The 268,486-nt window shown below is 40.4% G+C and overlaps 1 protein-coding gene across 1 annotated transcript; it reads left to right on the plus strand.

Annotated features, from left to right (window-relative positions):
- Positions 1 to 5,818: 5,818 nt before the first annotated feature.
- On the plus strand, positions 5,819 to 235,492 carry XKR4 (XK related 4). Its single transcript, XM_086608652.1, has 3 exons — positions 5,819 to 6,675; positions 151,295 to 151,494; positions 234,546 to 235,492. Exons 1-3 carry the CDS (start codon positions 5,819 to 5,821, stop codon positions 235,490 to 235,492), a joined length of 2,004 nt encoding a protein of 667 aa, XP_086464778.1.
- The last annotated feature ends 32,994 nt before the right edge of the window (positions 235,493 to 268,486 follow it).

Here is a 268,486-nt window from a genome sequence, read left to right on the forward strand (position 1 = left end):
TTTCTCTTTTCATACATAATATTAAAATCCATATGCTGTCTTCAAAGCAGGGCTGTTCTGTCTGCTTAAACCTGGAATTCTGTCTGCTTAAACCTGGAATTTATTTATTTATTTAGAGTGTACAGTTGAATGCATTTACATGCTTATAATGTTTAGACATTCCGGAAATAAAAGAAACACCTTCAATTCACCATGAAATTTAAGTATGTGCCTAAAATGTAAGTATATGCCTAAATGATAAGCATATAAATAGTCCCACTAAGTTTGATTTATAGCCTACTTCAAGTTAGGTGTGCGCCTAAGAACCCTGCTACACTGCATCTCTTCCTTTCCAGATCTCATGTGGTGAGTGTGTATGTGTCGGCGTTTTCACATGAACGTTCACATGCTACAGAAGAGTGATTTTGGTGTACAAAATACACATAGCCGCATCACGACGTTACAAAGCAAGTAATTTCTGAAACCAGGGAGCGTTCCAGAGTGTTCTTTGCAATTGTAAAAGTGGGCTAACATATGGAGGGACTTGATTCATGCTTCTTTTCTCAATTTTGAAGGCAAGTTTATAGTTTGAAAATGTTTCTATGTGAATCTATATGTAGGCCTATAAATCAAATAATCTCAAGCTAAAGCAAGCAAAAAATAGCTGTTTATACTCACTGTGTTTTAAAAATATATAGTATTTTAATATTATTTTTTCCAGTGTACTAATTGACCAATGTATTTCTGATTCGTGCTTATGTTAATTTGCTGAAATATTGGCTTCACTGAAAGTAAATGCCTTCTTCCTTTGCAATGAAGAATCTCAGTTATCCGAGCATACAGTGGCATGTGCCTGTTGCAAATGAAGCTATTTGGGCAGAAAGGTGATTGTACTTTAGCGTGTAAATATTAAACATACAGCCTATATTACAACTTCCACTGACACCTGTGTGTATTGTTTAAGCATGAAACTGTTGAAAACATCTAAAACTTGTGAACATTTTGTACAATAATTCTCACTTGCTGCTTCTAAAGAAATTGATTGCACGTGCATGTGTGCCTCAGGGCACTGTTTTAACACAGAAAACATAGTTAAAGTCAGCTATTTGGAAGACACAGTAGTAAGACTATGTCAGAGCGAATGAGAAAATAGATGTTCATCAGATTGTCCACCAGGTCACCCCAGTTTTAAGTCATACACATCAAGACCGAGCACAGTGCAGGAAAAGGCACTGAGTGCCTTTGAGCGAGAGATAAAATGTGTATCAGAAGGTAGTTAGAAAAGAAAGGGGAAAGAAGGAAGAAGAAAAGGAAGCAAATTTGCTGGCAGATTCACCAGATCTTCTGAAAGAAGTCACCAGAGAACTCCTTATGGCTTAGGACTGCCTTTATTTCCAAGGGAGGCTGCTCAGGAACTCTGCTCGACAGGAGGGACTGGCCCATTGCAAGCCCTGCCAGGACAGCAGGGTTCTGCACAGCACCTTCCTGATGCAGAACAGCTCCCCAAAGGACTGCCTAGGGTAAGACAGGCAGGCTTTTGTGCCAAAACACTGCCAGAGGGTGTTAAATCCAGGTACAATGAACTCGTTCTAATGCTTTAGTTACTCTGAGCTAGAAGAAAACGCAGAAACACTAAGCACTAAACTGCAATCGTCAAAAGTATTGCCAAACAAAAGATAATAGATTTGGGAATCGTTTTGAATGAACACATGCAAAAATTGATTAGACCTGTAGAGTATAATGATATTCTTATGGCGCAATGAGAGAACTGCAAGCAAGAGCTCGAGTGGTTTTTGATAGGACAGTCTATACAATATAGCTAAAAGAAGACTGGGAAAAACATCATCATTAGGAACCTGAAGAAATAAAAATATACTTTAGATAAGAGGATTGGAACCCAGAAGCATATTTCCTGGACATTTAGGTTTGAGTTGATAACAGTCTACAATGGAAAAACAAAGACATACACACAAAAAAAAAGTATTCCTAAAGTAGACAAAGTTCATAGGATATTGCAAGGGGAGGAAAAAAGGAAACAGGAGTTGTAATTCAGAACAAAGTGAAAGCAGTACTTGTGATGCCCATTAAAATGTTCTCTTTAAAGAAAGGCAAAGAAAGCCAAGAATAAAATCTCCTTCAGAGAAAAAGTAGCTTTACATGAGAAATGAATGTGTCGGTACTCAGCTTATGAAATATGTATTGATGCCTGTGATCACATTTTTGCCATTCAATTATATTTTGTAATTAATAATTTCTGAGGTTTAGTAACAACATTGGCTTGCTGAATGCACGCTGGTTTGTACGCTGTGTGTATACAAACTCTTCTGGTGCCGATACAGCTCCATAGAAGCTATGCCAGTCTAACAAGAGGAAATTTGGTTCTGTTTCTTGGAAGCAGTTTCTTCAGCACTTACATATTATTTGGGATCCTTTCCATTTGTTATCTTCTAAGTGAAAAAACGAAACAGAAGACATTTCTCTGGAAGTATCAAACAGCCTTAAATTTAATTTAAGTTTAAATGTTCATCTATCGCACCGCTTCCATTTAACAGACAGCTATTGTTAACATCAAAATCAGTGGCAAAGAATATTATTCTTCTCGCAAATGCAACAGAAGCTGAATCCAAGAAGAGAAAACCAAACCAACAAAACAAAAGCAACAAAAAAAGGAGAGAAGAGAGAAGAGGACGTAAATGAGACAAACCAGAAAAATATAGAGAAGAAAGCGTAAAACTGTCCCCATCACACCAAAATGTCCGGCAAACGGAACATCTTTCAGATTTACAGGTCTGATCTAAAGCTGTGATGAACTGGAGTCTCCCTGGTCAATGGATCAATCCCTTTGGTCAAATCCTGCCCCTGAGTGAAGTGGCTGTGGGTAAATATACCAAAATATTTGCCCTACATCTGGGGCAGGGAGAGGAGGATGAAGGGACACTTGTCCCCAGCAGTTACCTCCTCCAAGCTGGCTAGCCGCAGGGTACCATGACCGCTGAAGACGATGTACAGCTAGACTGACACCATGTGTGTTCTTAAATATCTACTGTATTGCTCTGAGGAACCTTCTGCCCTTTTAGTACATTGGACCTTCTCTCCTCCATTTTGTTCCTTCCATCCTGAATCAGACACCTTCGATTCCCTCCCTTCCTCCACACCGAGCAGTTTAGGTTAAGATTTCAGCTCTAGGAACACAGTTGTTCCCCCTGCCACATTTGTGTATCACACTATAACCTCCATTACAAATTTGTAGCATCTTTTAGACCTTTGTATGTCAAACAGACTCAATTAAAGAAACTTAAAGTAGACACAAAACCATTTTATAAAAGATGTAACTATAAATAGAATAACACTGAAAACTTGTTGGTATACACAAACCATCAACTTGCAGCTAAATTAGCCTCGTTATTAAGCACCTTCTCTGCTGACAAGGTAATCTTAAGTGAATATATTGTATTATATATAGGTGCTGACTGAATTATTAAAAGATACCTTGAGAAAGAAGCAATTTGCATTAAAAGTCTAAGGCAATAAAAATCATATGGATTGTAATGAGAGTGAAATTAATACAGGGTTACAAAAGGAATAGAAATAAAAGTACAGCTACGCCACTGTAACAGAGATTGCAAAGCAAATGCGTATTATTTAAGAGCCATTATGTGATGATGTAATTAAAGACTCTTGTAATGTGTGATAACATGCAAAATAACAAGCTAAATTAGTTTTATGTCTGCTCTTCACCTTTCAAAGTTCAACTTTTGTGCGCTTAGCAGCACTCTTTGAACAATACAGTAATGCACACTCTACTCTTTTCTTGAAGTCCGGGGTATATATCAGTAAAAGCCAATTTCCAAAAGGCAATTTTATACTTACCATGTACATTTGAGAGTTAGAAGGCAGATTTTTCAGCTGTCCATATGACTTCTTCTCTTTAATTAATGAAGTTGAAGGGGCTATATTTAGTCACATAACGTAGCGGTGCCCTATCACAGTCTCACTGGCATTCCTATTAAGATATTTCAGCAACGTGGTTGAACTATCTCACTGCTCTATTTTAAGGAGGGAGAGGGCATGCTTATAAAATATTCCAGAGGTGCAAAAAAACCCCATAAAATAAATAAATAAAAATCAAAGAGGTCAATCGTTTGCTCATCCCATACGTTTTGGAGATGCAGGAGGACAGAGAGGGCCAAGGGTGGGTGGCAAACGGCCCTCCCCGCCCGCACCCCGAGCCCTGCGCCCCGCAGCTGGGTATCACGGCCCGAGTGACTCCCGGGGGCAGGAGGCTGGTGGCCTTCAGAGACCGGGGAGCCACCCTGCACCTGTGCTCCCCCACCGCGCTCCGAGGGCGGCGACTGCCGCGGGGCCGCCCGGGGGGTCCCGGCTCCTCGCCGGGGAGCGGCCACCGGCTCCGCCCGGGACGTCTCCCCCCGGCCTCGGCCGCTCGCCGCCTAAATTGAAAACTGCGGGCGGGGCCACCTCTGCCACCAAAAGAGCCGGGTGAGCTTTGAGGAGCGGCTGCGCTCCGGGGGCAGCCGGAGCTGCGGGGAAAGGGGCGGGGGCTGGGGGCGGTGAGAGGCATCGTGAGCTCGCCTGGTGAATTTTACGCGTAAAATGCGGTTTCTCCGGGTGGCGGAGTAAAACGGTATCTCCTCACCCTCCCCCAAACGCCTCTGAGAGCGTGAGTCACGCCGCAATTCGAGAATCGCACCTCTCGGTCGGATTTCACAAAGTTCGGGGAACTACGGCAGCGTCTCCTACGGGACGCGGAGGGGGGCAGCGTCCGCCCGCCCCGCGCGGGACTCGCCGGGCCGGGGGGGTTCAGCGCAGCTACGCGTGTCCCGGCCGGCGGCTCCCGCTCTGCGCGCCGGGCGTTACGGCCGGGCATCGCCGCCGGTCCCGGCTCCCCGTCACCGCGCCGGGGCGGCGGCAGCTCCCTCCGGTCCGAGGATCCCCGCTCGTAGCGAGAAGACTGCGGGGCCGCCGCCCTCCCCGCCGCCCCGTCCTCATCCACCCGCGTCCCGCCACTCTACCCCCGCCGCCGGCGGGGCAGGCTCACCCCAAGCGGCGCCGAGGACACCGTGGGGCGGCAGGGGAGCCGGCAGCCGCGCCGCGCCCCTCCCGCAGCCCCGGCCCCGGGGGGCGCCGGCCACACCCCGCCTCTCCCCGCCGACCCGCTCCCTCGCCCCGCGGAGCAGCCGCCCCCTGCTGCCGCCGCGCCCACCTCCCCAGGCCGGGCAGCCGGGCCGCCGCCTACCCCCGCCGGCGCAGGGCCGCGCTCCCGCACCCCCGGGGCCGCGCCGGGCCCTTCCCTCCCGGCGGCCGAGCGCCCCCTTCCCCGCCCCTGCGCCAGTGCCGGTGCCGGTGCCGGGCGGGGGGCGGCGGCAGCGAGGGAAGAGGGATGAGGTCATCCTCTTTCCCGGCGTCAGTCAGCTGGGTGGTGGCGGCGGCGGGTGCGGGCGGAGGCGGGCGGGGAGGCGGGGGCGGGATGCGCTGCTCCGGGCAGCGCTGCCCTGCCTGCTCCCGGTTTGGGCAGAGCGCGGCGGCCCCGGCACCGCCGGCCCTGTCGGAGGCGGCGGCGGGGCGGGCGGGCTGAGCGCGGCTCCCCGCAGGCAGGCGGCGCTGCGGGCGCGGCCGCCGCGGAGGAGCCGCCCGCGGGCGCGGAGCCCGGCGCGGAGCGGGGACAGGGGACGAGGAGGGGAGCGGCGGGTCCGCGGCGGCTGCGGCGGCGGAGGGCGGGAGGCAGGAGGCAGGAGGCGGAGGAGGAGGAGCAGGGGGAGGCGCGGGATAAAGGAGCGCTCGCTGCTCCCGCTCGCTCTCCGGCGGGGCTGAGGGAGGCATCATGGCCGCGAAGTCGGACGGGCGGCGGAAGATGAAGAAGGGCGGCGAGGTGGCGTTCACGCCGCTGCAGAACTCCGAGCACTCGGGCTCCGTGCAGGCGCTGGCCCCGGGGCTGCCCGCCGGCGCCGGGCCGGGCGGCGGCAGCGACGACGACGAGGCGCCCGGGGGCGGGTGCTGCAGCGGCGGCGGCGGGGACGGCTCGGGCGGCGGCTCCCGCTGCTGCTGCTGCTGCTGCTGCGGCGGCGGCAGAGGAGGAGACGGCGGCGGGGGCGGCGGCGGGGGCTCCCGGGGCTCGGGCGGGGGCTCGTCCTCCTTGTGCCTGCGGCTGGGCAGGGAGCAGCGGCGCTACTCGCTGTGGGACTGCCTCTGGATCCTGGCCGCCCTGGCCGTGTACTTCGCGGACGTGGGCACCGACATCTGGCTGGCGGTCGACTACTACCTGCGGGGCCAGCGCTGGTGGTTCGGGCTCACCCTCTTCTTCGTGCTGCTGGGCTCCCTCTCCGTGCAGGTCTTCAGCTTCCGCTGGTTCGCGCACGACTTCAGCACCGAGGACAGCGCCGCCGCCGCCGCCGCCGCCGCCGCCGGCGGGCACTGCCCCGCCGCCGAGAGCAAACTGCTGGTGAGCAGCGGCTCGGCGGCCGCGGACATCGACGCCGCTCGCCCCTGCACGCCGCAGCGGCAGGCGTCCACCGCCAGCAAGAGCAACGCCACCAACAGCAGCAGCAACAGCAGCAGCAACGCCGCCGGCAGCGGTGCCGCCGGTGCCCGCGCCGGCGGCGGCAGGTCGGCGTCCTGCGCCTTCTGCGTCTGGCTCCTGCAGTCGCTCGTCCACATCCTGCAGCTCGGACAGGTCTGGAGGTGAGGAGCCGGGCGGGATCGGCGCGGGGGACGGCGCCGGCTCCCCTCGCCGCGGGGTACGGAGCCCGGCCGCGGGCGGGACTGCGCGCGGAGAGCGGCCGCCTGTCCCCCTCGGGGTCCCTCTCGGGGTCCCTCCTCGGGCTCACTCCTCGGGACAGCGCGCCCCGGCCCGCGGGACCGTGAGGGGGGTCGGGGGCAGCCGGGACGCCGCGGGGCCGTGAGTGGCGGCGGGCGCGGGGCGTCCCGCCCCGTCGAGGGGAGCCCCGCCGCGTCCCCGAGCGCCCTGTGCCGCCCGGGCGGCCGCCGCCCCGGTAGGCGCCCGGCAGACAGGAGATGCCCCAAACTTCCTGGGAAACCTGTGCCAGGGGCTAAGAAAAAAAAAAGGAACGGGCGAGGGAGAAGGAGAATTTCCCGGGAATGCGCGTCTCCTCGCGCGTGGCCAGGACAGCGTTGGCTCCAGCAGGGAACTTCACTGACAGCCAAGAGTTTCTTTCCAGAAACCGTGAATGTGTTTAACGTTGCTATGTTTTGATAAATACGTGTAAATACCCTGCGTGCAGTCTGCTCCTTGCTATGCCTGTGTGGTTTCTAGATGTGTGATTAGTAAAGGAATGTCTTCCAGATCAAACTTTTGAGTAGCTGCTCTCAGAAATGTTTGCAAGCAACGTAATGTGCGTTACGGAAAGGATGTGCAAAAGTAGGTTGTGGAAGTCACTGAAAAGGGAGATGACATCATAGTTTGCAAAAGTAACGTTTTCCTTTCTTTTAAGCAAACTTCCAGGAAAGATTTATATGGAGGCCTAATGCCCTGTAACTACATTTAGTGCTGCCTAGAAAGTGCAGAGTTCAGAATGCATCGTGTATAATAAGGAGTTAAAATGTCCACATAAAATCGTGGCAGATAGATGCTGCGTTGAGTGTTATCCAGTGGGGCACTGCACTAAAGCAACAGCTGAAAATACTTTTGAGGTTTCTTGTCTGAAGGATGGAAAGGAGTTCTTTCATGCTTCTGTTTTGGAAACACTTTGGTTTTTTTTTTTTTACAATTATTTCATTAGAGAGTTTACTTTGTTGTTACTCTAAGCTTCTAACTGACTTTTTTGATCTCTGTCCTACCCTTTTGGACAGGGACTGTCTTTTGTTCTGTATTAATGCAGTATCCAGTGCAGCTCAGTTCTTGTGGCCTTCAAACATTGAAGAATCCAAGTGCTGCTAGAAAATAGACTGAAGATCTTGGGATGCTGTAACTAAGCATCTTTCACTTTCCACATGCTTTGGTTTATTATAAAAAATACAATTTTCTAAACTTGTGAAACTAACTCCAAGTTACAGGTATACTCAATATTAACTATGACACAACTTGAGAGGGAAGCAGAATTTTGAACAAAAAGCCATGCTTTGTTCTGGATCTTGAATGCTTGTATGTTCCTGTGTGCTCTGCCTTCACTGTTGAACAGAAGTTAAATTTAGGACTTTCTGAGCGAGTTGGGTTTTATTTAATGTTTAGTCCTGGTCCTGCAGAGACAGAAGAGGAGGTGGAATGGCTCAAATTGTACATAGAAATTAATGTTGATACTCGCCAATACAGAAGACAAACAGTTTGTATCATGTCGAGTGACTCAGAAGAGTTTTACAAAGTCTGCCGTCATGACTCTGTGTTGGATGACACAAAGAGCAGGGCGTTGGGTGGAGCGGGCTGCCATCCGATATTGCACAGCACTTCTGGCAGATGAGGTGGCTGGGATTTTGAGCTCTCCAGCTGCTTGCTTTTTTGATGAAGCGCAATCTCTTTTAACACAAGATTTGCTCCTTGCAAGAGCACCTAGTCCTCTATATATAAAGCTAGTTGAGCCTCTTTTGATCATATGCTTTTGAGCTTTCTTCAGTTTTCTTCAGTTTTATGTGCAGTAGCTGAAGACTACCAGAATAGTAAATTGATGAGGTGTGTTAGGGCACTATTTACGTTTTAGTTTGTTAACGCTTTTTTTTTTCCCAGTGAATCAAAGCCATAGAATTTCAGTCTGTCATTAACTTAGTAATATTTATTTGCGGTTTTCCACAAACATACAAATTATATAGTCAGATGTATGCTGGCTTGCATATCCGCACTTCATAATTGATTAAAGTAACTTCATTTTAATTTCATAGGTATAGTCCTCATAAGGGAGAGCCTTTGGAGCCATCTAAAACAAATAATCAGCATCAAATAGGGGAGGTCACATCAAACCCTGAGAAACTCTGTATGTAAGCATGGCGTCAGAACTAACGCAATCTGTGGCAATTTTCTGGAAAACTGTCTCTATTTGGACACTTAATAGTCCAAAACTTCTGCTCCGCAGTGTAACATCTGCACTGGCTTGAGCAAACAGCTCCTGAGCATTTCAGTTGAAGGATGATCTGAGGTGTTTCCCAGTTGCATGTGTTTGGAAACTAACTCCTTCTGTGATGCAGCTGAACAGGCCGTGCCGGCTGTGTTGGCACCACAAGTGCAAACGTGCTGGGGGCACCATCCCCACACTTGACAAAACTTATCCCGTGTTACCCTTTGTTCTGTGCCTCTCTCTGTGTGTTTCCTCTCAGCTTTCAGTTTTTCCTTCTCTTTTTCTTTTGGCCCTGGTTAAAGCCCTCCTGTAGCTATGCTGAAGTTTTCTTTTACTTCTTGTATTGAATCCTCCACAAGCAAAAATGACAGTAATATTTGTGTCGTTTCTCTGTCGACAAGGAGCCCTAGATGTGAGAACTGAGGTTTTGTATAAGGGCAAGGATATCAGAGAATAAGGAGAGAGGTTGGTTTGTGCCTAGTTCTCAATATACTGAGACTGGTGCTCATTCAGGTTTCATTTGGTGTTCTCTGTCTCCTCTTAAAATGTTGAATTGATCCTTGAGGTCTTCAATTCCCCTTTATTTGTTCCATTGCCAAAGGTTTTGCGGGTAACTGTGTCAGCTACTTATTTAAGGAAGCCATGCTGAGGAATGCGGGGGGGGGGGGGGGGGTACAACTGGCAAGCCTAATGTTTTTAGATATTAAAAAAAAAAGTGTAAAATTGTTGTTTTAGTGATTAGTTCTGTCAGGATGATTTTTAACAATTCCAAAGCTTTTTGTTGTCTTACATTCGAGATTAATTTTTGTTTACAAATATATTGAAAGCCAGATCATTGAAAATGATTATGTGTTAATTTTAACTAAAATGTGCTAATGGGAAATGAATGAGATCTTTAATGTGGCATGGAACAATGCTAGAAATAGGCGATCTAAAATTACTAAACCAATTTTTTCCTCCAGTGTAAAGAAGAGGAGCTGCAGAAGCAGCTAAGCTGCCAATCAGTTCTGAATAAAAATGTCTTTTTTTTCCTTTGAAATTGGTGTAACTTTTTTTTCGCCACAAACTTTAGAAGATTGAGTTCTTCCATTCTGAAAAATAAGCATATAAGTGTTGGGTTTTTTTTCAGGAGGCTGGATGTTCACAGACTTCCCGATAACACTGGCCCTCAGTTAAAATTCCAGTGAAGTCTCTGAGGAGTTGCTTGCCACAGCTGAGTGCAGCTAGTAGGCCTTTGTTGGCAGCTAATTTCATATTAAAATATGATCACTGATGAGATTCTGCCTTCAGAGATAGGTACAGATATATTTCCTTATCCGTGCTTCCAGTGTCTTCTCTGTTTTACCAATATATGGTCATGGAAGCCACACTGCGGAGCCCTGTTCTCCCAAGTAGGTGCTGTGAGAGACGCAGCTTTTTGTTAGCGGGCTCTGGGGAGTACAAGGAGGATGTACTGCCCAGGGTCTTTGTATTCCATTGAAAGGCAAAAAAGGGAAGTGGATGCTGTAATTTCTAATGTGTAAGGACTATGTAGAGGTATATGGGCCAGTAGGATTCAGATAAGTTATTGCCCTTTGAGCCTGGCATGAAAGTATATAAACACTGCCCTTGAGCATCCCTTTGATTCACTAAGCTTCCCAGGCTGAGTGAGCCCTGGCTTTCAGGTCTCACGGTGGATGGCAGGACTTGGTGACTGGATGCAAGAGATAATGGCCTTCACTTGGCATCTGCAGAGCTGGTTCATCTCCTTGGAAACTTTTTTTTTTGGATAAGGCTTCTCTGAGCTGGCAGGACTGGAGAGCCGTGCTCCTGAAGCTGGGTAAAGGGGTCCTGAGAGCCAGACCTGGGGCAAGCATGGGTTGTGGGAAATTGGGCGGGCGAGAGGAGGAAACCGGACGCCTCGATGGTGCCCATCTTGTGGTGTCTGGAAAGCAAGAAGCAGCTCCCTGAGACAGTGGTTGTGCCTTGTAGGGGAATGGCGCGAGCAGGCTGCCTTGGCGCTCGGAGTGCTTGGAGGTTCCCATGGCAGCTGTCATTTTGCCTGAAAGGCTGCAGTTGAAGCGCCTGAAAGGGAACTGTCAAGTTTCTGTAGCCAACAAGGCCAGAGGAAGGGTGAATCACTGGAAGGAAGAGGACTGGAAATTACCCTTTAAAATTACTTCTGGGTAGCTGAGATGATACTGAGATGATTAAGTGTAACCCTCCCAACAGAGTGAGGGGTTTTGGCTGAGACTTGCTAGCTGTGTGGGAATCCACCTAGAGAAGGGGGAGGAGACACCAGGTTAATTGCTGGCCCTTCCAGGTGGAACTTGTCTGGGGCAGGTAGCTGTTCCAAAGTGGGTCTGGTTCCCTGAGAAGTGATGCTTTGATGTAGCTGTATCGGTTTATGTATAATACTAAGAAATCATTATCTTCCTTCTCCTTCCTGTTTCTTATTTGGGGGGAAAAAAAATTGTTGAAGGAAGGTTGTAGAGGGGATGCTGGATTCTGGAAGCAGTGTGAGTTGCAGTCTCTATGATGCCCTGTGGAAGAATTTTTCACAGGACAGGATGATCTGCCAAAGAAATTTCATTGCCTGCGTTCATAAGCTTCACCTCTGCGATCAGTTGATGCTTTTACAATGTCTCCCAAAAAAGGGAAATGGTGTCCCACTGTGTATGAGAAGTCCTTATGACTTCCTCAGGTGCTCGCTGTTAAGCATGACTGGACCCCTAAGCTGGAACTGTGAGCAAGGTAGTTCAAATTAAGAAAAACATCATTGGTCTGTAAATTGACTCAACTCCGTCCTCAAATAGGTTCATTTTTTTTCACACTTTTGCTTTACATAGTAGTTTTGACACTTTTGTTCAGTAGTAGTGTAGGAGTTCAGTGTAGTTAGGTGGTCAATAATTCCAGCTGCCATTGGACTTCACACTGAGATGTGATAATATCTCAATCTGACACCAGTTTTTCTCGCTGTTTTGAAATCTGTCAGATAATTTGTCATATTGAGTCCAAATTTATGAGTCATAGCCGTTTCCTAGACAAGATTATTGCATATCCTCCCCATCTGTCTCTTAGTATAGCAAAATGCTACCACTCAGCAATACCATATTTCTTTTATTGAGTTTCTGCAGTGCTTGAGTTAAAGTCCGACTGGCTAACTATGTTGCTTGCTGTGTCTTTAGGACTCAGGAAAGGTGATGGGCTGTCAGCAATAGGAATTAAAGTTTTCATTTTTTTCCCGTGCCAGAAAGCAGGATTAGAAGGAGCAGCCCACCCTGGAGGTGGCCTGACTGCATTTAAACTTTCACTAATAAATTCAGCAGAATAAACATTCGATTTTTTTTGTCTTTTTTTTTTTCTTCTTTTTTTTTTTTCTGAAGACTGTGATATGCAGATGAAGGCTGTGCCTTTCACAATTTTTTTGAAACACAAAAGTGAATCTTTACTATGTTGTTAAAAATCTCAAAAGTCTGGATACAAATCAGATTTGGTATTCAGTTTATTTTAATAACCTAAGCTACATGTAAAAGATGCTGATGTACTTTAGAAGAAAGATACTGTACTTTAATAATTAACGAGGGTTCTCTCTATAGAGAATATTTATCAGTTACGTAAGTGTTCAGATTTTCAAAGGCCTGCTTAAGCACTAAAATTTCTGATTGCTCAATTGGCTTAGTAGGAGAACTAGTATTTTACACATAGAATGCTTTCTAGAAACTTATGTAGGGGAAGAATTTATATTTGGATTTTTCTAAACCAGTGGAAAACCTGTAAGAGTTTAAGGGCTTGTGTTTCAGAGCATTTCATGTCACCGTGTATAGATATTATTCTCGACTTCTCTGATGCCATGCAGGAATGACTACATGTACATACCATGAATTCAAAGAAATATTTCATGTTATAATTTGTTTCTAGGTGTTGTGATCTTGCAGAAGGTTCTTGCAACCAGATGAGTTTTTCTGGCTAAAATTTCTGTATTACTTTCATCAGGGAAAGTATTTAATGCTGAAAAGTCAGTTTGCATGTCCACATCTCCTGTAGGAAAGCAAGAAAGTGAAACACATCACAACATGATCTATGGCTTCGGTCATCCTGCTCCGTATCTTCAGGTTATTTACATCAGAGCTTGACTTGACTGAAAAAGTATGCTCCCTGTCGGCTGGCTTAGTCCATAGTATTTGTCCATAAGGACTAGCTTTGCTACAAAGGTACAAAAGTTCTAGTAAAATTAAAATGAAATCAATTCCTATGTCATTTACAACAGTATTAGCTCATTCTGCCATCTCTCTGTTCCAATTAAGTAGCTTTTAATACACAGCAGATTAATCACAATAGTGACTTACAGTTTCAGTAAAGAGGTTGTTTGGGAGGAATTTATCAGGCACAGACAAAATCAATAGCTCTTTTGCTTGCATTTCAAGGTACAGTAGAAATTTGTGGTTGCTAAAGTATGTTTATAAAGTGGTGCCATTTTTGTCCATTTTAGCACGGCTGTCAGTTGTATACATTGTGTCAAGTAGACATATAGGAGTGGAAATGGCAAACAGGCTATAAAAAGAACTGCTTTGATTTGTTCGATTTTCAAAATGAAAGGAGGCTGATATAAAAGAACATGAGGGAAAACTGAGGGAACATATAAAAGGAAGCAGGTTATGAAAAGGCATAGGGATACCGTTTAATCCTTGTACACTGTGTACCTAAATCTCCAGTTTATTTCCCTTCAGCCGCTGACGAAAGAGAGATTATTTGAATAGTTTTCTAGGTGACTGCTTGAGAGACTGGAAAAAAGAAGAGTTGCATGTCTGGGCAAACTCACAGCGAAAATGTTAGCTACATAGAGAAAATGTGAGATAAACTCTGAACAATGGTAAATACAAAAGTGTGGTATCAGTTTGACGTTAGTTTATAGGGGAGGGAGTACTCTTAAGTGTCTTTCCATAAATTTTAGAATTAAAAAATTGTTAAGTCTTGGATACATATTTTTCCAAGAGATTTTACCTGACTTTCCTGACAACCATATCCTGAATTATCATCTCCCTGTGGTCTCTGATTACTGAAGTGGTTTCTCATTACTCTCCCTCTCATTCTGTTTCCCTCCCTGAATGGCTGAAACAGGTAATAATGTATTTTTTCCCCTAAGAAAAAAATAATTGCTATACTATGTTAGTATTTCCTTTACTTTTCCTTTGACAACATGCTTGAGCTGTTCAGTATGTTCATGGTATAAGATTTGTATAGTGAGCCATATAAATCTTTTTGATTGGCAGGCATAATCAGTGGGGGTGGTTAAGGCTATCAGTTACAAATGATTTCATACTGTGAGTTGGAGCAAATGGAGCGAGACTGTTTTGTGGGGTGTTTTCAAAGGAAGTTTGGCAGCCAATGATGTGACAACAAAAGTAACTTCTTCTAAAATTGGAATGTGTGACTTAGGCAAGGCTAATGTACCAAAGACCAGTACCAGCTGATGGAAGAACAGTTTTCCTTATCTCTATCAGCTGCCATGTATCAGACTGATTTCCGACTCTAAGAATGCAGGTTAGAGGTGCCACAGTTTTTGACATTACTCATTTTAATAGGGTGTTTTCATGTAAACATTTGATGTATCCTAGGATCGTGCCAACTTCTTTTGAGTGGTGTTTTTCCATGCGTGGTGCGTAGGATCAGTAGATTAGTTCCAGCAGGTCCAAGGAAAGTACCTTGTACTATCAAGCACTAGACTTTAGTTCTCTCCAGAGGGATCTATACATGCATAGAAAACAACAAAAAGCCATTGTGCAGATAGTTTTATGGTTTAATAGTGGCCAGTGTGAAATGATAAGCTTTGTTATTATAAATGTGTAGTCTTTTTTATCTTAAAGAGGGGTATGGGTGGAGTTGTGTCTCTTCTTATTTTTCTTCAACCCTAATCTTTATGTGCTCATGTTATATGGAAATCTTTCTGTGAGCCAGATCTAAAATAGGACTTAGCTCCGCAAAGCAGAATTAGATGTTCTTCAGGCATATAGACCTGAAAATACAATCTAGAAAATTGACTCAACAGCCTTGTTAGGAAGCTTCTTGAGGAACTTAAACATCATGGACTATAGCATTCAACTTGAAAGTGTCCTAGAGGTTTGTATTTCTGCGTTTTGATTGCGTCCAGAACCTTCCCAGCAAACACAACCTCAATTCCTATTTCTCATTTAAGCCCATTGCAAACCAGAAGCTAGGCTGGAGTGGCATCAAAATCCTTTAGTGGATCCAGTTGGCAAGTGTTGATTAAACCTGCCTTACGAGCAATGATTAGCTTAGATTCCCAACAAGTATTAGTGAATCTGCCTCGTTTTACAGTACTAGAGAAATGTCCCTTATAATTAGAGTATTTGCTCAGGTTTTAGGAGATCTGAGTCCACTGCTTTCCACCTGTGAGGGCTCAGATCCTGTCTCCCAGAGTCCTTTCTGCACTGAGGCTGTGAGACTGCATGGGGACATTTATCGTCCTTCCTGCTGGAGCTACGTCGTCATGCTGACAGAAATGTCATGTTCGTGAGGCTAGAGGGAACTGGGCCTTGGGGACCTCAGATGAACCCAGAACAGATTTCCCTGTCTTTCTTTTTTACTGCTTAATTAAATTTTGCTGTCCACCTTTTAACCTTCTCTCTCTCTCTTATCCTAGAAGTACACTATCAGTATTTCTGCTTACAAACGTTCATCCTTCACGTATAGTATAACCACAGAGAGGACCATAACACATATCTACATGGAAATGCCTGTTTAGCTTATGAGAGTGGCTCTAGATGATCTGAATTGAATGAAGGATTGATTTATTCATTTTTTGTCAACATTTCTCTGTCGTATGTATTCAACCTTAGGAAAAAAGAAAGAGGAAAGGCGTTTTTGATGTGTCCCTTAGCAGCTATTTCACCTTTTTTTTCTCTGCTGTCTTGTGCAAAAATAAATTAGACCAAAATTTAAAAAACGCTTGAGTTCCCAGTTCTTGCTCTGAGTTTCCTGATAATGTTTTTGTAGTTGATTTTTATCAATGTAAGCAGCACATTTGTAAGCACAATGTAACAATGTAAGCACAGTTGGGTCGCTGAAATAAAACACAGGAAATCTTTATCTTCATGTCCCAACTTCTTGTCTTCCAACTCACCACAAACTCCACAGCAAGCAGAGCCCAAGTTTTCAGTATGCATAATTTTAATTGCCTGTTTTTTACCTGTCTGAGTTTCAGAAATGAAGAACTACATCTCTCTTTTACTGTTATCGGACTGGTGCTTATTACCATTTTAGTTTTCTTCTTAAAAGGGAAAGGAGATTTAAAATGGCTTAACTTGGACAGCCAAAAGTAGTGCATACTTCTGAAAATGTTATCCTTTAGTTATTTAGTATGTATTTTCAGTGCAGCTGTTAAATGGATATTATGAAGCTTAATTTTTGTAAAATATTTTAGGATACTCGGAAAATTGTCAAGGTGGAAACAATTCAACACAAATTATAAAATTTCAATGCGCCTATCAAAACATCAACATCTCTCCACAATGGGCATTACTGGGACATTAAAGCAAAATCTTATTTTAAGGATTTCTTTCCTGAATGGTTTATGTTTATTATGCCCATAATATGCTACACAGCTTTTAAAGTTCAGTCCTTCACCCTGTTTCCTTCACCTATCTACTTTTGCTGCTTTAAGTTAGCTCATTGTCTCTTCTCTTGTGCTGTTTTCCTTATCTGTTAGTTTGCTTTGTAAACTGGATCCAACATGCTATGGAAAAAAATGGCCCAAGTAATAAAGGTTAGGAATTTTTTAACATGTAGTGCAAGTGCTAGAATCAACTTCAGCCCAAAACTTCCAAGCACTGGACGTTTCAGCTTCAAAAAGCAGTGATATATATGGCTGTGAGCAGACAAATGAACTGAGTGTAGAACATTGCCAGTAGTAATGGTGGAAACTGCATTCAACACAGAATTATTGGAAAAAGCATAAATGTACACAGAGTTCATAGTATATTAAGCAAAGATGTTCTGTAAGTAAAGACTGGGCAATTAAAGAAGATTTACCCAAGTGAAGCCAAATACAGTGCAGAGGATAATGAATGTGGCTGAGACAACTCAATAATAACGGCTTTGAACTTTTACAGTAGTGCATTAGTGCGTGTGTCAGAAGGAGGCATTGCATTTACAGTCAACAACCATTTGTTAGGAATTTTTACCACATAGGTTAATTAAGAACTCATGATAACAGAGTCTGAAAATTACCTCACTGAACTAAAGGCTCTCTTTGGTACTTAAGTATGCCATTCATTATTTCTCCTGTACCTAAAAAGTAAAATTTTGGAGATGTATGTTTTTCTATAACCTGTCTTCGTTCTATTATTGTCACTTCTGTGGCAGAGCTACTCCATTAATGATCCAAATGACTTGGAGAATTAATGAATTACTGGGCGTGTGTCCTGCATGGCTGGATTAAATCAAGAGGGCTGCTGAGAAAACTGCCAAAGAGTTCAAAACAAGCCACCTCCCCACCCAAACCGAACACTTTGTAGAGCCTACTGGTGGTTTTGGATAAGCAGAGCACAAAAGGTCAGGAGTTGAGAAGGCTTTGCTTGAAATGGACCTGTTCCCTTGCCACGAAGGACCTGTTACTCATATGCTGTCAGGTAGACTGAGAAATTGAGAATTTGGGTTTAGTTTGTGGGGGTTTTACGCTCATCAGTGTAAATTACACCCCCTCTAGAGGGAGAATACTGACTCATGAACCAATCTGTGATTTGGGCCGTGGGAGGTTCTTCTTGTGAGACTTGCCTCAGATAGCCCACAGCAGGTATTGCATCTTTGTGTCTCCTTTCTTCTTCCAGTGAAATGTATTAATATATTGTTTCCAGCCTCACATGTGTTGGTAAGATGGTAAGCTGTTTGGGAGAAGGATTTCTTTTTATTCCTTTGAAAAGTTCCTAGGTTGGTATTAAGTGGAGGTTTTGGGATACTTGTGTAATACCAGTAATGAGGAGTTGCTACTACTTTTGTTTTAAGAACATGTTCAAAATAGAGTGCTGTTTTTGAGCAGGTGCCTTTCTGAACTCGTTTCAAAGTCAGTTCCAGAGTTGGACTCAGTCCTTCTCCTTGCATCTATCTATTCCTACACTGCCCATCTCTTTATTACACAGTGTGTAGATTCTCACAAGGGAGTCAACGCCTTCTGTGACAAGAACCAGAACTTTTCTACAGGGTTAACATCTTTTAATAAAACAGATACCAGACGTGATATATCCTACTGCTGCAGAATTTGTATTAATACCTTGTTAACAATGTTATTTGCAGTGTTTTACAAATGGGAGATTTTCATAACAAAAAAAAGAAATTATACATCCCTACCTTTCTATTTATTAAATATCAAATACTCTAATTGGCTTTCTTTAAAGTGCAGAAAGTATTGGATGGGAAGAACATTTTGAAAAATGTTGACTGTCAGCTGACTTCAGTGTATTTCAGTAATGACATTAAAAATGTTCCTAATGGATACTCTAAGTAAGAAATTGAAGTGAATTACAAGAAAAAGTACAATATTATTATTTTTTTAAAAATGCAATGCTATGTCTTAAAGGATTTTAAATTTCCATGAAATGACTCATTGAGCTTTGAAACAATTGGGGTTTAAATTATCAACTTGTATTAACACAGGATGTTTTCAACACCTCAGCAAAACCTATACCCCTAATTTTTAATTTTATACCAGCACCTAAGGAGAAAAGATGGCCAGTAGCTTTGTTTGACAGCTAGTGCTAATATAGGAGTCCAACTTAAAAGGACACTGTTCATAACCATCATCATAAAAAACCTTACCAATATTCATTTGAAGTTCACTTATGAATTCAGTTTGACTGTGTTAATGACTTGTACTGATTTTTTTTGAGCTTGAGCTTTATTAGTGCAAATACTTATGGAAGGTATATTTTAAGTCTGAGTGCCAGAATATTAATCAAAACCTTAATTACATATTCAGTAGTGATATTCCCAATTCATATGGGTCTTACTTAATTTCATTACTCATCCAATCAAGTATCAGAAGCAATGACATATGATTTAAATAGCAAATTGTTTTGGATATTTCTAATTAGTAGACACAAAGGATTGGTTATTAAAGAAATTAACTTTGGCACCTTGAAAACTGAAGAATAACCTTGAAATAAGAATAAACTCAACATTCAAAGCTGTTCACAGAAAATTTACAGAAGGATTTGATCCATGTATGTAAACTATTTGCAAATAAACAATTGAAATATGATAGAAACATGTCTTCTGATGATATACCATAAATCATTCTTTGGAGAATACTTCATGAATATCAACCTTAATAGTTGTGGGGAAGGAGAAAGGAAGACAGAAGGATTATTTACGTTCATTTCAAGTAATTGTTTTGGGTTCAAATATTGCAGCTGTCACTCAAGAGTGCACTTTATTGTAAGAATACCTCTTTGACCAAAAACATTCTAATTTGGTCATGATGCAGAATGTGTCACATGGATTTATCTTATGATGTGGGAGTCTGCTGCTGCTTCATCTGTGTTTTCCCTTCCCCATCCTCAAAAACCTGTGAAGACTCCTGTAGAGGGGGAAAGGGTTTGAAAAATGTGTCTGAAAACTTGAAAGACCAGTGGACAATTGGGTCCTTCTCCCTGTTCCTGCTGTCTCTCCATGCTTGGTTAAGTGTCCTTCACCTCCACTACAACTCAAAGCTCTTTGATTCTGTGATGTACCACTCTTGATGCCAGAGGGAAGCTGCTCTGCAGCTCACTTGAAGCTGCATTTCTATGAGCAGTATCGGATTCTAGAGGCAAGGAAGCACAAAGCCATGGGAATAGTCTAAGACTCCTATTGATTGCCGTCACTGAAAGTGTATGTAGCTGTGATTTGTTGTAAGCAATTTCCTGACACAGGCTGTCCCATGTCTTATTATCTTTTAGATTAACATCATTTTAGCATATAGACTAAGAGAAGAAACGCATGAAGGAGGTAAAATCTGGGAGCTGTCAGTCACGGAAGTATCTTTTTTAATTTCCTTTTTCTCTTGGCAACTATTTTCATCATATTCAAGCATTAGCTCTGAGAGAGAAATAATGCTCACTTCAAAAGCCACTTCCTCCTCAATAAATAATTCAGAGCCATAGATTGTTCATGAGGAAATATCAACACACTAGTAGTAATTTAATATACCGAGCAATCGCACTCACTTTAGCCTACATATGATTTAAATAGAATATGACAGTTTAGGGTCTCCATTTGCCCCATGGCATGTTGGGATCAAACTTGGCAAGTGATTGCAGTGTTCTCATATCTTCTGAAGAAGTGAATGAAAGTTGCATAATTTAGAGAGGATTTCTTAATTACATGCTAAATCAGAGTTTGCCTGGTTGTGTTCTGAATCCAAATTGTTGCCCAGGACGAGCTTTAAAGCATGTGAATATTTTCCCTGTCCTTTGTTAAACAGCATCTGACAATCGTGTCTCTTTTTTGTTTTTGACTTTCTGAACTATTATTTTGAAGCAATTTCAGTATATTCGTTACCTTTGCTTTGTCCCGTGGGTGAAAGGCTGTGCCTACCCTTCCTAAGCTGTCTGACCCATGGGATCCATCTGCTGAGGTCAACCTGCTTTCTGGAAGTTTTACCTCTTTTGCTTTTTAAAATGATCTCATTTATTTATTTATTTATTTATTTATTTATTTATTTATTTATTATTTGTTATTTATTTTTATTTAGTTCTTCCTTTGCTACTAGTAGGCCAACACCCTACACCACAGAGTGTTAGCTACTGGCTGTGCTGGGAAGGTTTGTGTTTCTTTCTGTCTTAAATAGTTATGGTTAAACCCAGACAAATTCCTTCTCACTCTAATGCTCTTGCCCTATTGGTAGGAGAATACAGAGCTGGGAGTACATGAATGGCACAGGTATCGTGTGCTGCTAGAACAGGGCTACGAATCTGTCGTGCCTGAACTCGGGTTAGGACTTCTCTTTGGCTGCATCAGATTTTGTGGAGTGGCTCAGCTGTATTCGGGCTGGTCTGTGCTTGGTGCATCATAAACATGGCATAAACTTTCTTCTGTTTTGGCTCTCCACAAACAAAATTAGTCTAAATGCTGAATGAGAATAAGCACTCCCATGAAGGGTTATGGCTATAATCGATTAAACCATAGCAACTTATCTCTGGTTTGCATCCATGGAAGTGGGTGTGCAGTGAAAGCAAGGGACGCCTACAATCAAGATATGTTAAGTATAATGCATAACTTTAAGCATTTGTCCTTTGGTCCTCTAGGGTCCGTATCTTCCAGCAAGCCTATCCTTAGGAAGCCTTCCTAACAGTGTTTATACCAAAGATATATAATGAAATCCTACATAGGGACATGTAAGCGTCTTGGTGATAAGATGCAACCCAGGGCTGTATTTCTCCAGGAAAAGAGCAGATTGAGATTGAGGAGTAACATGTTTTTCTGTGTTCTTGGGAAGGAAATAATTGCCCTCTCTACTTCTATAGCATTCTCCAATTCATCTGGCTGCTAACAGGAAAAGATAGCCAGGGCTTCTATCACAACCTGTTTTCCTACAGAGAAGACTGTAGCTGAGTAATTCTTCCTCCAAAATACCAGTATAATCTGAATAAATCTAGGAAGGGTTCAAGGGTAGCCATCCCCTCTTCATATAAATCCATGCTTACCTGAGGAAACATAATGCCAGAAGATTTGGCTCGTTACTGTGAATGTAATGCTGGCCTTGTTGTTTAACTTCCTGGTTAACCTGGTCTTTCAGCAGGACTATGCCAGAGATTTTCATTTTTGAAATGGTCTGCTCATCTTATGGCATGCGTGTAGAAGCAAGGAACATTAGGTCAGCAGTAAACATGATTCTGCTTTGATTTAAAATGTCTTTAAGATGTTCAGAAATTTCCTTTATGTTCCAGTGGGATAAGAGAGTGGACACACGATGGAGCAAGGGTGATCAGCTCATAACTCGTAACACTACAAGGGATGTGTTTTGAAGCACCAGCCATTACTGTGCAGCTGGATGAAAGAGATGTCTAAAGATGCACTCTGCTTGTCTACCTGAGAAATTAGCCTCAAGTTGGTGCTGACACATGTGGAAGAAGGTCTTTAAACTGAGAAATGAGAAGACTGAGGGAAATTCATGTATCCCCTATACCTTTTATACGTATATAAAATTAGTGCAAGAGAAGTAAAATGGGGAAAATGAGGATAGAACAGTGGATATAGAAATGTTAATAGTAATTTGTTTAGCAAAGAAACCTGTAAGCTGCTGAGAAAATAAAGTGTCGACACATGGCTGCTAGGACTGTGCTTGATCTGTTCAGTGGCTGAGTGTTGTCCCTAAGGAAGAGCTGAAATGTGGATATAGACCTGCCAAAAACCTGTGCAAGAAAGGGGAAGAATCTGTGCAGAACTTGAATCAGGTGAATCATTTCCATGACTGGAAATAGGGGCTTGAATGTTGTATGCTACTGAGGAAAGAGAACTCAAACTAGAGAGCTGCTGGTATACTACTGAGTATTAACGATATAATAACTGGAAAGAGTGGGTTGTATGTGTTAAAAAATAGTTTTTTTAAAGGTCTGCAAAGGTGAATTCCCTGGGCTAGCACTGGACTTCTGTAATGGATTGCAGGCGTCCTGTTGTGCAAAGGGAAGAGTAGATGTTCCAGAAATCTGTGGAAATGTTATCATCGTGGAGGATTTTAACTTATTAAATGGATATTGGAGAACACAGCCTGTTAGTAGTCATCATAGATGTTTGCGTGTGGTGGCTGACAGTCTTCATCAAGTAGCTAATGTATCAATAAGATGCGTTGCAGTGTTGTGTTTTTTATGGGATGTTTTGGAATTTTTAGAATTTCTCAGTAAGTAATGAGGACTCTATGGAAGGCTGATAATGCCAAATAACCTTCAACAGAGTGATCACAGATATTTTCATTTTATGTTTCTTGTGGAAATAAAAAAGTTGCTAAGTGGCTTGTTTTGCTGTTGTTTGTTTGTTTGTTTTTCCCCAAAAAGAGCAAAATTTCATAACTGAGGGAAATGGCTAGTAGGAGAAACTTGCAGATATAAATGTATAAAGAAATTCCAAATTTATTTGAAATTAATGACGCTAACACTGCCAAGAATCTGAACATCAAAAAAGAGGAAAATATGGTAGGGTGTGGCTATAAAATAAAGTGTATGTGTGCAATACCATTATGGATATGCATGAGTCACCTTTCCCTCTTGCACCCTTTCCTTCTCAGTTGTCTGATCAGCACTAAGTCTCAGACGTCAAGAGGTTTGGAGATGAAGTGAGAATTTCCAAAGCCCAGTTGAGCTGGGCTTTGCAGAGGAAATAACAAATAGCAAAACACTCTTTAGCTATGTAATAGGGACATAAAAAGAAAAAAAGAGAGCTGCTATCTTGTGAGGGTGGATATTAAAGATAATCTAGATATGGCTCAGTGCTTTGCCTCATTTTTCAGTAAAGGGCTATGTTAGCATGGTGGCAAAGGGAAGACAGATAATGTACATGATGGTATTAAAACAGAACTAACCACAGCTGCAGTGAAAGCAAGAGTTTATCTTTGTAAAATCAAAGGAAATTAATAATTTCCATTCCAGAATACTGAAAGAACTAGTGAATTGCACCTATATTTTGAATCTGTCAAGATCGCGATAGTACCATCGGACTGGAGAACAGCTGCATGTTCAGGAAGCTTAGAAATGAAATTATCAGTAGCTATAGATCTGTGAGTAAGTGAGGCTTTAAGTGTCCTTTCCTTTAAAAACTTTTCTAAAGTCATGCAGTTAAAGGGAGGGATGGAATAAAGTGTAACAGAATTTACTAAAGATCGGTACTGCCAGGCTGACCTCACTACTGTATTGGATTTTATAGATGAAGGCAATGCGGTGTGTGTGATCTGTCTGGCAGGGAAAAGCTTTTGATGCACCCTGGAAGTTTTCAGCAGAGCTGGACAAGGAGATTAGCGAGGGGCTGTAGCATAGGAAAGAAACTAACTCAGTAGCAGGTGTGTGTAAGTACAACCCGGGCAGCTGAATTACGAGAGCGGCACTGTGTGGCCACAGCCGCGGCTTCACTGGGTGACCCAAAGCTCGTGGTGCGCTAAGTGAGAGCTTACATTCCTCTTGGCCTCTTCCTTTCCCTCCCTCCATCCAGGAGATTTATGTTTAAATCGCTGCATTGACATTTTGCCAGAATTTCCAACCTTTAGCTCCTTTTGTTTTCAAAATTCTGAATTTTATCTCAGATAGAAGTTCGCATTTCACAGCCTGGTCTGAGCATGTTGGGATATTGTTTATTCTCCAGGCATGATCTGAACAGATAAAAAAATTGCTGGTAGAAATACAGTCAAAACAAATTGAGGCTTTCTACGTTTTGATTTTGCTCCACAGAGATGTATTGTCACATGCTATGAAATCAGAGGACTTAAAAACTTCAGAGTCAATGATTTAAGCTTCCGCTAAATATCTTCTCAAATAGGATTCAAGCTTGTATATCTGTGGCATACCCCGAGACCACAGTTGAATTAGAGCTCTCCATATGTTGCAGCATGCCAGAAAATTTTGCTTAAACTTCTCTATGATAATATGTATGTGGGACCAAGATTTTGCAAAAGGTACATTCCTCAGTTTAGATATGTAATCTAGGTGAGAGTGTGCTGGCTGCTCAGCAGCCATGGGCATTCATGTGTTTACTTGGGTGTCTGCAAAGTGACAGAGGAAACTAATCGTTAGAGCTGACAATTATGACTAACTTTATATAATTTGGATCTGAAGCGTTGAGATAAAACCACTACAAACGAAATCTGGCCTGGCTATTTTACTAGACTGTGTGCCTGGTACTTTGTGAGCGTTCCTGCTTGCAGTTTTTAAAGAGGGTGACAGTAAAAGGACTTTTGTCAGTTCCTGCAAATTGAGGTGGTGGTGGGTTTTGTGCGTGGAGTAGTTTGTAGTATCGTTAAATCAAAATCTAAAAATAATATCATGTTACTGTGGAAATGGCTTTATTTTTATACTTTGAAACATTTTCATCAGCTGCTGCAGAATTAGCACAAGAGCCAGAGAATGAGACTAGTTGAGAAGCAGAACAGTATTGCTTCACTGAGCCAGATTATATGTTCATTGTCCAAAATTCTAATGACATAGATATATATCACGTAGTATTGAAGAGCTTTCTTTAGGCTGCGTTCACGAGTGGTTGTTGGTCGGTTCACACTACAGTTTTTCTAACCTCAGATGTGGACATGCCTTTTCCCCTGGTGTTACATAAATCTGCGTAACTCAGAAATTTAGTTAGTTTGAAGAAAAAAATTGATTTGAACTGAGTCTGGAATGTGCTCTCTGTTGTGCAGAGTACCACAGCTTAGCTGGTTAAGTAGTACTTGACTGAGGCTAGGCTGAACCTGACATTAGGAGCAAGGCTGGTGTAATTTCATGGAGTGTTGAACCAGTTTAAAGTACAACAGGTAACTGGTCATGTTACACTGTGTGCCAGTCTGCAGGCAGAGGCACCCCAGCTTTAGGATCCATATGAAGTCCCCACAGGCTTAGTATGTGTCTGACTCCTTTAATCAGCCTACTGACTCCAGTTCAGAAATTCACAAAGTAGTATCTTACTCATCCTGGGAAAAAAAAACCCAAACACACAACAAAACCAAAAGACAGAATCAGGCTATTAGGTTGTATTGTAATAGTTGCAAAAACGGCTTACTCAATCACTAGGAGCAGCAGCACTTTTTTTTTTTTTTCCCCAAAGAGTTGGGATTTTTGTTCAGTGAGTAGAGCTTCAGCATCCCTCACAGTGAGGAAATGCGTGCAGAGCTCTGGTCCTGCAAACACCACACCACCTGAGTTAAGTACATATACAAGCAGCTGAAGAATCAGAGCCAGAGCATGCTAGGTTCAAATGCTGTCACAGGAATGAGCCAGAGAAATAAATGAATAAATAAATAAAATGTTAAGTGTGTGTCATACAGAAAAATAATTTTGGGCTTACATTGCTTCTTTTTTCTTTTTGCATTTAGAAAAGGTAACTACCATTCATTCAGATACAGCAAAATATTGTTGGGCCGACAGGTTGTGCAATTTCAGCTGCAGATTTGGATTTACGAGTAGGCATAAGACACCTTGAATGGCAGATTGGTTTGAACTGGTAAAGCATCCGGAGTTGTATATTCTGCTGATACTCTGTATTTGCATACTTCTTGATCTTAAAACTAACTTAAAATCTTCAGGAGTCAGCAAAAATTATTCTGATTGCGCTTTATGCTAGTGAGATTTTTGCTGAAAACCAGGACACATTTCAATAGTGAGATTAGCTAGACTGTGAAATATTACCCCTCAGGGAGGTTGTAGGAGACCAGTTGCACAGATCATTTAAATGCAATTAGAAAAAGCAGCAGAGGATGGAGCCAGGCAATTTTCCCCTCCCCCCTTTGCTTCCTCCCCAAGTAGGCTTGAAAAATATCATTTGGTGAGATAATAACAGATTCAGGTTGCATTTAGCAAGTAGGTTTGTCTGAAAAGGGGCAAATTTGAAGACAGTCTATTCCAGTAATTTTGTGAAAATTTTTGTTGTTTGGGAGAGAAGTTTCATGCTAAAAATGTGACTTGTCATTTTGAAATTTGGTGGTTTCATTTATGAATAGGCTCATACTTGTTCCATGTTGATGCAAAAATATGTAATTATATTTTTCTTTTCCTGCTTCTGTCTTTCCTCAAGATCAGATTTTAATTGAGCTTTTTTTTTCCCCTTCTCATTGAACCAAAGAATCTATTATTTGCACAGTTCTAGAAAATATGCTGAGAAGTCAGTTTAAGGCTGATAGAAGGACAGACTTCATGTCTTTTCCTATGAGGTTTCTTTCATTTAGTCTGTGATTTACAGGTTGACTTGGCTGCCTCAGTTTAAGAGATGCCTTTAGTAGCTTTCGAGTTTGATTTTTCTGAAAATCTGGTGATTTGTGTCAATGACTCCAGGTTCAGTATGAAGTACACTTTCTCAGCCCCTCTCAAAATTAGGATCTAAGTAGCTCAAATTTGGTGCTTAAAGCTGCAGTTCTAAACAGAAGTGAAGACTAAGAGGATCTTCAGTGGTTCATAAATCTTAGATTGCTTTTCTGAAAAGGGTGAATTTTACCCGCTGAGCCCTGGAAAGTTGCCTTCTATGTAACTTTCATTGTATGCATGTCAAATTCTCTGACAGGTGGAGAAGAATTGAAACCAGTGAGGCTTCATAAAAGTAAGAGTTTTGGGGCTACTGGGATTAGCACTGGTGATATTTAACAATCTATAGTGAAGCAACAAATTTATAATTCAATGCACATAACTTCATTAATCATGTTTCTTCCTTAAATAGTGATCGAAAAATAAATACGTACTTAGAAATGAAGCTTGTCTACAAAAGCTTGGTTTTGCCTTGTTACTTCAGAAAGGTGGTGTTTTTCCCCCTCTGTTGCTGTCTGTTGTTAATTAGGGAAGTGGAGATGGATGTGAAGAATTAGGTTGCACATAATCTCATCTGAATATTTAATCATAAATGATTAAGATGAAGATTTATAACAGATTTTGACATTCTGGCTGATGTAGCAAGGTTAATAGAGCTATATTCTCCCCAGTTACGGATTGTCTGGGAAAAGAGGAAAGACAATAGTGTCTACAGACATTAGAGGGCAATAAGATCTCCAAGAATGTTCTTTCACTTCTTTATTTTTAGAAATACTTGTGCCAATAGTCTGATGTAACATTAAAGGAAAAAAAAAATTGAAAGGAAAGTTGTTTTCCAATAAAACTTACAGTAGTGGATTCTAATAGAAAAATAAAAGCAGATCTACTTTATCTGAAAAATCTGAGATGGTATTTGAGGGAATAAATAGTTAATGTGATATGGTATGACCAAGGACAGAAATTATCCTATACTTTCTACTTGTACCTTTTTGGATTAGAGATAATGGAGTTGCATGTACTATAGAGTACAAGACCATTGATACCACCAGGATCACATGAGCTGGATATGGTCACATGCATTAGCTGTAGAAATAAGTGGGAAGTTGTTAGGAAGTACAGTAGTGCTGCAATTATCAGTACATTATTAGTACAATATATTATCTCATAATCTCCCAAACAAGAAAGAATGATTGATGCCACTGAATGCCAGTCTGAAGGATCTGATCTGCCATTAGATAATTCTTGATTTGCTGGAGGTAGAACTGAGATACTGTAAAAGATGTCCCCCCCACCCCCCTGGAAAACAAAAAAAGCCATGTATGATGGAAATTGAGCATCTACATCAGTTCAGCTACTATCTAAGCCTGGAAATGTTCAAACTCTATGGGCATTGTAGTTTAGACTATGTGTTTATGTAGGTGAAAAAGGACTGCTTCTGACATGTAGAAACATCTCAGCATGGATATAGCTGGTCAAGTTGTGGTCTGTATCAACCCTAGCTCTGCCTGGGATCTAAAAATTAAAAAGTATTCCATGCATTTGTTATGAGGATGCACCGAATCAGACAGTCTCCAAGGTTGCCAATGAATATTTCTGGGATCAAAGTCTCTGAAATTTTTAGCTTGGGTGTTGTGCTGTTTTCAAGTCCTGTGCTAGCATACCCACACGGTGCTGCTTGGCTTCATGCAGCTCTAATACCTATGATTGTCTCTTTTCTCTCTGTTCACAGTAGGGCTTAGGATAAGGTACCCTCTAGGACTAAGCATTGACCGAAGTATATTGCCACTCAAGTCAATGAAAATTTTCACCAGAGCCTTTAAAAAGGGAGTTAAGAGATTGACATTTTTAAAAATCTACGATATGGGAATTCACGAAGACTGAATTTATCCTAGGAAACCTAATCTTGCATTCAGCTGAAAGGAAGGAGTCTCCCCCAGGAGGGGAGTTGACAGCAGAAGACTGGTTATAGCTGCTTGGTGCTTTGAATTATCGCCCTGGAAGAGCCCATCTCCTCTGCTGCCCGTAGGAGGAACCGGAGCCTGGGAAGAAGTCAGCCACTGTAAATATCCCCCCAAGTGGCTTTCCTTCCTGTCCTCCTTTTTTTTTTTTAATCTTTCTAGCCCTGGGCTGTTGTTGTTGCCAGTTTTTTGCATGCTCTGATATTCCCCCTACCTGCCCCAATGGTTCTTGTTCCCTGTTAGCAGATTTCAGGTGGGAGCACTACCTTTCTTGTTCAGAAATGTCTCCTAGAGCATTGACCCACCTCTGGTGGTCGTATCGGTTTGCCTATGAAATTTATCCTGTACTTTGTCTCAAGGATAGGAGGATAACTGTTCTGCACCATAGGTAGCTGTCTTTTTGGGTTTGTAGGGGGTGGAGAGGATTTTTTTGCCAGACTTCACAACTTCCAGCAGCAAATGAGCTATTTAAGCCTTTTTGCAAAAGCTATTGTTCTCTTTCTGTAAACTCAAAAGAATTGACATATCTCATTAGTCGGTTAAGTAGTACAAAGATAAATGCTTTATATATAAGAATGAATACAGATGATGATACCAATTAATTGCTAGGCCTCAGAAATATAAACTACGTGTCTATGAAGGGCTTTTCCTTCTAGAATTTCTCATGAGGTTTTTTTTTTTAATTTCACAGATAATTTGGTGTTTTAAATAGATGAATACTAATATTGGTTGGTCATAGATGAAAACTGTCAGTCTACAGTAGGACATGGATATTGTCTGTGCTTTGTTAAGCAAAAATGTATTTAACTCCTGTTTGTGTTTCTTCCTTAAGCAGTTGGAAATTTTGATAGAATTGTGTTGTCAGCTCCCACTTTATTTGAAGTTCAGCCCTTCTCAGCAAGTTTTATTCCCTTATGTATTTGTTTCATTTACCTTCCAAGTCTTGTCTTAGAATATGTTTCTGCAGGTAATTACACTAAGTATCCCCATCTGGAAGCGGGCTGAGCAGGGCTGGACCTTTAACCTGTAAACTTTCTCAGGCAGAGATCATAACTAAAGTGCTTATAAAATTCGTATCTTGGCACTGACGGCTGATATGCCTGGAATTTGAAAATAAGAGCGGTAGCTAATGAGGGGATTTTCAGGAAATTAACACAATCAAGTAGGCCATCTCGGCCCTGATGGGAGAGATGCCTGCTTTTTTAGTCAGAGCATCCTTTTGCATGGGAATTATGCGAGATCTGGTGAAGGGACAGCATATCCTAATAATTGGCTGCTTTTTCCAGCTGTATCAACAGAACTAATAAACAATATTTCCCCTTCTTACAAACCTTCTTCCCTTTTATCCTGAAGCCATCATGCCTACAACAGCACTGCCAAATTACAGTCTAAGAGAGATTTGTGATGGATGCTTGGGAGTAAGTTAACAGCGATGAACTGACAGTGACCTGTAACATAACCCAGGGCTGAAGGTAGGGAGAGGTGAATGGTAAATGTGTTAAGATATGATCCATGTAGCAGTCCTCCCTATTCAGTTCCTGAAGGGGAGGTATAGTAAATCCAGATGACAGATACTCCTTTTTGTATGCACACTACTTCATTCATAAGGGAGAAGTAAACACTTTTTTTTTTCCCCTTGATGTGTTCACAAAACTGCAGACAAATGGCAGTGTTAGTTGGCAAAAAATAAATAAATTGTTCATCTGTGTTGCCAGTGTTAGAAGAGCAGATGTGACAGATTTTCCTAAAAGAGCTTTTCTTTCATATGCTGAAGTCAGGAAGAACATAATTATAAGTTAACTGAAAATAAGAACCAGTTTTCTTATTGACAGCTGTCAGTATCAGTACAACAAAAAAATTTGACCACATGTGTACTTCTAAATTTTGTAACTGCTGAATTTGCTGAGACTGGTCATGGCATGGTTGGGTTTTTTTGCTGCTAAGAGGTGACACTAATGATTACATTTCCATTTTGAAGCAATTTTTATTGCAGTACTTAGAATATATGAAAAAATCTTTAATGATACTATTTGCAGGAAAATTATTTTTTTTTTCAAAACCATTCTACTAAATGGAGTAGAATTTCCTAATAGCTTTTGATTAAAATAATCTTTTTTAATTTCTACATCCTTTAAATATCTTCTGCCAGTGCTTTATTGCATTACTTCAACTTTACTGCTGTCAGTGCAAAATTTCTCTTTAAGGGACACTTGAATTCTGCCAATGGACAATACCCCTTCTATTCTGGACAGCGATGTAAATAATATTTCTTTTTAAAAGGGATAATTCTATCCAGAAAAAATCCCCACAATAAAGTGTTGCAGAAAGGCAGTTTTCTAGCATCTTACTCATAAGCATATGCATATGTATTCCTGCAAACACACGCAGACCTTCCCTTCCGCATACTATTTGATTGGCGTAAGAGATGGCGTAAGCATAAGGATTTGTGCATAGACCTACAAATTACAGTATTAGCCATGTCCAGATCCAGCCTTTCCCACTATTTCTGCAGGCACCTTGCTGGTGCTTCACAACAACTCAATTTCAGGCACTGCTGCAAATGCCATCCCTTTATACTTGTACCAATTCATTACTGATATAAATTTTGACCTAATGACAACTTGGGGCTTAGCAACAGTTTCCCAGTAGTAATGGCTAAGAAGGCAAGAATTGCTTAATAACTGTATAGCATTTCAGTTGATGAGATGGAAATTGAGAAGTCTCAGTGTGAACTTTATAATCTTGTCCAATGTATATGAGGAGGGATGGTATGGATGGGACATTTGTAGACCCAGATGGTGTGCACCATGGCTTTTGGGACCATCAAGCTGAGCAACACCTCCTATAGATAACCTAAATCATTTCTGCTGCTGTTTGGTGTGAACACTCACTGAGGCCTGCCTTAAATTAGAAATAAACTCTTCGGAAGATCTTTGGAAGCTGGTCGTTTCCTGGAGAGCTCTCTGGGACCTGCATGTTCACAAGGCTCTCTGAGTACTTCCATCATGAAAATTTTTCAGACCATTTACTTTCACTCAATGAGGTCGCTTGTTTCAGATTGTAGTGGCATGACAATGTTGTTACTGTTAAGCTCTGCTTTGCAGGACCTTTGTGGATGCAGGAGGGGAGCCTGAACCTCCAACAGTATTGTGAAAAATGACTAGACAAAAAGCACGTCGAAGGAAGTAAACAGTCAAGAATGGAGGCGAGGAAAAATGGGTTAAATCTTATTTAGCTCTGTTATTACTATAGGTGACTATTGATGCCAATAATAAATAAATTAATTTCACTTGAATTTAATTTCAGGTTTTAAATATAATATTTCAATAAAAATGTTTATTAAATGACTGCTTTTGTTTTAAATCATCAAGCTTAACACCCACAAATGACTGAAAGAAATCAAATGAAGATAGCTCTCTATCATGAATTTTAATTGTATTACTGGGCCATGTTTTATTTTTTAAATGGAAAAATTCTCATCTTCTGAAAATTCTGGCCCAAGTCCAGCATCAGAGCTATTGTGTACTGGAACCCTCCAAAAAAATAATCCAAATTAAATAGAAGTGTGAATCCACAGTGGATTAATTAAGTGACATTAAACTCTCCTGTGGATACTCTGAATCAGAATTAAAAGTGTCTTGATTCAATTTAACTTAATTTCCAGAGCAAATTAGTTAATTAAGTGTGCTGTAATTTTGAATGAAAGTGTCTACACAGAAGTTTAATATGTTTTGACTAATCCACTTTAAAAATTAATTCAGATTGACTGTCTTGAGTGACCCTTGTACTGGTAAACCCTTGGAAACTTGATAAAAAGTTGAAATGAGCAATGCTGAAAGGCTCGTGCTCAAAAAAAGACGACTGTAATCATGACTAGTAGCTCAGACTTGGGTTTTGTCTTGGAATTTTTTACAATAAAGAAGCAGCTTTATTTCTTGGGCCAGAAATTTTTCTTCATTAATACAATTTATTCTATCAAAGAAAGGAAAATTAATCGCACAGCCTCAGAAATGAAGTGCACGCAATGGTGCAGTTGAAATTGCCACAGGAGGTTGCTATATATGATACCTTTTTGAACATCAGAGTGGGGAGATCCCCAGTATTTCTGATATTACAAGAGCAGAACAGAATCACAGCATTTCTCAAATGGTGAGGAAGAGAGAGAAGTCCAGATAACATTTTTTATTTGGAAAAAAGCCATGGACCACCATGGACCTATTCTGCTATTGATTGTAAGCTGGAAGGCAATCTTTGGGATGAGGATGTGAAGGGGAGAGTACTGTTCTGGTATAAGGAAAAGTAAATTAATCAGTAGCTTTTATGATCAAAGAATGTAAGTTAAGAGTGGTTACAATACTGACGGTCAGGATGGAGAAGACAAGGTGAGTGTGGCTTGATATCTGTGCAGCAATGGAGAGGAGAATGGCAAGGCAGAGGGAAGTGGGGAAGTACAGGTATCTCTTTCGATGGTGAAAATTCCTGTGCAAAACCTGCAGGCGTAGCCTTGCCTTAGCCTGGGCCACGTCTCCTGAATGAGCTACGAAGCATTAGCTAGACTTGGCAGGGCCAAAGTTGGGGTGAAAGAGAGGAAGAGTGACAAACCTAACCCATGCTCATAAGGGGTTCCCTGAGCCACCATGTTCATCTGCCTCATGCTTCCTGGCACTGCTGTGAAGTTTTGGACTTGTTGACTGTCTCAGCTAAAGACACGAGAGGGAAATGTTTCGTCTTCCTTCAGCAACATATAAGGAGGAGCCAGTTTGGTGCCATGAGACCAAAGTACTACCAAGAAAAGAGCAGAAGGGCATGTGCCCCATTGGCATGAGATAGGAAAAATACCAGGAAAGAGAGATATGGACTCAGCTACTGTCTTGCAGAACTAGCACTTCCTTCATTGACCTGGAGACTAACATATATATCTTGGTAACTTTTTTCTTGATTGACTTTTTACTATAATTTTGGTGGTAAGTAATTTGTGGGCTCTTCAAGATTTCAGGACACAGTGCTTTGTAATGGTAATGAGATGCAAAGAAGCTACAGAGCTGAGACAATATTAAATGCATGCTTTAGTTGTATTCTGAATATTTGTCCTTATATTTATCCACTTTTGTTATACTGTGTCCGTTGCAAGAGCCTTTAAGACCAAATATCAGCCTTCAAGCACCTACAGAAATTACAGCAGCTACTGCTAGTAAACTGGAGAAACAGGTGCATAAGAAAATGAGATTTTAAATGCCTACTTTAATTTTACTGCAAGAATAAGCTTTGGAAACAAAGCCCTGATTGGAAAAGTGCAGAGAATCAAAACCAAGTTGCATGAGTGTCTTCACTACATCTTTTAATTATGAGGAAATTTTGCCACATTTTCATTCTGTATTATTATCAGAGCACAATTTTCATGCCTTTCATATTCTAAAAACTCCAGAATGACACACACATTTATTTCTAGTATTAAATTGTGCTGCTAAAGCACATTCTGTTTGGCATGACGTCCTTTCAGTTTAATTTTCTCCAAAAAATCCGTTTCATCTTTTCAGAATATAAATGGCATACCATTGACCCTTCAACTTCCTGCTATTCCCTCCTGTCTTCAGTACTCAGATGACTAAGTTGGGAATGTGTTCAAGTGGTGGCATCTGGCTCTTTGGGGAGCTCTGTGAGCAATTATGTTGGCGGCTTTACAGATGGCTCTTCATCCATTGTGGGGTGAATCTGAGCTTTTATCTTTTAGATATCTGTGATTTGGAAGAACTTGCGTGCTGGTAAATAACTGCACTCTTCCATTCTTGAGCACCCGTTCAAGGCTAACTAAATGTTTCTGCATCAAAAGCTCATTGCTTTATGAACCAGACAAAAATAAAAACCATACAAGTGGTCATCTACCAAGTTGTTTTTAGAGGCTTGGGTATATGAATAGCATCCTTCTCAAAGATTCTGCTCTTTATCTTCCAGATAACAGATATTGTCTTGTTAGCCAACTATTTTCCAACTGGAAATTTAAATGCTAATCCTTGAAAGGGAAATTGTTCACTCTTTAAAGAGAATAGATCCTTAGTTTATAGTCTTTAAAGACTAGTTGATTCAGCTGTGTCTGGAGGATCTTAAAAGCAGGATGCTTTGGGTTATTTTCTTTGTTAATACGTGTATCTATTAGATATATTTAGAATAATGAGAAGGTGGCCTTATGAAAAGATGATATCATCTCAGAAATCTCAAAAAACGTTAATACTGAAGTAGAATGTGAGGACAGGCTGGAGATCAGAGAGCACTGATGGGTACAAGAGGATGAGCTTCTAGACTCTACAGCCTTTGTTTTTTTGACCCAAGATAAATTAAAGTGTGGAGACAATTTGTTTTTATCTTCAGAGCACATCTGACTTGATCTCAAGCAATTTACTTAATTTCTTTTGGAGGTATGGAGACATGTGTAGGTAGGTATGAATAAGGCTTGAAAGTTTGTCAGTATGGGTAACAGAATTAGCTTGAGCATCTAAAAGACATCAAAGTGAGATGTCTTTGAGTGAAGATGTCTTATTTCATCCTCTTCCTTACCTGAGTCCAGAGGACAGCAGATTCACATGTGAAAATAGCATGAGCCCGCCTAAGACAGTATGTGCAGGGATTTGTATGTGAAATCTGTGTACAGAGTAGAGGGGGCAGTCTGGTCCAGAGCTTTTCACTTGGAGCCTATGAAGGGAATTGCTGGTAGAGTTAGTCTGCTGATCTGCCTACCTTCTGTCTTAGAAGGGATGCTTTTAAGCAAGCAAGAGGATGCAAGAGAAATCTGGACACTGATTCTTTACATTAGTGATTTCTATAGATAATGCGTTAATAGATATTGTCTTGTTCTCAAAAAAACCCTGTCCTAGGTCACAGAAAATCATTTGAGAGTTACATTACTGCCAAGATTACACATTGCCTGTTGGGATCTGAGCTTGGTGAAATTAAGAGGGTTTTTTTTCAGGGACTAATTTTTATAGCTGCACAGCTCCCCTCAGAGCAAAGTGAGGTCCTGGAGCCCAGCAGTGAGGGAGAGAGACTCACGAAAGTGCTGAGGAAATATTTGAGATATATGATGTAACCGGTAAAATCCTGGCATCGGGATGCTGTGTCATTTGAAAAAATTCTCCAGAATTTTCACTTTGATTAAAACTGCTTGATTATAATCTTTGATTATAAAACATTTTAAAATGTGTTCTTTATGAAGCATTCCAGGAATGAGAAGTTTTACATAGCATTTCTAACAAGATGGATTTTGAGCAAATACGCCATATCTGAGTTGTTATGGGTTCATAATCTTTTTTAATACTTAGAAATAGCAACTTCTGTCTAATCTTTTTCCAGTTGTAAGACCATAATGTACTCATTTGAAAGATTAGCGATATTTTGTAGGGATATCTAAAGTAAAATATGAATCAGCTTAAAGGACTTAGCAGAAAGCCAGAATTTTTTTATATGCTGTAGAAGATTGAACTGCAGCCTTGGAGGATCCTGTGTTCACACTCCCAGTCACAGCAAAAAGACAGTAAAAATGGTTAGTGAACTGTGAAAATGCTATGACTTTCACGTGTCTTAGCTGATTTGATTATTGAACTGTACCTGGTTTTAAAGAGTTAATTTCTGCTTGTGACAGCTGACACACAGAGGAACATGGCAGTGGCCTTAGACAACCCTTCTGCTGGCATTGAAGAGAAAAAGTAGGGAGCTAGCTAATTTTAAAGATGGTCATGACTCTTCATTCCTGCTCCCTCAGGGAGAGATGAACAAAATTGGCCAGACTCAGAAGGGCCAGACAGGAGCCTTAGGGAGAACACTGAAGTTAGGAAAGATAAGATGTAACCTGGCTTTTGTGTCAGTGTTTTCTCCAGTTGCTTTTTCCTATGGTTTCTACAGAAGCTGTTCTGAGTTACTGTATTTATCATCCAGCCATGTCTCCATAGAGATGTCCCTTGCAGATGTCAAACTCATTAGGAACTGCAGAAAAATGAGGCTGGTATGCAGTGAAGACATCTAAGTGGTGAACACCAGAGGGTTTTTTTTTGTGTTTGGGTGCATACCCTTGGAACTCAGTGTTATTCTGTGATGAAATGTGGGTGTACACCCCTGGTGTCTCTGAAAAGAAACTTGGGTATATGAGTAAGAGAGCTAGAGTACACATCAGCAGTTTGCTTGATCTTGATAAAAGAGGCCAAAACTTCAGCAAGTATTGTGGTGTGCTTTTACACTGTGCGTTAGGAGCAGTTTGGAGCTCTGGCTCTGTGGTCTCCAAAATAGAATGCACACACAAGGCAATCAACTGGGAAGTAGAAACAAAATACATTTTGTACCATTAATACATAAAATAATACTTTAAAAATAGTGCTTATTTCATCCTTATCTCAAACTTTTCAATTTCTTTTTTTGTGTATGCTTTACAATACACATAATATATTAGTACAGTAGTACATTAATTTAATTCAAAAATAAAATTTATTTTACTGAAAATGTTTTTCTGATAGGTGTGTTCACAATCAAAAAAAGTTTGGAGATCACTGCTCCAGCTGATTCCTCAGAAGAAGGAGTATCAGGGCCTTCTGCAAGGCAGGAGAGGTAAACTCTGTCTGAGAGAGTTGCCTTAGGAAGATACTCTCTGTAATTCAAATGTACAGTCTCTTTGCTGTAGATCTGCCAAGGATGTGTAAGTCATGTCTAAGGGTAACATTCCCCACCTCGAATACTGCATTCAGTTCTGCAGTCCCCAGCACAAGAAGGTCATGGAGCTGCTGGAGCGAGTCCAGAGGAGGGCCACGAAGATGATCCGAGGGCTGGAGCACCTCTGCTATGAAGACAGGCTGAGAGAGTTGGGGCTGTTCAGCCTGGAGAAGAGAAGGCTCCGGGGTGATCTTATAGCAGCTTTCCAGTACTTAAAGGGGGCCTACAGGAAAGCTGGAGAGGGACTTTTTACAAGGATATGCAGTGATAGGACAAGAGGCAATGGCTTTAAACTGAAAGAGAGTAGATTTAGATTGGATATAAGAAAGAAATTTTTCACTCAGAGGGTGGTGAGGCAGTGGAACAGGTTGCCCAGAGAAGTTGTGGATGCCCCATCCCTGGAAGTGTTCAAGGCCAGGTTGGATGGTGCTTTGGGCAACCTGGTGCAGTGGAGGGTGTCCCTGCCCATGGCAGGGGGGTTGGAACTAGATGATGAGGTCCCTTCCAACCCTAACGGTTCTATGATTCTATGATTCTATGATTCTATGATTCTATGACTGAAGAAAGATTTAGAAGAGAGACAGTTTCCAACAGCATGGAATAATCTTTTTTTTTGCATGATGTTTAACTACTTCCTAGTAAAAGACAGTTAATCTCTCATTATAATAATTTTAAAATTACTGCGCTTAATCAGAAACAATGAATTACTGACTAAAGGGGCCTACATAAAATAATTTATCCTCTTAAGCAGATAAGTTTCTGGATGGAAACTCAATTCCGAATTTATAATAACAAAAAAACCCAACAAACAGTGATTTTGAGATATTTTGTTGCTGATGCTAAGTATTATTATTAGTGTACTTTTTTTTTCCTAAAGAATTTCCTAGGTGGATGAAGTCTTCTTTTATATATTGAATACAGCAGAAGCATGACCAGCTTAATGCAGTTGTATCCGTAGAAAAAGCTGGTATGAAAGGCAAATGGGAAATGAAGTAAAAATATAGCATTAATCAGTAGGATCAATTTTGCAATGCATCTCTCTGAACTTACTTAGGAAACAGTATGAATGCCATGAAAATTCTTAAAACTACAAATAATTTCCTATTGCTTTAAGTACTTCAGGTTCTGAATGCCTACTTCTGAGCTGCACCTTGGCTAGCACTGAAAAACGTCCAATAAAAACTCTCTTGTGCCCTGAGGTCTTATGATCTGCCTATTAAAAAGAGAAAACCAGTGGAATACTCATTTCCTATCCTCCCCTTGGGTTTTAATCGCAGTTGTTGACAACTTGAAATACATATAGCTTATATATTAAACATAGACTGACAGCAATACACAGAAGTCTACCACAATGCGTGTATATAAAGACAACCAGGATCAAAGCCTATGAGCAATCTGAATTCTAAACTCTTGACCCAGCCAGCTCAGAGAAGGGAAGAGATGCTGTAGCCTGCAGCGTGCCCTTGGTTTGGCAGAACTGGGTCTGTTGACTGGACGGAGTGAAAGCCGGGACCACACAGGAAGGAAGTCCTGACGGCACGGCTTACGGAAGTGGGTGCTTTCGGCTTATGCCTTTCAGCTGCTCCCAACTGACATTGGGTCATTTGGAGAAGTCAATTCTTTAGTTGTTTAGGGTCAAAATAGTTTTATATCAGTTTCTGTATCTTACTACTTGTGTATGCTGTAGTACAAAATTCACATTCTACATTGCACTGGCCTCTTACTAGTTTCCAGACATATATATGAGGGTGTCTGTATAATAGACGTGGCATAGGCAAGTCCATGCTTCACTAGCTTTTGTTTCCGAAAGATTTTAAGGCATAATGCATTAATCTGCAGAGTCATGGCATGAATAGTTAGAATAAGTTGCTTGCTGCTGCTTTGTTTTTAAATTAAGTGAGCAGTCATGTTAAAAGGGTTCTAGGAAATTAACAGCATTCGCAGCTTGTTCTAAGAACAATGTAATTGTATAGAGGATGAGCACAGTGATATACACATACAGTTATGCATTCCATTGTGTAACTTAACCTTGGGAGAAGTAAAGAAGCCTGTGTAGTAAATGCACAGCACAGTAGCAAAACTGCCACTAGCAATATTTGATGGACTCAAACTGCAAAACGCTTTCAGTAGTCATTATCTGCTGTCAGCACTGCTGCACCCCAGCTCAAGTCACGTAATTCTCCTTTGGAGATTTGAGTCAATGATGCTTCTCCCAGACCCTTCACGTAGTGAATCTGTTCCTGTCCCTTCTCACACTGTCAGTCCTTTGCTGACATGGCCCTTTCACCGCCTTTCCATGCTGTTCTGCCACAGAGGGAGAACACACACAACACTGTGTGGTCCTTCACTGGTTAGGCAACAGCAGACAGTGTCCAGTTAATAGTAAAATTAAATAATTCCAATTAAATCATAATATTCTTTTTTTTTTTTCTCCTCTAAGACATATATTGAGCTTGTCTTCTGGACCTAAGATTAACAAAACTAATCCAGAACTAATCCACATAATATGTGATGGAGAGGTAAGTAGAAAATGTGTACAGCAGCAGTGACTTGGAGATGGGATCATTAACTGTGCTGCCATTCCTGCAGTGTTGCTACCTTGATATTTAGATGATCTCCATCAGCTTAAAAATAGTGACATTTCAACTGTAATGAATTGCAGAATTTGTTTCCTTCTATTTGTTGGCTTTTTAAGATCAAGGAGAACAATGACTTCAAGATTTTTCCTAAGCGTATGGCTCAGAACTGTATTAGTTTTTAAAGATGTATTATTTTTGTGTAATCTCATTATACCAGCCTTAGGGAAAATACCAATTATTGTGTGATTTGCATGAGTTGGCAACACTGAAACAGTAGCGTGGTACGGTGCAGTGTATCACATGCTAATATCGCGGCACTGAGGTGACTAATCTGCTGTGTTAATAATTCTCTGTTCTGTGAGGGATAGCTTGAGGAACCCCTTTCTTGACATAATCTCACTGCTGACCCTTTAAGTGTCTTAAATTTTCTTAAAAGCTCACAGAAAGTGATGTGACACTATTTTCTGTTCTCTATTGTGGTTCTAATGAGAAGTGATGAAAAGAACAGATATACAGCAGACAAAAGAAAACCCACAGGTTAATGCTTCTTTTGGATTACTGCATATCTTACACATTACCACTCTTCACAGAAGGCTTTCTGGCAATCTTTTAAAGATGACATTCATACCTCTCAAAATAAGCACCAGAACGTATCTTTCTTTACCAGTTCTGTTAAAACTCATGAATAATGAGTCAAAACTCATTTTGCATGTTCATTTAGTGTTTCAATTGTTAAGTTGAAGGTTTTTATGGTTTTAGAATATGCTGTGATTTACTATCTTTATGGATTTATTGTCCAAGACTTAGACTGAGTAAAACAGTGGCATGCAAGAGACCAAAGTCTGATGGCGTTTACCCTCTCATAAATTCAAGGTAACTTCGCTGATTTTAGTTAATAATACTGCAGGTTTACCCTGAGGTCATGTCCACATTCAAAAAGCTTTCCTGATTAAAGCTAAACTGAGAGGGCAAATTACGATTTGTTTAATTAATAGTCTGTACTTCAAAAGATTATAACTCAGGATGAGATCTCCAAGAAGACTCATCTTTGAGCTGGGTTCCCAGTCCACCTAGTAAAAATATTAATGTCAGCTACTGTGAGACTAGAGTTCAGGGCCTTCAGAAACCCCCTTTGGGTTTGTGTTAGTATTAAAGCTTTTGAAAGAGAAACTTCCAATGCCTAGGTAATTTCAAGGCAGTATAAGGGCATGTCAGACATTCTGAAGTGGGTATAATGTGAAATTGTACCTTGCAATCATAAGATTATCGATCCTGAAACAATAAAGTTGGTATTGTTTTCAATATTTCATTCACAGGAGTATCCAGGGGCCCTGTCAAAATAAAGGAAAGAGAAGACCAATAACTGTCTTCCAAATGGCTATTTTAAGACAAAAAATAATCACTTGCTATCAGTGGCCGAGAGGGCCAAGAAATCTTTAAATTGGGATGAATATTAGGAAAGACTTCCTGTGCGGAAGGAGGAGGGAGCGGCTGGGTGGGTCAGATTGCCTTGTCCAAGAAGTGGTGCATCTTCTTCATGGTGGTGTTATTTTGTGGTAGGGAAGGGGGGGGAACAGGAGCTAGAACAAGTTAGGTTGAGGTGTTTGAGCTTGGAAGATCCTCACAGTTCTACTGTGAAATAATTGCAGTATTCTGGTAAGAAGGACTAGGTAAATGTCTTACTTCAGGCAGCTACTACAGCAAAATCTTTATGGAAAAAAAAAAAAGTATGTACTCCTGCAGTCCCTTTTCTGCTGAAGAAACAGTGATGCTGAATGCATTTAATTTGGAATTAGAATACTAATTATTTAAAAAGAATCCTTCTTAATTTTGGGATAATGACAGTTCTAGGGGTGGGTATATTAATGAATCTATGTGAAGGAAGACAGGGCTGGAAAATGGCTAATCAAAGCACAAGCTATTTTAAAGTGATTCCAATTTTATCTCATGACCTTCATGAGATAAAAAAATATGCAATATCTGTATCAGTAAATACTCTGGGTTTTTTTTTTGCTTGCTTAGCGCTTCTAAAAATATTTTCTTCTTTATGCTCAGGAAATAGAAAATACATAACACTTTGGACTAAACAGGGGTCAAAATATGTTTCTTACCATTACTTGTATTTGTAGAGCTCTGTCAGTGGTTGAAACCAGCCAATTATTTGCAGGAAAAGTAGTTCGGGGTAACTTCAAAAATCATAGAATGGTTTGGGTTGGAAGAGGCCTTTAAAGATCATCTAGTTTCAACCCTCCTGCCATGGTCAGGGACGTCTTTCAGTAGATCAGGTTGCTCAAAGCCCCGTCCAACCTGTTCATGTACTGTTCAGAGGTGATAAAAATCAGAGGGGAAAAAAGCCCTACATAATATCTGTTGTCATAATTTCTTAACATCCCAAAGAGACATGATCCTGACTGTGGCACTTCATGAATCCAAAGAGAAGTAGTGATCTTCTGGAGCCGTGGAGACCCTTTACCTGTACTGAAAACCATTGTTGGAGACTGTGAGGTTGGATTATGCTCATAGTTAAAGGTTTTGATGTCTTTATGAGGTGCAAGACAGGAAGTTAAAATAGTAAGAGTTCCCCATCACAGACAGATATTGGCAAAGTTAAGGCTTGCATTGTTACCATGCAAAGTTTCGTATTCTGGTTAGTGTAACACTTAGTGTCAGACGAAATGATAGAGATCTCCGTGCAGAACTTCCTGGCTCATGGTCATTTGTTTGGTATATCATTGAATTCCATCTCCTCCTGGTCAACGCAGTAGAAATTTAAAGTCCTCAGCATCTTACAGAAATTCTCAGTTCCTGATGAAATATTTGGTCTTCTGGTTTGTTTTTTTTTTTTTATTTTATTTCTTTTATATATATATATATTTATTTTTTTTAATATGAGAATCCCTGTGATTTTTAGTTCTACTTTGACATTTGAGTGTGGTCTTGCTCTTGCTTTGACTATTTGTGTTTGTCTCCACCAAATTTCTGATACTTTTGGCATTCCATGGGCAGCCCCAGTCAATCACACAGCACAAGTAACAGTCAGGAGGTCCTTGGCTGCTTTGAGAGAAGGAGGGAACACAACAACAGGGAGATCAAGTAATCCCAATTTGCTTTTTTCCATCACAAAAGTCAGCTAACAGCTACAAAAGGGGAAAAAAGATCAGTTGCTTTAGGTTGCCTTCGCTCTGTTAGGTGGTTATTTTTTAATAAACCTTTTTAGGAAACACTCCTCAAAAGGATTTTGATCTGAAATGCTGTTTTGGTAAAAGCTAGAACAACCTGTTTCTTTAAAAAAATTTTCTTAGGGATTTTTTATGAAGTCCAGAAAGAAATTCTTGTTCAAGAGCAAGAAAGTTTAGTAGCGTTAATACCACAGTGATCCAGATTCACTTTGCAGATCTATGTTCAACAGTCTGGTCTGAGTTAGACAGAGTTTATATACATTTCCTCAGTCAAAGAGAGAACTGAGCAGGGTAGAGGCATGAATCTGGGTCTCCTTTATAATCATGCTGTAGAATAAGTCTCTCTCTCTTTTTTCTTTCTTTTTTTTCCCTACATTGGAGCTCTCTTGCTTCACATAGATAAATGCTCATAATGCTGGGAAAAGGAAGACTGATTCTAGAAGTGGTGGGAACATCCTACATGCTTATTTCTGGCCCACTGAAATGTTCATTCAGTAGTATGAAATCATATGGTTCCAAGAGTGACTAGGAGAGGTTTATTTGGTATCGAGTCAGGCTTCAGAGATCCCTAGCCCCTTGATTATCCTGTATGCCTTCTCCTTTTTCCTGCCTCCCCTTGCCTAGCTTTTATTTAGCAAATTTTGCTTGTGTATAGGGGTGGAATAAATATGATTTCTGAAACCTTGCATTTTTATGGACTTTCATTTACCACCTCGTTTTAGATTTTAAAATAACAGTGAAAATATGCATATGTTCTTGTGTACTTTTATGGAATCTTATTAAAAATAGTTTTAAGTTTATTTCAGAGTTCATCCCTTTAATGTCTAAACTGGTTTTGCTAAGGCTTACTTCTAAGACACATTTTATAATTAATTATAATGTAATATTTTATACTTTTTTAACACCTGCTGTCTCTAATGTCTTTGTCTAATTCACAAAAAGTAACAATTTTAGCCTTATCCCTTTGAGGTACGTAAAAACAAATATTTTCTTGTATAGCTTCCTTTTTTTTTCGCTGAAAGGCTGAGAAAAAAGTGTCTCTCCTTCTCAAAGTCTTCACTTTCTTTGATTTCACAGTGTTTTGCTTCCAATGATTTGCTTCTTCCAGGCACTACACATCAGGGTCCTGGACTTTAAGGTCGTAAACTGTAATAAAACTCAAGATCTTTTTTACCAGAAACCACAGGCACTTATCACTTGAAATAAAATAGAATTTCTATTAACATGTAATAAAAGCTTTCTTTTAGACTGAATACTAGAGGGCAGTATAGCTGAAGCAAACTCTGGAATTTTATTAACAAGGGAATAAAAATGTGCAGTAGCCTATTTTTATTGACAAGGCAGAATAAACAGCAACCCAGCTTACTGAGGAGCCAACAAGAGCAGAGCTTTTACCCTGCCTGGTCACTCTCCCCGCAGCATTACATTCCCTGGGTCTTGACTTTCTCATAGAGGGGTGGCTGCTGCCCTGGGAAGACTGCACAGAAAGTCACGTTGGTCTATATTGCATTGCTGCTAGCGGTCACCCATCTCAAGTGTCACGAGCCAAGGTCTCTGAGCATCCCCCAGCATCCTTCTCCTTGAAGTGATCTGATCTCTAGGATCTGCCCTGGCTTCCATGATCTCTCCTCCAGCCAAGATCTCTACCTTCTTTCCAGGCCCCCTTCTTCATTCTGAGACCACCAACCCTTCCTTTGGCAGCAGCAATTTTCTCCAGAACCCAAAATCGCAATTTCCCCGTCTAAACAGTCTCTGTGCAGAAGCACAATGCGTGATCAGCCTCCTAATTGGTGATTCTGTCCCGTGTCTCCTTATTAATAGGAGAATTCAGGACATGCCACTTTTGTTTAGCCCAGATGTTACTGAAACTTGCTCCTAGCTTGTACCAGTTGCAGCCAGAGAGTAGTAGGCTTCTGCTTGAGGACTCAGAGGTTCAGTTTTAGATATTCGTCTGCGTCCCTCTCCCCGCCCCCCGCCCCCAATTATCAGCTGCCTGTTGATATTCACAGTTCAAGCTATTTTTTTCACCTACGGCACCCATTTGCATTGAGTAAACCAGTGAAAGTCTAGTTTTAAAAGCTTCAGGATCCCTGTTGCTATTTTCACTCTAAGTGCTAGCTATAGTATTCTGAAACTGAATTGGGTGTGTATCTGTGAGACTGTTTGCACTAGAATTCTTGTCTGTAAACAATCCACTGTCTCCTCTTTCTTTTTTTGTCCTCATCTGAGCCCTTCAGAGATTATGACAGAGATTTTGTATTCTCCTGGGCATGTTCCCAAACCAGCCTTCACATTCAATGCTTCTCTCTGCTCTGCACACCTTTTTTTTTTTTTTTTTTTTTTTTACCTCAGCATCTAGCTGTGTTAAACTACCTTTTCTGGTCTGAGAAATGATTGATACCCTTGTGTGAATTTTAATTGCACTGTACAAGGATGAAATCATGTGATTCCCATTAACATTTACGGGAGTCATATAATTAAATCCCTGTGCACTACAATGAAAATTTACCCTTCTATCTCTTTCCCTTTGTTGGACAGTTTTATGCCATGTAGTTGGAGTATTTAGAACGTATCAAAAGAAATGCAGAAATGCCACTGTCTTCTTCTTTCCTCCTTTCTTTTTTTTTTCCCCTCTAGTAATTGCTCCATTTTAAGGGGGGAAGTTCTTAGAAAATTCTCCCCTGTCAGCACTGAATATGCCAGAGTCAGGATGTGAGTTACGAGCGTAGAAGGCTATTTCTTGCAGTTATCTGATGCTGTCATACTTCCAAGACTTGTATAACTTGGATGTTCTCCCAGCAGCTGCCATGTAGCTCCACAGATGACAGATGAAGTTTAATTTAGTGGCCCTACATAATGGAAGGAGGTCAAGGTTTTCACTTTATTTTGGTTGTTGGTTTGAAGCCACCCAAGCTGACAGTAGCCAGAATCATTATTATATGATGAATTTGCAATTGCTTATGAAACGCACCCAATATCCTTAATAGAGTTCCAAGTGGACAGGTGTCCACATGGCAATTAGCAGTGAAGGAATTACTAGTGCTGTTGCAAAGAAGCCAGAAATGAAAAAAAGCAATGGAGCTAGACAGACCTCTGACCCGAGGTCGTGATTGCTCATGGTAAATTGTGAAAGCAAAATACTGGTATTGTAAAGAAAGTTTTACTGTCATTGCATGTGCTACTCTGATATGATGGCTAAATTAGATTCTTTTGCGGGTGCACTTATGGGCTTTTAGAAACAGACACCTTTTTGTTTGTATATTGAAAAGAGAATGGGTAAATAGCATTTATTTCCTTCTCATTATTAAAATCAAACCGGTCTCACTGTGATTTCTCCACTTCATATCAGCTGATTGCACACTGTAGTGGAGCAAAAGGACAGTTTTGTCCACTATAAGAGGAATATTCCTATTTCTCATCTACATAAACCATAACTTGTCTTCTGATTCAGATAAGCAACATCTCTTAGCAGTCATCTGCTATTAAATGCTGAGTCATTTGATTGCTGTTTCTGCAGTCTTTTGCTGACTCCAGCGATGCTTCAGCTCTTCGCTTCCTGGTCAAAACAAAGACTTGAATCGGAAGTGGCACCAGTAGGTTAAATACTATGAATGCATTTTTAATTTAGAAAAACCCTCACTAAGAATGAGTTCTTCCATGTTCCTAAGTCAAATCAAGCTTCAGGGAATTCGGATGCATCTTTTATTTCCACTTGATTGCTCAGGTCTTTTAATATCTTTTCATACATATATGTGTGTGTGTGTATATATACATTTGTGCTTATGCGTATACATTCATACATATGGATGTGGATATATTTAGTTTAATTTTTTTTATCTCAGTGTTGACTAAAGTGGTGGTTGTATAAATTAGGGTCTGCATTAAAAAAAATCTGTGTATATTATAAAAAAAATGAATCTCTAGGACTTAATTTGAAAAGTGCACATACAATTGATTTGCTTAGGCAGAACCAACTTAAGGCAAACTGGATTTTGGTCTCTTGAAAATGCAGTTCATAATTTTTAAAGGTTGTAAAGATTTGCCTTTGCTTCACCAATTAAGACTAGAAGTTTGGTTTATGTAAACTGCCTACAGGTTGCATACCTTGATATGACAGTGGAAAAATATATATGGACAAAATGTTCTAAACCTATTACTTTTTTTATAAATTTGATTTAACATTTTGAAGCAATGCAATGTAAAGACTAGGCTGGTGCTGAAGAAAGCTTTCCCAGAGTGTGATGAAAACAAAGTATGAGTTCCTGAATGCATACTTAAAAGAAACCTTAAAAGACTATTAGCAAGCAGAACTGCTAATTCCACATAGATTAATGTAAAAGTTGACATAAATAATTTTTATTCTTTATTTCATGCAATCTTTCAAATCCCAACAAAAATATTTATTGTCTTGATAGTTAAGTCCTGTTTTCCCTGTGTGTTACTATAGCCGTCATTAGTTCTTGTAATGAGCAGGTGTGTATTAAAAGCCCTCCTCTGAGTGCAGAGGAACTTCATTACCTGTCTTTAATTTCTGTTGATTTTCTGTGTTAAATTGTAAGAAATTTTTAAGACTGAGATTTTTATATTTTGAAAAATGCCAGTGAATATTATTTGCTCAAGATTTTGAGCAACTAGTAGGAATCATACTTCAAATACAGTTATTAAAATATTCTCTTTTTTTCAATGGAACATATTACAGGAATTACTGTTATTTCATACAGAAAGCAAGTCTTGCCCTGTGGTCCTCTGATGACAATTTTATAATGATTTGGTCACTTTTTGATCTGTAATTCAGTAAGCCTTGTAAACATTTACTCATCTGAATTCAACTCTAAATAAGCAAGCCTTTGCCAGCTCAACAGTGGTCAGTGACTTTTTACTCAGTGCTGTGTTTAGTCACACATACAAATCTTCAATTTTGGTCCTAAGTGATAGTAAGCAAATAATACTTCTGATCTTTTTCTTGTGAATCTATGTCCCATTATATCAAGTGTATATATCATGTAAAATTTCTCAATGAGTATCTAGTATTTCAACTTGAGATTTTGCTGAAAGTAGGAACATCTGTCAAAGCCTGTTTTCAAAGCCTCAGAACTTGATAATTAAGTCAGTTAATGATTTCATTGCACTTAATAATCCAGTTGGTCACAGAAGAATGAATGTACTAATCATTAGTCATTTTATTTGAAACTTCCTCTTTAGCCAGTCTTCATCTTCTACTTTTAATAAGCCATATTTTATTAAGCTAGGGTTTAGTGAGTTAATGGTCATTGCTATAAAAAGCAATGTTTCCTTTTATTTTGCAAGTATTGCTGTAAAATATTTTGCTTAAGATTCTGGCTGGAGAAAGCTTTTTCTGTGAAAAGCATTGGATTTTCACCCTTCGGGATTTCCTTTGCAGCATGCTGGAAACTAATACTTTTCTCCTAATGGACCAAAATGTGTGTGCTATTAACATAGCGAGCTCAAAAAAATACTCATAGTTATGTCTTCCATTAACACCTTTACTGAACACAAGTTAGCCGTGGTTATATTCCTGCTAACAGAGGGAGATGCTTTTTTGATAATATCCTCACACTTACATAGTTATCTTTTTTCCATGAAATAAGGCAGTGTGTAGTGTGATTCAGGTGCTCAGAGTCTGACTGCTGTCAGGAATCTGTTCCTGTTTGCGGTGTGAGGAGATGGATGAGATGAAAAATGCCCAGTAGCTCTGAGGATATGTTCTGTAAACATATGGACTTGTTAGAGCACACAGACAAGGTATATAGTTTTTGCTGATTCACTTCTGTGTGAGGAAGTCTTCTATGGTAATGGCACCTTTGTCTTTTCCTTGAAAAAAGATATAAGAATGAGAAAAAGCATAAAATGTGATAAAGATGAATTAATAGACTTTCTACTTGCAATGCTGCCAGCACTTATCTGCTTATGTTACTGAAATAAATCTATGTTACTACAGTTTGTGCTAGCATGGAAGGACTGATTAAACTACAAGGGAACGCATTGAATTCTGTTCTAGCTGAGGTAGCATGAACAGCTTTGTTAACTACGGATACATGTAGCTACTCTGCATTGCAGTGTTGAGGTGCTGGAGCTAAATTAACTAGGTAGGATACAAAACAGATCCAACAACAACAACAAAAAAAAACACCACAAAAATGCCCACACCTACATGATGAAAGACAATTTACTCTTCTTCTTGGATAGCTTGCTTCAGAGCAGCGTGAATTTGGCTATGCTGAGCTCTGTGCTATTACTTCTAGTTAGCTTGATACCCAAGCCTCTTCATTCATAGCCAGCCTGGGAATCTTAGGACTATCCTGCAGACTGCAGTGTGATCTTCAGATAAAATAGGGATCATGTGGGAACCAGAAAACACCAAATTCAGCTTTCCAAACCCAGGTTAACTTATGAGGGCCAGCACTTTTCCCATGTCAGCTTCCACAGAAGTGATTTGGAGACACTTACCATATAACTCAATGCAGTTGTCTTGCCTGATTAAAAAATTAAAAAGTTATGATAATGTACATCTTTCTTTAACAAAACAAGTGACTATTACAAGGACTGAGATGTTCAATATATTGTATGGCATTATATTGGTTATTTAGTTCAAAAAGAAAGGGAAAAATGAATATTGTGTGAACCAGAAGAGAAGATGCTTTATTTAATGCTCTGATAACACACGATAGAGTCATCAGGTGAGCCCCTAAACTACTAGATAGCTCAGTTTCAATTTGGCCACAGAAAGAAGAGGAACATCCAAATGAGCCTGGCAAATGCACTTCACACTGATTGTGTGCTAGATATTTAGCAATGCTCTAGAAATTCTCAACATTATCGTTTTTAAAAGAAAGAGATATTCATCATTTGCCTTGTCTGACAGAGATTTAGGACTACACCAAATCTTACTTTCTCCACTGGGCATTGTGTCTGCCTTCTTAAAACACCCTGCCAGTCCCCAGTAAGGAAAAATACTACCACAGGAGCCTCTTCCTTTGATCCCAGACTCTGAGTTTCCTCTTTCACATGGTGGATCGTAGTTGGATTCCTGATACTAGAAATTCGTTCAGTTGGTGCAAAATCAGTCAAGGTGGCTTCCTTATGATCTGTTCTGAAGTCCTTTCAGAAGAAGAGATCTGTGTCATGTGTGAGGGGTAGCCCAAAACAAGCGTTTTGTTGGAGCATGGCCAGGAGGAGAGACGGGCTGCTGTGTTGAGAGCTTACAGAAATCTGTGAGAGCCAACAGTAGAATATTTCAGGTTGATCTGTTTCAGGATTTGGTCCATGATACATGCTAGAACAGAATGAAGTAAAACTTATTGTGGAAGAGGAGGAGATAAAAGCAGCTGTGCCCTCTGAATGGTTCTGTTTATCTTTTACTGCTAGATAACCACTTAAGCTCTCTGAGTTGATGAAGATAGTAGATAAAGAGCAGTTGGGGTCAACATAGCTTCAAGCAAACCTTAAGACAGGCACTCTCTTTGTATCTACATACACTAAATTTAACAATAACAAAACATTATCTCATGCAACATTGGCTTATGTTGAGCTGTTTAAGCAGTTCAAGAAACAGATTAGTTTCCAAACATGTGATATATCTCTTTCAAACATAATATCACTTATGTAATAGCTGTTTCACTCCTTCACTGAAAAAGATAAAGGTGATCTGGGGCTTTGTGTAACTGCTTCTGAACCCTGATGCTGCTTTCTGCCAGTGGAGTGGGCCAGTGACTTTTATTAGCACAAATGAAGTTAACTGAAAGGTTTGATTTCTGTAAAGCAATGTGTGTATATTTAGTAACACAAATGATTTAGAGCCATTGTTAAATCCCCTGAAGCATGCAAATTTTTGTTAAACTTGATTAGTATTTGTTAGTTCCATATGTTCAAAATCTTTCTATTTTAGGCTGTCTGTTGTTCAGTAAGGAATTAATTTCCACTTTAATCTTTCTGTCTGCAGCGTGTCCTTTACAGGTACAGTCCTACAACAGGATATTATCAGCAATGGTTAGAGACAGTAAATTGTACCATGCATATTAAAATACAGACTCATTTTCAAGATTATGTGCCACAAAGCTAATGGCCTTTACTTCAACAAAAAGTAGCTCTGCGCCATCTATACAGCTATTTTAAGTAGTATTCGTGTGCTTTCATAAATTACATCTGGAGGACTTAATTGTCATTTAAGAACTCTCAGTGTCTATGGGCAGCAATTACTCTCTCTTGGCAAAAAGTTTTTCTTAAAGCTCCAGCTATGTGAATTGTAAAGCTTAGAAGACTTTTGCTTTGAATTTTAGCCCTTGCAGTTGCAGACAATATCTCCAAAACCAAACTTTAGAGGAGTATGGAAGAAAATAGAGAATTAAACCCATTTATTTAAATTTCATCTGTGTGCATACAGACTATTGCTGAGCATCTGCAGTTAGCCATGTCTGTTAGCAAAATTAATGGTAATTTTAAGAACTCAAGTTCTGATGAACAAGGAGCTTTGCATCTCTGCTTCTCCCTGTGTAGATGCCAGGTACATTGCTGGAGAATGCAGCTAATCTAGTGTCCAGCTCCGTAGCCGTTTACAATAAATAGCTCAGGAGTTTATGTATTACTGTCTGCTAACTAACTGTGATTAGCGGCTTTGGAAAGAAGGTATGAAGAGTTAAGTTAAGCCCTTTTTTAATTAGCCTGTCCATTGATAGCAAGGGTTTGTATCAGCTCATTCTGTGCAACAGGATTGTTGTTCCACTGGTCAACATTGAGAGCAGACCTAGTTTATTTAGCTATAGGCTTAAAAAATACAATGGAGAATTAATTGTGGGATACTATTCTGTTGTTTGTATTTTTGTTGTAATTAATAAATTGGATAAACTTTGTGGGTTGGACCAATACCTTTCTAATTTATTTTTTTTAACAGAAATTTTCTTATTCAGTCCACAGTTGTAAAATGATTTAACTGAAAGGTCAAAACAGCAATTGCCAGATTTGCATGAACTTATAAATGTCAGAGGTAGGTCCAGTCTGGGTTGCTATTTGAAGTTATTTTGTATGAGATTTTTGGTATTAAATATCTGCATTTTTCACACATAAGGGGTCTTGGGTTGATTGGTTTCCGTGGTAACAGCTCTTTGCTCTGATTGCATAAGCACACTGGAGTGGTGCAGAACAGATTACTACAGAAACACACTGGAATTAGTCTGATGTAATGGGATGTTGTCTGAGCTGTTACCAAGTTCTTAATTCCATTATCCTTTATGTTATTCCCATTAATACTGCATTGTGGTGAAATAACAAGTAGCTTATTTAACACTAATTAAATTTCCTTTAACAAGTTAGCTGTTGGCTTCTGAAAGAAAATTTTTAAATGAAGGAAAGTTACCTAGCAAAACTCTGAATAAATTGTATTGCTATGATTGGTGCAGAAGAACACTTAATTCTTGGTGAGTTAGCCTGCAAGATAAAAATATTTGTACAGCTTAAATTTATGTTGATGGATCTTCTCATTCTTCCTTTCTTCTTAGGTCATGGAAGAGTTCCCTGGGGTATTTTTACCAAATTCTCTATGTCAGTCTCTGATAATATTCAGAATATGTGTGTTTTAATAGGAATTGCATTATTCTGGAGATTATGATTAAATAGCAGAGAGTTATTTCAATCAGTGAGATATAAAGACAGGAGTGGAATTTTTGAAATGGACAAATTTGAAACTAAAGGACATTCACTGCAAAAATCTGAAGAAATTGCATGCATATCTTGTCAACTATCACATACCAGGTTGCTGCCCCACTGCACTGGAGTCTTTTAAGTTTTCTGGAGTCTGGGGAAGCTCCTTAAGCAGTCCCCAGCATCATCCCTGTGCTGAAATGAAAGCATCTGTGATCAGTCCTAGGATCTCCTAGGATGTCCGGCTGTGGAAATCTGTAAGGCAGTGCCTGTGTTAGCTAGCACAGCAGTGCAAGAGGAGCCAATCTCTGGAGAGAAACATTGCTGAAGTCCTCATGTCCACACTGCCAGCATTTCCCTTGTTTCTCTTTGGACTAGCTTAGTAACAATTCAAGCGGACTGGGTGCACTCTGCAGCATGGCTTTGGGGTTTTTCACATCCAGAAGAACTCTGCTTGAATGCCCCGAGACCTCTTTATGGTCAGCAGATAAATGTGCCTCCTTAAAGAAAATGGGAACAGCTGGGAGGTTTGCTTTAGAAACACACTCCTGATCAAAGCCAAAACCCCTAAGGAAGAACACCCTAAACATCTCCTGGAGCCCCAGTGATGTGGTCATTTCTGTGTTCATAGATCAGCTGGTCAAAGGACATCTGAAGGCTGAGCTGACCAGAAAGGAAACCTTTGGGCAGGGAGAAAGGGAATCCTCTCTAACTGATAAAAGGAGTGTATCCATTTGAACAAAGCAGCAGATCCTTACATGTTTTCCTTATTTTTTTCACCTCTTTTTGAATGTGATTAGTATTAATGAGAGTCATGCCTGGCATCCGTGACTGGTCCCCTTGCTATTCCTGTTTGAGTCACAGGACACCTTCTTATTCCTCTGTGTAGCCAATTTACCTCATCTCTGGTCTGATAATTACAGTAGACACTTGTGTAAAGGCAGCTGAGCTGTCTTCTTTTCTTTTTCCTGTGACATTGAGAATCTCAATTCCTTTCAAGTTGTTCGCGCTTTGAGGCCTCTGAAACCCAGCAATACGTCTGGTCTTTTGTTTTGCTTTTGAGGAAATTCCGCTCCTCCTAGCCTGTTTCCTTCAGAGAAGCTCCCCAAGGGGGATTTTCTGAGGTATCTCATTATTCTGAGGTGTTTTCACTTAAATAAGTCTTCCTAGCAAGGGACTTCTCTTATTCTTGACTAGAGACACATGACACAACCTTGGTCAATTCTATCTACCCAGAAGCATTCAGTCAAATAGTAATTTCATTAACACAGACAGGATCTGTAAGCAGTACACAGGCAGCCATACCACACCTGTCATCTAGATGATTCTGAAAATCACTAAGGTTAAATACTGGAAATGTTACTTTGAGTCAGCTTCAGAGATTCAGACAGAATATTATCAATGTATAGGATAACGGCAGCGTATATAATAGCACGTGCTAGAAGCTCTCTCAGCACTTGGGTTTATTCAGAAAGTTTATTTGCAACTTTAAACATTTCTCCTGAACCGTGTCCTTGTTGCAGGTGTTGGAACAAGGTTGTTTTTACTCTGGCTGAGTTTTGTGACCCAGTTTATGGATAGCCCATAAACAGCCGTACTGGCACAGCTCAGCAGATGACAAACTGTAGCATAAGGGCAAGAAATGAGCTGTAGGTAAAGAGAACCTCTCAAACTGCTTTCATGCTGAGAAAAGAAATGTGGAAAAGCCTGCGTTGAAAAGAAATACTGATTTCCATATAAGAACAATATGTAGAAGCAAGGCAAAGGATTAAGACTCTGGCTGTCTACTTACATATGCATATATACATCAAAGACAATGCTCCAAAATTTTTCAAGGATTATCAATAACTGTCTTACTTTATTACAACTTTAAAATAACTGCTGTTGTGCAATGATGCTAAAAACCTAAGAACGTTACAGTATATTGTAAATATTTTGAAGGCATATAATACACAGTTTAAAATAAACAAAAAGTAGGGAACATTAAAAACTAATGTTCAGTTCCTTTTCCATGTATTTTATACAGTATTTTTTAAGGCTCTATAAGCTAATTAGAAAGTAGTGCAAAAAATAAACATTGTTAAAAATGTGTTCTTCTACATAAATATGACTAAAAATTACAGGGCTCCTGCTTTAACTGCTCAAGACAGTTGGATTTACAGAGGATAGGAAAACTGCATTGTCACTCGGACATTTTGGAATAGCCCTCTCCAAGCCAGTGCAATTACGTTTTGTGATTCCAGCTCAGGCTGCGTGGTATTCAAGAGTTATTTATTTTTCCAGAGGTGCTTTGTCTTTGGGAGACTGTAGACTTCAGACTGCTAAGACTGTACTCAAAGTTCAGTACTGCTTCTCCCCCTCTGCCTCAGTGCACAGTTCATTTTGTTGCTTTAGCCTGGACTTATTTAAGCAGAGACTCTTCCATTGCGTATTTGTACGGGACTGTCTGGACAGAGCCTTGATTTTGGTTGGTATTTCTTGGTGATGGTGTGATACAAATAAATAGTGACATTATACCAGACATGAGGAAGGGTGGGAAAAGTTGACCTTGAGAAGTACTCACAAATGATAAACTGTATTCAGAATTCACACATATCCCGTTTACAAATACTGTTATTGTGTGTTATTTTCTATTGTTTAAAGTGATGCAGCATCTGATGGAAAAATTGGTTTGTGGGTAGGTCACAGCTCAGTAAGAAAATTTATCTTCTTAACTTTTCATGAATATCAATTTTGTCAGAAAAAGCAAGTGACAGTTACAACATTTTGCCGCTAATCCTTTCCGCGCCACCCATTCTCACATCAGGCTGATCCTCCCACTCAGGCCAATACAAATCCAAAGCAGCAACAAGTCAGTGGACTTATAGCTACTTGCAACTTGTGACTGAGAGAGAGGATTTAGTGTATCCATGCCAGCAGAGGATTGGGAGTCTTAAGCTGCCTGCAAGCCATCCATGATACAGTTGTGCTGTTGAGAGGCAGATGGCTTATAGAGCGTGCCATAACTCTGCCTTTTCTTGCCCTGTCAAGTGCAGGGTAGATGCAGGCACTGAAGCTGTAAGGCTGCAGCTCAGTCATTTCTACACTGTCCAGCTGAACAGGCAGGTGAAATGTGTTCTTCTGGATTTCTCCTCTTCTTTCTTGGTTATCAAATTTTACATCTAAGTTCCCAGCATGTAGGGTAGGACTTTACCTCTTAAAGGGGGTTTAAACATAAGGGAGTTTAAGTAGTTGTGTATATAATTTTCCTGATTATTTTTAATTTTTCTTCGTAACAATTTTGTAAAAATAAAGATTAACGATAGGGAGTGAGATCAAAGTTGACAGCATGTGGAAAGTTACAGATACTCAGAGTAAAGAAGCCGAAGAACGGATAACACACAGGTGGAGCGGGGTTAGCTGCTGCAGTGGTGAACACTGGAAGTTCACTGTGCCTTTCCTTCTGCATGAGTAATCTGTATTGCATAAAATACAGCCTCTTCAGAGGGAACGCCAAGGTTTCTCTGAAGGATCCTGAAGGGATTAAGTAGCCTATTCAGACATCTTGATGTTAGAAAAAATATAAAGGCATAAAGAATATAGAAGTAAATTGCACATTTTAGCTGTTAGACATACTTAAAGATGGGGAAGTTATGTCTGTAGCAGTGAAACGGACTTGAAACATTATTTGTCAAGTCTCTTCTAAAACCAGCAAGGTCAGCTATAAGGACTGTATTATTTGTTACAAACCGCTGCAAAAAATCTGAAATCTGACTTTGTACAATGTTCCTAAATGAAAAAAAATTATCAATAGTATCACATTAGTTAATACAGCATGTGATTAAAAAGATTATCAGTATTTATGTCTTATTGAGGTGGGTTGATGTTGGCTGGCTGCCAGGTACCCACCAAGCTGCTCTCTCACTCACTCCCCCTTCTCAGCAGGATGAGGGTAGAAAATAAGACGGAAAAACTCATGGGTTGAGATAACGGCAATTCAATGAAGAAAAGCTAAGGCCATGCGTGGAAGCAAAGCAAAGCGAAAACATTTATTCTTATCAGCAGGTGATGTCCAGCTGCTTTCTGGGAAGTAGGGTCTTAGTATGTGTAGCGGTTGCTTCAGAAGACAACCATCTTGAATAATGAATGCCCCTCCTCCTCCTACTACTTTCTTTTAGCTCTTACTGCAGAGCACAGTGTCATACGGTATAGATCCCTTGGTCAGTTGGGGTCAGCTGTCCTGGCTATGTCCCCTCTGAAACTCTTGCCCCCTCTCAACTTGCCTTTTAGTGGAGGGTGGTTGGAGGGACAGTGTTGATGCTGTGCGAGTGCTGCTCACCAGTAGCCGAAACATTGGTGTGTTACCAGCATCCAGCATAGGTCTAGCTTCAACTACAAAGCACAGCACTATGAGGGCTGCTGTGGGGTAGTTTAACTCCATCCCAGCCAGACCCAGTGCAGTTACGCCAAGCTGGGCTCCAGTTTGCCTGCTGTAGCCAGGCTGGCTCTGCAGTCTGACGCAGTGCTTTTGTAGTTAAAGAACCGAGTGGTATAAAAAAATAAAGATTGGGATAAATTCCCATACCTGCTCATTTTAAATCTCCAGACATCCCCTCTGCTGTTGTTACTCAAGTAGGGTCAATATTCCCTTTCCTGTGCTTCAGTTATCAGATTAGGTGATAAACTGGGTGGCACAGGAGCTGACTTTTGGTGTGTCTGTACACACAGTTAAGCACTACGGAGTGCTGCCCCTCATTTAGGGCAGCTTTGCCCTAGTGCTGTGACATGGATCTTCACTTATGGAATTAATTGCATCAAAATCATCGTTTACAATTCTGAATAAATTGTTCTGGTTGAACAAAACATTGATTAAGATTGTGGCATTTTTGTAGGTTTAGTCTATGTATTGACTTTTTCTTGCCCTTGGGCCTCATCCCATCCTCTGTCCCTCAGCTTCCTTGGCTGAACCATATTGGTTTCTGGAGATTTCACTTAATAAATACAGTCCGTTGGCAAATACAGCTTCACAGCTATAAGAAATTTTAAGCTATTTTTTCTGTAATTTTTACATTCAGACTTGCATGCAGTATCAAGCCAAGTCTTGTAACTACGAAAGGATAAAATTCGGTTTCTAGAAAGTAGCATACATATTGTTATTCAAAGTCTGCTACGTTTGTTGATCTTTACAACTGCTTTTTAAAGTCCTTTTTTAAATCTTTTATATCAAAGGCCTAGATACCTCAAAGTTAAGGCACAACAAACTTTGTTATACGTGCCTAGTGTCAGTAGGGTTATTTTGAAAACTTTCATCCATCAAAAGGAAAGAAACATCCCTTTTCCTGTTAAATATAGAGTAAAAGTGACAGGGGTCTCAGGTTAATTTCATGATTTTGTGGGACTTTCGGTCTAAGAAAATGAAGGTATTCTAAAATATAAGGAGGAGAATAAAACCACTTCTACATTATTTTCCCCCTTACCTCTAAAGAAATCTCTAATGTTTTTGAAGAAAATGATTTGAAGGGAGTAGGAGGAATTTAAAAAAAATCCAGATTTCAAAGCCAGCATAGTTGTAGAACCACATGAGACATTTCAGTGTTGACAGTAATCAGAAAGAATCACCTTTAATGCTGTTTTCAAAGATATCAGGAAAAATGGTTTTCTGTGAGGGAAGAATATAATTTGATAAAACATACTGGTAATATGAATTATTTCCATGAATATTGTTAAAAGCAGATTGCAATGTGCAACTGAAAATTAGTACCTATCTTCTCTCTGAATTGGCAGAGAGGGGTAAGAAAAGCTGAGGCTGCTAACCAAACAGGGACACAATTGTGGCTCCCAAACTTTTGCAACTCCGGGCAGAAGCAGGACATGAGGGTGCATGACAGAAGCAGTACTTCCCAAAGAGGAATTTGTCCCCCATTAGACCAATAATGCAGGTGTATTTCCATCAAGAGAAAAAGTATTTTTTAGACCTATATGGTTAGGTTTTTTTTAAATAAAGATCGTGAATAGTTTAGGGATCTTCCACAGAATGAACTTGTATCACTTGTCTCTCCTACTCATGACCATGGGGTCAAACCATAATTTTGGGTTGACAAGAGATACTGAAAAGAACACTTGGGCCATGTATTCAGACTGTTTTACTTCTTCCTGCCATGTGTTTTCTCCTTTCTTCGTTCAGCATGCACTTGACCCTCACTCAGGAAGTATGCAGAGGTCGCAAAGGATCTATCTGTCATATAACAAAAATGCCAAAATTACTAAAAATTCTGAGAAGACTTGGTGACTATAGAATGTCTTGGGCTCTCCTGTGAAATTTAGAAGAAATCAAATTTTCTTCTTTAGAAAAACGAAGACCTTTCCCATATAATTATTGCACGTCCCCAATATCTTTCAAACCTTTCTTGAGATCACAGTTCTTTGAGATTCAGCAGTGATGATGCTCACTAGAAGTGAGTGGTTAGTCTAAATCCTAAACCTTATTATAATTTTTAGATATGCCACTGCAATATATTTTTATTGATGTGATTGATCAGGGCTCTTGTATTTTATTGTTGCTAATCTTTAATAGCTAAGATTATAATTTTTTTGTTCACAATTACATCTGACCCAATGTGATGTGCAGTGGTGAACAAACTGTTAGCTCGACACAACTAGTATCAATAAATGTGAATTTTACAAGTTATTTCCATCTTATCATGAAAGCTGACAAGCATAAGGCCAACGGTCTGTATTCAGAGGTGTATCTGAACTGTGTGTGCCATATTTCAGCGCCGTGCAGCAAAGATGGTTGCATCCTCCTTGTGGGTGTTGAACAGCGACTGTCTTGTCCCAAAGGTAAGTTAGAAAATGTCGTGGCTTAGGCCGCTTCGGCAACTAAACTCCTCACAGCCACTCGCTCACCCTCCCCCACCCTTGGGGATGAGGAAGGGAATTAAAGGAGAAAAAAAGAAAAGAGACCCGTGGGTTGAGATAAGAACAATTTACTACTACCGCTACTAATATATATATACAGATATGTACAAGGATAAATATATATGAACAAGTGATGTAGGGTGTAATTGCTCACCAGCCCTTGACGAAGGCCTGTCTTGTCCCGAACTAATGATCCCGAAACAGATGAGTCCCGATACTGCAATCCTGGACGAACGGGAGACCTGAAAATAGAGAGTGAGACAGAGAGAGCACTCTGAGAGTGCGAAGGTGAGAGTCCCGGAAGGGCAAAAGCCCTTCTTTCCAGCTGTCCCTCACTTTTATACTGAACATGACATTGCATGATATGGAATACTAATTGGCCGGTTTGTCCCTCAATCTTAAGCCTAGGTACAAATCATAAGGACAGTCATGGACCCTCTGTCCCGGCCATGCTCCCCCCTATCCTGTTGTGCTCCTGCACACCTCGTCCCATTCCATCTTCACTGACCCGGTGTCTGTGTGGCCGTTTCTCTCAGATCTCAGTCCTCTCTGGGTGAACTCAGCCCCGTGGGCACCCCGGGAGCGGGGCACTCCCCATGTTCCCCAGGCGGCTCCACCGCCGCCATCCTCAGTGGGTGGCGCCAGCCTGGGAGCCGGGGAGCGGGGGCAGTGCCCTCCACCCTTCTCTCCTCACTCCCTGGCAAAAGCACCTTTCTGGTTCCTTTGTCCCAACTTAAATAGGGCAATTCACAGAGGCGCCGAGGGGGATGGCAGTCTGATCTGGTGGCCAGAACCGGGTCTCATCCAGTTCCAAAACCAGGGAGGTCACAGGGAGCAAATCCTCTCTCCTGCCACCAGAACCGCTTCACACAAACCCATGACATAAAAACGTGTCTGGTTTCTCTCACTAATCTTCTATTGCGGTGCAGAGGTGTCTCAGCCATGACACATCTCCTGCTGTTAATAACAGCGTAAAAGGCTGAGAGAAAAAGAGTTCTTGTGATTGTTTTGTGTTAATTCAGCATTTGTATAATTCAAAGGAACTTTCTAGTTAGGGTAGCTTTTGGGCTGGTTTATGTTACTTGTCCACCCAATGCAAGGAAAACTTTTGAAGGCGGGAGATACTGTCTGCAGGCCTCTAGGTCCATCCCTGAAATATTCCGTTGTCCACGTATGGAATAGTCATATTATGAAAGGTACAAAAAACTTTCTGCTCCTGGTCATAAACTTTATAATATAACCTTCTGTAGTTAATCTACTGCCAAGTTTCATATCAAAGAGATGGAGAAAAACGCCATTTTTTTATGGATTTACATTTTAAAAAAAAATTGTTCTACATTGTCAGCAAGGTTTACTTTTCTAACGATTGACAGTGAACCTCCATGCGGATGCTCCTCGGGTTCTTTCATGAGACTACTGTGGTTTCACAGTACTGCAGAAGCATCATGGGCTCCCCAAGTTCAGAGGAATTTGTGAGGTCCAGCTCTTAATTACACGGTGCTTATTTATACAGTGCTGCAAAGGTGATCAAGTAGCTGCTAAGGCAGGATTTTCATGGTTATTAGAGGACATTTTAATAGAAAATTACTGTTGTTTGAAAACACATTTGCAATTTTGAGTTGTGTGGGTCCTGAGAGGGACAACTGTGCCTCTTTCACCTGCTTGTGCCTATTCTGTGGCTTGCTTGTACAAAGGCAGGGTTAAATGCTTCCATCTTGATGTCATGATTTTTTTTACCTCTTCTTTGCTATGACTCCAGAAGTTGTGGCTTTCTGGATCCTAATTATTAATTCAGTGGTGATCAGAAAGAGTACTTGAAATGCAGGAAGTGAAAATGAGCTTGCAAAACCCCTCATGGGATGGCAGTGCAGGAGAGGTACGCATCGGGTTTTCGTTTCCCTGTCTCCTCTACATATGCTGCTCACAACGCCTCTTGCATTTCATAGGTTTAGGAGACTTCTGCTGAAATAGTAGTAACCTTGAGAATCTTAAGTGGATTATAAATAATTAACTGGTCAGTTTAAGTAATTTTTTTTGTATTGATCTTAATAAAGAAGCTGCCAAGGAAGTAAATAGGGCTTTACCGTGTTGGTTCTTTGCTATTACACAAACTTTTTATGGACTTATTAAAAGAGATAAGGATAAATTTATCATTAATATAGTAGATGCAACTCCACAGCCTACAGTGCACTCATTTAAATTGTGGACAAGTATTCTCTGAGGTATATTATATTTTTTTTCTTTCTTTTGTCTGATGTATAGGATTGGTGCATAAAGGATAAAAACTTAACTTTTTTTTTATAAAATCTAATATTTTTTAAAGCAAAGTGGACTTCAGAAAAATATCAAGAGATGCTGTTTGAAAAAGTTATACTGAACTTGCAGTTTTTCCTTAGTTATGAACTGCCTTTAAAAATTTTTGGGGAAAATAAAATACTTGAGTTTTTTATTCAGGAGCTAGATTTGGGTAGGGAATGGATTTCAGGAAGAAAGGTGTAGAGAGAATATGGTACAAAAACATAAGAAGCATTTCTATACTACCCACAGCTCAATTTCTTTACTTCCTATGTTGTTTCTAGGAACTTTGCCCAATTGAAGTTTATTTTTTCTTAAATAGCTGTTGACCATCCTTTAAATGAAGTGGACATGAAAATTTTCCTATTAGGTCTAACACCATTTCTTTAATTTGCATACTAAATAATGCCACAGAGGACATATCAACATTTCCTAGTCAGCCACAAAGGATGATCAATGGTTCTATGATAATTAGTATAGTTGACAGTCAACGAAAGTGATGAAAATAAAAAGCTCTGATCAAAAGACCTTTTCTTCTGTGCATTGTAAATTAGCATAAACATTGCCATCCCTTCATAATGCCAGTAAAACAGCAAATACTGCTTTGGCATAAAAAGAATTCTTAGATGGTTAAAGGCCAATGGAAGCAATGTTAATCTCTTTTTTTTTCTGATTCCTTTAATTTAGATAGAACAATTTTAAAAAAAATAAGTACTTGTTCTTGGAGGGAGGGGTTGCATTGCTTATTTTTATTGGCTGAGATCAGCAGCAGAAGATGTGTAAATTGGTTAAACAATCACACATAAACCAACCAAAATTAGTGACGTCTTAGGATCTGAATGACTATGCCAAGAGAGAAAATGGGTTAACTTAAAAAATCTGCAATGGTATCAGGGAAAAAAAAACAACCAAGCCACATTCCAATGTGGTAACCTCAGTTCCTGAGTTCTTCCTTCTGTCACCTGATCTCTTGGAAGCTGTGGGAGCAGAGCTTTGACCCATCCCATGAGCAACGCATTTTTACCTTGTCACAATCTCTGTTTTTAGTGTAGCACCTGAGACTTTCATTTATTTAACTTGACTGTCATTAGTGGGATGACTCACGGTATTTGTAAGTACTCACATGATTGAGCCCTTCTAACAATAGTGTTATTCTGTATAACATGAATCAACAAAAATGCTAAAGACAAAACCTTGTTGTAAGACCCACCTTGGTGTGGATCTTACTTTTGAGAGGCAGGGAATGGATCTTTTGTGAACAGTCTTCATTTATAACATTTATGTCTGTAAGGATTAGAGTTAGGCACTCAAGAGTTAAGAATATGAAGCATGGTGAAAGGTTTGTTTTTCTCGACCTCTGTTACTATTCAGTGCATCCCAGCCTCTAACTAAAGTACTGCAATACACAGATAGATGAACAGTTGTTTCAAGAATAATCCTCTCTTTTGTGTAACAAAGTATTTGTTTCCCTTCCACCACTATTATTATTGGTTGCTTATCACTTGAGCTACCAAACATTGAAATAGCTTCACCTTTCTCCCTTCCAGCTCTTGTAGCCATTACATTTTGTGGTTTGCTTGTTTTTTTTAATAAAAGAACCTATGCTCCACTGTTGATGTTTGGTACTTGAAAGTTGACCTTCACAGCAGCGAAGACTTATCCTAAAATGTAAGGCATCAGTTATGAGTGAAGTTAAGAGAGAAAACAAGGCCATGCCCTGGCAAATTCCCATTCACTAATTACATACTTTGCGGTATTTTTCTTGGAGGGGTGGAGCTACACAAGCAATAATAATTTTTGAAAAATTAATATTTTTTTTAATTGGAAATAACATGATCAGGTATGGTCAGGTTTTTATTTAATTTGTTTGCTTCATTTTGCTTATTATCAGTTTACCATAGTATTTTTTTTGCTTCGCAACTGATGTATAACTGAGTAAGTAATGAAAAAGGGGCATTCTGGTAAGCTAGAAAAATTTAAGAAACAGTTTTTTTTTCTCTTAATGAATATACTGCATGCTTTGAACTCTTTTATGCCAATGAATGTATGGCCAGTGCAGATTCTGTGAGTTCTATAGTTCTATATGTCATTATAGTCAGTTGGCTTCATGCCTGAAAAATGTGAAAATGGTTTACAAAGCAGAGCAGAAACCATTTCATCCTCTGAACATGATTTCAGAAGTGTAATTTACCAGCAATTAAAACCCCCCAAAATGTAAACTGAATTACTCTTCTCTTGGGATTCCTACCACCATTTAATTTGTGTTTGTTTTATCCTTTGGCATTTTATCTTCTAATAAGCCTTCAAGGGAGAATGGAGTATTAGCTTTCTATTTAAAGGGAAGGACAAATAGATGCAGAGTAAGTACACTCTAATGGCTAAAATTATTCAAGATTTTTGGCTTCAGCAGCATGCAAATAAATGTCTGCATTTACTGGTTTAGAAAGGTTTGTTTATTTTACAAAAACATTTGCAAGAGATTTATTTACAGGTAGTAATATTTATTTACTATCTCTTCTCCATCTGAGTAGATACAAATTTCCCTAGGTTATTTATTTGTGGAACACCAGATGTGTCGCTATACTTCTAATTCAACATTCAGTATTTCTTTATTCCTATACTTTGAATATTTCTTTAATGGAGATGCTGACATTAAATTTAAATCCTTTTAGCTGTTAATTTTTCAGCTCTCCCATGTGTGACCCACACAGTTTATTGACTTGGCCAGCTGGTGGTGAATAACCAAAATACTACCAAAAAGCACCACAAAAAAAAAAAAAACAGATAAAAAGAGATCAGTCTTTCTAAGAATCTCTAACCATTTTCTAAATTAACATGTCTCTGAACTTGCTTTCCATTCTAGCCTAATTTCTGATTGTAAAATAAGAGAAAAAATGCTTAAAAATGCTTTCAGAAAAGTTATTTTTATTTTATATGCTTTTATTTTTTTTTTCACCAAGGCATTTCAATGTATCTAGAAATACACTAGAGGAGCACGGCCTCAACTTGAAAGTGTTTCCAGTGTGATTAGTTTAGAAGGGTTTGCACTTCCTTGTACGTTCTTCATGCTTTTGTTGTCCTCAGGTCTGCTTTTTATACCTCAAATTCCCAGAGAATATTCTGTTATCTTGTCTTATTAACTATGTTCTCTTTAGAGACTTTTTCTGAAGAGAAGACTTGTAAGACTTCAAACAAGTCTTTTAAAATTAAAAGACTTCAAACAAGTCGTTAAAGCCCCCAACCTGCAAATATGTACTTGTTACCCACCTATGAGTTGCTTGTTTTGTCTCCCAATAGTAGGGTGAAGCATTTCCATAAATGTGTGCTTAGTCGAGGTTTCCAGCCTGAACTCCCTTCAACACACTCCATGCTGATGGAGTCTGACTTAGGGTCCTGTTCATTAAGTCTAGCTGGTGGTCTAAGGTAGCGAGGATTTCTTGGCCCCAAATACACGTTGAATGAAGGAGGTTGTTGGTGGGTTGGTTCTCTGCAAACAAACATACTTTTAAATGGGCATATAAAGCTCACGTACTATAAATCCCTTCTACTTTTGTCACACATCATGTAAGAGCCCTTCCAGCAAGGTTCCTGCTTAGCCACATGGTATCCAGAGATGTATGGGCCATGCTCAGCATGCACCTCCTGTCCAGATGGAGGGAGTGTGGCTTCCACCCCACCAACATCCAGGAGTTTGCCATGGGCATGTGAATGGAGGTAGACTTGCGCTGATGTACTTGTCTAAATTTGAGCTTGAGCTCTTGCTTGGGCTATAGTCAAAATACAACTAGAATTAATTCTCTGTCCTAGTAAGGAAATTTACACAAAATAGTGCCTATTTATTTGTTTATTCATTATGCTTACGCTATAAGAAGCTAATAAGGCCATTTAGGGCCTGGAATGAGAAAAAAATCTGCCCATGCAGAACAGAAGTTGGGGTTTGGGTTCATTTACCCCAAGTGACTACAGTATTTCCTTGATACTGCTTAATGTACTTTTCTCAAGAGAAGAACAAAACTAATTGCTGAGACCTCTGTGTCCTAAGGGATGTGTCATGGCTAGAGAAAAATATTCTTCACAGCCATTACCTTCTCATAGTTATTTCTTGCCAGACCCTCAAGGATAAGCTGTCAGTGCCCGTATACAACAGATTATATAAGATCATCATTTTCCACTCCATATAAGATGTTACTATGAAAGCTATATTCTGATATTAAATAAAAATGCTTTGTACTGTATTGTCTTTCATCCAAAGACATAAAAGTGCTCTCCAGTGTTATTATTCATGTTTAACAGATCAAAGTGAGCCAGTCAAGGGAGAGGTGATTTGCCCAAGGTTACAAGGAGTCGGCAGTGGTTATCCCAGTCTGAGATCCACTCCTGAAGTATAAGTGAAAATGTTGGGTGTTTCAGTGATGCAATTTAATGCAGAGCAAAGCCCTCCCTGCTCATGTGCAGCATGAACACAGCAGGAGGATTCAGAGAGAGCCTACATGTCATTAGCTCAGATCAGATTACAAGATAGGGCTTTAATAAGCAACTGTGACGTAAATCCAGTAGACAAGTTCAAACCTTCTTGCTGGACATAAGTATACCTAGGTTTTACAGAATACAAAGTAGTACGAGATGTAGAGCCAGGCCAGATTTTTTTCAATGGGTCATTTGTCAAAAACCTGCAGAGGGAGGCTAGGTGAAACTGTTTGCTGATCCAGGCTAAAATGTTTTGTTCAATTTACAGTAAATTCTTTTAATTTAAGTGATATTGTCCTTCCCTCAAACAGCACCTGAGGTTTATACTGGCTTTTCTGTACTCACCCAATGTCTTAGATCCCTGAACACTAAAGACTTGTTTTTCTTATTATAACAGATCAGAAAAAAAGACAGAATAAACATTTTACTTGGAAGTGACAAAAACTAATTCGTAATACATTTTGGACAGATAACTAATATTACTATGTATATGAACTGTACATCATGTAAATAGGTTTATAATGTTTAGAGAGATACTTTGTGCCCTGTACCTTTGCAGTATTGCTAATGTGGTGCAATATTATCTGTGTAAGCAAAGATGAAGAATTCTCATGGGCACTGGCTATCAATCTGGAAGATTATAATTGCAAGGAGCTTTCCACGCTCTCTTTTCTTCTGAGTATATCGTCCCTTCCTGTTTCCATTCATTACATGAAACTGAGCAGAGCTGACCTTCTATCATTCTATGACCTCAAACCCCCTTCCCTCTTTTTTGTGCTGGCAAGGAGCCTTGCCAGGCCAAGGAAGCTGCCACAGCCCTCACCAGCAATGATAGCTGGCAGAGCCAGAGTAATCCTGTGCTGTGATCTTCCGTCTTCCCCTAGGTTTCGGGAAACAAGGCTAGCAGGGAGACATTCTCAGTTTGGCAAGGTCATGCTTCTGTCTATGCTGTGCTCCCTCTCCCCAGTCAGGCATCCTGCTCAGAAGGGAGCCATCCTCCTCTTATCATATATAGTTGTGTCCATGTGCATTAGCTGACTTACCTGAATAGCTGTCTTGATGATTTACGGTGACTTTCTGTGTTTGAGAAATGTATGCCACATAGCATGCTAATCTACCATATTAATGTGAGTGATAAATTAGGGTTTCAGTCTCACTCTACCAGCTGGAAAAAGAACTTTGGTGTGTACTCGATGCATTCCTCTATACCGAGCCTTTCAGAGAAGCTCCATTTACAAGATTTTCAGCATTCTGAATTTTTTCAGGCAGTAAAATTCTAAGCAGGACCTCTGCAAAGCTTTTTCACCAGCCACCGCGAATGCCCTAAATTTCAGGATAATCATCAATTTTATTACGAAGGAGTAATCTTAGTACCAGAATAGCTACAAAATACATAGAGGTACTTCTGCAGAAGCAAACAAACAAACAAAACAAAACTTCTTTTTGATATTAGAGAGTGGTTCCTGGGTATTTTCTACAACATAATACCTTTACTGATGGCAAATACCAAAGCTAGATCAGCAAAAGGACTTGAATGTCCCTGCCCGTGGCAGGGGGATTGGAACTAGATGATCTTTGAGGTCCCTTTCAACTCAACCCATTCTATGATTCTATGATTCTTTGTTGGTTATTGCTTTAGAAACTTTAATTGCAGCGTTTAGACACTATTGAGATTGATTAAAACTTGCTGAGCTACCGCTTAACTTACATCAGGTAAGCCTGACAAAAGCACAAACTGCACAAGCCTAGCAAAACCTGTGCCTGCTATTACTTTGGTCATTTAATTCCTGTTGTTAACCCTGATGGTTTAGCACGTGCTGTTGTGCTCATGACAGGCTTCATGGACTTGAGGAATACTAGTATTTCGCTCCTCTTCTCTTCCTGTTTTCCATTTATGGCTTTGTTTTTTCAGGCCATGAACTATTCAGGTCAAGAATTGCCACATAGGGTTAAGTAGAGGATAGCCCAGGTATTAGAAGAAGCACAACTGTGCAAGCGGTGACTTTGTTAGGGTATCATAGTGTCATGCTAGTGCAATTAAAGCGCATAGGCTCAGGTCAAGTTTAGACCATTTAGCTTCACTCTGTGGCACTGTGTTGTTTTGCTTTGCCTTTCCAATGTCTATCTGGATAGTATAGAATAGCATGTCTGTCTGATGTGATCGCTTTGCCTAACAAGAGGTTGACCTAGCATACATTGAGCAGGCATGATTTGGGTTTTTTTTCTAAATGTGGTACAAGGCAAGATGGAAGCAAAATTAAGAGAATAGAACTTCAAGCAAGTAATAATAGATACATTATTCTATGTAACACTAGACCTGTGATACAATCCTTTGACAAAGCTTTCTGTATAGAAGCCCAGTCCTGAAAACTATACTAGGGAAGATGCCTAATAGTAGTTGTACATATTTGGGATGGGTTGTACATAGCACTGTGAATTATGGTATATCAGATATCATGCATTCCATTTCTACATTTTCTCACTAGTAAGAAAGGACAGTGATTTATTGCATATTCATGTAATGAGGTTTTACAAGCCAGTAGTTACTACTGTGCACTGCAGTGCGGTAGCAGTATACAGGAATAATAAATTTATCCATGAGGCATTTGTCTGTTAGAATATTTCTTGCATTACAGATTTGAATGCCTTTAACGTTCATCTATTAGAAGTTACCTAAGTATGCTCCAAAAATCTAATCCCTGAAGGTGAGGTGAAAAGAGCTTTCTGTTAGCCGTCGTTCAGCTAGAGTTGCAGAATGAAGGGTGACAGCATCATGTGCGAGGCATTCACCCAAACTGTCATTTTACATTTCCAGGAGGAAAAAGATTTAAACATTCAGTTTATATATACAATTGTTTCCTTAACTTTTTTCTCTTCTCTCTTGACCCTTCTGGAATATATTTTCTCCGCTGTTTCTTTGGGGCAAAGCCTTAGCACCCTGTAGGTTTTCTGTCGAACACTCAGGCTTGCACTCGTGACCCAGCTGAGTGGACTGCAGAATGTGTAACAAGATAAAAGTCTGAATCCTTCCTAAATAACAGCTGTTCTCCGGAAGTGCAATGCCAGTTATTGAAACAGAATTACTGCAGATCTGTACTGAAATTTGTGTTGGGAAGAAAATTGATCTGAAAATTACCTGTGCCAACTTACCTATTAGAATAAAACAAATGATATTACATCTGTTGGTGTGTGTCTCACATCCTGCTCCTCTCTCTCTAGCCTGCGCAGAGAACTGCAATTCAGATTGCAGAGAGAATGCAAATTCAAAATCTGCTGGAGTTACAGTTTTGTTTATTTCTTCTCACAAAGCACATTCACCTGGCTGGTGGTGGTGCTGATGCCCTTCTTTTGGCATTTAATAGTTCATTATTTGGAGCAGCAGCACATGCTTCTTTTGAGAGTGTAAGCTGGAGAGCAGGTCCAGAAAAGTAGCTCTTTTCCCTTTCCTACCCATGCCACCCCCTCCATTATGTACAGCTCACCACATCTGTTTTATTAGTGAAGCAGCCGTTCTATACCAAGGTTAAATATCTAGGGCACTATATGCACCCTCTCTGGTAGTGTTAATCTGTGATGTACATTATGATACAGCTGTTGTGAGCCTCTCCTCACCATGCAGAAGTACTGAGCCCACATGATGTGACGTGGGGCTGATTTAGTGGGTATTTATCAAGAATGTTTAAAAATGACTTTTAGCAGCCACTTCACAAGTTCTGTACAATTAAAAAAAGAAGTATACTTGCCAGCAGCCTATATTACAAAGAAAAATGATTATAGCATTCAATTGGTGTAATAGCTTGTAAAATGAAAGCTGCAGATTACATTTTAGTCACTGGGGGGTTCTAAATTAACTGCTTTGACCAAAGTAGGAAATTCTGAGTTAAGTCTAAAAATCTATTCTAAGAGTCAGATCTTATCCCTGACCATTTACAGAGAGCAAAATTGCAAAGGTAAGATTCAGCTGCATGGCCTTTCAGTTTAATCTTGTAGCCGTTCTTTTCCTTTGTGTGTTGTTTGCTTTTCTTCCAAAAGAAGTCTAGGACTATTAATGTGCAAGTTATGTCCATATGTAAAAACCCTAAGCTGAACACTGTGTCTTTTTCCCGATTTGTGTTAATAATCACATCAGGAAGTATAGCTGTTAACGTAACTGCCCTGTGGAGCGGACACCAGCTAATTCCATTCCATTGCTGGTAGTTTTCTGTTGTCTTCCTACGACTCCGTGGATGTTTAGGAAGGAGCAGAAACTTTTTCTGCAGGTCAGTCAGAAATAATTCAAATAGCTTACCAAAAATCTCAACATCCCCTAGGAACGAACATAGTGCCAATAGGAGCAGAAGTTCTCGTAGTGCAGTATAGATACAGTATGAGAAAAGTACAGTTGCCCTCGTTAACTTTGCACAGGTGAAACGCTTGCTTATATCGTACTGTATTTTTAGTTGTATCGCACAGGCCAACAGAATCATGTTAGAAGTAGAACCAGCAGTTATAACCATTTTGTTTTATATGTCTGATGTATATTTGAATGCTGGAATGTATGATGTATGAAGAGAGAAAAGACAAAAGAAGAAAGAAATCTAATTTCTGACTTCAACTACCCCATGGTAGAGGACAGATTTGGAGGTGTGCAGTGAAAGAATGAAAAGCAATGGGCACAAGTCACAGCCAGGCATAGAGAACAAATTCTTTGCCATGATGGAGGCATCATGGTTTAACCCCAGCCAGCAACTAAGCCCCATCCAGCCACTCACTCATTCCTCCACTTGGTGGGATGGGGGAGAGAATCGGAAAGATAAAAGTGGGAAAACTTGTTGGTTGAGATAAAGACAGTTTAATAGGTAAAGCAAAAGCTGCGTGCGCAAAGAAAGCAAAACAAGGAATTCATTCACTGCTTCCCATTGACAGGCAGGTGTTCAGCCATCTCCAGGAAAGCAGGGCTCCATCACGCACAACAGTTCCCTGGTAAGACAAACGCCATCACTCCGAATGTCTCCCCTTTCCTTCTTCTTCCCCCAGCTTTATGTGCTGACCATGACATCATATGGTGTGGAATATCCCTTTGGTCAGTTTGGATCAGCTGTCCCAGCCATGTCCCCTCCCAACTCCTTGTGCATCGCCAGTCTGCTTGCTGATGGGGTGGGATGAGAAGCAGAAAAGGCCCTGACTCTGTGTGAGCACTGCTCAGCAGTGAAGAAAACATCCCTGTGTTATCAGCGCTGTTTCCAGCACAAATCTGAAACATAGCCTCATACCAGCTACTGTGGAGAAAATTAACTCTGTCTCAGCCAAAAGCAGCACAAGTGGTTAAACATGAGGGCAGGTTACACAAAGAGCTTGTGGGATCTCCATTCTTGCAGACTGTATGAGGCCCTGAGCAATCTGATACAACTTCAAAGTTGGCTCCATGCAGAACTAGATGACCTCCATTAGGCCTTTCCTACCAATGTTATTCTGTAGTTCCATCATTTTGATTTTTCTTCTTAAATGAATTTCTGAATTTCAGCGGGTGTCTGCATTTATCTCTCGTTCAACATGCAAGACCACGTGTATGTGGAAATGCGTACCTGGCTGTGCTTGTGCATGGTTCATGTGTGCAAGGTCACTTGATGGAGAGGGATCATAATGTTAGGCTGTAGCAGAGGAAAATTCAGATTCTCCTGAGGTTTCATGGAGCACAGAGGCCTGCCAGTTTGCACCCTGCTGCGCTTCAGCACGTTGTCACACCTCTCCCTTGGAGCATGGCAGGACCCATCTGCCAGTTGCATGCGGCCTTGGAAAATATGGGTTATGGAGCATGAAATTTACTGAGGAGTTGTATCTGGCATATACGGTCCCTCCATGAGCCAGGGGAGAATTAGGTGTTAGTACTAGGTAGTAGGCTCATGTCAGGGAGTTACAGTCAGCGTGCCAGATGGAGGCAGACGCTCCCCTCCATGGCTGGTACCGTAGTGGGAAAGAGGAGACTGGAGAAGGAGTAGAAGTGAGTCTCATGCTGAATGCAGATTGCGTAAGACTTGGCAGGTTCGCTCTGGCTGTGTTTCACGCAGAAATATGTTACTTTCAGTTGATCCCAAATATTTAGTTCAGTCACTGAGTTCGCTCTGGAGCAGCTCCACAGTCTCTTTCAATGAAGAGTGACATGCTGCAGAGTAAGTGCCTATGCCCAGTTTGCCCTGGTTAAGACATTTAGAAGAACTCTGCAGGCACAGAAGAGGCAAAGTTTGTAGAGAAGTTCAGCTTTCATTAGGCACAGAAGTGGCCAATTTTTTCAGGAGAATTTTTATTGATGTTTGGTGTCCATCATGGATTTCTTTTCTGCTAAAGTCTCCTTTCATTGTAGTTTCACCTAGTCCTCTCTCAAAAGTTAGCTCCGAATGTCCTTACATTTCACCAGCAATTTGGGAGGTGGAGAGGTTCCACAAAGGTATACTTTATTTCTTTACTCACATAGCTCCCACTAATTCATTTTATAATCATAGAATCATAGAATCATAGAATGGTTAGGGTTGGAAGGGACCTCAAAGATCATCCAGTTCCAACCCCCCTGCCATGGGCAGAGAAATCCTCCACTACACCAGGTTGCCCAAAGCACCATCCAACCTGGCCTTGAACTCTTCCAGGGATGGGGCATCCACAACTTCTCTGGGCAACCTGTTCCACTGCCTCACCACCCTCAATGTAAAAAATTTCTTCCTTATATCCAATCGAAATCTGCCCTCTTTCAGTTTAAATCCATTGCCCCTTGTCCTATCACTACACACCCTTGTAAAAAGTCCCTCTCCAGCTTTCCTGTAGGCCCCCTTTAGGTACTGGAAAGCTGAAGATCAGATCACCTCGGAGCCTTCTCTTCTCCAGGCTGAACAGTCCCAACTCTCTCAGCCTGTCTTCACAGGAGAGGTGCTCCAGCTCTCGGATCATCTTCGTGGCCCTCCTCTGGACCCGCTCCAGCAGCTCCGTGTCCTTCTTATGTTGGGGACTCCAGAGCTGAACACAGTATTCCAGATGGGGTCTCACGAGAGCTGAGTAGAGGGGCAGAATCACTTCCCTCAACCTCCTGGCCACACTTCTTTTGATGCAGCCCAGGATACGATTTGCTTTCTGGGCTGCCAGCGCACACTGCCGGCTCATGTTGAGCTTCTCATCCACCAGCACTCCCAAGTCCTTTTCCTCAGGGCTGCTCTCAATCCATTCTCCGCCCAGCCTGTACTTGTGCTTGGGATTGCCCCGACCCACATGCAGGACCTTGCACTTGGCCTTGTTGAACTTCATGAGGTTCTCACAGGCCGACATCTCCAGCCTGTCAAAGTCTCTCTGGATGGCATCCCTTCCCTCCAGCATGTCCACAACACCACACAACTTGTTGTCATCTGTCTATGTCTCCAACAAGGATGTTAAATAGCACTGGCCCCAGTACTGACCCCTGAGGAACACCACTCGTCACTGGCCTCCACTTGGACATTGAACCGTTGACCACAACTCTTTGAGTGTGACCATCCAGCCAATTCCTTACCACCGAGTGGTCCATCCATCAAAACCATGTCTTTCCAGTTTAGAGACAAGGATGTCGTGTGGGACAATATCAGATACTTTGGATAAGTCCAGGTAGACGATGTCAGTTGCTCTTCCCCTATCCATCAATGCTGTAACCTCATCATAGAAGGCCACCAAATTAGTTAGGCAGGATTTGCCCTTAGTGAAGCCATGTTGGCTGTCACCAATCACCTCCTTATTTTCTATGTGCCTTAGCATAGTCGCCAGGAGGATCTGCTCCATGATCTTGCTAGGCACAGAGGTGAGACTGGCATAATACCTTTGGAGTTCATCGGTAGTAGTCGTTGCACACCCAAGAAGAGAGTGTTCCCTTGTTTTTTGGAGTTGAAAATAATGGCAATTTAATCACAGGATGTATTTCTACTAAATTCAGATATTAACCATGTCACTGCATTATATCTTCTGTGTTGTGTCTAGAAAAAAATCTGATGATCCAACACGATATCTGAACCTGAAAAAAAAATGAATATAATAGCCTTCAGATTAGATAAGTACTTTCAAAAAGGATTTAACATCTATTTGACAGAGAGAATGCTATATTTTGCAAATCCATGTGCAATTCTTTTTCGTGAAGGCAATCCACTGTGTTATCAACTCTTTAAAAATTTTAAGTATGTTTTCTAATGATCATACTGTTACTATATTTTTACTCATGTATGTCTGAGTATAGATAACCTGAAAACATGCACAAGTTTTTGTTAGCTTCTTGCATATAGATTATATGCCTTTCTGAGTTTTTGGTCACCTGTTCCGATGGCAATCAATCAGGACTAAAGAAGAAATTTAAATGTTTTGCTACAGTGTATTGTAGTTCCCTCACGCTAAAAAAAATCTTTTCACTTTGTCCATCTTCAAATATTCTGAAGAAAATTTTGTTTTAATTCAGCTGTCATACTGTTATTTCATTACATCTAAAACAGGTATGAGAAGCAGATATTTTGTTATTTTTTGTTAAAACAACAGCTTTTTTCATAAGATTCTTTGTTTTACATTAGATTGTAAACTCCTTGGGGTAGGAACTGTCTTTAATAATGTCACAAAAAACTCTAATGGGAAGTTGGGAGTACCGTTTCCCACAGGAACATGATTAAACAATGTCTGTATTGTTTAAATGGGGCTCAGAGTGGTGATGGTGGCTTTTTTGTGCATTTTAATATTATCTTTTCTCCATCAGTCTGCTGTGTGTGTGTATTCAGCATTAAATTGCAGATCCTTCCTTTTAATGAAAAGAGTAATTCTTTTGGAAACCTTTTACCCTTTCAGTGATGCTGATAGTGATGATGCCTTGCAGAATAACAAGAACATTGGTCTGCCTTGTGTCACCAGCAAAGTTATTTAATGAAGTTGTGAATGTCAAAATCTTGGTGATAAATGATCATGAGGAACACTGCTGGCTTTTCAAACTCCAGACTTTATTTGCAGGGCTAACAATAAAAGCTGTCTCTCTGACTATGATATTCTTCATCTGCGATTACTGAGGAGCAATAAATATAAGCAAGAGATGTCAGGATTCTGAGGCACATGCTTGAGTTCATTCTGCCACTCCTTTAGGTGATGGAATTCTGTAGGTTTCCAATATGGTTCTGCATGGCTTATTAAAAACAAACTGTGGTAAAAAGTTCTTCTTAGATTATTATTGCTCAATTTTGAGTTTAATATCTTTACTGCTAAAAGATTAGATTATGTCATTCCCGCTGTTGTCCAAGTAATGCAGGAAAACACTGCATGTTTTTAGGTAGAAATTTGACAGGACATTCATTGCTCCTTCAGGAGGTCTAAGAAGATTTCTGCTAGGGAAGAGCGAAAAGAGTACAATTTGGACATTGAAGTCAAAGACCTGGCTATTTGGATAGTATCTTTAATACTGCACTCCTTGTCATTTGTGAAGAGCATTCTTAATCACCCCTCTTTCTTTCTTTCCCCCTTGTGTATCTTGCCAGAGAAATCAAAGAAATATTTCTCCTGTGCTTCACTGTCTCCAAGAATAGTTAACAATACTAATACTGAAAAGTGCTTTGAGATTTACCAATAAGAGGCTCTAGAGCAAGGTTGTTAACAAATAACGACAGTCAACAATAGGGAAGTTGGTGTAATTGGTGGGAAAGCAAAATAATCTGTAATTCTATGTGTAATTGATCTAGTAATTGTGAAAGGCAACCGTCCCAAAAAATCTGTGATGGCCTGTTACTACTTGGATTTTTGGTCTTATTCACAGATGGGCAAAGATCCTGGCACTGGTGGGAAGCTGAGTATCCTGTTTCTATAATGAACGAACAGATAATTCTATTTTTCTTCTCAATATTAGCTGATGCGTTCTGCGTATCTCCATCTTTGAAGAAGGCTAATTTTGCTACCTTTATTTACAGTGACAAACTGTTAAAATATATACTGCTGCTGAAATAAGTGCTGCTGCATAAAAAATATACTTCATCTGTTTACAAAACATGAACTGTGGTCTATCCAATCATGCGAAGACAGAGTCTGGGTCTTGAAAGCAGTTTTTTCTGCGGTAACCCTTTAGAAAAGGGGTTATATTAGGCACTCAGAGTAGCTCTCAGGAATTTTAACTAATGTGGTATGCAATGTTAATGTTGTTAGGCTGCTTCTGGTATCCCATTAAGTTCATTTAGGATGAGCTTATATATCCATCTACAGCACTGCATTTTCATTTTACCTTGTGAAGTTTGATCCTAGCTGGTGTTTCTTTAAAGTGTTTTACCTATATACCTCCTGATCTGCATAGCTATTTGCTAATTTCTCGTTGAAACTCAAGAGCTATGTTGACTGGGTTTTCAGATAGTGTTGATGTTCTTCAGGGGGGGGTTTAGAGCACTGGGTTACTAGCAATCGCCTTTGATTTTAGAATGCTTTTGCTTCCTAGTTAATAGATCTTCAAGGTGTTGGTGATCTTCAAGATACTCAATGTCTCTGCTTTATCATCTCGTTTTTTTGAGGAAGGCTTCAGGACAGTTTGTGAGAAATAGGAAAATAGAAAATTATCATTGTGAGTAGGGTTTTTTTCAGTCATTTCCTTTATCAAGTTTATAATGATGCATTGTTCATGGTGCTAAAATTAAATGTTAAATAAGTTAATATATGAATGCTTTGCTGCTTGTAATCTAGGTGTCATGCTTTATGGTTCTATTTTGTGCTTCTCTCATGTACAGGAATCATAAGATCCTTCCCAAGAATGACTGAAATCAAGCCATGTTTATTGTTTAATAAATAAACAGCTAATGTTTTTCATTCTGACAAAAGACTTTTTATCTCAGTATTTTATCCTTAAAGATAAAACTTTAATTACATACTGGACAGAAATTTTTTCTTAGCAATATGACTGAAGGATTAGATGATAGAATTAAAATTACTTATGAACAAAAATCAGGCCAAAAGACAAGATGCTTGATACTCCAGTTAAGTTAGTGGATTACCCCTAATTCAGTTCTATTAGCAGAGCTATGTGCCAATGATATTTTATTCATGAAAATATGTTGGTTTATAATTTGTTCATCGTTTCATGCTAGAGGATTTGGCCAGTGATGTTTTCAGAAACCAGTGTGTCTGTTTCATGGAGTGGAAATTGGGCCTTGAACATTTCAGTAGCCAACTGAAGAAGCTTCTATACACTGTTCCAAAAAGGCTGCTGTTTTAAAAATTCTGAACACTAGTTAATTAAACTTCACAGGATGATGTGTGTTCATCTGAGAATTTATTTTGGGAGCTGTAGAATGCATTTGCATATTTAAAAGGAGCGTTTATCTGTGTTATTACTAAGCTTCCTAATTTGCCCTTGCCATCTTGGGTAGCACCTAACAGAACGGAACAAAAGGAGTAGTATTTGGCGATGCAACACCATGAGAATTTTCTGGCATTCAGTATTGTCTGACACTGTAAAACTTTTTTGGTATATATTCAGAGAAAGCTGATAACAGAATTTTGGAAACCTCTTCTCAGCATGTGGTACAGAATATAGATAAGCCTAAATACACACTTCTTAGTTTATTGGAATATTAATTTGAATTTTTGTGATTCATCTCTAGACTGTGAATGTATGAACTGAAGTTGAGATGCTTTTGATAGTGAACTGCCCAACTCTTAAGTGTCTGTTCAGATATTCTTCATCTCTCCTGGGTTCCTGCGAGACTTTTTTCACTGAAATCCCATGTTTTGCCTTTAGTTTGATGCATATTTCTTTTGCATCACTCTTCAGAAATGAGTATTCTATTTCATCTGTTCATCCAGAAGAGATCAGTAGCTCTTCCTAGCTCTTCCTCTCTAAAATTTAGGAAATTTGACCTATATAATCCAGGTATCTAAAATTCTTCCACTGAGGAATTAGTCTCATGAAAGCATAATTCATTTAAAGCAGACACCTATCCAATACTCTATGTTAGTATTTTAAAAGCTAGCTGTTTAAGAACAAAGATGGAGGTAAATACTTTTAATGTCTATGATGCTTTTATTGGAAAATTTCAGTGTGCAAGAGAGAAAAGAAAAACTGAAATTTCAGGAAACTGAAATTCAATCCTCCTTGCTAGTGGGAGAGTGACACTTGGTTGTGACTCTCGCTACTTGCTCTGCTTTTGATGGCATCAGAAAGCATTGGCTGATTTTAGGAGAACAGTCAGTTTTGGTAGGAAAACATCCTAAAGTCTTAGACTGAGTTGTCTATTGGCTCTTCTCAAATTAATCTCAGAGATAAACTGTTTCCTGTGAATTCCTATGAAACGTTCCTGTGAATGCTTTACCTACGTTAGTATTAAACAAAATGATAAGCTTTTGAATATGTATCTTGGAGGATTAATTCAAGTCCTAGCAGAGTTTGTTATAACAAAGAACATTTTTAATTCCAAAATTCTTTAAATGTGAATCAAATTTTACTATTCATATTGACTGGCTGTGTTTAATCGAAGAGCCAGCCCTGACTTTCTCTCCTTTTAGACAGTGTTTCAGAGAGCATTTTTTGATTTTGAGTCAAGAGGCAGTGATGTTACCCAGACTGTATGGAACCCATACTGAGGCACCTTGGAAGGATATGCAACTTCCCTAAAACTGCTGTCTTTCAGGTGAGGTGACAAAACCATTGAGATTTTAGTTGCAAAAATTCCTGTGACATCGATGACATTGAATAAATGTGTCTTCTGTTTTTTTTCAGTCAATATTGGTTATTGTCTGCTTGCCTAGAGACAGGAAGGACCAGTTTTCCCTTAATGTGGCTCATGCTGTTAAAGTGGCTGGAGTTACAGCACTGCAAACCTAACCCACCTCTAATTCCACTGGCAAATGAAGATATTAGTGAGAACAGCCAGTAGATGTCAGTAAACACAAATCTGGATGAGAGAGGCCTGAAAATATTCTGCGTTTTTGGGGGGTTGGGCTATTTGGTATTGAAGTGTCATTTACATGGATGGTAAAAGACAATCAAGTGTCTCCTAAAGGACTTGATTATTGCATTTTTTGTGTGTCAGAAGTATATGTGATAAGCCTTTTCTTTTTCCTTTTTTTTTTTTTTTTTTTAAGCATCTTTCTGCAGGTAGAGGGGGGAATATTAAATCTGTACCTGCAAATTCAATTTGGCAGTGGCAACCCATAGAGAGTGTGACTGGGAATGGGGAAGAGAAACTGCAGCAGTAATTCCCAGGAGCTTACCCCTGCCCAAGTCTGCACTGCTTTGCTCAGTCCTTGCCTCCCCTCTCTACAGACAGAAGATAACCGAGGGAATCATTATAGCCGACGTCACTTTGAGGCACTGATAGGAGTTATAGGAAGATCCGGCTCCGAATCTGTTTCTTTTCACACTGAGCACTGACAGAGTTTAAGATCAGTTTTAGCACTGGCGCCGTTCAAAATTGTTGTGTTCAGAGTCCAGCCTCTAATGCTTTTCCAGTTGCAGAGAATTAACATCATCAGCGGGTCTTCTGCTAATAAGAGCATTTTAATGACTCTGATTACGACAAAAGTACTTCTCAAAAGGTTTTAAAGAACGGCTGAAGGTTGCGGCATGGTAATGCATCTGCAGTACTTCTACCACACGCTATTAATACACTAGGATAACTGCTGAATTAATTAATAATGGACTCAAACCCTTCACATGTGGAAGCAGGGTAGGCAGGCACTCTTTTAAATGAACCCATCAGAGAAAGTAATGGTGGTACCTGTCTTTCATATAGCATTCAGTTGTTTTGAGCAGGATCCATGCTGGGAGGAGGCAGTTCTGGGATCTTTATCCTTGGTTCTGTGAAATCTCTGAGGATTCATTCAGTAGACTCAGCCTCAATAAGAAAAGAATGATTTTCAACCCCTTTAGCTTGGTGTTTGCAGCACACTCTTAGCTTTGAAATGCCTCATGCTGGAAGAAGAAAATTGGAATCTCCCATGTCTGAGTGTGATTCTGATCCTGAAGATACTACCTTACAGACTGGTCTCAGTATAAAATGCAATTGAAAAAGGAAGGGTTTCTTGGGTTGGTTTTTGGAAGGGCTGCAGTTTCTCTTAGGCAGAGAATGAGACTTTCCTGAGAGCTTGTCTGTAGCACTGCGTCAGCTTCATTAGCTTAGGAGAGGAATGGGATGTCAGATACATCTCTGTGCTAAGCATTTCTAGGGGGCAAGCTCTGGGCACTTCATTGTTCAAATGTGTTGGGTTTTAGAATCACCGTGCTGAGATGTTTTTCCTTGTATTATGCACCGCATGTGAAACCTGCTTAATACAGCTTTCTGCATGCTGCATTTCTGTATTGGCCATTGAGTGGAGGGGCTACCGAACCATGGTGTGTGATTGAGACCTTTGCACAGTGGACTAAGTGCTATCAACTGTAGATGCATTTCTCCTGTGATGCTAATAGAAGCCATCCATCCATACGTGTGTGTGTGTGTGTATGTGTGTGTGTGTGTTTTCAATAGCAATGGGAAATGCAGGGAGAACACTGTTTTTTGTTATAACTGTTGCTGCTTCCAGCCTTTAAGAAGACTATTTTAACTGTACTTTAGAAGTGCTTACACTTTGTGTAAAAGAAGAATTAAATAATTTTTTTATGTGACTTTTGAAGGACTTCACTTCTGGTGTATGCCTCTTTCACTTCAGTGCTCCACCTCAACTGTCTTGGTCCTGTTTTTTATACCTGAAAGTAAACTAAAGCAAGTCAGAAGTAATTTATTCAAAACAGAACATTATTTAGCTGCTTGCTTAAGGGTAAGCAAAGCAAATGACAAAAAGCAAGAAAGCTTCAAAGCACGTCTTTGCTTTCACATAAATCCTAATCTTTTCTCTCAAGCTTTGGGAAATGCTGTTCAGCTCAGCTGCTTCTACGAGCAACCCACAAACCGCAGATGTTGTGATTTTTCCTTTTCAGATCTCTCTCAGGCTTCTGGTGATAGCCCCATTCATTTTCATCGCCAGCCTTTCTTTTTTTCTCAGTCTGCTTCCAAAAGGGAGGAGTAGAAAGACAAAGTATTTACTAGGATAGATGTAGTCAAGTAGCAATATTCTGCAATTAATAGCTCCAGGCATTGTTCAATGAAAAGACTTTATCTCTGGTTTTGTTCAGTTTCCTGATGTCTTTATCCATGTCAGCCTTCTGTGCTTTAAAACTGTGGGACCGTATAAACTGAGGTGAATAGGGTGTATTTTTCAGGTATACTGTAAATATTTAAGTGATGGAAGTATAGTTTTCCTTTCTCCACACTGCATTAGTCTTCTCCTTGTATCTTGTGCTCATTGATTTGTTGTGATAGAACTCGTGCACTTTCCATATATCTGAGTTTATATATGGTTCCAAAGGTTTAAGCTATATAAGACAAAGTCTATTTTTTGGTCTATCAAGATTTACCATTATAGAAAATCCTGCCCTTAGGTTTTTCCCATAATTCTTAGTAGCCATACTAGAATTGAAACATGTAGATGTCGACTTACCGATATGTGAATATGTAGACAATGCCTTTTCCTCTTTTTCTAAATTTTGATTCATCTTAAAAGCAAACAAAACAGTTAAAAAAATATTACCTTTGTATACATGTATATGGATTTTATATTTACATTGTGTCTTTTACCTGTAATTTTCCAACAATCTGGTTAAAAAAAAGTTTCAGCAAGCTTCACAACAAATTTTATAAGGAGAAATCAAATACAGACTGCAAATTGAGCTTGCGTAAATGAACACCATGTCAGGTAGAATTGTGTTGCATCAACAGCACTGAGTGAGCTGAATGCAATGCAAATGTCTGTATTGCTTCTGTATTACTTACTGCTAGTCAGATGGAAACATGTATTATTGGGTGCAATACGTCGTGATGTTGGAATGAATGAACTTGGGACAAGGGTCGTCCATTAGAGTTGCTGAAGAGAGTGAGAAGTAGATAGCAGTCTAAAATGATTGAATGGTGTGTGATTACATGGCAGTGAAAAAGCATCCAAGATTACATTTCAGTCTGGGGAAGTCTGAAGTAATATTGCAGCATGGAAAACAACAACAGTGTACTAAACAGTGAACATAATAGAGATTAAATTCACAACAATGCTTCATAATTATATGCATAATTAAATCAGCAACTTAGCTAGTTGTGTTTGAAAAATATATGTGTAGCCGAAGATTCGAAAGTGGCAAGTTAAAAGTATATCAGTTTCTGAGTTTTTCTGTAAATTACAGGCTCTTTATTTCTATCCTTTTTTTTATTTTTCCTAAAATTGATATTCTAATGACAGCACTGCAGATGGGAAAAAAAATAAATCTGCCTTTTGTTGAGGCATGGGGAAGCTGAAATTACTTCAGTATTTCAGCAAAATGCAACCTTTCTTCAAACATGTGGACATATCATATACATTTTGCAACTGTCCCAAAGAAGTCAACTTTAAGATACATTTCTCACAAATCCATTGTTTTGACCATTATTCAGTGCAAAGAAATACCTTCTCTTAGATTTATACTGCTTGCACTTTTAGCACTTGTTGCACAAGCTGTTTTCGCATTGAGACAACGAGGTACACAAAAAAGCAAAACATCTTTGCTGCTAACAGAGAGTATCAGTGAAAATGAATTTTGTTCTCATGGCATATTTGTCTCGAGGGAAATAGGACCACGCTCCAAGAAGTAATCAGAATTTTTTAATGAAGCAGGTTAAAATGTGAATAAAAGCTCCAGCCTCTTATTGAAGCACAGGAGATCCTATTATCCTCTTATTCTCTGTGGGGTGCCCTGTTTCTGTGAGTGAGTCTTTATTGCCAGAAGTCAGCAGTGGAACATGACCCAGCCAGCCTCCCTCATGAGAGGGACTGCAGCCATGGGTTGTTCTCTGAAGATGCTGCTGGAGGATGTACCTCAAGATCTTCACCAGAAGCTGCAAAATGATCTTGCCTTCTGCTATGAGGCAGAGGTTAGCTTAGGCAGCATAAGATACGTGACTGAAGCCCGTCCAGGCTTGAACAGCAAGGTTATAGAATGCTTAAGCCAATTTTCCATGAATCATACCACCTTTGCTGCAGGGTTTGAGTTGTGGAGCTGGCAGGAATATGCATAATGATGCGATGGAGATCTACCCCAGAAAGAGGGACCCTCCTGACAGAGATGTTGATGCTCCACTACATACTGAGCCCTCTATATGAGACATCGACAAAAATATGTTTTTCTCCTTCAACAGCCCAAGCTGTGTCTGGATATAGTGCTCATTCATGGGCCTCTTTCCACTCCATCAGCACCTGCGTGTTTCAGGCACACACATCTTCCTCCTGCGAATGCTGATGGTTAGTCCTAACCTCAGAAAACCATAGAAGAACCTGTTTATGTCATTTTCTGTTTCTATCTGTGTGCTGTGTAATAGTATTTCAGAGTCTCAGATTTATGTGGTTGAGTCTTTAACTAGTCTGTGGAAAAAAATAATATGCTGGAAATCCTAACCACCACATTGTGTGAATACCCACAATTCAATACATGCTTAATATATTAATATTGCAGGAGACCTACAGAATTTAGTAAAATGCTTTCCATGTCTTAGCAACTGTCTTCATATGTGCATTACTATTTACATGTCCCTTCTTCTCCATAGTCCATGTTGAACTAGTGTAAGTTTTCCAGTTTTTCCTCATAACGCTGTGTTTCCAAACACCAGATCTAACCAATGGCTGCTGTCTTCTGGACTCTTCCTAATCTGCCCTTCACTGTCTTACTAGGATTTGGGCGACAACAGACGTGGTATTCTAGCTGGGTCAGCACTAAATAAGCACACCAAAAGGTTTAATTCTGGTTGCATATGTGCAACATCATCATGCTATTGGTCTCTATTTGTTCATAATCTGCTGTTGTTTCTGGTCCTGTTGCTGTCTAGCGTGCCATTACTCATTTATTGGTATACTTGGAATTTTTTGCACAAGTGTGCTTGTTATTCAAGCAGGCATGAATTTCATAGGATGGAATTTGGGCTGTTCCTTGAAATTCCCAGTATCACTGAGTTCTGACCCTTCCTCTTGGAATATCCACAATTCTTGCCCTTTCTGTTCCATCGTCTATTGGAAAAGATCGAGATGAGTCTCAGGTGAAAACATACAGAGCTCTTTCTGGATGCCATTTCATTTTGATGAAAAGCCATTTTTAAGAAGTCTTTGAGTGAGTTTTTTTTCAAGCAGAAAGGTACCCTTCTATGGGGATTTCATCTAGACCATGTTTTCTAAGGCTATGGGGATATCACACGGCTTTTCTTACATTATGGGTTGCTTTATATAAAGCTAACCTTAGTGACCTACTTAAGGGTGGAATTTATGTTTAGGAGATAAAGAATTCAGTTGTATTTTGGGGAGTTAGCAAAAATTGCCCAGAGTGCTGCAGTACTAAGCCACAAATTAAATGTTCTATTTAAATCTTTCTGCAACAAATCTCCTGTAACCCAGATCCACGTCATTCATATTCCAAACCTTGTCAAAGTCTGATTTACTCAAAATTTTGAAACTTTTTTTAATTTATTTTGGAAGTGAAGAGAGACTTCAGTTATTTACATTTTTTTTTTTTCTATACGTATTTTAGGTAGTCAGTGAAGCAAGCATCAGATATTATTGCGGTGCAGACTGTACTGAAATAGAAAAAATACTGAATGCTGAAATCTCTACAAATCTACTTTCTTGAACATACAGAAAACAGTGAAACTTCTAGGAAGTCAATGTTTTGGATAAAAAATGAACTGAAAAAAAATTAAAGTATATCTAAAAACATATGTGAATTTTCTTGATTTCTTTTGGTTTTTACTAGGTGAGTTTCATTGATTCCAGCATTTTCAGTAAATTCTTCTGTCAGTGAGCTCTGTGTGGCACAATAGAAGAGTTTAGATGTAATTTATAAATAAATCCAGCATTCAGCTGACAAAACCACCAGGTAGACTAGCAAATTGGCTGGAATTCCTGGATTCAGGTTTCCTGATGAGGTAATGCTTTTTGGTTTGACAATTTATGCTGCAGAAGTTAAATTTTTGCTTTCAGTGTATGCAGAGCTTTAGCTTTAATGTTTGCAGAATATTCTTACCCTTGTCTTTTAAAACTGCTTTGATATTTTTCTTTTTTTTTGGTCAGGTCCTGCTTTAGCCAGATTTACTGGGACTTGAAACTCAAATGTTTTGAGACTTTTGAGAAATATTTTCTATCAAAGGGCACAACGATACATTGAGAGAGTTCATTCATGGTTACATGCATCATTCATGGTTTTTATTCATGTATAATCTCCTATTTGTTTTGAAAGCTTGCTCCCAAAATATCCCATTGTGTAGAAAATTCCCCAGAGCACGTTCCTTTTGCAAGTAATACAGTCTTTTATAGGTCGCTTCTAATTTGGACACTTCACTGAACACAGCTGCCACAATTAGAGTCAAATTTGTGATTTTCTCCATTGTATGACACCAGTGTGAATGATACATAAACACAGCTGGCCTGAATGCAGATTTCTTCACAAGATGAACTGCAGCAGCCATTCTCTGAGGCACTGACCCACAGAGGCCAAATTAAAAATGAAATTAAGCATCATAAATGCAACTTCATTACCATTCACACTTTGACAATCACGAACAGATACGATTTATATAAGAAAATTGACCGAATGTCCCTGACCGAAGAAGTGCACAGGTCAATATAAGGTTCCATCATACCACAAGACATTTAGGCATAAAACTACCCCAGCTCCTGCAGATGTAAGTCTTCTTTCAAAGGAGCATTTTACCTAAAAGGATGATGCTGAAAGGCAGTCTCCTTCTCCATATACGTGCTATTAAGTAAAAATATTAATTTTCACTAAAAGGACATGAAAGTTCCATTAAAATTGTATTAAAGTTATTTATTTGTGCAGATATGAGGCTCTGCAGCCACCAGCAGGAGTTGCATATTCCTAGAACATAGTGTCAACAGATATAATGTCTTTCTGAAATTTTAACAGGATTTTGAGTGTGTTTGGAATAAAATTAATCTCCTATCAAAACTGGTGGTAGGGGAAGAGATGATGAGGAGAAGGCAGTGAAAGTTGAAAAGGATTTGGGAAGAGCCTGCCTGTGAAAAAACAGATTCAAACAGAGAGATGGATTTGGCAAACAAGGAGAAGAACGAACTGGACAAAGGTGCAGATGACCTGACAGTGACAGTGCAGAGACTTGTGTGGAAAAAGAGATTGAGGTAAAAGAAGGAAAAGTGAGAACAGTTAGGGAGGGGAAAAAAAAAACCAAACTAAATTCAGGATAAGTTGTTTAGAATCATAGACTCATTTAGGTTAGAAAAGACCTTTAAGATCATCGAGTACAACTGTTAACCTAACACTGTGTTTGAGAAGTAGAGATTGGGAAAGCTTGAAGCTTGGGCCTGTGGTATGGATCAAAGAGATAGTGAAGAATAAAAAGCAAGAAAGATAGTAGAGGGGCAAAAGGAGTCAAACAGTGATGCTGGAGGAGCAAATTACCAATGCAATCCAAATTTCTGAGAGTGAGTGAGGGAGAGGGAGTGAATCTGGACTATGCAGTAAAAGAGCTCGGTTTTCTGCAAAATGCCTTTTAATTTGCTGTGAAATTTGAAAGCTTCTGATTGGCACAAGGCAGCTCAGAAAGAAAGTTTCAGGCTCAAGGCAGTTAAATTTTCCTTTGTGAAACCAGATTCCATACTTACCATACATTTTATATAAGAATACTAGATAAATCTTTTAACCCAGACTTCCACAAATGGTCACTGATTACATACGTTTTTCTTTTTCTGGGTGCTCAGCGGAATTTGTTAATTCTCAGTTTATGCCTGCTCAAAGTGAGTGGAAAATTTATACCTGAATTTCCAAATGACACAGCTCCTCGTGTGCCCAAGAGAAGCAGTTATCAGTCAGAGAAGTGTTCAGAAAAATAAATCAGTTAATAGGATGTGAACTGTTTGAGTATCAGAGTGATGAGCTCTGCTGAAAAGCCCAGGAGGATGCTAATTCTGTTACTGGAGCAAGGTTGGGCAGGAGGCAGTAAATATGACGGCACAGGACCCCATATCAACCCCAGAAGAGGAAACAAAAGAGAAACAGAAGCTTTTCCAGCTGATTTTTAGCAGAGCACTCTTCCTTCCTGTGAACTGAACACAGCAGTGGTCCTGAGGGGAAAAACAGTGTGTGAGTGTGTAATTACAAGACTGTATCATAACGTGTATTCCCAAAGAGACTGGATTAATTTTGCACAGGCAACCTTTCTTCTGACATTGCCTAATTCTGAAATGCGTGATTAGTGATGTAAGGGGGAGCAGAGGGAGTACTCTTTTCGTAGTTCTGTGTTTAAAGAAAACCACCCAGTAACAGCTCTGCAGCATTAATTGTACTTTATATGCAGTAACATCCCTGATCATTTTCAGTACTGGAGTTCTAGGTTAGTTTGTTTCTTTTATTAAGACTGTAATATTTGTGTTTAATGTAGGATTGTATTAACTATTTCAGCAACCTGAACTTCAGATTAAATAGGAATTTAGCACATGAGTAGCAATGTATGTAGGATAACTCTGAGTAATGCAACAATTTTCTTGATAGTCTACAGAGCCAGGCAGAATAAAATTGCTTGTTTAATATTCAAATCTGCTAGACATACTCTTTGCAGTCCTCTCTCAAATGACACCTAGAGCTTGCTCAGAGACCCAGGTTGCTCGGGAGTGAGAGGCGGCGTTTATATTTCTCTTTGTTCTGAGGCTGCAGTACTCTGCCAGGTGACTGTGTCAAGCAAAGGGTACCCTCATTAGGGAAGGCTGAATGTGAGGTTCCCACAGCAGAGCCTATTTCTCTTCTGGCTTCTTTGTGTCCAAGGCTCTCTGCACTGAGATGCTCCATGACTCTTTCCCAGTCTGCAGAACTGATCCAGGAAGAACCTGCAAGAAGATCAATTGAGGACTGAGAACATGCAGGTGACTAAAACTCAGTTTTAATTTATATGACTATCACAGTGTGCAAGCCCTTGCTTAAAACACCTGCTGACCTGCCACGGAGATTGGCATAGGGTTTGGTTTTGGTTTTCATTTTGTTCTCCCCCTCCCCATATGGATCCTATGGATCCTATGTAGCAGCAGTGTTACCCTTGCCAGATATTCTCACCCTATCATACTATGATAGTCCACAGAGTTCAGTATAATATGTCATTCTTTTATAGTGACACTTGAATTTTAAGCCAAGCATTTAGCATGAAAATTAAGATTCAAGAACACCAGAGCATTTCATGGCTCCACCTTGATTTTGCAGAGTTGCTCCTCTAGGAGAGGAAGCTTTTTTATTCTTTCAATTTAGAATGAATTATAAAGATTTTTCAGTTTTTATCAACGCAGTGTTTTTAAAAAGCAATTTAAGTCCAAGTTCATGTATTTCTTTTAAAGTCAAGCTTATGATAAAGCTGGGGGTTTTTAGCTTCTGATTTTAGTCATTGTGAATTTTTTTTTCTTTTTCAAGATACACACTGAAGAGCTCGGCAAGCAGAGTTACAGAGTAACTGTTTAGCAACTGTAGTTCACAGTACAATTTACTTTTTCTTACCAGAATAAAAAGTGGTGTGCTAGGGCTGTGTTCCTGTTTTCCAGTATTTATAGCTTAGATCCCTCCATTATAAGAAAAGCTTGCCTCAGATTACTAGAATGTCTGTCTGTTACATAGTCTTATCATAATGTGCCTTGATTTGGTCTAGCTGCTGTAAGACTGTGGTTTTTAAGAGCAGATTCAACCAGAAAAGGTGAGTGCCAGCTGGGGTTTGTGACATACATGCATAAACATTACAGCCGCTGTATCCCATGGAGGGACGAACAGTATGTTTATACAGGCTTCTTCCATTTTGGAGGACTATAAGATCATGCAGAGCAGTATGCATCTAATGGACTACCTTAGTGCAAAGAAGATGCTAAAATTTATAAAATTTCAACATAGGGATGGAGAGTAGCTCTGTAGTATCAACCACTCTTTTATGTTTTTGAGTATCCAACCTTTGTCTAGACTTGCCATAATCTGGTTTCTCTTGCATGCATTTATATTTGGTTCAGTGGATTTTGATGGAAAGAAACATTTAATATTCTGTTTAAAAAATAGTGCTTTCTGAATCTCTTATTTTAGAAAAATATTTTGTACTCTTATGATCAGTAGCATTTCAGCATTTAAATTTATTAATGGTAAGTCTTTGTAAGACAGGAGAGCTTTATTGTCTCTTCTTAGGGATAGCAATGAAAGTAAAATGACATGATGGCAGTCAGGCTTGAAAACTGAAGCAGAATAGGCTGTCTGAGATATGTAGCAAGCCATAGCTGTGACTTAAATCTGAATTCACTTTAGTGGTGTAACATTGCCAAGCAAGATCATATGCTTAAATGATAAAAGCAAATTTTACTACAGTCTCATCTATTTTGTGATGTGCTGACTACAAATCTATTTCAGGTATTTGATGGCTGGAATAAAGAGAAGGGCTCCTTCTATCATGAGTAAATGTTTCAGTCTTCCCAGGATAATCTTTCCAGCATGCTTCTGAAAAAACACTTTCCCATGAGATTCTCCTGAAAGCTATGCAGTCTTCCTAATGGTCATACCTTTTTCTTTCTTTCCTTTCCATTTTATTTTTTTTTTTTAAACTAATGGTCATGAAACAGAGAACTTGAGTCCAAAATAAAGCAGGGCTGTGTTTACAGTTTGGCTGCTTGTACAGAGAACCCATTGACACAAAATTTAGATGTGAAAGAATTTGGCTTTTAAAATGGGCTAGTAGTTGTCTTTATGGTATCTTTGACAACAAAATTCTATGGGAGCGTAGATATAGTCGCTTTACATCAGACCCCATGTAAGAAAGTCTAATTAGACACTATTGAGGGCAAACTTTTTCAGAAAAAGTCCAGTGTATACCAAAATGAAGACTATTTCTAGTTTCCTTCTGATTGATAAGAGTTTGACTTAAGTCTGGAAATTTAAGAATCAATGCTGCTTCCAAAAATTGCAACATAATAGTTCAGATTCTGTCGTCTATATAAATGGTTTTCTCTGGCTCTTATGTTCCTGACTTCAAGAATACATGGAGGAAATTGATTATATAGTTTCATTGCATAGCATGTCCAAAAAACATTTTCACATAACTGTTTTGAATATTCAGTGATATTATTTTTTCTATTTCACTGAGTACCCTTTCATTTTGTGTTTACGATTGCTGACTCCTGTTTTCACACTCTACCTTTTTTTCTACCTGAATTATTTTGTATACTTGTATTCTACTCTACTTTCATGAATCTGAATTGAAAAGAACTGAAAAACGGGTCATTCTAAAACTATTTTGCTTAATTTACTAATTTTTGAAAACAGTGATTCTTTATTGTACGGTAACTGAGAGCAATAGCTACCAAAGCATGAGCTTAAATCCCTCTTCTTGTGGAAGGATTTCAGCCCATAACTTTTGCCTTTGGAAGAGAAAGCCTTAACCACCAGCCTGCACAACATGCTGGGAAGAGCTTATCTGAGTCTCCTTGGAAATTATTCCCTAACTCAACCTGATATGCACTGAGAGGGAAGGAAGAGTATAAGATCTGAATTCTTCTGTTTGTGTCAATAACAGAAGTGGAGGAATGAACTGAGATTATAGATCCTTACCTGTTTCTCAAGTCTTGTGAATGTAGCCCTTTGTTCTGCAGGCAAAGCAAAACATCAATTACTTACATATTCTGTACTGGTATCATTCCCATTTCTTTCGCTGAGCTGACAGCACCAGTATTTTCCAATTATACTCATGGACAGAAGTTTTCTTCTTTTCTGAAAAGCGTTCTCATTTCTTTTCCTTGAGCATCTCCATTAGTTCAGCAATATTCTCTTTGAAAGGAGTAACAAGCTCTGCGTACAACGTTGCAGATAAGAATGACAGAGTTATAGGGCAAACTGCATTTCTGATCTCTTAAAAGTGCATACCACTTATGTATGAAGCTTGTTGTCTTAATTTCCTTGGGGTGAGTTCACAGACTGAAAGAAATTCAAGCTCAGATCTTCAGCAGCTTGTGTAGCAAAGATGTTTAAATTAGCAGGTTTATCACTTGATCGCTTGATTTTGTGTTTGTGAGTCTTCTGGTTTGGGAGGTGGGATCAACAGTAAATAAAACACGCCTTTCCAAAGGAAAGCATCGTTTGGTTTAATGAGTGTGAGCAAGGCATAACATCAAAGATTTTTTTCAAGAATTATAGACCTTCATGTATAGATCTCATATATTCCCTTATCCTTCTACGCTATAAACTTAACTGCTCAAGATGTCTGTCTCAGGCAGTAGGATAACCAGTATCTGGCCTTTATAGAGAAAATTTTTCATTCATAGAATCATAGAATCATAGAATGGTTAGGGCTGGAAGGGACCTTCGAAGGTCATCTAGTCCAACCCCCCTGCAAGGAACAGGGATATCTCCAACTAGATCAGGTTGCTCAGGGCCTCGTCCAACCTGGCCTTGAACATCTCCAGGAATGGAGCATCCACCACCTCTCTGGGCAACCTGTTCCAGTGTTCCACAACTCTCATGGTAAAAAATTTTTTCCTAATATCCAATCTGAATCTACCTCCCTCTATTTTAAAACCATTACCCCTTGTCCTATCACAACTGGCCCTCCTGAATAGCCTCACCCCATCTTTCCTGTAGGCCCCCTTGAGGTACTGGAAGACCGCTCTAAGGTCACCCCGGAGCCTCCTCTTCTCCAGGCTGAACAGCCCCAACTCTTTCAGCCTGTCCTCATAGGAAAGGTGCTCCAGCCCTCTTATCATCTTCGTGGCCCTCCTCTGGACCCTCTCCAACTGGTCCATGTCCTTCTTATGTTGGGGGCTCCAGAACTGGACGCAATACTCCAGGTGAGGTCTCACGAGGGCAGAGTAGAGGGGGAGAATCACCTCTCTCGACCTGCTGGCCACGCTCCTCTTGATGCAGCCCAGGACGTGGTTGGCCTTCTGGGCCGCAAGAGCACATTGCCGGCTCATATTGAGCTTCTCGTCCACCAGTACTCCCAAGTCCTTCTCCTCAGGGCTGCTCTCGATCCATTCTCCGCCCAGTCTGTATTTGTGCCTGGGATTGCCACGACCCAGACCTTGCATTTGGCCTGGTTGAACATTCATTTTTATCCTTTTTGATACACAAGCTTCTAACTACGGCAAACATGCTCTGTGGTATAACTAGAAAAGTGGGAGCAAATTATTTGTGTTTGATAGCTCTGGCGTCTCTTAACCCTTAAAAATTTGTCAGCTTATTTTGTGTACAGTTTACATCAGATCTCAATTGTCTACTGTTAATTTAAGCAAACATATATATATGCATATGGGGTCAGAAACTTGGCTCCTGGTGAAGCTTGTCACTGTGAACTGTTATACCTTTATGGACTATAATTTGGAGTATTCATGGCTATTTTTTTTTTTAAGGACATGGAAAAGTGAGGCTATGATCCAGTCTCCCTAAATCCTGCCTACAATGGAATTAGAATGCCTTAAACCCTGCTGAATCCTAGACACTGATCCAGCCTGCTTGCTTAGTAAGACTATTAAATCCATCAGGCATTGAAATTCATTAGATGCCTCCCATGTAGTCCGAGTGCTCCCTAGGCACTAACATTTTGTCAGTCTGTATGCGCAGAAGAACCTTTCTTTCTGGGGAATTGAGTGCCAAAAGGTATACTGCGATTTAAGATGAGGCAGAAAGGTAGCCGAACCAAGAAGGCCCAAATATTGGACTGTGTGTCCTGGTTTTGGCTGGGACAGAGTTAGCTCTTCTTTTTAGCAGCTAGAAGAGCTCCGTGTTTTGGTTTTACTCAGAGGCTCACTCTGAGAAGAATGTTGATAGCAAGCTGATGTTTGTGGTTGGACGTGAGACTCCAAGGACTTTTCAGTGTGCCGGAGTGCAGAAGCATGGCGGGATAAGGGGGAAGCATAGCCAGGACAAGGGGGCCACGATTCCCCTTGTGATTTGTGGTGGAACTTAAGATTGAGGGCCAAACTGGCCAATTAGTATTCCATATCATGCAGCGTCATGCCCAGTATAAAAGTGAGGGTCAGCCGGAAAGAAGGGCTTTTTGCGCTTTTGCTCTCTTGCCACTTTTGCTCTTTTGTGCTTCTGCACTTTTTCTCTATTGCCTTTTTTCCCCCCTCTCTCTCCCAGTACTCCCACTCTCGGAGTACTATCTCTCTCTCTCCCCCTCTCTGTTTCGGGACCTCACGTTCGTCTGGGATTGCAGCTTCGGGACAAGACGGGCTTTGCATACGAGGGGTGGTGAGCATCTACACTGTGTATTAAATCATCTGTATTAAATTGTTCTTATCTCAACCCACGGGTTTCCTGTTTCTCCTTTAATTCTCTCCCTCATTGCTGGGAGTGGGGGAGGGTGAGTGACCAGCTGTGTGGGGTTCGGTTGCTGGAGCAGCCTAACCTACAACACTGTGTCATGTCTGTGTCTGGCTTCACCTCATATGAAGACAGTACTAGGGGGGAATGGGATGGGATCTTAGTTTCTGTCCCTGGTGATAAGCAATATGACAAGGACATGGTTTAATGTGAAATGCATAAATAAGTCTTCTCACAACTAAATATTTTAACTAATAAGCTGGACTGGAGTTCTTGAGTCACTAGCTCCCCTTCAATATGCTGGACACAAGTGATATGGTGTCTAAAGAGCTCTCAGTAGAGTATTCACTAGGCTACTTTCCTGAGACATAATCTTAGTTCTGATCAAGCTGAAGATAGCCTGGCATCCAGATCTTCCACTTCTTTCACACATTTTTGTTGCCAGCGCAGTTCTGTGAAGTGCCACCGCTCTCTGGACTAATGGAGCCGTCCAAGATTCTCCTTTAGCTTCCTGTGACCTCAGTGAAAAAAATGACCCCTTCATTTAAGCAGACTGCATTGATGTTATCTGGAAATGCCTGAATTCTGTATACTGGCAGGGAAAAAGGAGAAATACGTAAGCTAGGAAGACTGGATATAATTCTGCAAGTCTTCAAAGGTATCTAAATCTCTCCATTGACTTGTAGAGAAGCTGGGCAAACTAAACTGCCTTCCCTCGCCAAACACGTAAAACTGAGGTGATGCAATATCTAAATTTGAGCAGACTGGATAATACCCTGAAAAACAATGTTCTGTGGCCAGATGGTTGAATGAAAATGGCATGAGTCTCCTGCGGTATGACGATTGCAAATGGCAAATTTTCATGCTACCCTTGCCAAGGAGAGATTTTGTATAATGAACCTTATTGCTGGAGGGAGGAGTCACATGTACAACCTTTTCTCAGACTCTACATGAACTCCTGTGTCCAGAAGGTGCAACAGCCTACTTATTCCTTCTGCCCTTTTGTTAATGTACTGTTCTGTCTGAGCAATACAGCTTGGGAGCAAATTGTTTTGATGGATCCAGAGATTCATTTCTGTATTTCATCATCAGTAGTTAGTCATGATGTTCATAGACAAAGAGCAGCAGATCTGTATCTGCCACATTTTGATATATCACACCACCTCCACAAGCCAATGGTTTTGTTTTGAGTATTAGTCCTAAGTAACTGCTAACCTAAGATATAGAGAAGTACTTGCTTAAAAGCATGAACTACTCGCACATGATAGGGGTTCTGAATTTTTAGGAGACGTTGAGGAAGGACAAGTAGTTTTGTGTGTTGGGGTGGTGGGGGGAGTGTTTTCTTTTTCTCCACTAAGCATCAAATTTGTGCTTCTTGTTTTAAGGAACTGGACGAGTCAATGAGATTGAATTGTACAAACCATCTTGCATTTGACCTGTTAGAAAAATTCCATGTGGACTTCACAAAATACTTTTTCACAGAGGAGGGTTTGTTGAAAGCGTGTCATAACCTAAATGGAGCTTGTTCAGGTTCCTTTAGAGTCCTTAGATATTTGCCATGGTCACCAAATGCACTGTCTTGAGTTGAGCTCACAGGTACTGCTTTACTTTTGTTCAAATCATATTTAAATTATTAAATATGGTGATCTTTCCATACACCATGGACAAGTTTGATCCTTCCTGTTCTCAGGTCCCTTGAAGATGAGCGATATGTGTTTCTTTTATCTGTGAATTGTTATTTACTGTTACAAATATTTAACTTTTTTGTCCAGAGTTATCTGAATAATAGTTGCCCTTCTGCAAAAGCACATATATATTTTGAGTTTATCCTGTTTCTTTGAACAGTGAGATTCCAATCTGTGAGCACATTTATGTAATCTCTTTTTATCCTAGCTCCATATAACAATATTTTTTACTTCTAAGAAGGGAGATGAAAATTAATTATAATTTGCAATACATAATAGTCTTTAATACTTAAAAAGTCATTATACTGAGGATCTTTTTTCATCAGAAAAAACTTAGGACTACTACTAGTCTGTGTATTCCTTTCATTTTGGGCGCTGATTAGTCTAACCTTTAACAGAGAGTTCCTGTATCTTCTTTGAGGTTTGGCCTTGACACGATGCTATGGAGAAGACGTACAGAAACCTTAACTTTTAGGATGCATCATTCCTATTTTTACACTTTTTTAATGTTGGATGTTAAAACAAAGGTTTTACTACTGTATTTTCAAGGCACTTAGTGGTTCTGGTATAAAATATTTGACATCCCTGTTTGCTCCTGACTGTTCATTAATGTAAGATTTGGCAGGTTATGTAGCCCGAGACTGAACTTTATGCCCCTTCAAGATTTTAATGTCTTTTTATGGTGGTGGAATTTGCTTCTGATTACTGGTTAAAATAATCATTTGTCTAGACACTTAAAATTAACAGAATGTTTTGCTGCTTTTTTGAGTTTTTGTATAAAGTACTGATGATGTTGCTATGAGCCTTGAAGTAATTCTCTCCATGATTTCATTTGATCCTTAACCTTTGATTTATTACATAAAACAAATTGACAGAAAGAGATTATGTAAAAAGTTCATGGAATAGCCAAGTCACCTATTCTCTGCAGGTTCCTCAGATCTGGGCAAGAGCTTTTCCAACAAAATTCTGCTATTGAGGGTGAGGAGGAGGGACAGGGAAGGCAGTTTGCTGAAACCCATTATTTTGAAGAAATACGTAAGTTCGTTTTGATGATCATCTAACCCCATGAACCACAAACAGGCTTCCACTGCATCTGTCTTCTTCCTCATGCTTTGCCTGGCAGAATCCCTTCCCATCACTCCTCAGGTCTTTTGCTCAGAGATGTTCTGGGAGCAAGGACTAGTCTGAGCCTGAGAGCTTCTTGGGAGTTTTGCCAGCCCCGCCAGTCCCTTGGTGTGTCTGGGGATTAGGGCTGTGCTGAAGCCCCTAGGACTGGGTCCTGCACACACAGGCTGCGTGGTGCTGGATCAGGAGGCAGTATAAATGTGTTGAGTAAGACAGAACTACGTAATATGTTATTTAGGCCAGCTTCATTGCCTTAGGTCAGCTTCATGCTGGCTGCAGAAGGATAGGTGATGTTAGCCTGCTAAAATGTTGATTTCTGTATATTTTTTGAGGATGAATGTTCATGTTCTTTTTTTTCTTTTTTTTTTTTTTTTTAATCCGAGATTATTGAGAGCTGTGATGTCAAATTTGCAGGAGTTATTGTTTACAGCGTTTCATAACTGGAGTATCTATTTTTATCTTAATTTGGAAAAGTCTGATTAACGTGTATAATTCTTTCTCCCTCCCCTGATATGCATTCTGGGAAAGCATTCCTACCCAGAAACATCTATCTTTCCAATTTGAAATGAAACTCTTCTTAAATATTGACTTTACCAACCGTATGGGAATTGTGAGTTCTGAACATCTCTATTGGTGATGTTGATCAAATTAATTTATTTTAGGGATGCCATGTCACTGGTTTTAAATGACTGCCTTCTTGGAAGAAGAAGCAGTGACTGTTCTGTGATAATCTGAGAAATTCAGGGTGGGTTTTTTTTCTTTTCTTTATTTAATATAGTATAGCCATCCTGTGGTAGAATTACAGAGACATGGCTCCAGCTGTGCTACTCAGCTTCTGTAAGCAGAATTAAAATTGCATATAAATGATTTAATTGCCCTTCAGTTTGTAATATTGCAAACTCAAGCTGTGACTAATTTTTTTTTTTTTATCTATAAATATGGGACCAACATTTGTTAATGTTTTATGCATAACCATTCTTATTTATGTTGTGGGTTGTGGGCAGTAAGATAAGGTGTGTACCTCAAAAGACCTACTTTTGGTAGATGTAGCTCTACAAAGCTGGTACTTCACATTTTTTTCATACCTAGGGTGACTCACTAGATTTTGATTAATGTTTTAAAAGAAGCCAACACTCATTAAATACAGAGTAGCTGTTATCAACAGCTACTATAAATGAACCCTAACGGGGGTTATTGAATTTCATTTTACATATCAGCAACAGCTGGTCTGTTCAGAGAGTTCCTCTTCAGCTGCTTATAGTCCCGGGAACTTGAATTTTTATTTAATATGACTGAGGGGTCCAGTCTCAAATCGTTGAGGGGAGTAGAGGCCTCCTGGTGCCACTGGGGAAACTATTAGAGGTGTGCAAAATCAAGGATAATAAAATATGACAGCATCTTGTATCGTATCATTGAATGGACTGGTTTTATTTCATATGCACAAAAGCTTCTCCAGTCAGATGAAAAGGTGCAATCAAGCTGATCCTTTATAAAGGGAGGAATTTGGCCCTTCTGTGAAGAGACACACCTTAGACCAATCAGTATTTTTCTAGTCATAGACAGAAGACATGGTAGTTACTGTTATGAAGAAATAGAGTGCGTGTGGCCATGCCTACGTGTTTATTTTCACAGGAAATTATTCTGACCACTTTTTAAATTTAATTTTCTCCTGAAGGGAAAGATGGAGGAGACAAACATCTACATTTTTTCTGTTTCAGTGTTCACTTAAAGATGAATGTGTACTCAAGCATGGAACTTCATATTGCTGTATCAGCAAAAACCTGTTCAAAGTCTGTGAAACTATGAATTTCTGTCATTTCATAGCCCAGAAGATATTATTATTTCTTTAGCATAATGGACAGATTGTGATTGCTTATGCTAAATAACCTAGACATCAGCCAGATACTATGACAGAGTTAACAAGATGGTGTAGTGAGCATAATATATTGCTTCTATAATGCAAAAATGTATGTTTTTCAGTTTTATATCATAGAATCATAGAATCATAGAATCGTTAGGGCTGGAAGGGACCTTCAAAGGTCATCTAGTCCAACCCCCCTGCAAGGAACAGGGATATCTCCAACTAGATCAGGTTGCTCAGGGCCTCAGATCTAGAGGATATCTATCCTTATATCTAGATGAGGAAAGCACTCTTAGTTCGTCCTGTCCTGTTTGGGGGCTGAGATAAAAACATGCATTTTTCATGGAAAGAGGGAAACACCTGAGCAAATTATGGCAAGGCAGCAATTGGGGTTTTCTATCTATACTTCAACGGTGACCCAGAGGGGTCAATAAACTCCTCTCATGAAGTCATACCTTTTGCATACAGTACTGTTATATTTTTCACCTCCACATGTGCAATAACATACAGAGTAGTAGCATACTCCTGTCAAGGCCCTATTGAAATGAGTCAGATAGCTGTTAAAATAAAGGACTCTTCAACAAGAGGGTAGCTGCTGTTATTAATAATGTGATTTGAAATTGCAAACTATGGTTCATACATGTCATGGTTACGTATGTCTAAAGAATGATAGCAGAATGTGAATTTGGCTTAGTCAGACCTTTACTGCTGTATTGTTTCAATAAGCCTAGATTTACTTTCTTTTTTTTTTTTAATTTATTTCTTCTTTTTCTGTCTTTTTTTCTCCCTTTCTTTGTTGTGCATTTATAAACAAAACCTTACAGGCGAGGTTTTTTTTTTTAAAGATAAAGCTACTAACCACATCTCCCTGCTCGTCCTGTGTGTAATTTAATAGCTTAGAAAAGACTCTAAAGAACATGCAGCATTAACTTTAGTCCTTACTCTAAATCACCACTCAGAATGGACAGGCTTCTTATCCTTAAAACTGTACCTCTCTGCAGAATCCTAAGATCATAAAAGGAATAAAACCATGAGAAACTGATTATGCTTAAGAGGGGACCATCATTCTATGTTCCTGTAGATAGTTTTAAAACCTCTGTCACACTACAAGAGGCAAACTTGGGCTGTGCTTCTTTCAATCACTGTGTTTATGCAAAAACTCTACAATTAAAATCATCTCCAGTGCTTTCAATGAAGACACTGTAGCACCCAATAAGTGATTCCCTGCAAAAAGCGCTGCTGAAGTGGACTGGTTGGCAGTCTTTTATTCCAAATGTTATACGGAGTCTTCAGATATAGTCCAGTTTGAGTGCACACAATACTGTCTCTCATTTTACACTTCAGATACTGTTCATCTCATTTGTGTTTGTGATGGAAGATTAACAGATAAAACCAAAGATCTAATGCATATTTATTTCACGCATGCACACACGGGGAATATATTATATTGTAAACTGCCCAGGAACAGGTGTTCTCTCATTTTGACACAGTCAAGTTTGACGGCAGTAGATTAGTGAAGGAGATAAAAAGAAATAAAATGAGTGACAAGTATCATTCTTGTTTTGTTTTCATCTGAAGATATTTTCCATGCTAATGTGCTGCTGGCTGAAATAGAAGTGCCAGATAGTGTTAGGACAATTCGGTTATCAGACTCTTGACAAGCCTAATTTTGCCTTCCAAAATAGGAACCATATAAAGGGCAACATATTCTTTATTTGGTTATGACCCCTCTCTTGTGTTTACTTGCATTCATAGGACTTTCCTAAAACTATTAATTTAACAAGCTTAATCTAAACTAGGTACCAGCTCTCAGCTTTCAGGTAATTAAATGCTTCCTGGCACCACATTAGCCATTGATAAGGGCACTGCTGAGATGCAACCTCGTGCTGAGTAGGCCCAGGCAGTGCAAACACCCTGAAGAGTAAAGTTCTTCATATGGTGCAAATGTACTCCTTCTTGATCATATACACTTCCACATTACTACGTTAAGTCCATAGAAGCTGATAATATTTCATAAATTGAGAACTCCTGATTATGTGTAAGAGTTAAATTTGAGGTTTGGATTAGGTGATGGTCAATGACAGCTTGCTGGGTCTGGGAGACTCCGTGGTATTTTTATGGATCCCATGACAATATAAGCGTTCTGCTAAGTGATTTCACCTTACTGTATGAGAGATTTCTACTTCAAATGACCATAAGCAAAAAGATATCCATGACAACATAGAATCATAGAATCATAGAATGGTTAGGGTTGGAAGGGACCTCAAAGATCATCCAGTTCCAACTCCCCTGCCATGGGCAGGGAAATCCTCCACTACACCAGGTTGCCCAAAGCACCATCCAACCTGGCCTTGAACACTGCCAGGGATGGGGCATCCACAACTTCTCTGGGCAACCTGTTCCAGTACCTCACCACCCTCAATGCAAAGAATTTCTTTCTTATATCTAACCTAAATCTGCCCTCTTTCAGTTTAAATCCATTGCCCCTTGTCCTATCACTACACGCCCTTGTAAAAAGTCCCTCTCCAGCTTTCCTGTAGGCCCCCTTTAGGTACTGGAAGGCTGCTATAAGATCACCCTGGAGCCTCCTCTTCTCCAGGCACATCCTTCTTAACGGCACTGTTGTGCCTACGTATCTTGCCAAAGAGCACATGGCTAGCAAAGGAAATTTTGCTAGCAGTGAGACTCACAGCATATGCTAGAGCAAATGGATTGTAGGAAATGCTTGATCTTTGCAAACTCCCATTTCAAGCTGACAGCCATCTCCTTTGCAATATATGTGAAACGTCCTGCATTTTTCCAGACGAGGTAGTATTTAATGAAATTAACTGCAAATACAGTACATAATTATACGGAAAAAGTAGTTTTGATTAAAAAGTGACCAGAGGAGATTAAAAATCTCTAGTGAAGGAAACAGCAGGACACAATGATTATAAAGGCAGGAAAGAATAGATGGCTCAGTTCATTTTGCCTTTGAGTGCAAGTACTGATTTTGGGTCCTGATTGCTGAATAAAGGTCCTTCTTACTCATATGATACAGCAGGCATTGAGTGTATCAGAGTACCATGTGCAGGAAATGTCTGATAAAACAAAGTTTCATCCTGAAGTGCTCATTCCTGGGGGCAGAAATCTCTGATTCAGAATGTGCTGTGTTTGATGAAATCTTCCACAAAACCAAAGCAGAGTTCAAAAGAGGAGCATCTATTTCCCTGACAGCATCAGCAGTGAGTCTGAAGGAAAAGTCACTCACCAAGCAGATGCAAGGCTCAGGGGGATTCTGGGTCTCTGGAAATATTGAAACATTTACATTTAGTCCCATTTTGACCAAAATGAGACTCAATAACAACAGGAAGAAAAAAGTCCCTTTTCTGCCAGCAGGGAGTCCTACTTATCAGCCAGCTCTGTCTGCATCTCATGTGCTGGAGATGACAGGCCTCTGATGTACAGAGCTTTGGCTGCAGGGAGTTCTCAAAGAGGAGCTGGGCTCAGCGTTAGACTTGCCTTTGAGGTCCACCTGTGCCACCTCCTGTTACATGTGAAAGCCCTGCTTATTTCTTTAAGGCTTTTTCTTGTGGAGTGAGCAGTGGCTAGTGAATGGAAGGTTTTGACTGATGCAATAACAGAAAAAAACAAAGTTGGTAAGAATCAGATATTTCAAATCTGTGCATAATTCCAACATTTGGAGCGTAGGTTGGTGGCAGATTTGTGCTAATGTGAAATGGAAAGAAACCCCAAACTTCAGTTTCTCATGAAACAGACATTCCTTTCTCTTCTCATTGATTGTCTCCAACATAAGTGCTGATGTTTTTTTTTTTCATTAATGCAACATCCTATATAAAATTGAAAAATAATGTCAGCTGTAAACACCTAATTAGTATTAAAGCTTAATAGCCTAAAAAACATGAATCAAGTACTATCAAAATTTGACTTTCAATTTTCTTCCTTTGAAAAGCAACTTGTCAGTCAATATAATTCCACAAAACAGATAAATTTTTGATGATTGCATTTTTAAAGGAAAACTGTGTTGCCTTATCATAACTAATGCTTTCTTGGCACTTAAGAGTCAGCTTTCCCAGTACTCTCTTCCTAAAAGTGATATTACTTGTTGTTTAGTTTTGTATTTGAGCAAGGCTTCTGTTTAATATGGCTAGTGATAAAAATCTAAATACATATATTTATAGGTAGATATTGTCAAGGAATAGAATATTGGCAGGATTATTAACAAGCCCTCATTGCTATCAGCTAACAAATAAGTAGTATCTCCTTCACAGGAAGCATGCTTCTGAAAACGTATTGGTTTGCATTGTCAAATGGATCTTCCTGCTACTGCTTTAACAAGCATTTGTGTACCAGAGATGTCTATGTAAAGGTGTAGGTTTGGGTGCTGTAAGCATATACAGGGGAAAAAAGTAATATAATCACTAACAGAGCGAGAGCTAAAATATCTGGACTACCTCTAGTAGTGCACAACCTCAGGAGTAAATGGTTCCTACTTCCTTTTTAAAAAACGACAGAATTGAGAGAAGGAAGGATGTGGAGGACCACATGGAACGGCAAGTTAAAAAGTAACTGGAGGGAGCAAACAAGAAATTCTTGATGGCATGGCAGTTGGGTGGGGACAACACTTCATTCCTCAGAAGGACCCAAAAGACTGCTGTTGGAGAGGACGCATCTGAGACAGTGAAAGACAGTATACACCCTGAAATGAGAAAGCTGTCTACTACAGTGTTGGACGCTTATCCTACGGTATGGTGCTACATAACTCTTTAAAATCACTTCCTCTGACAAAGCAAATGACCCATTCTGTTTGGCAAAGGATGAAGAACAAAATCCATAACAATAGAAGTGTCTCCTGGGAGTTCTTTGGTTCTTAAGGATATATGGTGCCCTGCCTGTCAGTGTGTAAGTTCTGTGCCTGGTGCCAGCTTTTATCTCACTCAGCATGAGATCTCTTTCTGTGGCCCCAGGGGTAGAAGTGCCCAAAAGGAACAATGCTGAATAGTACTCAACTTTTCTAAGACAAGTGCCAAATACACATTTGTACTAAGGACTCTATCACAGTCTAGCAGAGGAAAGTTCATTAGCATCTAGGTGAATGTACTTACCCCAATCTTAGCATCTTTCTTCTGCTGTCTAAAGGAACTTAGCATTATGTTTTCTCATCACTGCAGTAGTGTCGTCTGATTTAATTATATGATTGCCAACTATTCTAAAGCATTATGACTTTCTAACAGTTAGTCTGACAAAAATTTCTTCCACGTTACAAATGTTTGTGATTTGTCCAAAGTTGAACTTCACTGAAGACTGAAGCACAGTGATAATTTAACACTACGCAGTAATGGGTTTCCTGGCTGTGGGGTCCTCTGCTGCTGTGATTTGCTGTGGCCTTTCTGCTATTCCCACCCACTGTGTAGAAGTTTCCACTAGCTGGTGCATAATCACCTTCAGATCTATTTCTGTGAGGTCTCTGATCAGTGAGTACATCACCAGGCAGACGCCTGCTCAGGTTTTGCAGGCGGCGTGGTCACGGTACGTATACACCAGCTGATAAGCCCTTACTCTCAGCCAGATTCATTACCCTGGGGCAGCACCAGAGCAACACAGCAGCAGAGCCAGATCTCTTGGTGGTGGTCCTCCCTTGTGCCTGTCTCCCAGGAGAGCAGTGCAGAGAGAGCGAAGTGTTAGAAGTAAAACAGAGGGGAAAAATTCATCCTGCTGGGAGCAAACACACTTAGACCTGCCAAGCTAAAAAAACCAACCAAACAAACAACAGAAAATCACAAAATGAAAAAAAAAGCCGCAAAATGCAGGGTCAATTTGCTTGAGGTAGTTTGAATGCTGCAGGTGACTCTGCTGAGTCACGTAGTCAGACCTAGAGGCGTTTGGGATGTGCGTGTGTGCTCAGGTGCAGATCTCTTGCCTCCAAGGGAGGTCTTTGACCTGAAAATGCCCAGGGAGCCTTGGTGTTGCCATGTTAAGAAGGCAGCTGTGCTGGAGTCTTTACAAACGTTTAGACTAAGGTTTCTAAATGCCACCTTTTAAGTCTTCTCTTTCAAGTCCGCTTTGTAGGTATTTCACTGAATATTTGTTCCAGCTTTTCAGGAAGCGTGTCAGCCTTTCCTTCTTCCCTTGCCCCTTCCTTGACTTCCAAGCAATGAAGTTTTACCCATGTAACTCTTCAAAAGCTTGTTTCAAAGTCATACGCCTGAATAAAGGAAGGGCTTTTGTTTAACACTGGCATGAGTGAAGATCTTGCACCACAATGCAGACTGAAATAAAAATGTTTGTGTGACTTGTTTGACCAATACAATGGTACTGCACAGTTCAGATATCAAATATAGCAAATAATTTTATGGTTAATCCATAGAAGAAAAAAAGGCATCAAATACATTTGAATTCTAAATTGAAGGGAATTACCATCATCTGCTTGCCTATATTTTGCAAACATGGGGCTAAATTGTTCCCTAAAATTGTTCACTCACTCGTAATCACAGTCAAGAAAAAGATCTTCCTTGAGAAGAATAAGTGCAAGAATAGCATTAATCTCAAGGAAGGGCTAAGTCACTGAATCTGTAAACCAGAGAGTAGACTTGGGTGATGGAAGGCAGCCACTGTTCTTTGGCACTGAAGATTGCCTCAAATTATCAAAATGCTGCAGAGGACTGGGAGCACGGCAGTAACCCTCAAGCTTTTCTACATGCAAAGTTCCAAAGCTTTGGTATTTCATATGATCTTTTGCTGATTTTCTCTTACCCACCACATAGGAGAAAAAAAATAAGAAAAAAAAAAAAAAACATCAAGTAGGTTACTTGCTTTTCCTTCATGATAAATTTAGTTTTGTATTCCTCCTTCCCTTCCAGATTCAGTTACCCAATATTTGCTACTCATCACTCATTTTTCATTAAATATCATTTATGCTAAAACTGGGTTAGTGGTAGGAACATCTATGCATGAATATTTTGTCAAATTGGAAATTGCTGACTGCAGGTCTCAGAGTAAATCAGAGTTCATTACTAAATTAAGCTGCCCTGATTACAGTTTTACTTTGTGAAGGTTTTGCATCTGTACTAGATATGGGGATAGCCTGAGTGCCACTCATTTATATTTTCATAGTCAATATAGGGCCTTAGCTTGTGTTACATTCCATTGTGTGTATCTGTCTGGGCACCTATGTGCGCATTCATTGCATATCACCCTGCAGGTTCCCAAAGTCCATATTTGGTGGTGTTTAACCATTATTTCCTCCCTGTTGCCACAGCTTATTCTTGTTGGCTTGTATACTGTGGGATTTTCAGTCCTGTGCACAATCCTGTGCACAGTCTATGCACAGCCCCCCGTACCTTGCACAGGAGGAATTTCAAGGAAAGGTTTTGCAGAAAATTACTAGCTGAGTGGGAATTCCTGTAAATTAGTCACAAGCTAAATGAGAGACGTGTGTACAAGAGAGAGGAGTCTCAATACCTGAGGTTGTGAGGATGGCTGGCAGGCCAAGGTAAATGTCCCATCTCTTCACATCTTGTCATCAACCATCAGTAACTGCTGGAACTGTGCATCTAAGTCAGATCAAGTATTTAAGTAACCCGTGCTGTGTATCAAAACGAGTTCAGTTTCACGCTCCCTCCTAGCTATTTGTATTTATTTACCTGCATGCCTTGCTCTGCTTTGGGTGGCAAGCTTCCTGCCCCTTGTCCCAGCTGTGTCATACCTAATGCAGGATGTTCAGTATATGTGGTACCCTTAGGGCATGTCCACAGGACTGGGGGCCACTGTGAAAATACGTGTTTCCTTACCTGAACCAGAATGCCCTTCCCAGTCTGCCTGGTTCTGTGGGTCTCAAGAAATGAGGGAAGGGCTATGGGAGCTGCAATTTAAGTGGCTTTTCAGCTGATCAGTGGTAGAAACTTAGGTATCCAGGGGCTCGGACCTAGGAGTATTGGAAGCTGGACAGCAGGTGGCTGACACCTGAAGATGTCAGAGGCATGTCCTTCACAGACATCAGGACCTGGCTAACAGGTTGCACTGGCTATGTATATACTTATAATGAAGGAAGGCCAAAGCACTGGCATGTGATTGCCCTTACTGTTAGCCTCATCCCTGGCACAGCTTTGGCATGGGCCAGCCATCACTCCCACAGCAAATCAGAGATAGGCATGGACGTGACTGGTCACGAGCACATTCCCAGTGGACTAAGCTGACGTATAGGTAGGGTCTTGGACCACATTATTTGGTATTATAGTTGTAGCCACAGGTTCTCTGAAATGAAATAAGGAAATGTTTCTGGACCTCCCAGTCCTTGCTCAGCCATGCTCTCACACTGTGCAGCGATGATACAGAGCTGACTGTAATGAGATGACCGTGCAGCATCTTTGATTTTCTCCCATGAATACCTCTTTCTGGATTATCGGCCTGACTGCAGCTTCTAACAGAGTGGAAATACATGAGTCACTATGTTGTTAACTGGGTCAATAGATAATGAGTTCCCTTGTTTAGCAATTGTATTACTGAAGAGGCTTTTGGTTATAGATTTTTCTCAAGACCTATGATTTCTGTGAAAATATAGTCATGGAGAACAGCTTGTTCAAAAGAAAGTGTTTTTCCCCATTATACTATACCAAGCAGGAAGGAACAGGTCAAAAAGACAAAGTTTAAATATCGTTTTGCCTAAATCTACCATTTTTCTCACAGAGTTACATAGCTCTGACTTAGCCTTGATCCTCTGTGGCGCTTTCAAGGTCTTTAACTGCTTTTTGGACTTGTATTTGAGGAATACCTGCCAAAAAATTGTCAGAGTTTCAATTACTGCAATATTCATGCCATCAATCTAGCTGCATGATATTGAAAATAAGTTCTGAGAAGTCATCATCTTGGTTTTCAGAGAATTAGCTGTTCAGGCTACCTGAAGACATTAATTTTTTGATTATATGGATGAAAGCTGCATTTAGCTCTCAATTGTTCTTTAAATTTTGACACAGTAACTCCCAACCATATAGCAATATGATTATTTTGTATTGCATACACTAAAATATTCAAAAACTCAAAAGGTATAGGTATACTCTGTCATCACTTTTGTCTCTCAGCAGGGTGCACTTTATTTTATCTGCATTTAGTTGTTACTCAACTTTCCACGCAACCTATTCTAATTCTCACCTCCCTCTTCATGAACTGAATAGTTCCACTTCTGAAGTTAGTCTCTTCATATTGAGTGTAATTTTCAGCACAAGTTTTCCTGGCTCTTCGGAGGTTTGTGTGCTCTCTGAGCCAACTGCTGGGCCAGAAGACAGATGCAGGGATGCTGAGAAGCAGTCTACACTGCTTCCCATAAGAGTGTCCCAGGAGTGTCATGCCAGTCTCCATAGGTGGCCTGTAGGGCACGACCAGGCTACAATCTTGTGCGGTAGCAATAAAACGTTACCCAGCAGCCATCCTGCCAAGCATACCATTTATTAATCACGGGCTATATCTCCCAAACTGGAGCCACACTGGAGCTATTTTTGAGCCACATATGGCTCAGCAATTTCAGCTTGGCGAGTCTGAAGTAAGTAAGACACATTGCATAAGCCATGTGCACTAACATGTGTGGGAGGAATTGTGAAACGGTGCATGCATTAAATTTCATTGTATTAGGGTGGTGCCTATGATGTTCCCTGTTCCTTGCAGGGGGGTTGGACTAGATGACCTTTGAAGGTCCCTTCCAGCCCTAACCATTCTATGATTCTATGATTCTATGGAATCTTGCCTGAGAATTCCTGGTACTACTGGGTCTCCCAAATCTAGGTTTTGGATGCTAGATACTGCTTTGTGCTGGAAGTTCAAAGAAAAGTTTATCTGCTCTATAAACTTAGAGCAGTATTTCTCTTTTCTTGCCTATAGGATGGCTTTCCTGTCAGACAAGCTGTTTTTTTTTTTCTTTAACCCGAACTCTGCTCAAGATTTCGGTGACGAAAATTATGACAAAGCTTCTCAGAAATTGGTACATCACTTCAAGATTCAGATTTTGACCCATAAATAGAACAAAAGACGGCATTGAACATAATGAAAAGTGCATATATGGTCACATATTTAATATGGTAATAGTGCTGCAAATGGATAATTGAGGATTGGCAACATGTATCATTTGGAAATATGTTCTCGATTCTATGAATATTCTTATAGGCTTCTATAAAGTCAGTGCCAATTAACAATGGCACCTGGGCTCCAAGATAAATGTGTTTGTAGGTATCTAGGACAAGAGCATTCTTCAAGTCAAATCTCCCTCCTTTAATGACTCCCTAAATGAGTCCCAGATTAGGAGATAAACTGCTCCTTGTGGATAGCTACACCGGGAAAGTACCTGCTATGGTTTCTAGTAGTAAATCTGACTGACCAGTCGTGGGAGTCTGATCTACTTGCTTATTTATGTACGAGTGCTGGATCCTTTGTCTCTAGATGAAGCTGAGGGAACTCAGCCACTGTGAACATCAATTTTAAATTAATACAGGTGATCTGAGTCTCAAATGAGAAAGTTGAGTTTGTGTGTTCAGTCTCAGACCGAAAATACCTGATTCTGTTCAGATCTCTTTCCTCTGTATGTAGAGAGATATGGGGAAACAAAGTGTGTGTGCACTCTGCAGAGAAGTTTTAGGTTTTCTTTCTTATCAGAAAATATTTATATGTCTGCCTGGGAGGCTAAGCCCAAAATTCCTCTATGATTAAATAGTAAGAGCTCCTGCCGGCAAAGTTGTCAGATGTGTGTTAATATATGGTGCTCTGGTGGGCTTATTTAGGCTTTGCTACTTACTAAACTGTAAAGGATTTGTTTCTCAGTGGTCAGATGTCATCTTTGATCCAGTAAGATTTAGCTTAAAGACCTTTTTCTCTGTTCTTTGGCAAGCGATCAAATCCAGCTTTCTTTCATAGCCTTCTGAGAAACATATCAAGATTATCAGGATTTCTAGTACCTCACATTTTTTCACTGTATTTATTGAACCCCATAGATTCTAACTTGTTCTGCAAAAATGTATGAGCTGGAAACTCATGATGCAAGTAAGAAAAAGTCAAATCAATTTAAACTGAAGTATATATATTTTGGCAATTAGGCAGTATTGCCTGCTAACATGTCTGTGGAAATTTTCCAAGGTTTTGCTTCTTGATCAAAAGAGCTGAATGTATTAAGTGGGATAGGATATGGCTTACAGTGCTACTTTGCTCAGAGATTTGGAAGAAGACCTCAAAATGCCACGCCTTTTCCTCTCCAGTCTTGTCTCTTGATGCACTCTTGCACTACTCAATACTGTATTTTGGTTTTCTTAAGGCAAAATGGAAAGCGGTGAGATATGTGGCCAATATATTTGACCTTATTAGTTCTGCAGTACTTGAGTCTCCTCCTACCCAGGAACACCCCAGTGAGACTGTCAAATTCCCTTCTGCTTGCTGCCCTTCTGAAAGGGTTCAAATGCAAGGTCTCCATTTTAGCACATTTTAAGCAGCAGTTTTAGTTTCCAAATGCTTTTTCCCTTGTTGGAGCTTGTCCTTTTACACTCTGATGTTTCACCTTCTGCTATTAGAGGTGTAAACTATGTATGGCCTGAATGTTTTGACTGTCCTTCCATAAGCCAAAATATGATTGAAATTCATTAAAATGACTTATTTGATTCTTCCTGGAGGCCTTTGGAAAACCTGGCTAGGAGTTTGGAAAAGGGATTTGATCCAAAAGGCAGAATGTATAGGAAACAGAGAAGTCTCTGTGACTTTATGGAAACACACTGATTATCGCCCTGAATATTCAGCACAATCATTACATTACGTGTAATAGGGTTGGTAACACATTCCTTTACAGAGTCCACAGAATCCTCTCTTTTGACCCATAAGTAGAAGGTGATGGGTACAATCACAGGAAAAGTGTAGAAACTAGTGTAGAAAGCCAGTGCATTTCCTTGGCTGGCATTATATGTTTCCAGCTAATGGATGACTTAAAATTGTTAGGAGCTGTAGCAAAGCTTATTTACAGCTCTATTGATTTTTGTTATCATGAGTGCCATTATTGCCTTTCCTAGCCTTAGATGAATGATCAGTAACTTAATAAATGAAAGCATTGCACGTTCATGTTCAGAAAAGGAAGCAAGCTACTGCAAGATGTATGACCATGGACAATTAAAATAAAGATTTTAAACAGTTCTTGTTAAAAATATATATCCATTTTGTGAGCCTCAGCTGTTGATGAGGATTTTGTAATTCAGTGATGCAGTAGACGGTAAAAACTGGTGTAAATAAATGAAGAAGGAGAGATCAGATGATACAAACCTGGACTGGGGTGTCAGAGGCCTGGGATCTATTTCCAGCTCTGCTGGCTCTTTGATCTGATGCCAAACTGTTTGAATCTTTTTCTCTTTGTGCTTTCTGTCTGCCATATACAAGCCCTTTTGGAGTATAGTTTTCTTATAATGGTTTTGAACAAGTGATGAAATGGATCCTGGTTTCTATCAGCATCAGTGGATGTTAAAACAATACAAAATTTAAAAAAGACACCTATTACTCAAATTTATCTTACAACACTACATGAAGATTGAAAGATAAAGTTCTATTACGATTAATAGATACATATTACATATGGCAATGCCTCTAATTAAGGTGGCACAATGTTCTTTTAAATGTTTCCATTGAATCACTCATAAAAGGACTTGTCAAGAAGCTGATTCTCCCATCTCCAAAATGTTTCAGGACTGCAGTAGTTCTTTCATTTAGTGTTAGCATTGCACTGTTTTTCTGAAGGCAGCCCCCACAATGCTGTCCAAACATTGTGTGTATCTGCCTTCCACCTGAGGTGACCCAATAGTTCTCTAGTTGGAGACAGAGCTCCTTCTGGACAAACTAACTTTTTAAAATGAGATTTTCCTGGTCTTAACTTCTGTTCAAATTAAAATTTTATTTTTAAAACACAGGTTAAAGAACCAAAACTGTTTCTAAGAAGGAGAAGAATGTAGGGGAAAAAAAACCCCAGAATTAATCATTCTTAACCATAGAAACAGCGTGATCAGAAACTAGTTACTATAGAGTAGAAATGAGTTGTTTAATTTTGAGTATAAAATGTATTTACATGATTGTTTATATTTGACTAATTGATAAGTGTGCAGATTAGGAAAATGATATCTTGTAAAATGTAGGAAATGAGGATAATTTACGTTGTGCCAATGTACCTGGAAAATCACATACAATCAAATTAGAGCATTTCTTGTCCTGAATTGACACATTTCCTCCATGAAGTGACAGGCAAATAATAGCCTTTAAGATGGACACACAGGTGTCGTGGGTTAGGTTAAACCGTCCCCCCCACCCACAGCCGGTCACTCCCCCTCCCCCACCCCCAGGAATGAGGGAGAGAATTAAAGGATAAACGTGAAACCCGTGGGTTGAGATAAGAGTGATTTAATACAGATGATTTAATACAATGTAGGTGCTCACCACCCCCTCGTATGCGAAGCCCATCTCGTCCCGAAAACTGCAAATCCCGGACAAACGCGAGGCCCCGAAATAGAGAGGGGCAGAGAGGGAAAGATAGTACTCCGAGAGTGGGAGTACTGGGAGAGAGAGAGGAAAGGAAAAAAAAAAGAAAAGCAATAGAGCGAAAAACACAGCAAGCGCAAAAGAGCAAAAGCGGCAAAAGCCAAAGCGCAAAAGCCCTTCTTCCCGTCTGACCCTCGCTTTTATACTGGGCATGACGCTGCATGATATGGAATACTAATTGGCCAGTTTGGCCCTCAGTCTTAAGTTCCACACAAATCACAAGGGGAATCATGTCCCCCTTGTCCCGTCTATGCTCCCCCCTTATCCCGCCGTGCTTCTGCACTCCTGCACACTGAAAAGTCCTTGGCAGCTTGTTATCAGCGTTCTTCTCAGAGTGAGCCTCTGAGTAAAACCAAAACATGGAGCTTTTCTAGCTGTTAAAAAAAAACCTCTGTCCCAGCTAAAACTAGGACAACAGGAAACACTTTTATGCCTCTTCTCATTCCTGCTGTGGAATACTTTATTTCAAAGTCTTACAATAGACTTTGCACATTTGGGGCTGAATTTGAGGCTGTGCTGCATAGAACCTGTTACACTTCTCTGCTGAGTCATTTGAACCTGTGGGAAGCACAGCCACAGATTCTTCTTTTCAAGCAACATAGCATATTTCGTTCCAGGTGCCTCCAGCTGGTCATGAAATCTTGAAAGGAGATGAAGACTTTTAATGCGCCGCGTTCCAAAATGATGTTTAAGTTTGTGCATCCACATACAACAAGGACTGATAGAAGTAAGCACCCAAAAATACTCAATGTATCTTTCAGAAACGTGCATGGGATAGATTTCTTGGATTCACAGTTGATTTGGCAACATTTCAGTTTTTAATTTGTTTAAATTAGTGAAGCCCTTTTTCTCCTCCAGCCCTCACAAAAGCGTAGTATTTATCCTTACATTTTTCTGTATGAGAAACCAGAGCCATGAAAGTAGACTTACCCATGATGACACAGCAAATGCAAATCTGAGACTCAACCCCAAGCCTGCCTCCATTCCATAGACGATTGTAACTATTAAAATATTACTTAACTAATGTTACTGAAACAGCAGCGTTATCCATGACTAAGTAGCAGAGTAGGAGTGGGGAAAATAACTGTGCATAACTGTCCAGCATAACTGTGCAATGAAAGGCAGTAAGTTCCCATGCAGATGAAGTAGGGTTTTTTTAACCTGAGTTGTAGGCAGGTCTTCTGTCAGTAAAGCACATGCTTAGGGTTATGTGGAGCAGTACATTCAGATGCTTGTGAACAGTCACACTCGGAAATGCCTGTTGACTTCTTCTGAAAAATGTTCTAGATAATCCCAGCACACCATCGAGATATAACACAAAATTGGGTCAGCTTGGGGCACAAGTACAGAGCATCAAAAATGCCCTGTAAACAGGCAATAGTTGATCACAAAATGGTGTCAGCAATTAAGAGACTTTTGTTCCCTTTTCTTCCTTCCAAGCCAATTGAAAGGGAAAAGATAAAAAACAATTTGAAAAGCATGGGAATCCAGCATTAAACTCTCAGGCTGCCTGAGGTGTCCACTTTGAGGACAGCTTTACTCAGGTAAAACTTTTGAATGCAAGTTGACAAAAGAGCTCTGGGGAAAAAAAAAAACGAAGTCAGGAAAAAGCATGGGAAGATCAATGCTTTAGTTCCCCAAAAAGCTTCATTTAGTATTTTGCTTAAGAGGAGAAGGCTTTGTTTTGGTTTCTCCTTTGCATGTTGCAATTTAAGTATTGCTCATAACTGTTTTTTGCCACCAATTCAGAGCTCTAGAAAATACGTCCAACACTATGTTATTGCTGTCTAAGCTATTTTACGAAAAGATCATGCACAAAAATTTGCACTGGGTGCTAGGATGTTATAAAACCAATTCCCACTGATGTATGACAAATATTACAGGAGGATGCTTATAGCACGTTTTTATAGAAAACATTAAATCAAATATTTACTCAGCTTCTCGTTGGCAGCTATTCAGAATTGTACGGACTCACAAATGGATTATGCAGTAAAGTATGGGATAGTATAAAAACAAGGAAACAGTAGATTGAATGAGACAGAACTATATCTTTGTTCTTTAAGAGCAATAGAGTTTTGGAGTTTTGAGGTCTTTTGTGTCCATTCCTTCTTGGAATTTCAAAAGATTTAGGGAGGGTCTGAGAAAACTGAAGTTATTACAGGCAGCTTAGCAAAAAAACAAAGAATAACTGTGGTACATATGTCAATGAATGCCTTGAATGGTCTCTGTAATTCGCTATTGCTTGCCGAGCGCAATCACTCTCCAAGTTATTGATTTCTGAGCTTTCTGGAGAGAGACTGTGCCCAAAGCAATGCTGTTGCAGTAAGAGACGCTCTGGGAACTTGTGGACTGCCTGGGAATCTGCTCTGACCTGCTGCTTCTAAACATCACTGGCTGCCTCTTCCTTCCTCCTCTTGGCTCCTTATGTTGCCTTCTGCAGGCCTTAAAATATATCCCGTTGCTGCCTACTCTTGCTTATCCTTACTCTGCTTCTTTTTTTGGACCTTCTTTCCCATTTGAACTTCTGTGAAGAGCAGGTTTTGGCCTGACTCCTGACTATGTTCCTCAACTTGGTTCATATATTGTGCTTATGGGCCCCAACAGCCTCTCTTTCTCGGTGAGACAGTTACTCTTTTCCCCCGATCCACCCCAAGCTCCTTAATCTTCCTACATTTTTTTCCCCACTTGTTCATCTGCAGGTGGGACAGTATCCCCAACCTAATACTTCAGCAGGCATCGAGCCATGCAGGCTGTGGATTTCTCCATCTCCTACCAAAGCACATCTGTATGACATGAGTAGTCTGATTATAGCCCATTTAATTCAAATCAGTAATGCAGATAATATTTCTTTTCCCATATATGATACTCAAACCGCCACCCAGTAGCAGAAATCAGATGGCAGTGGTAATGTGATGGAAGATTGTTTTGCTTTGCTACAGCTTCCGTGTTGCATCAGTACAAAATATTGACTGATAATTCTACCTCGTTTCCAGAGATGACCATTAACACAGACCTGGCATGCAGATTTATATTCAAAGATGTTCCCATGAGCATTGCTTACAGGAAGACACCTTCAGCACATTCATGATGGAAAGGAGGTTATGTATGTTCTGTGTCTATATTAGCTTTCTGAATGATCCTGCACTTTTGCTAGATCCCTTTTGGCTGTTACATGTAGTTTGCACACTTCATGTTCCAAACCAGAAGTAGGCAAAGTCCCAAGGAAACACGAAACCTTTTCATAGAATCATAGAATCATAGAATGGTTTGGGTTGGAAGGGACCTCAAAGATCATCTAGTTCCAACCCCCCTGCCATGGGCAGGGAAACCCTCCACTACACCAGGTTGCCTAAAGCCTCATCTTTTGTTCCAGTAAAGTAAAGCCCTGCATACCTTTTAGGGCTTACAGAATGTGAACATGAAAACTAAAAGGCTGCCAAAGATGCTAGGGAAGGTTGGGTCTCTTAATACAATGTAAATCTACTTTTTAAAATGAGTAATTAGCAAAACTGGAAATCACTAAAGTGGTGTGAGGAAAAGTATATTTTTCCCCTGAGCATTAGAGGGAGCCTTTTAGACACTCAGAAGAACCTGCCTAATGACACTTACTTTTCTCTCTAAGTAGAAGAATTTATAGGGTAGTATTTTTTAAAAATCAATGTTATTCTAGCCTTGTTTACCAGCAGTATAGTCTGTTCTGCACTTTGTGTGCAGATTTGGGTCCCACTGAATGTGATGAAAACATGCCTTAGGGAAGCGTCTGGTCTTCACTTGTGAAACACTTTTTTCTTACTCACTTCAGAAGCACAAGAAACGTGTTTGATTTGAACAGGTTGGTGATGATAAGAGTTACTTGGCCGAACTCTTGTAATGGAGACCTGTCACCAGGTGAGCACTTAACAGCCTCCCAGTGCCCTAGTGTTACACAAACTGATAACTATCCCAAAGTAATTGCTCTTGGCTGCATTCTGCTTCCCTGGTTCGTGATGAAGGGACACCCCTTTCCCCAGCAGTGCGTATGCGGCAGCATCAGCACCTGCCTGTGCCTCCTCCTGCCTCTGGCCCCCGGTTCCTGCTGCGGCTGTCGGCTGTGAGGGGACTTGGACCATGGGCTTCATTACCGGAGCCCTGGTCTCCCTTCCTGGGGGGCTGATGGGGCAGGCTGTGGGGAAGGGAACGGCACATCCCACCCGAGGGAGGTGCTAAAGAGGAAAAACTGCTTTTACCAGCAAAACCAACGTCGCTTCCAAATAGCTGGCTGCAGGTTATGAATACTGGGGCAGAAAGTCTTGGTCTGTGTGAGAAGGTAAGATTAGGCTCCAATTAAATAACTGCAGGGGAATCGTTGCAGTAATCAATGTGCAACACCCGTGAGAGGAAAAATCAAGTTAGAATGGAAAGGTTTTACTGAGGCAACTGAGACCATATCTGATATGCTACTTAAACTGATCCTGCTATGTAGGATCCAGAGAAATTATTTTTGACATGAGAAGCGTTGTGGGATAGGGTGCAAGACTGCCTGAAACTTGTGCCACCTCTTTTTTGAGATTGCCCTATTTGAAAATGCCATAGTAATTGAAATTACAACCAAATGAACCTTATAATGGACAAACTAAATATTCAGGGACATGCAGATTGTGATTCAGTATGTTGGTGGGTAGGTGGACACGTGCATTTGAGGTTTTGCTCTGGAAAGCTTTTATATCCTTGACTTCATATATAACTAAATCTTTGGATCTTTTATTTTGCAAGGAAAAAATTTTCAAGCTGGTCTAAGCTGGTAATTTTTTTTTTTTCAATGCGTAACATAAACCCCATTAACATGTACTGCCCTAACTTCATATCTCAGCCTTTGATTTTTGATCACAGTGGATTTTGTTTACACTGTCAGTCCATCTCCTGTCCTGAGGCAATGTTCAGAGAATGAAAAAAAAGCCACCTTTCAATAAAATAAATTTTGAAAAATTTGAAATTGCAAAACAAATCTTGAGTTTCTGAAAGCTTTCAGAACTAAAATTATAAAATGTTTACAATTATTTTTTCAAGATACATTTGAGCAAACCTGTGCTCAAAAGCAGTATTTTTCACCTTAAAATTTCAAGTGAGCAGTAGTTACTTCTGTTCTATTTACTGCTCTAAAAGGCAGTAAAAAAAAAAATCAAGAATTTAATTTTTAAATTAGTATTATTAAAAAGGGAAGTAGCATCAATGAGCTTGTTACACTTGTCTAATTGCTCTCAGCTGGGTCTGTGTGAGACAATCCACTCAGAGCAACCTCAGAGATGACCAGACTGCACCCCATGGTGCCCATGGCATTGGCCTGTAACTGAGTCGTCACAGGGAGGAAGCCTCCTGTTTTGGTGCTACACGTGCTCATGGTCCATGCCATGCAGCCTTTCTAATAGGGGAGCTGCTTGAGTTGCATTGAATCTCTCTAATGAATCAGTGAATGAAGAAAATGTTTACACCATTATCTATTTAACTGGTCTCATTTAGTTTTCTCCTAGACTTGTAAATGAAATGTTATTAAAATTAATGCAATTAATTTATTTTCCAGCCATTTAAAATTAGCTGCTTACCTAAAGAGTATAAGACTATAAGTGCTCTTTAATGAGAGCATGGCTCAGGGTTTCATTTGGACTTAAATCAAATTAAGAGTGTAATTAGACCACTGAGGACAAAGTATGTGTTCCTCAGAAGCTAAAAGAAGGCATTTATTGTCCATCTTCTGCTCATATCAACAACCTGGGCCCTCTTAAAACTCCATTTGTATGGCCTGTACCTCCTCAGGTCGTATCTGACCAGGTCTGGGTATGCTACCTTTGATGCTGTTGCTATGCTAAACTGGCTCTTGAGGCTGTTATTCAGGATGTATTGTTTCAGGATGTGGTTTCATGGATGAGGCAGGCATATCGGGTTCTTGCACCATTTGCACTGCTGTCTGTCATGTTGCCTCACACTGGACAAACTGCATTCCTCATGTCAATCACATATTAATGATGAGGCACTTCGACAGCTGCTGTTTGTAAAAATTGTATGAGACCTGAGTTCAATGTGAGTTCAGTGTCTGTATTTACATACTAGGAGAAAACAGTTCCTGATGGAAAAAAACGGAAGCCTCTCAGCTAATTGCTAGGTGATATTCTTTTTAGCTTCTGTTATTCAGGAGATCAAACTACCTGAGGAAAGTGGCATCTTCAGGTCATAAAAGATGTGTCTGTAGCGAGGCTAATGAGTAATCAGTGGCTTTTATGGAATGGTAAATTATTTTATTTTTAAATTATGATATCACTAGGTTTAAAGTGTGATGGAAGTAGAGTCCATTAAATACATGAATTAAGGTGCAGATAGAACTGGTAAAAGGCACAATACGCAGAAGTCCTCCTGCCACCAATTGGTGTGTAGGAGTGCCAGCAGACTGCTGCAAGTTCCACCTGGTTCACAGGCGTGTGGTGTATGAGGGAAAAGAGAGGTTGGTTCTGGAGACTCTCGTCAAAGGCAAAGAGGCCCCTATCGTGTCTGGAGGCAGAGGAGAGAGCAAGGAAGGGCACAGTCTGAATGCTCCTGAGGGAAAAACTGAAGAGAAAGAAGCCTGAAAGGATGGTGAGAATGGGTGAGCTCACTGATGCTCCCCCGTTGCTATAGCCATGCATTTGTGCTCACTACATTCAGGCAGTACATGATGTGTGGAGGGAAGTCATCAGACTAAGATGTACGTCCCCAAAATCCCATTGCCTTCCTGGCAGCCGAGTAAAAGAGAAAGATGGCAGATTTTGTTTTCTTTAGACACTGTAATGATTTGTTCTTTGGAATGCATGTGTAAATTGTGAGTGACTTTAATTATTTTAAAGATGGGCATTACTATGCATGACTCAGTTTTGCACTGCTTGAGGGAGGAAGTTTTCCTTTGTCTTCAAGATACTATCAGTGCCCGTTATGTTGTCAGTGAGGTGCTGTAACCTAAGTCAGAAATAGAATATGATTATGCTATGGTGAGGCTAGGCAGAGAGAGAAATGAGCCTTCATCTACAGCAATTCCCAAATTGCCGTGAGACTCTTGGTTACGTAACAATTGAATTGTCTGAGATTTCGTCTATAAAGGGCGGCCTAGTCATTATGTATTAAGAAATGCCTTGCATCCACTTTATTTATTCTTTGATATTTATTCTTGAATCACAGAAACAGTCAGCAGTAGGGAATAGACAATTAAAGGGAGAATTGCACTCCTAAACACTATGTAGTGATTACTCATTCCAGTAAAAAGATATTTTTTTTTTACCTGATATATTTGTATTAAACAGTACAAATACATTTAACTTTCAGGAGAATATCACAGCTGAACAGTACATTTCCAAGATGTTCTGTGAAATTAATCTTTCTCTCAAAACTGTTTACAGTTTTATAGGTGAACTGTGAACCATCATCTCTGAATCTGTTCATAAACTGCTGTAGGCATTTACTCCAATACCTCTCAAATGCCTCATATTTTGAGGGTTGTTGCTCATTTTATCTCTAAAGTTGCCTGTGTTCCGCCAAACCTAGTATCTCTCTAGTATCCCTGTAGTATCCCAAGATCCTTCTCTGTTATTGAAAACTTCACACCATAATTAAAAGATGTCAAAGTTCATATAGAGAAATCTATTTATATGGAAGATATGAATTCCCCAGCTTTCATTGCTTCCTGCACTCAGTTTTAGGTCATGCAGTGCCTAAACTGCAGGAGGAATGTGTTCAGTGCTGTGCCCTGCAGCCTTAAGCCCCGGTCATACAGACCTGCCAGGGCACAGGGTGATTGTCCCCATCCCACCTCCGTCCTCAGTCTTGAGCTCCCGTGCAACCAAGGTGCATAGCCAGAGCCGGGAGATGGGAAGCACTCCTGGGCTCAGAGTTCAGCTGGACCTAGGATGTCCTAGATTAAATTTTTTGACGTGAGATTTTAATACTTGTCACTACAGATTTCTGTCTGAAGTTAAGTGCTTTTCCCAGTGTCTACTGCTGTCATTTTATTTTTAGCAAGTGCACAATTGGCCAAACCAAACCATGACAATCTTGGCAATGTTCCATGTGTTTAGAGACTCCCTGGCCAGCAGATTGTCCCCTGTGCACTTAATCATAACGTGCACCTGGCCATGTAGCCAACACAGATTGTCCTGAAAGTCCAGCTGTGGGTGCTGGCTACACGTTGGCCATGGCCAGAAGCAATTTAGGAGGGACCAGAGGTAATGCAGTCTATCAAAATCTGTTATCTGAATAATAGGCTTTCAACACAGAAGCAGATTGGGATCCATTCTGTCTGCTGGCAAGATGCTACTGTGCCACTAAGAAGCTATGGCATAGCTAAATTGACCATCAAGGATCCTGAGATTTGAGACAAAGTGAAAGGAGAGAGGAGGGGAAGAAAGCTACAACAGGAAGTTGTTGGTGTGTCGATCCTCAAGCTGAAAAACCTTCATGCTGAATGTGCACCAGAGTGATGTTGCTCAGTGATGACAGCACGGAGTTAGGATTTGAGTCACATAGTATCTAAGCAGCATGGTTGCACATCTGGAGCATAACACAGTGGACCTTGGCTGGTGTTGCAGTGGCAAATAGCACACAAGGCAAATATCAGAAGGGTGCGAGTGTTAGATCCCTCAGCAGATGAGTAAATTTGACATTTGAAGCATTTCTAGTCTTGCTTTTGGCAGCCAATTTTATCAGGTGGCCACAGAAAGTCAGCCTTATCAAGGTGAATGCTGAGATGCACTGTCAGTGGTTTGTGAACCAGCTGTTGGCCTGACAGGGAAGCAGTCGTATACATCAAGTGCGAGCGGGAAGATGATCTGAAAGTGAAAAGCGCCCACAACTATTTAAAAGCATTCAGCAGAGTGAGCACCGTTTATGGTTGTATGGGCTATAGCTGCTTAGTCAGCATCAAAAAGGCAGTAAGTTCTCAAAGACTGAGAACAGGGACCTAAAAATGAGTGCCTGAGCAGAGATCAGCAGCCTAAAAAAAACCTATAGAGCAGTTTCAGGTGGATCAGGGAGGTAAAAGTTACAAACAGCAGGTGCTAAAGAAGATGACTGCACTGAAATGTCTAAAAACAAGCTTTGTGGACTAGTGCACTCGAAAACAGCGGCGCGTAAAACGTTCCACAGCGCAGTCAGCAATGTGGGGAATATTCTAGAGTTTCCCGAGCAGATTGCTGGGCCTCACCAGCTTACTTGACACAGGCATTTACTGTCCAAAGTTGCGTTCGTAGCTCAGGTTCCTACCCTCAAGGGAGAAATTGCAGGAATGTAGGTTCAGTGCTTACGCATCCAGCGTTGGCAGTGAAGGTGGAGTGGAGAGCAACTAGCAAACTTGCTACCCAGCCTTTCTTAGCAATCATTAAAGTGTCAGTCCTCACTATTTTTTCCATAGCTGCAGGCAGGACGTTACTGCTAATTTTCAGCTCCCTGCTAACACTTAAATTGAGACTCTGGAGAGACTTGGTTGGGTTTTTTAGCGCCTGAGTAGTCATTTGACAACTTGTGAAGTAGCAGATGAATACTGGTGAGGTTGAGAACGAGGTGTTGTCCAAGGGTAAATATGTGTGGCAGGGAGGCAGGGAAAATTCACAACAAAAATAGACTGTACTGACCTGGGAATGAGGATACTTGAAATAGAATTGCTGCAGGCAAGCCTGTTCTCGGAGTATAAAGACCAAAACAAGCTTCTTTGCCTTGCTGATGTGCTTGGAAGACCTTAATGTGACCTTGGAAGTGTAGTATGCTTAAAAAGCAACGGTCAAAAGACAAGGGTCTAGGCTGGGGACTTAAACAGAAGCCAGGATAGGGTTCAAACCCTGGATTTTAACCTGGCATAACATGCAACATGAATGCCACAATGGCATGTAAGAGTCAGATGAAGAAAAGTAGGTCTTTATCTGTCCCAAATAGCTGTTCTGAGCATGAATTACCAGTGTGAGGAGATCACACGTGTTTGAGCCCATGCTGAAAGCTGTCCTGTTGCACTGTTAAAACGTTCTCTATTATGAGAAAGAAAGATTTGCTGAACCTGATGTTCCATAAGCTGTGGTAAGCAACAAACAGTAACACAGGCTCATGGTACCAGGAAGTGAGATAATTTCTGCATGGTTTTCATACGAAGATCTTCCACTAATACTGCAGTTTTGCACACGCAAATTTCAGTGAACTTTGGATAAAGTCATAAATGGGGTGAGTGATGATCAGAACTTTGCAAGTTGGGGCAAATAATGTGGTAAAATTGCATATGTTTGGTAAATTTGCATGTGTTTATTCGCTGTTATATGGTTAGTTATATGGTAGTTTGCTATCTTATTTTTTAAAAAATTTACTCTAGCAGACACATATTTTGATCTTATTGAAAGCCACAGTGAAAATCCACAGTGTAAATTTGTGTAAACTGTTTAAAATATTGAGAAACTCATTAAATAAAGGCTGATCCAGATCAGTGATACTACTAGCTCTGTATATAACTGTATGAATGTCATCAAGAATTTCTAAATCAGAAACCAAAAAAAGTGATCTGTGTGTAAACCTAGAGATTTCCACTGCTTTTCTAAAAAAAATGGTATTTAAAAAAAAATTAGATAACAAAATGAAGGAATCCTCAGAAAAGCACTGCTTAGGATTCTGCAGTCTATAATTTTTAAATTTATCCAGAAGATACCTGGAAAACTCAAGTCAGGTGTTGCCTTGTCTTGGGCAGAGAGGAATATAATTTTAGTACTCTCTTATGACATTTACATAATGCAAAACATGAAACATTGAACTAAAAGACATGGCTCATTTTATTTAAGTGAGACCTAGCTCATTTAATCATTACTGGCTGCCACAATAATTTATAAATTACTAAGCAGTCTCTGACAGGGAGTGATACTTTTTTAAAAAGCACTTATTTTGAATTATTGTAAGCAATTTCCATTTTATTCCTTTTCTAAATGAACCTGCACGCACTTAACCCAAAGCTGAACATAGACTCCAAGCTCAAATATTTAAGAGCACTAGGGAGACACTTAGGGCAATATCATGTCTTTCTGTAATCTGTAACGCATGATTTCAGTGTTTCTTGGCTCATCCCTGCCTGTTAAAAATAGAAGCACTGTTCTAAGGCAAGTTGGTTTATAAATTTGACTCAAATACCCACTTGGCACCCTGTTTTCCTGGTGGTGATTCTGTGGAATATAGTCCCCTTTGGCCTCTTTTGCAGCTCGGAATGCTCCCTTGCAGGGCTAGTGTGACAGCTGCAAAAACAGATGCCAAGCTCTGTACAATACCGTATTTTACTCTGTGTAATCCTGAATAGTTTGTGCTAAACAAAGCGACTCTGCTGCTGCACGCTCAGGCCACTTCCTCTATGATTCAGCAGTGAGAGAAAGTTATTTACGTATATAGGTGATACGATGGGAACTTCACCTCTTTGCTCTTAATACCTCTATTTCTACTATTGCACCAGGTGCTTTCTCTTCCCCGGTAAGCTCCTTTCTCTGCTTCTCATTTGTTTGGATTATTAAAATATGTGCCAGTACTGGTATTTAGCTGGTTTAAACTGGCTTACTGGAAGTACAGGTGATACCCACAAACTTTATTTCTATTACGATCTTCAGTTGGGTCCCTGAAGTTCTCTCTGTAAGCAGCATTTCGGAATGTATAGGCACTTCAGAGCTGAAGTGGAGTCAACTGGTGTACATACCATGTGAGAATCATTTCTGCTTACTTTGTTTTATGCCATTTTTTTTGTTTTCTCACTGTACTCAGTAGAGTATTTTGGACATATCCATTAGCATAAATAGGAGTTACATAGCAGTATATCACAGTTAAGCTGTATTTACTGAGGCTTTTATATCTACAGTACTTAAAGCATCACTATTTTTATGCTTTTTTTTCCAAAGTATAAAAGTGATTATTATTGCTATATATTGTTATTTAAGCCTGTTTTTTTCAAAGAAAAGTCTTTGCTACTAACACCATTTTCAGCAGTTGTTTGCAGATTAAAAATTTCCAGGCTTTTTTCTTCTTAAAACACAACTGGAACAATGTTCCTAAGCTTTTCAACTTGGCAAAGTCTTAATCAATTTTTTATGATTTCTTTCCACTTATTGTAAATGTAAGAACAAAGAATATATCCATAATAACAAGAAGGATATGTAAGCTTATGTTCCTGTGTCTGTTTGGAGAGGTTAACAGATTATTTGACCTTGAATGGCTAGAATATGAGTGTAGAATTGGAAAACAGCATTCTCTCTGCTTTATAATGTAATAAAATTTACAGTACTTCATGTCACCCTGATTTCTTTTCGCTGTCCTTCTGCGTTTGTGACCCTTTGGTTCAGAAACAGTGCCCTAAATCCTTATTAAAGTGTCCTTTATATCAAATTGTACTTTAATGCCAAGGGACAAATCACGTTGAACATAAAGAAGCTAAAGTGGAGAACAGTTGGATTTAGACATTTTGCAGTGTTCTTGGCAAGATGTCTTACTGAGTGATGCTTTAAAGGCTTAGATCTGCATGCTTTCAAAATTATATTCCCTACCAAATGAGAAGAATGAAACTCTGAAGTCTACTGAGAGGTTACTGTAGAAGAGAGAGATTGAAGATATGCTTACTCTTTGTGTTTTAGGGCAGATGTCAACAGAAACTAGAGAGGGACAAAATCATACATCCATATTGGTCCCTTGCTTAGACCCACATGATGAGATTTAAGGAAGGATGAGTTTGTTAGCTTAATTTCAAGCCCAAGGTTATATGGTCATGGCCTCTTTTTTCTCCCTTGGAGTATGGGCAAAATAAACTGATGTCGGCTTCCAGCATGGACAGAAACAAGCTTATATCTGTCCACGGAGTGTGAGAGCTGAACGTGTTCACAAAAATCTACTGACCTGTTGAGGCACACTAGGTGAAGAACATCTCCTGGTTTGTGTGTCAGTGCTGAACTCTACCATGCTCTTGACTGAATTACAGCATCCCTTATCATAAGCCATGGAGCAAACTCTGATCCCCAAAAGCAGCTGTCCAGATCTCTAGGTCTAAAGTCAGGAATCTCCTTTAGCTCAGGTTTGTAGTGTGACTGATGAGACACACTGTGCTTTCTGTGAATATCGCAGTTTAGTCCAAGGATCTCTATGAATGCGGTGTAGCCACTAAGACCTTTTCTGCATACCCTGTGTGTAAAAATTCTTGCCGTTACTCACATATGTGTTTAGCGATGTTGTGACCAGCGAATGTACCTTTTCAATCCTCAGCTTCCCCATTTGTAAAACAGTATTAATGATATGTATCCAATTCAGAGGCCAAAGTACAAATTCCTAATGCTACGTTTATGCAAAGTATTATTAAGATGACCATCTGGCAAAGGACAGATTCTGGCTTGCAGCCCTTTGTTCTTTCATCTAGCCATTCTGTTACTATTTTTTAATATCTCTGAGTTTCAGACAGGTTTGCAAGCCCGGCAAACCTTTTAACACCTCTGAAAGCTTGGGATAAGCTAAAGAATTCACAGCAACTCTTGCAGCACACAGGGGAAACAAGGAACAAGAATCCTAAATTCTCTAAAATAGCAGAGATTTTGTTCCTGCTATCCCCAATTATTCCCCACAGGAGCGGATGACAGTTCATGGATCATTGAACCTGGTTTCTGCAAACACAGCCAACCATGTAATAGATGTAATAGTCCAGAAGAGACCAGAGGAAAAGCCAGCCTGTGTCTGCTACACCAGCCGCCACAAAATGCTTTCCTTCCCAGCATTCCTGTATGTAAGGTGAAAATCTCCCAAAATTACAGTGTCACACAAAGATAGTGTAACACAGTTGTCCTGCATCCCCCAACGCTTTGCAAAACTGCCATACCATTCCTGGGAAGTAGCCTGGGACTGTGGTACAGAGGGAAGCAGGCTCTTCCACCCTCACTGCCTCTGAAGGATTAATGGTCCACAGGCTGACCTTTACTTCTTCCTCCTCTCAAATCTGGTCACAGGTATTTTACCTCTAAACACACAGACAAGTCAGAAAAAACAGGAAAGCGAGAGTGACCTCGGCTCTACCAGGTATCCTGCACTTCCTGCCCTAAACCTCAGCATCCTGCCTTGTCTGCCGCCTCGTCTTCCAAGGATGATTGCCTGTATCCAGCAAGGAGGAGAAGAGAGTGGGGTTCCTTCTCCTTTAGTTCCTGCAGTCAAAGCCCTGAGTCAGAGAAAGGCAGATCTGAAGCGTAATTTCAAAGTAGCTTGATTATGACTTTGCATTAGTGCCTGTCATAGGAGATGATGCATATACTCCTACTGTAACACTTGTTTTTGCAAGTGAGAACTTGGCATAATGGGAGATGATATGTTCAAAAATGGAGCAGTAGAATAAGATGAAATGAGGTAGTGGGCCTAGTTGCTGTTCATGCAGGAATTACAGGGATGTTTGAAAAGGAAGTGGCTGAGCTGCTGATAAAAACGTAGCTTCATGCTAGAGTCAATTACTTACCTACGGCCCTGAAGTGTAATAAATACTACACTTCTCTTAAAAAAAATTATTAAGGGTGATCTGAGAACATAAAGCACTGACCTGAAATTAGGATCAGAAACATTAGTTGATAAAAGCTAACTAGAGCCTAGAAAACATTAAACTAAGCATGATACAATAGATGCAAATCAGTCAGGCTTCCGTGAAGAAAAAATATCTAATGTTACTAATCTCATAGAATTTGAATCTGTCATTAAACTAACAGAAAGCATTTTGTCAGTCAGTTCTTTATCTAGACTTTTGAAAAGACTTTGCCAAAAGTCTCTAACAGGCTGCCGTGTCTGGCATTTGTCATAGTAGGAGGCTGTCTAGGGCAGGAGGCCATTTGGATCAGCAGATGACTTTGCCAATGGAAAAAAGACAGCCTAGATCAAGCGTTCTAGTAAAAGGTGACTCCCTTTGCAGTTCTTCTCCTGCTCCTCTTCCCAGCCCCTGTGTGAGGCACAGGGCAATGGCTGGGGGCTGCTGCACAGGAGAACGGTACAGGACTCTGACATCAGGCTGGAGTTGGCAGAGAGATGTCATAGAATCATAGAATCATAGAATGGTTAGGATTGGAAAGGACCTCAAAGATCATCATGTCGGCAGTTTCTCTGAGTAGGGTGGGGGTAAGTATTACTGGAGGGGTAAACAACAAGGAGCACTTGGAGAAGGCTTGCTAAGGAGGAGCAAAAAGAAGCCCTTCGCATACCCACATGAAACTTCAGTGGTCTTTCCTAGCATCCATGTGTCCTGTGAACCAAATTAGGCTTTTCCTGATTTCCTTCCTCCCCATAAACCCTCAAAACCCCAGTGACTCTTTTCAGGTGTCTTAGGAACCAGCTCTGCCATCACGATGCTACTGCACCAGGAAAGAGCACAAATTCAGCTATGCCTCTGTGATCTTGATACGGCTTTGTCAGAGGTATTTAGGGAAATTAAGCATTCAGGGTAGGCAGGCCCAAAGTAAAATGGTTGTAGACTATAAAGTGACTGAGGGAAACAAAGAGGAGCTATAGATGGCTTATGGTCAGTATGGAAGTAGGTTAATTACCAGCTTTCTCCAGGGCATTGCACAAGACCCACATGTGCATTAATGACCTAAGAGTGAAATGAGATGTGGTAAGATCCGAGAATAACCACGATTAGATTAAGCCCCAACAAAAGACAGTGTAATTCTGTCTTCTTTTTGAATTTAACTAAGGTCGACACCAAATGTAGGAAAAATGAAACTAATATGTAGTGTTAGGGGTTTTTTTCCTACATGAATATATTAGTCTAAAATCCATACCAAGCATCATAATGGCTTCTCAAATGACATCATCTTGGTTAGCATTGCAAAGACAGTGGAAGCAGCTGTCAGCTTAAAAGCCCTGTTCCACATCTTCGAAATGCTGAAAATCTTGTTTTACCGGTGAAGATTTAAAGTTGAAAGGAAATCTGAAAAGCTGTAAGAGGTCGGCATGTGTGAGCAGCTGCCTGTAGAGACAAGCTGGCATAGAAAGCCCAGCAGAACTGGGCCTTTTTGTTCTGGAAATGTGAAAAATTAAATATGCACACAATATGGTTTTGATATGCTCCTCCTGAAAAACTTGTTTCTAAACCTTTTTTCAGTAACTGCACTGAAGAGATGATCTTCAGTCTTTGTCTCCCACTCTCACTGTCCCAGAGGGAGCAGGAAAAAAAGTCTTGAGCCTATTGCACTAAAGTATGTGTCAAGATGATCACAAATACTCTACAGAAGGCTACTACCTGAGTCTGAATGTTTTCACTTTGGGGAAAGGCAAAATGACATGAAGACTAAAACCCTGGCAAGGTGCTCTCTTAGACAGAGGACAGTAATGAGGTTCAGTTGGTTGGGTAGTTATAGCACTTAATTGGAAGATTTGTGGCATGGCAGTTGAAATTCATCACAGACTTGTAGGAAATAACGTGTTTTGGAAGAGAAAATTGTACCAGCTCACTCAAGTGTCTGAGTTCTTCAGTTTTTTAGCAAATGATGTCCTCATTAGCCACCACCAAAGCTTCTGAAGTTAATCTGCAAAGTACTTCAACTTTCAAGATTCAGCACAAGTGAAGAAAATTTACTTGCATGCATGCATGGATTTTGCTCTGAAGTAGGAAGGGTTTATCACTGGATTCTGGTCAAGGCAGGCAGATTAGACAGTCTAACCAGCATGACAGTCCTTGGTGTATGCTCTGTGTGCAACAGCTGGGCACTCTGGCTGTTTAAATATTTGTATCATACAAAGAAATGAAACAAGAAACTAAAATGCACATCAGTGAAATGGAATGCCCATGCTCATGATTCCAGAACAAACAATATTTTAATAAAATTTGGTTGTTATTATTATTCTCACACAAGTTTTCTATCTATCTGGAACATGCAGGGCAAATGAAACTTCTGACAAAAAAAAAATAAACCACCACCAAGCTAATAAAATTATCTGAGCATCTTTAAAAATCCTTTTTCTGAGGAAAAGCACCTAAAAGTATAGTCTAGAAAGAACTGAAGAACTTGGTGAATAAATTAGTGAATCTGAATGGTGAAGCTAACTGCTGATGCCACTAAGATCTGAACAAAAAAAGCATACGACATGGACAAGAGCAAAAAACCAGCAGGACAGCAGGATTTCTCATGCTCTTCCTGTAAATCAAACATGGTAGATTGACCCTGATACATTTTTTCCACCCACAAGCTAGAATAGTTTAACTACTGTCTTAGAATTGGTGGCAATAGTTGAAAACATGAACCTGACATTTTAAATAGAGAAGGCAGCTGCCAAACACATCCCTTTACTGTATTTTCTTGCTTGCAGGTGAAGTGTGTAAGCTCGAGGGTTATAACAGAACAAAACAGAGGTACACTAGTTCAAACAATATTTTTATTACTGCTACCTGACTTTTCAGTCTGACTGTATATTGCTTGGAGGAGGTTGAGGACTGCAAGGGAGTACTATTCCAGTAATGCCCTTAATCCACTGCCTTTATAGCTGAAATATTTCTGTTATAAACTTAAAAATATAAAATTGAAGTTGGTCCTTTGAATGATTCATTTAGATTCTTTATATCCATCTACGTATTGACTGCATTAGACATTTATGTGGACTGGAAGACTAATTGGATACATTATGAGGAAGTCACATCATTGTAATCATATCTGAATAAAAATTCAAGATATTAATAGTGGTTACAAACTAGGAATACATACATTTAAAGGTCACAGATTGATTCCCCATTGAGATATAAAGTTCCTGGATGTATGTTAATGATTGCCAAAATAGAACTTTTGTTTAATTTAGACTTAGTAATGTCATCTTAGGACCTGGTGATACAGAAAGGATGAAGAAGAGGAGAAGGCAAGCTTGCATTGATAAGAAATAATTCAGAAGTATAAAAACAAGTGTAAAGTAAGAGAGAAGTTTGGATCTGGGATGTAATTCTACTTTCACTCTGCTTTATGCAAGTGTAGGTCAAATACTGGTGTAATTGCATTGATACGGGTGGAACTGCTACTGATTTATCTTTGTAGAGTAAAATAGGACAGTGAGATTTTGGCCTATTACTTTGCATACAGATGCCTTTATCTAAATTTTTCAAATGAAAGGACTTGAGCAAAAATAATTTAAAGGAGACACTGAGCTTCTATTGCTCCTGATGATTTCAGTTTAAGACTACTTTACTTCTGAAAGGCAGCAGCCATACAGTGCATTAATATATCTTAAATTTAGGGCACAACCTCAGTTTGGGTCTGATTTATATGGCCTGGAGAAACCCATGCTAAGGAAGAAAAGGAAGGACTATGGCGATGTAGGTCCTTCAAACACCTGACAAATCTACTCCATGCTACATGTATGTAGTTGAATTCTCTTAATTTTCAGGGGCGATTGCATTTTAGAATGCAATTTAAACCCTTTGTTGCATGTGATATTAAGAAAAGTTTTAATAAATTACAGTAATTAAGAACAAGAAAAGTAGTGCATTCAGGGAAAAGTGTGGAGATTTGGCTATCCAAATTACTGAATCAGTTTTAAATAAGCCTTTTAATATAGAGAGGAAACTCTGTATTTTCTGTTTACTCCAAAGTGTGTAATATCAAGCATTGAAGCATCCTATCTCCATCTATGTCAGATGTTGTAATTTAACTATCAAGAGTCCTAGATTGCCATGATAATTGCTTTCAGTAGTTCTGTTAATGCACAGTCATTCTTGAAAGGTATAAAGCTACAGGATTTTTTGTATCCTTTAAAATGGAGGGCTGGAGAATTTCTGTATATATCGATGCTACTATAATGATACTGTGTGTAGCTACATTCCTTATGGGAAAAAGCTGTAAAGGGAAAAGTCATTTTTCAAGATTTTGTTACATTTAAGAAATGTAGTGACAAATGATTTAGTCCATGACTGCTGCCATGCTCAAGTCAGCCTACCCTTGTCTGCTTCTCAGTTTAAGCCTTGCAAGACTGATTTTTCAGGCAATCTCCTATTTGTTGGGATCTCAAAGAGGGTATAATTGATTACAATTTTACAAGACTTTTAAAGGGCATTATATTAGTTTTGCTACCTGTTTTGGATGACCATGTCATAACATCAAGTGTTAACACAAAACTGCAAAAAAAACAGAATATTTATATGTGTGTGTATTTGTCTGTATATGTGTATGCATGTTTATATATAGAACACGTGTTATTTGCTATCTTGTATGGATATAAAACCACACAGGTCTGCTACCACTACTTCAATATTCATATTACTGTTGGAAGAAGGAATATTTCAATGTTTGAAATCTGTCCAATATCAACGTAGCTCTGATTTTAGAATTGTAGCCTATAATCCTGTCCAAAACTATTATGTCACTTCTGTGTCATATTCCCAGATTTTGCTAAGAATGAAAGTGGAATGAGCATTGCAGCACGTATGTAACAAATGGGTTTTGTCAACCTGGAAGTCGTTGCCAAAGCCTAAAAAGATATTCAGCAGGATACAATCTCTGGGTCCAAGCTGTAACTAATCCTGTTTGAATACATAGGACTTTTTTCAATATGTGCATTAACAATTGATTTTATTGGGAAGAGGCCAGATTTGTTTGCTGCAGCCAAGGACTACGGTGGCTTTGGATGAATGAAATGAAAGCATGCATAAAGGAAGTCTTATACTGTTCATAGCTAATGAATTTCTCTAGTGCAAATTCAATATTAAGTGCAGATTACAGCTGCAATGGTTCTTGGGGGAATTCAGGAGGATATTGCTTCTTATGGGGGATGCTAATTTAAAAGAATGGCTGGCCAGGATGCATTTAATAACCATTGGAAACTGATGTAAAAGAGGAGACCAGGGAAAATATAGTGCCTGATGTGATACAGATGGAGGGTAGCAGTCTTCATTAGGAGGTACCTGGGATTGCCATGACTTTTTTGGAATGGACACAGTGCTATTATTTCCTGAAATGTGTGAGGAATCATGCCATTTCGATTTATAACCAGTATCTACTGTGAAGCAATTATTTTCCTGGTCAAAATCAAATTGGTAGGATCCTTATTTGCATCTGGCCATTTTAAAACTGGAATCAGTGCTCTGCTAACTCATTAATTTAACAGAGTAGAAAATGAGGCTTAAAAAGAGTTTAAAATGGAGGAATAAGGTGGTAAATGTCCCCAGTCATTTCTTCTTTGCTACTAAAGCAATATATTGTCTCATTAATATGTAATTACATTTGTGTGCATAAATTTAGCTATCAAACGTACATATGCATTCTGCAAGTGTGTTCGTATGTGTGTTTGTGTATAAGGTAACCTTGTGTGTGTGAGACAGGTGCATTTTAAGACCTAAAAAGAAATGAACTTTTCCTTTGTTTACTTTGAGTATTTCCTCTTTTAAAAATGCCAGGCTTTCCTTTGCCATTCTAGATGCTTCGAGATAGCTGGTGTTTTGGGGAAAGAGTGGGAGGGAAAAGAGCGAGTCTTGGGAGGAGGAGCTGGTGTTGACAACTTGTTAATGAAATTTCAACTCTACAACACATTGAGGATTTCTGTGAGATAATCTTCTGAAGAAAAAAGTTTCCCTTAACATGACATTTTAAATATAATCTCTTTCACTTATATAGCACCTGCCATCCTGGGGAGCTAGTATTTTGCAGATCTTAATTTAATTAGACTCCAAATACACCTACAATGTTACTGAACAGTACCATTCCTATATAGAGATGATGGGAGATGTCCAAGGAGATAAAACTACTATATTGCATTAGAATTAATGGCCTGTCTCTTGTTACCTTTGACACAGAATAATTCTTAGGAGGAATTATTGAGGAGGTATCTGAAATCTCATCTACTTTTGGTTACCTACTGGGTGATGAAAATCAGCTGCTGGTTCTTGGCAATTGTCTTAAAAACTATAGAAGTCGTAACAGGGCCAGCCTATGGTCTGGTGGGCAGAGCACCATGCAGGGAGTGCATGGGCTTACTCATGTCCCCCACAGCCTGCAGGGAGTCAAGCCCCAGTCTCACATCTCTTGGGAGTTGCTCAGCCAGAAGGCCACACCAAAGATCTGCAGTAAGAGCACACTCTGCTTTTTATCACAAAAAGGTGGTTGAGCCAAGGGGGACCAACGAACAACAGGGGACCAAGGGACACTTTTTGTGCAGGAGTGACTGAGGTTATAGCCATGATTGTGTCCATATTGGAGTGGTAGGCAAGGAAATTTTGGTACATTCCATATGGACAAGAGCAGGGAGGAGATACCAAGTCATTCAGTGAGGCCTGTGTGGTGGTAGCTCTGGGCACTGCCGTAATTCTGGCATTCCTTGTGGATGAAACTGGATATACCACTGGGTGTTTGTTCCTCAGAGGAGTAGTCAAGATTTTCATCATGCTCTTGGCTGTGGGTGCCTAAATTGAATTGCATTCAACTCTATGTACACATTTGGTTTTGTGCATCTGTGTCTTATCTTTTGTACCGAGTATGTTGTTAGCCTATCTCCACTGAAGTGATTCTGCAAGCTTGTATGACATATACTGAATGAGAATTAAGACTTAATTTTCCTCACTCCTGGTGCTAATCATTTAGAGCATTTCCTCCTTCCTGCTTGATGTATTTCCCCTCATCACCAGGATATGGTTCAAATCCAGACAGGAAGATAGAAATGGATGAAACCCAACAGGTTTGCCTTGAAGCAGCAGTTTTTTTCAAATGTGAAAAGCTTAACAGTATCTTAGGCAAGTTTCTCAGTTCATTAAAATTAATTTGGAGGTCTCAAGAGGATCAGTCTTCTTTACGACTTCTCGTACTTCCTGCGCCTAGTTAAGGTCCACCCGTTGCAAACATAGGCCAAATTCTCAGAGTGCTGAAATTTGTCTCATCGGCTTCCAGACCTACTTGATACAATGAAGTCCAAGAGTGTGAAAAAACAATGTTGAAAGCTAGCTAAATGAAGGGATTTGGACTGAATCATTTGGGGATTATTTGTTGTTGTTTACTTGCTTTTTTGTTTGGTTTTCATTTTAAACCGCAAAGAACAAGTTCGCCTCTTTTTATCTGCTCTTCTTTTAGACAAAGGGTCTAAGCCTAGCTATGGCAGTTTAATGTTAAGCACCAGATTCACCCCTGCAGGAGAATGATGTGTAGCAGATGCATGTATAGCTGGATGGAGAAGGCACCACGGGCGCCATTCAGTCCTGTGAAGTAGTACACGAGCCTGGGGACCATAGAGGAAACTGCATCCCACAAGATGGGCTGGCATGTGAAGAAACCTGTGGCTTCTTCTTAGCCTTTGGCTGAACTTTCTGGATTTACCATTTTGGTGGATTTAGCTGGGAGAGCTTCTATCGACGTTGCCTCGGTTCTTTGCCTTCATTTCCCTCAAATGGTTTTGTTGAATCTCGATCTGCATCTGAGGAAAAAAGTTAGGTCACAGCATGCAGACTCCTGTAGAGCATCCAGCAGATGTTTAATATTGTATAGCATGTGAACGGGTATATATGGGACATGTGTGCATGTATATGTGTGTATGCATGTATATAAAATTCTCAGTCTGTCCCATTTTATCTCTCTGACCCCATATTTAAAGGAAGCTAGAGGTCTCGGTCCTGGGGATTTCAGTAAGAGTTGGGCCTCTGCCAGTGCTTTCTGAGAAGTGGTACATTTCAGCGTTCTGTGAAGATGTAGCTATAATGTGCTTCTAACTTAAGATAATCTGGGAGCCAAGTTTAATCAGATACGCGTTAGTGAATGGAATGCACTTTCCAAATAATGAAATTCTGATTGGACCACTCAGTGCAAGATAAGAAAATCACAGCAGATGCTACTAAAGCAAAGGTGGGAGTTGGGGGCAGAGACTGCCAAGAAGCAGTAAATGTATTTTGCAAAAAACCCACTGATTTTTTGTCAGTGTCTCTTTCTTTGCGTGCCATCTTTCTGCAACTAATTTTCCCCTAGGAAGTTGTAAGGTCACATTGACTTGTATGTTCAAACCATGCGGTCAGGAAGGAAAAAAAAAAGATAAAAACCCATTTGTGAAAATACTGAAAATAGTCAGCACAAAAGGAAACCCTTGGCACAGGAACAGATTTTCTGCAGACTTTTTCAAACTTAATTTCAAAAGCAAATTAAGAGTGAATGATGGTCTTTATCTTGACCTAGGGTTTCAGTGCTTCACAAGTATATCATGCCAGTCTGCAGTTTGGTTTAGAACATGCACAACAATGAGGAAGAAAGAATCACAGGTCCTTAGAGACAACATTGATCATTAATGTATTTTACAAGGAAAATAAGTTTTCTTCTGTAGAGTTTCTTTTTGGATTTTTTGCTTTCATGTCCATCTTGACAAGGACAAGATGGAAAAACAGAATGTACGAAGAAAACCATTCAAAATATATCTCAATACCACAATGTTTTTCTCTTCCTTTCAAGTAATTTAGAACATAAAACAAGAACTTTAACTCTTCAGCTTTTTAAAAAATACAATTTCAATGCATTGAATTAAACGATGCACAGAGAGATTTTTATTGCCATTATATGTCTGGTACAAGTTAGTTAATAAGCAGACGGGATTCTCTGGAGTACGTTTAGCCATATTTGACCAGCATGCCAGTTGAAATGCATTTAGATACCTGCATTTCAAATGTCAGTAAAAGGCAGGGGGTTTCTAATTAGAAAAAGAATCGAAGTATTCCCTGGGGAAATACAGCAAGGTAAAACTGCATCCTTGGAACCACTGAGGTCCTTCCAATAAACAAAGCTGCCCTGCCATGGCAGTGGGACTCCCTCCGAGTGCTGGGTGATGTTGTCTCACCTTCCTTTTGTCTTTGTCTGCCCTTGACTTACTATTGTCTTGCCTCTTCCTGTAGTTCTGGTGTTCTGTGATCCTCACCAAGCCATTCTGACATGCTAAGATGACAGAAAACTAACCAAAATTAAATGAGAAAAGCAGGGCTAGTTCTTGACCTACGTGACACATTGAAACAGCTCAGCACAGATTCAGTCATGTACAGGAGCTGACACGAAGGAGGGAGTGAATTTGCACAGCCAGGATTTGTGGAAGGTGGGTGTCAACAGAAGGATCCATGTAGGCTTCCATATAGCCATGGCTTTAATTGCTTTTTTGAAATGGCCTTCAAAGCACAGGTCACATTTGTCATGTATCTCTGTAGCTGCAAATTGCAGACACAAGTATATGTGAGCAGAGAAATGGAGGACAGTAGCAGGAAACCTTTCAGATCATTATAATTGTCTTCTTGCATGAAGAGATGCTTTGAGAGAGCAAAGAAATGCTGCCAGAAGCAAACATGTCAAAACCCTTAGAAAAACAATAGAATCGAACACCCTTGGAACTGAGACAATCATCTTAAAAGGTGCTTCACTTCCTTCAAGTGTTTTTTTCAAAGACCGGTTCTCAAACTTAATTAGCATTCCTAAGACATAAAAGACCTTCTCTGACATGGAAAATGGTAGAAGATATGTAGAAAGCAAATGCGTTACCTTAGCTACCTGTTTGGGGTGACATTTTAAATATGAAAAATAAAGCTGGCAGAATTATAGTGACCTTTCAGCCTGAACAAATAAAATAACATCTGCCAAATCTAAATGGCTGCCTCTAAGTGTAGGAAATGATATGCATCTTTGAACACTAATACATAGGTCTTTGGTAGATTGTAATCCCTCCTAGACCTAAACAATTTCTTTCCTAGCAGAGCATGGAAGACTGAAAATTCCAGGAATATGTTGCAAGTGTCAAGGAACACATAGCGACCAACCGTGGTTGTATGTGTGGGGAAGCCGTCTGCATAACCTTCCACCTTCTTGACCTACCATGTGTCCCTCATTTTCTTCAGAGCGCCTAGGAGGAGCCACTCAGTTTATCCCTGTATGTTTGCTTTACCCCTCCTATATGTGCACATTTCTGTGTATAGAAGCAGTCTTCCCAGTTATATTCTCTCTTTTTGAATTTCCTCTGGAAACTGAAGGCATGTGTGTGGCCTGGGAGCCAGTAGTAGATCAAACAGATTGCTCTTAGAAAGGAAACTAGTAGGTCCAAAAAGAGAAAGCTTCTCCTTATAATATTCTCCATAGAAAAAAACAACTGCAAAAATTACTTTTTCCTGCTTCCCCAATCTCTTTTAGCTTCTGGTCTCAGCTATACCAGCAGATAGACCGAATTCTTAATTGTGCTTTTGAAAAGCTGAGAAGTTCATAGTTTTTATTACCTCCTTTATCAGGCACACTTACATCCCTATCCACCTTCACCTCAAATACTTCTTAAATTCAGAGCTGCCGCACACATGGAAAACCCAGTTCTGCACTTGGGTGACTGGGATCCACAGAGGAAAGAAATGTCATGGGCACACAGATACTTTACCTAGCTAACACAGAAGGCATGCAGGCGCCATGAATTGCAATCATAATTAGCCAAAAATACTGAATTTCTTGATGGTTTCCAAAGGTTAAAGGAAGTTAATGGAATTTGCTGTCTGGATTAATATAAATGGTTTTCAATTTAAGCAAATAATGCCAAACTGCCTTATAATTATTATTATTAACAGTAGTATTACTAGCATTACATACAAGTTCAGTCACACTTAGGATTTTGAGAGCGTTTTTATTCACTGTGCGAAGAACTAGGAAGACATGCATCATATATTCCTTGAAGAAGTCATAATTTATGAAGTTTAAACCAAGAATCAGGCTTGTAGCAGGTGGCATTTTGGAGATGGGGTGTCAGTCTGAAGAAGGAATTCCAGCCCTGGCATCTGGCGTGTGTCAGAGGGATTTCAGGTGGCAGGGTCGGGTAGCTATGTACTTGCTATACAGATGCTAGAATTACATTTTCTTGTATTTAATTTACTTGTAAGCTTTCTTTTTTTTTCCACCAACACTGTACCTATAAACCTGACCATAAGTTCTGCCATACTGATCTCTTCTTAGTTTTAGTATTAACCTTCCATGATGAAATGACTGACATGATAGGTGAGGGGAGAGCAGTGGATATTGTCTACCTAGATTTCAGCAGTGCTTTTGACACTATCTCCCATAGAGACGCTGATGAAATATGGCCTGGAGGAGCAGTCAGTGAGGTGGATTGAAAATTGACTGAACAGCTGAGCTCAAAGGGCTGTGACAGCGGCATGAAATCTATCTGGAGACCAGTAACTAGCAGTGTATTCCAGAGGTGAATGCTGGATCTGCTCCTTTTTAACGTCTTGAGAGATGTTACATCCATGATCTAGATGATAAGGCAGAGTGTACACTCAGCAAGTTTGCTAATGTCACAAAACTGGGAGGAATGGCTGATTGGTCATGCTGCAATCCAGAGACCTCAACAGGCTAGAGAGCAGGAACCTCATGAAGTTCAGCAAGGAAAGTGCAAAGTTCTCTATTTGGGGAGGAACAACTCCATGCACCAGTGTACACTGGGGGCCACCCAGCTGGAAAGCAGCTTGGCAGAAAAGGACTTGGGCATCCCAGTGGACACCAAGTTGAACGTCAGCCAGCAATGTGCCCTTGTGACAAAGGCGGCTGATGGTGTCCTGGGCTGCATTAGGAGGAATGTTGCTGGCAGGTTGAGGGAGGTGATCCTGCCCCTCTACTCAGCACTGATGAGGCCACACCTGGAGTGCTGTGTCCTGTTCTGGGCTTACCAGCATGAGAGAGATGAAGAGCTACTGGAGACAGTCCAGCGAAGGGCCAGGAAGATCCTTAAGTGACTGAAGCATGCCTCTTTTGAGGAAAGGCTGAGAGAGCTGTGACTGTTTATCATAGAGAAGAGATGGCTCAGGAGTGATCTTACATGCCTGAAAGCTGGGTGCAAAGAGAATGGAGCCAGGGTCTTTTCAGTTGTGCCCAGTGAAAGGATTAGAGGCAATGGGCACAAACTGAAACACAAGAGGTTCTCTCTGAACATCAGGAAACACTGACTATGAGGGTGATCGACCCAGCACTGGCACAGGTTGCTCAGGGAGGCTGTGGAGTCTCCATCCTTGGAGATAAAAAGTCATCTGGACATGCTCCTGGGCAACTGACTCTAGGTAATGGCCCTGCTTGAGCAGGGGGTTGGACCAGATGACCTCCAGAGGCCCCTTCCAACCTCAGCCATTCTGTGATTCTGTGATTACAATTGTAATGGAAGGGTGAAGCAGGTACACCCTAAGTTTGCCAGTCTCAATGGACATACCATGGCCGAAGTAGGATTTGGAAATACCCTTCAGAGCTCTTTTAATCTGTGATGTGTTTAGGGGAACCAGCGCTGGGAAATGTTTCCCGCCCAGGTGCAAAGCGAAAGCGCTGCATGCTTTGTGGGGAGCAAGCGTTCCCTCCGCAAGTCCCAAATGAACCTTCTAGCTCTGACATTTCACTCCTCACTCTCGTGAGGAACAGATGGCTCCTGGTAACCCTCTGTCCAGTTTTACCCTCGCGAAAGCCCTCCTGTGCTACATTTGGCTCTTAATTATACTGGTTTTCAGGGTGGCAATAAAATCAGACTTGATACTTAGAGTGTTGCTTTTTGTTTATACATATATGTACAACAGTTTGGGACTTACCCATACACAGATTTTTGTGTTTGTTTGGTTACATTTGTAGCATTTCAACAGTATGGTCTCCCAAGTTTTACAACCCTTCTATCAGATGTTATATCCTCCTCTACTGGAATAAGATGCCTATACTGTAGGGGAATGACAAGCTTACACATATGCATCTGTATGCAAATATGATTGTGTTTTGTGTTGCAAAACTTTACTGATCTTACACCGAACTAAAAATAGTATTAAAAAAATGTTCATAGGCCAAACCTTAGCTAAATTTTTTCAAACCTTTGGGTGGATACTAATTTCATTCTACTGGCTTATTTCAGTTTACCTTAAACCAGCTCCTAATCAATTCTAAACCAAAGTAAGCCACCTGTAAATCAAAAATTTAAGTGCTTAAATCAACCATTTTAAATTCATGTTTTTAATTAAATAGAGGTAACTGCCCATGTAGACTTAGTCAGACAGATCATATAGATTTTTCTAAAGTAATTTTTTTCTTAAATACACTTTTCATTGGAGTTGCTCTTGCTGCACATGAATGAATCTTTTTTGAGCTAATAGGTAACATGTAATACGTGTATAAGGCTCTGACTCTCTTAACTATTTTGTGCTGCCCCTTTCAAGGGCCATTGTGTTCATTTGCCCCTTAGATTGTCCTTCTCATAATACAGCATGAAAGAGATTGATGTGGTCAGGTCTCTTTTCTCCTGTTCGTTCAGGGAATTCCTGCCACAGCAAAAAAAAATCTTTCTTCATTCTTCTTGCGTGCCTGTGTTATCTCTGCCCTCTTTTCTGAATAACTTTACAAACAAATGGCTGCTGAATTCCCAGTCAGTCTCAGCATTTGTTATAAATTCATGCCCTTTGATACAAGCTATTCCTTGAAGCATTTGTTCTTGCCGGTGTTTTACGCTCTTTCAATGCTTCTTGGGTTTTCAGCCATATTTTAAGATGGAACTAGTACTAGAATTGAGAATTCCAGTCAGACTAAAACCTGTAGATCTCCAATGACCACAGTTTGCTTTCAAGTCCTAAATGCTGTTTTGCCAGCTCATGTTATTTTCTCCTTTGGTTTGTGTGTTACTGCTAGCATGTGACCTCCTATATTCCTTCATCTTTTTCTATAATATATTGATAAGGGGGAAAAATAGGAAGTCTGTAAGTTGACAAAATTCTCACTAGATTCCTCAGGGTCTTTTTCTCAGTGACACCTTAAGGATTTGGCCTATGGGAACTGATGAAAGTCTGAAATGAAAAAGCTGTCATTTGCCTTAGAGCTTTTCCCCTAGGCAAAACCCGAGCCAAAAACCTTATTCCAAAGATTTCTGAATGCTACATCTGCAGAGCACACAGATACAGCGCATGGTGCAGCGTTCGGCTTGGCATTCAGGACCATTTCTTTGTGAGATGCTGTTCAGCACTACTAATACCATTAGCTGGCAAAATTGGTTTTGAATTGAATCTTATATAAAATTCTTCAAGCAGGCAACATTTAAAGCACATTCTCCATTAGTCAAGACCACTTATAAGCACCAACAGGAAGTTAGCCTGAATTCCTGTTAAATAACACTGACAGCTATTTGAATATCACATACAAGATCACACGAGCATTGTCTGTCCATATATTAATGAGTGACTAATCCCACATTGCTTCCTGAATGCTTATAGATTGCTCCAGCCAAACAATGAGCATTCAACTTATTAGGAGTTTTATATCGAAGGATTAGCTAATAGCTTTTCCTGAATACTTCAAAAGAAAAAGCTGAAGCATAGACTGCTATATAAATAGGATGAATAAAAAGTTATTTACAGCATAGGTATTTCCAAACAGAATTCTCAGTTGTGCGTTTTCTCTGAGCCAGAAAGAGCAGGCAGGTCCTATAAAAGCTCTTATAAGCAATTTGGAAGGTTTTTTGGAGGAAGGAAGGGGAAGGTTGGCAATAGTTCATTTTTACTAGTTAGTGGAGGCAGCTAGCTCCTGCTGTTTCACAGTATGAGATTACGTGCTAGGCCCCCAGAGTGACACAACCCAGATTCATCCTGGCACACACCAGTGGTCATAAAAGAAAGATGTGTATGTGGAAGGAAACACATTATATTTTGTCTGTAGGGATAAAATACATCCTCTACCCTAGCCATTTCAAATCTCTAGTATTCGTACTACCGTTGCTTCTCTTGACTTTTGCAAAAGACACTGCAGGCATTTCCTCTGCTTTAAAAACATTTTTTTATTCTTTCCTGGACCAAGGAAATCATGACTGCCAGCTTTTGTTCTGTGGAAGTTGACACTGTAAAGCTGTTTATTACGCAGGCAGATTCATCTACTTAATTTATCAAAGACATCAGAGAAAGCAAAAAACAACATGGGTTCTTGTGAATAATGATGTGAAGGTATTCCCTCTTCCAGATGGTGAGTCTGACCATGAGTTTGAGAGCTCACCACTGAAGGGTTCCCTAACAAAGCTATCCATGAACTGACACAGGAATGCTCAAGGGTGTGTACTCTGCCAGCTGCTCTGGTGCTCCAACTCCATGTTGAACCTTCCCTTGTGGACTCTTCAGATCAATAAATAGCCCATGTCCCGCTGGAAATGGTCTGAGAGATGGATGCTGGGAGAGACTTGGCTCCCCCGAAGGAGCCTGAGCATCTCCCTGTGTGCAGTGTGATAATAAACACCTATACCCAAGAGAAGAGCCTGTCCCCAGACTGCAAGGTCCCCAGCTGCAGAACCCTGTTTTTCAGAGTGTGCCTTTGAACACTTTGCTTCTGTGGAAATGGGATAAGGAAGGCAAAGGGCTCTTAATGCCTTATCGTAGTCTTATCCTAAGGTGGTGATGGGATGCTGGCCAGCTGCTTATCTGGAGAACCTGGAAATATGCCTGTTACCCCAAGCCGCGAAGAAACCGGAGGCACTGTTCTCCCCCTGTGCCCACTTCTTAACTCTGCAAGTGGTCCTTTCTACAAGTGCAGTCAAATAGGTGGTCGGGAGATAGGTGCATCTTCCTTGCCAGTCTCACAAAGTGGGATCTCGGGACCATTTCCAAGGGCTATCATCATAAATCTCATCTCATAGCTTGGAAGGAACAGGGAAACAGTTGAGCTCCTGCTGCAGCCCCAGAGGCTGGTGAAGTGAGGATGCCTATGATAATGATTGTATTCCTGTGACAGCTGCATGGTACAGATCCTTGGCCATGACTAATTGCCTTTCCAGGGAATGCCTGAAGCTCCCTGGGGCATTCTGTGCTTTTCTGCTCCCTTATTCTTCTTGATATCCCCAGACTGAGACAAGAAGCAAACAGGATTTGATTCCCAGTGTGCTTTGGGATGACTAACAGGCAAATGAAGCAAATGAAAATATGACATGCGAAGTAAGGGAGGAGGAGAGGAGAAAGAAATTCAGTGTAAACCACTGTTGGTTGAGGATCTCAACTCTTGCTCAGAGGACAGAGACAGCCTTTCACTTGGCCAACCCCAAAGGGGTGAAAGGCTGTGGGAAGAAAACCAAAAGGAGACAGTCACACAGCAGACTGTGAATCAGGATTTTAACTTAGCTCTTTGAAGTACCCTGGCATTTATCCATAAAGCCATGTTTTCCTAACAGTTTCAGTTGAGCATTATTGCTTCAGGAAGCCCATATGGACCCTTCCAACACGATGGGAAAGCCCTAATCTTCTCAGAGGACACAGAGTAGGGAAGACCTCTGCTCTCTTGGGAAGCCGCTTGCCCTCAGGGGTCTGATCTCACACGGGCACCACTTCTAGGGCTTCAGCCTTGGCAATGTATAAGAAACTCCGGTGTTTCCCACAGGTGGAAACCAAGGGGGCTCTGAGGCCCAAAGCAATTTCATCAGCTTTTGATGAATCAGCAGCTGTGGTTAAAGAGCACGCAGGTGTGCGGTGCCGTACAGGAAATGAGAGCACAGTAAAACTTCTTAGCTGTGCCGCTGAACGTGTCTAAATGGCCTTGTCCCTGACTGAAATGGGAAAAGCAGCTGTTACGCCGTACCAGTGGCAAAGGCTGGTGAAGAAACTCTGAGATACAAACCCACAGAGTGTGGGGAAAAGGAAGGGATGGCGAAACACCGTGAAGCCGGGGAGGTGCTAGCACGGGACAGCCCGGCGTCCGTGCCGCTCAATGCAAGTGTGCAGACTGCACCTCTCTTCTGCTACACGTAGATTTGATTCCTGGAGAGGGCCTTTGCCTCATGCAGGGTCAAATCTGGCTGTAGGCTGGTCCTACCGTCTCCCTACACCAGTGGTTCATCTATTGGAGGCCCACAGTTTGGCCATGTCAGGAAAAGAGAGACAGTGCTGAGGATGACTGGTTCATTTGGGGAATTCAGATAGTAGCTAAATTCAGATGGCCGTAAAAATTTAGATGACCGTAAAATGCTGCTGTAATACGACTCATGGCCATTTGGGAAAGATCACCCAGTTGTGGAAGATGCTGGGGAATGCTTTATAGGTCATAATGAAACAGATGTAATGATTTTGTTTATGCTTGTAAAGTGCCTTGCTTTGTATTAAGGTAGAGGAGATATTTCTCTGATATCTTAAAAACTGAAAGGGAAAATTAAGTACAAGAAGTTGGGTTTTGTTTTCTATCTTTGTAATGGAGGAAATAAGTCCTTTAACGTCTCTTATGATCAAGTATTCCCTGGTGGGATCTGTCCTCACATGGATCTCATCTCAGTGACACAGATGAGGATGCTGCACTCATAATTTAAAGTAAATTAAGCCCAGACTTTTGACTGCTGGTAAATTGCCAGAACTGTGCTTGGTTGGACAAGCTTTGGTCACTGCTGTGCTACAGAATGCATTTCAGTTTCCTTTTGCACATTAAACCTTAATGCTCCTATCAAAAAATAATTTGATTGGAAAATTAAAAATTGGCTGCTTGTTCCATCAAAAAGGAATTAAAACTGAAGGGATGAAGGGATTTGTCTCTTTCTTCAGAGCCAAAAGAATAAGTGTTAGCACATACTGATAAGGAAGCAAATATTCCTGCTAAAGAAACTTTTTTTTTTTTTAAGTATTCAGGAACACCTAATAAAAAGGCACATAAGAAGCAAAATAGAACAATCTGTTGTTATTTAACACAGCAAATACTGTTGAGATACAAATACAGTTAAGTTTTCTCCGGTAACTAGGCAACAGAAGAAAATACCACTTATCTGAATTGCTCTTTATTCTACTGTTTTTTAGCTCTGCAGTAGTGATTTTTATTTTCCACACCTCAAACACAGAAAGAACAACTGTTTATGGTGTAGCTAAGTTGTTTAATGTACTGTTTGATACAGGGGCAAATTAGACGTCAGAATAAATGTCTACAACTGCTACAATCAGCCATTAATGACTTTTGATCTTCTCACAAATGTTTCAGTAGATTATGTGACATAATCAAATGTCCTCTACTGACTTAGGCAATTGTAATAAATATGGACTACATGAGGCATGAAATCAGAACATTTTCATTTTTCCAAAGAATGCAAATGGTCTCTCGTTCGTGTGTATCATCCTAAGGACATTTTAGATTCAGCACAGGGTAGCAATGTAGTCTTTAACACTTCTAAACGGACTTTTTTTCTAGAGCTGTACATATTACCATCAGATGGATGGTTTCATTAAGGTGAAAATCTGTAGCAAGAAGTGCTCAGAGCAGTAGTCAGACTGGACTTGCATATGGCTCTGTGCTTGCCTATGCTCATACTCATGCACACTGTCTAAAAGAAAAGCAACTGAACACAACTCTTCCTGTCTCCAAAATCTCAGTTTGTGGCTAAAGATTTGCAATCAATTGTGAGGCTGGAAGGAAGGAAGGAAGGAAGGAAGGGCAAATGGCAAACTTTTGGATGGGAAGCCCAGAGGAACTCAGAAGACTGAAAGACATTGATTGAGCCAAACCGTGTGCAGCAAGAACAGTTCAGTCCCACACACATGGGAACAACAAGTCCACAAGCAGTGAGGATTTGTTTTCTCTGTTCCACTTATTGTAAGCCTCAGCTGCCTGTACTAAAAAGAACCATGGAGCAGCTTCTGAAATCATTTCATAGAGAGAAGTAATGGGCATAAATGACACCCAGCTACTATGAAGTAAACTGGGTAAAAAGCCAAGCTTTGTTAAATCACTGCCAAAAGCCTCTTCAGTTTCGGTGATACTGGGATATTCACCTAAGACCTTTTATAAAAGAGTAGACGACCTGTAGTCAGGTTGGAGACCTTCAGCCCAGATGCCGGTGGCATGTCAACGCTCTCTTCCAAACTCTGAGGAGTTGCCTTCTGTTTGGAAAGTATTTTGGGGGCCTTGTTGCCCACCTTGCACTAGAGCAAGAGCTGGGGAGGATTTTTATCCACAAATTGGAGACCGAATATCACATTTGTAAGAATAAGGGAGAAAGGAGTGACATTATTCTGCACACAGGAAAAGAGCAACTCATCCCCATCATGGGCTTACAAAATCTCACCTGGGTTTGAGTTTGCTGAGTAAAAGCTATACCTTGCCCTGCAGGAAGGTATTAGGTTTGTCAGCTGCCAATTCCTGGGGAATGAACCCTGTGAGATTATTTACATTTATCTCAGTTCATCAATTAATGTTTGTAAAGCACTCTAAACTTGAAAAGCACTCCAATAAATATTTGGTATTATCATATAATTACACCACCACATCTCAATTAAATGCACAATTGGGCATGCTTTAATCATGTAATTGAAGTGTCACCAGAAGTATTTCAAATGTAGGGGTATCAGTCTATGCTGACCATCCTCAAGACTGGTATATAAGCCTGGAGCAAAATGAAGACTCTTGATTTTGGAAACACTGGAGACTCATTGTCGGATCAGAATGAATGTCTCTTTCCCTAGAATAGAAATACTTTTTTTCCACAACTACAAATATAGGTAATTTTTAGCTTCTATTTGTCTTATATCTTGAACACTTCTTGAGGGCAGCACAAGGACTAACCTGCTTTTCTGTTTTGTTGTTTGTTTGGTTTTTTTTTTACTGCATTGCCTTCTCTCATTAATATAATAGAAAAAAAATATCATCTGTGATCTTGTCTCAGATTTATATCCTTCAGGGTTATGCTTTATCAATGATCTGTATATGGTACTGTGTGATGTACCAAAATAAATTAAAGCAATTAAATGCTGAAGCATTCTCCATTTCCTCCAGAGGGTAAAAAAGACATTAAGCCTCAAATAACAATATATATGTTGCCATCTGATTATCAGCAGTATAGGAAGTATTACTTCCTGTTCCATTGTCTTCTTTCTGAATAGCAAGCTTGTTTATATCAGTGTTGACAATGCAAGCAGTGGTCTGGCTTCAAAAACTAAAAAAAAAAAAAAAAAAAGAGTAATTTTAAAATAATAAGATTTTATATCGTTTTTTCATAGTGCATTTTATGGTCTTCTACCTGTAAGATCTTTAGGAAACTCAGTTACTTCTAAGCTTTTCTCCACAAACATGGAAACTGAAATTGTGGATTTTTGGGGGGAGATGGAGTTTTTTATTTGTTGTTTACTTTTCTAATGAAAACAGAAACTTTAATGGACTATCTTGATTTATTAGATGAAGTAGTTACTTTACTAGATGGCAGTATTGTTACCATACTTCTTATTCCTCCTTTTTACCTTCTTCCTCTGGTGCTCTAACTCTCACTTCTTCTTTCCTTGCCATTTCTTTTCATGTCAATTAAATGCTCTTTGGAGAAATAGACAGGTTTTGTATATTTGTACAGCACCTGCACAGGACTGTAGTTGAGGCCTCTAGATGCAATCACAACCAAAATAATAACATTTACATCTGCTCTTTCAGGTTCCTTGGCATCAGTTTACCCCACGATGAACCTAAGATATTTTCCAATGCAGAGCTCTTATTACTTCTTCCTATATCTTTCTGGAATAACTGTATATGAGAGTCACAACATGGGCTCACAGAAAAATGTGAGTTTCCACCAAAACAATGCCAGAAGACCAAAACATAAAAACTCTTCAGGGCAGGAACTACTTCTGAGTGTGTCTATATAGCATTTGCTGACAATAGGACTCCAGTGAGGGTGTCTAAAATGCAATTACATAATGCATATATATATAAAATGGAATGTGTCATTACTGCAGTGTTAAGCTATATTTGGAAACCACAACAAGAAAAGCACTCTCTCCTTTTTTTTTTTATTTCATTATGGGAAAAAAGTGTCTTTGATATATGAAGCATTTTATGAGACCATCTTTTTATTTTAATAACTGCTAATTTGCACACCTAACATCAATTGCTGGTGCAATTAATTGTGGATGCAAATGAGAATGTTTAGCTGTCTAATCATCTGATTGTGCCTATAAATCAGTGGCAGTAATTATGTGTGTAAATGCTCATTTCAGGCTGCAATTAATTTGGCCAAAATTGATAGGACAGAAAAAAATACTGAAATTTGGTCCCCAATGTTTAAAAAGAGAAAGTCTCCTCCTCCTCTGCCTCTTGTGTCTAAATTGCAGAAAGCTAAGTACACAAAGAGCAATGATTCCCCAGTCCCCAATAACTCACTGCCGGTGTTTCACAATAAAGTGCAATGGGAGAGGAAATATTTCCATAAGGGTTCATTAATCACAACATATTTGCCATGCACAACCACTCTGCAGAGCAGGTAAAGAACCCTAGGGAATGTTGCCTGGCACAGCATGTCGTTTTCATAATAGGAAAAGTATTTTTTTTTTGCACAAATGCTGTGGAACTGAAGTTGCAGATGGCTCCATTGGCAGAGCTAGAGCCTCCTGGCACAACCCTCGGCAGCCAAAGCTACTTTAGGTATTTACAGCAAGGGTTAGTGATATCTCAAAAGAAGGATGCTGAAGATGCTCTCTGCCCACTATGTGCAATGTTCTCAGATGTGCCCCTTGGGAGGACATGTGAGGCAGGCCAATAAAACTCCACCCAAAAACCAAACTACAGAAGCAAATCCGAGTCTTACCTGTCCCTGTTGTGCTGCAGGACACTAATGAGAGGTCTAGGAACAATTATACTGATTGTGACTGAGAACCTAGGGGTCCAACGGACCCCATGAGCAGAACTGCTCAGCAAAAGATGCCTTTCCAGTTCAGTGGCTTCTTTTAGATCTGGGCAGTGGGCCATTTCACTTTGCCTAACCCTGAGGACATCAAAGAGCCCCTGTTATCCCATCATACTCTAACCCATCTAGACCTGCTCAGTGCTTTGCATGAGAGGTGGGGTTGTTGTCTTGCTTATTGTACCTCTGTGGTCTCAGTCTCTGAGTGGTTCATTGCTGCTTCACTCCCACATGGGACTGATAAAATTCAAAGCCGCCTGGTGTGATTTTAATTTAAATGTGAATTTAATGTGTTTTCCTTTTATATTGCTATGATGTGCATTGTCAAGAGAAATGCTGCATGCTCAGATGTGGCCTCTCAGCTGTTTCTCTGTGCTACTCCCTGGTTTTGTTTGATGCATATTCCTGAGTAAAAACATTGCTCTGTGGTGGGGTGTGCACTGGATACAAGAGTAAACTGGGTACAAGCACAGCGGTCATTCTTCGTGGAGACAGCTGAGTCTTGGACTGTTCTGCCAGTCAGAGGCCACAAATTTTCTCATTAGCAAGGATACTGCTGGAGTTACAACCGAACAGAAGAGGGATGAAAGGTTGCATGCATAAAAACAGGTTCCACAATTCAACATGCTCCATCAGTTATGAAAAGGGTTTTAAGACAAGGACTTGTGAAAAGGAGAAATACTGAAATGTTTCATCTTAACCAATTAAAACAATTCATATTGGAAGTGGTTAAAATTTACTAAAATTTTTATTAGAAAATGTAATATCGTAAAACCAAAAAAAAATCTGCGAAAGATATTACAATGATCATAAGGAAATGCTTTCAGGACTAGGATGTGAAAGATACAGTGAGGAATAGAGAAACAGAGACCTGTATCAGTTAGTAGCCCAACAGGGTACATTGGTAGGATGTAAAACACTCTGATGCAAGACAATATCATAGAATCATAGAATGCTTAGGGTTGGAAGGGACCTCAAAGATCATCTAGTTCCAACCCCCCTGCCATGGGCAGGGACACCCTCCACTACACCAGGTTGCTCGAAGCCTCATCTAACCTGACCTTCAACACCTCCAGGGATGAAGCACCCACAATTTCTCTGGGCAACCTGTTCCAGTGTTTCAACATCCTCATTGTAAAAAATTCCTTCCTTATAGCTAATCAAAATCTACCCTCTTTCAGTTTATAGTCAGTACCACTTGTCCTACACGCCCTTGTAAAAAGCCTCTCTCCAGCTTTCTTGTAGGCCCTCTTTAGGTACTGGAAGGCTGCAATAAGATCACCCTGGAGCCTTCTCTTCTCCAGGCTGAACAACCCCAACTTTCTCAGCCTGTCCTCATAGGAGAGGTGCTCCAGCCCTCGGATCATCTTTGTGGCGAATATCTTAATCTTCAGCATTTGTTGTTAAGTGAGACTGCTTTTTCAGCCAGCTTTAGTTAGTTTTGAACCAAAGTGATAGCAGCAGGGTGGGAGCTTGGACTTTCTGACACAGAATAACAGAGAGCAGATCAGAATAACAGAGCAGATGAAAGGCCACCCGGAGTCATTGTTGCACTGTGACACAGGTGTGTCATGGGAGATCTCTGCAAGCTCTGCAAGGGTCACAAAATGCATCACAGCAGCTGGGTGGCTTGGCCATCGAAGACCTCCCTTGCTTTCTAAAACCAGTCATTGCTTCTGCACCCATTGAAATCTGTTTAATTGACTGGTGGCCTGTTGCTTTTCTCCCTGCTTGCACAGGGCACCAGAGCTAACAGGCATTCTGACCATTACTGCTCTCATCTGCTGGTTACTACTGCCAGCAGCAGCAGCAGCCTGTTGGGCTCCTGGCTCCTGCTTCTTCTTACTGCTGCTGCTGCACGGGAGCCATCGTAGTGAGTCACTTCTAGTCACCAAGGGAACCCACAGCCAGATCTCCGCTCTTCTTAAAATAGGAACTCTCAGCTAGATCTTCTCTCCTCCTAAAATAATCAAACTATGAGAAAAAGTGCTATATATTTGGCTGTATCTGAAATACACTATTCAATGCATGAAATGGGTGGAAAAGCAGGGCAATGAGCTCAGCCGTAGCAGGGCCACAGGCTAAGACCACCCCAGGCTTGCAGTGCAGGTGGTCTTCCAAGTCCACATAAAGTCATGCAGAAAGAAGAGCAGAGACTATTGCAGAATTAGATTTTTTTCCCCTTGTTATTTGAAAAAACTCTGAGGGTAATCAACACCATCCCCCTATAGTTCAGTTCAGAAAACTGGGTCCTTGAAAGGAGTACTATTTAGCAAATATGACAATGCTAAGCTTTTAAAATGGTTTTATGAAGGCAAGCCTTGCTTTCAGTTTAGTTAACTCTTATCACATCAACTATTATAAATTGCAATACAATAATCCTTTTAAATAAATGTTGATTATTTTGAAGTATGTTGAAAAAATGCTGGTTATTTCCAAGGAGAAGTGTTACCTGTAAAATATCGTTCTACATTTCTATAACCTCTCTCTTTTATTTCTAGGTATTTCCACACAATATACTTGGGTATCCGGAGTCGACGGAGTGGAGAGAATGACAGATGGCGGTTTTATTGGAAAATGGTGTATGAGTATGCAGATGTGAGTATGCTGCATTTGCTAGCCACGTTTCTGGAAAGTGCACCACAGCTGGTCCTGCAGCTCTGTATTGTTGTACAGACTCGTACACTCCAGGCTCTCCAAGGTAGGAGTTCATTTAATGTATTTGTTTTTTATCATTTTAGGAAGATGTAATTTCTATATATACATACTTATCCTTCTTTCAAACTGCTGTGTGCCTTGTACTCCTGGCATAAGAGCAGACCTTGCCGGCTAGCGGGTATTAAGCTGTTAACAAGGACTGCCAAGAAAGCCTATGTTCTTGGAGGTTTTTTTCATCTTTCTTATTGGCCCTGGGTTATGGGTAGGATTTATAATGTTTTGATTTCTGCATGTCCTTGTAATAGAAGAGCTCTTCTGATTATCCACTGGGCCAATGTGAAAATGGCATCAATCAAACTATTGCTCTTCTCCTTATGCTTCTTTCTGTGAATGTTCAAAACCCTCCAATCTGCAGTAATGAGGTTCCTATTATGAGATTCGTATTATGCAAAACAGAAAATAGCACAGCAGAAAACAGCTATTCTGTGAAGAAAATGCCAGTGTCTGTGGAATGCATGTCCATCAGTTCTCAGCCATGTTTATCTGAAATAACGTGTGTCATCTCCTGACCGTTACAACAATACTCATTCCTTTAAGCTCTGAGTTTCCTTCTAAGGTTGATACTTTCAGCAAGCGTGATTTCTTCTTTAAAATGGTAGATGCATGCATATGTCCTGCTGTAGGGGTTGTCAGTCAACGATACAGATACAAGAATATTGCCTTCTCTACTGCTTTTTTGATGCTACTTTTGACTACCTGACAGCTTTCCCTTCGTATTGCACCATTGGTTTGCCTTATGGCTGCACCTGGGCAGGAATTATTAGCAAGGGAATGAGATGAATGAGAACTTGGGGTCCAGAAGGTGACACAAACATCATGAGGTGGTGAGGAGTGAAGGGAGGAGGGAGGGGAGGAAGAGTGGAGGGACAGAGGGAGGAAGGAAGTGCAGTATTTTTGCCATTGGTTTTTAAGAAACAACTCATGTGCTTGCCACTGTACAAGATAAAACTGTGACAGCACCTTGCTCCAGGAAGCTCTGGGTCTAGTTAACTTATAATGAGTAACATTCAGTGAGACTGATGGGGTGAAAAAGACTGGGAACAAAGTGGGTAACTGTGTGAAGACCTTGATCCTGGGCAGTTTCCTGTGGATAAATCAGAGGCTTTTCATTTACCTCCCCTTTGAACTGATGTCTAATAACAGCTGTCCTGCTTCCTGTGTTTTTGGTTTTGTTTCTTTAGATCTAAAACTCTGTCAGCTTAAGGGGAAAAGAAAGCCAAAGTTTCTATTTTAATTAGTTGGTGCTCTGTACAAGGAAGGTTGCCTAAGTACTTCCTACAGCTATTTCTCAAAGTGATCCTGCCTCACACCAACCAGTCCAAACTATTATCATTCAGGAAAAGGTCTTATTACTTCAGGGAGCTTTGTCCCTCTGTAAAAAGAGAGTCCAGAGAGAGGCTTAGGAGAAGGACATAGCCAGGACACTGTATGGTCAGCTGTAATTCAGCTATCTTCATAAACTATTCATACAGAGGGCCTCTCACCCTCATTTCAGTGCAGTAACAGCTGTGTCTATGAGAAGCGTGGCTGGTGAGTAGGCACTAAGCCTGTGATGTACTCTGCAAGTGGTTGTTAATTAGAGAAAACCTGAAATGCTTCAATTTAATGGTTCCTGAAGCCTGCAATCAGCTCTCTGAAATCTATGTATCAGAAACCAGAAAGGAATAAAACTATAATTATGGATTTCAGCTGAGAAGGCTGAAAATATTTACTGATCCTCTCTTCCCCCATTTTCTTCCACCTTCCAAGGAGAAAAGGCTCCATTTAAAAAAACTAAGAAAATTAAACAAGGTTGTGACATTTTATTAAACAGTAGTGCCGTTACGTTCTCCTGATGAAAGCTAATATGCTTTAGTATGTTGCCAGCTGTGAAAATCCTTTTTCTGTTCTCTCTCCATTTTTAAAGAAATGTTAAGGATAATGCATTGCACTATAGGATGGTAGATTTGCTGTGAGGCTGCATAAGGAGAGCATAATTTCTCTCAGTGGTATCATGCCACAACTGGGTGTTTTAAAAGCCCTAGCCATAAGGTATATGCTTCAGCTAGCTATCCACTCGCAGAGCCTGTTATAGAGATTTCTAACATGGATCAATAAACAGAGTGTTTGATTGGTTTTCTTTGTTTAGAGAATGCTACAGGTTTTTATTATTGTTCTTTTAGTTCTCTGTCCTGCAGGACAAAGTTATTGTGACAATTGATAAGTGCCATTGCTGGTCCATGTTCTTAAAAGTATACTTCCATCACAAACCACAAATTTGGCGTGGGAAATGAATGATACTGGAAATGTCTTGCTCTATAAGCAGGGTATTTCTAATATCAAGCCATTAATGACCACAAGAAAGACTGTTAAATATTTTATTTATGAAATTGTATATTTTCCATTCCAAATGCACCAAAATAGCATCATTCCCAACAGGAGACTGCTATGAGTGTGACCGAAGATTGCCCATTTTGTAATGAGTGTTGACTAGGTGTGGATTATTTCTTATTTCAGTCCTTAAGCCCTGCTAATCAAGGTAAGAAATACATACAGGCATGTACATACCTCCTTAGGAAGATCAAGACAAATAACATGCAATGTCTGCAAAACCTTCCCTCTCAGTCTTCCACACACTGCAGTGAGGGCTGCTTCAAAAGCTCAGAGGATGCACCACAAGAATCCTTTAGCATTTGCCTGGGCTCCCCAAGCATGAATTAAAAACCTGCAATGTAGACATCTAGCAAGGATTGTGTACCACTGTATTGTGACTGCTGCAGCAGAACGTTGCTTATGTGGAAGGCCATAGACACTCGTTATGGAGCGGCATCTCACTTCTGCGTTGTCACCCAGAGAAATCTGAGTATTGATAAAACAGTTTCTAAACTATTATCTAAAAATCTGATTCTTCTTTCCTCAATGTTTTTGGTTGGTTGGTTGTTTTTTCTCCTTTCTCTTAGTTTATCTGTAGAAAAGTCATATCCTAAGCAGCTTCATGGTGGGAGTCACTAGCTTCAGCAGTCCTATTCCTATTCTAGGTGGGAACTGTATGAGGAATGGGGTAGCTCTGCGAGTGGGGGGAGCAGTGGCAGAAAGTCCACTGATACAACTGGTGCTCATCCTGCATCCAGCTGATTGCATAAAAGCATATGTGTGGACAGAAGTGTCTGAACTGTCTGCAGGTGAGTTAGTTCATCTACCAGAAACAGTCTAACAGCAATAGCCTGGAAGCCAGAGTGGGCTGACTGATCTCGGTGCCAGCCTACATGCACCAACTGCCTGAAACTCCTTGTGGTCCTGAGCTCTTTGCCTCGTGTTGTCCATTCTGCTCCCAGGGCTGGGCGACCAGGTCCTGCACTGGATCTGCCTCTGAGTCAAAGGGAACTGAAATACCAGATTTGAAAGTCTTTGGATTATTGGATTACCAAATAAATTCAGAAGGCTGCGCATAATTCCCTTAAAAACACCTCCACCCTTCAAGCCATTTAGTAAATAAGCTGTAGTTTCACAGTTTTTGCTATAAAAACAAACACTTCCACAATAAACTGCCATAGACTAAGTATTAGTCAAATTAGCTGACAAAGTAAGACCAGCCTGAAGGTTGCGAGACCCCTCCTTGGTTGGGTCTCTGGACATCCAATGTAATCGCCACATCTCACTACACTTGCTCTATTGGCTCGACATGTCTTAGGACTGACAAAGTGATAAGACCTGGACTGGTAAATTGGCTCAGGGAGGGTTATTCTGATATCACTTGAAGCCAACCTACCTGCAGGCTGCTGCTGAAAATCTTGGATTTAATCATGGAAAGTCCTGCCAGCACTTCATCCCAGCTGAGTGCTCCTGTCACATCACTAGCATTCCGTGGCTGCATGCTGGGTCCCTCGGACACTTTTATTTTCCCCATCACTCACTTAGTTGAGGCTCAGCAGGATCCAGTTGTACTCACCAGGTCAGGAGGATGTCACACGACTGGTAGCACCAGCCATTGGGAGGCAGGGAGGCACAGGGCATCAAGATGGGTCAAGAAGGTCAGGGCTGCCCCTTTCTGTGGCACCTTGTTTTGGAATCATGCCCACAGGCCGGCAGTCATCCCTTGGCATTCTCCTTTTATTTCCTTCAGTTTTCCCACTATGCCATTTGATTTTAGAAAGCCTTCCCATCATAAAATTAGTGAAAACAAACAAGCAGAAGGTCCTGCTGATCATCTGGTTGGGAAGAGACTCCTATCCATTAGCATACAGTTACTGTCATCTTACTCAAGGGCATGGTTTTCTAGCTGCTCCTAGATGAGCAGATAGACAAGATTACTCCCTGGATTTACCACAGATTTCATTATTTATGCTGTATTAATTAACACATTGTGTAAATTATAGATTAGCTTCTCATTCCTGTTTACTGCATATTATGCTGGCTAGTCAGCACTTGACATTTTTTTTCGTCAGCCCCTGGGGGGGTTTGTTCTGGCTTCTCCATACAGTACTATTAATCAAAGTCTCTATCAAAGTTTAATCAAAGTTTATATCAAATAAAGCTGCAGTTCTTATTATAGACTGACAGTAGTGCAGAAGCAAAATGAGAAGTTCAGGACCATTTATAAATTCATCAAGTTTCATTGAAGTCACCACACGCCATGTAGCTGCTGGTTTCTGCTGAAACTGCGTTTCCATGAAATCTCCCTGGCCAACCATTTTCCCATTTTCTACCAGCTCTGTTGGAAATTCCCACACTGTTCATATGCCGACACCACAGCCAGTGTACAAAAGTTCACATTGCTCTCCAGTCCTTCTACTCCAAACAAATTGCCATTCTGCCTGAGCTGAACAAGGAGTTCAGAGACTTGCCAGCAGTTTATGACATGGCTGATAGGTCCTAACTTTATCTGGCAGAAGGAAATTATGTGTTAGCTAGTTCATTAAAAAATCCTCTGGCAAACCTCATCCTCATGCATCAGGAATTCAAACTCTCTTCATATCAGCGCAATAAACTGAAATTCATTTAAGTCTTTACAATTTTTTTGTGTGTGTGTGAGGACAAAGCTATGCTTTTACATGGCTTTTCTTTTTTTTTCTGACCTTCATAGCAATTTTGGATTGCTCTGTAAAGTGCTGCCTACATTTGCAGTGCTCTTTAAATAAATAAATAAATAGATAAATAGATAAATAAATAAATAAATAAATAGAATTCTGATGTAGAATCTTATACAATTCAGTGTATATTTATATGGAAATAAGGTGCAGGACTCGAGTTCTGGGCAAGCTGCCATTGCGTTTCTCTGTGCTGTCAAGGTTCTGCACCACTGCAGTCCAGCACTCAGCCTTTCCAGAGAGAAAGCAGAGCAAGCAATAGTCACAGATTCTGCCTGCAACTTGGCAAAACAGATTTTCAGTGACAAGGATGAACAAATATAATATACTATGGAGTAAATGTGTCTTCTGTGAATGACTTTTAAATTGATTTGTAGGGCTCTTTGCAAATCTTAAAATGGTATCTTGCACTCATTAGGCTAGAGCCATCATATCAGCACACCCTTGCTTCTGATAGAGCAGGAGAGGACTTCCTGAAGGCGATCTAGTCATATAATCCATTTCGTAACCTGATTACAATCTTAAAACTAGTTATACCCTTTGTGTGTAATATACCAGTTGGAAGTTTAATTCTCTGATTGATAGAGACCTGCTGGTGGTGTCCTGCCTTTTTAATTTCATCAGCAGTTCGTCCCTATTTATTCTTGCACTATCCCTCTTTTTACACTTGTTCCTTAAGGAAATGAGGTTCATATGATTATATAGTCCACTTCTGTCCTTCATTCCTGACTTTTAAAAACTTCTGAACCATTGGACTATTTCACTCAAATATAAAAGCACAGCAAACCTCTCTAAGATAATTATGTGTCTTCAAACGCTGTGAAAAAAAGTGTCCAAGTCAGAGGAAAACAAGACATATGAGAGCCTCCACTAAAGAGAAAAGCAGGCAGACTTCAACCATTGAAGTCTTTTTGTTAGGCACCAGCCACCAGCCAGTCGAAAGGTGCATTCTTCCAGACAAGGCATTGCACTGCTTTCCTCTGCCCAGTGGGACTATTGTGATAGACAGATGGGATTACAGCATAAGAGATATTTTGATAGGAAAGTAAGAGTCATTTGTCCTGCTGCTCATTCTCTCATCTCATGAGAGGTTCTGCATTCTCTTGATTATCTTGACAGACTTTCCCTTCATCAGTTCCAGTTCAAATTCATCTTTGGTGAATATGGATGACCAAGACTGTACAGAGTACACCAGATTACATTTCTCCAGGGCCCTTGTAGTTCTCAGGGCAATATCTCACTGAGTACGATCTAGGACTGTAATTCCCTATTGACTCAGACATTGCACTGGTTATTCCTACTTATTTCATGATCCTTTAAAGTACACAGGCTCCTATGGTGTCATGTCAGTCTGATGAGGCTTCAATTACATTAAAAAAATTTATTACGAACTAAATGTACATAATGAAATTTCATCTAATTTCTACTTTTCTAGCCTGCAAGGTACTCCTGATTTTTCCACATATCACTTTCCTTTTCTACATTGATAATGCCTCCAAAAACCTTATTAGTATATTACTTTTTAATATCAACATCATTAAGAGGCTTTTTCCAGAAGTTTTTTGCTTTGCAGGGTTTAAAAGCTCCAGAAATTCTTCTGTGTTTTGCCTTAAAGAAAATCCAAGTCTGCTCCACGGAGAAGTGCTCAAACAATTAACTTCTGCTGCCTTCACTCATTTCCTTAAAATTCCAGTAGACAGACTTACTAACAGATCTATTTTTGTTTGGCCCTCCATTTTTTTTAAATCAAACCAACATTCATGTGATCCAATGCTATTTTTTACAATTAGTTGTCCTATAATGACCTCAATACTTTCTGTAACTAAGTTTAGAAAGAAGCCTCTCTGCTTTCTGTCAGAAAATCTGTCAGTTGTCACACTCCAGAGTATCTAGGCTGCCTTCAGTAGCATTTGTTCTACAGCCTATATCTGAGAAATTGGAGTCTGCCATAATGAGACAATTCTCTGCAGAATTTCTCCCTGTAATAATGGTTTGAACATCTCTGTCCATATCCAAATTTAACTCTGGAATTCTACAGCAGACTCTAACAACTACCCACTAACTTTCCCCAAAGTCATTTTGTAGGCAAACAGAATCTGTTCTATTGGGGATCCCTTTCTGAAACGTCAATCATTGCATTCACATACATCACTTTTACCATTATTTCCATCTTTTCTGAATACCAGCTTCTCTTCAGGAACTATGTCCGGGAAGCGACGACAAGTCCGTGATGCTTCTATAACTCTGCAATACTCTTTGTAATCCTATAGTGCTTTATGTCCTGCACCCATGACTTTATTTCCTGTGTTTTGCTACCCAGATTCATTGCAACAATAGTTCTCTCTGTTTTTATCTTAACTTATTCTATTTTCCATACATCAGACACTGTCCTTTCACTAACTGCATTACCAACCCGAACTACAGCTCTCATCAGTTATGACTTTTTTTGCCTTTCTTCTTCTGTATACCTTGATGTAATAGATGATTCTATGCTAACTGCTGTATTCTTGCTTCCAGATGCCCTATCCCCATCCATTCATGTATCTATAGGTGTGATACATTGATACAACTTTATATAAAGAACCAATGTACACAATGTGGTGGGTATTGTCAGGAAGATGAGGAGTTGGCAGAGTGATGGTGGTGTTCCTTAGCACATCCGTAACAAACTCAGTGTACCTCAGGACCTCAACCTCTGAAAGTCAACCAGAGAAGATATTAGTGGGCATTTTTCTTCTTTCCGTCTAAGTGCAGTAAAAAAAACTAATTCCTGTAGCAACATCAAGAACAAAAGTGGAACTGCCTCCAACATTTCTTCCCAAATAATATATGCTGGTGACTCTTTTTTACTGAGTTCGTGCTTGTATCTTTATCCCTGTTTAATTCCTATTAAACGTTCATAAAAAGACCACAGGATCACACAGAACTATATAGACCTATCAATATGAGTTTGTGATATGAGGCAAAAAATAACATTTGTGGAGCTTGGCCACTCATTGTCCATTTTTTGCCACCCATTAAATCACAGGAAAAATGGAGAATATACTATGCAGGTCATTCTGAATGAATGGCAATAAAGCTTCATAACATACCAACATGAAATCTGCATGTGTCATTTTAATAAAAAAAAAAAGGTATTTAAAACAGTATTAGAAAGCTTTAGTATACATTTTACTGCTTCTCTTTTTGCCTTCTTTCTTCTGGCCACGTTAGATATCCTAGCTGTATTTGCAGATACAGATGTCTCCAGTTAAGCTTCAAGATCCTATTGAAAGGCCTCAACAAATCAGCTGCCTACCAAAGATATGAAGGAGGTGCCTCTTTCACTAAATTTTGAAAAATCTTGTCATATATTTAAATGTGAGCCCAAATTTAGACATATATTTTGTAATACCTTAAAAGTATTACACTAGTCTGAAAGGAAAGATTTATAAGTGTTTTTATAAATTTCTTTTTGTATACGAATATGACTTCAAGATTGGTTTCTCAAGGCTTTTTGATGCAGCTTGTCTGAGTACGAAACTGATAATCTCACCTGTGGATTGCATTCCCAACTCATACATTTTGAGATGTATCATTTCTTAACTTGTCACAGAATCAAGCAGTGTATTAGGTTGGAGGATCTTCAGCAGATCATCTAATCCAAACTCTGGCTGAAGCAGGGCCAGCTGCAAAGATAGATCAGGTTCCTCAGAGCCATGTCCGTTTGAGTTTTGTGTACTTCTGTGGATGGAGATCCCGCAGCTGCACTGAATGAACTGTTGCAGAGCTCACCACCCTGGTGAAAATTTCTTTTCTTACAGCAAATCAGATCTTCCGTTGCTGTGATTTGTGACTGTTGTTTCTTGTCCTTCTGCTGCGCACCTCTAAGAAAAGTTTATCTGAGTTTTCTCTATAAATCTCCTTTAGGTAGGAGAAAATGGCAACTAGATCTCTACCCCTGCCTCACACTCTTCTCTACCAGCCCTCTCCCCTCACTACACAAGCTCAGCTCGTACACCATACGCTCCAGCCCCTAAACATCTCGGTGGCCCTCCGCTGGCCTCACTCCTGTTTGTCAAAGTCTTTCCTATACTGGGGCCCCAAAATGATATAGACATGCAAGAGTCTTCCTTTGCCTTTGTAAGTCTTTCTGTGGCTCCTCTCATCCTGCTGAGATCCTGCTGCAGGGTAGCCCTGCCCTCCAGCCCATCAGCTGCTCCCCTCTGATGGGTCCAGCCTTTAAGATCATTGTAAGCCTGGAGGTACTGTGAAGGGAAATTCCTTACTGTTGCAGGGAATGGCAAAATAAAGCCTCTCAAAATTACTTTCAGGTTATCTACAGGTTTTAAAATTTAATAGAGGCTCCACAAAGCTGCTAATACATGCATCGTGGTAAAGACAGCCTGAGACCCAAAGTAGAGCGTTTAGTTTCTGTGAGCGTGATATATTGCCTACACGCTAAATTTTATCTGTTGGGGAATGTCAGAAAGTTAGTGGCGTATCCTTCTGCTCCCTTTTTGTTGTGCTAAAAGCACATTTGCCAAGGAACAAATGCCTAGTTTTGTTTTGGGTTACTGTGTTTTCTATGACTGGTACTTTTGTTCAGGAGTGGGAAAAAAGTGATGCATGCTTGGCACAGAAAAAGCTTTCTTGTGTCTAATATAGCAGTGAGAAATTTTAGTCGTGATTGTGTCTTACCCAAAACCTGCACAATACTGCAAAGATAAGGATTAACTTGAATTCTTCATCAGGCAGTGGCCTTTAAAGCTCTAGTCTGGGAGCTTTATTCATCCAGCTTTACTCCAAATACATAGATCTGAAATTTTCTCAGCCATTTTCTTTCTTGGTGCATGATATATCCCCTCCTTATTCATCTTGCACCTTTTGACCTATTGGCAAAATTTACCAGAAGAGTAATCCTTTCTGTTGAGAGTGATTTTAGCTGAAAGTTGCAGGTCAAAGTGGGACTGCATGTTTTAAAATGTGTCTTGCAGGAAGTTGAAGTGAAGTTCAAGTTTAGTTGTATACAGGATATAATACAGGTGATGAAATCACCTGTGGCAATTCATATCTATAACTTATTTTATAGGTATTAAGTATTTTTCTGTTGTGCATACACTAGGCGAATATTGAACTGCAAACTTCAACAAAACCCATGGCATTAATTTTGCACTCAGTTTCGCAAGTATCAAGGAATAGCCAGTGCTACAGTGAGACTCAAACAGAAGGTCCAGTTTGGCATAGGAGGGTCACTGCTGTGGGCACCTGCTCCCTGGAGTCATTGGAGTCAGCTTTCGTCATTAAAGACTCTTCACTGGTCTGGGTTTACAGGACCATCATTTCATGAAAAGGTATTAAAATAGCTGTCTTTTGTGTTAGACTTGACATTCTACCTAACCTAATGGGGACACAAACCTATTAAATATATTTTTATTAGGTTTTGGTTTCCCTAAGTAAATTATAATGAAAATAAATTCCAAATCCTTTTTTTTTTTTTTGTCCTATGGGTCGGGGTTTTTTTTTTGTCCTATGGGTGTTTTTTCTTGTAGTGTGTCAGTTAATAAAGTGGTAAACTGTATTGTGTTTTCTATATATAATGAATACAATCTAAACCCAAATCATTAATGGCTTTTGTGTTACAGTTGAAGAGAAAATTTCTAGGTTTAGTTTTGAGTGAGACATTTAGCCTATTATTTGTGCATGGGTGGCCAGTGCGCTCTCGTGAGTTTCATAGATTTCATTTCATAGATTTCTTGGTTGGAAAAGACCTTAGAAATCATCCAGTCCAACCATCCCTAATCCCCATTAAACCATATCCCTAAGTAGTTCATCCACCCTATTCTTGAACACATCCAGGGATGGGGACTCAACCACCTCCCTGGGCAGCCTATTTTTAAATGGCCTGGGCAGAAAGAATCTCATGACATGAGGCTACTGAATCACTATTGATCCCAGCCCATTACTTTTAATAGACATTGGGTCTGCATGCTCTTTCATACCCTGCGGGCATTTCAAGGTGCAGAGGAATTCTTCCATTCTCACATAGGTGACTCAAAAGCATGAACTGAATCCTCTCTTGGTGTGGTTTTCCTGGCACAGCTACAAATGGTCCTCCTTATCACCCTCCAGCAGCCATTCGGGATCATCACAGGATTTTGCAGGTGCTCTGTCTGCGGCACCCTCCTGGAGCACCCACCCAGTGTAACCAAGAGGGCCCAGCAACCCTGTGGCAGGGTCAGAGAGTGGCTGAGGGACTGATCAGCAGCACCCACGGGTGCTGGCTGCTGGGGCTGGGGGGATTTCGGGACTCATATGTAGCAGAGATCAGCTGCAGCGAGTCCCCTCTGCCAGCTGCCGTACCGCTCTCAGCAAGGCTGCTGCCGCGTCCCCCGCAGCGGGGACAACCGAATGACTCACGAGAAAACTCCTGATTCGCTGCAGGTTGCAGTCTGTGAAATGAAATAAACTCACCCCCATCTCAGCTTACCGTTTTAGGCTGTGCTAAAATCTGCAGTAGCTCAGGGGCTGCTTCGTGAGCCGTGCTGCCGTCCCCACCACAGGGGCAAGCGAATGACGGGGTGTACCCCTCCTTCAGCCATCTGCTGCCACCCCTGCGTCAAAGCCCTCGGAAAGCTTATGCAACTTCAGGCTGTTTTCAGGTTTTAACGAGTGCCTTCCATGCTCTCATATTCTCTTTCCTGCTCTGTGGAAAAATCTATCAAGTGGTTCATTATCACTGGAACGGTGGATAGATAGGAAAGAGTGGTTCGTGCACCATCTAGATAAATTGGATCTTTGCCAGGTCTCTCGTGCCACAGAACGGCGTTCAGAGCTCATTTTGAAATCCTAGGTTAGCCACTCTTGTTAATGAAGCTTAATAAGTAAGAAAGATGTCAGAAAAAAGTGAGCTCTGGTGATCTTCTTGATCCTGACCCTAAGCGGCATGGTAGCGTTTACTCTCTGGGCACTCATAGCAGCTCGTCATCCTTATTGTTTATATATAGCACAAAGCATAACCGCTTTCCTACGTAACTGGGCTTTTTGCTGGTTTTGCACAGCAGAAGGCAGAAAACACGCAACGTGAGTCCAAGGCAACAGTAAAATGAAAATGGTTTCCCGTGTCTTTTCTTCAGAACCACTGTAGTCCCAGCAGATCTCATAGGCACGCCGTGAAACCGGTAGTCTCATCTAGAGGTTTTTAATCCTGTATTTTCACCTGCAAGCACAACAGACACTAAATTGGTTTGCAGTAAAAAGTGATCCTTCTAGATGATGAATATTTTATATCTTTTTCTTGGCATTTCCTTTAAAAAGCATGATTTTACTTTCCACTCCTATGGAGTCATTTTTGTTTTAAAGAGCTGTCTCAGAAACACCTGAAAGTAACTTGAATGGGGATTCAGCAGGAAAGAAATGGGTTTACAATCATCTCCTGGAGAAAAAAATCCAAAGGTGTTTTCTGTTTTTGATGGGGTTTTTTTTCAGACTTTGACTTTCACTTCCTTGATAAGGAGGGTCACAGCAAAACCGGGAAAACAAGTTGGAAAGTGTGCATGAAGCAGCCATACACCTGGCTGACTCATTCCCCACACCTGCTCTAGAGTGGTTCACTTTCAGCTACGTCAATGCTGTTCCTTGAGATGTAGAGGGGTGCAGACAAGGACAGAATCAGGCCTTTGGCTTTGCAGCAGCAGCACATCGCGTAGCAGCAGCCTTTGGAACCAGATGGGTTTTCTGAGCAGAGCATAATGGATTGCGATTGAATTGATATTTTAAGCTAACAAATGTTTAGATCAGAGAGGCTCACAACACAGACGCTCACAATACAAGGCTGATTGCAGCATGACAGAAGCAGCTAAATGCTGTAATGAGGAAGGTGGTGTCAGCATTTCACTTCTGAATCTCGATTCTCAATGACTTCAAGCAGCTGTAAAAATTTACTTTTAGCTGAGGCTTGAACAAGAACATGGGCCAAGACCCAGAGCAATCTAAAAAGGGATCCCTGTTCATCTCTGTATGAAAGGCTTCTCAGTATGAAAATACTTAAATATAAGAGGGTAGCAATATCTGCTTCCCCACAGATAGGGTCCTGCGTTTGTTTCTGAAGCTGAGATGCAAGTGAGGCAATGAGAACGAACAGAGCTTTGAAAAAAGCTCTTCTGAAAAGATCAGCTGGATAAAATATACAGAGCTGCAAGCGATCTCTAGGGAAGCGCATCAGCCATACTTCACCTAACACGAAAGCTAAAGGACTTGTAAATTCAACGATGGCAAAGACAAAATTAGGTATTGAGAAAGTACTCTCTTTAAACCATTAGCCTGTATAAGGTATCCCTCTGTCATAAAGTATCACTGAGGCCAAGCAACCAGTGAGGGTGACCAAGGATTGAAGAACCCTTGTTAATAATGAAAATATTCAGAATTCTAAAAGTGCTTACAAGCCAGCCATTCTGGAGGTATTTACACGCTTGTATCTTTCAGAGTTCTGTTTCTGGAGGTAGAAAAAGCCCCTTTCTTCATGGCAGGATATTCCTGAGCTATTTATTGTAGAATTTCTTATACCTTTCAGTGAAGCGTCTTGCACTGGTTGTTATAAGCAACATAAATGAAATGGCTGGCCTGCAAGTCCAGCTGACTTGTCTTATGTTCATCTGTTACTACACTTGAGGGAACTCTTCTGCGTTATGGGCTTTTTTTCTCCTACTTGAGGTTTCATCAACAGGGAACAGTCACCAAGACAAAGTCTTTCAGATTTTACATTCAAAAGTATTTAAACTGGCTCTGCAGAACAAATTAGGAAGATCAAAACACTTAAAAATATCTCCTGTTTTGACAGTCTTGGTATCTGTACACACTGTGAACCGATTTCCAGATTTGATGCTAACCAGAGAGTTCCATATGCAGTCTTAAAGCAGAAGAGACAGATCACTGCATATACAGAAGTTAAAAGGAAAATTGAAAAGTGTTGTAGAAGATGGTTAGATAAATATCTTAACATGAGCAATTTGTAGAACAAAGTCCTCAACTAAAAGAGAATTCCAATTAAGAGACTTTCACGCATTTTTCTACATATGAGCTGTACTCATCATGAAATAAAATAGCCCTGCTAGCAAGGCTATGGAAAGATGGTTCTCAGATACCAAATCCCTGATCCCAAGAACTGCATAAAAAAGTTTGCCAAATGTCTCCACTGCCAAGTCTAGAAAGAGAGAAGATAAAGATCTGAAGTCTGAGGAAAGCTGGAGTATAATGAAGAGAATACTAGACTTTTAGATCAAGTCTTGGGGATGCTATTTTGGTTTCTTCCTGTAACACATCAATAACCTGTTACTTTGACAAACACTGTAAAAATTGGATATCTAAAGTTAGGAAAAGGGATCCATAGTTAAGCACGTAAATCGGTAATCTGCTTCTCAAACAGATAAGCATTTGTAACGTAAAAAGAATTTTGCAGTTATGTGTTTGTAAATATGTTATGGCTACAGAGGAATTGTCTAAATACCTGTTGACCCGAATGACAGCTTGCCCCATTAAAAAACTGAAATCATATATCGTTGAAAGCCATGAAAATATTTGTGAATCTTCTTATGATATTCTGTGAAATCATTAATATTTTGTAGTCTTGTGACTCTTAATAATTCAGTCACAAGACATTTTGCAATTTATAACACTTTCTTGACTCCATTTATAAGCGCCATAAAATCATTACTGGATTTAGAACATATATATTTCTTTGAAAAAAATAGGATTATCTGGAATACAATTAGATTTTCTTTCATTTTGCTCTTTTATTGAAGTATCTCATGCCCATCAGACTGTGAACTTAGTTATAAGTGGGTCGACAATTTCGCTGCCTGATAAGATGGCCAAGAGGAGTGAAATCTTTCCTTAAGGACAGTATTAATTAACTAACTGAAATTTATTTTTTTATTTTCCCCCATACGAACACAAAAATATACCTACAGATTCATTAGCATCTCACCGGTGAGTGCTCAAATGTTTATTAGTTTTTCGCAGTGACTATTTGATGCTGGTTCCAGTTAAGCACTACTGCCCAAACATTCCTTCTCTGGCTTATTAATCCACAGTGATAAATTCTATTTCCTCCTCCTTGCTGTCCTCCCCTCCATTCCCCCTTCTAAACACACTTTTCCCTCCCTGTCATTTGCAGAAGATGCTGGTTTTAAAGACAATGTCATAAATTTTGATGAAAAGGGAGGTGATGCTTTCAACCAGTACTTCTGTTGTCAAAAACAGATGCTTTAGCTGCTGAGTGTCTTTGCAGACAATCATTAAAATATGTTCAGCCTTCTAAAGCCATTACAAACGCAGTAATGGTACAACTCACAATGTGTTTTTATCGTGGCTTCTCCCAATAGTTAAAGGAATGTCAGGTGTCAGATAAGGAGTGATGTGTTTGGGTCACCAAACTCGCTTTCCTGCAATGAAACACAAAGAAACTATTAAAGAAACAATACTAAGCTACAAAATGCAAAACAATAATCAACAAAAATTGGCAATATGTCATCTAACGGTGTCCAAAGTGAGGCAAGAATAGGCAAACTGCCCAGAATGGTTCATGTATTTATGTGTGGAGGGACTCAGGACTGAGATTAGAGATTTCCAGGCAAACAGGAACTACATCTGTGTTGTTCTCCAGCTGGGGCATGAGAAAAGTGCCCACCTCTCCTCACTCAGGACTGGGAATTCACCCTGTACGTGGACGTCTTAGAAGCTATATAGATTTGGCAGAAGTCTGCATGTCTGCTAACATTTCCTTTCAGCAATTGCAAAGACAAAGAAGTAAAAAAAGCAGTAGTTATGTACATGATCATAAATGGCTCTCGCCTGTGTGTGTACCCGTGTCCCAGCAGGCTTTAGGATTTCACCAGGGAATGCAAATTAAAACTGACTGCAACAGTTGGCTCTATATTTTGTTGTCAGGAAGCAGCATTCATTCTCTTCAGTGCCTGGTTTCTGTCGCCTTTCTGCTTAAGAGAAAAAGAACAAAAGGAGGCAAGGAGGCAGATCAAGAGAGCATGGCATAAAAACTAAAATATGCTAAAATTATACCTTCTTGCTGCCATGAAGTGCTATAACACAAGGATACTGAAAAGCCAGATTTAAAATAGCAGAAATGTCCTCTTCTAAGAGGGGAAGAAAGAGGCAAACAGGTAAAGGTACTGGCCAGCAGAGTGCAAGCATTTAACTGACCCACCAATCCTTAACTTTATGTTTGGATGCTCATCACTATGCAAGCCTCCCTCAAAGCCATTGTAAGACATTGTGGGACTAGGTCCTTCTGCAACTTTATGCTGAATAAAAGCACATAGAATCACAGAATCATAGAACGGTTTGGGCTGGAAGGGACCTTAAAGATCATCTAGTTCCAACCCCCCTGCCACGGACAGGGACACCCTTCACTAGCCCAGGTTGCTCAAAGCCTCATCCAACCTGTCTTTGAACACCTCAGGGAATGAGGCATCCGCAGCTTCTCTGGGCAACCTGTTCCAGTGCCACACCACCCTCAGAGTGAAGAATTTCTTCCTTAGATCTCATCAAAATCTACCCTTTTTCAGTTTAAAGCCATTACCCTTTGTCCTATCACTACATGCCTTTGTAAAAAGTCCTTCTCCAACTTTCTTGTAGGCCCCCTTTAGGTACTGGAAGGCTGATAGAAGGTCTCCTTGGAGCCTGCTCTTCTCCAGGCTGAACAACCTTAATTCTCTCAGCCTGTCTTTATAGGAGAGGTGCTCCAGCCCTCTCATGATCTATGTGGCTTTCCTCTGGACCCACTCCAACAGGTCCATGTCCTTCTTATGTTGAGGGCTCCAGAACTGGATGCAGTAGTCCAGAGGGGGAGCCCACGAGAGCAGAGTAGAGGCGCAGAATCACCTCCTTCAACCTGCTGGCCACGCTTCTTTGGATGCAGCCCAGGATACGGTTGACTTTCTGGGCTGCAAGTGCACATTACCGGCTCATGTTGAGGTTCTCACCAATCAACACCCCCAAGTCCTTCTCCTCAGGGCTGTTCTCGTGGTGCATATCTTTTCTTCCAGACAAGATAGCTTCCTGGAACAATTGTAACACTGGCACCATGAGTGGTACCCAGCCCTCACAGCAGCCTGCAGAAGCATCGCCTTCAACTCTTCTTAACATTTCCCACAGGAGTACTGTTCATGCAGGTCACCTCCAGCTGACCTCCTCCAGTGTAACTTGTGATGTAAACCTGCAGGTATGGTGGGCAGTCTCTCCTGCTGTGTCTGTTGATGGCAAAGCTCTTGTGAGCCTTGATAAGCATGCCAAGCAGATCTGTGTCCTGCAGGGCAGCCAACCTCGCATCATGCAGGAGGAGGCTGCTGCCCCACCACACTGGGTCTGTCTGAGCAAGTCCTGGGGTCCTGGGATCCCTGGCATGGGCACCTGACACTGGGGAGAGCACAAGGGAACTCTACAAAGATTTCACATTAGCGGTTCGAGTTCAGCTTCAGTTTTTGATAAACAAAGGTTTGCAGTGATTTTGGCTCAGGTTCAGGTTCAGTTTGGCTCAGTGATTTTGAGCTATGCTTCTCAGACATCATCCACTGTCACAGGGTTACTATGAGTGATCATTTTAGATGGATTCTGGTGGAATATGCCAATGCTCTCAAACATCATTGATCATCTGGCTCAGATGCTTCTTCTGACTTGTATATGAAATGAGCTCACATTTGTTTTGACTTGTTTAGTTTTCTGCCAGAATTCAAGCTATCTCCAATTGAATCGTTTTAGCAATGTTCTCCTTTCTGCCGTCTGCTTGGATGGGGGCTTGGCTTTCCATTGGTTTCAGTGGGCTTTTGGTCCATACCTTCTTATGGGTGCTGCTCTGCATATCTAACTTTCTTGTCATCAGTTTTATGCAAGAAAATGAATAAGTAGCTCAACAAGAGAGAAAACTTTCTTAAACTAGATATTCCTCAGCCAATTGGTTTGCCTGACATCAGGATCTCCTCACCAAACGGAGAGATGTTGACTATCTGTATATGCTCCCTAGATTCTCATGTGAAGAAATTATTGGAAGTTGCTCAAAAAACTGACAAGTTTTTTTGTATTTTTTTTTAATTGAGAACATCAAGTGTCAACAATATCCTGCTTACACAATACTGATACAATTTATGGCCCAGTACTGTAATCTCTACCATCAACTGCCATGGGAGCTGCCTGAACAATGAGTCTTTATTATGTGTGGAGCATTTCATACCATCTGTGTCCCAGAACACTTAACAGAGTTAGATAAAACAATCTCAGTAAATAACAGCAGAGAATAAATACATTTCAAAGGTTTAGGCAAAGGAAAGCAGAAATAATTCAAACTCTTAGTCAGACATGCAGCATGGAGCTTGGAAGTAAATGATGTCATGTATTTCTTTTGCAAATACCAAGAAATTAGAACAGGTTTTTTCCATCTGCCCTCTGAAATACCAACAGTACTGCTCTAGAAAGCTAGAGAGAATTAGTGCCATAAACAAGCAGCCTGGAGTCCGACAGAGGCAGCCACGCAGTGTTAAGCGTTCAGTTCAAGAAACCATCAAGTCCTGGTTTAACAAGATACTTAAACCAGTCCATGTCATTAGAGTTATTCGACTGTGGAAAGCTGGACGTGTTTAAATACCTCCCTGAATTGTGAGGATGATACTAAGGAAACTGCATGTTAAGGGTGAAATTAATCTCACTGAGCTGTATTTCTGTTTAAAATTTTGGTGTCCTGTTTAAGCTACTTCTATAGTCAACTAAGAGAGAGGTGCACCTGAAGGACATTCTTTCTTTCTCGAGAGGCATCTAATACAGGTGAGATGACTTACCCTATAGATATGCTTACTTCACTCCATGGACTAGAAATGGAGCCCAGGTAATTGATTTAGTTTCAGTGTCTGACTTTAAGATTGCTAAAAGCAAGGGAAATGGACACACATTCACTTTTCCTACATCTTTCACTGCAAGATAGCTGCTTGAAAAATTTGCAGAGAGAGCTTTCACATGGCTCTGTGCACATGCCAGGAGTTTGCATTGCTTTAGAATCTAAGAAATTTTTAATTCCTCCACCACGAAAAGTTTTTCTGCGTTATCACCCAGGACCCAGCCTTCCAGTACTTAAAGGGGGCCTACAGGAAAGCAGGAGAGGGACTTTTTACAAGGGCATGTAGTGATAGGGCAAGGGGCAATGGATTTAAACTGAAAGAGGACAGATTTTGATTAGATCTAAGGAAGAAATTCTGCACTCTGAGGGTGGTGAGAAACTGGAACAGGTTGCCCAGAGAAGTTGTGGATGCCCCATCCCTGGAAGTGTTCAAGGCCAGGTTGGATGAGGCTTTGAGCAACCCGGTGTAGTGGAGGGTGTCCCTGCCCATGGCAGGGGGATTGGGACTAGATGATCTTTGAGGTCCCTTCCAACCCTAACCGTTCTATGATTCCATGATTCTATGACTAAGCTAAAAGTTAGTTTAGAATGAAAATAGGATGATGCACTTAAAAAAAAAAAACTTGTGGTTGAACTTATGGCAGTTGTGTGTCAAACCTGCAGCGGTGAGAGATATTGCAAATGTTTGTGACTTAATACTGCTGCGGGTCACACAGTGAGTTATAATATCTAGGCTGCCCTCAAAAATGACAGAGTGCTGCTCTCCAAGGAAAGAACAGCTTGTTCCACCTGCCACAAGATCAGCCTTGCAGCCTTGTACAGAAAACGCTCCAATGTGATACCTTGGGAGTATCCTCGTACAACTAGTTTGCCTAATTCATACTGGCAGACACAATCTGAATTCAGTGAATCAGAAGAGAGCACTTTCTCAATACATAATTTTGATGTGGGATTTCATCAGTGAGATCATTTGAGTAGACCAACACAGGCACCAGCAGCGTCTGTGAGCCACTTCAGAGAAGTGTTGGGGCGAAGGAGAAGAGCACAGAGGTCCGCTAAGGCCGCCTGATTGCAAGTGCCTGTATGGCAAACACTTTATTGAAGGGGCATGCCTAAGGAAACTGGTTTTCTAGGGATGAAATATTAAATATCCAGCCCCTGCTTTAACTGGATCTCACAGGCAGACATGACGTGTGCAGATCTTGCGCTACATTTTACAGTTCTTGTTCTAATAATTATAAATGCCTCTTTTATACTGAAGACATATCTTTACTGTCTCAAAGATCTTACTAAGGATTGAATAACAAAATGCAAACATTATCCTTTGTCAGCATAAACAAAACTACAATTATATCAAAGGTCCTGCAGGCGTTGTTCATTTGTACTAATAATTCCTGCTTTGCAATCAAGCTGTACAAGATGCCAAATTAATTCTTTTAAACACTTTTCACTACTTGGCACTTTTTTTCGACTGCAAGTGGGGAAGTGACGAGCAGAACAAAGAGCAGGGAAATGGAAGTTCCTTCACCATCAAATAATTGAGGCATATGACAGAAGAGGATTTTGGAGGGAAAAGCCCCAAGGAGATTTTTGGAGGTTTCACTAGTTTGTTTAATGATGAACCATCCGAAAATGAAATGCCTGAAAAGCTGGAGGCTGAACAGCGTAAGATAGACTGTGCACACAGAAACATTACTATGTTAACTGCTGGAAGAAGCATAAATTATGCATTTCTGATGTGTCTCTGTAGGCCCTGTAACCTTTTTTGCCCCTTAGGGTGCTCGTTATCCACAGGAGCAATTGACAGATAGTATCTAGCAGCTAGCAGGATTTCTTACCTTTAAAGTGATTTCAAATCAAATAAAAAGGAGGCTAATAGAGCCAAGGAGGCCTGAGCTGTGAAGTTGTTTCTGAAGTATATTGGATAGAAATAATCAGTAAATTGAAGGTCCATAGTGCCAGGGAGCCTGGATTATATCTAGCTAGTTTTGCTTGCTAAATCTTTTATGTTTCAGATAGATATTGTTTGTACTGTGAGAGATTATGCAAGTGACACAAATAATGGAAAAAGCCTTCATTAATGCAGTGGTTTAACACCAGCCCACAACTAAACTCTGTGGAGCCACTTGCTCACCCTCCCCTGCCCTGGGGGATGGGGAAGAGAATCGAAGGGGAAAAGGGAAGGAGACTTGTGGGTTGAGATAAGAACAAATTAATAATTTAAATAAGTTAAAATTAAAAGTAATAATGATAAAAATAATAATAAAAATTATAGGATCATAGAATGGTTTGGGTTGAAAGGGACTTTAAAGATCATCTAGTTCCAACCCCCCTGCCACAGGCAGGGACACCCTCCACTACACCGGGTTGCTCAAAGCCTCATCCAACCTGGCCTTGAACACTTCCAGGGATGGGGCATCCACAACTTCTCTGGGCAATCTGTTCCAGTTTCTCACCACCCTCAGAGTGAAGAATTTCTTCCTTAGATCTAATCAAAATCTGTCCTCTTTCAGTTTAAATCCATTGCCCCTTGCCCTATCACTACACGTCCTTGTAAAAAGTCCCTCTCCTGCTTTCTTGTAGGCCCCCTTTAGGTACTGAAAGGCTGCTAGAAGATCTCCCTAGAGCCTTCTCCAGGCTGAACAACCCCAACTCTCTCAGCCTGTCATCGTAGGAGAGGTGCTCCAGCCCTGGGATCATCTTTGTGGCTTTCCTCTGGATCCACTTCGACAGGCCGTGTCCTTCTTATGTTGGGGGCACCAGAGCTGACACAGTACTCCAGAGGGGGAGCCCACAAGAGCAGAGTAGAGGGGCAGAATCACCTCCCTCGACCTGCTGGCCACGCTTCTTTGGCTGCAGCCCAGGACATGGTTGGCTTTCTGGGCTGCAAGCTCACATTGCCGGCTCATGTTGAGCTTCTCATCCACCAGCACTCCCAAGTCCTTCTCCTCAAGGCTGCTCTCAATCCGTTCTCCGCCCAGCCTGTACTTGTGCTTGGGATTGCCCCCACCCATGTGCAGCACCTTGCACTTGGCCTTCTGAAACTTCATGAGATTTGCACAGGCCAACCTCTCACACCTATCAAAGTCCGTCTGGATGGCATCCCTATATCCCTAATTATAGAATATACAAACGAGTGATGCACAGTGTAATTGCTCACCACCCACTGGCCAAGGCCCATCCCATCCCCAGCTAGTGATCCTGAAGAACAGAAATCCTGAAACCGCAATCCTGGAAGAGAGAAAGCACAAGTCCTCCTGCCAAACTCTTATCTCTGTACTGAGCATGACTTTGCATGATATTGAATATCCTATTGGCCAATTTGGGCTCAAGTCCAAATCCTAAGCCAGGAATTGTGGGTCCACTGCTCCAGCCATGCTCCCTCCCCAGCTTATTGTGCACCTGCACACTGGCAAAGCATGAGAAGCTGAAAAGTGCTTGATTTTCTTAGCAACAGCTAAAAACATCAGTATATTATCAACATTCTTCTTACACCAAATCCCATACTAAATCCAAAACACAGCGCTATTCTAGCTACTGAGAGGAAGATTAACTCCATTCCAGCTGAAACCATGACAATTAAGTAATTATGAAAGGAGAGGCCTAACTTCCCTTACTTCAGCAACATCAAGCTGATTAATCAAAAGATCTGATTTTTCAACTATCAAGAATAAATTAAAGACAAAGGAGGAAAAAAGCACACTTGAGACTGGTCTTGGAAAAAGAAGTTCTTATGACTAGCAATCTGCTTAATTCCCCAAACCCAGTGGAAAATTTTCAACATTTAAGACTTATGAATACCTTTGAAAAAATAACTGATGAAGTGCAAACTACAAAATTCTAAGATAAAATTTGTACAAAACTAATTATTTCTTCAAAAATCTAAATGAAATGTTTCTTATCTGAAAGAGCAGATTGTTGAATATGAATCAGTCATAAGTTATGATACCTCTAGAGCTGTCCTATTGCAAATTGGAAATCCATTAAAATGTTTAATATACAGAGCATGCCATAGTCCTTACATGCTGCGCTAGTACTTGGTGTTATGCACTATCTCTTTTTTTTTAGTGGTAACATGCTTTATTTGCAGTTCTTTCCTAATGCATGAAAATAATTCCCAAGGCTACTACCTTACATGCACTGAAATACAGTATAAAAGCCATATAAGTTTAAGAAAAAGTCAATTGCTAAATTTATGGGTTTAAAAAAAAAAAAATACAAACACAAACAGAACTCTTTTAAAATATATAAAAAAATGTGTATTACTGCTACATCCCTTTAGCCCATCCAAGCTGCCAGTGTCTAATACCACTTTTTTACTGTTTCATCATGAGCATATACTGAGTCTGGAAATCGGATTTGTGTATATTCCTATACCATACAAACCTGCTGATTTCATTGAGGATCCAAGTGGAATCAGGGATCTGGCTCCCATCACAAAATTGAGTACACTGGAAATAGTTAAAAAATCTTACAAGGAAAAATCTTGGAGCCACTCAGTTCACCTGAAGTTTATAATTGCTCACATTATGGCCAAGATTTCACTCCCAGGAGAAGCAAAACCAGAGAAGAAATGAGACTGGATGGGTAGCAACCTGATTTTATTTTCCTCAAAATTACAAAAATGGCTATTGAGCCTAAAAAGTATGTTTAAATTTAATGATAAAAAAATGTAATTTCATCTTGCATGTAGGAACACCAGTAGGTTTGTTATTTTTTTTAATGTTTAAACTCATACCTAGATTTCAGAAGCAGAAAATGAAAGGATGATATTAAGCTTGTAAGGAGGGGATACATTTTGGCTGACACACCGGAGGCAGACTGTTAGCATTTAGGACAACAAAGCCGATCATCTGACTCTGGATGTTGCTATTCTCCTCTGCAGGAGTTTTAGAAAAAGTAGATCAGGAAGGAGGTCAGTCAGAAGGTCACAACTTTGATCTTGGTGGATTTCAGTTACTCAGGTATTGACTAGGATGACGATTATACAAATACTATAAAGAGGAACACATTTGTAAAGGTTGCCCAGGATTGTTTTGTTTAGCCATTTGTTCAGGCGACTACATAAAGAGATTATTTAAAAACTCACCTTAATGGATGCGACAGCTCTGATAAACAAGCAGGGCTCAGGAAACAGCAAGATCTTTCTAGGATCTGCTAAAATCTCTTTTGTGGTGAGGAAACACAACTCTCTTTCCCTGTCATGGCTGCAACTATGCCTTCCAGAAACTCCCTGTCAACTCACTCGTGAGAAATGACTATACGCTTTCCAAAGATCTTTTCTCCCTCCTATGTTAGCTCAGAATATGTTTCTACCCTGATTAAACTCCCTAAAAAGTCAGATTAAAATCAAGGACATACTACCAACACAGGCTCACAAGCACACATGTATCTGCACGTGTGTGTGTAAATACTGATTTACTCATTAGGATGAGTCATCATCCTAATATCTGAAATTTTCTTGGGAGCAATGCTTTGTATTCCTTCAAAAAAAAAAAGATGCATAATTAGGTGGAAGATCTTCAAAAACTACCATAATGACAGTTTAAATTTCCTGTACAGCATGGATTTTAAAACATCGGTTCATAGTCTTTGCCAAATAGGTCAATAGACATGAAATCTTGTTCAGTCAGAATATGATCCACCTCTACTATTGAACTGTTTACTCATAGTACACAGAGAGTGCTGCTTAGTTACCACAACAAAGGCTTTTCCAGGAGTCTCATTAAGCTGAGGACTGCTTCTAGGCCAAGGATCCCAGGTCACATCTGCAATTAATCCCACAATTTTTTCTAATGCTCGAACACTGGAATCATTTATAATTCATCCGATAGTTTAATGCTACCTTCAGATACCCAGGCTCAAAGCCTAGCTAATACAGCATGCTTATTTCTTCACTTTTGAGAAATGGAACATGAAAAGGCTGGCATTGCCTCCAGCACCGCTGTTTACTTAGCGTCCCTGCGCCTCATTTCAGCCAAAGGTGATTCCTCTGTAATTAAAATGGAATTTCATCAATTTCCAGCCTGTCTTCCATGTAGCTTCTCTGACACGATCTGTAATGAGCAGTTTGTGTCCATCCGGCTTAGTCGTGTGCGGAATCAAGAAATTCCAGCCTCTCCCCACTACATCAGGGATGTTAGTTGTTAGTCAGCGGCTGCATCGCATATTCAGTCTGGGAGGGAGACTTCTGCAGAGGCTGAGCAAGGTCTCCATGAGAGCTCAGCTCAGTTTTGAGGGACTCTGAAAGGCACGAAGTATTTGTGAGCACAAGGATCTCCTGAAGTACTTCGGTATAACTCTGTTGTACCATTCAGAGTGAAGGCAAGTGCCCTGCGGAGCGTGGTCCGACACTGCTACGGGACACGCGGATTTTTAGGTGAGAGAAAGCACCCGCCTCCGCGCGCCTTGCTGGAAGAAACAGCCCCGAAAAAGTCCTCCTCGCCGCTTCATTCGCTGTAAAGAGAGGGAACAGGACTATCCCGCTGGCAGATCCCATTCCGCTTTCGCTCTACGGAAAACCCTTCGCAGCTTCCTGAAGTTTTCGTTCAGACGAACTGAATTCATCCGGAGAGCGCGGGCACGGTCCCGGCCCGGAGCCGCCCGCCGGGGAGCCGCGCGCCGCGCGCGGCCCGGCAGCGCCACCTGGCGGGAGCGCGCCCGCGCGGCCGCCGCGGGGCTTCCGCCTGGGCGAGGGCGCGGCCCGGCGGCGGGTGGGGCGGCTGCGAGCGTCCCGCCGATGCGTTTTTGGGGAGCGGGCCTCAGAGGGCACCGAGCTCTGGTTGCACCTCCTGCGGGATGGCGGCCCAGTTCCGCGCTGGCGTCCGCCGCGCTGAGGAGTTGTGCGCCGGGGTTGTTGAGACAGCTGCTGAGCGCAGCTGCAGCGGGGGGCTCTGAGCAGCGTGGAGGAGAGGCAGGGGAGGAGAGGATGGCTCTAGCCGTTCCAAGCATAGACTTGAGTGTTTTAAGCAGCTACTTGAGAGAGGTGCTGGGGAACGTTAGGCTTGTTCTCACAGGGGAGACTTGGAAGCGCTCTTATGGCTTTTGCCAGGATGGCTGCGGGTGACATAGATGCCGCTGGGTGTATAATCTAGAGTTTATGAAGCTGAAAAAATTCAGGTCAGACTTTATCCTTCACATCTGTGATAGTAAGCATACTACCAGAAACCCACATCGAATCATAGAATCATAGAATGGTTTAGGTCGGAAGGGACCTTAAAGATCATCTAGTTCCAACCGCCCTGCCACAGGCAGGGACACCCTCCACTAGACTAGATTGCTCAAAGCCTCATCCAACCTGGCCTTGAACACCTCAGGGCATGGAGCATCCACGACTTGTCAGGGCAACCTGTTCCAGTGCCTCTCCACCCTCAGAGGGAAGAATTTCTTCCTTCAATCTAATCTAAATCTGCTCTCTTTCATTTTAAAGCCTTTGCCTCTTGTCCTATCTCTACACGCACTTTGAAAAAATCCCTCTCCAGCTTTTTTGTAGGCCCCCTTTAAGTACTTGAAGGCTGCTACAAGGTCTCCCTGGAGCCTTCTCTTCTCCAGGCTGAACAACCTCAGCCTGTCATCATAGGAGAGGTATTCCAGCCCTCGGATCATCTTTGTGGCCCTCCTCTGGACCCACTCCAGCAGCTCCATCTCCTAATTATGTTGGGGGCCCCAGAGCTGAACGCAGTACTTCAGGTAGGGTCTCATATACGAGTATAGTAATATTCATATATTACTCATGTATGAGTAAATATGCTACCAGAAACCCATAGTACGGATGGGTGAAGGAGAAGCTGAAAGCAGCTGGATACAGAGCAGAATGAGCAGGAGGCTATAGCAAAGGAGTAGTCTTGTAGGCTTGCAGTGGTTGGGCTGCTTTGCTCATCGCCACTGGCTTCTTTAGCTCTCTTGCTGGGACTGCTAATATATGGTATGCATATGATACAGTTTCAAACTGCTAAAAGAAAGCATAGCAAGGCTTATTTGTTATATTGCTTGAAAAAAAAAAAAACCCAAAACAAAACTCCACACATACTAAATAGTCAGTGCATCAAAATTCATACCTGTTTTTTAGGAAAAGATATGCACACATTTATTTCTAGTTTTAAATTCCTCATAATATCAAGTGTAGATACATCCAATCCCAGAAGGACTCTCCTGCAGAAAAAGGGAAATATATTGCATCAGTGTTTCATTACACAGTCCACTGATCACAAAACACATCCACTCTAGGTTTACCCCAGAGTCCCTACCCAACATGCTGCTCACTTGAAACAAATGCAAGCTCCAGATTCTCAGAAAAGGGATTTAAACCACAGACTTTCCTTGTTAGCCTCTTGTCCCCTGTAGATAATTAACACACTTCACAAATCTCCGATTAAAGTTTTCTTTTTTTTTTTTCCCCTTTTAATCTTGCCCTGTCATCTAATGGTCCAGATACTGCAAAAAAAAAAAAAAAAAAAAGCATTCATTGAGCTAATGATTTTATGGACTGAGACTCAGTATCTCCTGTATTTTCTGTCTTTCTTAATAACTACCTCAGAAACCAGCTGGTGTCTGCCATGTTTACACATTTTGGAATATAGGAACCTCCAGCTTCTGTATAACAAGCTGAGAGTAAGTGGTCTAGGAGCACACGGGCAGGGTATCCCTTCAGTCCCAGAAGTGCCATCTGGTCTATTTAAACTTCTTTATATTCCCTTTATGATGTTAATAGGGGGAAAAGGAGACGGGGGTACAAAAGTCAATAAAATTAACTACTTTAAAAATGCCCGTTTAGTACATCAAGGCACTGGTTCCTGAAATGGGGAAAAAAAGATGGTTTTATGCTTCCAAATATGACAGATTTAGTAAGATAAGAGATTGTGATGTCTATGGTAATGGACAGCTGAAGTGACATATAAAGTCTGTTCTCTGCATCCTGCGCAAAGTAGGTACGAAATATGATTAAACCAAAATGATATTTTTAAATACCCACTTTACACAGCCATAAACCACTTCAAGAGGTGCAAAGCAATGAGAAATCAAGCTCCCAGTGATGAAGAGAGCAGTGGTATGCAGGAACACTACACTGTTCAGCAACAAAGTGGTTACAGTACAATGCAAATTGTTCACTTTAAATTTCAAGTTGCCTAGTCTTGGTTGCATAACAAACTCAAACTCAAATACTGATTGCTTTCCAGACTCAAGTACTGTTCAACCAAAAGATCACTATTGTTCAGACTTTTCCAGGAAATTTGGAGTAGTTTATGCTGTTAAATCAAAATTCTATTTTCCTGGTTTGATTCAAACTGTATGAATTCAGAACAGAAGAGAGCATTTGTGTCAAATAAGTTAATACATGAAAGCATCCTGTTTTCTTCTCACAAATGGTCTACTACAGCTACATTTTCAACAGTGTCTCTTTCATTATATCTTATCTTTTGAAGCTGAAATTCAAAGTGTGACTTTGAGAACATAAAGATGAGAAATTGGAATCAGAGGACGTACCATAATAGTCTTTATAGGAAAGTACCAGAAAACTGAAGAGCATTTAAGCAAGCAGGGTTCTGCCAAGGTACATAGAGGAATATATAGAAATTATTGTAAGAATTTCTTTACTTCTCTTTAATTAGTATTTTGCATTGAGGTGATATTTATAAGTACTTGTCAAGCTTGCCAAATTGTGCTATGTGCCATCCCTACATATACTGAAAGCAGTGACTCGTAGTGAGTGAAAACATATGGGGGACAAGGTAGAAAGATAAAAAAAATGGAAAGGGCAGATAAACAGTCTGTTTGCTACCACTGAATATAAAAAACGGTTTCATCGGTTGTCAGTTGCCTTACCTATCACATGGAGATGAGGTTTGAAGAAGACTGAAAAAGAGGATAGTTCTGTTCTGAATTCAGATATTTTATTGAAGTTCTTGCTGGGAGTGAAAGAGACCAGAGAGACTACAAAAGAGCGCCAAGAAGATGTGGGCTGATGGACAATGAGGAGCTGTATTTTTGGAAAAGCAGAGGCAGAGAGAGGACTGGAAGACAGTAGATGAGATAATCATGATGACAGTTATAAGAAGGAATGCGACAGGTCTTATCCTTAACATGGTGGTGAGTTCATTGGGGTAGGAAGCAGAGTATTTTGGGTTTGCAGTTAGTATAAGTAATAATTACACTGGCTTTCCTGAAAAAGTCTCCAAGCCATATTACCTTCTGCTCTCTTTTCTGGTGGCTATTACTGGCTAGCACTGCAGACCCTTTGACCATAGCCTAATAGGATTCGGATAAAGGAACAAAAGTGAAGAGCCACTTAGAGACTCACCGCTGCGAGAGCTGAAGATCTCGGTGCAAGATCAAGTGCCCTGGAGTGCCTTTCCTGTGGCATGAGTACTGGCACAAGGGCAGCTCTCCCAGATTAACATTTATTTATTCAACCTCAACAGCCTTAGATTTCCCTGTCGTACCTTGGTAACACAAACACTTTTGCTTTTTTAAACAAAGCATAAGACATCATCCCCATCCAGACACGTGTGAACCAGAAGCCGTTAGTTGCTACATTACAGACAGGTCGCAAATGTGAAGCTGGTTCTGCAGTATTCATCTTTCTGCAGCATGACTTTCTAGCAAGCATCCATCCTCTACTTTGTGTTCTTCATTTTGCCTTTGTGCTACTTGTGTGGGTATCATGGTTTAAGGCAGCTCTGAGCCTAACAGGAGGCACTCCTCTCCACCTTCTTTATGTGAAGCCCTGCTGCCGTGCATACAGGAGGGGAGAAGGACCAGGAAATGCCCCACGATACAACATCTACCTAAAACAGTGTACAGGGATACACCACTCTGGTCACTTCACAATCTGTGCACAACCTGGTGCCCTCTGTGCCCTTTCACTGGGCTGCCTATTAAAATTTTGCAGGACTATGCTGGTGGTATGAAGAAGACAAGCTAGGAGCTATTTCTGCGCACTAAACATGGGCAGAACATGGCTACATCACTGAAGTGTGTGGGGTGAAATGCCAGATGACTGGGGCAACCTAAGACAAAAGCAGCAGGGTCACCACATTTGAATGTCATATGCAAAGCATTGAGAAGCTGCAGTTCATGCTCAGGGATGAGAAAAACAAGAATCTGAAACAGAAACATGTATGGACTGGAATCATCCATGTGGAGGGTCAGATATTCATCCATGGGGAAAAAGTCAGGAAATGTAATTGCTAAATCAAGAAATTGCTGAAGAATCATCAAATGATTTCTTTTTGAGAACCAGGGTTTGGCAGGTATCTATCAACAGAAAGCAACAGCAAGACTTATTTGTGGCTGGAAAGTAGGAGATGAATGGGACAGAAACATTAAAGATTAGCTTTAAGCTGTCATGGTGACAGTGAAGCAAGTGACAGAAGAGGATTTAGGAGGAAGAAAACCCTAAGGAGATTTTTGAAGACTTTGCACAATCTAGTGGCGAGCCTTCCAAGTTGAAAGGTCTGAAAAGCTGGAGGCTAATCAGAGGAAGACAGACTGTGCAGACAGAAAGATCTGCATAGAACAACATCAAGTGGTACAGCTGTTCCTGCAGCTGACCCAGCTCTGCTGGGACTAGACACCATCTTACAAAGACAACAGAAAATACATCTGGAGACTGACAGGAGGCTGAAGCACTGCTGACCAAAGAGCTTCATTTCATTCCTTGGCACAAGCCAGCTACACTGAACCACTGGATCTACCATTTACAAAGTGGTAGAAGATCCCTACTGACACCAGTCATGCAGATGATAGAGTTAAAACACCTCCTGAGGAGTGGAAAGAAATGACTGAACACAAGTCAGGCCAAGAGGGAGATGTTGCCATTTCTGGTGATTGTTGCTATGATGTCCAGCAGTATTATGTTACAGTGCACCATCCAGGAGAGAAGAAAAGAGTCCAGAACTGAGCAGAGGAACGTCAGATCCAGCTACACAGAAGCATGCATGTATCTCTTACGGGTTTTGTAAATCTATGTTTGTAGGCTTGTGTGCCTTGGATAGCTGGCTGCAAAACTAAGTAAATACCAAAAGTCCAAAATTCCTTCCCCAATAGTTAGAAGAAACAAACAGCACATCACAAAATCACAGACTAGATGAGGGTGGAAGAGATCTCTGGGGATCATCTAGTCAAACCCCCTTACTCAAAGCAGGGTGATCACCTACAGCGTATTGCCCTGGGCCATGTCTAGTCAGGTTTTGAATATCTCCAAGTTTTGAGACTCCACAGCCTCTCTGGACAACCTGTTCTGATGTTCAATGGCCCTCACAGTAAAAAAAAAACCTGGGGAGTTGTGTTCAGAGGGAACCTCCTGTGTTTCATTTTGTGCCCATTGACTCTTGTCACTGAGGACCACTGAGAAGAGTCTGGCTCCATTTGCTTTACCTTCAAGTATTTATATACACTAATAAGGTCCCCCCTGAGCCTTCTGTTTATCAAAATCCTTTATGCAGAAAGATTTTATGAGGTATAAAATCTATGAGGTTGCCATAAGTCTGCATAAACTCTTCATAAAAGAGCCAGGGACTGGAGATAAGGAAGAGTGTTGGGTTAGAAGAGGGAAGAAGAGATATTTTCTAAGACAGCCCTTGCTCCTGCACCTTTTAGCAGGAAATGGATAAAGCAGGATAGGAGGAGGTAGGAGTCTGCCTCTGCAAGAGAGGAAACTGCCTACTTTCTGACTATGGGATCTGCCTTTGCAAGCCATGCTTCAGTAATACTTCCGGCTGTGTTCAACAACAGCCTATTCATGCTCCAGTGCAATGGCTCCTAAGAGACAGAGGTTGGTTTTACCAACACTATGGGTAGAGAGGAGCAGGACTGCTGGGCCAGTAATGGATGAGCAGGTGCCCAGGCAACTCATCTCCCCTGAGCCAGTACCCAGTGCCACCACCAGCACTTTGCTTGTTAGGGAGAGGGAGTTCTCCGTGGAAGGGCACATCCCAAAGAAAGTGTTGTGTTGACAAAAACCCTTCTGTGCAGGTGACCATCGTTAATTAATTTCATAGTTAATTTTGGCATTAAAAAAGGAGGCTTTAGAAAACTGTTTACTGTTACAATGGCTATCATACAATGTATAGGAATCTGTGCAATGTGTCATTTCTTTGCATTTTTTCCATCCCATTTTTCTTGAATTGGAAAATGGATGGTGGGTTCCTGTGCCACTACAGCTTGTTTAAGAAAAAACTAGTCATAACTATCTTACATTGCAGTAACAGAGAGAATTAATTTTGTTTTCTAAAGGTTTTTTAACTTTCCTAATCCACTCTGTGGGACATGATTTGCAGATGATGCCTGTTTGTTCTGTCACATCATGGACAACCCCAGCATCCTGGATTAGGGCAGCACTCCAGTCTGGTTCCAGAAATCATTACCAGAACAGGACTTTAGAAGCAGAAAATGATATTAATAGAATCATTGTAGAATAAAGACATAATTGAGCAAAAAGGTACAGCATGTACAAACAATTTCACAAAGATTATTAAAAGGAAAGCCACTACGTCCAGTCCTATAAGTAGTCTCATTCTGAGAAGTAGCATTTTCAGATAAGGAAGAACATGCATTTTCTGTTTTCTATTTGAGTCTTTATAGCAAGTAGCAACTGAAGCAAAAATTTATCTGTGCCTTTAGATATCCAAGGTTTTTAATCTCTGTTGAAAAAAATTATTTCAGATGGGTCACTACAAAATTTTTCTATGCATTCATCGAAATAAGTTGACTATGTTGATTGATGTTATTATCATAAAGGTAAAAGGTTGGTTAGGAAATGCAGCTTTTCTGCGGTGTGTGCTTATTTTAAATTTTGGGATGTAATTGAAGAGAACTTTGGTTAACGGTATGTTACAATATTAAAAATTGTGATCAAGCTGGCCATTAAATCATCTCCTTATTTATTTTTCCTTTCTATTAATGGAATAATATTTTTAATAGGCATTTTATGCATTTCTATGCATGACAGAAAAATATGCACAACAAATTTCAGCCACTTTGGTAACAGTTTTACAAAGCTGGGATAAAATCCTAGTGTAGTAGGTTGATCCTGGCCAGCAGCCGAGCACCCACGCAACCACTGGCTCGCTCTTCCTCCTCCAGGAGGACAGGAGAAATAATAGGAAGAGCAAAAGCAAGAAACTCCTGACAGTGGGATAAAGACAGCTTAATAAGTGAAGGAAAGAGAAAAAAAATATATATGTTAGTGATGCAAAGGAAGTGACTTAGCAGCTTCCACAAGCAGATTGATGAGCAGCCAGTCTCTGAGCAATGGCCACCTTGGAAGCCCAGATCCCCAGCCTCCTTCTTCCTCTAATACAATTTTTGTTGCTAAGCATCATGATATATCTATGGACTATCCGGTTGGCCACTTGGGGTCAGCTGTCCTGGTTGTGTCCCCTTCCAGCTTCTTGCTCCCCAGTCTGCTCGCTGCGGGAGGGGAGAGAGGGAGCAGAATCGGGAAAAGAGAAAGCCTTGGTGCTGCGCAAGCATTGCTCAGCAATAGCCAAAACTTCACGGTGTTATGAACACTGTTTTAGCCACAAATCCAAAACACAGCACAATACAGGCAGATAGGAAGAAAGTTAACTCCATCCAAGCCAGACTCAGTACTCCCCCTTTTACTGGTCTGAGAATGGAAAGGATTGTTACTGCCTCTTCCATAGTCACCTGTGCCTCTAATTGACACTGAGAATCTGGACTTACAATCTAGGATGAAAAAATTAGTTTGCCTTCACTTCTGATCTCATCCATGATCTCAGTGAAAACAGAGAGACCAGTAGAGGTAGGTAGGAGCACAGGGGTGTGCACAGAAGGCACGAAGAAATTTTTAATTAACTTTAAATGCTTTGCAGCATGTAAATTCTGTTTTAGTGATCTGATAACTAGGTCACTCATCGATGAATAATGTTTTTGGATCATGCCACAGTCACACACACTGCTCACTGATAGTAGCAGGCTATTGAGATGTGCAGTTCGATCCTTCTTGCTGCTTTCACCAGTGCCAAAAAGTTGTTAAGGAAGAGTGTGTTACTTCCAAAAAAAAATCATGAGATTGACTTACAAATCATGAGGGGTTTTTAATGGCATTGATTTTACTTATTTTGTTATAATTTCAGTTTTAGAGTGAAACTGACAACTTCAAATTTGTCTATGGTCATCTCAGGTTCAAACTTCAACAATAAGTCAACTGGTATGCATGTTAAGTGGCTTCCCTGTCCATTGCTTTAAGGCTGCTTTGTTTTCCTTTGCTTAGGTGGGGATCTGCCTTGCTACCTTGCTGCATCCCACAGCAATTAGCCTGTGGAGAAAGCTCTCCATATAATGATTTTTCCTGCTTCTTCACTGGTCCTGACTTCTGTGGTCCTCCACATCTGTTTGTAGCCTGTATTTCCCTCTTCTTCAGTCAGTTGTCACATTTTCCATATGTGTATCCATATGCACTCAAGTATATGAAACAGGAGCAGAGTGCAGTGGACGTTGGTATGTATACAGTGCCCCCACAAGCCGCCAGTACCCTCCTAGGCAATGGGTAGGCTACTCAGGGAATTAGCACAGACCCAGAGTTTGCTTCCAGACGGCAGTTTGGATGAGACTACCCTGCTTGTCTGGGTTTGGGTTTTTGGGGAGATGGAGTAGAAAGAAGATTATCGCTACAGAGATGCAGATGAAGTTGTCCTCAGGGCCAGGTGGCAGCTCCTGACCCATTTTAGTCATCAGTCTAGCCGTTTTCCTGCACTGTGTCAAGGTTTTTTCTTCTGCTTCGCATTGCCTTATGTCCACCACGATTATTGCTGTCCCATTTTCTTGATCCTTTATATCATCTAGTCCCACCACTCTACAGTTATTTGTGTAAACCCCAAATAAATCTTCTCTAAGGGCCTTCTGTCTCCCTGGAAACGCTTGGAACTGATGCTGGTTTTACTAGGGCAGCAGCATGCGCAGTCAGCAGTGCCCGCATCTTAACTCCTCTGAACAGGGACTATTCTGAAAGCTGAAAATTTTGCAAGATTGAAATAGGGATATTTACTGGGAGTAAAATCTATATTATGATAAAATCAGAGGAGCTGGCCATACTACTAATCCAGGGGCATTTGCCAGCAAGTGTCTATATGTAAGGTGGCAGCTTGTCTTGTCACCCTGATACTCAGAGAAGCGCCTCACAAGACGGAAGTCCGGGATGTGACATCCCTTCAGACCCCCATGCTGTGAACTGTCACCTTGCTCTGGTGACACCTGTGTTGGGTACCTGCGTGCTAGAGGGAAAATATGTGCAAATGGCAACCGGCAGGTCTGTATTGACACAAGCAGGTGCTGCTGCGATGAAGCCCCAGGAAGGTGACCCCAAGTTTCTGTGGGGAACAGTGACAGTGAAGTGACATTTACTCCTTGGGATAGGATTAAATAGGAGGAGAGGGACAAGAATGCAGTGGTGCCAAAGGCCAGGAGAGGGAGTCTGAGCCCAGGAGAAGGAAAGGGAGCAGGGAAAAATCCTCCTCACCTGCTTCCTTGGTGGTGGGATTGATGTGGCACATGGTGGGGGGACAGCAGAGCCCGAGTCAGGTCATTCCCACAGGGAAAGAGCCTGCCTGTGTGTGACCTTGCACCCTTGTCTACCTGCGAGGTGGGCAGGCTTCTGTTTCTCACCTAAACCCCGAAACATTTGATAAGGGAGTTTTCAGTGGTATCATCAGCCAGTCAGCAGTAAGTGGGTTCTTACGCTTGGACTATTAATTACTGTGACCATTTTGCTCTGTGAACATCAGGTATGTTGTGTTTGAATGCGTGCAAAACTGTGTGTATATATCCACTGAAAGTTTTCAATCTATAAATAGTTTATATACTTATATACAAATATACACACACGATTAATTGTACTAGTGACTAAATAAAGCTATTTTTATCCAATCTTGTGAGTCACCAGACGTGCACCCCCAGGTTCCTCCTGACAGGCACAGCTGTACTCAAAATGCCACCCACTCTTTTCCCAGCTTTACAATGTGAAAATGGTGCAGGATGTGGACATATGTAATTTTTAAACTGCATTTCTTTGCTTCTGTGTACCCTAGCTATGAAATAATGCTTAAACACTTCCCAAATTGCAAATAATATACGTACCGTGGTAACTTTTGAAAAATCAGACCAAGACTACCCAAATCAGGCCTAAGGAACAGGGATTTGTTTATTTGTTTTGTATTTGTCTTAAGCTGAACTGGCCTCAATGGGTATATTTTTAAGTGTTTAAAGCAAATTGAGGCCAGAGTCTACTTTTGAAAATTCTAATTTGGTTTTCAAAATAGCCAGCGTACATTTATCAAATTTCTTTCAAGCATTGAAATGTTCATGCACTAAGCTCCGAAACAATTTTTTCTTCTTTACTTATCTTGCCATTCTCCTTCGTGAACTCTCCAAGATAATATCTAGAAAGTATCCTCCCTTTTTTTCCTGATATCAACGTGTGGTCCCTTTGAAACTATGAGTAAATGAAAAATCAATTTTACTGGTGCCTGACTGAGCGTAGAAGAGGGTTAACCAAAGAGAAAACAGTCCTAGGACCAGTCTGAAAAATAAGTGCAACTGGTTTTAATCAGCTGCATCTTGTCCTGCCACAGACCCCTCCCAAGACAGCCGTCGCCTGAGTGCCACAAGCATTTCCTAACAACTGTCCTAACACCACCATCACCACTTGCTTCAGTTGCCCTTGTGACGGTGCTGTGAGTTTGTTGTCAGCAGCTCTGACCTGGCTGCGAGCAGGTACTGGGAGGGAGCTCGGCACTGGGTACCTGCCAGAGCCCCCAGTGCCTCTCGGACAGGCCCCTGCTGCTGAGCAGGCTGGAAGGAGCTCATCTAAACCTGGCTGGGATGTTTTAGTAGCTTGGTTAAAATGTAAAATTATACTGCTTTATTTTGAGGGCCTAGGAATCATGATACTTAATACCACATTTCACATTTATTCTCCCTGATTGGTTCCAATCAAAATCGTATATATTCCTTGCAGACTGGAAAATCAGGCTCCAAGATGAGGAGCAAAGGAATATCCAGGAATTCGCCGTTCAGATGTGCCCACCCCTTCTGAACACAGAATAACTGTCAGTTGAAAACTGGGTGCACAGAAACAGGTTGGGTTGCTCCTGGCCTTTGTAGTAGTCAGGCGAGGTCAGCCTCGGGCACAGAAGCATTTTGTGACCGATCACGTATGGTAGCTTCGCTCACTTCTCCTCTATGTACCTTAAGCTGAGGAGGAACGTATTGCAACGAGCTGGATGTCAGCCTCCAAGCAATGTCTCACCAGATTTCCCAAGGTTTCTATGACTTTGGTTGTTTTTTGCTCTCCAGGAGTGACAAATTTTCCCTGTCCCACACCTTCCTCTCACACAGCAGGCGCAGGAGTCAACTGGATGAAATTCCTGTATTTTGGTAGCATCTGATCTGCATTGCAGACATATGTTGGGTCACCTTTGAAAAGCGGTGACAGCAAAGTTTCTGGGAGACTGATGTACTTCAGATTTTTCCTTAACCTTGTTTTTGTTTAATCTCTATTTCCTTGTCTACTGTGTCCTATAGAGCAAATCTCAAAAAACCCCAAACTTGTCATTTGCCCAAAAGGGGAATTCTCAGTTGAAAACACGTATTAAATGTTCCGTGATTATGACGAATCATGGAGCTGAGAGCAGACAAGTGTGCACATAATGTTTCCATTATATTTTCCTCTTTAAATTAAAGCTTGATGAGAATCAATGTCAGTGTCCTTGCCCTTGCAAGAAGAAAGGCAATACTTCACCCAGTAGTATGAAAGTAGTCGATACTTCTAAATGGGAAAACTTAGAGATGGAACGTGTATGTAAGAAATACTGAACCTAAGGCAAAGGCACGTAGTGCCCACCCACTGTCTGAACATGGATAAAGATGTGATTTTCATCTCTGTTGTTGAAAGGATACAAGAGACTTTCAGGGGAAGGCAGGCTGAACTGGCTTTACTCTCCAAAAATGACAGAGAATGAGCGAAGTATATCTGCAGCAGAAAGGAAAACCAAGGAAGAGATAATTGCATAGAGTTATCTTTCTCCATTAAATTAAACTTTTATGTTTTTTTCTTGGTTGACTAATCTCTGCAATTTGCCAGATTTTCAGCTGATATTTTTTAATACCACAATGCAATGGTATCTGTTCCTCTCAATATATCTATTTAAAAAATTTCTGCCAAGTAGATTTGAATCTTCTTTTAATGCAAATACTTTGCTTCCAGACGGATACAAAAGTATCTATACATGATGTTATGTTTTGCTTGAAAATACATTCTCTAAATTCATGTGCTTAGACTTAGAATGTAGAAAAGTAAATAGCAGATTTCTTTCTTTATTGTTATTAATGTCCAATTGCTCTGTTATGTTGGAAAAAAATCAAGTTATAAATGTTTTAAACTTCCAATGAGTTATGGCATCTTAAAAAGAAGTTATGACAGTTTAAATTAATTAAATGAAAATAGCAATAGCTGTTCCTATGGTGATGCACATGGTAAAAGTTACTGTATCTATTCTGGAAGGAAGTTCAAAGGCATTTTGCAAGAGCCTAGCAAAAAAGTATCATAAAGCTACTCCATGATGCACTTTTCATCCTATTGTGCAATACAGTATTTTGAGTGCATTTTTTAATGGATTTGCTTTAGGAGATGCAGCAAACCATGCAATAAACTTTCTATGTTTTGTGTATCAAACACAAGTTTGTCTCCAGAAAGTATACTATACAGATCAGGCTGAACCTTGCAGGGCCTGGAGTGACCGTTAATATTAATCTTTGCTCTTCATATTTTAATTTTTCTAATGCAACTTGGAAATTACGGCCATAACTTTAAAGCCATTTTTTCATTTTTATTCCGTGATAATCCATGGGATTAGACATTGAAACAAAGGTAGTTTAGTTAGTTCTGTTAAATTTATTTAGTTAATACAGGTAATCAGGCACCAGGTTCTAGAACTGCTGTGTGATCACTCCCTCTCCCTTCATCTTTCCTCCTGCTATGCTTTCTTTTCTATTTAAGTGTTATGGGTTAGGCCGCTCCGGCAACCAAACCCTACACAGTTGCTCACTTACCCTCCCCCAGCCCCAGGGATGAGGGAGAGAATTAAAGGAGAAGCGGGAAACCCGTGGGTTGAGATAAGAACAATTTAATACAGATGATTTAATACACAGTGTAGATGCTCACCACCCCCTCGTATGCGAAGCCCGTCTCGTCCCGAAGCTGCAATCCTGGACGAACGCGAGGCCCCGAAATAGAGAGGGGGAGAGAGAGAGAGAGATAATACTCCGAGAGTGGGAGTACTGGAATAGGGAGGAAAAAAAGGCAATAGATCAAAAGCGCAGCAAGTGCAAAAGAGCAAAAGCGGCGAAAGCCCCAAAGCGCCAAAAGCCCTTCTCTCCGGCTGTCCCTCACCTTTATACTGGGCATGACGCTGCCTAATATGGAATACTAATTGGCCAGTTTGGCCCTCAATCTTAAGTTCCACCACAAATCACAAGGGGAATCGTGGCCCCCTTGTCCTGGCTATGCTCCCCCCTTATCCCGCTGTGCTTCTGCACTCCGGCACACTGAAAAGTCCTTGGAGTCTCACGCCCAACCACAAACATCAGCTTGCTATCAACATTCTTCTCAGAGCGAACCTCTGAGTAAAACCAAAACATGGAGCTCTTCTAGCTGCTAGAAAGAAGAGCTAACTCTGTCCCAGCTAAACCCAGGACATTAAGTTTTCTGCTTTCCTTCTTGTCTTCGTTCTTTGCCATCTTTTACTTCTGCTTTCTATGTCTCTCCTCTCTCTTCCTTCCTATACTCCTTCCTCTTTCCACCTTCATATTTTTTCTCTTTCCATGTTCCTTTCCATCTCCATTGTTCTGCATTGTCCTTCTGCATTCTCCATGGTGTTCCTTTTCTTTCCCTGCTTTCTCTCTCGCTCTCCCTTTCCCAAATGCTCTTTTTCTTCTCTTCTTGTGCAAGGCTAAGTTACAAGAGGAGAGTAGAGTTGGGTGGATATCAGCGTCTTTCACAGTGGCTCCATTCCAACAGCAAATACTGCCTACAAGGGTGAACGCCGATACCCACGTTTGTACACAGACAGCATGTTGAGGAATAATACTGGCACTAAGGTAGATTGTAATTGGTGGTTCACAGGCAGGTGAGAAAACAGCTTATCTGACCCAGTAACCTTCTAATTTAGCAGTAAAAGATGATGAAAGATAAGCTTAGAAAGGCATAGGACATGCTGCCCTTATTATGTGGGTTTCCTTTGTGATTCCATCACAGATTTTACATGTGAACCTGGGCAAGCCATTCAATCCCAGTGCATCTGTTTCCTCATCTGAAAAGGTGAGGATCACACATGCCTGCCTTATGAAATACTGTGACAGGAACACCAATAATCCATGTCTCAAGCATTATGGGAGGGTCCATCAGAATCGTGAAGCATTGATATTTATTTTTCTCTTAAATACATATCTTGAAGTACAATGCACACAAGAACAACAGGACAATTATTTCCTAATATATCCAAGATAGTGTTATGCATGTGTGGTACTGCAATCACTCAGCATCAGTGTGTCTGTAGAGATCAGCTTCATTGACTGCCTGATTCTGATAATCAGTGCTGCATAATCTGAACCTCTCCACACTCTTATAACCAGTTCTGGCCCTCTAAGAGCTTCTTAAAGATTTAACTTTCTGCACTGTTGAGACAGCTAAGAAATGTATGTAATATGGTAACAAACACTCTGTACAGAGTAATTTTTGCTCTCAATCAGTGATATCTTTGCATACTCACAGACATAAATACACAAAAACATAGACTCTATCGAGATAGAGGGATAAACTCCAACTCTGATAGTGAAGTTCTTTGTGTTGCTTATTCAGTAGTTGTTAATGTTTAGAGTGTGATACCACAGTATTCCTTTTTCATGTGTTTTTAAGGGCTGAAAGCATTGTGTTTCATTTGCTGACATAATATGTCCCAATGGCTTCACCTTGGTGCTAAATAGCACACTTTCATATATGTTTGGTCTGTAGCAGAGCCAGTTCAAGCGTTCCCTGACTCTGGTGTGAATCACAGAGTCAGTGGGTTTGGAAGGGACCTCTACTCGAGGCAGGAGCAGCAGTGTGGTCACATCAAGTTGCTCAGGGCTTTATCCAGTCAGGTCTTGAAAATTTCTAAAGATGGGACTGTAAAACTACTCCGGGCAGCCCGTGCCACTGCCTCACTGCCTTCATAGGGAAAAAAGTTTTTTGTTATGTTTGGTTTGAACCTCTTTTGTTTCAACTTAAGCCCATTGCCTTTCATCCTCCCACCTTGCACCTCTGTGAAGAGCGTGGCTCCATCTTACTAATGATGTCCTCGTAGGTTCTCCAGGCTGAACAAACACTGGTCCGCAGCATCTCCTCACAGGGCAAGTGCTCCAGCCCCTGACCATCTCAGTGACATTCTGCTGAACTCACTCCAGTTGATCGATACATTTCTTGTATTGGGGGCTTAAAACTGGATGTTTTATGGTCATGTGGCCTAACGAGTGCTGCATAAAACAGGATCATCAGTTCCCTCAAAGTACAGGCTGTGCTGCTAATGGTACCACTCAGGATGCCATTCCACCAGGACACATGGGGTACATGTACCACTTGCTGTCTGGCATGGTCCCCAAGACCTCTTCATTAGAGCTGGTCTCCCAGCAGCCTGTCCCCATCCTGCACTGCTGCCAGCTGTTCTTCCTTTCCAGGGGCAGGACTGTGCTGTTCTTACTGAATTTCTTTAAGTTTCCTGTTGGCCTGTTCCTCCAGCCTGTCCAGGTCCCTCTGGATGGCAGCCTTGCCTTTGAGCATATTGACTAATCTCCCCAGGTTGGTGTCATCTGCACATCTGATGAGTGTGCAATGTCGCATCCTCCAGGTTATTGATAAAGATGTAAAGGTCCCAGGACAGACTCCTGTGGTGCTCCGCTTCTCACTAACCTCCAGGTAGAGTACAACCTGTTAACCACCACTCTCTGAGCCCAATCATCCAATCAATTTTTTTTTCCCACCAGTTTTCCACCCCTCCAGACTATAACATCCCATCTTGAATACAAGAATACTGTTTCAGATAGAGCTGAAAGCCTTGCTGGAGTCAAAGTAAATGACATCCATTGGTCTCCTTTGCCTGGTGTCCTCACCATTTTAGCATAGGAGTCAATCAAGTTGGTCAGGTATGATTTACCCTTGGTCAACCTGTGCTGGCTCTTCCCAATCAATTTTTCCCTGTGTACCCAGGAATGTGCTCCAAGAGCAGTCACTCCACAGTTTTATGTAAAAAACCTCACTCTGTGTTTGTACAGAACTGATTCTGCTGAACAACAACCCGGATAGAAATAATTTTGGTTTTGACTGGATGACACCTGTGATCCAGTTGGCTGCAGAACCATGTGTTCAGATGTGCCATGACAACAGTGCAGGAGGTGTGACAGTGGGAACCAATTCAGGGCAGGGAGGGTGGTGACTACTTAAACCAGTTTAAGTGGCATCACTAAATGCATACTCTAGTGGCATATGCTAAGTGCTAGAACTCGAAATCCCTTAAACCACACACAAATGCTTATGAAGCTTGCTTGTCCGTGACCTTGTAAAAGTTTTCTGTGGCTTCCTAGACAAAATAGTTGCATATTCCACGGAAAATGACGTACTTGCAGCAAATAATTTGTCTCTTGCCTGTTTAGTTACAGTTACGGTAAACAGAGTAGAATTTGCATTTTCTTACTTTCTTGGTCCATGTTGTACTCAGCCTTCATTTCACAGAATCATGGAATCACAGAATCATTTAGGTTGGAAGAGACCTTGAAGATCGTTGAGTCCAACAGTTAACCTAGCACTGCCAAGTCCACCACTAAACCATGTCCCTAAACACTGCATCTACACATCTTTTAAATACCTCCAGGGATGGTGACAACCACTTCCCTGGGCAGCCTGTTCCAATGCTTGACAACTCTTTAGGTGAAGAAATTTTTCCTAATATCCAATCTAAACCTCTCCTGGTGCAACTTGAGGCCATTTCTTCTTGTCCCATCGCTTGTTGCTTGGGAGAAGAGACCAACACTCACCTCACTACAACCTCCTTTCAGGTAGTTGTAGGGAGCCATAAGGTCTCCCCTCAGCCTCCATTTCTCCAGGCTAAACAATTCCAGTTCCCTCAGCTGTTCCTCATAAGACTGGTGCTCTAGGCCCTTCACCAGCTTTGTTGACCTTCTTTGGACACACTCGAGCACCTCAATGTCTTTCTTGTAGTGAGGGGCCCAACACTAAACACAGTATTCGAGTTGTGGTCTCACCAGTGCCGAGTACAGGGGGACAATCTCTTCCCTGCTCCTGCTGGCCACACTATTTCTGATACAAGCCAGGACACTATTGGCCTTCTTGGCCACCTGGGCACACTGCTGGCTCATATTCAGCTGACTATCGACTAATACCCCCAGGTCCTTTTCTGCCAGGCAACTTTCCAGCTGCTCTTCCCTAAGCCTGTAGCATTGCATGGGGTTGTTGTGACCCAAGTGCAAAATTCGACGCTTAAACTTGTTGAACCTCATACAATTGGCCTTGGCCCATCGATCCAGCCTGTCCAGATCCTTCTGGATTATAACACCCCATTTGGTAGGTTATAGTCTCTTCTCAAGTGAAAACGGTATGTAAATGGACAGAGTTCAGAGGAAAATGGTATTAGGGCTTTTAAATAGTTGTCCAGAGTAAAAAAGGAAGACAACAGCACAACTGTGAAATCTGTGCAAATTTCCCATATCCCAGTTCCAGTGCCTTAATGATTACACTTTTTTCTAACTGCAGAAACATATGTTCTTTCATGCAGTACCTCAATAAAAGCCAAAACAAACAAAAAAAAAACACCACTATTTTTTTTTATAAACCAGATTAAAATTTTAAAGTTAAGGAATCAAAGTAAAAAAGAGCAAAAGATATGTCATGCTTTCTTTATGCTTCTAAAGTGTATTTACAACTTAGTGTTTATAAGAAACAATCATAGAATCATAGAATCATAGAATAGTTAGGGTTGGAAGGGACCTTAAAGATCATCCAGTTCCAACCCCCCTGCCATGGGCAGGGAAACCCTCCACTACACCAGGTTGCCCAAAGCCTCATCCAACCTGGCCTTGAACACTGCCAGGGATGGGGCATCCACAACTTCTCTGGGCAACCTGTTCCAGTACCTCACCACCCTCAGACTGAAAAATTTCTTTCTTATATCTAACCTAAATCTGCCCTCTTTCAGTTTAAATCCATTGCCCCTTGTCCTATCACTACACGCCCTTGTTGAAAGTCCCTCTCCAGCTTTCCTGTAGGCCCCCTTTAGGTACTGGAAAGCTGCTATAAGATCACCCTGGAGCCTTCTCTTCTCCAGGCTGAACAGCCCCAACTCTCTCAGCCTGTCTTCACAGGAGAGGTGCTCCAGCCCTCTGATCATCTTCGTGGCCCTCCTCTGGACTCGTTCCAGTAACTCCATGTCAGAGAATCACAGAATCATAGAATGGTTAGGGCTGGAAGGGACCTTCAAAGGTCATCTAGTCCAAACCCCTGCAAGGAACAGGGATATCTCCAACTAGATCAGGTTGCTCAGGGCCTCGTCCAACCTGGCCTTGAATGTCTCCAGGGATGGAGCATCCACCACCTCTCTGGGCAATGTCCTTCTATGTCCTTCTTGTGTTGGGGACTCCAGACAATGACTTAGGAGTTCATTTGGGCATTCTTTTAATTTGAGTAAATGTGCCAGCAAGTTTTTGCATAACATTTATTTCAAATCTCTTTCTTTTTAAAGCGCCAAGTGAAGATTGCTAGCGTAGGGGTTGACAGAACCAATGAGGATCCCAGTTCCAAGAATGGCATGCATGCAATCCACTTTTCTCTTTTCTAAGTAAATTGCAAACAATAATGTGACCGTGATGCTTTAAGGATGTAAATGAAGTTGTTGTAAGAAAAGGTATTGTTTCTCCCTACAAACTTATCCTAAAGAAAATTGTCTTCTTTAAAGAAGTAGCAGGTTTTACAGCACAGGCTAAAAATCCAAAGTATAAAAGAGATGAAGGCAGAGGTTACAAAAGAAAAGTGGACAAAGGCAGTGCAGCACTTTCTCTTCAAGCCTTAGTAGAGAAATCCCAGTGCCCCTTGTGCCTCTGTATGCAACATAAACTCCAAAATGAATTTGACATATTTAAATGGTACATTTGAATTCCCTCCACTAGTCTGTGTGAACTCTGTGTGAAGAAATCAAGAGAGTGTGCTCAGATTATAAACTCAGGACCAGCCCACTTTAATCCCTGCTAACAATTCTGTTTGAGTAAGTCCCATTGAACCAGTCTTCTTGTTATGTGATAGCGTTCTATTGCATTATCTAAACCCTTTATGGTACACATGCTTCCAGCACATCTGTTAACAAACCAGTCAAGTCACTAGTTTCAACAGCTTTGACATCACCTCCAAGCTGCACTCCTACAGGCCTCAACCTGTTGTTTCTTTCAGCAATGCCTGGGTGCCTCCCAGAGTGGGGGTGGGTGTAATCATGCATCCCCACCTCCATCGTACTGCTTGCAGTTTTTTCTTCTTGCACCTTTATGTAAGAGTAGAGGTGCGAAAGTGCTAGAGCAGTTCAGAGTCCTAGTGACACGTTTGCTAACAAATGCACATTGGGCACCTGGACTTTTTTTGCATGCTTCTTCTCAATGCTGTTTTCCGTTCCTGATCCCTGCTCCATAATTCACCAGGTTCTGTTGTTAAATGATGTCTCCCATGTGTTGTTTTATCAAGAAAATTAAATTCAACTTCCTAAATTACAACACGTAAGGCATTTAATGCCTTGAACAACCTTTGCAACCTCTCTCTTTGTAGATCAGACCCTTTTTTGCTGCATGTTTCTGTACATCAGTCTTTACTGATCAGGAGAAGTGTTAAAAAAGGAAACTAATAATTACTATTCAGTGATCTATATAGAAAAGTAGTGGAGGTTCTGTCATAGGAACATGAGGCACTGCACTTGATGAAACTAAAGGTTCTGCTAGACCAATAATTAATTTCTGACAGTGGACAGTAGGAGAGATACTTAGGAAAAATGTGTAGGAAATATTGCACCGTCTTCTTGGTAGGTTCTTCTCTGTGTTGTACAACAGGAGTATGAGAACCAGTGATCATAAATTGAAACAGGAGATGTTCTAACTGTACATAAGAGAGAAAAAAATAAAATTAGCAAGGAGCGAATTAATCATGGAACAGATTGTCCAGAGAGGTTGTGAATCCTCCCTCCTCGGAGATTTTCAAAAGCCCTGAACAGCCTGGCTTGTATTCAGTGTTGATCCTGCTTTGAGCAGGAGTTTGACTAGGTGACGCAGGTCCCTCCAACCTCAGTGAGTTATTGATTCTAGAAATCCTATAGGAGTAATTGTCCCTTCTTCAATCAGAGAGCTATCATATCTCTAAGCAGTTCTCACCCTGATTGCATGTATCTAAATCTGTTCTTCATGAAATGATCAGCTGCAGTTTTGTCTGTTCTAAATACAACAGTATTTAGAGTATAATTTCATAGAATTTTATTCTGTCTGAGGCCATGATGATTTTTATTCAAACATTGGCTCAAATGCCCCCCTTAGATGCATGGACTGGCAGCTGTAGCTATCAGAAAGAAATAAGTGACATTTGCAGTACACCTTCTTCTGTGGAAATAAGTGCTCGTGATAAAAAAGTTTTAATTATGGCCCCATGGGGCAATTCTTTTGAGTATATCTGACATGTGTTTTGTGAGATGCATCTGCTGTAGGTATCTGCCCTGCTTTCTACAATAATAACGCAACATCCTTCTGTTGATGATATGAACATCCAGTAATTGCATCCTGTTTATCTCTTTACCCACGTGTTCATGGACTTTAGTAACAATAAGAAGTACTTAAGTATTATTAAGTTCATTGCACATGCAAAATAATCTACAAACAGTTTGAGCTTTTTTTGTTGGTGTGATGCTTTGAATTTCTAGAGCAAACTAGAAATTAACTCTGCAGATGGGTGTCTTGGCAATTACAGCTTGGACCAGAAGTCCTACTCAATCTGAAAAACATATGTGTCCCATCCAGTAGTTCTGGCAAGGTCAAAGAAGAGCACAATTAATTGGCACATAAGCACAAGATCTTGTGAATCTCCATTCCAGTGGAGATCACTTGAAAACATTTTTGTATTGTGAAGGGATTAATTTAACAAAAGGATTCTGTTATTATATTGATTTCAGAGTCTGTGAGTAAAGATGTGCATTTCTACCCATTGTTTCTGGAAATAATCCATGAAGCAAAGGGCATACAATGCCTGTCAGATCTCAAGAGATACGAGCCCATTGCCAATCCAGGCATACATACTGGTTTTTGGTGAACTTGACTTGAGATAACTAAACTAAAAGATTTCCTGTCGTGTTTGATGAAAGGGATGCAAAAATCATTTGTCCTTTACGATGTTCTAGGAGGCAAAGAAGAAGTTTCAGAGACTGTCCAACATGGCTTTGATGAGAAAGTAATTAAAGCAGTGACTGAGCTGTCCACGTGTTTGAGTCAGATAACAATGTAATCGACTGTCATGGTCCCTGTGCCGAAGGACAGTAATCAGAAGATAGATGTGACTGAAACCAAATTTGCTAAGGGAAATTTTATTGACATTTCTAGCTAGTAGTAATAAGTAAAAAAAACAATTTTTCTGTATGCAAGAGTTAAGTAGGCTATGCTATGCTGCTTTTTGAAGAGAAAAAGAAAACATAATTCACTATCTAGATTATTTTCTTTTTTTCATGATAATAGCCTGCTGTTCATAGTTGGTAGTTACTATTATCGTCTTCTTTGTCTTGCAGTGGTTATCACATGTGCACCACATATGCACCTCAGCAGCTCTACCCACAGCAACTGACTTTGCAAGTACTGCTGATGGGCCCAGCCTACATCACAGCCTCATCACAGCATACAATAGTTTTAGGAGCTCATCTCCTCCCTTCCCAAGATGGTTAGAAACTAATTTTAACTAGAGATAATTTTGTAATTTGCAGGCAAAGAAGTCAGTTTGACATACTCCTCTTAGCCTGATTGAATTAATTTTAAATGCTTTGGCAGCTTTTCTCCATGCTGCTGTTAAAAGAATTGTAGATAATGACACGACTCACAGCTGATCTCAATCCTTCCTCTAAAGGAAGAAAATAGCAACCCCTATAAAACCCACAGCCAACCTAATACTTTTTGGTCATCATGTAGCTTGAATTTTTTGTCAATTCAAGCTCACATGGTTATTTTGGAGTGTAAAGTATCCAAGCATACACATTCTGGTTTTTTAATTGTATTAGGTTTTCTAGGGATGCTTAGATACAACTAGCATTTTCTACTTCTTATGTCAACTTTTACAAAATTTGGTGCTCTAGGTTATGTTGTGAAATTCCTTTACTGTACTCCATAGATAGTCCATTTGCTTCTGCAAACAATTCTTCCAGAGGCGCCAGGGTGACACAGTCTGACTCCAACTGTAAACCATTAGCTTTGCTTTCCTTTATTGCAGTTGCATGTAGCTGTCATTCATGACCAACCAGTTTAAGCTGTGCAAAGTTGAACACAATACCTAAGCATCATACCAGCCTTTACCCAAATGATCCTTGAGCCTCTAACAAATCTGCAAAGGATGCTACTGTTTCAGCTTGTGCATCATCTGAGCTTGTGCGTCTCAGTCTTCAAGCACCTCTAAACAATGACTTGCACTGCTGGGGAAGGAAAGGTTACTTTTTCCTATTCTTCCCTCAAATCAGCTGGGAGAGACATCTAGTTTTGCAGCTGAAACTTAATGCACGTTGGAGTATGATGGTCATAGTTCTCTGTCAGTCAGTGATGTGTCAGTTTTAGGGAAGTTTTTGCTCTTTACTTAGTCAAAAGTGCCCCAAGAGACCTTTCTATGAACCAGGATTTTGCCCTAAATTTCAGGTGCACAATTCTCATAGTTGCTGAAGTAAGACACTAGTGTCACTTTTTATAGAGTATCCTGGATTTGCATAACTGGCAGCAAAAGCAGCACACTTTTAAGTTGAACATTAAGTAGGTTGAATTTGAAAAAAAAAACCCTGCTCTGTATTTTTTTTTTAAATATTTTTCTTCCAGTAACATTTCAGCAAAGAACCATGCTTAAGGCATCATTTTAAAGGAATCCACAGCCAGCCTTTAATTTGCATATAAACTAATCATTTGCACACCTAAGCAGTAGAAAGGCACCCACAACTTTTTATGTCTATTAAATGATGCTGACAACTTCTGGGCTCATAAACTGGTCATTCAAATTCAGCCTGTAACCAAAAGATAAGTTTCAAAGCACCCTGTTTATTCCTGTCCCCTCCTGAACCTGACCAGTTGCACTTGTGCTGTTGCAGCTTCTTATGGCATTACCTTCTAAACTGAATAACGTAGGTGATCAAAGTTTTTAAACTCTTGTTTTTCTCAAAAGCTTCCTTAATAATATAGATATTTCTGAAGATGAGGTGAAGTTTAAGACATATGGGGGAGAGGGGATAGAAAGAAGGTAAGAACTTTTTAAGCCAGTGTTGCTACTGAGGAAAAGGTATGTGAGACCAGACCTTCATCCATTAAAATGCAGATTTGGAAAATATAAACTAATTAAAGAAATAATAAAAAATTCATCCCTGGCCCTCCATGTGTTATTGGTCAGTTCTTTGTAGATGACTGTATTGATCCTTCAAATGTATATTCCTCCTTTAGACTCTAGTTCAGCAAAATCCTTGAACAGGTACCTGGCTTTAAGCATTTGAATGCTTTTATCAAAGCTCATTATGAATACAGTTCAGCTCAACCTCAAGTACTTTCCTATATTTAAGTGTATTTGATTTTTTGAAGTTAAGCATTCACCTAGGCATTCAGCTGAATCTGGACTCTTTTAATTGTAATAAAGTCGCTGCTAAGGAATATATAGCTGATAAATGTCTTTAAACACATCTTATGGAAGGAAAGATATTTTTTCTTGTATGAATGGAATTTTTCAAGATAACTGTTCAGAAACTTTAGTCCTGCCAAAGCAGACTGCATACGTTTTTCAGATGATGGCCCCTGATCAGTGAAATGAAATAGCTGAATCCCTGGAAGATGCTTCACACTGAGATCCAGAGACAGCAACACAATAATTCTTTTCAAAGTATTTTTCTGTTTAGTATTTGCTCAAAGTAGGAAAGCAAAAGAAATTGTTACCTAAAATTCATTTTTAGGGCCAGTATGACAAGGTGCGTTATTGATTAAATGGTCAGTCCTCCCACGCTCTTCTTGGCAGACTTTTCCTGCCTTTCCATTGTCTAGGGTAGGACTTTCGGGGCCATACAGATCCTGCTGAAACTAACCCTATGCGCAAATGACTTGTATTCATTTTCAACCACATAATCTTGCCAAAACACCAACTGCAAAGCTGCACAAGTGCTGCTGCTGGCACAAGGGATGTGCGGGAGTGAACAGGATGGAGTAGGAGCCTGGAAGCCCTGTGAAGAAGAGGAGAGGTGGGCTGGAAGACCTCATCTCTGTTTTGCTGGAGGAGAAACTCCCACTCTCGACGCAAAAAGTCTTGTTTAATAGGAAAGCTGTTAGTTAAATTGGAGGTTCACTTAGAGAAGGTCAAATGTAAAAGCACAGTGAGAATATGTGAATGTGCCTGAATGAATGAAACCAAATGCTTATGTCTTAGAAATGGTTTGGCCAACTTTGCTGTCATGATGAAAAACTAAAAAAAGGTATTCAATCTTCAGGAACAGCTCTTTACAAGGTCAGGATGGGAACTTTCGTTTATGCTTCTGATATCTAGAGAGGGTAGAGGAGACACTGAGATAAAAATCAAATCATTGCTTGTATTACATTTTTTCCTCTGTCTTTTCACACAAGAAAAAATGGTTTTCAATGCAAAACTCATATACATAATTTACAGTGTGAGCTATTCATTAGCAAAAAGCAAGCTTTGACTGGTAAAGCCAATCAGCAATTGAGCTAAAAGTATGTATTTTAATGCTGTTTGAAGACTAACCGTAGGTCTGATCTGAACAGGAGTCTATATTTTGGTCTTAATGGGTAATGATTTAGTTTCACTGAGCTTAGATGTTTAAAATCTGAATCCAAACATTTTACTGTGTTCCCTTTTTACTTTATTTCCATTTGAGTGACCTGAATCAGCTAGGGAATAGAATAATGCAGAAAGTTAAGCATAATAGCTCCAAAATGTCCAATTTTCAATGTAGTCTCAGCCTCTGAGTCACTGCAAGACCTCGCGCTCATTTCCTAACCTCCTCCCACCTTGTTTGCACCTTAGATAAGACAGTAAATTTCTTTACCAAAACCTGCACAGTGCACTCATCTCAGTAGTGACTGAGCAACTGAACGTACTTCACAGAGGCTCAGCAAGGATTACTTATTTTTTACAGCACTTCAAAGATTAAAATGATTTGCTAAGTTGTAAGGCACAGTGTAGGCATCTCACTACAAATGGCCAGTTCACCAAAACAAAACAAAAAAAAAAGCCAAACCAACCACGTTGCCCTCGGCGCTCTGCAGACTCCTGGTGCTTGCTATCCTGACTGCATGGACCCATCTTGGTGTCATCTGGTTGCAAATACCAGTTTCTTCAAAGTTCCTGAGCCCAGGAGGTTTTGTAACTCAGCTTTCTTCAGCATTTCCAAGTAGTTCAACCAGCCCGTGCTCCTTACGCACCTACTTCACCTCAATTCGTTCCTCACCTAAGCCCCCATCACAGCACTGGGCATTGCTCTGCGACACGCAGCGTCACAGGGCCTGGGTCTTTGGTGACTGTGGGTGAGATTATCAATATAGTGTGAGCTGTGTTTTCTAACCAGTTTCTAACAGACCTAATTTCCTTCTTTGAAAGGATGGTGCCCTCCTTAGCCTAACCACTTTTCATCTTAGATCTACACAGCAGCCCCCAATGTATTAGGCAATAGCATGAGCTTTGCAGTCTTTCTTTTGTCAGTCTGTTGAGGCAATGGCTAATGAAATGATTGTCCAGCAGCTTCTTCAAGTTGAAATATTCTTTACTGTCTCAGGTATAGAGCAAACAGAAGGAGAACAGACCCTACTTAAATCATGGTCCTTATAAGCTTCTACATGCAGGCAAGTCACCTGCTTCTCTGTGCTTGGAGAAGTAAATGCTGTCACATGTTGTCCCTCTCTCTCAGAGAAGACAATGTTCCTGCTGTTGCAGCTCCTACTTACCTAGCTTTTTAGGAGTTGCTCTAGCTATTTAAGACTTTAAAGCTCTGGCATAAGTCACGGTTCCCCCAGGCACCTATAGTCATAATCCATGACAGTGTCTTCACCTGCTTCATTTTAGGAATGAACTCATTCTATATTTGCTTTTTATCCACAGTAACTATGCATAGCTGCTTCTTATTACCTCCATTTTACATTCAGGGAAGATGATTTCAGCTAAATGAAGTGAATATCCCATTTTCGTCCAGCACAAAGTCTAAAACCCAGGGTCCCTAATTCCTGTGTCAGCAATGTCTACAGTACCTATAATATCTCCAAGGTCTTAACTTTTATATTGTATTTCACTCAAATACCATTAGCTGGAATCCTAGTGAGATACAAGAAAAATTGAAAGTGGTCCAGAGCTGGACTATTTTGTTACTTATGTAGTCATGATATTAAAGAAAGGTGAGAGGAACCTTGGAAGAAATAAAGATATTTGTATTCCTAAGCACTTTGGGCCATATAGTCCAGTTCAAAGCACCTCAGACCTAGATTTACTGAGTCACTTAAGAATGAATTTCTATAGCCCTACTGAAATCCCTAGAGCTACAGATTTGGAATTGCTTTATTTAAAAGTTGTCTTTAGAGAAAGCCTGTTCTAATGAAGCTAGTCTGTGTACGCAAATTTTAGTTGTAACGCTAAAATGATCATCAGTCTTTCCCTCTGTTTATTTATGGCAGCTTAATGTATTTCTAAATTGGGAGAATAATAGAGCTAATAGTTATATGGGCTATGGTGTGATTTTTTTCCTTAGATAGCTCTCTGACTCTGCTTTAGTTTTACTGACAATGAAAATCCATGTTCACTGAGTTTAAAAATTCAGATCTGAAGTGCCTCTCTGTCCACTCTTCTTTTTCATCCTGTGTTAAATATGAGCATACTACTGTCTTTGGGAGAGCCTTATCTTTTCGTCGAATGGCTTTTGTATCCTTGCATACTTGGAATTATTAATAAGCTCCTTGCTCCTTCTTACAGATGTCATTTTTAACAGTGCAGACAGGAAAGGAAAGATGAGACCTTTTTGGTATCAGGAGGCCACCAGTAACCTTTCTAATGCTGTAGCCTTATAAAAGTAATCACAAAATGAGAATTTCTCAGACTGTGGAGAGTATCAAGAAATCAACATTTGAAATGTATTTAGATGTGCAGATGACTGTTACCCTAAAACAAATGTAAATGACATAGCCTTAGATGAGTAACTTATTGGCATAAATGAATTCCTCACTTAAGTTTTTATCAGAAACTCCTTGTATCTGTGGTGATCCTTATGTGACTGAAAACTGTTGGGTCTGTCTGTAAAGAGGCTGGTTAATCACGGTATTATCAGCACTATGAAAGAGCTCTTAGAAATGAATGACATGCCTTTTAAAAATGCACTAGAGAGATTGAATGCTACCTTTGAATGATGTAACTTTTGTTTAGCAATTCCAAGCATTCCACCAGGTTGTATAAGTCCTCTTAACAGCTGCAACGGCAGCGATGAATCAATTCATGACATGCTTATCTGATCCACTCTCAGCAGATGCATTTGAACTGTTTTTACATCCATACAGCGCATAGGCAGTGCACTACCTAACTGTTTACATCACCAGGGTCTGAGAAAATCAAGGCAGCTTCTCTTGTTGCCTTTCCAAAGCCAAGAAAAAGCTTTCCTGTGCAGTGGCATTGCTAACCCACAATGAGCAAAGTACAGAGGAACAAGAGGAAGGAGAACTAGTCAGTGCACACACAAGCGTGGTGAACTGGCTTATCTTTATGGCCTTAATGACTGAGCTCAAGTGCAATACCCATTTGTACCAATTTAATACCTGACATGACCTTAATATAAAGCCTTACTATTAAAAGAGCTGTCTGATGCTGGATGAAGGCCCAAAGGCTTATGCTAGCCATTCAGCGTGCTGCCCCAATGTTGCAGTGGCTTGGAGAAAACTGGACAAGGGTGTGAGCAAGACAAGACAATGTTGTACTGCCTTTTGTTTCTGGCAAGCAGAAAATGTTAATTGCCACAGTTGCTAATCAAGTATTTATCAAGTTTCTGAGACAAAATCATGCTGTGTGTTCACTGTATCCCTAACTACTTCCATAAATCAATTGTAGTTGTAGCTGGGCTTTCCAGAGGAGCCTGTAGTCATTTGTTTGAAGTTACACTGAATAATATTATAGCAGCACAATGTTAGCAGAACCTTTTAATATATATGAACAAATATCATGCTTACATTTCAAATATTTTTCCTACTGAACTTTCATAATTTAGGAAAAGCCCTTTTGAAGTCTTCTTATAGACTCGTATTTCAGCTTAATTTAAATACTTGGATAAAAGTGAGACCAAAACTTTAACATTGAGGCATTCAAGTAGCATATCTTACTTTTCACAGCACCTTTAAACTGCTTCTAAATCTGACCTAGTTCAGCCCTTCATAGCTTATAAAATCCTCAGAGGCAAGTAAGAGAAATATCTAATCTCTATGTAGGCTGTGAATGAATCATTTCCAATAAAATTTCTTTATAATTATGATGTCAGCTTACACTGGTAAACATAAGTAATATTATTACTATTTGTATTTCCTATTTAATTAGAAAATGTAAGTTTTCTTACATAAGGACTAAAGGTCCTGAAATCCTTTGCAATAGAAATATATCAGTCTATGGTGTTAGCTCGTTTTGGTTAAGACTTGGATCAATAATATGATTTGCATCCCATTAGGGAGTATGTACTAGGTCTTCTTGCACCTGTGCCTAGTTTCTTACAGGGCTACCTAGCGAATCTCCATTTTTTAGCTCAGGCTGTAGTATGTTCCTTTTTTCTTAGCTATAGAGGTCCTCTGTTTAATCTTTCAAGTTTTGTCCAGCATGGATATCCTTATGGCAGTACCAAAAGACTTCAGCTACATAGCGCTTCAGGGATATATATTACATAAAACTTGACCGTTATAAAATGCTCGGCTTACATTTGCTTCAGAAACTATGCCCAACATAAAAACGTAAACAGGACCCGTGCATAAATGCAGAAGAAAACCCTTAGGTGAATTCTTTCTAATTCTGCTCACTAAAAAGTGAAAGTGAGTGTTCAGACTCTAGGGTGTCTCAGTAAATATACCTTACCACAGATATGCCTGTCAACTAATAAAGGGAGCTGTTAGTTTAAGCATACTTTTTCCAGACTCTGGTGGCTGTCTGATCGCCAGGATCTAAATCAAACAGAGCTTTGTGCCTTGGGCTGCACCTGTGTAAACCTCACTGTGTAATTAAGCAGCTGTACCAGAGATCATCCACATCGTATAAAGGCCGTATTACTTCTTTTCAATGCTTACCTGGTAGCCAAAGAACACTGATGGGGTTGTGAAAAAAGGAAACATTGGAATCAGAAATTCAACAGCAGTTCATGAGGAATCTTAAAGTTATTGCATGCTTAATTACTCTTTGCATTTAACTCTTCTTATCTCAGGAGCTGTTTGGCTGTTAAAATTTGCCAGGACCGCAAAACTCTATTAATCCAGAACAGACAACAACAATACAAGCTGCCAGTATAGTATGAGTTTTTTCACTAATATATCTTTGATGATTTTAGATGGGACAATCCTGGGATGAATATCAGCTCTAATTTCCGTTTAGTATTCCTGATGTTTAATGTTTACGATCAAGATGCATTATATTGCTTTTGCTACTGAGCCGTATGTTGCATTTTGGGCAACCAGAGGTAGAGTCTTCTCTGAGATTAGCTTTCTTTCTGTGAGCTAGTTAATTCAGAAAATCCCAAATTCACCAGCCATGAAGCTGCACTACAAGGTTTATCTGTTTATCAAAGTCATATTCTTGGCGAATTATTATAATGGTGAGTGGGAACAGTTTATCTCTTGCTGTTGCTTCAGTAGTAGGCAGTGTGATGCTATCTGGAACATTTCTGCAACTCGGTACTGTCTTTTGTTCTTCCTCATAGACTTGCAGATAAATAGTCAGAGGAAATATCATGTGCATCCGCAGTTCACAACGTCAAGTATGGTTTCTTTTGCTGCTCACTGATGAACTGACTTAGAAGACTGCTCCGAGTGACCATTAGCTGGGTTTTCCTCATTCAATTATTTTGTAGATCTATACTGTCCTAAAAACAGTACTTGAAAGACACCAGTCACTGAATCAACTTTTGAGTATGTCATTGCGTGTTCTAGGATGTCTTTCGCCTACCAGACTGTGAAGGCCATGTACCCATGGTTGTTGGAGAATGTTAATGCTTCTCCTGAAAGGGAATGGATTAAGCTGTTCAGCTTTGCACAATTCTCTGAATTGCTCTTCCTCCATTTGTTTGTGGAGGTTTTTTGAGAGGAGTTGCCAGGGTAATTTTGGCTTTTGGTTTTCATCAGCTTCTCTGATCAGAATCTTGAACATGGAAAATAAGTTGCATGACCTGTTCACTCATTCCTGGCAGTAGAAGGAACAAGTTGCAAACTCCGATTCTCCTGGATCTGTGAGAAGCTGTGAACTATTACTATGAAAGAGACATTGCAGGTCCTAACCAGGCGGGTGATATGGTCCTTACATTGTTCTGGTTTTGTCCTTTGGCAGGACCTAATGAGTAGCTGTGGGTAATTGCTCCCCTGTCATGAAGTCTGTTTAATATGGGTTATGAGTAGATGTGATGTACTCCCAGCTGTGTGGTGTTCTGTGGGAGGGATGTATGGATCAATCCAGAGTGAAATAGAGAAGAGCTGGCAGAGATAGCAAGGGATCGTACTGATACTAACAAACAAGGATGACATGATTTGCATCATAAGTGTATATACTGGCCTCCTTCTGCTCTGGCTGCCTATAACCAAATGCAATTTCTTTCACTTTTAAGTTGGCACTTAAGTGCAATCTCTTGCTGTTGTTGCAGGGTTCAGTCTGTCACCTTCTTGCATACCACGCAGCAGGCACAGATACCAAAATAACTCATGAAACAAGACTTTTACATGTTCTCTCTTTCAAGTAACATGCGAGAACAACAGCTCTTATCACTTCTGAACTGAGTAATTTGGTGCAACCCATTTCTTACTGTTGTAGCTGGTATTGCTGGTGCACTGTAACTCCATTGACATCTGTAGGTCCATTCAGTCAAATATTTTTTGTGATGAACTTCTGAGCTCTATGCTGTGTCTCGTACATGATCTATTAAGGCCTGTATTAGTTATGTTACAGACTCCCTGGAAAGCTCATCTTTAGCATAAGGTAGTTATAGAGGGAGGTCGGTGTAGTGCTTAGGATTTTATTGAATTTCTTATTTGTCAGAGCATTTATTGTGAAATTAAATGACATGAAAATACTCAGACTGTGGCGGAAACTTATTTGTGCTATACATCTAAATAATGCAATAATTAATAATTCTTCATAATAAAGCAATGAATCCTACATATGTTTTTGATATAAAGGTGTCCTATCAACTGACTGAAAGATGTATTTACGACCCATGAATCAGAGTTGGCCTGGCAATCAACTACGGGCAGACAAGGAAGCAGAACAAAACTAGCCTTTCTACAAGATACTTTCAGTGAAAATATATTTAAATGTGTCAGGACTTGTCTGATGAAAAATCTAAACCTGCCTTAGTACAAAGGCTCCTATTGCTACACTCAGTCACCATAAAGAAAGATAAAACTTCCACTACGTCACCTAGTATGTCATTCAGGCAGTGCAAGTAGATCAGAAACATGCCATTTCCTCTGCTGAAGAATTGTATTTCTTTATAAAATTGATGTGCTGAGCAGGTGACTGCCATGACTAAGGTGAGCATTGTATTCTATTCAAGTAGCAAACCATTCAGACTCCATACAATGGAAATTAATAACATAGATTCTTCCAGGTTGAGGGTTCTTTTTTTTTTTTTCCTGAGTTTCAGACAAGGCTTACTGAGATAAAGGTTTTTTTTTAATGTTCATTACTATGTGCCGCAACAGTACAACGTACTGAATATATATATATATATATTGTGTATGTATTTTTAGCTGGTAATGTATAATACACTGTACATTGCTCTTATTGCAGAATGTCACTTGTGATGAAGTTCTGCGAAACAATGCAAGAAGGGCGTGTGCCAAGAACAATGCAAGAAAGGCAATCATTGCCAAGAAAACAGTGACAGTTTCAGTCCCTATGACATATATATAAATCGCCCCTCTGCAAATCAGTGGGGAAATTGCCAGTACAACCCATAGAAATACATGCATGGAACTGCTATAGGAAAATAAAAAATTTGCTACATGGGCCCTAATGCTAAAGTACGCGTCACCAATACTTTCCAAAACCAATTGGAGCTGCTGGTTCAGAATATAATACTGAAACAGCTCTAGGGCAAGCACTTCAAGAAAATTGCCTAATTGCCAAAACTGATTATAGGACAATTGTCTGAGTAAGCAGTGTTTAGGGACTTTGAGGGCGGCAGATCCTGTACACTTTCTGTTGACTTCGCCATGTTCTTCAGCCAATTCAACATAATTGCTCCTCTTACAAGCAGACTTCGGTTCTCCGTTCTTATTTTCTGGAGGGAACAGGAAAAGATAATCTAGTAAAAAAAGAAGTACAGGTAGCAGGCTTAATAGCTTCTTTTTGCCTTCCATGCAAGCTGGTTGCAAAGGTACATGTTCAAATTATGTGTTTCTTTTTAGCTGTTTTCTTAACAACTTTGATTCTTCCTATAAATGACATCAGCAGGCTTGATGCCTCGAACTTCATTGGCTCATAAACAGAGATACTGAGCAATACTGAGCAACTGGTAAGTTGCAGGCTTCTATTTTAACATTTTATTTCTTGTGTCTATAAGAAACACATGAGGGTCTACTGACTTAAATAGACCTGATACTCTTCCAGTATCTTCACTCATCAACAGGATGTGTCTGATGTGTTAGTGTATGCTGTGAGAATCGTACAGACTCAGAAACTGAGAATGAAGTAAGGAAAATCTCACGTTAAAGCTTCTGTTGCTCCTGCCAGAAGCTCACTTCAGATGAGTTGGAAGGTAGCTTGCTCTTGTTTGAGGCTGACATTTTGTTCTCCAGAATCTCAGTTTAGTTATTTCTAAAGTTTCTAATCCCTATAGTTATGAAGTAAATTAAAACAACTCCAGATCAAGAAAGCGATGTGTGCCTGTGTTTGCGGAAAGTCTGCATAAATGATGTTGAGCACTGTAAAATATCTCCTTTGTGTCCATGTGTTGTCAGGTGTTGAGTGGCAGTCATTGAACTGAGACCACTCTGTTAACTATTTCACTGCTGATTACAATATATAAAAATGAAGATTAGTAAATATAAAGAAAAAATATTACACATGCAGACATTTTGTTTTGATCTCATCCTTAGGGAGTTTACAGAAAAGCTGTATCATTTTTCCCTCATCTTTCTTACTGGAACAGCCCACTATGCAGCAGGAAAAACTTAATGTTGGCTTTTGTTCAACCTCCACCAAGGATGAATCAATCCTATGGTGCCTGATTCAGCTCTGCAGTTACTTCTTTGTCCTAGTGACAGCTCCTTTTTTCTTCTCTGGAGGACAAAAGTAGATGTGTTATTACATTGAAGACGTTGTACACATATGGGCCACATTTTCAGCCTTTTCTGAAAACTGAAAGTTAAATTATGTACATCAGATAAAAACTTGTGAATGCATTGAGGAGTGACCAGTGGTTTGCAGGTTTTTGTGGTACAAGGTCTGACGACTAAGAAGGAAAGTTGTACTTTTGTGACCACCACAACGCATTTCTGTGAAGAAGGTCTAGAAGAACTTGCATGTTCTCCAGCTGTCATTAAGGACAGCTGCTGGTATCCTTACAATGATCCTGAGTAGTGCTGCTACTGTGGGAACAGGATAATGCTATCTAGCATGAAAAAGGATATATAAACACTACTCTACAGCTTTTTTGCCTTCATTTTCTGGAGATTAACAAAGTCATGTATTTTTACCTTGAACTACAAGTGACTGATAGTATCAGCTATACCATATCTGCTGGGTGGTTTTTTTTATTCATTTTATCCTTATATTTTTGTCTCCGTGGAATACACTTTCTGAAGTATCAAGGCACTGCATGCATTTTAAGATATATTGATAGGTTTAAGGGAAAAAGTATGATGCTTTCTGTAAAATATTCTTGACCCTGGAATTATCTATTCTTCTTAGCAAGAGAAAATAGAGCCTTGTAGAAAAGGAAGAACATGAGACATGGGAAAATGGATTCATCTTGCAACTTTTCCCAGAGGGCATTCTGTTGGACAGTTACAGTTTCATAGAAATTAAGGTCCAATTGTCTGTATATCCCTATCCATGAGGTTTTACCTAGATAGCTTATACCAAGCACAAAGACTTGAGTCAGATTGCATTTCATTTCTAAAAATACCTAACCTGGCTACATGGAGAGAATGAGATGAACTAATGGTTCATCAGTGCCCAAAGTATCAAAGAAACTGCTTAAATAAGTTACATTTCTTAAAGGAGTCTATGTATGTCTCAGTGTTTAATGTATAAAATGGGAATAGAGACATAATAATAATTTACAAGGATGTTTGAGGTTCATCTGTAGATATTGAGGAGACTTCAATTGAGAGGGTTGTTTGATAGCGTAGGCTCTATTAGCTGGAAGAGGAGTGCTTCACAAACTGGATTTACTGACACTCAGCTCATATTTGCTTAGGAGATTGTCTCAAGACAGATGAGTATGAGACATGTTTATTTTAAGTCTGCACTAAATTAGACCTTGAAAATCTTTTGGAGAATTTTTGCATGCTTGTCTAGGGTGATATGCTAGATGCCTTACATTTTTAACTAATACTGTATTTAAAATATATTTATCATAAATGTATTTACATACTATCTAGTAGAAATAACTGATTACTTAGAATAAATATTCATGATCTCAGGCACACAACTCACTCAGGATTAAGTCAGTTGTGAGCCTATTGCTGGTCTTGACATCCATATCATTGACCTTCCTACAATACCCTGCAGGTTTTCAATCCTAGCATTTGAAGTTGTAAATTTTCATCCAAATAAGCAACTGTCTCCTTTCCTGACATACCCACAGCTCTTCCTCTCTGGTGTTGTCTGCAGCCAGTTGACATCCACAGGATGTCAGAGCACATCACGGCTGAGGAGGGTTAACCTTTCAAAACTGTTTACCTCTGTATGTGACCAGTTTTTGCAGCACTGCAGTATTGTGGCACAACCTCTACGTATAGCCTTTAGATGTGTTTCTAGGAACACTTGACTTATAAATACAGTTGACAGTCTGCTAATCAAAAGCCTATATTAATCACGGAAAATTTGACACGGTGTCATGTAGGATTTGACAATTAACCTTGAAAGTTCCTGAAGTATGTTTGACATCTTTTGAAATTTTTCTGAGTAAAACCAAAATTTTTTTAAAAAGAAACATGTGGCACAATGTTCCTTTGGATTGCAGAAGATAATCATAAACAGTAAGTGGTCAATAATAATTTCTTCTCTGTCAGAATCATAAGTAGGATTTTTAAATGTTTTCTTGGTTTGCTATTTGATGTCTCAGCTGGGTCTACATTAGTGGAGCAGTTTGATATATTACTGCTTCTTCTGTTCCTCTGTATCTAGTTAATTCAGAAGAAAAGTTAGCCATGTCTCCACGTCTTTTTCTATACCCTGTGTCTTTGCCAGCAATGGTGAGATGGAGGATTGTGCTGTGTTTTGGGCAAAATGACCCTGGGACGATATGCCAGAATGTTACCTACACTGTACTTTGAATACACATTGAATGAGTACCTCTTTGCATTGGCCTGGATTTCATAGTAGGTAGTTCTACCTGCCTATGCCTATGGTTAGTTAGCATGCAGCACTTGTGCACTTAATGACAAATAGAGCAAATTCTTGTGTGACTGTGCTCAGGTCTTCAGTAGTTGGAAAGGGTCCTTACATCCATTCATGCTTACTTTACAGGGTTTAGTGAAAACCTTGGACAAGTGATAGGACAAGAGGAAATGGCCTCAAGTCGGACCCAGGATGATTCAGACTGGATGTTAGGAAAAATTTCTTCACTGAAAGGGTTGTCAAGCATTGGAACAGGCTGCCCAGGGAAGTGGTTGAGTCACCATCCCTGGAGGTACTTAAAAGATGTGTAGATGTGGTGCTTAGGGCCATGGTTTAGTGGTGGACTTGGCAGTGTTAGTTAGGTTAACCATTGGACTTCATGATCTTTAAGGTCTCTTCCAACCAAACGATTCTATGATTCTACAATTCTATGAATTAGCAATTTGTCAAAGGACTCTTGCTCTAGAAATGTGTTGGCCTCTGAACAAGAACATGTTCTCCCTCCTGGAAGGTTGTTCTAATGGTGCTTTTACCTTATGTTTGATTTTTCATTTATTATATTGTTGTTTAAGTAGGACTTTAGCAAAGAGGAAAAGTAAGTCCAGGGGTTCATGACTGACCAAATGTAGAAAAGGATATACAATATCTTAACTAACTAGACCCTCTTCGTCTGCCCAGGAAACAACAGAGCGAGACTGAACATTTAAAAGTTAGCAGAAAACTACCGTTGAAAACGTAGTTCAAGTCTTTGGGAAAGTATAATTTTCCCAGACAGGCAGGGAATATGTCCTCAGCAAGGGACTGGGTCAATGTGCCCTCAGATTACATTTCCAAAACTTTTTAGTCTTCACATTTCAAAAACTGTAGTCAGTCTTCTTTGGCAGGAAGTGCTTGAGACATCGAATCTGTTTTTGTCTCTGCACAAGCCACAGCAGCATCTGCTTCTAAAGAAGTGCCAATTGCTAATTGTGAAGTGGCATAAAGCAGTGAAGTTAGTGTTACATTGGGACATTTTTGCTAGATGCTAGCCTTGGAACAATAATTATATTTTAAGGCCCAGTTATGAGATTTATGGTAAAAACAATGAAAAAATTAGAAAAGTCCTAGGTAAATTAGGCATTTAAGATGTGCCAGTTAGACTTTTCTGGAAAATATCAACCCTGATATTAGCAGCAACCATCAGCCTACCCTTAATCAGACCAAGCAATGTAAGACTTGGGCCGGAGCACCTCTGCTATGAAGACAGGCTGAGAGAGTTGGGGCTGTTCAGCCTGGAGAAGAGAAGGCTCCGGGGTGATCTTATAGCAGCTTTCCAGTACCTAAAGGGGGCCTACAGGAAAGCTGGAGAGGGACTTTTTACAAGGGTGTGTAGTGATAGGACAAGGGGCAATGGATTTAAACTGAAAGAGGGCAGATTTAGGTTAGATATAAGAAAGAAATTCTCTACATTGAGGGTGATGAGGTACTGGAACAGGTTGCCCAGAGAAGTTGTGGATGCCCCATCCCTGGAAGTGTTCAAGGCCAGGTTGGATGAGGCTTTGGGCAACCTGGTGTAGTGGAGGATTTCCCTGCCCATGGCAGGGGGGTTGGAACTAGATGATCTTTAAGGTCCCTTGCAACCCAAACCATTCTATGATTCTATGATTCTAAGACAGTCTTTTCCTCCTGCTTCATATAGTGGGCTGCACAAGTGCTTCATATTGGCAGTGCAGAGGTCTTCTACAAAGAAAGTATAAAGACTTGGATAGCAAGAAGAAATAGCTTTGAGGTTGGTGGTTCTGAATATCCTAAGCCTGAGATCTGCGTAATTGTGTAACCCCTAACCACACTGCAAGAGGAGGAAGAGTGACTGGTGAGGGTCAATGTTACACTCTGAAGTTCAAAAGAGCTTTCCAACTTAGTTTGGAACTGGCACTGAGGATTCAACATTAAGAGTTTATTTTGAGCTGTAGTAGGGGTCTTACAGCAAACTTAATATCAACTTTTTTTTTTTTTTTTAATGTGGAGATCTTGGCCACATAGGATTTCATCTGAAGTGCTTTAATGTCTGATTCTCACTGACATCAGCAGAGTTAAGTACCTAAATACTGCCAAAGATCCAAGTTTAAGTTACATTTGAAACTAGAACCAGGACGTTTTACGAATGTCAGGTAAAATCTTTCTTATGATGGATTTAACATGACTCAAATCCTAATGTGCTGCCTTTGCACCTTGTTGTACCATGGGGTCACCATTCAGCAAACAAAAGTAAAACGTTTTACCCCTAAGGTGAAACATTGGCAAGTACTGCCAGCACAAGGAAGAGAATTGTATTAAGAAACAGCTCTTTATGTTCCTTTTCAGTAGCCTTTTCTTTCCATGTGACTGCCTGTACTGAAAGCAGTTCTGAAGAGCCCTGTTTTTCCTCGTAGAAAGACTCATAGGTGTTTTCTAGTTGCTTACAACCCATTACACCTTTGCTCCACTTTCTTTCCTCCCTCCCTCACACTCCTCTTTCTCAAACATTTAGCCTAGATGGTTTTCTGGGGCTTTGATGCTTTTTAAGTGAGGGAAGAGGCTTGCATTGCTTGGCAGACTGACCTGTTTCACAAGCACAGGCAATCACTCTCACCACAGAGCAGCCTTTAATTCACAGCCAGGGACTGCAAGAGAGCTTTCCAGCATGCAACGCTCCCCTGATGCTCTGGAAGGCGAGTGGCTGTTCCCTCCCAAGCAAAGAGCATGACTCTGGGAAAGGCAACGTGGCCACACTCCTCCAAAGCTCATCAGCTGAATCAATAGTCCTTCAAAACTGTCGGCAGCAAAGGCAAATGACAGCCACTATCAAACTGCTTCAATTTATACGGGGTTAACGTATTGGCAGACACCCTCGTTCCACTCGCCAGCTGCTTCATGGACCAAGGACCTGTATTTCCTATCACAAATATCTGGGATTATTTAAGCATTTGTCTTGAAAGGTGCAAAGGGTGCTTTGATTAATTTCATCCCAGGAAACTAAAAATGACCAAACTAATTATATTAACAATTTATTTAATTAATTGTCATATTAGCCAAGGCATGTGATGTTTTCCTTTTGGGATGTAAAGGCATCCTGTGCTGTACTGTGGATGCCTGCTGCACGCAGTCTACCTGGATTGGCATCACATTTTTCTTCAGTTGTGTTATCACACATGCCTTACAAAGTCATTTATTATACAAATTGGCTACTTCAATTCGTTTTTCTGGATGGTGTTTGCATTTTTAAAATGCAGTGTGGGGTGTTCGCTTATTAGTCAGTTTTCTTTAGCTGTCACTCAAAGTGACTGTACGACTTGATTCCCTGCTGGTTAAAAAAAAAAAAAAAAATTAACAGAGAGGCTGCCAGTCAAGTTTACCACAGTCTAACAATAGAGAAACTGCAAGCCCAGAATATTCTTCAGTTTCTGTAATTATACACTGTGCAGAGTAATAATTGTACGATAGCCTGGCATTCATTATGTGAGCTTAAGTGCTCACATTATAGACTTCTATTTTGAGGACATTATTACCATGCAGTAATAACTCTGTTCAGGTTGGTGATACCTAGCGTACCTTGGATTTTATAGAGTTAGGGAAATTTGTTAATATTCTACTTACAAATATGCCAGTAAAATAGCTGCTTGATTTCTGTTCTAAAAATGCAAAAGAATTTTTTAAAGACAAGTAGCAAATCTTTGCCTCCATTCATCTTGAATATTTCAGAAAACGTGGATTTAAGCCAATATCCTTATTTAGCCAGTGCCGCTATTAAATTGCTATTTAAACAGCAGAATGTATACCCTATGGCAACAAGTACAGAAGTACCAGATGTGACTGTGCTGGAATGTGCCATTGGCCAGAAATAATAAATTCAAGTCACAGTGTTTGATTGAATAATTGTGCTAAGTATATCAGATAAGATATTTTCAAAAGGCCCATAAGGCTTTAGCGAACCAAATTCTACTAATGATCCATAGAATTTATGCTCATAAATACTGGGTCCTCAAGTCTCTTTCAGATGAGGAAACTATTGAAATTTTACACTTCTGTAAAACTAATCTAAGAAGAATTAGTTCATCTAACAGTTATTACCAGTGAATTAGCATGAAATCCATTATAAGTTTGCTTGCACAAATGTGAAGTCTTGAACAAATCTGTCACTGCTGTGATAATTTTGTGAATGGCATCTAAGGCTGGAAACGCTCCAGGAAAATTTCTCTCATACTCACCCAAAGGCATACCAGCGTTTGTGGCAGGCATTCTCAGCATGCTCGGAAGAGTGGTTAAACAGTGTCTTGGGTGAGCACAGGCACAGAACCTCACTTGCAGTTGTAAGATGATAAACTAAGCACTTCTTGATCCAGGATGTAGAAGGCTGGTAAATCGATAAGATGGTTTTATTTATACAGCTCTTGAGAAAAGCAAATTGTGATTGTTCTGAATTGCAGTTGTTCTAGCCATGTGCTTGTAAGAATGAAATCCCTGTCACTGCCCAGTACTGTTGAAGGATAATTTAAAACCATTTTCTCTCTGTTGCTTTGACCTATTTTCAAAGCTTAGTGCTCTTGTTAGATTGAATGGAACTCAACTGGTTTCCCAAATATACAAGTTGTTTATCTTTTTGGTAATCTCGTCACTCAGAAAACAACTTTCCAAAGATCCAACTCTATGCTGGTAAGCTAACTTTTGCACAATCTGCAGGCACAGATGGTAATGCTGGCTCATGGTCGATGGTGCTCAAGTCCACTGATAAGCACAGTACCAACTCAGACAGCTAATTTGTTGTTTGACAGTTTGACCAAGGAGTCTGCTGCAAAGGGCTACTGAGGTGCCACTGAAGGCGTGTTCCTTGTGGCTGGGGTAATAGACTCTGCTTTAGAGTTCCTGGATTCTTCCTCTTGAAAAGACTTTGTATACTGATATTTCAGGCAAATCATTCAGTTCCTCTTTCCCTGGTTCATCCATCGGGAAAATGGATGTCATACTGACATTCTTCATGAGCTATTTTAAGAATGATGTAATGATTCTAGAGAATACTAAAATATTTTAAGAAAAGGTGTTAAATCTGCAAAGCATTGTTAAAATATCCCATTCACAGGAATACGCGCATTCTGGGAGCTAATATCTTGCTCAGCTTGAATAGCTTAGAGAAATACAATGGAGCTATAAGGAGAAATTTTGTCACCTTTTCAACCCAGATAAAGGAGAGGGAATCTTATACTGGGCACAGAAATAATGTGTTTTACTAAGTGAATATTAGCAGACATGTCTTTTGCACGAACATCACTCACGTTTCCTATAAGCCTCTGAGATACGCAGTTTATGAACTCTTGCAATTGCACTGAGAATAGAGTGTATTGAGGTCATGGCTGCAACTTTATCTATTTTAATGTTAAATTACGAATTTATGGATCTAGATACTCTGTGAATAGCATAAATTATTTTAATGCAGGCAGAAAGGGAATGTGACAGCAAATAATTACAAATATATTCCTGCATTCTATGGAACTTTACCTTGATTACTTGACTATTGTATTCAGGTTTTTCTCACCTCATTATGAGAAAGAGAGGCAATAAAAATGAATAGAGGCACAGGGCAGAGGTTATTCTGATGACATAATAGAGCAAGTAGGAGCGTTAGTCAGAACAGAAAAAAAGTGAATTGAAATGCCCTGGATAATGAGGACTGCTTTGGAAAAAGTAAGAAGCAATGAATACCTTTGCTTACTTGGTAGTTACTCAGACAAGCAAACCTTTGTCCTCAGTATGACATCTCATATTAAAATATGAAGCAGTTAATAAAACTAGCACTTTCTTTACAATTAACAAGAATATTAGCTTCCTATGGAATTCATTGCTTTAGGAGGATCTTTTAAAAAAACCAAGCCACCACAGTTGCTTAACAAGATTTTGAAAGAACTGACTGTTTAAAGAAAACAGAAGAGCTGACTTGGGGGGGAAGGACTGAAGAACAATGAATAGGTACAACCTGTCTGTAACTACATACAGGCTGGACATCAACATGGTGAGCTGCTGGGCCAGCCTACTGCTGAAGGAAGTGCGTATGAGAAGGTAGCTGTCTAGTTTTTACGGTGGACCACGATGCATTTGTGAACCAGACAGCTATGGTCTCAATGCCTCAGCCATCAAGGTGATGTATCTAAAAGCAGAGGCCTGGGCACCTTGTCCCCGTGCTGGGACACCTGTGAGACTGTGGAGACATCAGGTGAGGTGGGTGTTGGAAGGATGGAGACATGGCTGGGGGTTCAGAGCAGCTCTAGAGAAAATAAATACAGGGGCTGGGAATCCTGTTGAAAAGCAAGAAATATGAGGAGCATTGGGAAAAGAGTTGTTTGAAAGCCTTGTAGATGAGGTGACAGAGGAAAGGCAAGTGTTCTGGGGAACACTTGGGAGGCAGATCATGCTGAAGACTTTTAGGGGGAGAAACACTGGAAGGAACAGATGCAGAGCTGAAATAAATGAGATCCTTAAGCTATCACTTATAGCAGTTATGTTGCGAGAGGAAAAGGAAGCGTTGAGTATCTGAGAAAGCATAAATTGATTCACGCTCTTGCACTTCAATAGACCTTACTTTTCAGAAACAAAATAAGGAAAAAGTCTCTAAATAAGTTTGTACTCATATATTGTTCAAATCCTAAACAAAAACAAAACAAAGTCTCTGTGTCTCCTGTCTCCCAAGTCAGGTTAAGTTTGAAAGTAAATAATATTAATAATTTAAGCGTACTAGGTTATTGCAAGTGTTGCATTTATTCCTAAGCTAGTTTCAATGTCCCTAATAGAATGTTCCAAAATAGTCAGTAATAGTAACAGAAAAAATCAACTTCATTAGAGTATAACTAGGCGATAAAGTTCTTAGAGTTCAAATTAAATGCTAATATCTCAAAATGGAGCCTATTTTGGTATCCTAACATTAAAACTTATAGAGACAATCTACATGCATACTGAATGGATTTCTGATTAATCTGGTTTTTTTTGTTCCCACCAGTGCCTGAGAGTTTAGAGATAGTTATTTCGCATTTGCTCTAATAAGAACGTCAATTATTAAAAAAAGCTTTTGCCTATTTACTTCATCTCTCTGTGGAAGATCACTTACTCAGATCATAACACTTTGTTTTGACTATAACTGAGAATGTGAACTCTTTGAAGTATATTTCCATATTACCTTTCAAATCTTGAAATGTGATGTTTGTTTGTCATGGGATTGGTTTTAATTCTTTGTTTGGCGGACTATTTGTGGCATGGCTCAGAGGACTTTCTATGAATGCTGTTTCCAAAGGAATACCTATGATTTTAATTGATTGAGAGGGACAAATTATCTAAATGTAGGAGTAGCAAGCGTAAACTTTTTTTCTGCAGGCTGAATGAAGAATCATTCACTGTTGCACATCCAATCAACTACCAAAGTTGAAGAGAAATAGCATGTCCTCACTCCCCTCCCCCCAGTCGTGGGCACATGCTCTGTCTTGTTTCCCCTCCAAATCAGGATGATTAAGGTGGACCAGAGTGGAGGCATTTTGTTGGTGTGGTGCATTCACCAGTAGGTTCAGAGCTACTGCTTCTGAGCTTTTATCAGTTGTTGCTACTGCTGCTATTGTTGAGAAAAGGCTGGACTTCTGTATGTTTAGTGTAGTTAGGATACTAGTGTAGATTGAATGCTTTGTTATTGTTATTCTGTTTGTAAAAATGAGCCAGTGATGGAAATTGATGACTTCTTGATCATCTTCAGTGTCAGAATAAAATAACTTGCTAATCTGCTGTCACACCATATCAACAAACCAATAAATCAAAGAAATATTAGGTATACAGCTGACTGCTACTTCCCTCTTTGTATCTGCAGAGAACCTGATTTAAAGTCGCACTGCTGTAAAGCTAATACCCGTTTGTTTGCTCTTTGAGGTAGATGCTCAGTAATCTCTAAAACATAATCTGAGTCTTTGAGTTCCAGTTACAGGGCCTTCTTTGTGTTCTACTTCCAGCCTGAACTCTACTGCCTCCAGCTTGGAGGACCCTGTTGCAGATGTCTATAGACACTGAAAAATTCATTTTTAACAATATATTGGAGAAGCAGGTGGAAGTCCAGAAAAACAGAATGCCTATTAATATAATTTCATAGGTTCTCCAAACAGCAAAAAACAATGAATCCTTATTTCTTATTGGCTTCTTTTTTTCCCTAATGTAGGAATAAACACATATTGACCTCATAGCCTTCTCACACAGTGTCTCCTACTCATACTTTGGACTTAACCATTGCCCTCAAAATATCTCCAGTTTTATCTCAGATCTCCTGGATTGCCACACTGCCTGCCTTGTTCCCAGTTCTCTCTTCTGACTCTGGGTTTGGATTGATAAGAGGCAGTATCTGCTGGAGTTAGCTGAAAGTTACATCTATGCAGATTTGGCAGCTTCTGGGAACATATTTATTCACTTACTAATTGGTCCCTGGCTCTTGGAATGAAAAGGCCTGAAAGCATAAAAATGCCTGAAATTCAGGCATAAAAATACCTGAAGTCTGCTTTCCTTTCAGTGGGAACACTTCTTTGGACCCTTCTCTAGCTGCCATTTCCCCTGGGATTTACAGAACTTGGTATCTTTGAAACATGTATTTCTGCCTCAAATTCTGTTGAAATCACTTGATCATTCTTAAAAATTGCCATGGAGCAGACTGATGTGCAGACGCAGAAAGAAACAAGTCTTAAAACAATAGAAGGTGCACAGAGCTAAAAAGTAAGTATAGATTAATCTGACATTAATTCAATTTAACAGAAAGGTTACCTGTGTAACCAGCTAGCAAAGTATTAGAGGCTAGATAGGAGAATGCTGCAAACAAATGGTTTATGAATATTATGTCTTGTTACTCAGACCTGTTATCTTTCATTGGTAAGATTACAAGTTAGAATTAGGACAGCAGCTATAATGAATAACGTGTTTTGGATTTTTTTTAAGCTCATGGGACATAAAATCATATGAGATCTTGAAGTAGGAGTGAGCAGGGCTCATGTTAAGTGAACTAAAAGCTGTTTTCTAGGTGGATACCCGAATTAGGAAAGAATGAGTGAGGAAATGCTTAGCAGCACCTACCAAACACTTGTCCTTGCTCTCATCTTTTTTGACAGTATTATGAATGATGATACATAATATTTAGTGGCTGGGTTTCCAGTGACTGGTTAAGTTTTCCCAGGATTTGCACAGAGATGGGAGGGTAGTTAATAGTGCGTAGGACAGGTTACCATTGCAGGTTGATCTAAATCATATGGTCAAAATTATCACATTCAACTAATTATGTTTTAATACAGAAAAACGTATACAGAAACACAGACTATACCTACAGGGTGGGAAAAGCTCTGTCTTTAAAAACAGCAATTCAGAAGATGGCACAGCAGTTAGCAGAGAGAAGTGCTGTTTTGTGAGATTTCACTGTCGAGTTGTGGCTTCGAGCCTTATTTTGATCCATGGATGTAGAAGGAAGATGTACAGTAGACACATACCACTGTGAACATCACCAATAAGACCACTGTTAAAAGCCTGTGCCCTGTCCTGTGACTCGCACCTCATGGAGGATGGAGCTACTGAAGGAAATTCAAAGGAAGGGAACAAAATGGTCCCAGAGGCCATTCATCAACCATTTGTATATAAGGCTTTAAGGGGCTGATCATCTCAGAATATTGGGAAAAGGCTGAAGAATTCGATCGTCCTCTGTGAGTACTTCTACATTAAAAAAAATGTTTGATAACAGGAACCAGGGAAGCTTTTTTAATCATCTAGACAAGCACCAGAAATTGAAATTAGATTAATTTAATCTTTCAATGAGGTGCAATTTTTTGGCACAAACCACACATTAATATTGAAAAAGCTTTGCAGAGAAAACATTGAGTCATTATTTTTCTTGGCGTCTTCAAATTGTGTCAATTTATCTGTCTGTATGTAGTATATAAATCTAAATATACTGTACATATAAAGTGTAGACAGGTACATAATATTTACCGATCTATATCATGTGGACATATGCTAGATATATCAGAGATAGGTAGAGATATAGTTGTAGAGCTTCCTTACTGATAATGAATGGCTTTATAATGAATATTGAAGGCAAAGATATAAATATGAGATCTAAAATAATCCAAAAATGGGCATAAGGTAGGACAAGAATTAATTTCCAGAATGTCGAGAATACACTGAATATTCTTCAAATCAGTTAGTTAGACTTTGCTTCAATTTACATTATCTGCACAGTAGGTGAAAATAGAGATTTTCTTTTGGGAGAGGGGAGAGGAGGTTCGTGATTGCTTTTCCCCCAAGAGAAAAAAGATTTTATTTAATGAATTATTGTGAAAATGTATTTGAAATTTTTCAAAGTGAAAGAAACATAACAAAGAGTGAGAAGTGTAATATTTAAGTTTGATCCAGAGGAGGCTTAAGTAGCATCATGAGACAGACCAAGCTAACAGCTCCAGTTTTCCCTCTGCTAAGGCAGATTGCATAAATGCTAAATCGATTTCCTTTTCAGAGCGATACTAATTGCCTTTTGTCCCTGAGCACCATATCAGGCATTATCCTCAGCATCTCTTCAGAGCTGAAAAGCTTAGAGAAGCTTGAAAGGCAAACACAGAAAAATGCTATATATCAAATATTTCTTAGACAAATTGTGTCAAATAAGGTACTAACTTCAGAATTACTTTAATGTGCAAGTGGGAGACATATCAGTTGCTTAATGAGGCTGAAATTCATCCCCTTTCAGAAAGCCTGTGAACCACTGAAAGCCAATCTTAAATTCCTGGCTTAAGGAGATTTAAGGGGAGTAATGGCCATGCTATCTTCCTGCATGGAATCAGTTGCCAGTGACCTGGTCCCATGTTATTGATTTGTAATAAGACTTAGTATAAGGTATTTGGGATATTTTTCATGTCAAAACATGTCTTGGCTTCTAGGCTTGTCTGTGTTGGATGCTGGCCACTGTTAGTGCAATATCTAAAGAAAAAAGATCTCCGATGTATTTGAAATATTGATTTAGCCCTTCCTCCTCCAAATCCTCAACAGACATTTCTAGAGCCAATATGGTTTTCGTAGATTTCATAGATTTCTAAGTTGGAAAAGACCTTAGAGATCATCCAGCCCAACCGTCCCTAATCCCCATTAAACCATATCTCTAAGTAGTTCATACACCCTATTCTTAAACACGTCCAGGGATGCTGAGCGATACTGCTATGTGTATTTTATGATATTCAGTATCTCTTGAAAAAATTACTTAGAAGAGAGAATTTGGATCCGCCAGATATTCCTTCTGATATATTCCACCATATTGCAGCCAGTATGGTCCTTTCAAGCTGTTTTGCTTGTGGGATGCTGGTGGAAAACACATCAGAAAGCTTTGTTAATAGTAAGAACATATATCTTTCACCAGCTCATTTCATTACACTGGAGCTGTTTGAACTCCACAGAACTTTAGCCAAATCAGTGGCTGAAAACCAAGGGAAGATAATGTCAGTCTGGAAAAAAAAATGTACATTTTTAAAGTGAAGGCAAATATCCCTTGGAAGGATATTTTCTCCCTTGTTTGAAACTTTTGAATTCTTATGCTCCTGTTTTAACACAAGTATGGGATTCACTTAGTATTCATGAGGTAAAGTTCTGTGCCTTGTATTGTACACTGACTGATCGTTATTGTTCTTTCTCACTTTAACTATATATCTATATCCATGAAATACATCACCGAAGTACTGACTTTTGTGCATGTTTCACTAAAAAAAAAAAAAGAGAAGATAGTAAATTTGTTGTGACTATGTTAAATTAAAACAAACAAGTGTTGATATGTGCTTCCTTTTCCAGAATTTATACTTTTCTTACAGACATAGAAAACCTGTTATTTTAATAACTTTCCAGTCCTCCCAGGTATTAGATGCATTCTGCTCCCACATCATCAAATTAAATATCAGGAAATTATGTGTCATCTTTTATATTCTCAGACATCCATTATTTGAGGTGGCCAGAGTCTTGTAGAGTCTTAACATGTAGCAGGACACATTTCAGAGGAAGTAAGATTTACAGAAATTTGAGGTATGTTTCCATGTATCTCTGTGCAAGAGTCTTCTTCTTGTATAGTCCTGGAAGGTGCAGATAAAGCCTGGCCCCTGAAGCCTGAACATTGGTTTTTAATGACCATGTGTATGGTTTGTGCATACAAAAAATATATTGCAGTGAAATCATTGGGTATGGTGGGTTGACCTTGGATTGCAGCCAGACACCTACCCAGGTGCTCACTTACTCCCCCTCCTCAACAGCACAGAGAGAGAAAATTGGATGAAAAACTATATGGGTTCGGGCAAAGAGAGGGAGATCTCTTACCAATTACCATCACGGGCAAAGTGGACTTGACTTGTGGAAAATTAATTTAATTTATTGCCAGTTAAAATAGATGTGTATCATGAGAAACGAACACAAATTAAAACAACATCTTGCCCCCTGTGTCCTCTTTTTGCCAGTCTCAACTTCACTCCTTCATTCCTGACCCTTCTGCCTCCTCCCCTGGAGCGGCACAGGGTGATGGGGAATGGGAGTTGCAGTGTTTGTCTCTCCTGCTCCTTCCTCTTCACACTTTTCCTCTGCTTCAGCGGGAGGTCCCTCCTACGGGATACGGTTCCTCTAGGATAAACCCGAAGGGCTCTCCACAGGCTGCAGTTTCCTTCAGGAAATATCCGCGGGCTACAAGGTGGATATCTGCTCTGCCGTGGTCCTTCACAGGCTGCAGGGAAATACCTGTTCCAGAGTGGTCCTTCCCCCACACACCTGGAGCACCTCCTCCTCCTCCTTCTTCTTACACTACTGTTCTCCCTTTCTTCTTTTCCCCCCTCCTCTCCCTATCAGGTATTTTTGCCCTTTTTTTAAGTATATTTTCCCAGAGGCGCCACCATCTTGGCTGACAGGCTCAGCTGTGTTTTGCAGGGCCCAGTTAGAGCTGACTGGAAAGGGCTGGAACAGGCTGGAATGGGCTGGAACCAGCTGCGTCCAGCACGAGGCAGCCCCTGGGCTCTCCTCACGGAGATGGCCCTGTGTGTCAGCCTGCCCACTGACATTTACTGTGTACATCTTTTTTTTAAAAAAAAAAAACTTGATGAATATTTTTCCAAAGTGTTTCCAGTAAAAGAATTCCAGTTGATCTTGTTAGCAGCCATGGAGTGAAAACCTGTGTGACTGGTTCCTCCAAATCAGCAGAATGTACCAAATGAAACTTTGTCCAGAAGTTGCATGAGCAAAAGTACATAAAAGCTCAACAGAAAAATAAAGGTAAAATCACAGAACCGAGGATCGACAGAAAAACTTATGTTCTAACAAGATTCTTTATGTGTCCAGTGGACTACAACTTGTTGTCTTTCTCCTGTTGGGCAGCCGGAAGAAGTGCTACTGCTTATGCCATTGACTGTATGGAAGGTGTCCATAGGTGCAGTGCATTGGACCAAGCAGTGCAGGTGAAGCCTTCTCCCATAGATGGTGCCCTGTCTTTAGCTTAGCATTATGTTATCATAATCTTGGTTTTCCTCAAGACGTAATGACAGATTTTGTTCTGCTTGAGGTTCCTGCAGTTTCCAAATAATTCCTTGATTACTATATGCTTCTGGCAGCAACATCAAGACATCAAAAGCACTTTTTGCCAAAAAGAATGCACAAAGCATGGAAATGAGCCTGGAGTCAGTGGATATGTTTATGCTGCACATAAGATCCCAAATTACCTAACAGGCAAGGAGTATCGCTGTGAAAGTACAGAAGCCTAAGTTTAGCTTTCTAACAGGTGAGAGGATCTCACGCTGTCTTGCCAAGCCTGGCAGCACACAGACTCCATGACATACATGAGTACCTGACGCTTGTCACTGCCTGTGAAGGACTGGACGTGATTAGTGGCTAATAAGAACTCTTGAATTGTATCTTATAAATATAACATGTCTTTAGTAGAACAAGAAACTAACAGATATTAGGAAAACGTACTTGTGGCGGAGGAGAAGAGATCACCCAGGATGCTCACTCAGCTAGTAACTGGCCTTAGCTAACATATTCTGACAGTGTGACTTCAATTCAAGTATCTTAAAGAGTCAATTACTTTTACAGATTTATGAGAAGGAAGCAGAGCTTTTGATTGTTGTACCCCAAAACCCTTTCATCATTAACTGTCTGTGAAGAATGAGAGGCCTGAATTACTGACTGTTGTCTCTTGAAAGACAGGAGAGGTCCAATTTTCATGGTTCTTGTCGTCCCTGCATGCGAAGTTGACTTTCTTTATCTGTAGTAGACTTTGTTCATAGTTTCCAAGAGAACTCCTGAGATACTAAAAAGAAAATTTGGGTAGAAGACTTAGTTTAGATTTGGGTGAAAGGCAGAGGGAAACTCTTCTTGATGTTAGCTTAAAGTAAAATTATGACCATCATTCAGCTGTAAACCTGTTTAAATCTATGACCAGGATTGCTGCTCGGCAGAAGCATCTCAACAGATGTGCTAAGGTGGATGTGACCTTGAGCACCGCAAGAGGCACATCATTAGGCAAGTATCTGGTACACCCCTAAGAATCTGCTAAAGGTACATACAATAAGCCAAACTCTTGTCATTTAACTTTGGTCCTCTACACAAAGTCCAAACCATCGCTGGAAAAAATTGAGGAATAGGTAAAATGAGTAAGGTTGAAAGTAACATTTAATATACACAGTGTTTCTAGACTTCCAGGGCAAAGGTAAGTTGTTGTGGAGAACCAAATTAAAGAAACAGCTGGAATTTGTTTCACCAGAAGTATCTATCTATAGAAAGCAGCTGAAAGGAATCATGGGAGAAATTGTTCCTATATAGGCTAATGTGTTCCCTAAGCATTATGTAACACTTAGGAGAAGTAATATCAGGCATAAATCTGACTTACATTTCAACAGGGAAGAGTTCTCGTCATCCCTTATGCTGCGTTACCCCACCCAGTATGCAGTGGGAGAAAGTTAAGCCGAATGTTGGCAGATGAGCTGATGCAACCATCTATATTGCCTTGAGTATCCCCAGTGGTGAATGCAGCCTGTGGCAAACACTGGAAATATGACCTACTAAAGAGGCATCCTCAGACATTACCACTCCTGTGTTTGTGGGTAACAAACAGTTTAAGCGAAACCACAGAAGTGGAATATTTCCGCGAGGTGCCTTTTCTATCTGGGCACGATCAGATCTAGTGACCCCTAAGAAAGAATTAAAAAGCCCCTTTCTGACCTCAAGCAGCTTGTTTCAATTGCACAGAAAGCATTTGACTACGATTTCGGACGGATAATGTAAGACAAACTGGCTGTTGTGGGAAAGTAATAGGATTATCTGGCAACATACTTATGGAGAATGACCCTTGGCAACACGGCCACAAACCCTGCAGTACAGAAAGATATGTTAAGAGCAGCGTACAGCAGCTTTTAGGGGGTCAGACCTGGCTGCAGACATTAAGTTAGCAGTGCTCCCTCTTCTGAAAAAAAAGAAATGTGCTAGCAAAGACTGTATCAACAAGGATCTTTGTACATGAAATGTCCCTGACTATGAAACCTAGTGGCAGATACTTAAGGATGTGAGGACGGATTCCAGTATGGATAATTCAGAACAGAGCTTACCCCAGCAAGCCTACATGTGCAGTCATCAAGGAAGAAAATAACCCAGGTGAGGGCAAGAATTTATGCTGTTATCCCTTTAGATAATGGGAAAGCATAAAACAGTAAGCTTCATCTTTAGGTTTCATCTCACAGTATTGGTCAGGGAACGAGACCCACGAGCATGAAACACATACTGAGAAGTTGGAGACATAGTCCCTCATATGATCAAAAGCTAACCCTGAAGCATGCAAAGCGTCCTGTGTACTAAAATCACGTGTGAAAGCACGGTATGTATACCACGTCGTACATTGCCATGTTAGTGTATGGGCGTAAAAGAATTAGTGCAGAAACCCAGAGACTATTGTCAAGCTGCCTGCAAGGCCTCCACGTGAACGTCAAGCTTGTGGCTATACTTGCAGAGCAGCATGACAAAAGCTTGTGTAAATACAGTAAGCCATTTTCTGAAGCTGGAGGGATGCAGTCATGATATACCGTTTCCTACAGAATTAAGGCCTCAAGGGGAGCTACGAATGTTAGAGGTCTTTGGCTTTGGTTCAGAGAAGCACCTGAAAGCTTGGATACATATAATGTCACTTCTCCAGCTGGGTAGGAAGCTCACAAAAATAGGCTTTCTTAAAAAATATTCCATGGTCCCAGATCTCAGGCAATGTTGTCATGCCCAGATGTCCTACTGCATTTGGTATTCCTGCTTCTACATTAATTTTCTCCTGGAAATTATGAGATAAGTACAAGTTTAAAAAGGAAGATGAAGCAGCTACAGAAGCCTTGGCAGGAGTTTGGTTTCTGAAATCAGGTTGAATGTCAAGGAGCACTTTTTCTGATCAGTTCATTCATTTGCAGGGTTTTCAACTGACCTGAGGTGTTCTGTACTGATTCTATATAGGATTTATGGACTGATGTGGTTAGGAAAAAAGTAGTTTATGGACCTGAATATGCCTTTACTCTCTCAAGTACAAATCAGGAGTAAGATAAAACTAGTGTGAGAATGAGGCCCTTGTTTTTTCAGTTACACTCCAAACTAAAGTTTATATTGTGGGAGTGGGAAAAAAATACAAACTAGTAAATCATATATGCTGCTTAGACATTGAATCGCATTCCTCAAAGTTAAATAAATGGTGCGTTTTTGGGAGAACCTCAATGGAAAGGCAGAGCTATCAGCAGGATACAATTAAGCTGTGAATTGCCAAGCAGAGATGCAATATGGAAAACCCTTACCTGTTGTGAACAATTCTATTTGGATTACCCATGAACTTTTCAGTCAGATTTCTCCCAAATACAGTTGAAGAGAGCTTCATTGGTTCTCCTGTAGCTATTTGAGCTCGCTTCCCTGAAATGATATTACATTTGTGAAAGTATCTATCTCTATATACATTTCCTTTTCCCTCATGTGTGTTTCCTTTCACTGGTGAAAGTCATGTTCGTGTTTTTTATCTGGTCTTTAATGAGCTGTAGCTCGTTGCCATGTGTTATGTATTATATTTAAAGTACCAGTACAGATATGCCATGCTCTATAAAATGTAAGAACATGTCTTATATATGGAGAAATTAATCATTTCCAGGGAAGGAAGTTAAAATCATAATCCAATCAAGGCAATTCTGTTCTTTGTTTTCAGACAGGAAGATCACTATCTTAAGGACATCTGAATCTCATCTGTAATTACAAAGTTGTCGTTCCTTTATACAAATAACATAATTAAGTAATGCAAACCATGAACAGAATAAAAGAGTCTAAATTGTCTTTTTCACTCAAAACAGATTCTAATTAATTCCAGACAGAAAGTTGTCTTAATACAATGCATTATTGGCTAGTCTCACCATTGAGACTATGAAGGCTGGAGATGGGTAGGTAGACTCCCTACTAGTTGCTGTTCGGGGGTTTTCAGGTGTCCATTTTAGAAACAAACAAAAGCGTCATTTGCCTGATGCAATATGTGAAGAGATCTTTTTCCTGTGCAAAGCCTGTATTTCTTTCTTTCCTCTTCAGGACAGAACTTTAGAGACCAAATCATATAGTGCAGAAAAAATTTGAAGGTTCAGCTTTAGAAAAGGAAGAAACAGAAATATGCTTTCATGTTTCCCCAGGCCATTTTACAGAATTCATGCTTTCGTGGACTTTTAACAGTATGTAACAGATGAGCATATAATTTCTTAAGTATATATTCACTGAGAATAGCTAGTTAATCTTAATTTCCAAGATCAAGACCCTAAATACAAGACAATACACAACATTGTCAAATGCACTAGAAAGCTGCCACAGCACCTGAAGGGTCAGTGCAGAGGCTGCAGCTGAGCAAGTGGGAAAGCTGGTGCGTGTTCTTCATGAACAGTGACTCCAGAGATCACAGCCCAGTCTTCTCTGTTCATTTTTGGATGGCAAATAAACCTTCCTGACTGCGGAAGTTAAACCACCTGAATTGTTGCAAATTATTTGTTTTCCATTAGGTTTATAAGACATTCTGTTCTTTTTTCCTGGTGCCGTGCTAGTGCCTTTGAAGTTTTGTTTTGCTAGTAACAGATATTTGTTTTGGTTCTTCTTTTGAAATGCGGATAAAGAGGTGTCTACGAACACATACTCAGCAAATGCATCAGTATGTTCTAATTAATGAATTAGCCATTCAGTGCTACAATAATTCACTTTATCTCTAACCGTTCCCTGTGAATTATTTATATAGTGGCATTGCTTTATTAGCAAACTTCCATTTGCATCAATTTTACATTATTGCTCTCATTATTAATTATACTTTTAACAATTCTTCAGTGCTTAGTCTCATCAATAATGAAAAATGGATGGTGCCTATGAAGTGTTTAGCCTTATCTTATAAATTCTATATCCCTAACACCATTGTCAATAGCATGAGAATAGATACATAGTACTTTAACTGACAGTGCTTTCCTTTTGCACATTCCCTTGTGTCCTTTTCTTTCCTGTATGCCAGTATACTTGACTTTGTTCTGTAAAAGCAAAGGATATTTCCGTATTAATGACTATTTAAATAACAGAATTACATTGATATTGTACTTGCTTCTTTCTGTCCCAGACAATGACTATGAATTAATTGGCATTAGAACGTTGGAAATACCTATGAATTTTAACATTTTATTTGGAGCAGGCTGTGTGCATTATTGAATGATTTTACACCTCCTAATGCAAAACTGATGATATCTCTACAAACCTCTGGAGGAGTATGTGAGGTCATTAAAATTAGTTTTGCAAAGAAAATACATGGATTTCTCTCTCACGTTATTCTTTCCTGTACTGATAATGCTATTTTTGAGCTCTTGCTCAGAGTGGCTCATTTGTATTGAAAGATTCTTTTATCCTTTATCCTGTTCATCTACCTTTCCAAACTTTTCATTTCATAAGGGAAATGAACTGTGGTTTTTCAATACTTAAAACATTCTTACAGGAAAACGAGAATTTATGTTTTCAACTGTTAACGTCTCCAGAGATAACGGTCACTGAAAGGCAGCCCAGTGTAAATAGCAAATATACATGTCAGAAATGAAAATAACAATTTATACCATGTCTTCTCCCTGTCTTCATTGCTAATAGTTTGTTCCCTCTGTGAAGGAGGATTCCAGAAGTAATGTTGCTGTTTTGACATCCAGGCATCTGCGTGGGAAGAAAAATGATGCAGTTTTATTAAAAATTATTCCTGAAATATTGTTTGTTCTATTTTTCTGCTGATTGTTTATTGTTATTTTTATTTTTAGAACTAAGGTTTTTTAAATTCATGGATTCATGTGAGCTCACAACATAATTAGCACCCTGCCAGTGCCTGGGGGAGAAATACTGGCAAACACAATCCCTCCTGAAAGCAATGAATCCCTCTGTACTACTTACTGAGCAAAATCTTAGCATGTTAAGCCAAGTGGATTGCTTAAATAGATTTTTTTTTTTTACTTCAAAATCAGGTATTATATCCATAACCTACATTTTTCTGTTTTAAAATAAACATTTTTTGCAAAAATGCATAGGACCTTGTACTTAGTCTTAAACTTACCACTCTGTGTTAACAAAATTCACATAAAATTTATAATATTTAAGTAATATATTCTTGATGGTTAGGTTCTAAAGAAAGCTATTGAACAGGGAAAAAAAAAATATTGTCTATGCATCTAGAATCAAAGGTTGTTGAAATGATTAAACAGCTTTTAATAGCAGACAAAAGAAATGTTTTCTTCATTTCAGTTTGATTTACTTCTATAACTCGTTCAAAGTTAAGGAACTTCTTAGAGTAAGTGGAAGCATCATTATCTTTAAATAGTCTATGAATAAATTCTCAGTCTGGGATGCTGAGTATTATGAATTCATTCATTAACTGTATATAAAATTTGCTTTGGTAATAAACCAGTTTTAAGCATAAAATGTTTGCTACATTTTTACTCTGTTTAAAACATATTTAGTGCAATTTTATTTAAATAATAAATACACTTAAAAGGCTGGGGTTTTGCGTTTCAATTGAACTCCCATTTCCATCCAATGCAGCTTGATATGAGTCATAAGTAAATAAAAATTAATCTTCTAGTAAAGAAAAATTATTATTCATTTCTAAGAGAATGCTGTGTAAGTGTTAAGCATTTGAATAATTATGCTGAACTATATCACTTCTTATTTGGGAATGTAAGTTTTTTTCTGGTAGCGTAGGAAGTAACAGATTAGTTTAAAAACTAGATTTGGTTGCAAAGCAACTTTTTTTTTAAGTTTACCTACTGACAACAATCAAACTTGTGTGAGGAAAAAAGAATAAGGCATTAAAAACAAGCATAGAATGGTTTTTTTAAAAGAAATGTTTTACAGTTTTTGTATTTTGAAGTGCATAGGAATTATTTTTACAAAAATAATGTTTGAAAATCTCATGAGAAATAATTTTATATTGAATTCTTTTAGTAAAAAATATTTGACAGGTTTTCCAGAAGTATTATAGTTCAGGGCCTTATAAATAGGTAATTCTGTGATCTATGGGAGACAGAGTGGCTATATGGACATTAAGTCATAACTCCCTACTCTAGGAGCATCTATAGTCAGGTGTAGCCAGGCAGACAATTATCTATACACATCTGTTATTCAGACAATTCCTCAATAACTTCTCCAAACACTGGAGATGGAATAACACTCCCTCTCCCTCCTCTTGGGCTGACATAGTGCAGCTAATGGGATTACCTGGTTAAACACCTACATATTGTGCTTATAAGGGGAATGAAATCTCAGCAGTAGAGATCCATTCCTCAGTGGTGGATGAGCTAAAGGAGAAGTAAGAGATTTTTATTATGTGAGTGGTGAAGAGCACTTTCTAAGCAGCAAGGATCTCGCTGGTTTCAACTAAGTGCTGAGATGCTAATTATGCCTTAACTGCATCTCCTGTTTCCTCCTAGGTCTTACTGCTGCAGCATCTCTTGTATCCCTGGCTTGGGCTTTGGCTTCCTACCAAAAGGCCCTCCGTGACTCCCGTGATGACAAGAAACCCATCAGTTACATGGCTGTTATAATCCAGTTTTGCTGGCATTTCTTCACAATTGCAGCAAGGGTTATTACTTTTGCTCTGTTTGCCTCGGTTTTCCAGCTGTACTTTGGGATCTTCATCGTGCTGCACTGGTGCATCATGACCTTCTGGATCGTTCACTGCGAGACAGAGTTTTGCATCACTAAATGGGAGGAGATAGTTTTCGACATGGTTGTTGGGATAATCTATATCTTCAGTTGGTTCAATGTCAAGGAAGGAAGGACACGCTGTAGGCTTTTCATTTACTATTTTGTGATCCTTTTAGAAAACACCGCCTTGAGTGCTCTCTGGTATCTGTACAAGGCCCCACCGATCTCTGATGCATTTGCCATACCAGCACTGTGCGTAGTGTTCAGCAGCTTTTTAACAGGCATTGTTTTTATGCTAATGTACTATGCCTTCTTTCACCCCAACGGACCGAGGTTCGGGCAGTCGCCAAGCTGTGCTTGTGAGGATCCTGCCGCTGCCTTCACCCTACCCCCAGAAGTGGCAACAAACACTCTACGGTCCATCTCCAACAACCGGAGTGTCACGAGCGAGCGGGATCAAAAATTCGCGGAGAGGGATGGGTGTGTGCCTGTGTTTCAGGTGAGACCCACCGCACCGTCCACACCTTCATCCCGGCCACCAAGGATTGAGGAGTCTGTCATTAAAATCGATCTGTTCAGGAACAGGTACCCAGCGTGGGAGAGACACGTGTTGGACAGGAGCCTGAGGAAGGCGATCTTAGCGTTTGAATGTTCCCCTACTCCTCCACGGCTACAGTATAAAGATGACGCCCTCATCCAGGAGCGCTTGGAATATGAAACCACATTGTAAACAAAACAGCAACACAGCTTGAAGAAGCTCCGACGTTACGGTCCAAATTAAGGGTTGACAGTAGGGCTGTAGGAATAACTAAACTGCGTACTACAAGTAGAGCAGCAAGCTGTAGTGTTCTTAGTCTGCCTGTCCATCATGATTATCATTTGATCCACCGTGTGCAGTCTGTCTGCAGGACACTGCTATGAAAGTCTGACTGCACGGTACTTACAGTCAAACCAATAGGAAGGCTCTGACCAGAGCTTTCAACTTCAGCTGGTAGTGCATTTTATTTTAGAAATGAATGATTGATATTCACATAATCGATAGCAAAAACAAACAAACAAAAACCTTTTCAAAAATAACAAAACTGTAGCACTCTATGTTGCTGTTATGAAAACTGTTTTCTGAAAAAACAAAAACAAAAACAAAACATAGTAGTCTTCAACACTCCCATAAATCAACCATTCAGACTAGAATAGGTTTGCAAAATAGTTCTTAACTGAAAAGATACATCGTCGTGTTTGTAAGGCTGCCAATGGAAAATAAAATAAATTCTGATTAATTAGATCATAAACGTTAATATCACCAGGACTGTTTGTTTTCTGTGGAATTTCAAAGTCTTCTTAAACACAATTTAAGTTCTTTATGTTCCTTTCAACAAAAATCCTATGCAGCTCACTTCTGGTTTTCAGGAGAAATAAGGAGCTCTAGCACGTAATGATGTAAATTAAATGATAATCATGATTCAGTGTTCAATTTGCAAAAATATATATATATATGTAAAAGAACAGGGAAGTATAGTTTTCGTATTGTAAACTTTTTGGAGGACCCCATTCAGATATTTCGGAAGAAACTGCAAGGAGATGAACACACTGAAACGTCTGTGTTTCAGGACTGAGAATGCATGATTCAGTGTGTGAATGTATGCAGGGGTGACAAGAGACTGTGACATGCCATACCCTTCTAGTGCCAAACATTGTATAACTGCAAGGTCGCTATTGCCTGAGGGACAGACAACGAGTGGCACGAGCCCTACCAGAACAAGAAGCAGGAAAGACCAATCAAGTTCTCAACGTGTAAAGACAGCTCTGATTTTTCGTCCCAAGGTGAAAGTGATGTCTTTTAAAGGCTTTCAGCCACCTCTTAGTAAGTATATTCACTGAAGCATAATATAACCAAGTTATGTGGAAGATCCTCTTCTGCCTCTTCAAGACTTGTGTCCAGATACGTCTAAAAATTACGTTCGATCTCTTCTAATAGAGTGCTTTTGCTGCAAGCTTTTGGGTTTTAAATACCTCCCTGAATCTAGTTGATGGTATCCTCCTTTATGTTAAAAGTATCCCCTGATGGTGCTTTCAGATGCATTAAAGGTGCAAGTCAAAATTTGATAGTATTTTTTTTAAAGCTGGTGCAGAGTGAAAAACTCATGAATTATTTCAATATTTTTGTAAAGTAAAAATATGGTATAAAAAGATTACTTTTTATAAACCTCAAATCTTTTAATACATTTCATTCTCTTTATAGCTTAGATTTTAAGAATCGGTCCATGAATTTTATCAACTAGCTTCTGCAGGTTGATATAAACCTGGTTTTCACACATTATGGATTTGTTTTGCAGTGTAATGCCATATGAAAGCCTACATGGGTACTTTTAGAATACTCCATAAACCGTGGATCCTGCTTCAAATGTAAGTGGTTTGTAAAGACACCAAGCGATTCCATAAGAAACAATTTGCTATAACTATTTCCATCCGTTTTAGGAGAGCGAAGCAGAACTGAAGAGTTACTGTTGTAAATGGCATTGTCAGGATGGAGAAGACCTGATGATTGGTATTGTAATCTTCACTGTCAGGTATATCCAGTGTAGTCACTGCTGTATATGCTGCTGAGTAAATTTCAGTCTTTCCTGTTATTAATATTTGTACTATGAAACAGCCAAGGTTGCACAGCCTGTGTTTATTTGTATGTGTTCAATTAACCATTTTTAATGTTGACTTTTTTTATTAGAGAAATGTACGATGCCTGTTGTTCTTTGCTGGGGCGAGTTCCTCAAAACAAAACATCTGTGGAAGTGCAGGAATCTGCAAGTCAGAGGGAACTTTACACAGATCAGAAAACACCCGTGCTTCAAGGGTTTCTTAGGTATTTTCAAATTACGCAGTGGCCAACTGCCTCTATAATAATTTTTTTAATAAAATAATTCTTTGATAGCCCAAACCTGAAGCTTTGTACAAAGTGATTGCCCTTCCCTCCACGGAGATACATCTGATTATTCAAAGAAAAACACTCACATTTTGTCAGAAACTATACCACTGCAGGAACTGCTAAAACAAGATTTTGGGAGCCAGTCTTTTGTCCCGGCAAATTCAGTAGAGCCTTCACTCCGGAATCAAACGCTAGCTCGCATAAGGGAATTGCTGTTTTTCTTTACAAACAAGGCAAACAGTAAGCTTTGTAATCCAAGATGTGAGTGTTTCATTTGGAAACAGTTTGATGTGCTTGCTGGTGCTTTAATAACTCAGAAACGTTAGCACGAGTGAGGCACAGCGGGCAATGCTCTCGAGCCCTTTGGTCAGGGCTGACAGAATGGAAGAAACCTTGCTTCGTACAGAATTTAAAGGGTTACAGTCTGAACCAGTGATTGTGTTGCAAGGTGTCTGAAGAGGGTTCAGGGTGAGTTTGTTTGATTTGCTTTTGTTTGGTTTTGGAAGGAAGGACACAGGGACATTATTTATTCATGTGGTTTTTAATATCTAGCATTTACTTTCTTTACTCTCCCAGCATTTTTGTTTTTCTTAATAATGTTTGTAAATTTATCTTAAGCAAACTACTGCAGGGTCTGAATGCACAGCACCATACATGGCAGTACGTATACACAGCTTGTCTTCAGAATTCAATCCAGCTGTTCAAGGAAAGGGGAGAAGTCATTTTATATGGAGTCAAAATTTGCTCTCCAAAATCTTGCTCTGTTACGTTACGTACAGTGATACTTGCACTGAGGACGGGATGGCTATCAAAATCCTAATGCTCAGATGACTACACGGGCAGTTTCTTAATTTGTTTTGCTGTGAACAACCACATTAAAAGCGGTAAGAATTTTTTATAGAAATTGTCAAGATTATTTAAATATAGTCCACGTTGAAATTCCTCAATGGCCTTACAGACAGTTAATAATCAATATGCAGTATTCTTTTTACCACAGACAGTTTTAAAATCAATAAAGTTCAATTAAGACAGCAATAGCAAAAATAAAAAATAAAAATTGTAAACAAATTAACTTCTGCTTTTGAAATAGTGAAAAAATCAGGTCTTTTAAATTTCTTTCCAGAATACAGTAAAATAAAAAAGTTCACAATTGCATTCTGGAAAGAAAAGGAATCACATCTCTTTGTTAGAAGTAAGAATTATGTAAGCATTGTTCTAATGAACCAAACAAACTTACCAGCAGATTTAATGGTAACTTCTCTGGTTAAAGTCTTGGTCCTAAAATTTTGAGAGTTGTGGATTTGTATGTTACAGAAAAGACAATTTAAGTAGTATTCACTACTCTAATGAGAGAAAGGATAGGTAATGCATAGTCGTGGTCATTTAGAAAACATACAAGAAATCGTAGGATAAACCTTTTGTCTTATTTTAAAAGTTTTTGTTATATAATAAGATAATCTTTTTTTAAAAAAAAAAATAATTCTTTGAGAATATGTGCAATACTTTTTTCCTGCAGATGTAGTGATGAAAATACTTATTTCCACTTTTGTTTACATCAGTTTAAATATGCTTCTTGGGCTAGAACAATGTTTCTGTGCTTGGCTTATATGGGCTTGATGGCATATAAACACTATTTTCATTGGCAAACTAACAAATTTTCTATTGATTAATTTCTGTAACGTTGGAAGAATTTTTCCTTCCAAAATTTAATGCCAGGCCTCAGCTGCCTGATTTTGTAAACTTTTAAGCAGAGGAGGTAAATTAAAATTTTATTGGAGCTGCAATTGTTAATATGTGGTGAATAGTTATTAAACTCAAATTTGTTTAAAATATATGATAGCCTAGCCAATATATTATTATCTCCCCAAAAGAGCAATTCATGAGCGGTACTAAAAGTACAAGTGCTGCATTATTTGGAAAGGCACTCCCAGTCACACAATATATTCATTTACTTTATATTGGCCAGTAAATATTCGCAACTAGCCTGTTGTTTTTTTTAGAACACGAATTAAACAATTTTGAAGTGTTTGTGATTTGATCATACAACTCCTTAATAGCCTTAAAAGTGGTGCTGTACTGAGTTTTAGTTGGCTCTGCCAGTGATTCAGCTCCCAAAGCCACTGCCCTTTCTCTGCTCCATCTCTGAAGTCGTGCAATCTGGAGTGACAGAGATGCTGTGATTTACTCTGCACCACCTGCACTGCCTGCACAATGCCAAGGAAAAGACTTCAGCAGATTTCTGGGGTCCTACTGCTGCCTCTCTTGCTCCTGTGCATGGTGGGAACCAGAGTAAATTGCATTTCTGCATCCACCTAAACAAGCTTATTTAGGTAGAATCCCTACATGAGGTGCGTGATGAAAATAATCACAACACGTCCATGAATTTACGAGGCCAACACTGTAATTACTAATTCTGTGGTATAACAATGCAGAATGTGGGAAGAATTGTCTAAATACACAATAAGCCATTTAATTTTGCTAATTGTAGCAATTAGACTAGCTTGCATGAAGCCCATGCTCTCAGCAGAAAGCCAAATGGAGTAAGTGGCAAGCGGCCATTTATATACCAGAGACATTACGTTACAAAACCCTCCCTTGATCATTCATAGAACTATGTCTTTTCATTACAGCATTGAATCCATTCCTCTTTATTCTGATAAAACAGATAAAGTGCAAAACGAGAACAGATTCTTTAAAATCTGGGAATTAAAAAAAAAAAACCCACAAAACCCATTACAGCAATTCACATATAGTGATTTTTGGAAACAAATTCCATCATCATTTTCACTTGGCTGCAAATTGCTGAGTGATCTGCTTCTGAGATGATTTCTCACATCTGGTACGAGCAGATTTCATTACAGGGAAGACAGAGATGACCTCATAAAGCCTTGCTCATGTAGGTTAGAGGAAAAGTGTCACTGGTCTACAGCTCACTTGAAAAGCTTTTTTAACATATGAGGGGTGCCTGGGACCATTTGGTTTACCATAGTGAACTCAATGCAGGTGTTTGGTGGGATTTCTTCACAGTTGCAGTGGTATGAATATGAGAAAATCAGGCACCAGGCCTTGAGTGAATAATTGCGTGAATTCAGACCACGGAAGTAAAAGTCTTCGCTTCCTAGCTCCTAACTGAAGTCAACTGGAGATCTGTTTTGTACCAAAAAGCCTGAATGTCACTTGACTCAACCAGAAACGCATACTCTAAACTTAGTGCTAACTCAGCATGAATCAAAACATTTCTTCTTTTATATTTAATTCAAGCATTTAAGAAAGTACCCATTTTGATCAAGTTGCCGTTTTGCGATCCTTTTAAGGAGACTTAGAAAAATGTCTATGAAACCAGTCATTTCCAGTGATCCTTACAAAAGCCAATTGCCACCCAACGCATTCATTAAAAGGAACTTTTTCTAAACATATAAGCTTGGCTCCTGTACTTGGGTTTTGTTCTGAATGCTTTTCATCAAATTCTTATGCAGAGGATCTTAGATACCCATTAGTAAGCCATGTGCCTACTCTGAATCTCAGAGCAAAGAGGACAGATATGCAAGACGCAGGGGGAAAAGTCCTCTTCGGCACATTTATGGGTTGATTTGCATAAGCTAGAGAGGTAAGAGAGAAGCTTGTATATAATGGCAACAGTTATTGATGCTGTATTCATTGATAGAGATTTACAAGAAATTGTGAGATAAGCAGCCAACTAATAGAAAGATCAAATCTGAACTTCTGCATGCAAGGCACTGTAAAATAAAAACAGCTGAGAAACTTTAAAGTGTAACCAAAAATCTCGTTTCCAGGAATGGTTAGGATAAACTTAAAAATGTAATGGATTTGTCAATGTAACTAGACACTATGTGCATAGAAACAAAGACATGGCTGCTATGGATACAAACATTTTCTGTATCTGTAGATTTCTGTCTCTTATTTCAGATATCTTTGGAAGCAATTGCTTCTGGATCTTACTTCTGGGCATGCTGTAGCCCTAGGCATGCTGGCAGCTTTTTTACCCAAGATCTGTTCTGCTGTAGGAAAGTCCACATCCTTTAAGCAAGACACTGGGTTCAGGCTTTTTTCGCACTGAACTAAACCTCATGGAAGCATTTCTAGTGTGAAATAGGTGTGTCTGCTCAGCCACCTAGTGTGTAAACAGTACTGCAAAACAGAAGTTTACCGACAACTGATTTCCTCCAGGCAAAAAAAGCTGCTAGTTGAATGTCTAGAAGAGCCTCCACATACATAACGTAGTGCTAAGGCGAGATGTAGGTTGTGTTTGGGTGCTATGAGCCCGCTCAGGGCAAGGTCTGGCCATAGTCCAGCACTCTCTCCCCCACCTCATGCACCAAAGAGCCCACAGAGAGGAAAACCACATGCATGGGCTGGACAAAAGCCACAGCGCACAGGGACCACAGACCTGGCAGGCTGCAGCATGCATGCAGAGGTCAACGCAGGCTCAACAGGGGCCTCAGGCTAATACCGTGACCCTCCAAACTGCACTAACCAGGAGCTCCTGAACTTTTATGCTAAAGGCTCAAGCACCTAAAATTTGCCTTGTGGACTTGGTCAGAAACACCTTCACAGCACACAGAATAGTTCAGCTCCTATCTCCCAACTAAGCCTGCCATGATCTCCCGAGCAGGTAATCTGCCCATCTTCCCTGAAGGACTTGGATCCCTGGGGTACTATCAGAGATACTCATGAGTGCTTTTCCAGCAGTAGCTTTGTAGTAAACCGAGACCAAGGGGAGAGCCAGGCTCAGTTACCTCTTCAGCTAGCAATGATTCATATCTCTAGCTGCTATCTCTCAGGGGAAGGCTATAGGGCTGCACGCTACTGGGGAGAAGGGCATGCTCCCTCCCTCTTATTTTGAGGCTGTTCTTCCTCTTTGTGCAAAACATAAAGGTTATCCTGTGCAATGTAGGCATACTTCTAGTATTGCGATGCATTCAGTCCCCTTGGCACTGAGGACTACGAAGTTGTTGCACACGTCCAGTGCCATTGTCTCCATCCAGCTAGAGTACTGTCTACGATAAAAAATTGACGCACATGCAAAATCACTCTGCTCACCTTCCGACCTGACCAAAAGCTGTATGAACATGGTTAGCACTGTGACAAAGCCTGAATCTCTACAGACTGCCTTGAATCAGGTCTGTTAATGCACTATGTGCTACTCTGGCCATGTTCACCCAGTTGCTCGTGGGAGCTCAGGCAGACTTTGTGTGTAGCTTACCCATAGTTTCCTGAGCCTGTGGTGCTCTCCCTTTGGCAATCCCAGTTCTTTTGCCAAACAAAGATCAGTTTGGGCTGAGCAAAGGGCAAACAGGCTGTATTCTGTCTAGTGAAGCATATGGAGTAGACATGGTTTCTCTGGATGGTATGTTTGAATTGAAGTTGTGTACAAATTGCCCAGGTTATGGCAAATGCAAGAAGTAAGTTCAGTGCCCGCAGTTCAGAGCATGCTACAAAGAGCATTATTCGTGAAAGTGTTTGCTTTTCCCATAATAAAATAATAGGATCAGGTCTCATACTTGGGAGCAAATTTATGGGATCAAATACATTACTATATATATACACGTATATATATACATATTTGTATGTGTGTGTATACACATGACAATGAGTTCTGAGATTCTGTTAGAATTCAATCTTATAGTTCATTCAAATTCTAAGCCTAAAAAAAAGCATCAAGAGCATCATCACAAAGGCTAATCAAGTGATAATTGCAAAAAGAGAAGAACATTGTTGAAAAACGTTTCAGTCATTATTTGAGACAGCTTTGCAATGTATTATGCCGATACTTTAATGAAAAGTTGTGGAGGAAATATGTCTAATTCTGTATTCATCATCTTAAATATTTTGGTAAAAGAATAGAGTGGGGGAAAAAAAGAAGATTTGCACAAAATAAATAAGGATTTATCACATTTAGTTAATCAATATAGGCAAATGGCAAAGGGATCAATTAAACCTCTGTTTTGTTTAATGTTGGTTATATTTGTTTCACTGAATATCAATTATGAATGTCAGCAGTTTGTGAAGGAAATAATCTGCAATAAATAGGATGGTTTACTTCAATTTTGACTGAAGAACACTAAAGAGTGTTTGTTATCCAACACACATGCAGTTGCCTGATACATGCTGTCAGAAGGAAAGATTTGCTAGTTCATGGATTATGTACGAAAGATAAATTTCAAATGCGTGTATTTGAAAACAATATCCCTGTAAATTTAAATGTACCATGGATACACAGTAGCTGTTTCTGAAATTTTAATTACTGATGCTTTTTTCAGTCTGTGTTCTGCATTATTATCTGTGTATCCCAGACCATTTCTTAGACAATGTTTGGTAAGAATTAATTTTAAATTTCATGAAGCTGAGGAAAACAGCTCAAGTGTACATCTTGAGTTCCTGACCTGAGTCACCATTCGGCATTAAGGATAGTGTTTGAAAAATAGTATAACTTTCCAACAGGATCTGAGCTATGGACAGATAGATCTAAAATTGTCACCGTGACTGGGTCAGACAACAGCAGTAGCCTACATAGGGACAGTTCAAAAGCAGTCACTCATCACTCCCGATGTTGTTCCTTGAATTCCCATTTTGAGACACCCGTAGCCTTCCTGTCGGCCGGCGTCTGCACGTGCTGTGGTCGGTCCCGGCACCGGCACTGCAGGCGTTGGCTCTTGCTGAAAGGCAAGACAGAGTAGGCAGCTCGTTTCCAGCTCCAGTTCCCCCTGGGTTATCAGGCTGACCCACAGGAGATATTTCACCAGGAACACTTTAGTCATAGGCAAGATTGCCACACCAACCCGGGCAGGATTTAGCCTTTAGACAGCGCTGTATGGACAATGAAAAATTTTCCTTTGTCAGCAGAGAGGGCAGCTGCCACTATTTATAGTCGCAAAGTGGCAGCATATTGTCATGTATTCGTGGCTGCTATCGATTCCTCCTTTTTTATTTTATTGGAACAGCTTGGAACTTGTCAAGCTTTGCTTAGGTTGATTTGCAGCTAATTAATTCAACAGACATTTTTAATCTTGCAAATTTGTGACTTGTAATACAGTAATCAAGCTCCCGTGAGCAAACATTAATCAGTTAGAGGGAAAAACAAGAAGCCATTGTTAGCTGCGTTCAGCATGGTGCCCACACTGGAAAGAGAGATCTAGAAGAAATGCAACTTTAGTAAATTCATCCTAGCTAAGCATTCATCATTCATCTTACAAATCATTCATCCATTTGATTTGTTTTGTACATGCAAGGAGCTGTATTTAAAAGAGGATTGCTGGAATTGAGACAGCTCCAGTTACCGTCAATGGGGAACTGGCCAAATTTCCTTCTGGTCATCTATTTCCTCATCAGCCAAACAGTCATTCTACCCAGCAGCATTATAATTTCATTTCTGAGATGACTGTGTTGATTGTGGAACAGTTTATCCTGGAGAAACGACTATAGCAAAACACATACCACATTTAGCAACAGCGCTAAGAACTGTGTGAATGAGTGGAGAAAATATTTTATTCATTGCTTTTAACACACAGGTGGATTTTAGCTACTTTGACATGAAGCAGAAGGGAAAAACAAAACATAATGTTGCCTGTACCGAACAGGATGTCTGAATAAAGAAAAGCTTGTGATCAGAAAAGCATTTAAGTCCTTTCGTAAGCAAGAAGGATGTAGGTTAGTACACTTGCAATTTATAAAAATCAGTAGAAACAAGTGGGTAGTTTAATATTTAACCTAAGTCTGGCACTTGGAGGAACACCGTTACTGCAACACAGGACTTGGCAAGAGCTCACAGCTTGGCTGAACTCCCTCCTCGTACAGAGTTTTGGAGCAAGGTGCTGTCACAGCCCGCTCTGGTCCACCTGCACAGGGTGCATGTGTATGTACATCAGTGAGCAACCTGTACATACGTTTTACTGTGGAAGCATCTCCACTGGTAACCTTAGCAGGGAGACCAGGGATCAAAAAGACAGGAAAGCAAAGAAATTATTCCTCTGATCAGGATTAAGAGATGTTTGTGAAACACTGTGGAAAAGCTGCCCCTGCTGTTTCTGTGGATAAAGAGAGGAGCAGAGTCTTTCAACAGCAAAAAAAAAAAACCCAAACAAAACAACAAACCTTAATGCCAAAATACTGTTCATAGTGCAATTACTCTCTCCTCTAGGAAAGATGTGGATTGAGAAGATTCTAGATATGTTACAAACTAACTGGAACACACAGGGAGACAGTGAAAGATGATACTTCTTAGATGTAACTTCATTGCTATTGACAGGAGTTGTTTATTAGCAATAAGATACGAAAGTGTCTCAAACTAAGGCCAGGGAGACAAAGATTTTGTGTAGCTGTTATGTCAGTGATTGTTAAATTTAGAAATCATGTATCTTTATAATAGATTATAGGTCAATTTTTTTTTTATTATTTTCTTTACACAGAATAAATCTCAGATGGCTTCCACAAAAAAAAACATAAGGTTTAAAATAGGCTCAAAAGATGGGCTTTTCTGTATATGGAATATTATAGACTTGGTGTTGTTCAAGTGCTTGTGCATTTTCTCATGCTCTCAGTTTCTCGTGCAGTACATCCATAAGTAAATTGTGGATTTGCAGGTGCATGTTCCTTTAGGGCTGATAGTCCTCGCATCAACTTGTTCCTGCACAGCTGAGGAGCACATACATGGGGAGGTGTGGAACTGTGAATGTGTAGAGCAGGAACAAAATAGAGAAGAGGAGATCAGTAGGTGATGTGGTAGAAGCCTTTTGATAATTAGGGAACAGCTGTGAATCTTTAGAGTAGGTGAGTTGTCATAGTATTTGTTCATGCTCAGGTATTCTGTCGCTCAGCTCATCATGGAAATTACTGCTGAAGGACATTCAACTATATTAGAAGTTATCAATTCTTGCTTCTTTAGAAGCAGGAACAGTACCATCCTAATTCGAGCAGAAATCACTATGGAGGCATCCATAGCCTCATGCATGATCTGTAAGTGTAGCATGTCATGACAGGTCTGTTTTCTTCAAAGATTTGTTCAAAGAAGTTTGCAAAATTTACTAGATGCTGTTCTGATCTTTTTCCCTGCTTCCATTTTCCTTCTGTGCTTATAAGTCTCATATGCACACCCTATCAATGAGAGAAGACAACACTCAGGTTATCTAACAGATTTTCTTTTCTCATGTCATAGTGCAAAACTCAAAAATTCCTTTGCATAACACCTGGCTATTGAGATAGCCTCTATAGCTGGAGAAGGAAAAGCAAGTTTAAGATGCAAATACTGAAGTAATTTTATCAAGTACAAAGCAGGAACATTTTTAAAGATAGCGGTCATATTTTGCTGCTCAACTGATCATACTTCATCATTCCAAGGTCTTGGAATATGGCCATAGCAACCTAGAATTAAATATCTTTCATTTCTGAGATCATTTCTGGTTCACAGAACAGCCACTAACTGAGGATCATGTTGGATTAGTAAGCAAAGATCCACCATCTCACTGCAGTTCTTTAACAGGACTGCAGTTCCTTTAAATCAATTCCCATTGATTCTCAAGGGCAGAAACTGTCCCCTGTGTAATTTTTTCTGCTTGATGGGACAGTTATGTTTCTATCTATTCTTTGAGTTGTGTATTATTAACAAGTCAATGTTTATTCTAACAAATGAGCATCACTGTATTTTCCTGCAGGTGCCATTCTGTGTATAAGCCTGTCTCAGTAGTGAAAGTTGCCTCTGCTCTTCTTCCCATGCTTGCTTACCTGTCTCTTTAATCAAATGCTAGCTTAACAATTGCTATTTCTCGTGCTGCAAAGCCATGCAAATCCTGTTTGACTTCTGGATTTGACTCACGGCATTAGTGAATGGGAGAGTTGTCTCACAGTAAGCCAAGTGCATTGGAAGTGGTACCCACTGGGATGCAATAAACTTAATTCCTGACCATGCTGATTTTAAAGTAATGTTACAGAGTACAGCTGTGCTTTAAAATTTTGTGCAGTGTTCTGTAATCTTCTTATATTTAAAAAAAAAAAAAAAGAAAAGAAAAAAAAGAAAATAAAACCAATTTTAATTGTTCTTCCTCAGTATACATTGTTCTCTTTAAATATGTCATATGCAAGGAGCATGTCAGTTAATTCACATTGGACATTTCAAATGGATTTCTACAAAAACTATTAATAAACCCAGTAGTAGTTAAAAAGAGCATATTCTCCAGTCATTAGAGCAAAACGTATACCCAGATAAGGCTAACTAACTTGTGCATGCTTCCACCCTTCATCTCTTAAGAAACAGAACTCAAAAGTTTGTTTTCAGATTGAATGGTGAATTTGATTTGTTTTGGGGAAATGTGTATAAAAGTGTTTCTAGGCTATTAGTAAAACAGGTGAGCCTTCTAAAGCAATTTCATGCCAGGCAAACGATCCTAAAAGACAGACTTGATAACAGTTGTACTTACAAAATCTTCTTGAATGATCTAGAGCTAAGAAAACCAACCAAACAAACAAAACCCACAAACCAAACCAAAAGACACTCTTAAAGGACTGATAGAGAAATTCTGCCTGGTGACCATGCCAATAAATCCTACCAGCACACTGGACAGGCGCGTTTATTATGCTGAAATTCGGTTTGATTACAGGCAGTTTATAATCATAAAGGGCTTCCCTGAAGGTTCACCATAGCAAATGGATTACTTTCTTTTGACTTTAATGGAGTCCAATAAGCCTCAGGAGTAAGCGTTTGGGCATTTTGCTTTTAAATTTCACAATGCCTCTCTAAGTAAAATTTATTTTTAAGGAATCTCTTTTAATAACGATTTTACAGCCCACTGGAACTTTACTGTCAAGTGAAAATGTCAGTCATTGTGCACCCGATACTGATTAGGCTAAGGCAAATGAAGTGTCTGAGGAAGAAATATCAGACTTAGTATTGTAAAACAGTCCACTGGAAATAATATTAAAACATTCGTAGGTCTTCCAATTCTGTTAGTCACTGGATGAGGTCAAGATACCTGGCTGGATTCCAGGAAGAATTAAAATAGCTGTTTAAATTCTCAGATGGCTTATTAATATATTAATTATATTTTAATATTTTCTATGAAAAAAAGTATCCTTTAAGCTATACATTTCCATTTCACGAAAAATGGACACATCTCTCTATAAAGCCTAAGTCACTAGGCTCCAGGGTAGCAGGGGAAAAATTGGACAAGTTGAGGGGGTGATATTTTATCCTAAGCTCAGGCAAGAGTCCTCCTACTTTCCCTGCCACCTGCCGCCCCAGCCCTCCTTGATACTTATTTGTCATACTTCATCACTAGAACCCCTGAAAATGGATCTAGAATTTGGATTCTGATAAACCTCATCTCAGTCTTTAGTGCTGGGTCACACAGAAAGGGGACGGAGGCACCTCAATGGCACAAGGGTAGGATCGGGCAGGTCCAGGTAGGTCCTCTTCCAGCTTCTCCAATGGCTTCCACTGGCACAGCTGAAGCGGTGACGAGGAGAGGGCCTGCTTCTTCTTGGGGCAGGGGTTGTCTGTGAGTACTGAGACTTGGGGATATTATTTGTAGCATGCCCCCGTGAGAAGGAAAAGCGGCGAATACCCATTATGATGCGGTGAAGAGGACACCAACATATGTCAAACACCCACAATGCCAAAACACTGAAACATCGAGCTGGATGCCTAGGCTGTAGAGGTTAGTGCTAAGAACACTAACTGCTGGGTTAGTGCTAAGAATACAAACGAGTTTATTAGTTGATGCAATGCAGTCCTCAAAGATGCGGTTTGTAGTTTTCTGTCCTTTTCCTGATATACGTAGGGAAAAACAAAGGATTGCCTTTACTGTTGTTTCACATGAAGAAAAAGATTTCTATATTCATTTCAAAGGTGTGCCTTTTAGCATCTTTGTGTTTTATGAAATAAGGCCTGAAAAATCCATATTTCTCCTTCAAAATCAGAATATCTTTTTCTGCTTAGGATTATGTAAAACTATAAAGCCTTGACTTCTCTGAGATTCTCACAGCCCCACTCCCTCCCCCCCTCCAAAATCTGAGCAACTGAGCAGGAACTCCTGACAAACATTTTGAGGAAACTTTCAATACCGCGCCACACCAAGAAATCTCACACTCCAGTTTTATAGTTTTCCACTTAGTTCTGTGGCAAGAGCAGGAAAACTTAAAGGCCACAAGGTGCAGGATGTGCAAGTGAAATTGGCAATTACCCGTGGCTCTGCCACCACAGTACATAGGTTCAGCATACTGTGAACATCAGCAACTCCTCATTTTGGGTTGCCAGAGATGAAGTTGGTCAAAACTACACATCACTTTTGAGAATCATAATCAAAATACAGGGAGTTTAGAAAGGTAAAATTAAGCAAAGAGAAGGAGTTTCAAGATTTCCTTGTTTAATAGAAAGCAAAAACAAAAGAAGGCACAAATACATTTTTCTCTTTCATAAGTTATATGTAAACCATATACATACACTTCAGAAGTACAAAGCCTATGTTTTCACAGGCCAATCAAAAACCCACCAAAAATATTTCAGTTTATGATACTCCCTTCCGTGATTTCTTCAAGCCAGGTGCCTAGCGCAGAATTCATGATACCAAATTGCGTGTACCCATGTTGTGACCATCAGCAGTGGGATCTAACAGTAGGACTGAGAAGAGCCAGTACATCACACGTTCAGTAATGGGATGCATTAGGTTGTCACTACTGAAGATAGGAACACATCTCCAAATTTGTCTGTCTCCTAGATGTAGGCATTTTTGGTGAAATTCATTCTCCGAGCCTGAAGTCTTTTGCACCTGAACACTCAGGTTGTGCATTTTGGTAGAGAAAACTGCCGGCTCCCTCTTCCTAGGCAGGAATGGAAGGGAAAGCTGGGGCTGCCCCTGTGCCAGGGACTGTTAGCTGGAGCTCCAGGAGCATGATGTGAGCCCAAGTCCCTGCTCATCCTCAATGGACTCAAGCCAACACTTTCTTGGAGACTGTCCTGTCTGCAGGAGGGGGAACACCGTCCCTCTCTCCAGATGAGAAAAAGTCACCGTGAAGGCTGAAATGCAGTCATGCTGGGCACAGGCAGGAAGGGCCAAGAGGAGCGGTGACCCCATGGTCCAAGGTTGATCCTCTCTTTGGAGACTGCTCAGTGCATGGGACCGCTGCTTTGGCTGGATGCATACACACAGGCTCTGCAGAAACATCCCCCACCACATGGGCATGTCCCCAGTGGCTCCAGACGTGTGGGTACATCCCAGGCAGGCTCTCAGGACAACTATTCCATCAGTCCACAGGAGATGTAGGCACAGAACCCCTGGCCCTGTGACTCTCAGGTGACCTTGGTGAAAGACGGGTGTGTAGAAGTTCACCCAAGCTGAGATGATGGTGCCTCCGTGATGGTGCATCTTCAGGCACTCGCAGTGTATTTCTGCCTTCCAGGAGCTGCAGTCCCAGAAGAGAGGTATACCAGATCTCATGTGATGCCTGATAAAAGGTAAATGAATTCCTAATACTATAAAAAGTCTGTAAAAAATGCACATGCAAATAGACTCACATACTTGAAATTCAAATTCTAGTAGTATATTGTGTGTTCTTTCCTATGTTATTATTACTAAAATATTTTTTTTTTCAGAAATCATAAAGTTTCCTGCTTTAAGTTGTTGCATGATATAGAATTAATTCCAAATGAGTGAATTTTTCCTCTGTATGTCCTGGGTTTAGTTTTTCAGTTATTTTTCATAAATACATTTTACATCTAACTACCTCAGCTGCCTTTTGTTTTGTTTTGGCGCATATGAAGTCATGCACTTTCTATATTTGGGGATTGGGGGGGGAGGAGTTCTTTCCATTTTGAATAACCAGGTTCAAAGCCATGTTAATCAATTTATAGAGGAGTTCAATTTAACGAGACATAATTATTGACAGTTGCAGAACATACATTTTATTTTAGGTTCTGTTGGGGTATAGTTTAATAAAAAACACCATAAGCTGCTTATTAATTTGCCTTAAAAAATGTGTGCTCTTTCCTATTCAAGTTGTGTTATTTAACTCTTCTCTTGTACACAATTTATGTGACAAAGACTAACGTAACAGTTGGCAGATAAACAGCAAATTGAACAGAACGGACCAATAGTTTTCTCAGTTCTCTGTTGTAAACTGTTGCATTATACACTGATTGTGCTAAAATAATTGTTACTGTGCTTATACTCCTTAGTCACCGTTGCAGAAATAAAGTGATGGAAGATCACGTTTGTGTTTATGGAACAGTGTAGATATCCCCCCAGTACAAGCACAGTGACTTGAGGTGAATGATAATCATTGCAGAACTTGTGCTTTGACTTGTAAACATTGTAAAAATGTATTTGGTATTTTATTTGAAATGAAGAATCAAAATAGTTATTGAAAAAAAAAAAGAATCTTCCTGTAAATATATATATTCTGAATCCATGTATACAAACATTCCTTTAGAGTTCAGATTGTGAAGAGTGTCTTTATTGGCTAGAGACCGCTGCCTCCCGTGGCAGAGGTTACATGTGCTGTAGTAAAGAACACAGTGTGTGAAGTATTTGATGTACTGCAGTACCATAGTTCTTTTGGTCTGTTAAGTAAGTTGCAATTTGTGATGAAATGAAGTTGAAAGTAGTGCTTCATACTAACAAATTTCCTTGGTTACAACTTGATTTTTCTTGTAAAACTTAAAAGGAAAACTTGAAAATTTTATATATTTGGATTTTGTAGATTTTTTTTATTTTATTGCAACACAAGGTACCAAAATCATTAAATAAAGTACACTGTGGTCATTTTACCATGGCTCTAGAGTCTTATTTAAAACTCTTCAATTCTGGAGGATTGGCAAAAGGACGCTAACTTTTGAGCTTCTGAAATTATTACCGAACAAGACCAAAGTTGGCCCAGCTTGGACAACAGTTTGGGACAGATGATCTTCAGAGATCCTTTCCACTATTGATTAATCTATGATTATAGGCAGTATTATCACAGGAGCTCCCAACCCTGAGCACAGGAGTGATGCAACTGGCTCCCAGGCTATCTCTGGGACTGTAAGAAGACTTGACCTGGGACTTGGACACTCTTACAGGTGGTGTCCCTGCAGAGACAGACAGAAAACCGCCAGATACCCCAATGGGCACCTCGCCCAGAGCAGCAGAACAGGGCTGTCTGGCTACTGTGGCTGAGGTCCCGAGTGCTGTCTTGAAGAGAGGTCTCAAAAAAACCTGCCTTTGCCCAGGGAGCAGGCCAGCAGATCTTCCCCACTCCTTGGCCCCTCAGAGCCAGAGTGCTCTCCGACATGGGCCACACTCCTCAGCTGCCCCACCGGCTGGTCCATGACACCGAGGAGGGGAGAAGCAAGAAGAGCCTGACCCTGCCAGTGGAAAGGGGGATTTCTGGGCTCTGCTCTCAGGCTGTCAAAGGAGTGCAGAAACTGAGGACTCTTCCATCACCTGTGAGAAGGACCCTGTTCACGGAGGACAGAAGAAGGTGCTTTGTTGCTTTTATTCCCCCTTCAGACTCCTGAAGCATCACCGTTCAGTGATACCCCCGCATTGAGTAATGGAGAAGGGAGAGCAGAGCCTCACCCCAGTCTTGTCCTGAGCCCAATAATTAGGAAAAACTCCAGGGAAGATGCAGCTGCTTCCTTGATCTTATTGTGTTCAAACTCCCTCAGGTTGAGGAGGGTTTAGTTTCTTCTACGTCTGCCTCCTGGGCAAGTGCTTTAATCATTAAACTATTACACAAGTTGTTGCTGTCTTTGGCAGCATCTCCAATGGCCTTAATAGCCTTCTTGGACTTTGTTGCCACGCTTGTGTGTGCAATGTCACTTCAAGTTTGTGCAACAAAGGCCAGCACCCAGATCTCTCAGCCTTTCTATCCCATAGCCGCTCTCCCACTCCTTAGATGCTGCTTCTTCGCCTGTCTCAGGTGACCAAGAAAGGGAGACGAGGGAAAACAACTCACCAAACAGTTAAATAATTAGCATGAGTTCAAAGAGAGGAAAGAATATATATGTATATATCTTGGGTAAGTGAATTTGACTGCAAGTAGGGATGATATGTGACTGATTGATAGATTCTGCATGTAGTGATAGGGCAAGGGACAACAGCTGTAAACTGAAAGAGGGTAGATTTAGATTAGATCTGAGGAAGAAATTCTTCACTCTGAGGGTGGTGAGGCACTGGAACAGGTTGCCCAGAGACATTGTAGATGCCTCATCCTTGAAGTGTTCAAGGCCAGGCTGGATGAGGCTTTGAGCAACCTGATCTAGGGGAAGGTGTCCCTGCTCATGGCAGGGGGTTGGAATTAGATGATCTTTAAGGTCTCTTCCAACTCAAACCATTCTATGATTCTACGGTTCTCCAACGTTTTGTGTTTCATGTGTATCTTGTTGTTTGGCTAAGGGTATGAAGGGAGTAGTTTGGTTTTGTACCTTGGTGAAGTATAACAGAGGGAGCAGCAGCCCAGCAACACTACTGTCTTATTTCAAATGAGTCCTAAATCCTCAGTCCCTGTAACCCTGTGACTCCCCACCAAAGGCTCAGAAACCAAAAGGCAAGTCATAGAAACATACTCTTAAATAATTTTCTTACCCGATCATGTGAACCAAGGGACAAAGACATTAAAGCCACAATCCTGAGCACTGGAAAGCTGTTTGATGAAACCCCATAAGTAAATAATCAGTGAGGTGCAATAGCATCCCCCAGAAAAGCAGCACAAGGAGCATTTTAGGTCTTCTCTCCTGAGCTGTGCTGTCCCACAGTCCCAGAGGGACACTCGCCTTGAGCAAGTGGAGCAGTTGGGCTGACCTCTTAGGCAGCTTTTCTGAAGCCAGAAGTTTCTACCTGAAGATCTTGTCCTTGCACGTAGGTGTCTCTGAAAGGAGCTGGAGACCTCAAGCACACACTCTCCCTGAATGCGGGGCTGCATGGGACACATTAACTGGGTGGGCAGCTGCCACAGTGTGGGACTAGTTAGCTTGGGGTTAAAGGGGTTTATTTTGCAGGTTTTAGGCAAGTCATTTACACCTGGGGCAAAAGTTTTCTTCAGGGGGCTTTTAATGAAAGCTTCTGCATGAAAGAAGCAGAGCAGTTTCTTTTTAGGCTGAACAAAGGTAGCAGACAGTTTAATTAGATTCTTAACAGAATGAGAGAAAAATTTTGCAGTGGCTTCAAAAGTGCTTATTCAGAGCACTTCTTGTCTCTCCTGCCTTAAAAGAAAACAGAAATATCTATTGTTCCAGTTAAAAAACATGCTGAAATTAAATATAGGGACTTGGTCATAAAAGCCCAAGTGTCTTGGCAAAATTATTCAAGCAGGGTGTCATGGTTTAGGCCAGCAGGCAACTAAACACCACACAGCTGCTTGTTCATCCACTCCCACCCCCAGGGGATGGGGAATAGAATTAAAGGGGAAAAGAAAGAGAGACCTGTGGATTGAGATAAGAAGAATTTAATAAAAAAATAATAATAATAATCAATGACTATATATATGTATAATGATAATAATATATACAAGCAAGTGGTGCAGAGTATAATTGCTCACCACCTGGTGAGAAAAGCCTGTCCTGTCTCAGCTAATGATCCCGGCACAGTTAAGTCCTGATACTGCAATCCCAGACGAGCGAGAGGCCCGAAAAGAGAAAGAGAGAGAGAGCACTCTGAGAGTCCAAGAGAGAGCCCTCCCAAGAGGGTTCCCAGAAGAGGAAAAATCCCTCCTTTCCAGTCAACCCTCATCTATATACCAGGCATGATACTGCCTGATATGGAATATTCCATTGGCCAATTTAGCCCTCAATCCTAAATCTAAGTTCAAATTGCAAGGGAAGTTGTGGACCTTTTGTCCCAGCCATGCTCCCCACCAGCCTGTTGTGCTCCTGCACACTGGCAACAACACAGGAAGCTGAAAAGTCCTTGAGGTCTCAGTGCCAACTATAAACAACAGTGCACTGTCAACATTCTTTTCTTAACAAATCCCAGACTAAAACTAAAACCCAAGCTCTTCTAGCTGCTAGGAAGAAGAACTAACTCTGTCCCAGCCCAAATCAGGACACAGAGTTTTTCTCCTACTAAGCTTGGGAGCTAGTAAGAGGCTTGACTTCATACTGCTAATAATGCACCTAGAGATTTGTGTGCATGGGAAGGCACAGGGTCTTCCTACCACAGCACTGGGAAACTTGGAAAGGAAGATTAGAGATGAGAAGTTCTTATTTTTCTCCTGAATGTTGCACAGGTATAAATGCATTTGTTCAGTGACTTCAGAAATGAAGCTGGAAAGTAGGAAATAAGTACTGATATTGTATAGTATTTTTGCTGTGGGAGCATTTCAGGCCCATGGTCAAGCACAGAACCACAGGTGAATTCGATGTGAAGATGTGTTGGAAACCTCCTCTCTGACACATTTTTGAGATGAGTGAACTCTAAAGTACGCGACACTCTAAAGTATGTTGTCCACACAATAATGCGTATTTTACCTACTTTATATTAGTGTTATTTTCATGTGCTCATCTGCGCTTCTTTTCACCAGGCAAGGGGAAGAGACAAAAGTGTAGCTAGAGAAGATGGTCATGGAGAAGAGGTGGCTTTAGCTGCGTTTGCTGTCACCTAGCACACTCGGCCGAGCATGTTGTAGGCTTCACGTCTGGTCTTAAGCAGCAGGTTTTTCCAAGACGGACAGATTTTTCATGCATAGGAGGCTATGCAAAAACCCTGAGGACAAAGGGATTCTCATACTTACTGTGTCTTCCAGTAGCCAAGTTGTTTGTTTCTAATCAGGCTCTTGTTAATTGCTGTGAGCATAAGCTGGGCTGCCACGATCACACCCAAGAAATACGTGGTGTTTCCGCTGCTATGTGACTGCTATGTGCGCTCATAGGACTTACGTTATCAACCAAGTAGACTAGTTTATGGAAGGCAAGATCTCTGATAATGTCCAAAAACATAGCAGGATAAGCGTAAGTTCACTACCATAATTAGTACTGGAATTGAGCTAATGGATTATTACTGACATGTGGGCTGCTGCAGTTCGTCTCCAAACTACTTATAGTTTTAAGCAAGTTAATCTTGTATTAATTTTAAATTTCCTGTGGCTGTAAAGACTATAGCAATCCAAATTTGGAATTTGATCAATTTGTTAAACTCCAAAGGCCATTTAGATACTGACCTGACTTCATTTTCAACATCTGTGACTGGCGGGGCTCTGGCAGTAGTCACTGTTGGCAGTCCTCTATATCTTCACTAGCATTGGCCCTACTTCATCCCATCTGTTAGCTTCATGCACTCTTTGGCCATGCCAGTGGATCCACCATTAGAGTGAGACAAATGTAGTTTCTCCTCACTGGGCCGGCGTGAGACAAGAGGTACCATGACCAGCTTCAGCTTAGCCACCTTCTGCAAACCAGCTATTTCACAACTTGTAGTTACGTGAGAGTAAGAGGGAACATCTGGAGGCTCCTTCAGACTGAGGGAGCAGCATTGTGCAACTCAGCCCTTCCTTGTTGCACATTTGTCCTACTGATCTTTCTTTCTCTTGTCTGATGATTTTGTAACTCTTCCAAGATTCTCCCTTTAAGGCATTTTCTTTTCATGTTTATTTTAAATGCCTGTTTGTCTCTGATATTTGTTTTCTTTGGGGATTTGTTTTTGCTTTGGGCTGTGCCTGCCATCTGTTATGCTTGAGTCTACATTTCAAATGCTGTCACCTTTTCATGCTGATTTTGACTCCAGCCGACCGTGTGTGCCAGCAGTGGGAGAGGAGCTGTGTGGTTAGGTTACAGGTGTGTCGTGTTTCGTCAGAGGTCTGATGTCCTGAGGAACATCTGACAATGTCCCGAATAAAAGCAGGGAAATAAACCATTCTCAACTTCTCTGACTGATCAGTGTTTTGTAGGCACCCTGTGCCATCTTCTGCTTACACATTTCAGCCCAGGCTCTGTTGTGCTGACTTGGAACTTCTTGACTTTTGTGTGGACTCCACCTAGCCCATATTTAAAATAAATAAGTAAATAAAGAAAGAAATACTAAAATAAGGAGACCCTGCCTAGCTGGGCCATAATGTTCCAGAGCACTCCCCATTCCAAGGAATGCAATAACTGCCATGTGCTTAAACTCTGCTGTAGCATAAAGCACATAGCATGCCTATGCTATACGCATCTCCAAATATACCCATGTGAGCAGCATACACAGTGCAGTGTATTCTGTGTTTGTAAAGGAAAAATGAGGTGAAGCTTAAGTTCCATGTTATGGTATAAAGGCAGAAAAGTGCTGGTTTGCCCCCTCTGAGAAGCACTGATGCTCACACAGCAGTTACAGCACTCCTTTCTCTGCCCCAATCGATAGCTAGCAGGACGATATTGGCAATTAAGAATAAACATGCCTCATGGTTATATCTTTCTTTAAAGTGACTGAATCCTGTGTGCAACTTGTAACCAATAATGAATCAAGTTCAGCCTTCAGATGGGCTTTTGCTTCTGTATCTGATCCATCTGTCTTTAAGTTATAATTATCCACCTCTATTCTGTTTATGTAGTTGGCAGTTTTTCACATTTGGGCACAATCATCCTACCCCAAACTGTTACTCCGTGCTGGTAAGACATGAGATTTCAGTGATAACGGCTTCTTCAACACCCTAATGAGACAGGTTTCATTAAAGTGGTGTAATATCTAGCATATAAATTAATTTACCTTGCCTGTAGAAGGTAAAGGTAAAATACCTTTACCTTGCCTTACTTCTGGAGGCTTTGTTGCAGAAAGAATTACAGAGTGAAACTTCTTTGATTTCCATGTGTGGATGCTCGAATCAGACCTCTTCAGAAAACAAGTAATTAATGAGAACACTTCTTGGAAACTTGGGAATACAACTGACTGTGGTCCTCAGGATTCACCTCTCCCAGTGCTCAGCTGGACCTCTGACAAAATGTTGCTTTCCTCATCATGGTTAGACTTCAAAAAGTGGGCTGGAGGAGCAGGGAACCAAAAGGACCATGCCTGCTCCTGTCCAATCCCGTTACCCAGTCACCTACTTGATGTCATCTGTGACTTCTGCCCTTTTAAAAGTTTCTTTTTACCTCCTGCTCAGCATAGGGACGATCGGCTTGTTCTGGATTTTTTTCTCACCCATCGCGGCCGTCCTATGGAATTGCCTGATATGGGCAAGCTGTGTTCTGGCGGGAATTGCCGGCCTCCCCAGTGCATGCCTTGGTTTAGATGGCGATAAGGCTAATGATCTGATCCAGTTCAGCAACATCCCTCCCTGAGTGGTGGCTGAGGAGCACTGTATCTCCTATCAGATATGTCATTCCCCTTGTAGTGCTTGCCGGTAGAAACACGAGAACCTCCATTTTAAATTTAACTTCTTTCAACATTGTTTTGAATACAGATCTTGCAAAACCTTTTCTTTAATTAACTTTTCTTGCATAGATAATTCATTTTTTCACCAGCTGCCTCTGCCACCAGGTTGCTTCCAACTGTGCATAGAGATAATTACTCTCTTCCTATTTCTGCCTGAAGCAGAATTAAAATAGGAAGGGATGTGTTTGGTTTGCACTTTTATCCTTTGGAGTACTTTTCCTTGTGTGCACACATGCCACATCTTTTGAGATCATAGCTCTATATTTCCTAAGGAAGAGGAAGAAAAAACAGGGCAGCCTTAGAGAAAACAAAAAATCTTGGAAGAACATCAAAGTCTTGTGTTCCTTACTGTTTGCCTTGAAGACTTTATCTGACATTTCTCTGAAACCTGAGTTATCAGAAGCAGTAGTTTGCTCTGCATTATCTACTACCTCGATTCAAAAGAAGTACTGAAGAGGTGCCATCAAATTCATACAGGAAGCCAGATCTCAAGGGAGATGCTCTGCATCTTACGAAGGCAGCTGGTGTAGGGGGAAGAAAGCAGAGAAGCTTCTGGGCTCAGGATCTCCGTTATTATCTTGCAACTGGGACAAATATACAGATGCTGTGCTAGCTGTCAAGGTGTAAGTGTACAGATCAGATCGGTAGGTGCAGGAGCAGGCGGAGCCAGCGGGAGACACAGCTGGTAACAGACGTGGTAGGGAGGGTGAGTAATGGAGCCAGGCACAGTCACCTGCTGCCTTACCGGAGCTGAGCTTTATCCATGGCGGGGCAGTGCTCCACGTGCTGGCACTTTCCAGGTCCCACACGTATTTTTTAAGCAGAGGCTGCAAAGAAGACTTTCTCCTAGGCTTGTTCAGGCCACATCAAGCTGCATGAGAACTCGCTCCCTGTGCCAGCTCGCATCGCTGCTGCCGCAGACCAGTGCGGAGCACTGAGCTGATCCTCCTGCAAGCTGTCGGGCACAGATGCAGGATTGGTTGTGTGAGTGCTCAGAGACACTCAGCTGAAGCGTTCAGAGGAACAACCTCAGCAATGTGATTTTCTGCTTGTGCCAAGACAGAAGTGTTTTTAAATTCCCTGTGCCTTTATTGTTTCTGACATCAGAAAACTGGTTGCAAAACTTACAGCCAATATGCCTGGGGGGAAAAAAAAAGAAAAAAAAACGCGGGCCAAAATGTTAGCAAACCATTCTTCTTCACACTGTAAACTTCCTCGTGCAAGATCCCTCCTTCACTTGCCCTCATGATACCAGCAGAGGTGATGCAATGTTTGGGTTTTTCCATGCTATGTGTTACGGCATCTATATCTTGTCTCTTTGGGCATGTAGTGATAGGACAATGGGTAATGGATTTTAAACTGAAAGAGGGGAGATCTAGACAGCTATAAGGAAAACATTCTTTACTCTGAGGGTGGTGAGGCACTGGAACAAGTTGCCCAGAGAAGTGTGGATGCCCAATCCCTGGAAGTGTTCAAGGCAGGTTGGATGAGGCTCTGGGCAACCTGGTGTAGTGGAGGGTTGTCCCGGCCCATGGCATGGGGGTTTGAAACTAGATGATCCCTTCTAACCCACGTAGAAACGAGCAGACCTACCTCCAAGTGGTGGGCAGGCAGGGCTGCTTTCAGGCTGGCCAGGGCAAACGTCTTCAGGGATCAGGGCATATGAAAAAGTTTTCCTTTCATCTGAAGAAGGTGAATAACTGCACTATCAGAGCCACCCTGACCATCTTGCTTTTTTGGCAGCACCTTTAACTTAAGACAACATGCATTGTTTAAACATTAATCCATCTCTGTGCTGGCATCTGCTAAAATTGGTGATTTTTTTTATTAGGATGGTTGCAATGGGGCAGCACTTGCTCACTAAAACAAAGGGGCAAAATGTATGTAATGGAAAGGGGGAAAAGAAGAAAACAGCCCAGCACTCTGCATGGGCAAACGTTTCCATTTCAGATGGGTTCTTGGAGAACAAGTGGATTCTTAGGAGAATAAACCTTCAGCTTTTCTGCTGAAATATAAGGTAAACCCAGCACATGCACAGAGCAGTATGGGATGGCATGAAGGGGAAACTTGGGTCACAGGCATATGAATTACCTGGAGCCAGTCATGTTTTTTCATTGGATTTATTCATTATTTCACGCAGCTGCCAACACTTGCTGCACCTCTTAAAATTGGCTTTGCCCCACCCCAGCAGCGGCATATTTATGTTGGGATGAGTCACTGCCACCTTCTCCCTACGCAGCCTGCCTGCGCTCAGCCAAACGTCTTTTCCTCTCCCCAGTTGCAAAATAGTAGCTGATCCCAGCAGCTGAGTATTAAATCTGATAGATTTGATGGAAGCAGGTCCTCATTCTGTCCCAAAAGAGCAGATACGACAGGCTCACGTGTTTTCCTTTGACTGCCTGTCTCCACCGCCGTCTCTTGCCTGGCACGCTGCCTGGAAAGGTGGAGGGACTGTCAAAACAGGACAGCTAGCCAAAGAAATAAGCTCTTTCTGAAGAACAGGCCGATTAAAAAATTTCAGTCTTTTTCAGGAGGTGGTCTCTCCCCTCTATGGGTGAAATTGCTCGTCCTCTGTGTTTTACTCTGACGCTCAGGAATATCAGTATTGCAAATATTTGTTGAGGTGGCAACGCTATTCTGGACCCGAGTGTTTCTGGCTTTATTTGCCACGATGTGAGCATGCTGCTAACCTGGATACTGTCTCTTATTTTAGACATTGGAAACAGGGCCAAAATCCTCAAAGGTGGGCAAATTCCTTGTTGATGAAAATGTTCCTATAGACTTATTCATACACTTACTGAAATATTGTTAAATCAGGAGCCCTGGGCTCTGGAAACCATTATTTACTTGCTATCCATGTTTCATTGCATAGTTTGAAGAGATGACCTGTTAGAAATCAGCACATCCACAGAAAACTACTTAGTTGACCAGTTAATAAAATATGATTAAGCATAATAATGACCAAGCAAGCATGAAAGATATCATCTTGATATTTGCAAAGCTACAGGTGGATTGAATAATAATGGTCTGCTATTTGCCTTGCAACAGCAGCTAAAGTAGGTTCCATGTTCCTCTTCATACCAAAGAAACAGGGCATTGTGCACGCAGCATTTATGCACGGGCATGCATGCTTATGCATATCTCTGCTGCTGTGTAAATAATGTCAGACAGCATCTGGTGCTGAAGCCATAATGGCAGAAGATGGTAAGAGCTAAGAACTAAAGAAAGATGGATTAATGCATTTCAACAGCTGAGATTTTCTGGCTGCCTTTTTAGGTCAGTTCTCTATTCGCATTGCTCCTTGAGGTGTGTTTTTGGGCACTCGTGGGTGCTTAGCCGAGCTCTCCTGACTACCCTTGCTGCAGACGGCAACAAAGGCATCCTCCAATTTTAAACACTTGTCGAACTGTACATCCACTGGCTCACGAGGAGAGCTTTGCAATTGAGGCGCTGGGCATGGAGTAACCAAAGCAACTTGAAATGGATCAGCATATCCTCAGATCCATGTACAACCTGGTCGCTGCACCAGAAGATTGGAATAAACCGAATAGCATAAGAGTGTCTGTTGGTTCATTTTGTGAACAGTTCTTTTGTGACCAGAATATTGAGTCCAGTTCTGGGCCCCTAGTTCAAGAAGGACAAGGAACTGCTTGAGAGAGTCCAGCGTAGGGCCACAAAGATGATTAAGGGAGTGGAGCATCTCCCTTATGAGGAAAGGCTGAGGGAGCTGGGTCTCTTTAGCTTGGAGAAGAGGAGACTGAGGGGGGACCTCATTCAGTTTATAAATATGTAAAAGGTGACTGTCATGAGGAGGGAGCCAGGTCTCTTCTCACTGGCATCCAATGATAGGGCAAGGGGAATGGCTATAAGCTGGAACATAGGAGGTTCTGCTTAAACATGAGGAAGAACTTCTTCCCAGTAAGGGTAACAGAACCCTAGAACAGGCTGCCCAGAGAAGCTGTGGAGTCTTCTTCTCTGGAGATGTTTCAAAACCCACCTGGACACGTTCTTATGTGATCTGATCTAGGTGGTCGGGCTCTGTCAGGGGGATTGGACTAGATGATCCTTTGAGGTTCCTTTCAATCCCTAACATTCTATGATTCTGTAATTCTGTGATTATTACAGCTGCTACGCAGAAGCCTTATTGCCTCCCAGTGATGGTATTTGTGGATACTGTATGTATGACAGAAAAATAGCAGAAGCTCTTTATATAAAGCTTTCTTACCTCTTTGACCAGCTCTCTTCCTTTATAAGGTCTGCCCTTTACGGGGATCTTAAAGGTGATGGTGAGATGTACACAAAGACCTGAATTGAACCACGCTAGCTCCTCAGCTCTAACTTCTCGTGTGTTGGCCACACCTGAGCCAGCCCTGGCCTGAGCAAGGTATTTCAGGGCACTTGAGGCACTGAAAACAGGGTGCTGGGCCAGCCTGGCTGCTGCTCCTTCCCCTGGCCACTCCGCGGAGGTGGCGCAGCGCCGCGTACAGCCCCTGCTGCCCAGCAAAACTTCATGCCACATCTGCCGGGGCTCCAGCCTGCTTTATCCCCCTGCAAGGACCAAACTCTGGCATGAGTCAGCCCTTGTCCTGAAAAGTCCTGGGTATCATCATGGGGAGTAGGGGAGTCTGCAGGAAAGAATATAGACCAAGACCGGTGACGGAGAGAGGAACTGGGCAGCAGGCATGACTGGAGATGGTTTTGAGGGGAAATAGCAGCCCTCGATGTGCTGCTACCTTATGAGAAGGTCTAATACAGAGTTGACTATTAGACACCTTCCACTAGAGTCTACTGGATTATAGTTCGCTCCAGGCAGGCCCTGAGGGCTGCTGAGGTCTTCTCCTGAGGCTGCTCCTCCCAGACAAGCGTGCCTGCCACTGCTCAACTCAAATGGCAACTTTGGTCCTGGAAACACCATCAGAGCTGCTGTGCAGGTCTTTGCAAAGAGAAAAAAGGAGTCAGGAAGTTTTGTTTCTATGAAAGTGCCTCCAGATTGTTCAGAATTAGGATTCCAAAAGTAGTTTGGGGTTTAGGTGCACTTCTTTTCAGTTGTGAGGCTTGTTTTACATTTTCATTTATGCCTTCAGGGACTGAGCTAAGTTGCAGTCAGCCTGTTCACTCGAGCTTGTTCTCACAAGCAAGATCAAGATATCAAAAAGTCTATCTGGAATGTGGAAATCTGTGGCTAAAAAAAATCAGCCAGGTGAGCCTACAACTGCTGTGTCAGCTAGTTAAGAAAATTAATCCACTGTGTGATGGGCAAAGAAAACTAATCCATTTCTGAATGGACAAGACACTTCAAAAGCTTTAGTGGATCCGTCAGGAGAGTGGTTTTCATATGACAAGGAGAAATCTGATCATTAAAGAAGTGTCTGGAGAGCTGGCAGCTCCACAGCATTTGAGATAAGAGCTCAGAAATGTTTCCAGGTACCTTTGGTAGATTTCAATAGATCAAAAAGAGAACTAACAAATGCTTATTGGGGCTACATTTCTGTTCCCACTTAAGAAGCAACTGAAAGAAGACTGGAGCTACTCTGAGTGAATAGAAGAAAATACTATTGGAAGAAAAAGTAAAACCCAGTCTGGAATACATGAAGCTCAGGACCATCTGCAACAGGACTCATCCCAATTCATCTGCCACAAATTCCCTGTAAAGATGACACAAAATTGCAAATTCTTGCCCTCACTGATGTTTGGCAAGTTCTGTTTCCCATTACAAAGCATTAGGTAAAAATTGTTCCATTCCTTGCCTTTCATATTTATTTTTGTTAACTTTAAGAACTTCTCAGAATAATACAACACTCTCCTCTGCATTTTATCAGAACTTTGGCATCCAACGTTGCCAGAGCATGCAGCGGTTTTAGCTAGAAAACAGGAGGCAAAGGTGATTTGAAGAATCAGGCTGCACTCTCGTTATAGTAACCAGTATGGACAGCAGGCAGTGGTGGCCTTGCTATCGTGATGGCAGCAACACAAGGCCCGGTAGAACAGGGTCTGCTCCACAACAGCCGACTCAACTCCATAGTGGGGCAAAAAAGATATTGGGCGTACCTTTTATATGCAGCCTGAGATTTATTCCAAATGGCATCTTACCCTCGTGTAATGTGTCAAACAGACACACACACACACACAAGCGAGAAGTGTGAAAAAACACTTCTGGTTTCGAAAAAAATTCTCCCTCAAGTTCAAAAGTTTATTACCTTTTCGTGACCAATTTTCTGACATGGAGAGATTAAGATGTTTCAGGAAGCAACATATGGTACACACTCAGTGTACGCTGTGACAAAATTCAAGGTGCTAACTGGTAAATTTTCAACTGTCTTTGCAAAACAGAATTACTCAAAAAAAGCAGACAAGCAAATACTGCAAATAACCCATGATGAGAAAAGTAATTATGTTGAGACTGCCATTCATTTTGGCTAGTTCTGAATTTAAAAAATATATATAAAAGACATTAGCATCATTGATCTGAATTGTTGCTGGCAAGGATCTTCACAGACATGAAGTGAAATGAATAGAACTAAGAAAGTAAGTGACATCAGATTGCCTCATGAAGTTTCAGCAGATGAGTTTTGGAGGATTATCTTACTTAACAGGTCTTTTCTGTGCTACTACACTCATGTAGCCATTCCATGCTGTGCTGGTTTTGGCTGGGATAGTTAATTTTCTTCACAGTAGCTGGTATGGGGCTCTGTTTTAGATTTGTGCTGAAAACAGCATTGATAACACAGGGATGTTTTCTTCACTGCTGGGCAGTGCTCACACACAGTCAAGGTGGTTTCTGCTTCTCACCCCACCCCACCAGCGAGTAGGCTGGGGGTGCACAAGGAGTTGGGAGGGGACACAGCTGGGACAGCTGACCTCAACTGTTCAAAACGATATTCCAGACCATATGACGGCATGATCAGCATAGAAAGCTGGGAGAATAAGAAGGAAGGGGGAGACATTCGGAGTGATGGCATTTGTTTTCCCAAGTAACCGCTATGTGTGATGGAGCCCTGCTTTCCTGGAGATGGTTGAACACCTGCCTGCCAATGGGAAGGAGTGAATGAATTCCTGTTTTGCTTTCTCTGCACATGCAGCTTTTGCTTTACCTATTAAACCCATGAGTTTCCTCACTTCTACCCTGCCGATTCTCTCTCCCATCCCACCAGGGCTGGAGGGGTGGGGAGTGGGGAGTGAGAGGGCAGCTGGGTGGTGCTCAGTTGCCGGCTGGGATTAAACCACAACACATGCACTTCCAGGTACTGTCATTTTTTGGTGCAAAAGTAACACAAAAGAAGCAGTCTAGCATCTATGACAGGCTTTATATGGATTAAGCACTGCAGAGCTAACACATGAAGCATCACCATAGCTGTATCTTTTTCTATAGAGTAACAGGATGAAGCAACATAATAGTATACTTGTACAGCAAACTCAATACCGGATGAACCACACAATTGCGTTGACAATGCTGATTAACTGCTCTACCTTGCATTTGCAGTGATTAATTTCATATGAAAGCATCCTAATAACAGATGTTCAGACTGAGCTCTGCTATTACACAACAGGACAGCAAATTGGCCAGTAGGAGATTTGAGTCTTGCTGAGATAATGGCAAATACCTGTCAGTACAGCAGTCAGTCTATTTCTACTTCCAAACAACCTTAAAATGCATATTTTGGTGCTGTTCGCACGGAGAAACCTGGAATGTCTTCAGCATATCCAAAGGCTAACCATGCAATCGGTGCTCTAGTCTGATGCTGCTAAATTTTCTTTAAATACTTCTGCCTAACACAGAGTAACCAAATCACCTAGAAGGAAGCCTGCTCTGAGGCCTTACTTGTAAGAGTCTCTCTCCAGATCTGCCCCCTTTTCAGTGAAATAAAGTAGGTAATCATTCACACACCAAATATGTACGAATAAACCATACTAGTCAGTATTTATGACATGTTTTCTCTTGTGGAATCTTAAACGTAACTATAGTGGTATCGCAGTGCCTGTTAAGGCATCCTGCAGCACTGATTACAACTATTAAAACTTGGACTTTATTGCTTCTGTGACTTTTGTCCTTTATTTCACTGTTATCTGAATTATTTTTTCTTTAACTCATTCCTTCTGGAGTTTTGATCCTTCCACCCCTCATTCAGACACTAGGTAAGAAGAGCTTCTCAAGGGTATTATTAGGTGCTGCTCAAAGCCACTGAAGGTTCAGTAGGGCAGGCCATGTATAATTTCATTTAGTTCAAACACAACACAAAACTTCAGAAGCCTGTTCCAGTTGCCAATTTTATTTGAAAGGTGTCTTCTATACATTGTTTTATATATAGAAATAAATATGAAAGGCCTATACAAATATGAACACTTAAAGAGTACCAATACTGCCCTCCATTTTTTATACTCATCTCTCAATACTTAACGGGACAAAACTGCATCAAAGAGCCCGCATGTTTAGTAAAATAAATTTTACAAAATCTCAGATCACAAAGTTCATGTCTAACAGAATCTTTTAGACTGAGTTTCATTTTACATAGATGTAACCTCCAAAGTATGTTCAGCTGCCTTTGAGAATTTCACAATATAGAATTTCACTGATGTACATTTTCCTCAAGATGGACAGTAAAAATAGTTATACTTAAGTCATACTCCAATGTAGGAATTTGGCATTATCTCTTTTAATGACACACTGTGTTAACATAGTATTTCTAAAAAACATTCTGATAAAATAAAAAGACACAATCTCGCCTTCAAATAAAGCCCATGTCATTTAAAAAACTTCGGAATGGGCATTTGCTTTTACATAACATGATTCTTCCCCAAAGTTTAAAAAATTTAATTCAACGCCATATATAATGCTTTTGATATAAAATAACACCATAAAATAAGTAAGTTTTTTGCAAACTATAAATTATAGACTCTTTCCCATAAAGTGATAATATTCTAACATAGGGCATCATCCACACACACTTATGTCATCCCACTAATTTAGACATTTTTTTAAAAGAGTATAAAGCAAAGCATGTGTTTAAACAGTGGGAGGAATGGAAACTAAATTGAATACAATTGCTCTTTCAAAAGTTGAGGGGTTCGTTGTTGTTCTGTTTGTTTTTTTCAAGAAAAAGTCAACCCCAACAATATTGAAAAGAGACCATGTAACATAGCAAAACTCTTTTGTCTTTCCTTAAGGAATCTATCTTCATTCCAAAACTAAAGAGTTCACACATGTTAATTTAAGAACAGTAGATTAAACTTGCTGGCAATCAGAAGAAATATTTCAGGTATTTCCTATTTGGACAACAAAAGCATAGGTTTTAGTTCAGAAAAAATATAATAATATAATTTACTGTAAGTGCATAAAGTCCAATCCTGTAACTCTTTCCTGTTCATTCAATTGTTTTCACTTAAGGAAAATATATAGGATTTCCCTCTCAACCCCAATTTAATAACTTATGTAAACAACTGTGTTTGAAGAATATGGATGTTTAACAGTTTACATATATAC

This window comes from Tauraco erythrolophus, chromosome 3 (assembly GCF_009769465.1).
Source record: "Tauraco erythrolophus isolate bTauEry1 chromosome 3, bTauEry1.pri, whole genome shotgun sequence".
NCBI lineage: Eukaryota > Metazoa > Chordata > Aves > Musophagiformes > Musophagidae > Tauraco > Tauraco erythrolophus.

Bases quoted from the DNA above. Each gene is read 5' to 3' on its own strand.
- XKR4 (XM_086608652.1), top strand. From the start codon at position 5,819: ATGGCCGCGAAGTCGGACGGGCGGCGGAAGATGAAGAAGGGCGGCGAG. The intron at 6,676-151,294 runs GTGAGGAGCCGG...TTTTATTTCTAG, and splicing joins CAGCTCGGACAGGTCTGGAG to GTATTTCCACACAATATACT. The intron at 151,495-234,545 runs GTAGGAGTTCAT...GTTTCCTCCTAG, and splicing joins TACACTCCAGGCTCTCCAAG to GTCTTACTGCTGCAGCATCT.